We start from the raw sequence: 288,358 nt of genomic DNA, 5'->3' as shown, positions 1-288,358 counted from the left end.
TGCCTGGGTGCAGCACCAAGAGCCTGTCATACACACTGCACAGAATAAATGTGAGAAAAAAAGAAAGAAGATAAAATAAAGTAAAATAGTTATTAAAATAAGAATAATTATTAAATAAATATTTTAAACTAAAAAAAATGGGAAGAAAGAAGAGAGCAACAAACTGAAAAACAAATCCACCTATGATAACAAGCACTAAAAAGTATACTAAGAAAAAAAAAAAAAACCGGACAGCCAGAACCCTAGGACAAATGGTAAAAGCAAAGCTATACAGACAAAATCAGACACAGGAGCATACACATACACACTCACAAAGAGTGAAAATGGAAAAACATATATATATCATTGCTCCCAAAGTCCACCTGCTCAATTTGGGATGATTCATTGTCTATTCAGATATCCGCAGATGCAGGGTACATCAAGTTGATTGTGGAGATTTAATCCTCTGCTCCTGAGGCTGCTGGGAGAAATTTCACTTTCTCTTCCCCCCCCCCCCCCCCCCCCCCGCACAGCTCCTGGGTTTCAGCTTTGGATTTGGCCCCACCTCTATGTGTAGAGTCGCCTGAGGGCTTCTATTCCTGCTCTTACAGGACGAGGTTAAAGGAGTAGCTGATTAGGAGGCTCTCTCTCACTCAGGCTGGGAGGAGGGAGGGGTAAGGAATTGGGGCAAGCCTGCAGCAGCAGATCCAAGCGTGATGTTGCAACAGCCTGAGGCACACTGTGTGTTCTCCCAGGGAAGTTTTTCCTGGATCCTGGGACCCTCGCAGTGGCAGGCTGCAGAGGCTCCCGGGAGTAGAGGTGTGGATAGTGACCTGTGCTTGCACAAAGGCTTCTTGGTGGCTGCAACAGCAGCCTTAGCATCTCATGCCTGTCTCTGGGGTCCAGGCTGATAGCTGTGTCTCGTCCATCTCTGGAGCTCCTTTAAGCGGCACTTTTAATCCTCTCTCCTTACGCACCAGGAAACAAAGAGGCAAGTAAATGTCTCTTGCCTCTTCAGCAGCTCTAGACTTTTTCCCAGACTCCCTCCTGGATAGCTGTGGTGCACTAGCCCCCTTCAGGCTCTGTTCACACAGCCAACCCCAGTCCTCTCCCTGGGATCTGACCCAGAAGCCCGAGCCTCAGCTCCCATACCACATCTGTCCCAGTGGGTGAGCAGACAAGCCTCTTGGGCTGGTGAGTGCTGGTCAGCACTGATCCTCTGTGTGGGAATCTCTCTGCTTTGCCCTCCGCACCCCTGTTGCTGCACTCTAATCCATGGCTCCGAAGCTTCCCCCTCTGCTACCCACAGTCCCTGCCCGCAAAGGGCCTTGCTAGTGTGTGGAAACCTTTCCTCCTTCACAGCTCCCTCCCAGAGGTGCAGGTCCCATCCCTATTCTTTTGTCTCTGTTTTTTCTTTTTTCTTTTGCCCTACCCAGGTGTGTGGGGAGTTTCTTGCCTTTTGGGAGGTCTGAGGTCTTCTGCCAGCGTTCAGTAGGTGTTCTGTAGGAGTTGTTTTACATGTAGATGTATTTGTAATGTATTTGTGGGGAGAAAGGTGATCTCCACGCCTTACTCTTCCACCATGTTGAAGCTCCTACTATTCATCAAATATATTGGCCTATAATTGCCTTTTTTTGCAGTGTCTTTTTCTGGTTTTCATATCAGGGTGATGGTGGCTTCATAGAAAGAGTTTGGGAGTGTTTCCTCCTCTTCCATATTTTGCAATAGTTTGAGAAGAATAGGTGTAACTTCTTCTTTGCATATTTGGTAGAATTCCACAGTGAAGCCATCCAGTCCTGGAATTTTACTTGCAGATACTTTTATTATTATTATTATTACAGATTTTACTTCACTTCTGGTGATTGGTTTGTTCAAATTATGTTTCTTCTTGACTCAGTTTTGATAGGCTCTTTCTAGAAACTTGTCCATTTTTCCTAGGTTGTCAAATTTGTCAACATATAAATATTCATATTATTCTCTTATTTTATTTTTTGTATTTCTGTGATATCCTTTCTTATTTACTGTCTTTCATTTCTTATGTTGTTGGAGTCCTCTCTCTTTTCATCTTGGTGAGACTGGTTAGATATTTGTCAATTCTGTTTATCTTTCAAAAAACCAGGTCTTCATTTTATTGGTCTTTTCTATTGTTTTCTGATCTGTATTTCATTTATTTCTTCTCTGTTCTTTATTATTTCCTTCTTCTGTCTTTCAGTTTTGTTTGTTCTTATTTTCTAATTCTTTTAGGTGGTAGGTTAGAGTGTTTATTTGAGATTTTTCTTGTTACATGAGGAAGGCTTGTATCACTATGAACTTCTGTCTTAGAACTGCTTTTGCTGCATCCCATAAATTTTGTAATGCTGTGTTTTCATATTCATCTGCCTCCAGGTATTTTTGATTTCTTCTTTGATTTCATCATTGACTCATGTGTTTCTAAGGAGCATATTGTTTAGTCTCCATGTGTTCATTCGTTTCCTGTTTTTCTTTCTGTGGTTGATTTCTAGTTTCATACCATTGTGGTGAGAAAATGTGCTTTAAATAATTTCTGTCCTCCTAAACTTGTTGAGGCTTGTTTTGTGACTTTGTATGTGGTCTACCCAGAGAATGTTCCATGCTTGCTTGAATAGAATGTGTATTCTGTGTTTTGGAGATGTAGTGTCCTGTAGATATCAATTAGATTCAACTGGTCTACAGTATCATTTAGAAACTCTTATGACTTATTAATTTTCTGTCTGGATGATCTACCTATTGATGTTGGCTAGGTGTTAAATTCTCCTCCTATTATTGTATTATTGTTAATTTCTCCCTTTATGTCTGTTATTATTTGTTTATAAATTCAGGAGCTCCCATACTAGGTGCATATATGTTAACAATTGCAATATCCTCTTCTTGTATTGATCCTTTTATCATTTTATAGTGCATGCCTTTGTCTTTATGGACTTTGGTTTAAAGTTTATTTTGTCTCATATGAGTATTGCTACCCCTGCTCTTTTTTCATTTCCATTTGCATGATATATTTTTCCATACCTTCACTTTCAGTCTGTATGTGTAAGAGAACTACATTTTTAAACTCTCTTCACCCACATTTTGTGATTTTGATGTCGTATTTTATATCTTTATGCTTATCATTTTACTGTTTATTGCTGTTATAATCACTTTTACAAATTTTTGTGATTTTTTACATCTATTGACTGGCTTAAGTGACCTTCAATCCTTTAATATATTTGTCTTTCATATTGTGATTTTTCCCTTTCCTATCAATTCTTGTTTCTTTTATATTTAGAGAAGACTCTTTAATATTTATTTTAGGGTGGTTCAGTACTGCTGAATTCTTTTAGTTTTTCCTGTCTGATAAATACTTTATCTCTCCTTCTATTCTAAATAATATTCTTACTTGGTATAGCACCCTATGTTGCAGGTTTTTCCTTTTCAGGGCTTTGTATATATCATGTCACTCCTTTCTGGCCTGCAAAGATTCTGCAGTGAAATTAGCTGATAACCTTATGGGGAAGACTTTGTAACTGACTGTTTTTTTCTTTCCACCTTTAGAATCATCTATCTTTAATTTTTGCAATTTTAACTATGATATGTCTTGATGTGGGTCTGTTTGGTTTCATCTTGTTTGGGACCTTCTGTGCTTCCTGTACCTGGATATAACTTTTCTTCTTTAAGTTTGGGATTTTTTAGCCATAATTTCTTCAAATACATTTTCGATCCCCTTCTCTCTCTTTTCTCTTTCTGGAACCCCTATTATGCATAGGTTGGTATGCTTTATATTATCACATAGATCTCATATGTTGCTTTCATTTTTTTTTCCATTTGTCTTTCTGTCTCTTGCTCTAATTGGGTGATTTCCATTATTCTATCTTCCAGATCACTTATTTGTTCTTCTGCATTACTTACTCTGCTATTCATTGCTTCTAGACTGGATTTTATCTCAGCAATTGAGTTGACTACTTTTGATTGGTTCATCTTTATAGTTTCCAGTTCTTTGTTATAGTGATCAGCATTTCTATCAATAATCTTTCTTAATTCCTTTAGCATTCTTATTACCTCATTTTTTAACTAAGGGTCTAGTAGACTGGTGGGCTCTGTTTCATTATTCTTTCAGGGAATTTCTCTTGTTCTTTTAAATGGGAGTAGTTCCTCTGCTTTTTATTTTATTTAACTTTCTTTGTCTCTATGAATTTAGGAGAAATTGTCTACTGTGGTCTTAAAGGGCTATATTTATGTGGAATCATCCCTGGGTAGACTGAGTCCTATATATATATATATATATATATATATATATATATATATATATATATATATATATATAGTAGTATGCAGGCCTCTCACTGTTGTGGCCTCTCCTGTTGTGGAGCACTGGCTCCGGACGTGCAGGCTCAGTGGCGATGGCTCACGGACCCAGTCACTCTGCGGCATGTGGGATCTTCCTGGACCAGGGCATGAACCTGTGTCCCCTGCATTGGCAGGCAGACTCTCATCCACTGCACCACCAGGGAAGCCCTGAATCCAATATTTTTGATACAAGGACTGGTTTTAGTTTGGATGCCAGCCACATCTTTCCTCAAAGTATGCTGACTGTTATCTGCATGATAGGGAGTGTGATTGGTGTTGTGGTGTCCAGAGTCTGCTTTGAATGTTGGATGGGCCTCTTCTTTGGCTCTCATGGCCCTATTGTGGGCAAGGTATTCTCTCCATTTGTTGAATTAGAAGCCCTGAGGGTTAGATTTGATCAGGCTCCATTACCCTTGAGTGCCTGCCCCATCCCAAGGGAGTGATTGTTGCAAGATGTGAGGTCAGTGTGCTCACAGAGAACCTATTTGCCACCTGTATAGGTGTCCACAGTTCCACTCAGATGCAGCCCAAAGTCATGTCCCTTTTTCTGTTGTATTTGTACCAGACCTACTGCAAAGTTGTGGTGTGGAATAGCCTGGGGCTGGGATTTGGCATGTTGAGGCTGCATAAATTGTGGTAATTGCGCTGCCACGTGGGATTGGGGCTGCCTCTGTGGCAGTCTTCTCCCAGGACCTTTCTGCCCCAGATGTAGTACTAAATTGCAATATGAAGTGGGCAGATCCAGGGCACTCTCCCTGAGAGATGAACCATAACTCCTCAGGGTACTGACAATGGCTATTGCCGCCCCACCCAGACTACACCCCAGGCCCTCCCAGCTATTTCTACATACCTAAATGTGTCCTTTCCCAGGGTCTGTCTGCCTAGGATTCAGTGCTTAGCTGCTATGTGTTCTTTTGGCTCCACCCTGTGTGTGCACTGACAATGGTCTCTGCAGCTCCTTCCAGATCACACCCCAGGCACCCTGGTCTCTCTCTGTATAGCTGGACTGAGTCCTTGCCCAGAGCTTACACCAGGCTGTGGTGTAGAGTGAGCTGGGCCAAGATGTTTGTTTCTTAAGATTGGGAAGTGTAGCGAGGCAGCCACTTTCAGTGTACAGCTCTGTCTGCAAGCCAGCATACACATATTCCCCATGTGTAGAGTCTAGGCTTCTTCAGCCCTTTTGTCTGTCTTAGTGGATTTCCCAGCAGACAAGGGGACTGGTCTCATCCATGCAGGACCCCAGAACTGGGATGCTTATTTTGGCTTCACCTGCTAGCTCCCCAGGTCAAAGATTTACCCCATAGACCTTCCGGATCCCTCCCAGGGGCACAGGTCTCGACCTGATACCATTTTGTCCATCCTACCAGGTTATATGGAGATCTTTACTGGTTGTACAGGAGTTCTTTTGCCAGTTTCCAGTTAGTTTTCCATGAAAATTGTTCTACATGTAGGTGTATTTTTGATGTGTTTGTGGGGTGTTTGAAGTGAGCTGTAAATCCTCTTACTCCACCATATTGATCCCCTTCCCTCAGCAAACAATTTTTAATCCAGTTTTTATTTTGCCTGTATTTTTTGGATCCTGTCCTTTTGCCAATAGAGTAGTAAAACTGTATCTTTAATTTTTAATTGTAAAGCATCTTAAGTCATACCTTTTTAGAATAAGTAGGATATAAATAGTAATTTTACTTAAGTAACTTGCATTTAATAAATATTAAGATGTAATTTGGATTGGGCTTTTTACTTAATAAATACAACTTATTGTTTTGCCATTGTACAGATTTGCATAATTTTGGTTTGTGTTAGTCTGCTCTAATTTCAAAACTTATCATCATCTGTATGACTACCTCCATCCTTTCCAGGATGGCAGTAATAGCTTCCAAAGAGGTACTCCTACTTCTATCCTATTCCCCTAGTCTTTTTAAAAATAATTTTAATTGTATTGATATACAGTTGATTTACAATTTTGTGTTAATTACAGGTGTACAGGAAAGTGATTCAGTTGTGCATATACATATATTCATTCTTTTTTAGATTCTTTTCCATTGTAGGTCATAACAGAATATTGAGTAGAGTTCCCTGTGCTATACAGTATGTCCTTGTTGGTTATCTATCTTGTATATAGTGGTGTGTGTATGTTCATCCAAAGCTCCTGATTTATCTCTCCCGCCCACATTTCCCCTGTAATAATCATAGGTTATTTTCAATATCTGTAAAAAAGTGTCTGTTTTGTCAGTTCATTTGTATCATTTTTAAAATTAGATTCCATATATGAGTGATATCATATATTTGTCTTTCTCTGTCTGACTTAGTTCACTTAGTATGGTCATCTCCAGGTCTATCCATGTTGCTGCAAATGACATTATTTCATGCTTTTTTATGGCTGAGTAATATTCCATTGTATATATGTACCATATCTTCTTTTTCCATTCCTCTGTCGATGGACACTTAGGTTGCTTCCATGTCTTGGCTATTCTTTTCGGATTATGTTTTTCTCTGGATATATGCCCAGGAGTGGGATTGCTGGATCATATGGTAGTTCTATTTTTAGTTTTTTAAGGAACTTCTGTACTCTTCTCCATAGTGACTGTACCAATTTATATTCCCACCAACAGGGTAAGAGGGTTCACTTTTCTCCACACCTTTTCCAGGGTTAATTGTTTGTGGATTTTTTTATGTTGACCATTTTTACTGGTGATACCTCATTGTAGTTTTGATTTGCATTTCTCTGATAATTAGTGATGTTGAGCATCTTATCATGTGCTTTTTGGCCATCTGTATGTCTTCTTTGGAGAAATATCTATTATGATATTCTGTCCATATTTTGATTTGGCTGTTTGTATTTTTGACATAGAGCTGCATGAGCTGTTTGTATATTTTGGAGATTAATCCCTTGTTGGTTCCTTCATGTGCAAATATATTCTCCCATTCTGTGGGCTGTCTTTTCATTTTGTTTATGGCTTCATTTGCTGTGCAGAAGCTTCTAAGTTTCATTAGGTCCCATTTGTTTATTTTTGTTTTTATTTTCATTACTCTAGGAGATGGAATGAAAAATTATCACTTCAATTCATGTCAAAGACAATTCTGCCTAAGTTTTTCTCTAAGAGTTTTATAGTATCTGATCTTATATTGAGGTCTTTAATCCATTTTGAGTTTATTTTTGTGTGATGTTAGAGAATGTTCTAATTTCATTCTTTTATATGTAGCTGTCCAGTTTTCCCAGCACCACTTATTGAAGAGACTGTCCTTTCTCCATTGTATATTCTTACCTCCTTTGTAATAGATTAACTGAGCACAGGTGCATGGTTTATTTCTGGGCTTTCTATCCTGTTCCATTTATCTATATTTTTTTTTATTCTTTGTGCCAGTACCATTCTTTTTTGATGACTGTGGCTTTGTAATATAGTGTGAAGTCAGGGAGCCTGATTCCTCCAACTCCATTTTTCTTTCTCAAAATTGCTTTAGTTATTCAGTTCTTTTTGTGCCTCCTTACAAATTTTGAAATATTTTGTTCTAATTCTGTGAAAATTGTTATAGGTAATTTGACAGGGATTTCACTGAATCTGTAGATTGCCTTGGATAGTATAGTCATTGTGAAAATATTGATTCTTCCAATCCATGAACATGGTATATCTTCCCATCAGTTTGTGTCATCTTTGATTTCTTTCAAAAGTGTCTTATAGTTTTCAGAGTACAAGTTTTTTGTGTCCTTAAGTTGGTTTATTCCTAAGTATTTTATTCTTTCTGATGTGATGGTAAATGTGGTTGTTTCCTTAATCTCCCTCTCTGATCTTTCATTGTTAGTGCATAAAAATACTCTTTTTTTCCACAAAGGAATCAATCAATCTTTTAAAGTTGTAAATAAGACTTTTCACTTCTTTTTTTTTAAACTCTGCACTTTAAGTCTTTTGCTTTTATAATGAAATGTAAACAGTATATCATGTCCCTAAGTGATCTAACCTTTACCTACCTCTCCTCTCTCATTTCATCTTACCTTCTCCCTCAGTTACTGTGCTCCAACCATACAGGCTTCTTGTTTTTCCTCAAACACATCAAACTTGTTCTTGCCTTAGGGCCTTTGCACTTTATCTTCCCTTTGTCTGGACTGCTCTTAATCAAGATCTTTACTTGGAAAGCTCTTTTGTTATTTAGATATCACTTCTTTGCAGTAGCCTCCTCTGACAATCCAAAGTAGCTTTCAACTTTCTATCTCTGTTCCTTTTTATTGCCATTTATCATGACCTAGAAGTTTATCTGAGTATTTTATATGTGCATTATCTGTCTTGCCTTTTTAAAATAAAAGTTTCTTGTGAGCAGTTACCTTGTCTGTCTCATTTTTTGTTGTGTCTAATTATCTGCTGTAGAACAGTGCTTAGCACACTGTAGGCACTCAATAAAGAATGTTAAATAAATGATTACAGATAAGCCATGGGCTTTTGAATAATTCAAGAAAAGACAAATTTATTGCCTTATATTAGGCAGGGTGGAACTTATCATTTAATATCCAAACCAAAAGAGAGATCTCTAATTAGGCTAAAATGTAGTATTTGTAACACTGACAATGACGTAATAAAAGCCTTAAGCCAAAGCTATGGCATACAAAGGCTTTAATTTGAAAACAAACCTCTTAATCTAAAAACACTCGTTCTACTTCATTTTTGGATCTCTGTTTGATGTCCTGATGTTTATATTTTGTGAAAATCATCTCTCTAGGAAAATATCATATTAAATCTATTAAGTAATTAGAATGAATTAAAATGGAGAATTACCTAATATTTTCTGAGCTAAAAACAACACTAAATCCCAAACTAGATATCCCTGTTCTTGTCTAATCATGAAAAACCAAAAGTTTGTGATAGAGAAGACTAGTCTAAAGTGGTATTTTTTGCTGTTGACAATAGTACTGTCTCTTGTCTGGCACTCTACAAAATTTTCCTCAGCCTATTGTGTTCTTTGTCAGAGATAAAAGTTTAAGTTGGATCAGTTTCTCCTATCACATATTGTCAAGGATGTGTTCAAATGGCAACTTAGACTGAGCATTTGTTTGACATGGCCAAAAGGGTTAGTTATTTTTGATGGCAAATGAAAAACTATGTACATCTGTACACACAGGACCTCCTAGCAGTTGTCAGAAAGAAATATATATGGCTGCTAGTTCTAGCCATTTCCTTTTCTGGTAGCCTAAGAAACACCTGGAGTGACTTTCTCTACCTTATTCTAAAACATTTGATGACTAAGTGTTGTTGACATAATTGACTATGCCAATAATTTGTGATTGGAGTTGCTTAGAACCTCCCAAGGACTGATTCAATCCCAGAGGCCTTCAGAGGAGCTAGGCCACTTAGTTTTCATTTATTGTTGACTCTATAGAGCTAAAAAACCTCATGTTTCCCTTTCCCTTTCACCTACTTCTTTCTTTTTTAAGCTGATATCTTCTACTCCTTTTCATTTGTTTATCTTTTTACCTTAACCTTTTTAAGATAAAGGTTTTCTTCTATGCTCTTCATTTAAACTTCTCCGTAGGGCAGTGATCATCTAAATATAGTCAGTATTTTTTGAGCTCCTACAATGTGCCACGTATGTGGAGCAGCATGGTATTATTTTTGAATTGTGCTTCTCAGTGTCCGAGGAGCTTCCAAGGTATCATTTCAGAACCAACTTGAGAGTGGGTTGTAAGAGTTGAATGGAAGGGGAAACGTGTGGCTAAGTGGATGGAGTCTGAGCCACCAACTCTTTTGAATCAGAATAGGCCTATTTCTCTGTGTTTTATGCATTGGTCTTTTGTGTTAGATATTTTCTTGAAGAAAGGGATCCACTACTAAGGAAAAGAGGTGAAAATTAATGCTATTCTGCAAAGAGCAGGTTTGGGAATTGGAGCCAGACAAACCTTAGATGAAATTTTAGTTTAAACTCTCTGTGACCTAGAATCTCTCTGTATATCCTTAGGTGAACTTATTTAAACTCTAAGCCACAGAATCTTCATTTTTTAAGTTGGGGACAATAATAGTTATCTCACATAATTTCTCATGGATTAAATAAAATAAAATAACATAAATAAAAGCATCTATAACAGCATCTGGCACACACTAGGAAGTTAATGCATGTAAGTTATCTAAGTCCTATGGTGGAGAGAGAAAAAAAGTAAGCCAATATTCTTATTCACAGAAAGCTTATATTCTAGGTAGGATGAACACATCAATATACCTGAGACAATTAAAATATAGTTCATTATTGTATGGGGACAACTATAAGAAAACCATTATTTCTAAAGAGATTGAGCCACATGAATTAAAATAATTAAAGAAAACTTCATGAATAAGGCATGCCTTAAATAAGTTAGGTCCTTGGTTCTCAGCCATTCAGTATGCAGCTGAATCAGCTAAGGAGTTTTGAAAATAATTAGGGCCCAACTCAGATCAATTGAACCAGAATTTATAAAGTTCTTAGCACACAGTAAACTTTTAATAAATGGTAGTTGTTATTATTTGATTAACCTATTTTTGAATATGTTCAAAAGTAAAACCAGAGCACATTTGATTTGGACAGAACCAAAGCTACCTGGAAAAAAGTATCATTTTAGGTTTAGTTGGGCATTTGCAATTACAAATTTGTTCAATGACAAAATAACTATATTACTGAGAACTAAATATATGTGTGGATAATAATAATGTAGATGATGTAAGTAGTAAGAAAACATGCTATTTAAATGCATATAAATTATCTCCAATGTGCCAAAGGGCTTTCCTATAAAACCTTGTTCACTGTACAATTGTTTGAGTTCTAGAGTACATTATTTTATTGAATGTAAATTTAGGTCACATTTAGGATTCCCAGTGAATTCCCAGAAGTCAGTATAACTCATTATTTTTTGAATTATAGTACAAATACTAATGAGCATTCAGTTGAGGAAATGCATTGTGGGAAAAGCATTTTTATCTTTAGCTTGGACAAGAAAAATAGCATGATCAGGAGCTTCTTGCCTAGTCCTCTTTTTCCTTTTGTTCTGTCACTTGTGAAGAATATCTTTGGCAGTGAGGAGAGAAGGAAAGAAGTAGTCCTGGATATTAAACTTGGTAACTATCTAACACTGGTTCAAAGAAATTACCTTCATATGTCAGTCATTCTTCATATGCTTTGCTTGAGGAACTGAGTTCACTTCAAGATGGAAAAGTACAAGGTTGGGGCTCTGAAAATATTTTCTTATATTCTGTTCCATTGTAATAAGTTTGTCATCCAAATACCTGAACATTAGTCCCAGTTAAATTTCATACAATGTGGCTTTAAGCAATTCACCTTACCTCCTTAATATTTTGCTTCATTATCTGTGAAACCTAGATAATAATACCCGATTTTTGTGAAGATCAATCATTCAAATATATGCTTTGGGACATTTGTAAATTCTTTATTTTTATATAGGCTTTATATACACTTTTATAAACTATAAAATATTTGCCATATATATTACCATATTAAATGCATACATGTATATATGCATGTATATATATGTTTATATATATGTTATATATATATCACAGACAACATTAACCTAAATAAAATTCCATGACTTTTATGTCAATAAGTAATCATCCAGTGATGGTGGGAAGTTCAGGCAATAGATCCAGGCTGGAGGAGAATTTGTGTGCAAAAGGAATCTTAATATTGAACTTAATGTACCCAAAACATATAGCCAGTGCCCACTGCTTACAAATCTTCAGCTTCAGTGTGATTGATGGGCAGTAATCAAATTGATAAATCAATAAGAATTTGGACTGTTTGCTTTCAGATTGTACTTCACAAATGTTAGAGAACTGCTCAGGCCCAAATAGTGTTTCTTTGGTGTGGACCTCCCCCATTGTTCATGGCAATGAATCCTGTATGGTTAATTTAAGGACATATAACATCTGCCTTCAATAGTAGAAGCTAGCAGCAAAAATGACACAGCATACAATGTGCCACAAATCAGCCTATGCTTATTTTGTCATTTGGCATATAGTGATGCTGGTAGACATATTTCCATTTCTCATTAGAGATAGGATACATAAAAGAATACTTATTCCTTCCATTTGTACAGAGTTTAGAGTTTTTGAAAGCCTTGAACGGGTTTTCTTCTTAATTTTACAAAAACAAATTTTTTTTGCAATCCTTAAAAAATATGATAAAAGAGGAAATCTTATTTTGACTTTCAAAAAATGTACTTTGTGATTTTTTAAAAGAAAATTATCTTTAGGAATGTAATGCAACAAAGTCTTCAATACTTGAGAAAATTCTATTGATATGAGAACATATTTTTTTTAATGAAATGTAGTTCACATTTCAAAAAATAATTTAAATAATGTTAGGCTTATAGAGAGTTGTTGCATATCTTTCACTCAGCTTCTCCTGATGATGACATCTTACATAACCCTGCTACAACCAGCAAATCTAAGAAATTAACATTAGTAATTTAACTAAATTACAGACTTTATTAGGATTTTCCAGTTTTTCCATTTATATAATTTATCTGTTCCAGGATTCTTTCCATAATGTACTTAATTATCATGTCTCCTTAGTCTCCTCTGGTCTGTGATAATTTGTCAGTCTTTTCTTATTTTTCATAAACTTAATGATCACTAGAAGTACTAATCACATATTTTGAAGAATATTCCTCAACCTGGGATTGTGTTATGTTTTCTTATAACTAGATTGAGGTTATGTATTTTGGGCAAGAATGCCACAGAAATGATACCGTGCCGTTCTCAGTACATGATATCAGTAGGTATATGAAGTTACTATGTCTTATTAGTGGTGATGTTAAATTTAATCACATGATTAAGTTGATGTCTGCCAGGTTTCTCCACTGTAAAGTAACTATTTCCCCTTTTGTAATTAGTAAATATGTTTGGAGAAATATTTTGAGGTTATGCTAATATCTTGTTTCTTTTAAATGTTTGCTCACTAACTTTAATATTTATTTACAAAACTTTCTACTCAGATGTTCTGATGGTGATTTTGTGTTTCTCATTTTGGAGGGAGGGAGACACAAGAGGGAAGAGATATGGGGATATATATATATATATGTATAGCTGATTCACTTTGTTATAAAGCAGAAACTAACACACCATTGTAAAGCAATTATACTCCAATAAAAAAAATTGAAGTAATTCTTTAAAAAAGGTTGTATCTTTCCCTCATTCCTTTATTTATCTAATCATTTGTTTATATCACTATGAATTTAATAGATATTTATTCTTTGGGTTATAATCTAATATTATCACTATTTATTTTGTTGTTCAAACTCTTCCAGCTTTGGTCATTGGGAGCTCTTTCAGATCAGCTTGTCTTTTTAACATGGCCCTTCATTTTTGTTGTTATTATTATACTTGATGAGCATTTCCTTACTACATGAGACCACAAGATGCTCCAGGCTCATCTTGTATTTTCCTTACCCTCAGTCCTGAAATCAACCACATCATCAAGGAGCCTTGGTTCCTTTTATTGGGGAGTGTTTGGAAATCAAGATCTGGGTGCTCAATATGCTTATTACTACTTTGAGTGCCATTACTTCTAGACCCTCTCAGTGGACAGAGCTAGGAAATATAGGTGTGCTTACTAACATGTATGTAAATACACACATCTATGTTTATCTCTGTATACATCTCTCTATATACACATTAAAAAGCATGAGTTACTGATACATCTTACACCAAGGCATCACCAAACATGTTTTCATCTTATTTTGAAATAACAGAACTTATACCTTTTGGAAGTTTTCACTCATTAGGCACCTCCAATGTAATGGAGACCATGAAATTCCTTTTGACATTTTTAAAGTACAAGTATTACTCATTAATCTCATTAATTTTCAAAACTCATTAATTTTCTAATCTAGAATGGAATGATAGCTGTTGTTTCATTTGTTATATGACTCTGAAAGAAATTATTTAGGTTTTCCCTAGAAACTTCCTAGTAAATAATCTATTAATTTGGAGACAGAGACAGAAACATTTGTAAAGTTGGATCTTATATTTCTAAAATGTAAATGAAGGGAAAATTATTCCATCTAATGTTCAGGAAAAGATCATCACTCCACTAAAATTAGATATCAGTTTTATTGTAAATTTCTGTCTCAAATTGTTGATGGCTAAATATTCAGCAGGAATTAAAAATTTTACCTTAAAACATAAAAGACCATGAGTCGCCCAGAAAGTAGTTTACAAAATTTCCCTGGGCCCTTTGAAAGCAACTAAGCATTCTTGAAAAGTAAGCATAAAGCCGCTGAAGGATAAAAGACACTCAATTTTTTAAAACTTTCAACACAAATAAATAGTTTGTGGAAAAAGAAACAAAGATAAGTCAGTTCTGTTTAGAATCACAATCACTGAATAAAAATTAATTAGACCAGCTTCCAATAACACTTTTTAAAATGTAGTATAGTTGATTTACAATACTCTGTTAGTTTCAGGTGTACAGCAAGTGATTTATATATGATATATATATATATATATATTCAGATTATTTATATGTATATATATTTCAGGTTATTTTCCATTATAAGTTATTACAAGATATCAAATATAGTTCCCTGCAGTATACAGTAAATCTTTGTTGCTTATCTATTTTATGTATAGTGGTGTGTATCTGTTAATCCCATATTCCTAATTTATCTTCCCCCCCTCCTTTTCTCCTTTGGTAACCATAAGTTTTTTTCTATGTCTGCGAGTTTGTTTCTGTTTTGTATATAGATTAATTTGTATTATTTCTTAGATTCCACATATAAGTGATGTCACATAATATTTGTATTTCTCTGTCTGACTTACTTCATTCACTTAGTATAATATTCTCTGGGTCCATCCATGTTGGTGCAAATGACAATATTTTATTATTTTTTAAGGCTGAGTAATATTCCATTGTATATATACCACATCTTCTTAAGCCAGTTGTCTGTTAATGGGCACTTGAGTTGCTTCCATGTCTTGGCTATTGTAAGTAGTGCTGCTATGAACATTGGGGTGCATGCATCTTTTCGAATTAGAGTTTTCATCTATTCCACATATATGACCAGGGTTGGGATTGCTGGATCATATGGGAGCTCTATTTTTAGCTTTTTTAAGGAAACTCTATACTGTTTTCCATAGTGGCTGCACCAATTTACAGTCACACCAACAGTGTAAGAGGGTTCCCTTTTCTCCACACCCTCTCCAGCATTTATTATTTGTAGACTTTTTGATGATAGCCATTCTGACCTGCGTGAGGTGATACCTCATTGTGGTTTTGATTTGCATTTCTCTAATCATTAGCGAGGTTGAGCATCTTTTCATGTGCCTGTTATCCATCTGTATGTCTTCTTTGGAGAAATATCTGTTTAGGTCTTCTGCCCATTTTCTGATCCCATAAATTCAGGCTCCTCCTATTGGTTACACTATATTTCTTATGTTTAACCTGTTGGTATCAGTGTAATATATTTTTATAAAAAGCACAAAAGCTTTATTTCCTTTCTTCAAAATCCTTGGATATAAGACTTAAACATGGAATCTAGGCTTCTTAGTTGAAAATAAGAGTGTGTAACACAGAAAACTTAATAGAGTGCTCAGAGAAAATATGTGCTATCCAGAGCTACATACAGACATCAAGTACCAAATTAATCCTGCTAATATCTGGTGAACTCAATCATATACATCATGTATATTTATGGGTTCACAGTACTTACGAACACATATGTCACTTCTGTCAATAAAGACAGAATACTTAATAAAGACAATATGGTCAAGGAATGAACTAAATTCACTAGTATTGCTTTTAAAGGAGTGCAGTCAAATTTCTGTTGATCATTTTCATAGCTAACTACGTTTCTTATACTTGTAACTCAAGCTTCCAAAACACCACCAGTTGGGAGGCAAAAAATAGGGCCATAATAAAGATAATAAAGCTGTAATTCTCTGAATATGACTCCACCTGCAATTTCAGGAGCACAAACTCAACTTTTAATGTTGTTTCCCAGCTACTTATGGACAACGTGAAGAATGACATGCTGGTATCCATGAACTTAGTTTACTTGATTCCCACGTAGAATTCAAATTTTATTCTCTCTTGATTTACTTCATGTTCATTATGTCTACTGCCTAAGGCACCAGTGTTTCCATCCAAGGTGTTAATTTCCCAGGTTTTATTAAGTTTGCTGATATCTGGAAGTCAAAGATGCTGAATGTTGTTATCAGATTATGTTGCCAATTCAGTAGTATTACCCCTATTACTGAATACATAGCCATTATCTTACAGTTTCTGACATACTGGGATTTTAATGAAATTACTTCTTTAAATTTTACCTTCTAAAATTTATTGACATATTTATTAATTAAATGAATGTTGAGAAGTACCAGGCACTACTTTAGACACTGGAGACACAGTATCTAACATAGTTTCTGCCCTCATGGAGCAACATACTAGCGGGGGAGACAGACATTAATAAAAGAAATACACAAATAAATTTCATATTACAAGTATGACAAAGATTGCGGAGAAGACTGGTGCTATGAGAGTGATACCAGTGGAAAGGAAATCAGAAAAATCTTCCTTGAGGAAGCAATATGAAGTCAAAGGAAGTGGAGGTGGTGGGTGAGGAAGAACACTTCAGAGATACTCCTCATCTTAGACTAATTGGAGGAAAATCTGAACAAGTCACCTGTTGCATATAAAATCGTCTCTCTCATCCTATGCTGGTTCATTGTCCTTAGTCGAAATTTTATGCCTTCTCTATCTCTTTCCTTGAGATAAGCCTTTTTTCCCAGTAGAACCTTCAGTACTTTATGAAAGCAGAGTGTCAGTCTTAGCCATAAGTCTCCCATTGATGTATATCTGAATCCCAAATTGAACACAATGAGTTTCTCAAGGTGAAAACCATTACCATATACTGAAAAGAAATGAAAGATATCTACATTATTTGTTTATCTGCATTTAAAATATTTTACTCCACTTTATAATAGTGCTTTGGGGTTTCCAAAGGACATGGTATTACTCATTCAAAGCATCAATACAAATTATAATAAAATCCAGTTTTTATTGTCTGTCTTTCTTTAAGGGCTGCATATAAGTCTCTAGAGAGCTACATGTCATTCTAGAATCAAAGATTTGTAATTGAGAGTTACTGAGTTGAACTCTCCTTATTGAGCCTAAGACAAAACTGTTATGCATATCCAATTATGGAAGGAAGCTCATAGCTCATCTTCATTTCCCCCCTAATAATTTTTGAAATGCACCTCAGTCATACTGATACCTTGCAGTTGAAAGGATTTACTTCTCTTAGCAGTTCTTGGCAGGAAAATCTCCTGCCCTGAGAAAGATGGAATTGGATGCTCTTTGAATGGTTGGCTATTTCCCACTGACTTACTTCTTCCAGAATATCCATAACTTCAGTTAATCTTTTGCCACTGGAGAAATGATCCTTCTTTTTTTCTGTGAGAATTGAACTTTTGTGTTTAAACTTGTATCATAGATAATTGTAAAATAGAAGAGATATAATAACCCCTTCCTCATGTACTCATCACAAAGCTTGAAACATTATCAACATTCTGATATTTTATTTCATTTATGGTTAGACTTTTTAAAAACTCAGATACTTATATTAGATTCTTTCATTTTAAATAATATCCTTTAATAGAAGTGAGTGTTCAGGTTTTATTATTCTTATTCCATAGCAGGGAAGCAGAGGTTAAATGACTTGCATAAGGTCATAGCATTATAGCAAAAATTAAATTATTAGAACTACAGACTCTTGATTCCATTTCTCTTTCTCTTCATTTTTTTTTAAATCAGATAGCTTCTCTCTTCAAAGAAAAGAAGGCTGATTGCCTGTTTATAAATTTATGAAAACTCTCATTGCTCCTTGGAGAAAAATCATTTAATCTGTCAGATACAAGATCTTTATTTTTATAATAGCATCTTCTACGTCCAACACTTCAGGGGGTAAAATTGACTTTCTGAATTTAGTTTTTGTTTGATCAGTAAAATTTGTTACCAGTCTGCGACTAAGTTTTCTGCTTTCTTGGCTAACTTGAGCTCCATGTGATGAAATCTGACTCTAGAAATTTCATGCCCACACAATTACCTCCAGGTATGGGTTCAAATCTTCCAGTCCCTGTTTGAACTGGTCTCCTAAGACTCTCCAAGCCTGGCTTACATTTTTAGCTTCTAGTTGGGCTGGCTTTCTTGGTCTGCTTCAGCCTGACCTCCGAACACATTATACTTGGCTAGTTTTCTGGTCTACTGCTTGGACTGCCCTCTCAGGCTCTTCACTGAACTTCTCTGTAATTACCAGTGTTCACTTTGTAGTCTTGAATAATAACTGTAGTTCTGTCAACTCAGCCTCTGACAAGTGTCAGGTTTATATTTTCAGTTTAAACTATGGTAGATCATAGGGACTAGTTAGTCCAAAAATGCCGACTGGAGAAAAAAATTCCATAAGTAAGTTATCTCTGTTAGTCTGAATCCTAGCCCTTACATCTCCTTGCTCTTAATAGCAGGAATCGCTTGGCCCATGGACTCATACCTGCCCTAATCCCTAATTGCAATCATGGGCAGAGACAGGAAGGAACTATAAAGCTTCATCGTGTATCATTTGCTATTTATCTGATCCCAATTTTTGGGCACCAGTTTTGTTAACTGAACTATTGCCTGGGCTCTTGTTTTCATTTCCTATGTGTGAACACTTGCTTTAATGCCCCTGTTCTTTTAGAACTGGAATCCTGATTCACTTCTTCTAGAGTTCTTTCAAGTCTAGGGTTCTTGTCCCTGGATCCCATATGAATACTAGTTGAGACCTTGCTAGCTACTCACAGAATTTTCTTGATTTTATTACCTGGACTTTAGAATTCACAACAAATTGGATTCCCTTTTCTGCTCTGCTAGCTGTATTGGTTGGATTTAAATAATAATACTAATAAAAATGGATAACATTTATTGAGTGCTAACTATTTTCTAATGTCTAGCCTATGTACTTTCAAAGTATTAAATTATATATACCTCACAGCAAGCCTGAGATAAGTAATGTTATTTTGCCTGAACTTCCTGTTGTCTATGACCATATCCTTTGGGTACACATTCTGTTTCTACACTAGGTTTTCTTAACACTTATAAGTGAGTCTGTCTCCTCTGTCCCAATCCCTCAACTACCATGTGTCTCATTAGTGGTTGGTCTAGCTTCATGTCTTTGCTGCTCTGAGCTTGTCCAAAATCATTCATTCAATCAGGCCATGGATAGCTATGTTCTGACATATGAACATGATCTCTGTTTTGTCTTTCTAGAATGATAATAGCTAAGGGTTTGGTATCTCTGGTTAGACAGACTGAAATTCAAATCTTAGCTCTAGGATTTTCTAGCTGTATAATCTTGCACAGTTTTTAATTTATAAAATGAGATTAATAACAGTAATTATCTTCACAATGATATAATGAGAATGAAAAGAATTTTACATGTAAAGTATTTAGCATACACAAACTTGGTATATAGCAAGAGTTTAAAAGTGCTGGATAATATTAAACTCGAGTTCAGTGTTTTTATTGAACATTGAACTCCATCGGATTGTGTTCTGTCTTTAATATTCCTGGTCTAACAAATGAAGCTGTCTGTGGAAAAGAGAAATTTATTTAAAAACAAAAAATACATTTTGCTTTTTTTTTTTTTTTTTGTGGTACGCGGGCCTCTCACTGTTGTGACCCCTCCCGCTGCGGAGCACAGGCTCCGGACGCACAGGCTCAGCGGCCATGGCTCACGGGTTCAGCCCCTCCGCGGCATGTGGGATCTTCCCAGACTGGGGCACGAACCCGTGTCCCCCGCATCGGCAGGCAGACTTTCAACCACTGTGCCACCAGGGAAACCCACATTTTGCTTTTGACTAGAGAATTTTCTCTACCTAAAGAATTAAGGATTTTCCAAATAATAACCGCAGTCTCCACACACAGGTAATAATGCATTTAGGAGATAAAACAGTTCATTTAAATTGCAAAGAGTAAATATTTAAGACATTGATATGATTTGGGGAAAAGAAAAGCATTAGGATGATTAAAATAGAGTTTATAATCAATTAATGGAGTGTTTAGAATTCCCAGTGGAATTTTTCTCCTTAGTGGTTTCCATTTTTCTTAATTCCTGATTATCCCCAATTACTTAACACACTTATACTAAGAGCTTCTGTATATGAAAGGCATTTGGGAAGTATCAGGAGAGATGCTAAGAAGCATAATAAAGTCTATAGACTCAAGGAGCTTATCATCTAGAGCTATAAAATATGTAAACATGTGAAAAGCTAAAATAATACAAAAGAACAGAAATCTAGGAAAAGGTGAATTGCTATAAGGCAATGTGATTAATCACTTGTATCACAATGAGTAATAAAGGAAATAGGCTCCAGAGAAGTTCAGAAGAAGACATATGCATTTGGGCTAAAGTGCCCTGGAAAAGTCTTTCTTGAGGGAGAAGGAATTGGAACTGGTTTTGAAGGGTAAGTAGGATTTGGACTGTCTCAAACATTTTTATTCTAAAAATAATCTACTCTGGTCTTCATATTAAGGTCCTAAAATGCTTTCAAAATTTCAAGGGAGCAGAGCAAGATCAAAGGGCTAAAGATTGGTAACTGTAGATCTGAAAACTCCAGTTTCTTACTACTCTTACTGAACAGCTGGTAGAAATTTTGTAATTTCAGTTTCCACATCTCTTTTCCCCACCCACTCAGAATTTTCCTAGGAATTTCCATCTATGAAGCACAATTCTATTTCTATGAAGCACAATTCTATTTCTCAGTCCTCATGAAAAATGTTTGGGCAAATGGTTGAAATTTAACAATGCCTCAGTCATCCTGATTGAGAAATGGGCAGCTGCTCTAATCCACAGAAATGTTGGTTCACAAGGGAAGAGGATAGTGTAAAATGTGTATAATGGTGACTATACATGCTCATTTGTTATTTCCATCATTGCTGACCACACATAGCTTGCCATTGTTCTCTTTTTTTCTACCCATTTATTTTAAGTTGCCTGAGTCAGATGCAGATTCCTCCCCTTTCTTCTCTTCCTTTGGCTCCAGATGCTGTTTACTAGGCTGGAAATATGTGGTGGGTTTGGTATAATATGAGAGCTCCTACGTTTGGATATTTACATCATGAAGATTGAAGCTTTCGTGTACTGCTGATCAGTTGGTTACTATGCTGTGGACGCTCAGAGGTGAAAATCCTTCCATTTGGGCAAAGTTGCCATGAATTTATTCATTATCATTTTCAACTGAGAACAAATTAAAATCCAGGCTTGTACTGGCTTGAGCCCTGGCAAATGTACACTTTCTGCTCCCGTAACTCTCTTCACTGGCACCTGAAAATGAAACCAGTTAGTGGAAACAGTGCTTGTTATGTTAAATTAAACTTCTTGAGAGCTTTGAGAATTGAGACCTTTAGGTTTCATTTTAAATTCAGGGTGGATTGCATAGCCCTCTAAATAACTCAAAGTTAAATTAGGTCAGTCCACTTTGTGAGCGATCACATATAGGCATAAGTATGATTTCAGATTTCCCATATACTGTTAATGAGGATCTGATTGCACATGAAAGTCACATCTGCCTCAATAGAAAAATTAATTTTATGTCCTGTAAGAAGTTGATTAATGACTCTGTTACCCTATACTCTAGCAAAAACCAGCACTGTATTAAAAAAACTAATATTCAATTAAACATCTTAGCTTTCATGAAATGAACTGATGTGAGACACTAATGGGTGACTGTCTTATAGGTTACATCCATTGGAATATAAGGAGAACATTGTACAGTACCTTTTTATTTAAACAATTGATGTTGATGTCTATATTGTCATTAAAATGGATAAAAAAGGAAAATCTACAAATATCGTGTGTGTTTAATATAAACCAATGAAGAATTATTTGTTTGGGTGTGAAGAATTTTAATAACAATTAAACATCAATTTGTTGTGTTTGGCCATAATTTTAAAAGGTGTTGCTCTGAATGCAATAGTGAAGAAAATATATTTTGAAAGACTGTTTTTGTTATAAGTAAAGTTGAGAAATCATAAATTAAAACAATACTATCTTGGTTGGAATAAAAACATAATTCTTCAAGTAATATGATGTTGTTTTTCTCCCACAAGATACCAGATGTTTCATGCATATTCTTCTTTGTATGTTTAACTTTTTCTGAAAATGTACTTTGTGTGTAAGACAGAAATATATGCAGTGAGAGTGAAAAATACTGAAGTGCATATAACAAGGATTTGTAAGTAAAATTATTCCACCAGAAAAAATCAGGCAAAGCATTACTTAAAGGAGATTTTTATATCTGTCGACCTTAAATCCTATTCACTTTATATCTACCAGCCTTAAATCTTATTTGCCTGTAGAGTAGTGTTCAGTTTTTTCTCACTTTTGCAATTCATCAATACTTTTTTCCTGAATCCAAGAGTTGCTTTTCCTTTGATTCTGCATGTGAAGCAATAGTTGGTATATTTGTAGTATTACAGCCATTTCTTGATTTGAACAGTAGAATTTCATCAATGCTGTCTTTTTGAGGTGATGTAACATTTAGAGAAATGTACATGCCATAGAAGGCCAAGAACCCCATCACTTCTTTAGAGATATATAACAAATCTTCTTTTGGAAGTCCTCTTGCTTTGCTTGTGCACTTCTTGGTCAACTTTGTTTCCCTTAGGTATTTCCAAGAATACCTTCCCTCACTCTGTTTAAGTGCCTCCCATCCCCATCAAGTTACTGAAAAAAAAATCTGTCAACTGACTACCAGCACCTCTTTCTGTCAGATAAGAGTCAAAGATTTTTATATTCAAAATATCCCTTACTGTTAAAACTACCCTATGCTCTTGCTACTGATAAAACGTCACTGAGATGAAGGAATGAGAAATGACTTACTGACAACTGGTTCTGGCTAAACTGAGACAAGAAATCTAATTGCTTTGTTCAAAGTTAAGATTATCACATCTCCTCATTTGTGGCACTTAAAAATAGCCCAAATAAAACTAAGTTCCACCATGTATATATTGTTTAATGAAACAGCTTTTTGTTTTCTAAAAATATGATGACTAAAATTAAGACCTGTTTATAGGATCTAATTTGAAGCATCTCCCAACCACCAAAAGGAAAACTTTAACAAAAATATATAATGATAGTAATGAACTACAATCTACAGAGTAAAATAAGAATAAATGAATCCATACTAACACAAACAAACAATTGAATAAATACATTAATAAGGGAAAATGTAATTCAAACAATTGTAGAAAAATTATGGAAATAGAAAAGTACCATTGCTAAACACCACAGTAATTGTTTCAGTTGCTAACTAACAATGGGTGATAAAATTAGTGAGTAAATGTACTATGAGAAACAGGTTATTTGTATAGCCTCAAAATATCTCTTTAAAAATACTTATTAATTACAAAGGAGAAAATATTAACTTTACACTTTAGAAACTTGGCAGATATCACCTGAACTCAATGATGAAAGCTAACCATCAATAATGAGGCATACCAACATCATGGACCTCCTAATATGATGCAATAAGAAAATAATAAACATTATTTTGTGATATCTTTGTCAAAAATGGATAACCTAACTTTTATTATTAGGAAACATTAGTCAAATGCAAAATGAGGGGAATTCCATAGCCTTTACTCTTCAAACATGTCAAGATCATGAAAGATGAAGACATACTGAGAAACTATTCTAGATTAAAGAATACTGAACATACATGATAATTAGTGCATCATGTGATCTAACATCAGCTCCTCAAGCAGAAAAAGGAAATTATTGGGACGCTTAGAAACATTTCAATAAAGTCTGTAGATAAGAATGCGGTATCAATGTTAATTTCCTGATTTTGATAATTGTAATGTGGTTATGTAATTTGCTAACTTTTGGGGAATCTGGGTCAAGGATATACAGGAATTCTTTGTAGTACTACTTTTGTATTTTTTTGTGTAAGTCTGAAATTATTTCAAAATCAGCAGTTAAAAAATAAAAATAAAGGGAACCTTCCTCACAAATATTTTAGAGTCAGGACAAGTGAATGAATACAAGTTGCTAATTTTCATGGCCAGGCTCTCCAAAGGCTTGGAATCCCAAGCCTCCTTGAGGACTTCATTATTCTGTTATCTCACTTCTCCTTTCCAAATTTTGGCTAATGTTTAAACGAACCTCTCACATCTGCCTTCTTTCCATGTTAAGCCTTTTCCTCAAAGGGACATATAAAGCACCTATTTCCCAAGATTAGCTGGACAGAATGCTTTCCTACACTTAACATTTCAGGAAACAAGACCAAAAATCACCTCACTTCTCATAGACTGGATTTATATGGGACATCACTGTCCAAATCATATTATCTCTTTTCACCTCAAATATGTCTACCCACAGTTTTCAGTTCAAAGGAGCTAAGGAACAGTTTTAAGATAAAGAATGGTAGGAGAAGTGATTAATTCCATCAGATTAAAGTAGTGAGTCCTCTAGTAATCTCCCTTTTATTTGCATGAAAGTTAGGTTTTCAGGTTGGTTCATATTGGGTTGTCTATCATCACGCAGGTAAAACTATATGTGAAGAGAAGGTTGGGGAAGGCATGGCTTGGTGAATGATTACTACAAACACTAGTTTGTTCCTTTCTGGCTGAGAAGAATGGCAAATATTCTTAGACCCTCCTCCACTTTTTTTTTTTGTAACTCAATAAGAGAATAAAGGAACAAACAAACAGAAACACTTGTGTAGATAAAAACAAATTTCTTTGGGGGAGTTCCTTTACTGTTTTTGTAGTTTGGCAGCTCTCAACATCTCAAAATATCATCTCACCCAAACTGTTGAAAGACAGAAACCTTTTGATTTCCCCCTGGAGACTCTGAGACTGAAAATGAAAACTTTGTAGTCCTAGTTCCATTTCAGACAATACAACCTTGTATATTCTACTTGGCAGAAACATGTAATTACTGAGAAGTTAATTCAATAAGTTTTATTATTCTAACTTACTTTCAAAGGAGAAAAACAAATCTTTTCTCTTTGTTACCAATCTTAAGAGAATAAACATCACATTCTGTGCATCATTAATAATGCAAATTAATTTTTGTATCACATAAGACTACAATTAGAAGTGAATATTTAATGCCCAGGTCAGAAAATCAAATCTTACACCCCAAGAACAATGCTTGCAAGCTGCAGGACACTACTCTGAGAAAGACTGCAGGTACTGCCATTTTTATTTAACCTTTCTTGTTTTTTCCTCACTATCAATGGATTACTTCATAATTATTCATTAAAGAATAATATATTCTTATACTCTTTCTCCCCCAATCTTTAGAGTTGTTGATAGCATTAAATAGTATACATTTAACACTATCAAATATAAGTGAATATATATGTAAGTACAACATCTGAACTTTTAATTTTATATAATTGCAATAATCTGAAAGATTCAGAGTGAAGTTGAGGAATTTATTTATTGACATCAGTTTTTAATACTTTAGTTTAAAATATTTGTTAATCTACTGAAAATGTAAGTGTTTTCTTGAGCATTGGCAGCATTCTGTAGATGTGGTACTTGTATTTTACTAATAGGGTAAAACTATCTACAGGAAGAAGGTAAATCCCTTCTTGATGTGGTCATTAAAACAAAATCATTCTTTGTGGACTGAACTTCCCAGATTTTTTCTCCAAATTCACTTTTCACTAGGAATGGCATAGGAACATAGAAAGTAATTCATAAATTAAATAATCAGTATGAGACATATAAAATATATAATCCCTATTAAAGATATGAAAATAAACTCTGCTAACCAAACACAATCACCAATTAAAAATTACTTTTGACAATGTTGAACTAAATTTTTAAAAAAACAAATGAGACCTAATTAAAGTAAAAGCTTTTGCACAGCTAAGGAAACCATCAACAAGATTAAAAGACAACCTACTGAATATTTGCAAATGATATAACTATTAAGGGGTTAATATCCAAGATATATAAACAGTTCTTACAACTCAACACCAAAAAAAATAATAAACTCTATTAGCTGTGGGCAGAAAACCTCAATAGACATTTTTCCAAAGAGGAAATGCAGATGACCAACAGGCATATATAAAGATGCTCAAAAGTGCTAATTATTAGGGAAAGACAAATCAAACTATGAGATATAATTTCACAACTGTCAGAATGGCTATCATAAAAAAAAAGCCCACATACTGGCAAGGATGTGGAGAAAAGGGAAACCTCACACACTGTTGTTGGGACTGTAAATTGGTATAGCCACTGTGGAAAACATTATGGAGGTTTCTTGAAAACTAAAAACAGAACTACCATATGACCCAGCAATTCAACTCTAATTCAAAAAGATACATACACCCCAATGTTCATAGCAGCATTATTTACAATTTGCAAGTTATGGAAGAAACCTAAGTGCCCATCAACAAATGAATTGATAAAGAAGAGGTGGTATATATGTTAAAATGGAATACTAATCAGCCATAAAAAAGGATGACATTTTGCCATTTGCAGCAACATGGATGGACTTAGAGGGTATTATGCTGAGTGAAATAGACAGAGAAAGAAAAATGCTGTATGATATCACTTATATGTGGAATCTAAAAAACACAACAAAATAGCAAATATAACAAAAAAGAAGCTGACTCACAGATACAGAGAAAAAACTAGTTGTTCCAAGTAGGGAGAGAGACGGGGTAGGGGCAATACAGGAGTAGGGATTAAGAGGAAAAAACTATTAGGTATAAAATATGTTACACAGCATGGAGAATATAGTCAATATTCTATAACTTTAAATAGAGAATAAACTTAAAAATTGTGAATCAATATATTGTACACCTATAACTTATAAAATATTGTCCATCATCTATACTTCAATAAAAAAAGGGAAAAAGAAACAAAAGACATTTTGTTATGCAGTAGTTTCAATCTGCTGTTAAAAGTAATAACAATAAAAATTAAGCTCAAGAATGTCTCTTACAGGGGTCAACATTTAAATATATCCTCTGATCGGTTTTCAAGATGGTGGAGGAAAAGAGGGACATGGAGTTCATCTCTCTCTATAAATGCATCAAGATTACAGCTACATATGCAATAATACTCACAGAACACTGGCTGAACACTAGCAGAGGACCTTGGGCACTGGAAAGAGCTATAAAGATCCACACATAACTGGGTAGGATGAAAGAAAGAAGGGAGAAAGAAGAGGAGAGGAAGCGGGATGGTACCTGCACCCCAGGGGGGGAGCTGAAGCAGAGGAGTGGTTACCACATCCAGGGAAGCCCCTTCACCAATAGGGAAATTGGTTGGGACAAAAGGGAAGCAAGTGAGACTGTCAGAAGAGGGTGAAACAGCCAGTCTGTGGCAGACAAGACAGAGTGAGAACTACACAGAAAGTCCATGTCATGGCCCTTTGTGCTCCCGACTGGGACATGTGTCTACCAGGGTGCACGAGGGCTGGGAGCTGGAGTGTGGGGATAGGAGAGCAAACCCAGGGAGAGGACTACTGTTGGCTACAAGGAGACAGCCTGAGGGGATGGGAGGGAGGAAATCCGCAAATGAGAATGTCTGTGGAGGAAACCTGGACTGCCGTGGAAACAAGGCACCACTGTTCAGTGATATGCAGAGGGTGAAGCCTCCATTCCAAGCTCCCTCTCTGCACGTGCCAGTCCCTCTTCCACCAGGTGCTACGAAAGGGCCCACCAGGGCTGGCACTCATTAGCCTGCTGCTGGGCTCTAGAAAAATCCCCCACCAGGGCTGACCATCATAAGCCTGCTCTTAGGCACTGGAAAATGCTCCCACTAGGGCCAGATCTCTTGCATCTGTGGCTGTTGGCTTCCCCACACACCTGTCACTGCTGGGGCTCCCACGACCCAGACAGCTGAGCCATCCCCATGCCCTGTCCTGACTGGTGCAGACCTGAGTGCTCCAGGGCAGCCGTAGGAGCAGACTTCTGCTGGTGGCCCACACACAGAAGTGCGTCTAAAACCAGAGCTGAGCCCCAGGGGTGGGGCGACAAAGGAAAAGGAATGAAAATCTTTCCATCAGCTGCACAAGTAGCAGATTAAATCCCCTTGATTGGCTTGGCAGACCCTGCATTTATGGAATATCTGAATGGACAATGAGTGTTCCCCAAAATTAAACTGGTCTACCTCTGGCAACCAAGGACTTTAGAGGCAAGCACATGCAGGAATTGGGCCATATCAGAGGCTGAGCTGCCCCCACAGGGCCCACAGAGGGTCCAGAGACCAACCCAGAGGCACTGGAGGGCCTACTGGGGACATGGAGGTGAGCTGAGGCTCATAGAGTGGGCAAGGATAATGACAGCTGAGAACCCAGGGAAATATGATTATTACTATGATTTTTTATTATGTTTTGATTCATTCTGTTGTTGGTTATCATTTTTATTATTATTATTTTATTTTTATTCAGGTTTTTTTGGGTTTTTTTGGATTGCTTTTTTTTGTTACTTTTTTTAAATGTTTTAAATATATATTTTTTAAATTTTTTTATATTTCTATTTTTACTTTGCTTTTTCATTGTTCTACGTTTTTTCCTTTTCACCCTCTTCTTTGTTCTATTTTGTTTTTATCTTTTTTTCTCTTTGTTTTCATCTTTTTTTTTTTTTTTTTCTTTGCCGTATGTGGGCCTCTCACTGTTGTGGCCTCTCCTGTCGTGGAGCACAGGCTCTGGACGTGCAGGCTCAGCAGCCATGGCTCACGGGCCCAGCCGCTCCGCAGCATGTGGGATCTTCCTGGACCGGGACATGAACCCGTGTCCCCTGCATCAGCAGGCAGACTCTCAACCACTGTGCCACCAGGGAAGCTCTCAAATATTTGTTAAATCATTTCTTTTTAACATCTTTACTGGAGAATAATTGCTTTACAATGGTGTGTTACTTTCTGCTTTATAACAAAGTGAATCAGTTATACATATACATATGTTCCCATATCTCTTCCCTCTTGCACCTCCCTCCATCCCACTCTCCCTATCCCACCCCTCTAGGTGGTCACGAAGCACCGAGCTGATCTCCCTGTGTTTTGCGGTGGCTTCCCACTAGCTATCTATTTTACGTTTGGTAGTGTATATATGTCCATGCCACTCTCTCACTTTGTCACAGCTTATCCTTCCCCTTCCACATATCCTCAAGTTCATTCTCTAGTAGGTCTGTGTCTTTATTCCCGTCTTGCCTCTAGGTTCTTCATGACATTTTTTTCCCCTTAGATTCCATATATATGTGTTAGCATACACTATTTGTTTTTCTCTTTCTGACTTACTTCACTCTGCATGACAGACTAAATGTCCATCCACCTCACTACAAATAACTCAGTTTCATTTCTTTATATGGCTGAGTAATATTCCATTGTATATATGTGCAACATCTCCTTTATCCATTCATCTGCTGATGGACACTTAGGTTGCTTCCATGTCCTGGCTATTGTGAATAGAGCTGCAATGAACATTTTGGTACATGAATTTTGAATTATGGTTTTCTCAGTGTATATGTCCAGTAGTGGGATTGCTGGGTCGTATGGTAGTTCTATTTGTAGATTTATAAGGAACCCCCATACTGTTCTCCATAGTGGCTGTATCAATTTACATTCCCACCAACAGTGCAAGACGGTTCCCTTTTCTCCACACCCTGTCCAGCATTTATTGTTTATAGATTTTTTGATGATGGACATTCTGACCAGTGTGAGATGATATTCATTTGTGGTTTTGATTTGCATTTCTCTAATGATTAATGATGATGAGCATTCTTTCAGGTGTTTGTTGGCAATCTGTATATCTTCTTTAGAGAAATGTTTATTTAGGGCTTCTGCCCATTTTTGGATTGGGTTGTTTGTGTTTTTGATATTGAGCTGCATGAGCTGCCTGTAAATTTTGGAGATTAATCCTTGGTCAGTTGCTTCATTTGCAAATATTTTCTCCCATTCTGAGGGTTGTCTTTCGGTCTTGATTATGGTTTCCTTTGCTGTGCAAAAGCTTTGAAGTTCCATTAAGTCCCATTTGTTTATTTTTGTTTTTATTTCCATTTCTCTAGGAGGTGGGTCAAAAGAATTTTGCTGTGATTTATGTCATAGAGTGTTCTGCCTATGTTTTCCTCTAAGAGTTTGATAGTGTCTGGCCTTACATTTAGGTCTTTAATCCATTTTGAGCTTATTTTTGTGTATGGTGTTAGGGAGTGTTCTAATTTCATACTTTTACATGTACCTGTCCAGTTTTCCCAGCACCATTTATTGAAGAGGCTGTCTTTTCTCCATTGTATATTCTTGCCTCCTTATCAAAGATAGGGTGACCATATGTATGTGGGTTGATCTCTGGGTTTTCTATCCTGTACCACTGATCTATATTTCTGTTTTTGTGCCATTACCATACTGTCTTGATTACGGTAGCTTTGTAGTATAGTCTGAAGTCAGGAAGCCTGATTCCTCCAGCTCTGGTTTTTGTTCTCAGGGTTGTTTTGGCTATTCGGGGTCTTTTGTGTTTCCATGCGAATTGTGAAATTTTTTGTTCTAGTTCTGTGAAAAATGAAAGTGGTAGTTTGATAGAGATTGCACTGAATCTGTAGATTGCTTTTGTTAGTATAATCATTTTCACAATATTGAGTTTTACAATCCAAGAATGTGGTATATCTCTCCATCTATTTATGTCACCTTTAATATCTTTCATCAGTGTATTATAATTTTCTGCATACAGGTTTTTTGTCTCCTTCGGTAGGTTTATTCCTAGACGTTTTATTCTTTTCATTGCGATGGTAAGTGGCAGGGATTTCTTAATTTCATTTTCAGATTTTTCATCATTAGTGAATAGGCATGTCAGAGATTTCTGTACATTAATTTTGTATGCTGCTACTTTAATAAAATCATTGATTAGCTCTAGTAGTTTTCTGGTAGCATATTTAGGATTCTCTATGTATAGTATCATGTCATCTGCAAACAGTGATAGCTTTACTTCTTCTTTTCTGGTTTGGATTCCTTTTATGTCTTTTTCTTCTCTGACTGCTGTAGCTAAGATTTCCAGAACTATGTTGAATTATAATGGTGAGAGTGGGTAGCCTTGTCTTGCTCCTGATCTTAGTGGAAATAGTTTCAATTTTTCACCATTGAGGAAGATGTTGGCTGTGGGTTTGTCATATATGACCTTTATTATGTTGAGGAAAGTTCCCTTTGTGCCTACTTTTTGCAAGTTTTTTATCATAAATGGGTGTTGAATTTTGTCAAAAGCTTTCTTGCATCTATTGAGATGGTCATATGTATTTTCTCCTTCAATTTGTTAATATCGTGTATCACATTGATTGACTTTCATATATTGATGAATCCTTGCAATCCTGGGATAAACTTAAGTTAATCATGGTGTATGATCCTTTTAATGTGCTGTTGGATCCTGTTTGCTAGTATTTTGTTGAGGATTTTTGCATCTATGTTCCTCAGTGATAATGGCCTGCAGTTTTCCTTCTTTGTGATACCTTTGCCTGGTTTTGGTATTAGGGTGTTGGTGGCCCTGTAGAATGAGTTTCGGAGTGATTCTCCCTGTGCTATATTTTGGAAGAGTTTGAGAAGGGTAGGTGTTAGCTCTTCTCTAAATGTTTGATAAAATTCTCCTGTAAAGCCATCTGGTCCCTGGCTTGTGTGTGTTAGAAGAATTTTAATTACAGTTTCAATTTCAGTGTTTGTGACTGGTCTGTTCATATTTTCTATTTCTTCCTGGTTCAGTCTCTGAAGGTTGTGCATTTCTAAGAATTTGTCCATTTCTTCCAGGTTTTCTATTTTATTGGCATAGACTTTTTTGTAGTAATCTCTCATGATTCTTTATATTTCTGCAGTGTCAATTGTTACTTCTCCTTTTTCATTTCTAATTCTATTGATTTGAGTCTTCTCCCTTTTTTTCTTGATGAGTCTGGATAATGCTTTATCAATTTTCTTTATCTTCTAAAAGAACCAGCTTTTAGTTTTATTGATCTTTGCTATTGTTTCCTTCAGTTCTTTTTCATTTATTTCTGATCTAATCTTTATGATTTCTTTCCTTCTGCTGAATTTGGATCTTTTTTTTCTTCTTTCTCTATTTTCTTTAGGTGCAAGGTTAGGTTATTTATTTGAGATGTTTCTTGTTTCTTAAGGTAGGATTTTATTGCTATAAACTTCTCTCTTAGACCTGTTTTTTCTTCATCCCATAGGTTTTGGGTGGTTGTGTTTTCATTGTCATTTGTTTCTAGGTAGTTTTTGATTTTCTCTTTGATTTCTTCAGTGATCTCTTGGTTATTAAGTAGTGTGTTGTTTAGCCTCCATGTGTTTGTAGTTTTTACAGTTTTTTTTCCTGTAATTGATATCTAGTCTCAGAGTGTTGTGGTAAAAACAGATACTTGATACAATTTCAATTTTCTTAAATTTAGCAAACTTTGATTTGTGACCCAAGATATGTTCTCTCCTGGAGAATTTTCCATGAGCACTTGAGAAGTATGTGTATTCTGTTATTTTTGGATGGAATGTTTATAAATATCAATTAAGTCCATCTTGCTTAATGTATCATTTAAAGCTTGTGTTTCCTTATTTATTTTCATCTTGTATGATCTCTCCATTGGTGAAAGTGGGGTGTTAAAATCCCCTACTCTGATTTTGTTACTGTCGATTTCCCCTTTTATGGCTGTTAGTATTTGTCTTATGTATTGAGGTGCTATTATGTTGGGCACATAAAAATTTGCAATTGTTATATTTTCTTCTTGGATTGATCCCTTGATCATAATGTAGTGTCCTTCTTTGTCGCTTTTAATAGTCTTTATTTTAAAATCTAATTTTTTTGGAAATGAGAATTGCTACTCCAGCTTTCATTTGATTTCCATTTGCATGGAATATCTTTTTCCATCCCCTCACTTTTAGTCTGTATGAGTCCCTAGGTCTGATGTGGGTCTCTTGTAGACAGCATACATATGGTCTTGGTTTTGTATCCATTCAGCAAGTGTATGACTTTTGGTTTGAGCATTTTATCCATTTGCTTTTAAGGTAATTATCGATATGTATGTTCCTATACTCATTTTCTTAATTCTTTTGGGTTCATTATTATAGGTCTTTCCCTTCTCTTGTGTTTCCTGCCTGGAATAGTTCCTTTAGCATTTGTTTTAAAGCTGGTTTGCTGGTGCTGAATTCTCTTAGCTTTTGCTTGTCTGTAAAGGTTTTAATTTCTCCATCAAATCTGAATGAGATCCTTGCCGGGTAATGTAATCTTGATTGTGCGTTTTTCTCCTTCATCACTTTAAATATGTCCTGCCACTCCCTTCTGGCTTGCAGAGTTTCTGGTGAAAGACCAGCTGTTAACCTTATGGGCATTTCCTTGTGTGTTACTTGTTGTTCTTCCCTTGTTGCTTTTAATATGTTTTCTTTGTATTTAATTCTTGATAATTTGATTAATATTTGTCTTGGCATGTTTCTCCTTGGATTTATCCTGTATGGGACTCTCTGTGCTTCCTGGCCTTGACTAGCTATTTCCTTTCCCATATTAGGAAGTTTTTCATCTATAATCACTTCAAATATTTTCTCATTCGTTCTTTTTCTCTTCTTCTTTTGGGACCCCTATAATTCGAACGTTGGTGTGTTTAATGTTGTCCCAGAAGTCTCTGAGACTTTCAGTTCTTTTCATTCTTTTCTCTTTATTCTTCTCTGCAGTAGTTATTTCCACTACTTTATCTTCCAGGTTACTTCTCTGTTCTTCTGCCTCATTCTGCTGTGGATCCCTTCTAGAGAATATTTTATTTCATTTATTGTGTTGTTCATCATTGATTGTTTGCTCTTTACTTCTTCTATTCCTTGATAAATGTTTCTTGGACTCTCTTGATTCTATTTCCAATATTTTGGATCATCTTTACTATCATTATTCTGAATTCTTTTTCAGGCAGACTGCTTTTTCCTCTTCATTTGTATGTCTGGTGGGTTTTTACCTTGGTCCTTCATCTGTTGTGTGTTTTTAGTCTTCTCATTTTGCTTAACTTACTGTGTTTGTGGTCTCCTTTTTGCAGGCTGCAAGTTTGTATTTCCCATTGTTATTGGTGTCTGTCCCCAGTGGCTAAAGTTGGTTCAGTGGGTTGTGTAGGCTTCCTAATGGAGGGGAGTAGTGCCTGTGTTCTGGTGGTTGAGGCTAGATATTGTCTTTCTGGTGGGCAGGTCCATGTCTGGTGGTGTGTTTTGGAGTGTGTGTGGCCTTATTATGAGTTTAGGAAGCCTCTCTGCTAATGGGTGGGGTTGTGTTCCTGTCTTGCTATTTGTTTGGCATGGGGTGTGCAGCATTAGAGCTAGCTGGCCTTTGGGTGGAGCTGGCTCTTGGCCTTGAGATGGATTTCTCTGTGAGTTTTTCTCCATTTAGTATTTTGTGGAGCTGTGAGGGCTCTTGTTGACCAGTGTCCTGAAATTGGCTTTCCCACCTCTGAGGCACAGCACTAACTCCTGGCTGTAGCACCAAGAACCTTTCATCCACACGATTCAGCATAAAAGGGAGAAAATATAGAAAGAAAGAAAGAAAGAAAGAAAGAAAGAAAGAAAGAAAGAAAGAAAAAGAAAGAAAGAAAGAGAGAAGATAAAATAAAATAAAAGTTTTTAAAATAGAAAATAAAAAATAATTTTTAAGAAAGAAATTTTTAAAAGTAAAAAAAATAAAATAAAATGGACAGACAGAACCCTGGGTTGCAGTAGCAAAGGTATGCAGAGCTAACCATGCACAGAAGCATGCACACTCACAAAAAGAGAAAAGAAAAAATTATATATATATATATCTTGCTCCCAAAGTCCACCTCCTCAATTTTTGATGATTTTTTTGTCTCTTAAGGTATTCCACAGATTCAGGGTACATCAAGTTGATTGTGGAGATTTAATCCGCTGCTCCTGGGGCTGCTGGGAGAAATTTCCCTTTCTCTTCTTTGTTCGCACAGCTCCCAGGGTTCAGCTTTGGATTTGGTACTGCCTCTGTGTGTAGGTCACCTGAAGACATCTGTTCTTTGCTCAGACAGGACAGGGTTAAAGGAGAAACTTTTTAATCGCTTTTGTGTGTTTGTTTCATTTTCTTTGCTTTATTTTTTGGTTTCCTTTGGTTTTGTTTTGTGTTTTTCTGTTTTATTTCTAATTCTTTGATTTCATTTTTGTGTTCTTTTGCTTTCTGGTTGTTCTCTTGTTTTTTGTGTTCTTTGGTTTTGATTTTGTTTCTTTTGTGTGTGTGTTCCTTTGTTTGTTTTTGTTAGTTTGGTTTTGCTTCTACCATTTGTCTGGGGCTTTGTTTGTCTTTTTTTATCGCCGTTTGTTTGTTTCTGTGCTTGCTATCTGTCTCGGGCTTTGTTTCTTGGTTTGTTTTTATCTCTCTCTTTTTTCCCTCTATTGTGCTATGACGTGTGAATTACAGGGTCTAATTACCCGGCTGGAGGTTGGGCCTGAGCCTCTAGCGTGGCAGCACAGAGTCTAAGACATTGGACCTCCAGAGAATTCCTGGCCCCAGGTAATATTTATCAATGAGAGTTCTCCCAGAGGTCTCTATCTCAAATGCAAGAACGAATCCCACCCAAACTCCTGCAAGCTCCAGTGCTGGATGCCTCATTGCCAAACAGCAAACAAGAGAGGAACACAAACCCATCCATCAGCAGACAAGCTGTCTAAACTCCTATTAAGCTCATGACACACCAAAACACACCATCTTACATGGCAGTGCCCATCAAGGACAAGATCAAGCTCTAACCACCAGAATGCAGGCACCAGTCCCACACAACTGTAAGCCTACACAAGCCAGTGGTCCATCCTCACACACCAGGGTCAGACACCAGAAGCAAGAGGAACTATGAACCTGCAACCTGTGGAAAGGAGACATAAGACACAGTACGTTAGACAAAATGAGAAGACAAAGAAATATGTTGTAGATGAAGGAACAAGGTAAAAACTCAAAATAAAAAAAATGAAGAGGAAATAAGCAGTCTACCTGAAAAATAATTCAGAATAATGATAGTAAAGATGATCCAAAATCTCAGAAATTCAATGGAAACACAGATTGAAAAAAGGCAAGAAAATTTTTAACCAGGACCTAGAAGAACTAAAGAACCAAAAAACAGTGATGAAGAACACAATAACTGAAGTCAAAAATACACTAGAAGGAATCAAAAACCGAATAACTGAGGCAGAAGAACTGATAAGTGACCTGGAAGATAGAATGGTGGAAATAACTGCTACAGAGCATAATAAAGATGAATGAAAAGAAATAAGGACAGACTCATAGAACTCTGAGACAACATTAAACACACCAACATTCGAATTATAGGGGTCCCAGAGAAGAAGAGAAAGAAAGGGTCTGAGAAAATATTTGAAGAGATTATAGTTGAAAACTTCCTTTATATGGGAAAGAAAATAATCAAGCCCAGGAAGCACAGAGAGTCCCATATAAGACAAATGCAAGGAGAAGTACACTGAAACACATATTAATCAAACTAACAAAAATTAAGCACAAAGAAAAAATATTAAAATCCGCAAGAGAAAAGCAACAAATAACACACAATGGAAATTTAATTAGGTTATTAGCTGATGTATCAGCAGAAATTCTGCAGGCAAGAAGGGTGTGGCAGGATAATTTTAAACTGATTAAAGGGAAAAACTTACAACCAAGATAAGTATACCCAGCAAGGATTTCATTCAGATTCAATGGAGAAATCAAAAGCTTTACATACAAGCAAAAACTAAGAGAATTAAGCACCACAATACCAGCCTTACAACAAATGCTAAAGGATCTTCTCTAGGAAGCAAACAGAAAAGATGAAAAAGACCTATTAAAAAACCCAAAACAATTAAGGAAATGGTAATAGGAACATAAATATTGATAATTACTTGAAGTGTAAATGGATTAAGTGTTCCAACCAAAAGACACAGACTGGTTAAATGTATACAAAAATAGGGCCCATATATATGCAGTCTACAAGAGACCAACTTCAGACCTAGGGATGTATACAGATTGAAAGTGAGAGGGTGGAAAAAGATATTCCATGCAAAGGGAAATAAAAAGAAAGCTGGAGTAGCAATTCTCATATCAGACGAAATAGACTTTAAAATAAAGACTATTACAAGAGACTAGGAAGGACACTGCATAATGATCAAGGGATCAATCTAAGAAGAAGATATAACAATTGTACATAATTATTGACCCAACATAGGAGCACCTGCATAATTAAGTCAAATGCTAACAGCCATAAAAGGGGAAATCAGCACTAAAATAATAATGGAGAAAGATTTTAACACTCCACTTACACCAATGGATAGATCACTGAGACAGGCAATTAATAAACACAAGCCTGAAATGACACATTATACCAGATAGACTTAACTGATATTTATAGGACATTCCATGTGAAAGCAGCAGAATACACTTTCTTCTCAAGTGCACATGGAACATTCCTCAGGATAGATTATATTTTGTGGCACAAATGAAGTCTTGGTAAATTTTTAAAAATTGAAATCATATCAAACAACTTTCCAACCACAAAGCTATGAGATTGATAATCAATTCCAGGGAGGGAAAAAAAGCTGTAAAAAAACACAAACACATGGAAGTTAAACAATATGCCACTAAATAACAAAGATATCACTGAAGAATCAAAGAGGAAATCAAAAAATACCTAGAAACAAAAGACAATGAAATCTCGGTGACCCAAAACCTATGAGATGCAGCAAAAGCAGTTCTAAGAGGGAAGTTTATAGCAATAAAATCCTACCTCAAGAAACAAGAAAAATCTCAAATAAACAAATTTACCTTACAAGTAAAGCAATTACAGAAAGAAGAAGAACAACAATAACAACAAAAAAAAAGTTAGTAGAAGGAAAGAAATCATAAAGATCAGAGCAGAAATAAATGAAAAAGAAATGAAGAAAACAATAGCAAATATCAATAAAAATGAAAGCTGGATCTTTGAGAAGATAAACAAAATTGATAAACCTTTAGCCAGATTCATGAAGAAAAAAAAAATGGAGAGGACTCAAATCCACAAAATTAGAAATGAAAATGGAAAAGTTACAACTGACACCACAGAAATACAAAGGATCATAAGAGACTACTACAAGCAACTATATACCATTAAAATGGACAACCTGAAAGAAATGGACAAATTCTTAGAACGGTACAACCTTCCAAGCCTGAACCAGGAAGAAATAGAAAATATGAAAAGACCCATCCCAAGTAATGAATTTGAAACTGTGATTAAAAATCTTCTAACAAACAAAAGTCCAGGACCAGATGGCCTCACTGGTGAATTCTATGAAACATTTTGAGAAGAACTAACACCTATCCTTCTCAAACTCTTCTAAAAAACTGCAGTGGTAGGAACATTCCCAAACTCATTCTATGAGGTCACCATCACTCTGTTACCAAAACCAGACAAAGATATCACCAAAAAAAAAAGAAGAAAAGAAAGAAAATTACAAGACAATATGACTGATGAACTTAGACACAGAAATCCTCAACAAAATACTAACAAACCAAATCCTACAACATATTAACAGGGTCATACATATTGATCAAGTGGAATTTATCCCAGAGATGCAAGGAATATATAATATACACACATCAATCAATGTGGTACACCATATTAACAAATTGAAGAATAAAAACCATATGATAATCTCAATAGTTGCAGAAAAAGATTTAGGCAAAATTCAACACGATTTATGATAAAAACTCTCCATGAAGTGCAAAAGAAGGAAACAACTTCAACATAAAGAAGGACATCTATTGGGGCTTCCCTGCTGATGCAGTGGTTGAGAGTCCACCTGCTGATGCAGGGGACATAGGTTCGTGCCCTGGTCTGCGAAGATCCCACATGCTGCGGAGCGGCTAGGCCCATGAGCCATGGCCACTGAGTCTGCACGTCTGCAGCCTGTGCTCCACAACGGGAGAGACCACAACAGTGAAGGGTCTGCGTAACGCAAAAAAAAAAAAAAAAAAAAAAGCCATATATGACAAACCCACAGGAAACATTATTCTCAATTATGAAAAAGTGAAAGCATTTCCTCTAAGATCAGGAGCAAGACAAGAGTGCCCACTGTTGCCACCATTATTCAACATAGTTTTGGAAGTCCTAACCATGGCAATCAGAGAAGAAAAAAGAAATTTAAAAAGTCCAAATTGGAAAAGAAGTAAAACTTTCACTGTTTGAAGATGACATGAGAAAACTACTAGAGCTCATGAATGAATTTAGTAAAGTCGCAGGATGCAATATTAATACACAGAAATCTCTTGCATTTCTATACACTAAGAAAGAAAAAATCAGAAAGAGAAATTAAGGAAACAAATCCCATTCACCATTGCAACAAAAATACCTAGTAATAAACCTTCCTAGGGAGGCAAAAGACCTGTACTCAGAAAACTTCTGCACACTGATGAAAGAAATAAAAGATGACACAAACAGATGCAGAGATATACCATGTTCTTGTATTAGAAGAATCAATATTGTAAAAGTGATTCTACTACTCAAAGCAATCTACAGATTCAATGCAATCCCTATCAAATTACCAATGGCATTTTTCATAGAAAAAGAAAAAAAATTTTACAATTTGTATGGAAATGCAAAAGACCCCGAATAGCCAAAGCAATCTTGAGAAAGAAAAACAGAGCTGGAGGAATCAGGCTCCCAGACTTCAGACTATACTGCAAAGCTATAGTAAACAAGAGAGTATCGTACTGGCACAAAAACAGAAGTATAGATCAATGGAACAGGATAGAAAGCTCCAAGATAAACTCACATACCTATGGTCAACTAAGCTATGACAAAGGAAGCAAGGATTTACAATGGAGAAAAGACAGTCTCTTCAATATGTGGTGCTGGGAAAACTGGACAGCTACATGTAAAAGAAAGAAATTAGAACACTCACGAACACCATACACAAAAAGGAACTAAAAATGGATTAAAGACCTAAATGTAAGGCCAGACACTATAAAATTCTTAGAGGAAAACATAGGCAGAACACTCTTTGACATAATTCACAGCAAGATCTTTTGTGACCTACTTCCTGTAGTAATGAAAATAAAAACAAAAATAAGCAAATGGGACCTAATTAAACTTCAGAGCTTTTGCACAGCAAGGAAACCATAAAGAAGACGTAAAGGAAACCCTCATAATGGGGGAAAATATTTGCAACCAAAGGAACTGACAACAAATCTCCAAAATATATGAAAAACTCATGCAGCTCAATATCAAAACAAACAAACAAACAATGCAATCAAAAAAATGCGTGGAAGACCTAAATAGACATTTCTCCAAAGAAAACCTACAGATGATCAAGAGGCACATGAAAAAAATGCTTAACATCACTAATTATTAGAGAAATACAAATCAAAACTACCATGAGGTATTATCTCACACCAGTCAGAATGGCCATCATCAAACTGTGTACAAACAATAGAGTCTGGAGTGTGGAAAAAAGGGAACCCTCTTGAATTGTTGCTGGGAATGTAAATTGATACAACCACTATGGAGGTTCCTTAAAAAAAAAAAAACTAAAAAACTAAAAATAGAACTACCATATGATGCAGCAATCCCACTGCTGGGCATATACTCAGAGAGAACCATAATTCAAAAAGACACATGCACCTTAATGTTCATTGCAGAACTATTTACAATGGCCAGGACAGTGAAGCAACTTAAATGTCCATTGGCAAATGAATAGATAGAGAAGATGTGGTACATATATACAATAGAATATTAGCCTCATAAAGGAATGAAATTGGGTTATTTGTAGAGATATGGATGGACCTAGAGACTGTCATACAGAGAGAAGTAAGTCAGAAAGAGAAAAACAAATATCGTATATTAAAGCACATATGTGGAATCTAAAATAATTGTATAGATGATCTTATTTGCAAAGCAGAAATAGAGACACAGATGTAGAGAACAAACGTATGGCTACCAAGGGGAAAGGGGGGTTTGGGATGAATTGGGAAATGGAGATGGACAAATATACACTATTTATACTATGTATAAAATTGATAACTAATGAAAACATACTGTAAAGCATAGGTAACTCTATTCAATGCTCTGTGCTGAAATAAATGGGAAATAAAGAGAATATATGTATACATGTAGCTCACTTTGTTGTACAGTAGAAACTAATACAACATTGGAAAGCAACTATACTCCAATAAAAATTTTTAAATAATAAAAAAATAAATATATCTGCTGATCAAAAAGATAGTGATAGGGTAGATTTAAATTTGTATTACACTTTAAAAATTGAGTTTTAATAAAGAAATCAAGAACGTATTTGAGGTACATTTTATCTGTCTGAGTAGCTTCTAAGACTATTAACTGAGTAAATTAATTTTTACTAATATCACACATTTGCAAAAATTGAAATAAAAGCTAGTCCCTATATGAAAAGGAGCAGTGGAAGAAAACAGAAAAACAAAATGATTTCTGAAACTGAGCTACCATACAACATCAATCTACCTGATTTTAGTTGTGACAAGTGTGAAGTATAAGTGATTTTTTTAAATTGGAGTTCTTTAGAAAGAATATGAAAGTTGGCCTTTAGAAAAGGAAAGTGGCATTACCTTTGAACAACTTGTAGGATTTGAGATAGTTTTATCCAAAGATCACTTATTCCTTTTTGAATGGTTGCCAAGGTCTGCCAGGGCCTAACTTCTACTCAATAGCATAGACTATTGCCTGTGAACATTTATCAACCATTTATTTATTCAGTCAATATCTGCTGAACAAGTACTATATATGTGCCAGGCCTTAATTTAGGCACAAAGAAAACAACAGTGAGCAAGATACACAGGTTTTCTTCCATCAAGCCTGCTGGAAATCTAGTAGTATAAACAATGAAGTGAACAGGAAATCACAATAACATTTCACTTGGCTATGTTCTGGAAGAGAGTGTCTTATCGAGTCTATAGGGACTAAAGAATGTTCTTTAGAGGAAAAGTATAAACTGAGATGGATTGAGAAAAATGAGTTGTGAGTCATATATGCATTAGAGAGAGGACATTTCAAGGTAAATGTGTAGTTTGGTACAGGACAGATTGATTTTCCTGGGCCTCAATTTCATTATCTGTAAAATTGGCATAAATATATCTTCTTTGTATACTTGTCAATATAAAATAGATGGAAGATGTGAAAATTACTTGGAAACTGTAAAGAAGTAAAATAATATGAAGGATTATTATTTTTGCTCCCTCAAAGCCCTTCTTTCCTCTTCTCTTTCCTTGATATATGCCATTCCAGGTTCTCATTTCTTTAGGAACTTTCTGTTAGGGAATATGATTTGCTAACCTGATAAATGATTCTATACTAGGGTGTTAATTGGTGGTGGTCGATTAATTTCTTGCTTGGAATATATTAGCAGGAGCATTTTGAAGAACTCAATCAAAAGTACTAAATGGGATGTTGAGAATTACAGGCATTGTGGAAGACTAATGGAAAAATATTTTATTTAGTGGCAGGATGAGTTATTAGGGGTTCCCTAACTCGACTAGATAGGGGACCACCTATTCTTCCCACAGTAGAGCCAGTCCAGTGCATACCAAAATATATTTGTTTGAATCATCTTGTTTGATTTTCACAGTAACCCATTGAAGAAGGCCGGGAAAGAGTCATAGCCTGTAAGCAAGAGGAAGCAAAACTGGATCCCAGGTCTTCTGACACCAGGCAGTGTTCTTTCCACTGTAAAAATAGTTTTCAAAAATTTTTATTTCTTTGTTCAAATAAAATCCTTAGCAAAATCCAAAGATTAAAAAAAGAACAAATACAAGCATAAATATTCGTTTGCAGAAGAATCTGTGGGCTCAGAACCATAACCTCACTTCACTCTCTATATAGTTCCTTTCACAACTCTAAGGTCCCTCTTAAGAACCTCATCACACACTTTGATGAGCACTGAAAAACACTATACTGTTGTGCAACTCACTGAATATTTCCAAAGCGTCAGTCCCTATCAATGGACCTCTCTCTGTTAGTACTTGATAAATTCCATGAAGTAGCTGATAAATACCATCTTTTCAAGCTACCAAGAGAAACTCTAGGGTATATAAAGAAACAGATGCTTATGTCTTAACCCTCAAACAAATACATTAATCTATTTAACAAATATTTATTGAGACTCTACCATGAACCAGACACTCTTCTCACAACTGGGAATACTCCACTAAACAAAATGATTTAAAAAAATTCTGCCTTCACAGGGCTTATATTTTTAGTATATTATATTATTTAAGGGCATGTACTATAGGGCCAAATCATCTGCATTTTAATCCTAACTCTACCACTTAATATTTGTATGGTCCTGTTCAAGTTAATTAATCTATTTATGGATATTTTCCTCATCTGCAAATTAGATATCTATTTTTTGAGGAAGATTTATTTATTTATTTATTTACATTGTACTTTTTTTTTTTTACATATATGTGTCTATTCTTTTTCAAATTCTTTTCCCATTTAGGTTATCATAGAATATTGAGCAGAGTTCCCTGTACTACACAGTAGGTCCTTGTTGGTTATTTATTTTAAATATAGTAGTGTGTACGTGTCAAACCCAAACTCCCAATATATTCCTCCCCCCCACACTTCCCCCCAGTAACCAAAAGTTCATTGTCTAAGTCTGTTTCCATTTTGTAAATAATTTAATTTGTATCATTTTTTAGATTCCACATATAGCGATATCATATATTTGTCTTTCTCTCTCTAATTTGTATCATTTTTTAGATTCCACATATAAGCGATATCATATATTTGTCTTTCTCTCTCTGACTTATTTCATTTAGTATGATAATTTCCACATCCATCCATGTTACTGCAAATGACATTATTTCATTCTTTTTAATGGCTGAGAAATATTCCATTGTATATATATACCACATCTCCTTCACCCATTCCTCTGTCGATTAACATTTAGATTTTTTCCATGTCTTGGCTATTGTAAACAGTGCTGCAGCAAACATTGGGGTGCATGTATCCTTTCAAACCATAGTTTTCTCTGGATATATGTCCAGGAGTGAGATTGCTGGATTGTATGGTAGCTCTCATATTTAGAGTAGAGGTCTTTTGTCTCCACAGGTAGGTTTATTCCTAGGTATTTTATTCTTTTTGATGCAATGGTAAATGTGATTGTTTCTTTAATTTCTCTTTCTGATCCTTCATTGTTACTGTATAGAAGTGCAACAGATTTCTGTGTATGGATTTTGTATCCTGTAACTTTACCGAATTCATTGATGAGCTCTAGTAGATTTCTGGTAGCATCTTTAGAATTTTCTATGTATATTATCATGCCATCTGCAAACAGTGAAGTTTTACTTCTTTTCCAATTTCGATTTATTTTATTTATTTTTCTTCTCTGATTGCTGTGATTAGGACTTCCAAAACTATGTTGCATAAAAGTGGAAAGAGTGAACATCCATGTCTTGTTCCTGTTCTTAAAGGAAATGCTTTCAGCCTTTCACTGTTGAGTTTCATGTTAGCTGTAGGTTTGTCATATATGGTCTTCATTATGTTGAGGTGTGTTCCCTCTATGCCCATTTTCTGGAGATTTTTTTTTTTTTGTTTATGATAAATGGGTGTTGAATTTTGTCAAAAGCTTTTTTTGCATCTATTGAGAAGATCATATGTTTTTTATTCTTCAATTTGTTAATATGGTATATCACACTGATTTACTTGCAGGTATTGCAAAATCCTTGCAGTCCTGTGTTAAATCCCACTTGATCATGGTGTATGATCCTTTTAATTTGTTGTTGGATTTGATTGCTGGTATTTTCTTGAGGATTCTTGCATCTATATTAATCAGCGATATTGGCCTGGAATTTTCTTTTATTTGTGGTATTTTTGTCTGGTTTTGGTATCAGGATGATGGTTCCCTCATAGAGTAGGATTAGGAGTGTTCCTTCCTCTGCAAATTTTTGGTATAGTTTCAGAAATATAGGTGTTAACTCTTTACTAAATGTTTGACAGAATTTGCCTGTGAAGCCGTCTGGTTCTCAACTTTTGTCTGTTGGGATCTTAAAAATCACAGTTTCAATTTCCATACTTGTGATTGGTCTGTTCATATTTGTATTTCTTCCTGTTTCAGTCTTAGGAGATTGTACCTTTCTAAGAATTTGTCCATTTCTTCCAGGTTGTCCATTTTATTGGCATATCGTTGCTTGTAGTAGTCTCTTATGATCCTTTGTATTGTGGTGTCTTTTGTAACTTCTAGTTTTTCATTTCTAATTTTATTGATTTGAGCCCTCTCCCATTTTTTCTTAATGAGTCTGGCTAAAGGTTTATCAAGTTTGTTTATCCTTTCAATGAATCAGCTTTTAAGTTAGCAGAAGGAAAGAAATCATAAAGATCAGAGCAGAAATAAATGAAATAGAAGTGAAGAAAAGAATAGAAAAGAGCAAATTAGATACATTAATAGTACCTACCTTCCACAGTGATTATAATAATTAAAGAGTAAATGTTTGTGAAATAAAGAACATAATGAGCAATATAGGTGTTTGTTAAATTAAAAATAGTGGGAGGATGCAGACAATAAATGAATAAGTAAAATCTATAGTGTGACAGATGGTGATAAGTACTAAGAAAAATAAGGCATAGGTCAATCTAAATAAACCTAGGAGGCAATAATCAAGCAAAGAACATTTACTTGAAACCAAAGAATTATAATTTGGGGCATACAGATGTGGGTAGCAGTCTAAACAGGGTCCCACTTAGGTGTAAAAGTCGGGGACTTTTAAAGACAATGAAGAGAAGTTTGCATTACAAAAATTTTAATTGGAGTTGGAAGCAGAAGCTAGTCTTGGCTAACCATGATTAAGTGCTAAGGCTATCACTAGAGGGAGGTAAAAGTTCATTACTGTGTTGCATGTGTCCTTGAAGAGTTCTTGGGATATTTGTGGCTTGACTCCATTCAAAAGTTCATGGTCTTACGCGGTGAGGACCTGTGTAAGGTTTGCCTTTTTAATGGCTTCCTGGCTCGATTTTAAAACCTCTTGAAATAGGTGACTCCATTTTATTAATATTTCCACATTTTACATTTCCCCATTTTAATCAAGATCTTTCTCTGAAAATATCCCTGATCAACTTATAGATTAACTTTGTCTAACATCGCTGGGAAGGATTTGTCCTAGAAAGTCATGTCCCACATTACTGAGATGAAGCAGTCTCAGAAAGTTGCAACCCACAGCTGGGGAAATTTTAAATCTCTAATGGTTATTTCAAGAAGTCTGTTTCATACAGGTTAGGCCACATTTGAGGAACAATGAGGCATTCAGGTAATGACTCAGGTAGTTTCCTCATCCAGGAATTTAATCTATTTACCTGAAAGTTCAGTTGGATAAGCTTCATCTATCATTTGAATCTGTTAATCTTGGTGTTTGTAGAAGTTTTAGAGTAGATCAGAGTAAGGAGTACCATGAAAAGTTTAAATACGAGCACACATAGCAAAATTCCAATAACATTCATGAGCAATATTTGTAATCCTTATCTAAGTCCCTATAGAAGGAAGCCAGCCGAAAACGTCAGTAGGGGACCAGAGAGTGTCATCCAAAACATTGGTCCAAAAAGGTCTTGGGCAATGTTTCTTTCTCCATGTGTTCTAATGCAATTTCACCAGAGGTGTTGCTCCAGGCACAGCAGGTGTTGGCTATGGCACAGATACCACACAGTTGTGTAAGGAGATAACTGAGCACTATTCAATTATCTGATATGACTCTCTCTAGGGAATCCAGGGATTGTTGTTGTTGACCCAAGTCTAAAGTGATCGAATTTGCTACTTTAGTTATGGGTAGAGATAAATTCTTTATCAACAGGTCCTTATGGATTTCACCAATATAAGGAACAAATCCTTTGACAATGATAAGCAATGGAAAGTAGATAGGGTGTAAAAAGAGAGCCACCAATTTTCTCCTAGGCCTATAAGATTTCAGCTAAAATATTTTCTTTAACAAAAACTTGAAATGGAATGCTATGGTATCCCCAAAAGCAGTGTCCTGTCATATACAAGGTCTAGACATTCATAAGCCCGCAGTTCCCTCTGTAACACATACAAAAGTGTACCTGAAAGGAGCACATAGTATCCTGCCAAGAGTGTGGTTATTCAGTTTCATTGATAGGTATGAAATTATGGCCAAGGATCAGTACAGCCATTACAGGCCTTTAAGTTGCCAGTTGACAATCATCTGGTCCTGGTGCAACAAAAAGCTTGACATGGATGGGTCAGATCTCATTTCTTAGTTTTTTGTCAACCACTTCCATGACGCAGGAGGCAAAGAAAAAAGTGGGAAGACCCAGATGCTTGGCATGTTAGAGGAGTAGGATTTTAGAGAAACGTTCTGTGGTGGTGTCAACCAAAAGCAAAGTGGAGCTACCAAATCAAACAGTTTTACTTTGTAGGGTAGTTTTAAGGGCTGGGTGCCTAAAATTTACCATAACATTGGTACCATACCAAGAAGAAGAAATTGGTGATGGGGGGTAACTAGGGGCTCCTTAGAGCTGGGTGATTGTGGTCTTTGGAGACATATTCAGCACTAAGACAGATGTCTCTCACGTGCTACAGTTTGTGAATAGTTTACTAGAACATTACCTTTACATTTGCCAAAAGAAGTACCCTCAGGACATGTAAAATTTTGAGTCAAGATTAAATGTAATTCAATAAAATGCTGACTCATCACCATCTTGTACATAATAAAAGGAAATCATTAAGTGATATTCTGAAACCACCAGTCAAATGAGTGGACCTTCCCTAGCAAGACTGTTGTATTAAACTCAGTAAATGCATCAGTGCAATATAGCAGATCTATTATGAAAAGGATCAGTAATGAAGTTAGCGTGGTATGTGTGTGTGTGTATATATATATATATATATATATATATATATATATATATGTATACCGACCTGGTCCTGAGTCTCGAGAAAGTTGTCAGCATCAGATGCTCTCTGTTCCACTTCTTAGTTCATTTTAATTTTAATTCTCTAGTCCATTAAGAAGTTCAATTAGGTATTAGAAAATTATTTAAATGAGAAACATGGATTCAAGAATAAACCCTTTCAAGCTTTTCAACAGAAGGATTAGTAAAGAGTAGCTGATATGATACTATACATAAGCTACATTTCAATTTTAGAAAAGAGTACCTGATATGGTCCTTTCCAAATATGTTGTAAAGAATATTTTTGAAAATGTCATTTTCAGCAGACAAAATCACCTGGTTGTAGATTTTGATTTTTGTTGTCTTCATCTCCCAAGAGCACAACAGTGGAAAGGCTGTTCTACCAGGGTATGTTTTTTATGCAACATTCTGATTGGTCCTTTGAATAATGAAGCATGTCTCCTCTAGTTAGTAGAATACCAGGAGCAGAGAAAGCCAAATGCATAAATCAGTCAGTAATAATTTCATATGGTGATAGCTTGTGTTTCTCAAGCATGGTAGCTCTTAAATTCAGAAGGACAAGAAGAAGTGCCTCAGCCCAAACTAATTTCAAGGTCTCCATAACTTTTACCAATTGAGTATTAATAATGCTATTATTTTTTCCAAAAGTCCAGAGGACTGAGGGTGATAAGCACATTGAAAATTTTGTAGAATAGGCCAACCCTCACAAACCTATTTTGTAACATGGTCAGTAAAATGTGTTCCCCAGTCACTATGCAGTTCTGAGGGCACATCCCAAGTGGGTATGATTTTTTTAAAATAATATTTTGCAACTGCCAAAGTGGTAAAATGTTGGCAAGGGAATGCTTCAATCCAGTGATAAAACATGCAAACCATAACAAAAACTAATTTATAGCCTTGGAAAGGAGGCAACTGGATAAAATCCATTTGCCATACATCTAAAGGCCCTTTAAACTAGGAAGTCAAAATGTCCAGGGGAAGTTTGGATACTTTTCCCTGTGTTGTATTTAGGACATTCAACACAAGTTAATTGTGCCTCCTTGGCAGCCTTAGAAATATTTTCCTGCCAATATTCTTTCATGAAATTTACAAATTTTTTGCTGCACAGTGGATCATCTGATGAGTCATTTCCATCAGAAATTTTTTGTGGACTCTGGCAAGACATGTCTTCCATTTGGGCCATACCATTATTTAATGGGCTAAAAATACAGCCATTATCATCCCAACAAAACTTTTCTTTATGCAGTGCCTTAAAATTGGACACCATTGAACATTTTCGTTAGATCCTCTTTTAGAATACAATCAAAATTTGCTGTAAGAATTTTCAGGTTCGGTGGCTCATAAGGCAGCTGTCCTTGTCAACCAAATTGTTTTCTTTGATTTCATCTGAATTTAGTTTTGAATACCCATGCACCTTGATGATGACTAGAGCAGATGGAAATTGGACCAATTCCAATGACTTATTGACCCAATTTTCATTCTTAATCTGGTTTCCTCCTGCGGACAAGAAACCTCTTTGTTTCCAAAGTATGCCGAAGTCATGAACTACCCCAAAGGCATAGCAGTTATCTGTATAGATATTTGCAGTTTTACCTTCTGCTATGGTGCAAGCTCTAGTTAAAAGAATGGAGTTCTACCTGTTGGGCTGAAGTAGTGGTTCAGCAGAGCTGCCTCAATTATTTCAAAGGAGGAGGTGATTGTATATCTGATCAGTGTTTTCCTTTGTCACTTTTCAAATAAAAAACCTCAGTAAACCATGAAATCTCAGCATTAGCAATAGAGGTTTATTGTAATTCAGATCTAGAAATTAATAAGTGAGCAGTGAGGGACAAACAGCCATGAGAAGTTTCATCATCAGGTAAATGGTGAAGGCTTTGCAGGGTTGAGGTTGTTGCAGTGGGAAAGGGTTATATGCGGAGAAGTTAGTAACATTTCAGAAAAGGTAAGACAGCTTACAGAAAGATGTTGAGTGGGATGAGAATCGAGCAAGGTTTCTACTGAATGAGGAACATGAATGATGACTGGAGAGCCACAACTATTTCCTCAGTTGACTTTGTAAGGACTGCTGCTGCTAAAATAGCTCTCATTCATGGAGGCAGACCTCAGGCTACAGGATCTGATTGTTGAGTATAATAGGCAAGGAAGCAGTGTTGACCTCTATTCCTTTGAGTAAGCACTCCTAAGGCCTTCTCCTTCCTTTTGTACACTAAGAGGAAAAAGCCAAGCTGATTATTAGGATGTCATAAAGCAAGGGAACTGAGAAGTCCACTTTTCAGTTTCTAAAAAGTCATAAAGGTATTTTCTTCCCAATCTAAGGGATCTGGTCTTTCAGCTTTGAGCAAAGTATAGAGGCTAGGCAATTAAGAAAATTTAGGTATCCAGTTCTTACAGTACCTGGCCAGACTCCAAAATCCTCAAAGTTTTTTTTTTTTTTTTTTTGTCTTTGGCCAAGGGAAATTTGAGACATTTTGTATCTTATTAGTGTCTAAAAGGAGTCTTTGATTTAAGATTAGGTGTCCTTGGTATTTGACCTGTATTTGAATAAGTTGTAATTTCTATTTAGAGACTTTCTGACCTTTAGTTGTTAACAGCTTGAGGAGCTGGATGCTCTCTTGCTCATTTGCTTCCTTGGAAGAGGAGAAGAGAAGTTCATCAACATATTGTAAGAGGATCGACCCATGTGGAAAAATGACATCTGCTAAATCTGCTATTAGGATCTGTGAAAAGGATGCTACAGAGGTCTATTGCAGTGAAAAAATTTATTCTCTATTTGTATTACCATAAAGGAGTATGAGGATTAAGGACAACTGGATGACAAGGGATGAAACTGTTTTTAATAGTCCTCAAATCTTGGACAAATCTCCATCCTCTTCCATGAGGTTTCTTAATAGAGAGAATGGGTGTATCACAAGGGCTAGAGCAAGAAACTATGAGGTTTTGTGTCTTATATTCCTCTATGATTGTTTTAATTCCTGCTAAGGTCTCAGGTTTTAAAGGATGTTTTTTAACTTTAGGAAAAGGCATATCAAGGTCAATTTGAATTCCAATTGGGAGAGATGAATGAATCCACCCAACGTCAATTGTGGACATTGCCCAGAGTTTCTCAGGGACTTCTTTGAGGTGTTTTATATTTATGTTATCTTCCAAGCTTCCAAGCTAGTATTAAGTGCAAAACCTGCTAATAGAGTTGAGGAGCTTGGAATGCCATCAATTGTTGAGGGAGTTAAATAAATTTTAAGGATAATTTCCCCCTTTTGAAAAAAGCAATGGCAGCGTGATATATGTATGTATATTTTTTTTCTTTTTTTTCCCTAAAATGTTTCATCCCAGTAAATTGACAGGAGCAGAACTGACCAATAAGAAGGAATGGATTTTCTGGCACGGCCCAATTGGAAAGGTAAGAGAAGGGACTCTTAAGCTATAAAGGGTTTATTAGATACTCCCACCATTTGAATTTTCTCAGTACTCTGAGGAAATGGTTGTTTGAAGGTGCTGTGGATGAGCATGGAAAGTGTGGCTCAAGTACCAGTTAAGATGGTAATAAGATCATTTCCAATCATGAAGAATGTTTCTCCCAGATAATTAAAGGAAAGAATCAGAAAAAAACCGTTTGTCCTTGGAGCAGCCTCAGTACATAACAGGATCTGAAGGCTTAACGTGGGAGAATTTTTAAAGTGTTTTAGATTAAGGCACTCCTTTTTCCAATGACCGGTTTTCTCACAAAAAATGGAAAGCATTTTTAGAGTTTGAAGGCTTTGATTTAGTTTATTGAAGCCTCTGGGAGGAAGCTGATAGCTGTGGAAGCTGTAAATTCATGATTTTAGTGGCCTTGTGTTTATTTGAATTTTGCATAGCCCAGGCCAGTTGGTTTGCCTGATTAACCAAATCAGGAGCTTCTCTGGTTTCTCAATTAAGTTGTACTCACTTTACTAGAATTGTGAGATCTTCATCTAGGACATTTATGAATATGGGTTTAAAGACCACCTTAGTGGACTCTGGGACTAAAGTGAGTCTAGAGTTTTCCTTAAAAACAATTTCAACTCTGTTGTAATAATCATGCATAAGTTCATCAGTCCTTTGAATGCATGCTTGGATTTGATTCAAATCAATAGGTTTTGGGAAGGTCCAAGGGATGGCTTCATATAAGTTTTTTTTTCTCTTTCTTAGGCTTTAGATTTGTTAGCTGGCATGATCCATTAAAGATCCTCTAAAGGATGACACCAGGCGTCTTTAGTCATCCAATGTTGGGTCTGACCTCCTCCCTCCCAGTAGCTTGTGGACTAATTGATAAAATCAGGAAAATACAATGTTAACTTCCTCTGAGAAATGGTGAGGATTCTCAGTAACCTTGGGAGATTCTTTGGTTATAGCTCACAATTCTGCATTAGTCCAAGGTGTGTACGTTACATTTAAAAGGGTGCCTTCATTATTGGACTTCAATTTAAAGGGATGAATTTGAACTGGCTAAAGGGAAGATGTTGAGGCTGTAGGTTCAAGGGGAACCCCACGGTCTTTGGGAGAAAGGGAGAGTTAGGAAAGGAAGGATAAAGAGGGAAATATAGGGGACAGACTTGAGGAGCAGGAGGGTGGTAACAGAGAAGAGTTATAAGTCTTTTGTAATTGAGCAATCTTTTCAGAAAGTTTAGAATTTGCATCTTGGAGGGAACAGATTTCGAAGTCCTGGACTCATTTAGGGGTCTCTAAGTACCAATTAAAGTAACTGTCCTATTCAATTTGCTTAGTGCCATAGTTATCAAGTTTATTGCACAGAAAAATAAGTTTAGAGACTTCCAGAGAGCCCCATTGTGACCACTGTAAATTTAAATCATCTTTTATGTTATTAGTACATCAAGACAGAAGTGTACAAGATGAAGGTAGACATAGTTTTTAAACATAAAACCAGTTCTGGTCTCCAAAGTAGGATAACACTCTCAGTGGAACTTAGAAGAGGACAATCCCATAATTAAAGAAGCACGCCAGGAAATAAGAGCATTCAGTAGTAGGAAAACCCCTCCAGTGGCCCAGCCATAAGCTGGCACTTTGAAATAATCATCTCACAGCGCAACTGCCCACCTGACCCCAAAGAAAGCTAGTGACTGAGACCTCAGCCAAAAGAAAGGAGGTTTGAGCCTAGGAGGACTCACAGTCAAGATGGTAATTTCAAGAAAACAGTGAGTACAAAAGGCTCTATGGCTATCACACTCAATTCCAGGAGACACCCATTATGAAGCAATGAGATCGTTTCAGGTCCTACCCCTGACTCCATGTTTGTCAACCTACATAAACCTAGCAGGCAATAATAAAGCAAACAGCATTTAGTTGCAATTAAGGAATTGCAATGCAGGGCACCCAAATATGGGTAGCAATCCAAACACTGTCACACTAGGGATTAAAAGCCAGGGTCTTTTAACCAGGACCAGATGGATTCACAGGCAAATTCTATCAAAAATTTAGAGAACAGCTAACACATATCCTTCTCAAAATCTTCCAAAATATAGCAGAGGGAGAAACACTCCCAAACTCACTCTACAAGGCCACCATCACCCTGACACCAAAACCAGACAAAGATGCCACAAAAAAAGAAAAATACAGACCAATATCACTGATGAACATAAATGCAAAAATCCTCAAGAAAATACTAGGAAACAGAATCCAACAGCACATTAAAAGGATCATACAACATGATCAAATGGTGTTTATGCTAGGAATGCAAGGATTTTTTAATATACGCAAATCAATCAATATGATAAACCATATTAACAAATTGAAGGAGGAAAACTATATGACCATCTCAATAGATGCAGAGAAAACTTTTGACAAAATTCAACACCCATTTATGATAAAAAAAAAAAACCCTCCAGAAAGTAGGCATAGAGGGAACTTAACTCAATGTAGTAAAGGCCATATATGACAAACAAACAGCCAACATCATCCTCAGTGGTAAAAAACTGAAACCATTTCCACTAAGACCAGGAACAAAACAAGGTTGCCCACCCTCACCACTATTATTCAACATAGTTTTGGAAGTTTTAGCCACAGCAATCAGAGAAGAAAAAGAAATAAAAGGAATCCAAATTGGAAAAGAAGAAGTAAAACAGTGACTGTTTGCAGATGACATGATACTATATATAGAGAATCCTAAAGATGCTATCAGAAAACTGCTACAGCTAATCAATGAATTTGGTAAATTAACAAGATTTAAAATTAATGCACAGAAATCTCTTGCATTCCAATACACTAATGATGAAAAATCTGAAAGAGAAATTAAGGAAACACTCCCATTTACCATTGCAAAAAGAGATAATAAAATACCTAGGAGAACCTACCTGAGGAGACAAAAGACCTGTATTCAGAAAACTATAAGACACTGATGAAAGAAATTACAGATGATACAAACAGATGGAGAGATATACCATGTTCTTGGATTGGAAGGATCAACATTGTGAAAATGAATATACTACCCAAAGCCATCTAAAGATTCAATGCAATCCTTATCAAACTACCAATGGCACTTTTCACAGAACTAGAACAGCAACAAAAAAAATCACAATTTGTATGGAAACACAAAAGACCTCAAATAGCCAAAGTGATCTTGAGAAAGAAAACCTGAGCTAGAGGAATCAGGCTCCCTAACTTGAGAATACACTACAAAGCTACAGCAATCAAGACAGTATGGTAGTGGCACAAAAACAGAAATATAGATCACTGGAACAGGATAGAAAGCCCAGAGATAAAACCACACACATATGGTCACCTTAACTTTGATAAAGAAGGCAAGAATATACAATGGAGGAAAGACAGCCTCTTCAATAGTGGTGCTGGGAAAACTGGACAGCTACATGTAAAAGAATGAAATTAGAACACTCCCAAACACCATATACAAAAATAAACTCAAAATGGATTAAAGACTTAAATGTAAGGCCAGACACTATCAAACTCTTAGAGGAAAACGTAGGCAGAACACTTTATGACATAAATCACAACAAGATATTTTTTGACCTACCTCCTAGAGAAATGGAAGTAAAAATAAACAAAATTGGACCTAAGGAAACTTAAAAGCTTTTGCACAGCAAAGGAAACCATAAACAAGATGAAAAGACAACCCTCAGAATGGAAGAAATTATTTTCAAATGAAGCAACTGACAAAGGATTAATCTCCAATATATACAGGAAGTTCATACAGCTCAATATCAAAAAAACAAACAACCCAGTCCAAAAATGGGCAGAAGACCTAAATAGACATTTATCCAAAGACAATATACAGATTGCCAACAAACACAAGAAACGATATTCAACATCACTAATCATTAGAGAAATGCAAGTCAAAACTACAATCAGGTATCACCTCACACCAGTCAGAATGGTCATCTTCAAAAAAATCTAGAAACAATAAATTCTGGAGAGGGTGTGGAGAAAAGGGAACCCTCTTGCACTGTTGGTGGGAATGAGAATTGATACAGCCACTATGGAAAACAATATGGAGGTTCCTTAAAAAACTAAAAATAGAACTACCATACAACCCAGCAATCTCACTACTGGTCATACACCCTGAGAAAACCATAATTCAAAAAGAGTCATGTGCCACAATGTTCAGTGTGGCTCTATTTACAATAGCCAGGATATGGAAGCAACCTAAGTGTCCATCAACAGATGAATGGATAAAGAAGGTGTGGCACATATGTACAATATATACAATAGAATATAATATATACAATAGAATATTGCTCAATGATAAAAAGAAACAAAATTGAGTTATTTGCAGTGAGGTGGATGGACCTAGAGTCTGTCATACAGAGTGAAGTAAGTCAGAAAGAGAAAAACAAATACCATATGCTAACACACATATATGGAATCTGAAAAAAAAAGATTCTGAAGAACCTTGAAGCAGGACAGGAATAAAGATGTAGATGTAGAAAATGGACTTGAGGACAAGGGGACGGGTAAGGGTAAGCCTGGATGACGGGAGAGAGTGACATAGACATTTATATACTATCAAATGTAAAATAGCTAGTTGGAAGCAGCCACTTTGCACAGGGAGACCATCTCAGTGCTTCATGACCACCTAGAGGGGTGAGATAGGGAAGGTGTGAGGCAGATACAAGAGGGAGGAGATATGGGGATATATGTATATGTATAGCTGATTCACATTGTTATAATGCAGAAACTCACACACCAGTGTAAAGCAATTATACTCCAATGAAGATGTTAAAAAAAAAAGTCAGGGGCTTTTAAAGACAAAGAAGGGAAATTTGCATTACAAAGAATTTTAATTGAAGCTAGTCTTGGCTAAACATGATTAAGTGCTAAGGCTATCACTAAAGGGAGGTAAAAGTCCCTTACCATGACAAGCTGCAGGTGTTCTTGCAGAGTCCTTGGAATATTTGTGGTTTGGCCTAGTTCAAAAGTTCATGGTTCTACCTGGTGAAGATATGTGTAAGGTTCACTTCTTTAATGGACTCATGGCTACATTTTAAAATTCTTGGCATAGGTGACCCTGTTTTATCTCACATTTTACAAAAGGAAGACCTGAATGTTCCTGAGATGTTCTAGGGGACAGCAATGAGGTTACTGTGGCTGGTGCAAAGTGAGGAAGGAAGGAAAGCAGTAAGGTCACTGATATTTCAGATTTCTGTTCAAGGTGGATTGTTCTATGGCACTAAATATCATTTTAGAAAGCAGTGTGCATCCATGACAAGCAGTAGAAATTATAAGCTGCCAGGATATTGCTAACCACTATTAACTAATTGCAAGTAGAGATTGCTTTGAGAAGGGAGAAGATAGTGATCTTTTTTGAGAGAAGAATAGATAGAAAATGTCTTTGTGATTAGCAGTGGGGATGTAAGTGGGAATAAAATATGTCACAGGTACTTTTGGTGCCTTTCATTTTGCCATTGTAATATTAAGGTCTACTTCAGTTAATGCTATGAAACAGAGAATTCTGAAAATAATTTGTTCTAAGTAACCCACTACTGGTAGTGGAGGGCCCTTCTTCCCAAATAGACCTGAGATAAGTTTTAGACGTGTACCACCAGCGACAGGAAAGATTTGGCTCTAAGATAATCCTCAGAATGGGTTGGAGAAAAGTGTATTGTAATGTAATATGTGGCTAAACCAGAGTTAGATTAAGCCATGAGTGACTTATTAAAGATTAGTAAGAAAGCTAACATATTGGATGTAAGTGAACATGTTTTTAAAAGCATGTGTTGACTAGCTTCTCTTTATTTTTTTAATGTTCTTTAAGTTCAGCAAGATTAAAAAGACAGGCTACATGATTTTTTTTTCTATTTCTGTCTATTTATCTTGAGATACAGTTATAGATATCAATTAATTGTGTCTATATTAGAGTGTAGTGTTTGAAATAATAATTGAACTTTTATTCAACAAATACTTATTAAGCATCCTCTATGAGCCAGACACTGTTCTAGATGCTGAAATTGCAGCAATAACCAAAAAAGGCAAGATCCCTGCCTTCCTGGATCTTACATCTACTTGGAGGTAGGCAGATTTGAAATAATCTGAAAAGGACATACACATCATTATAATTTCTATGACTACCTTACTACTATACCTAACATTCCCTAAAGTAGTCAACATTTACCAAAAATAAAGTGATAAAGAAAGAATTGGACACTTGAGTGATGAATTTACAGAAAAGAGATATACAACAATAGCATAAATGTCACAAGGATCAAAAGTGATATTGATTGATTCAGATACCAATAGGCAAATCCCTGATGGTCCGCTAAGGAAGTCTAAAGCTCCTTTTTTTTGTTGACACTCTGGATCCTCTAGGTCTTTTGTTGGTTTCCGTAGTGTCTTGATAAGCAAAAATGCACAGGCTCCAAAAGGAAAGCTGCATAGAGGAGTCCCATGGCATCAAGGACACATGGATATTTTTAAAGAACACCTCCAGCAAGTATGCAAGCAACAAACATTGTCATTTAAATCACTGATGAGTTCTTACATGACCAGTTGAATACAAACCTTCTCCCACTTAATTTTAAAAGCCATTTGTTATAATTCAAAGAGCAGTTTCATTTGTGTGGCACACATCAAATCAGATTTTGACAGAATTATTTGAAGCTGGAGAAGACTCCAAGTCCTTTTATAAGCTTTTTGAAATTTCTTTTGCCAGAACAACTATGTCACAATTTGCCAAGCTAAAGTAGATATAAAACAGAGAAAAATTTGATGACAGTTGTATGAGTCACAAACTTGGTAAAATGCCATGCCTAAAAGATAATGTCTATTGAAATTATTAAGACAATACCCAGAGAAGATTTTATGGAGCTTTGCTGCCTAGTTGCTCAGACCCCATCCTACTCATTCTATTCTGCATGTATAACTAGCTTCACAAGTTAAACCAGTTAATGTGTTCAGCTCAGTGAAAGAAAAAAAAAAGCCACAAATAAGATAGAAAATTCCAGCAACATCTATTCAAAGTGGTACTTGAATTAAAAGAACACTGAAAACAATGAATTATTTACCTATTATAAGAAACACCATCCTCATTAATATTGTAGAATCAGTGTGGCAGTGGACCATGTAGATTCAACCGATCCTCTTCTTGAGACATCTCCATAAATTTAGAGTAAGTGATAGAATGGAATTGGACATCTTTGCAACATCCAAATATGGACTTTAATTTCATGTATCATTTGTTTTTTAATGTTATTTTTCTAGCAATTCATTTTAATGTATTTTACAAAAGCATACCTTTACAATAGATTGGATATTTGAAAAAAGAATCTTCCCCCCTTCCTACTCTCATAATCAAATGGTTAAGGATATATATATTTTTTTAATAAAAAAAGTCGATGGATACATGGAAGTGGAAAATCTAGTGGATCACTTCTTTACAAAACAAACATTTCTTAAACACCTCCTCTGTGGCTGGTATTGTGATGGATACTGAGGATATAGAAATTAGTATACACAATCATTTCCCACAAGGAACTTATTGCCTAATGATTTATGGCTGAATAGTGGTTTACAAACAAGCTCTATAGATTCCACCTGGTAACTTGCTAGAACTGCCCAATCTCAGACCCAATTCTAGAACTATTAGAACCTGTATAACAAGATCCCCAGGTATCTCACATGCACACAAATTTGAGAAGCACTGATCATTGCATTCTATCAATGTTACTCATTAAGTGTCTGAGGACTGAAACTGATTTTTGAAATGGTCAATGGCAAGATAAAGATAGAAATAAAGAAAAAGTATTTAGAAATTTTTATAGAAACGACATTGCTGCAACATTCAAATGTGACCAGTGGGTTTGAATTTTATATATATTTGCTTTTTTAATTTCACATTTTCAGTAATCATTTTATTCTATTTAATAAAATTATACTTTTATCATAGATTGGGTATTAAAAATAATGATTCTTCAACAGAGTTAGTTTGAGAAGCTCTAAACTAGATTATTTAAACATCTAAATGCCTGGGACAGGTGAAAGTTTCAATTGTTCAGAGGTGGACTTTTATTGAAGTATAGTAGATGTACAGTATTATATGTTACAGCTATACAGTATAGTGATTCATAATTTTGAAAGGTTATACGTCATTTATAATTACTATAAAATATTGTTTATATTCCCTGTGTCATAAAATATACCCTTGTAGCTTATTTTATACATAATAGTTTGTACCTCTTAATCTCCTTCCTCTATATTGTCTTTCCTCCCTTCCCTCTCCCCACTGGTAACCAGTAGTTTGTTCTCCATATCTGTGAGTCTGTTTCTTTTTTGATATATCCTGCAGTTTGTTGTATTTTTTAGATTCCACGTATAAGTTGTTTTTTTTTTTTTTTTTTGCGGTAAGTGGGCCTCTCACTGTTGTGGCCTCTCCCATTGTGGAGCACAGGCTCTGGACGCGCAGGCTCAGCAGCCATGGCTCACGGGCCTAGCCGCTCCGCGGCATGTGGGATCTTCCCGAACCAGGGCACAAACCCGTGTCCCCTGCATCGGCAGGTGGACTCTCAACCACTGTGCCACCAGGGAAGCCCTCCACATATAAATTTTATCATACAGTATTTGGCTTTCTGTCTGAGTTATTTCACTTGGAATAATACCTTCCAAGTCTATCCATGTTGCTTCAAATGGCAAAATTTCATTATTTTTATGGCAGAGTAGTATTCCATTGTGTATCTATACTACATCTTCTTTATCCATTCATCTGCTGATGGACACTTAGGATGCTTCCATATCTTGGCAATTGTAAACAGTTCTGCTATGAACATTGGGGTGCATGTATCTTTTCGAATTAGTGGATTTTTTCAGATATATGTGCAGGAGTGGAATTGCTGGGTCATATGGTAGTTCTATTTTTAGTTTATGAGAAACCTCCATAATGTTTTCAACAGTGACTACATTAATTCACATTCCCAACAACTGTGTACATGGGTTCACTTTTCTCCATATCCTCACCAACATGTTACTTCTTGTCTTTTTGGTAATAGCCTTTCTAATAGGTGTGAGGTGATATCTCATTGTGGTTTTGATTTGCATTTCCCTGATGATTAGTGATGTTGAGCATGTTTTAATATGCCTATTCGCCATCTGCATGTCTACTTTGGAGAAATGTCTATTCAGGTCTTCTGCCCATTTTTAAATTCTTTTTTTTTATGTTGAGTTGTATGAGCTTTTTATATGTTTTTGATATTAATCCATTATTCATCATATCATTTGCAAATACTTTCTCCCATTCTGTAAATTGTTTTTTTGTTCCATCAATGGTTTCCTTCATGGTGCAAAACTTTTAAGTTTAATTAGGTCCCATTTGTTTATTTTTGCTTTAATTTATTTTGCTTTAGGAGACTGAACCAATAGATATTGCTGTAATCTATGTCAAATAAAGTTTTGTCTATTTTTTTCTACTAGGAGCTTCATGGTTTCTGGTCTTACATTTAGGTTTTTAAACAATTTAGAGTTTATTTTTGTATATGGTGTTAGAGAATATTCTAACTTCATTCTTTTACATGTATCTGTCCCTTGTTCCCAGCACCACTTATTAAAGAGAATATCTTTTTTTTCCATTGTATATTCTTGCCTTTTAGTCATAGATTAATTGACTAATTAATAAGTGCATGGGTTTATTTCTGGGTTCATTATTCTGTTCCACTCATCTATATGTCTGTTTTTGTGCCAGTAACGTACTTTGATTACTTTAGCTTTGTAGTATAACCTAAAATCAAGGTGTGTGATTCCTCCAGCTCTGTTTTTCCTTCTCAAGATTGTTTTGGCTATTTGGGATCTTTTGTAGTTCAATACAAATTTTAAGATTATTTGTTCTAGTTCTGTAAAAAAAAATGCCATTGGTATTTTGATAGGGATTGCGTTGAATTTTTAAATTGCCTTGGGTTATATGGTCATTTTCACAATGTTAATTCTTCCAATCCAAAAACATGATATATCTTTCCATCTGTTTGTGTTGTCTTCTATTTTTTTCACTGTTGTCTTCTAGTTTTACAAGTATGGTTCTTTTACCTCCTTAGTAGGTTTATACCTAGGTATTTATTATTTTTTATGCAATGGTAAATGTGATTGTTTCCTTAATTTCTCTTTCTGTTCATTCTTAGTGTATAGAGATGCAACATATTTCTTTATATTAATTTTGTATCCTGAAACTACTGAATTCATTGATGGTTCTAATAGATATCTGGTGATTTCCTTAGGATTTTCTATGTATAGTATCATGTCATCTGCAAATAATGATGGTTTTACTTCTTAATTTCCAATTTGGATTTCTTTTTCTTCTCTGATTGCTGTGGCTAGGACTTACAAAACTATTATGAATAAAAGTGGTAAGAGTGGGCATCATTAGAGGGGTTCTCTGTAATAAGGCCACTTGTGTCCTTCTGTTATGGTTTGCTGACTACATGGGCAGTCTGGTTGGCTTGGAGGCCAATGGTCTGGTTGGTTGCCAGGCCCTGCCTTGTGTGGGGTTTGCAGCTACTATTTGGTGGTACTGGGTCACAATGTGGCTGACTGAGAAAGGCCAGGGTGTCCTGGGGCTTACACTGGCTCACTGGTCAGTGGAGTCGGGGTTGTGGAGACTTTGGAGCTCTCTCCCACCATTGGTGGGTGAATCCAGGTCCTGGGGTTAGCCCTGCACTACAGTCAGGCAAAGCCAAGTCCTAGAGTCTGGCTGCAGGGCTCGGACATTACATAACTGGTTTCAGGTTGCTGATGAGGAGGCTGATTCCTGACATATTTGGGTATAGGTTTCAGGGTATCCTGAAGCTTATTTTGGCCTGCTAATGGGCAGGACTAGGGTCCAGTTGGTCTCAGAGCAGGGTCTGGTCTTCTATAGTCAGGCTGGATCCACAGACTGTAAGAAAGTGGGTTTTTTGTGTCTTTTATCTGCTCCCTGTTGGGTAAGACTGATCCAGAGGCTAGACAAAGCTTTCTGGAGGGTAGGGTGGAGTCCCAGGAGATTCTGGAGCTGGTGCCTTCCCACTGATGGGTGGATCTGTGTCCTATGCCCTCTGTTGTGCAGGGCCATGTCTAAAGGTATGTCAAGAGACAGCTGTGGGTTCAAGAGGTCTTTAGACAGCTTGTCTGATGATGGATGGGGCTGTGTCCCCACACAGTTAGTTCCATGTCCTGAGGCATACCAGCACTGGCACCTACAGTCTGTTGGGTAAGGCTAGGTCTTAGTGAAAAAGAGCTAGATAGAGGATCCCAAAATGGCAGCAACCAACACCAGCATCCCTGTGGTAGAAAGCTCCCAAGACTGTATGCTACTAGTGTCTATGTCCCCAGGGTGAGCAGCAGCCACCCACTGCTACTCCAGGAAAATCCAAGACCAGCAGGTAGGTCTGGACCAGGCTCCAATCAGATTCCTGCTTTTGATCTGGGTCCCACTACCTGTGAAATTTTGTGTGCACCCTTTAAGAGTGAAGACTCTATTCTCCAAAATCCTGTGGGGCTCACAAAATTAAGCCCCACTGGTCTACAAAGGCAAATGCTCTGGGGGCTCATCTTCCTAGTTCAAGACCACCATACTGGAGAGCCTGATGTGGGGCTTGGAGGTCTCATTCCTGTTGGAAAAGCTCTGCAATGTAATAATTATTTTTTTATTGTTTTTACATCTTTATTGGAGTATAATTGTTCTACAATGGTGTGTTAGCCTCCGCTTTAAAACAAAGTGAATCAGTTAAACATATACATATTTTCCCATATCTCTTCCCTCTTGGGTCACCCTCCCTCCCAACCTCCCTATCCCACCCCTACAGGTGGTCAAAAAGCACCGAGCTGATCTCCCTGTGCTACGCACCTGCATCCCACCAGCCATCGATTTTATGTTTGGTAGTGTACACTCTCTTGCTTTGTCACAGCTAACACTTCCCCCTCCCCATATCCTCAAGTCAATTCTCTAGTAGGTCTATGTCTTTATTCCTGTCTTACACCTAGGTTCTTCATGACTCTTTTTTCTTAAATTCCATATATATGTGTTAGCATATGGTATTTGTTTTTCTCTTTCTGACTTACTTCATTGTGTATGACAGACTCTAGGTCCATCCACCTCATTACAAATAGATCAGTTTTGTTTCTTTTTATGGCTGAGTAATATTCCATTGTATATATGTGCCAAATCTTCTTAATCCATTCATCTGATGATGGACACTTAGGTTGTTTCCTTCTCCTGGATATTGTACATAGAGCTGCAATGAACATTTTGGTATATGATTATTTTTGAATTATGGATTTCTCAGGGTATATGCCCAGTAGAGGGATAGCTGGGTAATATTGCAGTTCTATTTGTAGTTGTTTAAAAAACCACCGTATGGTTCTCCATAGTGACTGTACCAATTCACATTCCCACCAGCAGTGCAAGAGTGTTCACTTTTCTGCACACCCTCTCCAGCATTATTGTTTCTAAATTTTTTGATGATGGCCATTCTGACTGGTGTGAGATGATATCTCATTGTAGATTTGATTTGCGTTTCTCTAATGATTAATGATGCTGAGCATTCTTTCATGTGTTTGTTGGCAGGCTGCATATCTTCTTTGGAGAAGTGTCTATTTAGGTCTTCTGCCCATTTTTGGATTGGGTTGTTTGTTTTTTTGTTATTTAGCTGCATGAGCTGCCTGTAAATTTTGGAGATTAATCCTTTGTCAGTTGCTTCATTTGCAAATATTTTCTCCCATTCTGAGGGTTGTATTTTGTTCTTGTTTATGGTTTCTTTGCTGTGCAAAAGCTTTGAAGTTTCATTAGGTCCCATTTGTTTATTTTTGTTTTAATTTCCATTTCTCTAGGAGGTGGGTCAAAAAGGATCTTGCTGTGATTTATGTCATAGAGTGTTCGGCCTGTGTTCTCCTCTAAGAGTTTGATAGTTTCTGGCCTAACATTTAGGTCTTTAATCCATTTTGTGCTTATTTTTGTGTATGGTATTAGGGAGTGATCTAATCTCATATTTTTACATGTACCTGTACAGTTTTCCCAGCAGCACTTATTGAAGAAGCTGCCCTTTCTCCACTGTATATTCCTGCTTCCTTTATCAAAAATAAGGTGACCATATGTGCCTGGGTTCATCTCGGGGCTTTCTATCCTGTTCCATTGATCTGTATTTTTGTTTTTGTGCTACTACCATACTGTCTTGAGTACTGTAGCTTTGTAGTATAGTCTGAGGTCAGGGAGCCTGATTCCTCCAGATCCATTTTTTGTTCTCATGGTATTTTTGGCTATTCTGGGTCTTTTGTATTTTGTATGTGTTTCCATACAAATTGTGAAATTTTTTGCTCTAGTTCTGTGAAAAATGCCAGTGGTAGTTGATAGGGATTGCACTGAATCTGTTGATTGCTTTGGGAAGTACAGTCATTTTCACAATGTTGATTCTTCCAATCCAAGAACATGGTATATCTCTCCATCTATTTGTATCATATTTAATTTCTTTCATCAGTGTCTTATAATTTTCTACATACAGGTCTTTTGTTTCCTTAGGTAGATTTTTTCCCAGATATTTTATTCTTTTTGTTGCAATGGTAAATGGGATTTTTTTTTTAGCATCTTTATTGGGGTATAATTGCTTTACAATGGTGTGTTAGTTTCTGCTTTATAACAGAGTGAATCAGTTAAACATATACATATGTTCCCATATCTCTTCCCTCTTGCATCTCCCTCCCTCCCACACTCCCCATCCCACCCCTGCAGGTGGTCACAGAGCACCAAGCTGATCTCCCTGTGCTATGCGGCTGCTTCCCACTAGCTATCTACCTTACGTTTGGTAGTGTATATTAGTCCTTGCTTCTCTCTCGCTTTGTCACAGATCACCCTTCTCCCTCCCCATATCCTCAAGTCCATTCTCTCGTAGTACTGTGTCTTTATTCCTATCTTACCCCTAGGTTCTTCATGACATTTACTTCTTAAATTCCATATATATGTGTTAGCATACGGTATTTGTATTTCACTTTCTGACTTACTTCACTCTGTATGACAGACTCTAGGTCTATCCACCTCATTACAAATAGCTCAATTTCGTTTCTTTTTATGGCTGAGTAATATTCCATTGCGTATGTGTGCCACATCTTCTTTATCCATTCATCTGATGAAGGCCAACTAGGTTGTTTCCATCTCCAGGCTATTGTAAATAGAGCTGAAGTGAGCATTTTGGTACATGACTGTTTTTGAACTATGGTTTCCTCAGGGTATATGAACTGTAGTGGGATTGCTGGGTCATATGGTAATTCTATTTGTAGTTTTTTAAGGAACCTCCATACTGTTCTCCATAGTGGCTGAACCAATTCACATTCCCACCAGCAGTGCAAGAGTGTTCGCTTTTCTCCACACCCTCTCCAGCATTTACTGTTTCTACTTTTTTGGATGATGGCCATTCTGACTGGTGTGAGATCATATCTCACTATAGTTTTGATTTGCATTTCTCTAATGATTAATAATGTTGAGCATTCTTTCGTGTGTGTGTTGGCAGTCTCTATATCTTCTTTGGAGAAATTTCTATTTAGGTCTTCTGCCGATTTTTGGATTGGGTTGTTTGTTTTTTGTTATTGAGCTGCATGAACTGCTTGTAAATTTTGGAAATTAATGCTTTGTCAGTTGCTTCATTTGCAAATATTTTCTCCCATTCTGAGGGTTGTATATTGGTCTTGTTTATGGTTTCCTTTGCTGTGCAAAAGCTTTGAAGTTTCATTATGTCCCATTTGTTTATTTCTGTTTTTATTTCCATTTCGCTAGGAGGTGGGTCACAAAGGATCTTGCTGTGATTTATGTCATAGAGTGTTCTGCTTATGTTTTCCTCTAAGAGTTGGATAACTTCTGGCCTTACATTTAATTCTTTAATCCATTTTGTGCTTATTTTTGTGTATGGTTTTAGGGAGTGATCTAATCTCATACTTTTACATGTACCTGTCCAGTTTCCCCAGCACCACTTATTGAAGAGGTTGTCGTTTCTCCACTGTACATTCCTGCCTCCTTTATCAAAGATAAGGTGAACATATGTGCGTGGGTTTACCCCTGGCTTTCTATCCTGTTCCATTGTTCTATCTTTCTGTTTTTGTGCCAGTACCATCCTGTCTTGATTACTGTAGCTTTGTAGTATAGTCTGAAGTCAGGGAGCCTGATTACTCCAGCTCCGTTTTTCGTTCTCACGTTTGCTTTGGCTATTCGGGGTCTTTTGTGTTTCCATAAAAATTGTGAATTTTTTTTGTTCTAGTTCTGTAAAAATGCCAGTGGTAGTTTGATAGGGATTGCGTTGAATCTGTAGATTGCTTTGGGAAGTAGAGTCATTTCTACAATGTTGATTCTTCCTATCCAAGAACATAGTATATCTCTTCATCTATTTCTATCATCTTTAATTTCTTTAATCAGTGTCTTATAATTTTCCGCATAGAGGTCTTTTGTCTCCTTAGGTAGGTTTATTCCTAGATATTTTATTCTTTTTGTTGTAATGGTAAATGGGAGTGTTTTCTTGATTTCACTTTCAGATTTTCATCATTAGTGTCTAGAAATGCCAGAGATTTCTGTGCATTAATTTTGTATCTTGATACTTCACTTAATTCATTGATTAGCTCTAGTAGTTTTCTGGTAGCATCTTTAGGATTCTCTATGTATAGTATCATGTCATCTGCAAACAGTGACAGCTTTACTTCTTCTTATTCGATTTTGATTCCTTTTATTTCCTTTTCTTCTCTGATTGCTGTGGCTAAAACTTCCAAAACTATGTTGAATAAGAGTGGTGAGAGTGGGTAACCTTGCCTAGTTCCTGATCTTAATGGAAATGCTTTCAGTTTTTCACCATTGAGGACGATGTTGGCTGTGGGTTTGTCATATATGGCCTTTATTATGTTGTAGAAAGTTCCCTCTATGCCTACTTTCTGCAGGGTTTTTAACATAAATGGGTGTTGAATTTGTCGAAAACTTTCTCTGCATCTATTGAGAATATCTTAAGGTTTTTCTCCTTCAATTTGTTAATATGGTGTATCATGTTAATTGATTTTCGTATATTGAAGAATACTTGCATTCCTGGAATAAACCCCACTTGATCATGGTGTATGATTCTTTTAATGTGCTGTTGGATTCTGTTGGCTAGTATTTTGTTGAGGATTTCTGCATCTATTTTCATCCGTGTTATTGGCTTGTAGTTTTCTTTCTTTGTGACATCCTTTTCTGATTTTGTATCACTGTTTTGGTGGCTTCGTAGAATGAGTTTGGGAGTGTTCCTCTCTCTGCTACATTTTGGAAGAGTTTGAGAAGGATAGGCGTTAGCTCTTCTCTAAATGTTTGATAGAATTCACCTGTGAAGCCATCTGGTCCTGGGCTTTTGTTTGTTGGAAGGTTTTTAATCACATTTTCAATTTCAGTGCTTGTGATTGGTCTGATCATATTTTCTATTTCTTCCTGATTCAGTCTTGGCAGGTTGTGCATTTCTAAGAATTTGTCCATTTATTCCAGGTTGTCCTTTTTATTGGCATAGAGTTGCTTGTAGTAATCTCTCATGATCTTTTGTGTTTCTGCAGTGCCAGTTGTTACTTCTCCTTTTGCATTTCTAATTCTATTGATTTGAGTCTTCTCCCTTTTTTTCTTGATGGGTCTGGCTAATGGTTTATCAATTTTGTTTATCTTCTCAAAGAGCCAGATTTTATTTTTCTGGATCTTTGCTATTGTTTCCTTCATTTCTTTTTCTTTTATTTCTAATCTTATCTAATCTTTATGATTTCTTTCCTTCTGCTAATTTTGGTTTTTTTTGTCCTTCTCTCTCTAATTGCTTTAGGTGCAAGTTTAGTTTGTTTATTTGAGGTGTTTCCTGTTTCTTAAGGTAGGTTTGTAGTGCTACAAACTTCCCTCTTAGAACTGCTTTTGCTGCATCCCATAAGTTTTGGGTCGTAGTGTCTCCCTTGTCATTCGTTTCTAGGTATTTTTTGATTTCCTATTTGATTTCTTCAGTGATCACTTCATTATTAAGTAGTGTATTGTTTAGCCTCCATGTGTTTGTATTTTTTACAGATATTTTCCTGTAATTGATATCTAGTCTCATAATGTTGTGGTCAGAAAAGATACTTGATACTATTTCAGTTTTCTTAAATTTACCAAGGCTTGATTTGTGACCCAAGATACGATCTATCTTGGAGAATGTTCCATGAACACTTGAGAAAAATGTATACTCTGTTGTTTTTGGATGGAATGTCCTATAAATATCAATTTAGCCCATCTTGTTTAATGTATCATTTAAAGCTTGTGTTCCCTTATTTATTTTCATTTTGGATGATCTGTCCATTGGTGAAAGTGGGATGTTAAATTCTCCTATTATGAGTGTGTTACTGTTGATTTTCCCTTTCACGGCTGCTAGCATTTTCCTTATGTACTGAGGTACTCCTGTGTTGGATGTATAAATATTTACAATTGTTATATCTTTTTCTTGGTTCAATCACTTGAACATAATGTAGTGTTCTTCTTTGTCTCTTCTAATAGTGTTTATTTTAAAGTCTATTTTGTCTGATATGAGAATTGCTATTCCAGCTTTCTTTTGGTTTCCATTTGCATGGAATATCTTTTTCCATCCCCTTACTTTCAGTCTATATGTGTCTCTAGGTCTGAGGTGCGTCTCTTGTAGACAGCATATATATGGAACTTGTTTTTTTTTATCAATTCTGCATTCTGTGTCTTTTGGTGGGAGCATTTAGTCCATTTACATTTAAGGTAATTATCGATATGTATGTTCCTATTCCCATTTTCTTAATTGTTTTGTGTTTGATATTGTAGGGCTTTTCCTTCTCTTATGTTTCCTGCCTAGAGAAGTTCCTATAGCATTTGATGTAAAGCTGGTTTGGTGGTGCTGAACTCTTCAGCTTTTGCTTGTTTGTAAAGGTTTTAATTTCTCCATCAAATCTGAATGAGATCCTTGCTGGTTATAATAATCTTGGTTGCAGTTTTTTCTCCTTTATCACTTTAAATATGTCCTGCCAGTCCCTTCTGGCTTGCAGAGCTTTTGCTGAAAGATCAGCTGTTAACCTTATGGGGTTTCCCTTGTGTTTTATTTGTTGTTTTTCCCTTGCAACCTTTAATATGTTTCCTTCGTATTTAATTTTTGACAGTTTGATTAATATGTGTCTTGGCATGTGTCTCCTTGGATTTTTCCCGTATGGGACTCTCTGTGCTTCCTGGACTTGATTAACTATTTCCTTTCCCATATTAGGGAAGTTTTCAACTATAATCTCTTCAAATATTTTCTCAGTCCCTTTGTTTTTCTATTCTTCTTCTAGAACCCCTATAATTCGAATGTTGGTGCATTTAATGATGTCCCAGAGGACTCTGAGACATGTTTTTTCTTTATTCTGCTCTGCAGTTGTTATTTCCACTATGTTATCTTCCAGGTCACTTATCCGTTCTTCTGCCTCAGTTATTCTGCTATTGATCTCTTCTAGAGTATTTTTAATTTCATTTATTGTGCTGTTCATCATTGCTAGTTTCCTCTTTAGTTCTTATAGATCCTTGTTAAATGTTTCTTGCATTCTGTCTATTATATTTCCAACATTTTGGATCATCTTTAGTATCATTATTCTGAATTCTTTCTCAGGTAGACTACCTATTTCCTCTTCATTTGTTGGGTCTGGTGTTTTTTTATGTTGCTCCTTCATCTGCTGTGTGTTTTTCTGTCTTCTCATTTTGCTTAACTTCCTGTGTTTGGGGTCTCCTTTTTGCAGTCTGCAGGTTCGTAGTTCCCATTGTTTTTGGTGTCTGTCCCCAGTGGCTAAAGTTGGTTCAGTGGGTTGTGTAGGGTTCCTGGTGGAGGAGACTAGTGTCTGTGTTCTGGTGGGTGCTGCTAGATATTGTCTTTGTGGTGGGCAGGTCCATGAATGTTGGTGTGTTTTGGGGTGTCTGTGGACTCATTATTATTTTAGGCAACCTCTCTTCTAAAAGGTGGTGTTGTGTTCCTCTCTTGCTTGTTGTTTGTCATAGGTTGTCCAGCACTGTAGCTTGCTGGTCGTTGAGTGAAGCTGTGTGCTGGTGTTGAGATGGAGATCTCTGGAAGATTTTCGACATTTGATTTTATGTGGAGCTGGGAGGTCTCTTGTGGACCAGTGTCCTGAATTTGGCTCTCCCACCTCAGAGTCACTGTACTGACTCCTGGTTGCAGCACCAAGGCCCTTTCATGCACATGGCTTAGAATAAAAGGGAGAAAAAGTAGTAAGAAAGAAAGAAACAAGGAAGGAAGGAAAAAAAGAATGAATGAATGAAAGAAGATACAATAAAGTAAGAAAATAAAATAAAGTTATTAAGATAGAAAAAATATTTTTTAAGAAAAAATATTTTTTAAAAATCAAGAGCAAAAAAAAAAAAAAAAAAGGACGGATAGAATCCTAGGAGAAATGGTGAAAGCAAAGCTATACAGACAAATTCTCACATAGAAGCATACACATAAACACTCAAAAATAGAGGAAAACTGGAAAAAATAATAAATCTTGCTCTCAAAATTCACCTCCTCAATTTGGGATCATTCGTTGTCTATTCATGTATTCCACAGCTGCAGGGTACATCAGGTTCATTGTGGAGCTTTAATCACTGCTTCTGAGGCTGCTGGGGGAGATTTCCTTTTCTCTTCTTTTTTCGCACAGCTCCCGGGGCTCAGCTTTGGATTTGGCCCTGCCTCTGTGTGTAGGTCGCTGGAAGGCGTCTGTTCTTCGCTCAGACAAGTCGGGGTTAAAGGAGCAGCTATTTCGGGGACTCTGGCTTACTCAGGCCCGGGAGAGGGAGGTGTGAGGATGCGGGGTGAACCTGCGGTAGCAGAGCCCGGCGCGACATTGCAGCAGCCTGAGGTGCACCTTGTGTTCTCCTGGGGAATTTGTAACTGGATCCCGGGACCCTGGCAGTGACGGGCTGCACAGGATCCCCAGAAGGGTTGTGTGGATAGTATCCTGTGCTCGCACACATGTTTCTTGGTGGCGGCAGCAGTAGCCTTAGCGTCTCATGCCTGTCTCTGGGGTCTGCGCTGTTAGCCGTGGCTCGCACCCGTGTCTGGAGTTCCTTTAAGCAGCGCTCTTAATCCCCTCTCCTTGTACACCAGGAAACAAAGAGGGAAGAAAACGTCTCTTGACTCTTTGGCATGTCCAGTCTTTTCCCCGGACACCCTCCTGGGAAGCCGTGGTGCACTAACCCTCTGCAGGCTGTGTTCCTGCCGTCAACCACAATCCTCTCCCTGCACTCTGACCGAAGCCCGAGCCTCAGCTCCCAGCCTTGACCCCCCAGCGTGTGAGCAGACCAGCCTCTCGGGCTGGTGAGTGCTGTTTAGCACTGATCCTCTGTGCGGGAATCTCCACTCTGCCTTCCGCACCCCTGTTGCTGTGCTCTCCTCCATGGCTCTGAAGTTTCCCCCCTTTACCACCCACAGTCTCCACCCATGAAGGGGCTTCATATTGTGTGGAAACCTTTCCTCCTTCACGGCTCCCTCCCACTGGTGCAGGTCCCATCTCTATTCTTTTGTCTCTGTTTATTCTTTTTTCTTTTGCCCTACCCAGGTACATGGGGAGTTTCTTGCCTTTTGGGAGGTCTGAGGTGATCTGCCAGCGTTCAGTAGGTGTTCTGTAGGAGTTGTTCCACATGTGGATCTATTTCTGTTGTATCTGTGGGGATGAAGGTGATCTCTGCATGTTACTCTTCCGTCATCTTCTCCCAAAGATCTGCAGTGTAATTATTTTTTTATATTTTCACTTGGGGTTTTGGAACTTGACCATATTGCAATCCCACCCCTTCTACCCATCTTGATGTTGTTCCTTCTTTATGTCTTTAGTTATAGATATTTTCTGGTAGTTTCCAGTCTTTTTCATGGATTGTTGTTCAACTGATAGCTATTATTTTGGTGTTTTCATGTGAGGAGATGAGCTTAGTGTCTTTCTACTCTGCCATCTTTGCCCCAACTCCCAGTAATAGAGTCTTGTTGTCATGAAGCTACCTGTATTGCTCTTCAGAAATAGTATTCAATATACATTACATGGTGTAAGAGAAACAGGTTTTTCCAAAATGTTTGTGGAAAACTTTTTTCCTGCAACAGTTTGTGGAAGTTTCAGATATCAATATCAAAGCTAAGACTTTTATAAGAACTGCTCTTTACTGCAAAAAAATTTTATAACTACAAAACAAAAGTACAAATTATTTTCTTTATGAGTGGAGAGAATCAAATCACCAAAGTGCACTGAGATTATGCTGTCAATGTAGCTTCTTGCTCTGGCTGAGTTCAGAGGAGTTAAGAGAATTCTAACAAATGAATTCTAAAACTTACTATGAACAATTTCAGTATTATCCTATGAAAGGGAGTAATCACAGATAAGGTGATGTGCAATAAATTGAACAATCAAATTGATCTGAATTTACTCATGAATAAAAATCCGAGTTCCTAACATCAAGAAACGTATAGACTGGCAGAGAAGATAGACATTAAACTGTTATCTAAATAATTATTTAATTGTGTTTGATGAAGGAAAATTACACAGTTACATGAAAACATGTAATCGTAGATATAATTCAGATTGGAGTAGTGAAGGAAGGCTTCTCTGGTGAAGTGACATTTGAGCTGAGACCTAAGGGATAAATCGGAATTAGTCAGATGAAGGAGGAGGAAATTGCTACAGGAAGCAAAGGAAATAGTATTTGTGATGACCCTAAGACAAAAAAGACATTTCCATAGAGAAAAGGGAAGTGCCTGGAACATGGCAAGTAAAATGGAGAGGTGGTAGAAGAGAGACAACCTAATTCTGAGATCATGCATGTCTTGGAAAGCCATGGTCAATTATTAATTTGAATTTTATCCAAAGAGCAATGAGAAGGCAATAATGGGTTACAAGCAGAGTAATGACATGATTAGAAATTAGATTTTGGAAGATCACACAAATTGCTTTGAAGAGAATGGATCTGAGGGGTCCTTAACACCTTGAGATAATATTCAGAGAGATTTTAAAAGAAGCAAGTGTCACTTTCATCAAACTTGGATGAAGACCTCAATAGGATAAAGCTGTGGTTTGAAACAGTCAAGAGACATTACTTTCCTATATTTTCTTAAAGTCAGTATTTGGTAGTTGACTTTATAAGAAGTAAGTATTACAATAGTGAATTATAGGTTATATGATTCAATATATATTTAAATACAGAGTTAATACAGAGTTAGATGAGGTGGATGATAAGCTATGTTATTCTGAAAGCTAAGGATCCTTGAAATACTCTCTCAAAGTGCTTAAATAAAATACATTTCAAAAATCTTAAAAGTATTAAGGAGCAGCAAGATAATAAGGAATTAAAAGGCCTAAATATATTCACAGTGAGAACCCAGAAAAAGTAAAACACTGAAACTAATTTTTTCTCTGAGGGATTTGACTTCTCTGATGAACTTGAGCTTCTAAGAGAGATGAAACTCCAGCATTTCCCTATTTTATAGGGTCTAATGTGCAAAGCATTTCCAAATAAAAATCCAAATTCCAAAAATCTATGCTTTGGGAGTAAAAGTTCCCTACACATTAACCTATTACCCACTCCCCAGAGGAACACAAATTTTTTTCCCTTGGTACCCAGGTGAGCAGGTTGACAAGGTTTGTTAGAGGGCATCCCTGAGAAGTTATAAATACAAGTTAGCACTCCTGTAAATTTATAGCCTAAATTCACATCACCAAAGTGGGTCCAAAAATCTCAGGCTGTGATTATAGTATAAAGTGATCCTGAGTTTTGTATCCTTAGGCACATGATGGAAGTAACCATAAATCCTCTTGGGAGGAAGGAATTTTGTTCTAGACCTCAAATCCTTAGGACTAATTTTCAAGAACAAAAAGCATCACCCATTCAAAAATAAACACACATGTAAGAAAAGAAAGTACCAAGAAATAGGACCAACAAAAATAATAGGCAACAAACAAAAACAGACATAAATTCTTCAAATATTTAATTTATTAGACAGACTATAAACAAATATTATAACTTATGCTAACAAAATAAAATGCTACAAAGAATGAGATCTTTTTAAATGACCTAGATATTTGAAAGCACAACAGGTAGAACTCTGGTAGGAAAAAATATATGCAATATCAGAAATGTTTAAAATCAGTGGATTAATTTCAAACATATTTGGCATAGCTGAAGATGCCCTTAGTAGACTTGAAGATAGGTCAGAAGAAATTTTCTAGAATACAGCACAAAGAAACAAAGAGAGGAAATATATGTATGCAATGACTATTAAAAGAGAGATAAAGGTGAGTAAACAAGATGGCAGAATAGGAAGGGCTAGAGCTCACCTCCTCCCATGAGCACACCAAAATTACAACTATTAACAAAGCAACAGTTGATGAGAAAAACTGGAAGAATAACAGAAAAGATCTTCTGCTACTAAATATATAAAGAAGGAACCACAATGAGATGGGTAGAAGGGACAGAGACACTGTATAGTAAAGGCTGTAACCCAAGTTGGCAACCCACAAACAGGAGGATAATTACAGTTGCAGAGGTTCACCCCAAGGAGTGAGTATCCCAAATCCCACATTGGGCTCCACAGCCAGGAAGTCCTATGGTGGAAAGAGAAATTCCAAACATTTGGCTATGAAGGCCACCAGGACTTAATTTCAGGAGAGCCAGAGGGCTGTGGTAAATAGATACTTCACTGTTAAAGGACACACACAAAATCTCACATGTTCCAGGATGCATGGCAGAAGCAGTAATTTGAAAGAAACTTTGGTCAGACCACTTTAGAGGTCTCTCAGAGAGGCAGGAGACAACTGGAGCTCAACCTAGAAACAGACACTGACAGCATCCAGTTTTGAGAGGTTGGACTACCATGTGGACACTGATGCTGGCAAGCCCCATTTTGGAATCTTCCCTCTAGCTTATTAACACTGGGACCCAGGCCTGCCCACCAGTCTATTATATTTTCCCACATGTTTCACAAAGCCTTTTTAAATTAATTTTTTAACTTTAGTTTTTATTTTATATTGGAGTATAGTTGATTTACAATAGTGTGTCAGTTTCAGGTGTACAGCAAAATGATTCAGTTATACATATACATATATACATTTTTTTTCAGATTCTTTTCCCATATAGGCTATTACAGAATTGAGTAGAGTTCCCCATGCTATGCAGTAGGTCTTTGTTGATTATCTATTTTATATATAGTACTGTATATATGTTAACCCTAAATTCTTAATTTATCCCTCCCATCCCACATTTTTCCTTTGGTAACCATAAGTTTGTTTTCAAAGTCTGTGAGCCTGTTTCTGTTTTGTAAATAAGTTCATTTGTATATATATTTTTAGATTGCACATATATGTGATATCATATGATATTTGTTTCTCTCTGTCTGATTTGCTTCACTTAGTATGATAATCTCTAGGTCTATCTATGTTGCTGCAAATGACATTATTTCCCACCAGTCTTTGGCACCAGTACTGGGACACCTCAGGCCAAGCAACCAGGTGGGTGGAGACACAACTCCATCCACCAGCAGGCCTGCTACTTTAAGATTTCCCTAACCTACAGTTGCTACAGGACCCAGCTCTTTCCACCAGAGCCCAGGAATTGTCCCCACACACCAGTGCACCAGCACTAGCCTGAGGATCCCCAGGGCCCTACAACCAAAGATGTTGGGATTCAGTTCCACCCACCAAAGGGATGGCAGTAGCCCTAGGACCAGCTTCACCAGCCAGTAAATAGGTATCTGCCCCAGGACCCTGTGGTCCCAGCCCCACACACCAGTGGACCAAAACACCCAATCTGGGACTCCCGGGCACCTGAAGCCAGAAACCCCAGGACTAGCTCTACCCACCAGTGAACTAACACTAGCCTCAGTACATGGCTTCACCTACTAATGGGCAGCAACCAGCCCCAGGATCTGCTTGACTCCAATCTTACCTACCATCTGACAGACACCAGCCCCAGGACCACTGCAGCCCCACAGACTGACATATCAAGACCCAGCTTACATACCATCAAGCCAGCATCAGCCCTGGGACACCGAGGCTCCACAGCCACTGTATTAGTAATGGCCCCACAGCAGTGGCCCAAGACCAGTTCTGGAAAACTGAGGGTCCAGTAGCCAGAGACCCAGGAATGCAGCTCAACCAACCAGTGAGCCAGCACTAACTTTGGACCTCTTGGCCCAGGGTGCTGCCCACCAGCAGGCTGACACCAGCTGTGACACACCTTGGACTACTCAGCCAGCTACCCCAGGATCCAGTCTCATTCACCAGTGGACAAACACCAACTTTGGGGACACCCCACACACTGCAGCCACCTGTGTCAGGAACCATCCCCACCCAGCAAAAGTCCAACACTAGATGCTGGGATCCTAACCCCAATCCACTCACTCCAGAATCTGTTTCCACCCACCAGTGGGGAAGCACTAGACCCAGGACTCCCTGGGGCCCCACAGCCAGCAGCTTCGTGACACAGCCCCACTCACTAGTGGTCAGCAGTCCCTACACAGGGCATTTCCAGGCAACCAACTGGACCAGGGTCTAGCCATGACTACCAGAAAACCCACAGTTACGAGTTCACTACAACAGCAGGACCCATATAGCCCAATTAGGGGGCACCACTAGAGAATAAAGCTCTGGCAACCAGAGGCAAGTATACTGCTGGTATGCATAACATGTATCCTACAAAAAAACACTTATCAAAGGATGAGAAACATAATTAACCTACCAAATACATAGAACTAAAAACAGCAAATTAAGCAAAATTAGGTGGCAGAGGTATATGTTCCAAATGAAGAAACACAATAAGACCTCAGAAGAACTAAATGAAGTGGAGATAGGCAATACATCAGATAAAAAGTTCAATGCAATTATTGTAAAGATGTTCAAAGAACTCAGAAGAAGATTGGATGAAAATTGTGAAAAGTTAGAAGTTTTAAACAAAGAGTTAAAATATATAAAGGAGAACCAGAAATGAAGAATAAAATAAGTGAAATAAAAAATACTCTAGAAGGAATCAAGAGACTAGATGATACAGAGAAATGAATCAACAAGCTATAAGGCAGAGTAGTTGAAATGGCTAGAGCTGAACAGACAAACAAAAACAATTATAAAAAGAAATAAGGACAGTTTAAGAGACCTCTGAGACAGCATCAGGAGTACTAACATTCATGTCATAGGGATCCCAGAAGGAGGAGAGAGAAAAATGGGCAGAGAACACATTTGAAGATATAATAGCTGTAAACTTCCATAACCTGAGAAAGGAAACAGACATTCAATTCCTGGAAGCACATAGAGTCCCAAGTAGGATAAACCGAAAGAGAAACACACCAAGACGAATTGTAAATAAAATGACAAAAATTGAAGAGAAAGAATATTTAATGTAGCAAGGGAAAAACAACAAGTTATGTAAAAGGCAACTCACATAAGGCTATCAGCTGACTTTTCAGCAGAAATTCTGCAGGCCAGAAGGGAGTGACACAATATATTTAAAGTGATGCAAGGGAAAAACCTACAACCAAGAATACTCTACCCAGCAAGACTTTCATTTAGATTTGAGGGAGAGATCAAAAGTTTTACAGACAATCAAAAGCTAAAAGAATCTGCACCACCAAACCAATTTTACAAGAGATGTTAAAGGGACTTCTCTAAGTGAAAAAGAAAAGGCCACAAATAGAAACATGGAAATTACAAAAGGAAAAAAAAAATCTCATTTATAACAGCAAATATACAGTAAAGATAGTAACTCAACCATGTATAAAGTAGGAAAGTTAAAAGACAAAAGCAGTAAATTCATCTATATCCACAATAAGTAGTTAAGGGAGATACAAAAAAGATTTAAAATATCATGTCAAAAAAGAGTAAACATGTGAGGGGAGAGTAAAAATGCGGGGTTGTTAAAATGTGTTTCAACTTAACAGATCTGCAAATTAAAATAATACATATACATATATATTGCTATATATAAACCTCATGTTAAGCACAAACCAAAAATCTACAATAGGGATTTCCCTGGTGGTTCAGTGGGTAAGACTCCATGCTCCCAATGCAGGGGGCCCGGGTTTGATCCTTGGTCAGGGAACTAGATCCCGCATGCATGCTGCAACTATAAGTCCTTATGCCACACCTAAGAAGCACACATGCCAAAATGAAGATCCCGTGTACCGCAACTAAGACCCAGCACAGCCAAAATAAATAAATAAATAAATAAATAAATATTTTTAAAATATCTGTACTACACTCACAAACAAAAGAAAAGGGAAACCAAGCATAACACTAGAGAGAGTCATAAAATCTCAAGGGGAAAGGACAAAAGATGAAGAAAGGAACAAAAAAGAATTATAAAAATGACAAAAAACAATGAACAAAACTGCAATAAGTACATACCTATCAACTATCACTTTAAGTTAAATGAAATAAGTTCTCCAATCAACAGACATAGAGTAGCAGAATGGATACAAAAACCAATCTCATATATGTATATATATACTGCTTATAAGGAACTCACTTAAGATCTTAAGAAACACACCACCTGAAAGTGAGGGGATGGAAAAAAATGTATTGCATGTAAAAGGAAAAGAAAAGAAAGCCAAGGTAGCAATACTTATGTTAGACTAAATAGACTTTAAAACAAAGACTGTAACAAGAGACAAAGGAGAATATTACATAATGATTAAGGGTTAAATCCAGGAATAATATACGATTTTAAGTATATATGCATGCAACATAGGAGCATGTAAATATGTAAAGCAAATATTAACAGACATAAAGGGAGAAACTGACAGGAACACAATAATAATCGGGTACATTAATACTTACATCAATGGAGAGATCATCCAGAGAGAAAATCAATAAGGGAACACTGACTTAAACAACATATACCAGATGTCGTTTATATATATGTGTATATATACAGAGAGAGACAGAGACAGAGACAGAGAGAGGGAGTATTCCATCCAAAGTCAGCGGAATATATGTTCTTTTCAAGTGCACATGGAACATTCTCCAGGATAGATCACTTGCTAGGTCACAAAACATGTCTCAGTAAATTTAAGAAAGCTGAAATCATATCAAGCATATTTTTCTGACCACAATATTATGAGACTAGAAATCAACCACAAGAAAAATAAAACATAAAACCACGAACAAGTGGAGGATAAACAATATGCCACTAAACAACAAGTGGATCACTGAAGAAACCAAAGAAGAAATTCAAAAATACCTGGAGACAAATGAAGAGAAAAACACAGTGATCCAAAATATATGTGATGCAGAAAAGATGTTCTAAGAAGGAAGTTTATAGCAATAAAAGCCTATGTCAGGAAACAAGAAAAAATTAAACTCAAATAATCAACCTAACCTTACACCTAAATGAAGTATAAAAGAAGACCCAAATTTACTAGAAAGAAAGAAATCATAAAAATCAGAGCAGACATAAATGAAAAATTTTGACAAGTTTCAATCTCCATTTATGATAAAACTATTAACATGTGTGTATATAAGGAACATACCTCCACACAAGAAACGGCCATGTATTACAAGCTCACAGCTAGCATACTCGATGGTGAAAATCTGAAAGCATTTCTTCTAAGATCAGGAAGAAGAAAAGGATGCCTATACTCACCACTTTTATTCAACATAGTACTGGAAGTCATAGCCAGAGTAATCAGACAAGGAAAAGTAATAAAAGGAATCCCAATTGGAAAGGAAGAGGTAAAACTATCACTGTTTGCAGAAGACATAATACTATACATAAACAAGACAAAAAGACAGCCCTCAGAATGGGAGAAAATATTTGCAAATGAAGCAACTGACAAAGGATTAATCTCTAAAACATACGAGCAACATATACAGCTCAATATCAAAAAAAAAACCAACCCAATCCAAATATGGGCAGAAGACCTAAACAGAGATTTCTCCAAAGAAGATATACAGATTGCCAACAAACACATGAAACAATGCTTAACAACATTAATCATTACAGAAATGTAAATCAAAACTGCAATGAGATAACATCTCACACCAGTCACAACAGCCATCATCAAAAATCTACAAACAATAAAGGCTGGAGAGGGTGTGGAGAAAAGGTAACCCTCTTGCACTTTTGGTAGGAATGTAAATTGATACAGCCACTATGGAGAATAGTATGGAGGTTCCTTCAAAAACTTAAAACTAAAACTACCATACAACCCAGCAATCCCACTACTGGGCATATACCCTGAGAAAACCAAAATTCAAAAAGTGTCATGTACCAAAATGTTCATTGCAGCTCTATTTACAATAGCCAGGACATGGAAACAACCTGTGTCCATCAACAGATGAATGGATAAAGAAGATGTGGCACATATATACAATGAAATATTACTCAGCCATCAAAAAGAATGAAACTGAGTTATTTGTAGTGAGGTGGATGGACCTAGAGATTGTCATACAGAATGAAGTAAGTCAGAAAGAGAGAAACAAATACTGTATGCTAACACATATATATGGAATCTGAAAAAAAAAAAAAGAAAGAAACTGGTCAGAAGAACCTAGGGGCAAGATGGGAATAAAGATGAAGACCGATTAGAGAATGGACTTGAGGATACAGAGAGGGGGAAGGGTAAGCTGGGACAAAGTGAGAGAGTGACATGGACATATGTACACTAGCAAATGTAAAATAGATAGCTAGTGGGAAGCAGCCACATAGCACAGGGATATCAGCTCAGTGCTTTGTGACCACCTAAAGGTGTGGGATAGGGAGGGTGTGAGGGAGGGAGATGCAAGAGGGAAGAGATATGGGGACATATGTATATGTATAACTGATTCACTTTGTTATAAAGCAGAAAGTAACACACCATTGTAAAGCAATTATACTCCAATAAAGATGTTAAAAAAATACTATACATAGAAAATCCTCAAGACACCACCAAAAAATTACTAGAGCTCATCAATGAATTTGGTAATTTGAATGAGACAAAATTAGTATAGAGAAATGGACTGCATTTCTATCCATCTACAAACTATCAGAAAGAGAAATTAAGAAAACAATCCCATTTACAGTTGCAACAAAAACAAAAAATTTAGGGATAAACCTAACTATGGAGGTAAAAGACTTGTACTCAGAAATCTGTGACACAGGCAAAATAAATTGAAGACAACACAAACAGATGGAAAGATATTCTGTGTTCCTGAATTGGAAGAATTATTATCATTAAAATGACCATAGTACCTTAGGTAATCTACAGATTCAATGCAATCCCTATCAAAATACAAGTGTCATTTTTCACAGAACTAGAACAAAATATTCTATAATTTGTGTGGAAACACAAAAGATACTGAGTAGTCAAAACAATCTTGAGAAGAAGAACAAAGCTGGAGATGTACTCCCATATTTTAAACTGTACTATTTACAAAGCTAAAGTAATCAAAGCCATATGGTACTGGCACAAAAACAGACACATATATCAATGGAACAGAATAGAGGCCCAGAAATGAACCCACACTTATATAGTTAATTAATCTACAACAAAGGAGGCAAGAATATACCATGAGGAAAAGACAGTCTCAATAAACCTTCAATAAATGGAGTTAGGAAAACTAAACAGCTACATGCAGAAGAATCAAACTGGACAATTCTTTCACATCACTCACAAAAGTAAATACAAAATGGATTGAAGAATTAGATATAAGACGTTAAATCATAAAACTTCTAGAAGAAAACATAGGCAGTATGTACTCTGACAATGATCTTAGTAATATATATTTGGATATATCTCCTAAAGCAAAGGAAACAAAAGCAAAAATAAACAAATGGGAAAATATAAAGCTAAAAACCTGTTGCACAGCTAAGAAAAATATCAATAAAACAAAAAGGCCATCTACTGTATGGGAAAAGATACTTGCAAATAATATATCTGAAAAAGGGTTAATAGTCAAAACAAAAAAATCAAATAACTCAACATCAAAAAGGCAAACAACCCAATTAAAATATCTGCAGGAGACCTGAATAAAAATTTTCCAAAGAAGACATTCAGTGACCAACAGGCACATGTAAAGATGCTCAACATCATTAATCATCAGGGGAATACAAATCAAAGCTACAATGAGATATCACCTCACATCTGTTAGAGTGGCTATTATCAAAAAGACCAAAAAAAGCAAGTGTTGGCAAGGATGTGAAGGAAAGGGAACCCTTGTGCACTGTTAGTAGGAATGTAAATTAGTACAGCCACCATGGAAAGCAATAAAAAGATTCCTCAAAAAATTAAAAATAGAACTACCATATGATCCAGAAATTTCTCCCCTGGGTACTTATGTGAAGAAAACAAAAACACTAATTAGAAAGGATATATGCATCCCTATGTACATTGAAGCATTATTTACAATAGCCAAGATATGGAAGCATCCCAAGCGCCCATAAATAAATGAATGGCTAAAGAAGTTGTGAGAAATATATATATATATTTATAAATAAAGAAGATACATCATATCTTCTTTATATATAAAGAAGATGTGTTATATATATATATATATAATGGAATATTAATATTACTGAGCCATATAAAAGAATGAAATCTTGCCATTTGATACAACATAGATGGATAGGACTAGTGGGTAATATGCTAAGTGAAATAAGTCAAACAGAGAAAGAAAAATACTGTATTATTTCACTTACATGTTGAATCTAAAAGCAAAACAAATGAACAAACATAACAAAATAGAAGCAGAGTTATAGATACAGAGAACCAACAGGTGAGTTCCATATTGGAGGGTGGTGGAAGGAAGAAAGAAATAGGTGAGTGTTATTAAGAGATACAAACTTCCAGCTGCAAAATAAATGAGTCAAAGATATGTAATGTACATTGTGTGGTATATAGTCAATAACTATATAATATCTTTGTATGGTAACATAAAAAGAGACAGAGATAGAAAGCCTTTCTTTCTGAACTCAAGAAGACAAGTAGTCTCTCAATTCAGGATTCTCATACATGTTACTCCCACTACCTATAATGCTTCCCATGGATTTTTACTTGGCTAATGTGTGGTCCCTTATTATTGATGTTGTAGCTTAAATGCCATACTTTGGGAGAGGTATTCTATGGTGAGTTACTTGGTACTGGATCACTCAACTAATAATCTGCCCTTAGCTTCCTGTAGTGCAGAGTTTGGAAAGCAGACCAAAACAAAACAGAAAGCTACATACCTTAGATTTCTTTTCTTTTACTCCTGAGGAGAATGAGGTTTCACCAATTACAAGCAATCTTGTGAAAATAGGAAGGCAGAAAGGAGATAGATGCTTCTTCCTATTACCATATATATGCTGGCAAACAAAGTCATGGATGTGTAAAGACTGAGAAGGAATTCCAGTGGTTGGACTCAGATTTTCAGTGGCTAATTACCAATTTCATGGGTGTCAAAAAACAACATTGGCAGTAGTAGCAGTGGCTGTTACAAGTGTGGTATATGATCTGTGGGTCACAGCTACAGTAATATTCTCTCTGTCTTTTGGCATTATTTAAATAACAGATTTATTTAGGTGTAATTCATATGCCATAAAATTAGCACTTGTAAAGTGTAAAATTCTGTGGATTTTAGAAGATTCTAAATTGTTCCACCATCACCAATATCCGTTTCAGAATGTTTTCATCATCCCCCACAAAGCCCTGTATCTATTAGCAATTATTTTCCATTTCCTCTTATTCTCAGCTAATAATTGAAAACCACTTATATAATTTATGCTTATTGATTTTACTTCTCTGGATATTTTATATAAATATTATCATGAAATGCCCTATTCTGGCTTTTTTCACTTATCACAATATTTTCAATGTTCATCCATGTTGCAGCATGTATCAGTATTTCATTCTTTTTAAGGATTAATAATATTCCATGACATGGATTAATCATATTTTGTTTATCCATTGGTCAGGTGATGGACATTGGATACTTTCCAAGTTGTGGCCCTTAGAATAATGCTCCCATGAGCATTCATGTGAAAGTTTTTCTGTAGACATGTTTCCAATTATTTTGGTATATATCTAGAAGTACAATTAATCGGCTACATGATAACTCTATGTTTAAATTGTGAGGAACTGCCAGACTGTTTTCCAAAGTGACTTTACAACATTTCACATTCCTATAAGCAATGCATAAGTGTTCCAATTCTCCACATCTAATCTAACACTTGTTACTGCCTGTATTTTTGATGTTAGTCATTCTAGTGCATGTGCCATAGTTTCTCACTGTAGATTAGATTTGCATTTCCCTAATCATTAATGATGATGAGTATCTCTTCAGGTGCTTATTGACAATTTGTATACCTTCACTGAAAAAACATCTGTTCAAATTATTTCCCCAATTTAAATTGTCATTTAATTGCTTATCAGCCTTTTATTATTGAACTGTAAGTGTTCTTTATCTATTCTGTATACAATTATCTTATCAGATATATGATTTGCAAAATTTTCTCCCATGAGATTGGCTGCCTTTTAAATTCATGGTATGATTTGGAGTACAAAATTTTAAATTTTGATGAAATTCTTTTTATCTTCCTTTCTTACTTTTGCTTTTTTTTGTTATCCTCTTTTGTTTTTCTTTTTTTTTTAACATCTTTATTGGAGTATAATTGCTTTACAATGGTGTGTTAGTTTCTGCTTTATAACAAATCAGCTATACATATACATATATCGCCATATCTCTTCCCTCTTGTATCTCCCTCCCTCCCACCCACCCCTCTAGGTGGTAACAAAGCACCGAGCTGATCTCCCTGTGCTATGCGGCTGCTTCCCACTAGCTATCTATTTTACATTTGGTAGTGTATATATGTCCATGTCACTCTCTCACTTTGTCCCAGCTTACCATTAGTCCTCCCTGTGTCCCCAAGTCTATTCTCTGGTAAGTCTGCATCTTTATTCCCATCTTGCTCCTAGGTTCTTCATGAATTTTTTTTTTTTTTAGATTCCATATATATGTGTTAGCATATGGTATTTAATTTCTCTTTCTGATTTTGTTGTTATTTATTTATTTATTTATTTTATTCATTAATTTTTAAACATCTTTATTAGTGTATAATTGCTTTACAATGGTGTGTCAGTTTCTGCTTTATAACAAAGTGAATCAGTTATACATATATCCCCATATCTCTTCCCTCTTACATCTCCCTCCCTCACACCCTCCCTATCCCACCCCTCTAGGTGGTCACAAAGCACCCAGCTGATCTCCTTGTGCTATGAAGCTGCTTCCCACTAGCTATGTATTTTATGTTTGTTAGTGTATATATGTCCATGCCATTCTCTCACCTTGTCCCAGCTTACCCTTCCCCCTCCCTGTATCTTCAAGTCCATTCTCTAAGAGGTCTGCATCTTTATTCCTGTCTTGTCCCTAGTTTCTTCTGACCTTTTTCTTTTTTTTTTTTTTAGATTCCATATATATGTGTTAGCATACGGTATTTGTTTTTCTCTTTCTGACTTACTTCACTCTATATGACAGTCTCTAGGTCAATCCACCTCACTACAAATAACTCAGTTTCACTCCTTTTGATGGCTGAGTAATATTCCACTGTATACGTGTGCCACATCTACTTTATTCATTCATCTGCTGATGGACACTTAGGTTGCTTCCATGTCCTGGCTCTTGTAAATAGAGCTGCAATGAACATTTTGGTACATGACACTTTTTGAATTTTGGTTTTCTCAGGGTATATGACCAGTAGTGGGATTGCTGGGTCATATGGTAGTTCCGTTTTTAAGATTTTGAAGGAACCTCGATGCTGTTCTCCATAGTGGCTGTATCAATTTACATTCCCACCAGAACTGCAAAAGGGTTACCTTTTCTCCACACCCTCTCCAGCCTTTATTGTTTGTAGATTTTTGATAATGGCCATTGTGACTGCTGTGAGATGATATCTCATTTTAGTTTTGATTTGCATTTCTGTAATGATTAATGTTAAGCATTGTTAGCAATCTGTGTATCTTCTTTGAAGAAATGTCTATTTAGGTCTTCTGTGCTTTTTTGGTTTAGGTTTTTTGTTTTTTTGATATTGAGAGGCATGAGCTGCTTGTATATTTTGGTGATTAATCCTTTGTCAGTTGCTTCATTTGCAAATATTTTCTCCCATTGTGAGGGTTGTCTTTTCTTCTTGTTTATGCTTTCCTTTGCTGTGCAAAAGCTTTTAAATTACATTAGGTCCCATTTGTTTATTTTTGTTTTTATTTCCATTTCTCTAGGAGGTGGGTCAAAAAGGATCTTTCTGTGATTTATGTCATAGAGTGTTCTGCCTATGTTTTCCTCTAAAATTTGATAGCGTCTGTCCTTACATTTAGGTTTTAATCCATTTTGAGTTTATTTTTGTGTATGGTGTTAGGGAGTATTCTAATTTCATTTTTTGCATGTAGCTGTCCAGTTTTATAGCACCAATTATTGAAGAGGCTGTCTTTTCTCCATTGTACATTCTTGCCTCCTTTATCAAAGATAAGGTGACCATATGTGCATGGATTTATCTCTGGGCTTTCTATCCTGTTCCTTTGATCTATATTTCTGTTTTTATGTCAGTACCATAGTGTCTGGATTACTGTAGCTTTGTAGTATATTTTGAAGACAGGGAGCCTGATTCCTCAAGCTCAGGTTTTCTTTCTCAAGATCACTTTGGCTATTTGAGGTCTTCTGTGTTTCCACACAAATTGTGATTTTTTTTTGTTGTTCTAGTTCTGGCATTTATTATGTTGACAAAATTTCCCTCTATGCCTACTTTCTGGAGGGTTTTATCATAAATGGGTGATGAATTTTGTCAAAAGATTTTTCGGCATCTATTGAGATGATTATATGGTGTTTCTCCTTCTATTTGTTAATATGGTGTATCACATTGATTGATTTGCATATATTAATGAATCCTTGCATTCCTGAGATAAACCCCACTTGATCATGGTGTATGATCCTTTTAATGTGCTGTTGGACTCTGTTTGCTAGTATTTTGATGGGGAATTTTGCATCTATGTTCATCAGTGATATTAGCCTGTATTTGTCTTTTTTTGTGAAATCTTTCTCTGGTTTTGGTATCAGGGTGATTGTAGCCTTATAGAATGAATTTGGGAGTGTACCACCACCTGCTATATTTTGGAAGAGTTTGAAAAGTGTAAGTGTTAGCTCAACTCTAAATGTTTGATAGAATTTGCCTGTGAAGCCATCTGGTCCTGGTCTTGCTTTGTTTGAAGATTTTTAATCACAGTTTCAATTTCATTATTTGTGATTGGTCTGTTCATATTTTCTATTTCTTCTTGGTTCAGTCTCAGAAGGTTGTGCTTTCTAAGGATTTGTCCATTTCTTTCAGGTTGTCCATTTTATTGGCATATACTTGCTTGTACTAATCTCTCATGATCCTTTGTGTTTCTGCAGTGGCAGTTGTTACTTCTCCTTTTTTATTTCTAATTCTATTGATTGGGTCTTCTCCCTGTTTTGCTTGATGGGTCTGGATAATGGTTTATCAATTTTCTTTATCTTCTCAAAGAACCATCTTTTAGTTTTATTGATCATTGCTATTGTTTCCTTCATATCATTTTCATTGATTTCTGATCTGATCCTTATGATTTCTTTCCTTCTGCTAATTTTGGGGATTTTTGTTCCTCTTTCTCTAATTGCTTCAGATGTAAGGTTAGGTTGTTTATCTGAGATGCTTCTTGTTTTTTAAGATAGGATTGCATTGCTCTAATCTTCCCTCATAGAACTGCTTTTGCTGCATCCCATAGGTTTTGTGTCATCCTGTTTACACTGTCATTTATTTCTAAGTATTTTTTTTATTTCCTCTTTGATTTCTTCAGTGATCTCTTGGTTAGTAAGTAGTGTGTTCATTAGCCTCAATTTGTTTCTAATTTTTACAGGTATTTTCCTATAATTTATATCTAATCTCATAGCATTGTGGTTAGAAAAGATACTTGGTATGATTCTAAATTTCTTAAATTTACCAAGGCTTGATTTGTGACCCAAGATATGATCTATCCTGGAGAATGTTCCATGAACACTTGAGAAGAAAGTGCATTCTGTTTTTTTGGATGGAATATCCTATGAATATCAATTAAGTCCCTCTTGTTTAATGTATCCTTTAAAGCTTGTGTTTCCTTATTTATTTTCATTTTGGATGATCTGTCCATTGGTGAAAGTGGGGTGTTAAAGTCCCCTACTCTGATTGTGTTATGGTGATTTCCCCTTCTATGGCTGTTAGTATTTGCCTTATGTATTGAGGTGCTCCTATGGTCAGTGCATAAATATTTACAACTGATTTATATTATTTTTGGATTGATCCCTTGATCATTATGTAGTGTCCTTCTTTGTCTCTTCTAATAATTTTTGTTTTAATTTCTATTTTGACTAATATATAATTGCTACTCCAGCCTTCTTTTGATTTCCATTTTCATGGAATATCTTTTTCCATCACTTCACTTTCAGTATGTATGTGTCCCTAGGTCTGAAGTGGGTCTCTTGTAGACAGCACATATATGGGTCTTGTTTATGTGTCCATTCAGCCAATCTATGTCTTTTGGTTGGAGCATTTAATCCATTTATGTTTAAGATAATTATCAATATGTATGTTCCTGCTAACATTTTCTTAATGGTTTTTGGTTAGTTTTTGTAGGTCTTTCTTTCTCTTGTGTTTCCTACCTAGAGAAGTTCCTTTAGCATTTGCTTTAAAGCTTATTTGGTGGTGCTGAATACTGTTAGCTTTTGCTTCTCTGTAAAGATTTTAATTTCTCCATCAAATCTGAATGAGATCCTTGCTGGGTAGAGTAATCTTAGTTGTAGGTTTTTCCCTTTCATCACTTTAAATATATCCTGCCACTCTCTTCTGGCTTGCAGAGTTTCTGCTGAACATTCAGCTGTTAACGTTATGGGGATTCCCTTCTATATTATTTGTTCTTCTTTCCCTTGCTGCTTTTAATATGTTTTATTTGTATTTAATTATTGATAGTTTGATTATTATGTGTCTTGTCATGTTTCTCCTTGGATTTATCCTGCATGGGACTCCCTGTGCTTCCTGGACTTGATTAACTATTTCCTTCCCCATATTAGGGAAGTTTTCAACTATAATCTCTTCAAATATTTTCTCAGTCCCTTTCTTTTTCTCTTCTTCTTCTGGCACCCGTATAATTCAAATGTTGGTGCATGTAATGTTGTCCCTGATGTCTCTGAGAATGTCCTCAATTATTTTCATTGTTTTTTCTTTATTCTGCTCTGCAGTAGTTATATCCCCTTTTTTATCTTCCATGTCACTTATCCGATCTTCTGCCTCACATATTCTGCTATTGATTCCTCTTAGAGAATTTTTAATTTCATTTATTGTGTTCTTCATCATTGTTTGTTTGCTCTTTACTTCTTCTAGGTCCTTGTTAAACGTTTCTTGTATTTTCTCCATTCTATTACCAAGATTTTGGATTATCTTTACTATCATTATTCTGAATACATTTTCCAGTTGACTGCCTATTTCCTCTTTATTTGTTATTTCTGGTGGGTTTTTACCTTGCTCTTTCATATGCTCTGTGTTTCTCTGTCTTCTCATGTTGCTTATCTTACTTTGTTTGGGGTCTCCTTTTCATAAACTGCAGATTTGTAGCTCCCATCATTTTTGGTGTCTGCCCCCAGTGGCTAAGGTTTGTTCAGTGGGTTGTGTAGGCTTCATGGTGGAGGGGAGTAGTGCCTGTGTTCTGGTTGGTGAGCCTGGATCTTCCCTTTCTGCTGGGAAGTTCTCCATCTCCTGGTGTGTTTTGGGGTGTCTGTGGCCTTATTATGATTTTCGGCAGCCTCTCTGCTAATGTGTTTGGCTGTGTTCCTGTCTTGCTAGCTGTTTGGCATAGGGTATCCAGCACTCTAGCTTGCTGTCATTGATTGGAGCTGGGTCTTGGCATTCAGATGGACATCTCTGGGAGATTTTCATTGATATTACCTGGAGCTCGTAGGTCTCTTGTGGACTTATGCCCTGAATTTGGCTCTCTCACCTCAGAGGCAAAGCTTTGACCCCTGGTTGGACCACCAAGACCCTGTCATCCACATGGCTCAGAATGAAAGGGAGAAAGGGCTTCCCTGTTGGCACAGTGGTTGAGAGTCTGCCTGCCAATGCAGGGGACACAAGTTCGTGCCCCAGTCCAGGAAGATCCCACATGCCGTGGAGTGGCTGGGCCTGTGAGCCATGGCCACTGAGCCTGCGCGTCTGTAGCCTGTGCTCCTCAATGGGAGTGGGCACAACAGTGAGAGGCCTGCATAACACAAAAAAAAGGGAGAGAAAAATAAACAAATAAATAAAATAAAATATGCTTATCAAAATAAAAATTAATTATTAAAAAATTAATTAAAAGAAAGAAAGGAGATAGCAACCAAAGCAAAAAACAAATGCACCATTGATGGCAAGTGCTAAAAACTATGCTAAAAAAAAAAGGACAGACTGAATCCAAGACAAATGGTAAAACGAAAGCTATACAGACAAAATCACACACAGAAGCTTACACATACAAAGTTACAAAAAGAGAAAAAGGGAGAAAAGTATATCGTTTCTCCCAAACCCCACCTCCTCAATTTGGAATGAATCATTGTCTATTCAGGTATTCCACAGATGCAGGGTAAATCAAGTTGATTGTGGAGATTTAATCCCCTGCTCCTGAGGCTGCTGGGAGAGATTTCTCTTTCTTTTCTTTGTTCGCACAGCTCCTGGAGTTCAGCTTTGGTTTTGGCCCTGCCTTTGTGTTTAGGTCGCCTGAGGGCGTCTGTTCTTCCCTCATACAGGAGGAGGTTAAAGTAGCAGCTCATTAGTGGGCTCTGGCTCACTCAGGAGGGGTGCGGGAGAGAGCGGTGGGCGGGGGGTGGGGGGCGAGGTAGGGGTATAGAATGTGGGGCAAGCCTGGGGCGGCAAAAGCTGGTGTGACATTGCAACAGCCTGAGGCATGCTGTTTGTTCTCCCGGGGAAATTGTCCCTGGATCACGGGACCCTGGCAGTGAGAGGCTGCACAGGCTCCAGGGAGGGGAGGTGTGGATAGTTACCTGTGCTTGTACACAGGCTTCTTGAGGGCTGCAGTAGCAGCCTTAGCATCTCATGCCTGTCTCTGTGGTTTGCACTGATAGCCGCGGCTCACGCCTGTCTTTGGAGCTCATTTAGGCAGTGCTCTTAGTCCCCTCTCTTCACGCACTATGAAAAAAAGAGGCAAGAAAAAGTTTCTTACCTCTTCGGCAGTTCCAGACTTTTTCCTGGACTCCCTCCTCCCTAGCTGTGATGTAGTAGCCCCTTTCAGACTGTGTTCATGCAGCCAATCCCAGTCTTTTCCCTGGGATCTGACCTCCAAAGCCTGAGCCTCAGCTTACAGTCCCCGTCCACCCCAGCGGGTGAGCAGACAAGCTTCTCGGGCTGGTGCATGCTGGTCGGTACCAATCCTCTGTGTGTAATTCTCTCCATTTTGCCCTCTGCACCCCTGTTTCTGTGCTCTCCTCCGTGGCTCTGAAGCTTTCCCCCTCCAACACCTGCAGTCTCTGCCCGCGAATGGGCTTCCTAGTGTGTGGAAACCTTTTATCCCACTGGTGCAGGTCCCATCCCTATTATTTTGTCTTTTCTTGTTTCTTTTTTCTTTTGCCCTATCCAGGTATGTGGGGAGTTTCTTGCCTTTTGGGTGGTCTGAGGTCTTCTGCCTGCATTCAGTAGGTGTTCTGTAGGAGTTGTTTCACATGTAGATGTATTTCTGGTGTATTTGTGGGGAGGAAGGTGATCTCCACCTCTTACTCTTCTGCCATCTTTAGGCTCCTTCTCTTGCTTTTGATTTTTTATCTAAATAAAATTTGCCTCATCCAATGTCATGAAGATTTACACCTACATGTATTCTTCTAAGAGTTTTATAGTTTTAGCTCTTACACTTAGGTCTTTGATCCATCTTGAGTTAATGTTTGTGTGTAGTATAAGGTAAGAGTTCAAATTAATAGTTTTGTATGTGGCAATCCAGTTGTTCCAGTGCCATTTTTTGAAAACATTTATTCCTCATTTGAATTGTCTTCTTGGTCTTGTCAAAAATCAATTTATTGAATAAACCCTGTTAGATATATCTACCTTAATTACTTGCCAAAATAGCATTCCTATTAACTTTCACCACAACCCCTTGTTTGTTTTCTTAATCCCAGTGAATACATTTTAAAATTTAGTTTTGTATGTTTATTCACTGTCTCTGCTATGATACTGTAACCTTTGTGATGTCAGGGACAACCTCATCCATGTTCACTATTATATCTCAGCAATTATCCCAATGATTGACACATTGTAGGCAACTGTTAAATATTTGTGGATAAATTAAATGAATTAATGAATAACTTAAATATTATAGAGAGGTTTGTAAGAATTAATAACAATGTTTTGTTTGGCATACATTTTATGTGCATTATGATTTCACATATCTTTTTTCCCTTGGGCTTTGAGATTTGAGGCTCTTTGACTTTGTGATTATGAGAAAAATTAGGATCAAAAGCTCTATGCTTTGTGTATTCAACTGGCTAGTGTAATATATGCACTATAGAAAAAATAAATGGCTTATGAAAGGAAGGACTCTAAGCTCCTTTTTAAAGAGCTGTATCTTTTATTTCTAAAGCAATTGTTCACACACTGTAGTTACCCTGAAAATATTTGTTGAATGAATAAAAATATATACTTTTTTCCTTCCCCCTTTCTTCCAGCTTTATTGAGTTATAATTGACAAATGAAATTGTATATAGTTAAAGTTTACAAGTGGTATATGTATATATTGTAAAATGATTATCAAAATCAAGTTAAATAACACATCCATCACCTCACATAAATTTGTTTTGTGTTGAGAACACTTAACATTCATACTATTAGTAAAATCAAGTATATGATACAGTGTTATGAACTAAAATCACCATGCTGTACATTAGATACACAGAAATCATTTATCTTGTTACTGAAAGCTTGTATCCTTTGACTAATATCTCTTCATTTCCCCTACTCCCCAGTTCTTGGCAACTGCTCTCCTTTCTATTTCTATGAGTTCAAATTATTTTTAAGATTCTACATATAAGTGAAAACATATAGCATTTGTCTTTCTCTGTCTAGCTTTTTCACGTAGCATAATGTCCTTTAGGTTCATCCAAGTTGTCACAAATGGCAGGGTTTCCTTCTTTTTAGTGCTTAATAGTATTCCACTATGTGTGCATGTGTGTATATTTATATTACATTTTCTTTATCTATTAGTTTCTTACCTGTAGAATGCAAGTAACAATATTTGCCTTTGATGTTGTTATGAAGATTAAATGACCTCTTTCTTTTAAAGTACTTAAAATGTTGTTCAGCATTTAATAACCCCTTTAATGTTAACTATTACCGTGGAATGAGCATGGAATTTAGACTCTAGCATAAAAATGTTCTTTTTTTAGGAGAGTAGGCTTGAGCAAGTTAATTTTCTTGTCTGTAAAATTGGGTTGATAATGTTATTTAGTTAAAAAAAAATCATATACTCTTTCTCCAGAGCTGATGTCAGGAATTTAAAAGCTCATTTATGTGAACATATTTTTAAGCTATATAATACAAATATTATGTGCATATTAAATATATTTACATAATAGTTATGTGACTGGGCAATTAATATAAGCTAATATAAATAAAGATAATTTAACTGGTGATCTTTTCATTATAGCATTTTCACTTTTCTTAAGAATAATGTTGCAATTTAAAACAACATTGAGGGTTTCCTAGTCCAAATTCTCCACCTATTTAGAACAAATGGAGGTTTAGAAACTAAATGCCATTTCCAAAGCAAATAATGAGTTCATGGCAGAGATGAGGTTATAAGTCAGATTTCTGTATATTTTCCCTGCTGTAATTTTCAGTGGAGCATTTAACATGCTCCACCTCAGGAGATTAATATTGTTGGTTGGAAAATCAATCACAGAGAGAGGAAAGTATGGTGAAATATTTGAGTCCCTGTATCACAATGCTGCTCAAATCACATTTCATTGGTGAGTAGTTCATTGACATGTATGGGAGAACTATTCTTCAAAAGTTAATGTTGAAGGGCTTCCCAATAATTGTATAGTGGTAGATGCAAACACTTGCCTCCACCATCTACAAGCATAATATTGTATATATGGTCTTATCTAAACTCCATATGATTATACATGTCTGTATTCTTATTTAAATACTACTTTCTTATCTTAACAATTAAAGGTATTTTTTCTTGGTGAGTTGTTTTTACAGCTTATATAAAGCTTAATTAATAGAAGTTTACATAAACAAAAAATCATTAGGAGCAAAGACTGATATATCTGAATTCTCTATTCATATTTCCAATAAAATAGAGCTAAAAGAAACATTGGATCTTATAACAGAATTTTGTCTGGCTAATGTAAATTTTACCACGGTTAGAAATCTCAGCATACCAGAATTCTATTAAGGATGTAAAGAAAATATTTTCTCAGTGGTTGTGTACTTTGTGGTTAAAATGGACATAACATATAGTGATTACAACTTTATCTTTGGTGTAAAATACACATTGGTTCACATTTCCACTCTTCCAGTTACTACATGTGTGACCTCTAGACAAGTTATTTAACCTCTTGAAGAAACAAATTTCTAATCTGTCAAACTAGGTTTTATACTAGTACCTGTTTTAGAGGATTGTTATGAGGATTAAATGTTATGATAGTATATCTAAAACACTTAATTCTGTGCCTGTACAACTAAGAACTCAGTAAATGGGAAATGTTGTTATTATCAGTGATTTTGCTAAAGTGACACATGCATTAAGCCTGAAGGTATAAATAATAGAAAATCTAACTGACAGATCATCCAGACAGAAAATCAATAAGGCAACAGTGGTCATAATTGACACAATAGACCAGTCAAACTTACTATATATCTATTGCACATTATATCCAAACAGCTGAATACACAGCTGAGTACACATGGAACATTTTCCAGGATAGATCACATGTGAGTTCACAAAATAAGCCTCAACAAATTTAATAGGATAGAAATTATATTAAGTATTTTTTTCTGTCCACAATGATATGAAACTAGAAATCAACTACAGAAAGAAAAACTGGAAAAGAATAAACATGTGCAGACTGAACAACATGCTACTAAAAAAACAGTGAGTCAATGAAGACATCAAAGAGGAAAGTAAAAATACCTTGAGACAGTTGAAAATGAAAACATAACACTCCAAAATCTATAGGACACAGCAAAACAGTTCTACAAGGAAAGTTTACAGTGATACAGGCTTTCCTCAAGAAACAAGAAAAATCTCAAATAAACAACTTAACTTACCACCTAAAATAATTAGATAAGGAGGATAAACCAAAGCCCAAAGTCAGCATAAGGATGGAAATAACAAGGATCAGAGAGGAAACAATAAAATAGAGATTAGAAAGAAATAAAAAAGATCAATGAAATCAAGAACTGGGTTTTTTTGTAAAGATAAACAAAACTGATAAACATTTAGCCAAGCTCACCAAAAATGAAAGAGAGAAGACCCAAATAAACAAAATAAAAAATGAAACAGGAGAAATAAAAACCAATACCAAAAATATACAAAAAATCGTAAGACTACTACAAACAGTAATATGTCAACAAATTGGACAACTTAAAAGAAATGGACAAATTTCTAGAAATATACAACTTGCCAAGACTGAATCAAGAAGAAATAGACAATTTGAACAGAGAAAACACTAGTAGGGACACTGAATTTGTAACAATGAGAACAACAACAAAAACAAGCAGACTAAAATCTGGGACTGAACAGCTTCACAGAGGAATTCTACCAAACACATAAAGAGCTAATACCAATCCATCTCAAACTATTCCAAAAAAATTAAAAGAATGGAACAATCCCAAATTCATTCTATGAGACCACCTTTACACTGATATCAAAATCAGATTAAAACACTTTAAGAAAGGAAAATTACAGACCAATATCATTGATGAATATAAATGCAGAAATTAAAAAATAATGTTAGCAAACTGAATCCAGGAATATATAAAAAGGATCATACAACATGGTCAAGATAGATTTATTCTAGGGTCAAAAGAATGGTTCAACGTTACAAAATCAATCAATGTGAAACACCAAATTAACAAAAGGAAGGATAAAAATCACATGATTATCTCAATAGATGCAAAGAAAGGATTTGGCGAATTTAAATATCAATTAATAATACGAACTCTCATATGAATGGTTATAGAGGGAGTATATCTAAATATAATAAAGGCAATTTATGGCAAACACACAGCCAACATCATACTCAATGCTGAAAAGCTTAAAGCCTTTCCTCTAAATTCAGGAATAAGATGAGGATGCCCACTCATGCCACTTTTATTTCACATAAAATTGGAGGTCTTAGCCACAGCAGAAAATCAAAAGACATAAAAAGCATCCAAACTGGAAGGGAAGAGGTAAAACTACCAATATTTGCAAATAAGATATTTTATATAGAGAAACCTAAAGTCTCCACCCCAAAATTATAAGAACAAATAAATGAATTAAGCAAAGTTGCAAGATATGATATTAATATACAGAAATGCATTTTATTCACTAATAATTAAATATCAGAAAGGGGAAATAATTTTCTTTAAATGTCATTTAAAATCACATCAAAAGGGGCTTCCCTAGTGGTGCAGTGGTTGAGAGTTCACCTGCCGATGCAGGGGACGTGGGTTCATGCCCCGGTCTGGGAAGATCCCACATGCTGTGGAGCGGCTAGGCCCATGAGCCATGGCACTGAGCCTGCATGTCCGGAGCTTGTGCTCTGCAATGGGAGAGGCCACAACAGTGAGAGGCCTGCGTAGCGCAAAAAAAAAAAAAAAAATCAGATCAAAAGGAATAAAATACCTAGTGATAAAGTTATCCAAGGAGGTGAAAGGCCTATAAAAAACAAACAAACAAAAAAAAACATTGAAGAAGGAAAACGAAAATGATACAAAGAAATGGAAAGGTATAATGTGTTCTTGGACTGGAAGAATTAATACTGTTAAAATGTCCATACTACTCAAAGCAACTATAGATATAATGTAATCCCTATCAAATACCCATGACATTTTCCACAGAACTACAACAAATCATCTTAAAATTAATATGGGACCACAGAAGACACCAAAATGCCAAAGAATTTCTGAGAAAAAAGAACACAGCTAGAGGTATTACCCTCGTTAGACTTCAGACTATACCATAAAGCTATGGTAATCAAAGCAGCAGGGCACTTGCACACACACACACACACACACACACACACACACACACACACAGACACTAGATCAATGGAACACAATAGAGAACCTAGAATTAAACTCACATACTTAGAGTCAATTAATTTACTACAAAGGAGGCAAGAATATGAAATGGGGAAAAGACAGTCTCTTTAACAAGTGGTACTGGGCGAATTAGACAACTATAGGTAGAGCAATGATGTTAGAATATTACCTCACCTCATATACAAAAATAAACTCAAAATGGATTGAAGACCTAAGTGTAAAACCTGAAACCATGAAACTCCTAGAAAAGAACATAGGCAGAACACTCTTTGACATAAATCACAGCAAAAATTTTTTGGCTCTGTATACTAAGGCAAAGAAATAAAAGCAAAAATAAACAAATGGGAACTAGGTCAATTCAAAAGCTTTTGCACAGTGAAGAAAACTACTGACAGAATGAAACAAGAGCCTAGAGAATGGGAGAAAATATTTGCAAGTGATAGGACCAACAAGGGATAATATCCACAAAATATACTGCTCATCAAACTCAACATAAAAATAACCCAATTTAAAAATATGCAGAAGTTCTGAATAGACAGTCTTCCCAAAAAAGGCATACAGATGGCTGAAAGGCACATGAAAAGATGCTCAGCATCATTAGTTATTATAGAAATGCAAATCAAAAACAGCAATAAGGTATCACCTCACATCTGTCAGAATGTCTACAAATGAAAATGTTGGAGCAGATGGGGAGAAAAAACTACCCTAGTACACTGTTGGTGGGAATGTAAATATAATTTATTGTAGTCACTATGGAAAACTGTGTGAAACTTCCTCAGAAAACTTAAAATAAAACTACCATATGATCTAGCAATTCTACTCCTGTTGTGTACATCTGGATAAAAAGGAAAACACTAATGAGAAAAGATACATGCACCTCAATGTTCATAGCGGCACTGGTTATAATAGCCAAGATATGGAAGCAAACCAAATATGCATCAACAAATGGATGTATAAAGAAGGAAGATGCGATATATATATATATATTACTCAGTCACAAAAAAGAATGAAATTCTGCCATTTCCTGCAATGTGAATGTGGATGAATCTACAGAATATTATACTTGGTAAAATAAGTCAGAGAAAGAAAGACAAATACCATCACTTATACGTGGAATCTAAAAAATAATGTAAATTAATGTATTTTCAAAATATTAACTGACACACAGAGATAGAAAAAAATATTGCATACAAAAGTGGAGATGGAAGCAGGGAGGGGCAAATTAAGGGTATGAGTTTAAGAGATACCAAGTACTATGAAAAAATAGATAAGGAACAAGGATAAATAGTATACCACAGGAAATTGTAACCATTACATTGTTATACTTTTTAATAGTGTATAATCTGTAAATATAATGAATTCTTATGTTGTACAAGTGAAACTAATATAATATTGTAAATCAATTATATTTTAATAAAAAGGAAATATTTTTAAAAAGTAAACTCTTCCCCAGTCCATAGGTAATGTTACAATTTACCTGTGTTGAATAGATACAACTTTATAGATCATTTGACAGCTACTCTCTTTATTTTTCACTCTAAATCTCACTTTGATTTTTAACTTTGTCTACAACATGTAAAAAATTAAAAATAAACTTTATATTCCAAGTGAGTGACCAATGTTTTGAAGTACATACAATTTTACAACCCCATGGGTAGACTCTCATGTGATTTTTAAAAATTATTTTATATTGGATTATAGGTGATTAACAATGTTGTTTTAGTTTCAGTTATACAGCAGAGTGATTTGGTTTTACATATATATGTATCTATTCTTTTTCAAATTCTTTTCCCATTTAGATTATTACAGAGTACTGAGCAGAGTTCTCTGTGCTATACAGTAAGTAAGTCCTCATTGGTTATTTGTTTTAAATACAGCAGTGAGTACATGTCAATCTCAAACTCCCAATCTATTCCTCCCCTCAACCCTCCTCACCTGGTAATAATAAGTTCAATCTCTGTGAATCTGTTTTGTAAATAAGTTCACTTTTGTCATTTATTTTTAGATTCCACATATAAGCAATATCATATATTTGTCTTTCTCTGTCTGACACACTTCACTTAGTATGATAATCACCAGATCCATCCATGTTGCTGCAAATGGCATTATTTCAATTTTTTTAATGGCTGCATAATATTCCATTGTAAATATGTACCATATCTTTTTTATCCATTCATCTGTTGATGGACATTTAAGTTGATTGGGCATTTAAGTTGTTTCAGTGTCGTGGCTATTGTAAACAGTGCTGCAATGAACATTGGGGTGAGTGTATCCTTTTGAACCAAGTATTTCTCTGGATATGTGTTTAGGAGTGGGATTGCTAGATCATATGGTAGCTGTATTTTTAGTTTCTTAAGGAACCTCCATAGTGGTTGTACCAATTTACATTCCCACCAACAGTGTAGGTTGTTTCCCTTTTCTTCACACCCTCTCCAGCATTTATTGTTTGTACACATTTTGCTGATGGCCATTCTGAATGGTGTGAGGTGATATGTAATTGTAGTTTTGATTCACATTTCTATAAAATTAGCAATGTTAAGTATATTTCCATGGGCTTTTTAGCCACCTGTATGTATTCTTTGGAGAAATATCTATTTAGGCTTTCTGCCCACTTTTTAATTTGTATTTTTTTTTTCTGATATTGAGCACATAAGCTGTTTGTAAATTTTGGAGATTAATCCCTTGTCAGTCACATCATTTGCAAATATTTTCTTCCATTCTGTGGGTTGTCTTTTTGTTTTGTTTATGGTTTCCTTTGCTGTGCAAAAGCTTTTGAGTTTAATTAGATCCCATTTATTTATTTTTGTTTTCATTTCCATTACTGTAGGAGACAGAACAAAAAGACATTGCTGCAATTTACATCAAAGAGTGTTCTGCCTATGATTTCCTCTAAGAATTTTATAGTATCTGAACTTACATTTAGGTCTTTAATCTATTTTTGAGATTATTTTTGTGTATCATGTTAAAGAATGTTCTAATTTCATTTTTTTACATGTAGATGTCAAGTGTTCCCAGCACCACTTATTGAAGAAACTATTATTCCTCTATTGTATAGCCTTGCCTCTTTTGTCATAGATTAATTGACCATAGATGCATGTTTTTTTTCTGGGCTTTCTATCCTCTAAGATCAGGAACAAGGCAAGAATATAAACTCTCTCTAATTTTATTCAATGCACTGATAGTTTTGAAAGCCTAGCCATGGCAATCAGAGGAGAAAAAGAAATAAAGGGAATCTAAATTGGAAAAGAAGAAGTAAAACTGTTGCTGTTTGCAGATGACATCATACTATACATAGAAAATCCTGAAGATGCTACCAGAAAACTACTACAGCTCATCAATGAATTCAGTAAAGTTACAGGATACAAAATTAATACACAGAAATCTGTTGCACTTCTATACACTAACAATGAAAGATCAAAAAGGGAAATTAAGGAAACCCATTTACCATTGCATTATAAATAATAAAATATTTAGGAATAAACCTACCTAAGGAGGCAAAAGACCCTTACTCCAAAAACTAAGACACTGATGAAAGAAATCAAAGATGACATAAACAGATAGAGAGATATACATGTTCTTGGATTGGAGGAATCAATATCATGAAAATGACTATACTACCCAAAGCAATCTATAGATTCAATGCAATCCCTATCAAATTACCAATGGCATTTTTTTTCCACAGAACTAGGACAAAACAATCTTAAAATTTGTATGGAGGCATGAAAGATCCCCAAACTCACAGCAATCTTGAGAAAGAAAAACGGAGCTGGAGGAATCAGTGTCTCTAACTTCAGACTATAGTACAAAGCTACAGTTATCAAAACAGTATGACACCTGCACAAAAACAGAATTGTAGATCAATAAAACAGGATAGAAAGTCATGTGATGCTAAAAGTTGTCAATTGGAAATTTCTTAGCATTAAAAATTTCTTTCTTATGTTGTCATTGTATCTGTCTCCTTTTACATATCACTATGGATCCTAGTTAAATAATCCTCTCAGACATTGTGAAATTGACATTATTACTTGGGCAAACCAAACAAGTCCAATATATTTTATATGTGATAACTTTTCACATATTTGGAGAGAGCTCTTATGTCCTGCAGGAAACTTCTTATTCTGGATAAATGAACAGAGGTATTTCAAATATTTCTCATATGACAGTGTGTCTAATTTCATCACTATCCTCACTATATTTTAATTCATTTAATGCTTGAAAAAAAGTGATGCTTTGTGAGGAAACCAATATTCCAGATATTGACTCCAGAATGTAAATCAAGAAAGAATATCTCATCCATGATTGCAAGTATTATACTCAAGTTGAAGTCATAATATCATGTTAATATTTTTTGGCTGTCATGTCATATTTTTATTGTGCTCAGTTCATTTTCAATGAAAAGCCATTGAATCTTTATTATGTGGGTTGTTGAAAAGCCTTTCTTATGCACTTCATGGATATTTTCCCCTTTTCAAGTACAGAAATATTTTATTTATTTAATATTACATTTATTCTTTTTTTCCCATCAAAATTATTTGGACATTGATGATGACAATAATATATTGTTTCAATATGTGTCACTGGGAGTAATATCAGGAAAATGGCAAACTAAAAGCCTCCAAGCTCTTATTTCCTCACAGAAACATTTTTTAAAATAATTAAAAAACAACAAGTAGAAACTGAGCTAGTTTATCAGTGCTCTGAAAAGCATTCAAAGCCTTACAGCAACGAATCAAACACCCAATTAAAAAAAACTATCTTAATAATTTTGGAAAGTTTTGTGGTGTTTTTACTCATTCCTGTCTTACACCCTTCTTGCTGTGGTATCTGTCTTTGTCTTCAAGTGAAGCAGCCTGGTTGCTAATTACTTCTCTCAAACTACAGGAAGCTGAGCAGAACTTATTTTCAAATTATTGTGTAGAGCTTTTCTAATCTGTCTGGCGTCTACCTAACTACTGATGAAAAATGCACATCTCTGTTCTGCCTAATGTAGATCTCATTCAGAAAATGCAATGGGCACTTTTGAAAGTTTCAGGATGGTCTAAATACCCAAGAAATTTGGGGCAAAAGATTATGGGTGTCTCAGGACATACAATAAACTATCTAAGAAAGAGGAGAATTTGAGCTGGGACTCTTTGATAAATTACAATGTTCAAAGCACCCATGCAAACTGAGAAATTTAGAAAGCCATGAACATGTCCAGGCGAGATACATGTTCAGAAAAGACTTTAGAAGCTAATCTGTCAGGTTGGGCTGATATTTATGGTAAGAAAAGCCTAGCTAAGTGTGAAGTGACCCAGCACTGATAAAAGCAGAAAAACTTGGAGAGGTGATTTTTTTTTTTGCTTCTCACTTTTTTATATTTTTTGTGTTTTTGTTTGTTTCATTTCCTTGTATCCAAAGAAATTTCTGTCAATCTTTAAGTGAACATGAAGGAAAATAACTAATCATCACTAATAACACATGACACAAAATATTTTATGTAAAAATAGTTTGGAAGTGTCTAAAAAAACAGACTACTACAGTCTGTAACAAGCACTGGGGAAGGAGGAAAATCTGATTTTCATAGTTACAACACTATAATAGTCAAATACCAAATTTTCTATATGAAATCTCAAGGCATATGAAGACACAGGAAAACATGGCCCATTCAAAACAACAAAATAAACACGGTAATATCCCAGAAGAAGACTGGACATCAGACACACTAGACAATAACTTTGATACAACTATATTAATTATGTACAAAGATCAAAAAGAACACATACAAAGAACTAAAGGAGATCAGAAAAATGACATATGAACAAAGTGAGAATATCAACAAACATGTAGAAACTATATAAAAGGAACCAAACGAATTCTGGAGATGAAAATTACAATAACTAGAATACAAAATTCACTAGAGGAGTTCAACAGCAATTTTACGCAGTCAGCAAAAAGAATCAAAAGACTTGAAAGTAGGAAAATTAAAACTGTTGAGTCTATGGAGCAGGAAGAAAAAAGATGGAGGAAAAGTAAACAGAACCTAAGGGACTTGTGGTATACCTCCAAGTGGACCAATATATACATTATTGGATTCCCATAAGGAAAAGAGAAAGAAGAAGCAGGGAGGTAATTTGGAGAAATTATGGTGCCAAACTTCCTAACTTTGATTGAAATACATGAATCTACAAAGTTTAAAGTTTAACAAACTCCAAATATTCCCAAATGATAAGAACGAGACACACTATAATCAACCGTTGAATACCAAAGACAGAGAAGGACAGAAAAAAATGACCCTTTACATATAATGGACACTCTATAGGATTATCAGCCAATTTCTCATTCAATATCTTGGAGGTCAAATGGAGATGGGATTATATTTAAAGTATTGAAAAAAAACTATCAGCCAAGATCTCTACATCTGGAAAAATTGGCCTTTAAAAATGAGGGAAAAATTAAGACATTCTCAGAAAAACAAAACGTGAGGGATTAAAGAGGCCAAGAAGTCCCACAGTCTGCTATCTGTAAGCTGGAGAACCAGGAAAGCCATTGATGTATTTCAGCCAGAATCTCAAGGCCTGAGAACCAGGGGAGCCAATAGTGTAAGTCCCTATCTGAATTTGTAGGACTGAGGACTAGTAATTCTGATGTCCAAGGACAAAAGAAAATGGGTGTCCTAATTCAAGCAAAGAATGCAAATTTGACGCTTCTCTGCCTTTTTGTTCTATGCAGGCCCTCAGTGGATAGGATGATGCCTACCTACATTGGTGAAGGTGATCATCTTCACTCAGTCAACTGAATCAAATACTAATATCTTCCATAAATATCTTCACAGACTCACTCAAAAATAGTATTATATTTACCAGTTATCCAATCATCCCTTACCTCAGTCAGGTTAACACATAAAGTTAACCATCACAGCCATCACAAGTCCATCCATTGTCAACTTGACACCCATACACATCTCTTTAAACCTCACTTAATCTCCAGATAAATACAATAACAAGGATATAATCCCACCGAACACGATACAACTATCCTCACAACCAAAAATTCACTAATCTCTTCCCAAGAAGAGGGGGTAAAGTTCTAGAATGGTCTTTATGCTTATCCTGATATCCTGTTTAAATAAATACTATGAATGTAAAATTAACAATATTAAACACTGATAGAAAATAAATATATCTTACATTACATGATAAGGGAACAAGAGAGGAAATAAAACAAAGGTATTTGCTCAATATATGTATATACACACAAAAATGTATTCATAATATTTTTCATAATATAAAGAGGAAATTCACCTTCCTCATGACACAGTCCTAGATCCTGTAACTTGTAACATGGTTGTAGCTTGTATTTGTTAACTACCTTATTCTACTATCCCTTTGGTATTGCTTTTGCCTTCAGCAATGATCTCAGCTGGTCCTGAGTTTTCACCTGGTGGGGTGACCCAAATCCTTATTCCTTAAGGTTCTGGAATATTGTTAGTCCTGCCTGGATTGAGTTGTAGTTTTCCACTAACCTTAATTACAGGACATGGTAATACTACGATACACCCTGTGCAATCTCTTGTAATCCAGATATGCTTTCCTATGCCCCTATTATGGAATAGTAGTACAATTTATCCTTAGTAGATGGGATCAATCACCCTATCTGACACCATTATTCCTTTTTCTGCCCTTTGATTCAGAGGCATAAATATCCCAGTGTGGTCATGTGACATTCTTAACTTCCAGTGTAATGAATTCATTACTGTTTCTCCTGGTATAAGTATTCCTTCCTCTGGAACAAATACCTCTATGCCAGAAAATCATAAGGTTGCAGGACCAGGAAGCAAAATTTTTGCTAGTGGGTCACTAGGGGTATTATTGAGTAGTGCCACTCCTATTTTCACTGCTTGATACCTGGACCTGTGAATCCTGGCTATGGGAAAAATAGCACCATATATTGAATGCTTATTCAAAACATATACACCCTTCTGGAGAAGCTTTATCCAATGCTGTGATGTACTGCCACCTAGATGGCACAGATACTGAGTCTTCAAAAGCCATATCACCATTTGATCACGGCAGCTGTTTCAAGATGGTGGGGAACATGATAAAACCAGTGAAGTCTATGAGTATGAGCCCATTGCCACACTTCTTTTGCTGTAAATTAATTTCTTTAAGCAGAAGCAATGCTATGTGCTATATAATGACTGTAGATAAGGCCTACCGTAAGTCCATAGATGGTAGTTTTGGCAGAAACAATGCATGTATAGAAGAAAATTCCATACCTAGAGTGTCTATTTCAGCAAGAACAAAACACTGCCCTTCCATGACAGAAGGTGTCTAATATAATCAACCTTCCACCATGTAGCTGACTGATTACTTCAGAGAATGGTGTCATATGAAGAATTCACTGTTACTTGCTAAGGGCAGATTGGGAATTAATGGTGGCCATAGTAAGATTGGCATTATTTTTTGTTGTTCAATATTAAATCACTTTTTTATATAAATATAGTTGATCACAATATTATATTAGTTTCAGGTGTGCAACATACTGATCAAATATTTTATAGATTATACTCCTTTTAAAGTTATTACAAAATAATGACTATATTTTCTTGTGCTGTACAATATATCCTTCTTGCTTATTTATTTTATACATAGTCGTTTGTGTCTCTTAATCCCATAACATTATCTCACTCCTCCCACGTTTCCTCACCCCATTGGTAACCACCAGTTTGGTCTTTATATCTGTGAGTTTGTTTCATTCTTTTAATATATGTACCTCCCTTGAATTTATTTTTTAGATTCCACATATAAGTGATTAACATACAGTGTTTATTATTCTCTGTCTGACTTATTTCACTAAGCATAATATTCTCTAGGTCCATCCATGTTGCTGCAAATGACAGAATTTTATTCCCTTTATGGTTGAGTAATAGTCTATTCAGTGTATATAGATACAGAGATAGAGATCCAGTTTATATATATATATATATATATATATATATCTCACATGATATATATATATATATCATGTATTATTATCCTTCATCTGTTGATGGGCATTTAGGTTGCTTCCATTTCTTGACTGCTGTAAATAAAACTGCTATTAACATTAGGGTCCATGTATCTTTTTGAATGGATGTCTTCATTTTCTTTGGATACATACCCAAGCATAGAGTTTCTGTATCATATGGTACTTCTATTTTTAGTTTTGGATGAACCTCCAAACTGGTTTCCACAGTGGTTACAACAATCAACAAGCCCATCAAGTATACTAGGGTCCCCTTTCCTCCACATCCTCAAACAACAATTGTTATTTACACACATTTTGATGACAGCCATTTTGACAGGTGTGGGGTGATATTTTTGTTTTGATTTACATTTCTCTGATAATTAGTGATGTTGAGCATTGTTTCATTATCTGGTTGACCACCTACATATCTTCTTTGGAAAAGTGTCTATTCAGTTTTGCCAGTTCTCTAATTGGGTTCTTTGGTTCTTTGATATTGAATTTTATGAGCTGTTTATAAATTTAAATATTAATCCATTATCAGTCATATTATTTATTTATTTAACTTTTTTTTTGGGGGGGTGTATAGTTGTTTTACAATGACATGTTAGTTTCTACTGTACAGCGAATTGGAGTTCCCTGTGCTATACAGCAGGTTCTCATTAGCTATCTATTTTATACATATTATTGTATATAAGCCAATCCCAATCTCCAAATTCATCCCACCCACCACTTTCCCCCCTTGGTGTCCGTACGTTTGTTCTCTACATCTGTGTCTCTCTTTCTGCCTTGCAAACTGGTTGATCTGTACCATTTTCCTACATTCCATATATATGCGTTAATATATGATATTTGTTTTTCTCTTTCTGATTTACTTCACTCTGACAGTCCATGCACATCTCTATAAATGACCCAATTTTTTTCTTTTTATGGCTAAGTAATATTACATTATATATATGTACCACATCTTCTTTATCCATTAGTCTGTTGATGGACATTTAGGTTGCTTCCATGACCTGTTTATTGTAAATAGTGCTTCAGTGAATATTTGGGCACATGAGTCTTTTGAATTATGATTTTCTCTGGGTGTATGCCCAATAGTGGTACTGCTGGGGCATATGGTAATTCTATTTTTATTCTTTTAAGGAACCTCCATATTGTTCTGCATAGTGGCTGTATCAATTTATATTCCCACCAACAGTGCAAGAGGATTCCCTTTACTCCACACTGTCTCCAGCATTTATTGTTCATAGATTTTCTGATGATGTCCATTCTAACCGGTGTGAGGCGATACCTCATTGTAGTTTTGATTTGAATGTCTCTAATAATTAGTGATGTTGAGCATCTTTTCATGTGTTTTATTGCCATCTGCATGTCTTCTTTGGAGCAATATCTATTTATGTCTTCTGCCCATTTTTAGATTGGTTTGCTTGTTGAGCTGCATGAGATGTTTATATATTTTGGAGATTAATCTTCTGTCAGTTGCTTCACTTTCAAATATTTTATCCCATTCTGAGGGTTGTCTATTCATCTTGTTTATGGTTTCCTTTGCTGTGCAAAAGCTTTTAAGTTTCATTAGGTCCCATTTGTTTATTTTTCTTTTTATTTCCATTACTCTGGGAGTTGGGTCAAATAAGATCTTGCTGTGATTTATGTCAAAGAGTGGTTTTCCTGTGTTTTCCTCTAAGAGTTTTATAGTGTCTGGTCACACATTTAGGTCTTTAATCCATTTTGAGTTTGTTTTTGTGTATGGTGTTAGGAAGTGTTCTAATTTCATTTTTAAAATATTATTTACATTTTGACTGCATTGGGTCTTCGTTGCTGTGTGTGAGCTTCTCATTTATTTTATTTTATTTCATTTATTTTATTATTTTATTTATTTTAACAGCCACAATAGTTTATTTACAATTGAACCCTTTATAAGATATTTACAAGACAACTAATTTTACACATCAGAAATGGTATCAAAAATATGAATTACAACACAGACAACAGTATGAAATGGGCATAAAACAAAGCTGAAGTGGACAGACAAGTAATTTCTCATTTTAATTTATTAAAACTAGCTTAAACTTTGTTAAAGAAAGAAACAAAGAGCTATGTTTTAGAAGAATTTCAGGACCTTCAGGTGAAGTCTGAATTTCACAGTGTTTTACTCCATGTAGGGAAAAAATAAAACTAATTCTCTCCCCACAATCTAACACACTGTAAGTTTGCTCTTGGAACTTCTCTTGCTGCAGAGCATGGGCTCTAGGTGACCGGGCTTCAGTAGTTGTGGCTCACAGGCTCTAGAATGCAAGCTCAGTAGTTGTGGCACATGGGATTAGTTGCTCTGTGGCATGTGGAATCTTCCTGGATCAGGGATCAAACCCATGTCTCCTTCATTGCCAGGTGGACTCTTAACCATGGCAGCACCAGGGAAGTCCCTAATTTCTTTCTTTTACATGTTGCTCTCCAGTTTTCCCATCACCACTTATTGAAGAGACTGTCTATTTTCCATTGTATATCTTTGCCTCCTTTGTCACAGATTTGTTGAGCATAGGTAAGTGGGCTTATCTCCGGATGTTCTAGCCTGTTCCATTGATCTATATTTGTTTTTGAGCCAGTACCATATTGTCTTGATTACTGTATCTTTGCTGTATAGTCTGAAGTCAGGGAGCCTGATTTCTCCAGTTCCGTTTTCTTTCTCAAGATTGCTTTGGCTAATCAAGGTCTTTTGTGTCTCCTTAAAAATTTTTAGTTTTTTTGTTCTAGTTCTGTGAAAAATGTCCTTGATAATTTTATAGGGATTGCATTGAATCTGTAGATTGCTTTGGGTAGTATAATCATTTTGAAAATATTGATTCTTCCAATCCAAGAACATGATATGTATCTCCATATTTCTGTCATCTTTGATTTCTTTCATCAGTGTCTTATAGTTTTCTAAGTACAGGTCTTTTACCTCGTTAGGTAGGTTTATTCCTGGGTATTTTATTGTTTTTGTCACATTGGTGAATGGGATATACTCCTTAATTTCTCTTTCTGATCTTTCATTGTTAGTATATAGAAATGCAAGAGATTTCTCTGCGTTAATTTTGTATCCTGCAACTTTACCAAATTCATTGATTAGATCTAGTAGTTTTCTGGTGATATCTTTAGGATTTTCTATGTATAGTATGATGTCATCTGCAAACAGTGACAGTTTTAGTTCTTTTCCAATTTGGAGTAGTTTTCTTTCTTTTTCTTCTCTGATTACCATGGCTAGGACTTCCAAAACTATGCTGTATAATAGTGGTCAGAGTGGACATCCTTGTCTTGTTCCTGATCTTAGAGGAAATGCTTTCAGTTTTTCACCATTAAGAATGAAGTTTTCAGTGGGTTTGTTATATATGGCCTTTATTACATTGAGGTAGTTCCATCTATGCCCATTTTCTGGAGAGTTTTTACCATAAATTGGTGTTGAATTTTGTCAAGAGCTTTCTCTGCATCTATTGAGACTATCATATGATTTTTACTCTTCTATTTGTTAATATGGTGTATCACATTGCTTGATTTGCATATATTGAAGAATCCTTGAGTTCCTGGGATAAACCCCACTTGATCATGGTGTTTGATCCTTTTAATGTGCTGTTGGATTCTGTTTGATAGTATTTTGTTGAGGATTTTTGCATCTACATTCATCCGTGATATTGGCCTGTAGTTTTGTTTCTTTTTGACATCTTTGTCTGATTTGGTATCAGGGTGATGGTGGCCTCATAGAATGAGTTTGGGAGTGTTCCTTCGTCTGCAGGTTTTTGGAAGAGTTTGAAAAGGATGCGTCTTAGCTCTTCTCTAAATGTTTGATAGAATTCACCTTTGAAGCCATCTGGTCCTGGACGTTTGTTTGTTAGAAGATTTTTAATCACAATTTCAATTTCATTACTTGCGATTGGTATGCTCATGTTTTCTATTTCTTCCTCATTCAGTCTTAGAAGGTTATACCTTTCTAAGTATTTGTATATTTCTTCCAGGTTTTCCATATTATTGGCATATAGTTGCTCATGGTAGTCTCTTATGATGGTTTGTATTTCTGCAGTGTCTGTTGTAACTTCTTTTTCATTTCTAACTTTATTGATTTGAGTCCTGTCCCTCATTTTGTTGATGAGTATGGCTAAAAGTTTATCAATTTTGTTTATCTTCTCCAAGACCCAGCTGTTAGTTTTATCGATCTTTGTGATTGTTTTCTTCATTTCTTTTAAATTTATTTCTGCTCTGATCAGTATGATTTCTTTCCTTCTTCTAACTTTGGGTATTTTTGTTCTTTTTTCTCTAGTTGCTTTAGGTGTGAGGATAGGTTGTTTATTTGAGATTATTCTTGTTTCTTGAGGTTGGATTGTATTGCTATAAACTTCCCTCTTAGAAGAGCTTTTGCTGCTTCCCATACGTTTTTGGGTCTTCATGTGCTCATTGTCATATCTCTCTCAGTATTTTTTGAATTCCTCTTTGATTTCTTTAGTTATCTCTTGGTTATTTTGTAACATATTGTTTAGCCTTCATGTGTTTGTGTTTTTTACAGTATATTCCTGTAATTGATTTCTAATCTCATAGCATTGTGGTCGGAAAAGATGCTTGATATGATTTCAAATCTCTGAAATTTACCAAGCCTTGATTTGTAACTCAGGATGTGATCTATCCTGGAGAATGTTGTGTACAATTGAGAAGGAAGTTCATTCTGCTGTTTTCAGATGGAATGTCCTATAAATATCAATTAAATCTATTGGTCTATTGTGTCATTTAAAACTTGTGTTTCCTTGTTAATTTTCTGTCTGGATGATCTGTCCATTTGTGTAAATGAGGTGTTAAAGTCTCTGACTATTATTGTGTTACTGTTGATTTCTCATTTTATGGCTGTTAACATTTGTTTTATGTATCAAGGTGCTCCTTTGTTGGGTGCCTATATGTTTATAATTGTTATATCTTCTTCTTGGATTGATCCCTTTATCATTATGTAGTGTCCTTCCTTGCCTCTTGTAGCTATTTTAACTGATATGAATATTGCTACTCCAGCTTTCTTTTGATTTCCATTTACATAGAATATCTTATTCCATCCCCTCACTTTTATTCCATATGTGTCCCTATGTCTCACATGGGTCTCTTGTAGACAGCATATATTTGGATCTGATTTTTGTATCCATTCAGCCACTCTGTGTTTTTGATTGGAGCTTTTAATCCATTCACATTTAAGGTAATTATCGACATGTGTGTTCCTATTACCATTTTTTTAATTGTTTTTTTTTTTTGTAAGTCCTTTTCTTCTCTTGTTTTTCCCACTTAGAGAAGAGCCTTTAGTATTTGTTGTAGAGCTGGTTTGGTGGTGCTGAATTGTATTAGTTTTTGCTTGTCTGTAAAGCTTTTGATTTCTCTCTCAAATCTGCATGATCTTCTTGCTGGGTAGATTTATCTTGGTTGTATGTTTTTCCCTTTCATCACTTTAAATATATCTTTATACTGCCTTCTGACCTGCAGTGTTTCTGCTGTAAAATGAGCTGATAAGCACATGGAGATTCCTTTGTATGTCATTTTTTGGTTTTCCATTCCTGCTTTTAATATTTTTTCTTTGTATTTAATTTCTGATAATTTGATTAATATGTGTCTCAGCCTGTTTCTCCTTGGGTTTATTCTGTATGGGACATTCTGCACTTCCTGCACTTGCTTGACTATTTCCTTTCCCATGTTAAGGAAGTTTTCAATTATAATCTCTTCAAATATTTTCTCAGACCCTTTCTTTTCCTCTTCTTTAAGTGGGACCTCTATAATTTGTATGTTGGTGTATTTAATGTTGTCCCAGAAGTGTCTGAGAGTGTCCTCACATCTTTTCATCTTTTTTTTTTTTAATTCTGTTCTGTGGCAGTGATTTCCACCATTCTATCTTCCAGGTCAATTTTCCGTTCTTCTGCCTCAGTTATTCTGCTATTGATCCCTTCTAGAGTATTTTTAATTGCAGTTATTGTGTTGTTAATCACTGTTTGCTCTTTAGTTCTTCTAGGGTTAAACGTTTCTTGTATTTTCTCCATTTTATTTCTGCAATTTCTGATCATCTTTTCTATCATTACTCTGAATTATTTTTCAGGTAGACTGTGTATTTCCTCTGTTTGGTCTTGTGGGTTTTTACCTTTCTCCTTCATGTGCTTCATATTTCTCTGTCTTCTCATTTTGCTTAACTTACTGTGTTTGTGGTCTCCTTTCCACAGGCTGCTGGATTGTAGCTCCTCTTACCTCTGGTATCTGTCCCTGTGGGTGAGTTTGGTTCAGTGGCTTCTGTTGGCATCCTGTTGGGGGGCAGTGGTGCCTGTGTTTTGGTGGATGGAGCAGGATCTTTTCCCTCTGATGGGCAGGAGCCCATCTGGTGGTGTGCTTTGTGTTGTCTGTGAGCTCATTATGGCTTTAGCCAGCCTGTTTGCTAATGGGTAGTGCTGTGTTCCTGTCTTGCCAGTTGTTTACCATGAGGTATCCAGCACTGGAGCTTGCTGGCCGTTGGGTGGACCTGGGTCTTAATGTTGAGATGGAGACCTCTGGGATAGCTCTCAATGAATAATATTCAATGGGGTTGGGAGTTCTCTAGTGGTACAACATCCTGGAGTCGGCTGTCCCACCTGGGAGGCTCAGGCCTGACCCTTGGTCAGAGCACCAAGCCCCACATGCTGCACAGCTTGGAAAAAAATGAACAAACAAAACCCCAAGACAAATGGTAAAAGCAAAACTAAAGAGACAAAACCCCACAAAGAAACACACACTCACAAACAAAAAGAAAAGAAAAACAGAGAAAACAGAAAGAAGAGAGTAACCAATAAGCAAAACCCCAAACAAAAACAAAACTAAAAACTAAACTCACAAAAATAAATCATATGCAGAAAGCAAACTAAAAAAAATGCAAAGAAAGCATAAAACAAACACACTAAAATGATAAAAAAGAAAAACAAAAGATGACAGCAAAAAATACAAAAGAATACAGAAGTAATATAAAAATATAAAAATATAAAATATAGTTAAAAGTAAGATAACAAAGCAAAGACAAAACAAGGAAAAACACAATATACTGTAAAAGTATAGTAGAAATAGCAAAAAATAAGATAAAATTATATTAAAAATAAAAGCATAAAAAAGAAAAGAAAAGAAAAATTCAATAAAAATAAGAATATTTTTAAAACAACAACAGTAGGACAAAACAGAAAAAAATATATATATAGTAGTAATAATAGTAATATTTTCCTGTGGTGTCAGCTGTCAGTACCCTTGCCCCCATAGTGAAACACAACCAATCCCTGCCTACTTAGGAAGTCCTCCAATACTTCTACGTAGGTCTCTGGACCTGCCGTGGGCACTGTGGGGCCAGCTTAGTCTCTGATCTGACCTTATTTCCAGGTGTACTTGCCTCCAAAGTCCACACTTGCCCTCAAAGTCTACAGCCTTGATTGTGGGGACTCTCATTCTGATATTTCACAGATGCAGGGTTTACCAAGCCAATTGCAGGGGTTTAATCCACTGCTTCTGCAGCTGCACAGAGAGATTTCCCTCTTTCTTCTTTGGTTGCACTGCTCCTGGGATTCAGCTTTGGTTTTGGCCCTGCCTCTTTTGGTGTTGGTCACCCTCAGGCATCTGTTCTCCACCCAGGCAAGAGGGGGTGAAAGCAATGGCTGATTAGGGCTCACTTGTTCACTCATGCCAGGGAGAGGGAGGGATATGACAGTCACAAATTGGATATGTAGGGAGTGCCTATGGTGGCAGAAGCTGGCAGGAATTTGCTACAGCCTGAGGTGCACCGTGCATTCTCCCAGGGAAGTTAGCCCCAGATTGCAGGACACTAGGCAGTGGGGGGCTGCACAGGCTCCCAGGAAGATGTGGGGAGTGACCTGCACTTGCTCACAGGAAACTTGGTAAAAGTGGCGGCAGCCATACACCCCCTCTGGGGTCCTAATTAACAGCCGTGCTTTGTGCCCACCTCTGGAGTTCATGTAGTTGATGCTCTGCCGTCTGTGAGCACATGGAGAAAGAAGCTCCTATGGCAGGCCCCCAGCACTCCTCACACACCCAGCAACAATGGTCTCTTGCCTCCTCGGTAGGCCCAGGTCTTTACTTGGACTCCCTCAGCTGTGGCATACTAACCCCTCAGGCTATCTTACGAAGCCAACTCCAGTCCTCTCCCTGGGGTCTGACCTCCAAAAATTATTGTTACTATTTATGTCAAAGAGTGTTCTACCTATGTTCTCTTCTAGAAGTTTTATTGTTTCAGGTCTTACTTCCTTCTTTTACATGTAGTCTCCAGTGTTCTAAGCACCATGTATCAAAAAGACTCTTTTCTCCTCATTTTTCATAGATCAATTGATCATAAGTGGGTGGGTTCATTTCTGGTCTCTCTATTCTGTTTCATTGATCTATGTCTGTCTTATGCCAGTACCATGCTGTTTTGATTACTATAACTTTGTTGTAAAGTCTGAAGGCAGGGGGCATGATACTTCTAGTTTTGTTCTTTTTTTTCAAGACTGCTTTGGAATTCAGGATCTTTTGTGGTTCCATATAAATTTTAGGATGCTTTTCTACTTCTTTGAACAATGTTATAGGTATTTTTATAGGGATTGTATTAAATCTGTAAATTGCTTTGAGTAGTATGGTCATTTTAACAATTTCAATTATTCCAATCCAAGAACACGTATAGCTTTTCATTTCTTTGATTCATTTTCAATTTCCTTAATCAATATTTTATAGCCTTCAGAGTACAGGTTTTTTACCTCCTTGGATATATTTATTCCTAGGTATTTTATTATTTTTGATACAATTGTAAATGGGAATGTTTCCTTAATTTCTATTTCTTATAGATCATTATTGGTGTATAGAAAATATATAGATTTCTGTATATTAATCTTGTACCTTGCATCTTTACTGAACTAATTTTTTACTTCTAATAGTGTTTTTTTTGTGTGTGGAGAATTTAGAGTTTTCTATATACAGTGTCATGTCATCTGCAAATAGTGACAGTTTTATCTCTTTCATTCTAATTTTCATGCCATTTGTTTCTTTTTCTTGTCTGATTGTTATGGCTAGTACTTCCAATATTGTGATAAATAGAAGTGGTGAGAATGTGCATCCTTGTTTTGTTCCTGATTTAAGAGGAAAGGACTTCAACTGCCCTATTGAGTATGATGTTAGCAGTGAATTTTCATAAATAGCTTTTATTATGTTGACATATGTTCCCCCTATAGCAAATTTGATGAGAGTTTTTATTATGAATAGCTGCTGAATTTTGCCAAATGCTTTTGTCTGCATCTATTGAGATTACCATGATTTTTATCTTTCTTTTTGTTAATGTGGTATATCAAATTGATTGATTTGTGAATATTAAACCACCTTTATATATCTGGAATAAATCCCAATTGATCTGGTTTTTGATACATTTTATATTTTGTTGAATTCTGTTTTGCTAATATTTTGTTGAGGATTTTTGCACCTATATTCTTCAGAGATATTGGCCTATAATTTTCCTTTTTTGTAGTGTCTTTGGTTTTGCTATCAGGGTAATGGTGGTCTTTTAGAATGAATTTGGGAGTCTTCCATTATCCTTATTTATTTTATTTTATTTTATTATTTATTTATTTTATTATTTTTTAAAGTAGATTGATAATGATAGGTATTAGCTTTACTTTATATGTTTGGTAGAATTATTCTATGAAGCCATCCTGTGTTGGACATTGTCTGGAGTTTTTTTTTTTAATTAGAAATTTAATTTAATTACTCGTAATTAGTCTAATTGTATTGTCTATTTCTTCCTGATTCAGTTTGGAAGGTGGTATGATTCTAGAGATTTGTCTGTTTCTTTTAGGTTGTCCAATTTGTTGGCATGTAACTGTTTGTAGTGTTCTTTTCTCTCTTTTTTTATTGTTATCTCCATGGTATCAGATTATATTTCTCCTCTGTCATTTCTTACTTTGTTTATTTTCATTCTCTCTTTTATTCTTGGTTAGCCTGAGTAAAAGTTTATCAATTTTGTTTACCTCTTCAAAGAAGCAGCTCTTGGTTTCCCTGTTTATTTCTATTGTTTTTTTGATCTCTATTTTATTTATTTCTTCTCTGGTCTTTATAATTTCCTTCTTTCTGCTGATTTTGGCATTTGTTTGTTCTTATTTTGCTAATTTCTTTAGATGGAAAGTTAGGTTGTTTATTTGAGATTTTTCTTGTCTCTTGAGGTTGGCCTCTATTGCTGTAAACTTCCCTCTTATAACTGCTTTTGCTGCTTCCCATAGATTTGTGAAACGTTTCCTTTTTCCTTTGACTTGAGTTATTTTATGATTTTCTCTTTGATTTCTTCATTAACCCATTGTTTTGTTTTGTTTTTGTAGCATGTTGCTTAGTCTCTACATGTTTGTGCTTTTCACTTTCTCCTTCCTGTAATTAATTTCTAGTTTCATACTATCATGGGCAGAAAAAAAATGCTTGATATAATTTTAATCTTCTTAAATTTGTTGAGACTTGTTTTGTGGCCCAGCATGTGAACTATTCCTGAGAATGTTCCATGTGCACTAGAAAAGAATATGTATTCTGTTGGTTTTTTGGGGAAATGTCTTGTACATATTTATTAGGTCTAACTGGTCTTGTGTGTGAATTAACACCACTGTTTCATATTGATTTTCTGTCTCAATGATTTGTTCATTGATGTAAGTGTAGTGTTAAAATCCCCCACCATTGTGTTATTGTCAATTTTTCCCTTTATGGCTGTTAATGTTTGCTTTATATTTTTAGGTGTTTCTATATTAGGTGAATATATGTTAATGAATGTTATATCATATTCTTTTATTGATCCTTATATTATTATATAATGCCCTTTTTGTCTTTTGTAATAGATGTTATTTCAAAGTCTATTTTTCTGATATGAGTATTACTACTCCAGCTTTCTTTTCATTTCCATTTACATGAATTATCTTTTTCCATCCTTTCACTTTCATTCTGTGTGTGTCTTAGCTCTGAAGTGAGTCTCTTATAAGTAGCATATAGATGGGTCTTGATCCTTAACCTTTACTATATATTTGCCTTTACTAATAGGATTGCTCCTTTTCTATAAGTACTTGATTCTTGTTATAGCCTTTTCTTTTCCACATAGAGAAGACCCTTTAGCACTATTTTTAGGGTAATTTGAGTATTGATAAACTCCTTTTGTTTTTGCTTGCCTGAGAAGTTCTTGATCTCTCCTTTAATTCTAAATGATAATCTTGCTGGGTGGAATATACTAGGTTGCAGGTTTTTCACTTTTAGCTCTTTAAGTATACCATGCCACTATGTTCTGGTCTTCAAATTTTCATCAGAAAACTCAGCTGACAGCCTTATGGGGGTTCCGTTGTATATGATTCTTTGTTTTGCTCTTGCTACCTTAGGATTTTCTCTTTTTCTTTAACTTTGACCATTTTAATTATATTTCTTGTTGTGTGCCTGTTTGGGTTCATCTTGTTTGAGATTGTTTGTGCTTCTTCTACCTGGATATCTGTTTCCTTATTTAGGTTTTGGAAGTTTTCATAATTTCATTAAATACATTTTTGAACCCCTTCTGTCTCTTTTTCATTCTTGGACCCCTATAATGTGAATGTTGGTATGCTTGATGTTATGCCAAATATCCCTTTAAATGTTTTAATTTTTTAAATTTGTTTTTCTTTTTTTTTTTTGTTCTAATTAGGTGATTCCCATTATTCAATCTTCCAGATCACTCATACACTTTTCTGTACCACCTACTCTGCTGTCCATTCCTTCTAGTGCATTTTTCATTTTAGTTATTGTATTTTTTGGTCCTGGCTGATTATTCTTTATATTTCTAATCCCATGTTAAACTTCTCACTGTGTTCATTTACTCTTTTTCCTAAATAAGTTTGCATTAGTATTACTAATACTTTGAATTCTTTTCTAGTTAATTGTTTATTTCTATTTTATTAGCTCTTTTTAAGGGGGTTTCTCTTGATCTTTTAATTGAGATGAATTCCTCTGTTTTCTCATTTTTGCTTCTCTTTGCCTCTATGAAATTAGGTAAAATAGTTACCTATTCTGTTCCATTCTTCTTAGTGTCTATTTTTATGCCAGCACCATACTGTTTGGATTACTATAGGTGTGTAATATAATTCGAAGTCAGGAAGTGTGATACCAAGAATTTTGTTCTTCTTGTTAAATATTGTTTTTGTTATTCAGGGTCTTTTTTGATGCCATGTGAATTTTTCAATTTTTCTTATAATTTCTGTGAAAAATTCCATTGAATTTTTCATAACTATTGCACTGAATCTGTAGATTGCTTTGGGTATTATGAACATTTTCACAATATAAATTCTTCCACTTCATGAACAATAGATATGGTTTGCATAATTGCTCTAGCTAGGACTTCCAGCACTATGGCATATAGAAGTGGTGAGAATGCTCACATTTGTTTTCTTCTTGATCTTAGAGGAATTGCTTTCAGCTTTTCATCACTGAGTATGAGTTTTGGCTGTGGTATTGGCATATATGGCCTTCATTATATTGAAGTATACATCCCTTCTATTTTATTTCTCTGTTTAGTTGTGTTAATATTTACTCTCCGTATTAAGATGTTCCAATGTTGGGTGTGTATATATTTACAGTTGTTATATCCTCTTGTTAATTGACCCCCCTTTATCATTATATAATGAACTTCTCTGGCTATAGAGAAAGTTTTTTACTTAAATACTGTTTTGTTTGATATAAATACAGCTCTTTAACTTCTATTTTTATGGAATATCTTTTTCTATCCCTTTACTCTTCCATCTATGTGTGTCCTTGGGGGAGCCTCTAATAGGCACTATATAGTTTGGTCTCTTTTTAAATTTATTCAGTCTCTATATCTTTTGATTTGATAATTCAATTCATTTATATTTAAATTAATCATTAAAGGGTAAGGATTTACCATTGCCATCTTATTGTTTTCTGGCTGTTTTGTAGTTCCTCTGTTTCTTTTTTCCTCTCTTTATGTCTTTTTTTTTTGATGACTTTCTGTAGTGTATGCTTTGATTATTTTTTCTTTACAATATATGTATACACTATAGATTTTTGCTTGTTGGTTACCATAAGGACTTCACAAAATGTCTTATAATTATAGTTGTCTATTTTAATCTAGTAACATGCTAAATTTGATCACATACAAAAACTCTAGCCTTTTATTCTCATAATATTTTTTGGTTTTGATATCACCATTTACATCTTTTTATATTGTGCATACATTGACAACTAACTTATGTGTTTTTTATGTGTTTTTACACCACAATTACTGTATTAGTGTTTTCTGAATTTGTGTATACACTTTCATTTTCTAGTGAGTTTTATACATTCATATGTTTTCATGTTTCTAATTAACATCCTTCATTTCAGCTTGAAGAAATACCTTTTAGTATTTCTTGTAAATCAGGTCTGGTAATGCTTAACTCCAGTGATGGCTAACTCCTGTTTTTTTTTTGGGGGGGGGAATTGTCTACATCTCTTCATTCTTGAAGAGCTTTATGTTATGTCATATTCCTGGTTGTCAGGGTTTTTGTTTCCTTCAACACCTTAAAAATATCTTCCCTCTCTCTTCTGGCCTGCATTGGTTCTTTTGTGAAATTGCCTAGAGCCTTAAGAGGGTTCCTTTGTATTTAATGAGTCTCATTTCTCTTACAAGTTTCAAAATTCTTTTTACTTGATTTTTACTCTTGATTATGTGTCTTGGTGAAGTCATCTTTATGTTGAATTTCTTTAGAGCGTTTTGAGCTTCATGTACCTGGAAGTCCATATGCCTCTCCATTTTGGGGAAGTTTCCAGCCATTATTTCTTCCAGGAATATTTCTCCATCTGTTCCTCTGTATTCTACTTCTGGGATTTCCATAATATTTATATTAATAATTTTTCCTATATTCCACAAATTCCATAAGCTTTTTTATTCATTTTTATTTTTTCCTTTGATTGTATATATTTTCAAATAACTTGTCATCTATTGTAAATTATTTTTTTCTACTTGATCATCTTATGTTGATATCCTCTGTTTTTAAAAAAAATAAATTGTTTACGTTTTTAGAGCAGTTTAAGGTTCAAGGCATAATTGAAGGGGATGTACAGGAATTTCTCATATATTCCTTGCCCCCCACATACATAGCTTCCTCAATTATCAACATCCCCCACTAGAATGATACATTTGTAACAATTGATAAACCTATGTTGACACATTATTAACACCCAAACTCCATATTTTCCATTAACATTCATGCTAGGTGTTGTATATTGTAAGTGTTTGGAGAAATGTACAATGACATATACCTAATACTATGGTATCATACAGCATAGTTTCACTTACTTAAAAGTCACTTGGCTCCACCTATTTAATTTTTCTCCCCTGGGTAAACCTGCAACTACTGTCCTTTTTGCTGATGTCATAGCTTTGCGTTTCCAGAATGTCATGCAGTTGAAATCACACATTGTGTACACTTTTCAAATTGGTTTCTTTCATTTAGTAAAATGCACTTAAGTTTCCTCCATGTCTTTTCATAGCTCAATAATTTATATATTTTCAGTGTTAATTAATATTCCATTATCTGGTTATATCACAGTTTATTTATCCATTCACCTTCTGAAGAACATTATGGTTGCAATAATGATATGGCAGTTATGAATAAAACTGCTCTGAACATCCTTGTGTATTTTTTTAGGTTGATGTAAGTTTTCATCCCTTTGGATGAATAACAAGGTGTGTGATTGCTGAATTTTATGGTAAGAGTATGTTTAGTTTTGAAAGGAACAACAAAAATGTCCTCCAAACTGGCTGTACTATTGTTCATTCCCACCAGCAAGTAATGAGAGTTGTTACATCACATTTTCACTAGTATTTGGTTTTATCAATGTCCTGGATTTTGGCCTTTCTTATAGGTGAATATTGCTATCTTATTATTTGCATTTGCCTTTCTCTGTTGACCTATAATGTAGAGCATATTTTTATATGCTTTTTCACCATTTATATGTCTTCTTTTGTGAAGTGTCTTTTGAGATCATTTGCACATTTTTAAATTATTTGTTTTCCTACTGTTGAATATTTAGTATTCTTTGTATATTTTGGATAGCAGTCATTTATAAGGCTCTTTCACGAATACTTTCTGCCAGTATGTGGAATGGCTTCTCATTTGCTTAACATTATCTTTCAGAGAAGGAGTTTTTAATTTTATTAATTAATTTATTTTTATTGAAATGTAGTTGGTTTACAAAGTTATATTAGTTTCAGGGGTACAATATAGTGATTTGAAGTCTCTATAGATTATATTCCATTTAAAGTTATTATCAAATATTAGTTGTATTCTCTGTGCTGTACCTTATATATTTGTATCAATAATTTATTTATACCTAATAGTTTGTACTTCTTAATCCCCTTCCCCTATGTTGCCCACCCACCTTCTCCTCTCTCTGCTGCTAATCACTAGTTTGTTCTCTGTATCTATGTGTCTGTTCTAGTTTTGTTATTTTCATCTGTTTGGTTGTTTTTAAAATTTCATATATAAGTGAAAATATACAGTATTTTCCATTCCCAGTCTGACTTACTTCACTAAGCCTAATACCGTCCAGGTCCATCCATGTTGTTGCAAATGGCAGCATTTCATCCTTTTAATGGCTGAATAATATTCTATTGTATATATTACGACTTCTTTAGCCATTCATCTGTTGGTGGACAGTTAGACTGCTTCCATAAGTTGACTATTGTAAAGGATGTTCACATGAATATTGAGGTGCATGTACATTTTAGAATTAGTGTCTTCATTTTCTTTGGATATATATCCAAGAGTGGAGTTTCTGGATCACATAGTAGTTATATTATTAATTTATTTAGGAATCTTTATACTATTTTCCATAGTGGTGATATCAATTTATATTACTGTAACAGTGAACTGGGGTTTCCTTTTCTCCACATCTACGACAATATTTATAATTTGTTGTCTTTTAAGTGCTAGCCATTCTGACGGGTTTGAGGTGATAAGTCATTTTGGTTTTGATTTGCATTTCCCTGAGACTTAGGGATGTAGAGCATCTTCTCTCCTGCTTGTTAGCCATGTGTATGTGTTCTTTAGCAATATAACTGTACAGGTCTTCTGCTCACTTTCTTAATCAGATAGTTTTTTTAAATATTGAGTTTTATGAGCTCTTTATAAATTTTAGATATTAACCCACTTATCAGACATATGATTTGTAAATATTTTCTCCAATTCAGTAGGTTGTCTTTTCATTTTGTTGACTGTTTCCATTGCTGTGCAAAAGCTTTTAGGATTAATTAGGGGCCATTTGTTCATTTATGTTTTGGTTTCCCTTACCTGAAGAGAAAAATCCATATATATATTGCTAAGATTTATGACAAAGTGTGCCCTATCAATGTTTCCCTCTAGACGTTTTATGGCTTACAGTCTTACATTTAGGTCTTTAATTCACTTTCAGTTTACATTTGTATATGGTGTGAGAAAATATTTTAATTTTATTCTTTTACATGAAACTGTCAAGTTCTCCCAACACCACTTATTGAAGACACTGTCTTTTCACCACTGTATATTTTTGTCTACTTTCTCATAGATTAATTGACCATAAATATGTGGGTTTATTTCTGTATTCTCTGTTCTGTTCTCTTGACCTATGTGTTTGTTCTTTGTGCCACTACCATGCTCTCTGAGCTATTGTAGCTTTGTAGTACAGTCTGAAGTCAGGGAGTGTGATACCTCCAACTTTATTTTCTCAAGATTACTTTGGCTGTTTAAGATATTTTGTGGTTCCATACAAATTTTAGAATTATTTTTTCCAGTCATATGAAAAATTTCATGGGTGTTTTTATAGAGATTGCATTAAATCTATAGATTGCTTAGGTAGTATAGACAATTTAACAATATTAATTGTTCCAATTCATGAACACGGTATATCTTTTATTTATTCACAGTATACGTGTTTCACCACCTTGACTAAATTTATTCCTAGGTGTTTTATTCATTTTGAGGCAATTTTAAATGGGATTGTCTTCTTGTTTTCTTTTTCTGAGAGTTAATTATTAGTATATGGAGAAGCAATAGATGTCTGTATGTTAATCTTGTATCCTGAAACATTACTGAATTCATTTATTAGTTCTATTAGTTCTTTTGGTGGAGACTTTAGGGTTTTCTTTATATAGTATCATATCGTCTGTGCATAGAAACAGTTTTACTTCTTCCTTCCAATTTGAATTATTTCATTTCTTTTTCTTGTCTGATTGCTGAGGTTAGAATTTCCAATACTCTGTTAAATAGAAATGTTGAGAATGACCATTCTTAGTTTGTTCCTGATTTTAGAAGAAAAGCTTTCAATTTTTCACTATTGAGTATGATGTTAGTTGTGGCATTTATTATGTCGAAGTATGTTCCATTTATACCAACTTTGTTGAGATTATTTAACATGACTGGTATTTTGAATTTCATCAAATGTTTTTTATGCATCTATTGAGATCATGATGTGTTTTGTATTCTTCTTTTAGTTGATGTGGTGTATCTCATTGATTGACTTGCAGATATTGAACCATCTTTGCATCACTGGAATAAGTCCCACTTGATCTTGATGTATGACTCATTTTATATACTGTTGGGAATTATCTGCTAAAATTATGCTGAGGATATTTTGCATCTATATTCATCAGGGATATTGGCCTATAATTTTCTGTTTTTAAAATGTCTTTGTCCAGTTTTGGTATCAGGATAATGCTAGCCACATAGAATGAATTGGGGAGCATTCCCTTCCCTTCAATTTTTTTTTGTACTAGTTTGAGAAGGATAAGTATTAACTCTTTTTTATATGCTTGCAAGAATTCTCCTATGAATCTGCCTGGTCCTAGACTTTTGTTTGTTTGGAATTTTTGATTACTGATTCAATTTCTATGCTAGTGTTCAGTCAGTTCAGATTATGTATTTTGCTTATCTTACTGTGTTTGGGGTCTCCTTTTTGCAGGCTGCAGGTTCGTAGTTCCTGTTGTTTTTGATGTCTGTCCCCAGTGGCTAAGGTTGGTTCAATGTGTTGTGTAGGCTTCCTGGTGGAGGGGACTAGTGCCTGTGTTCTGGTGGATGAGTCTGGATCTTGTCTCTCTGGTGTGCAGGTCCATGTCTGGTGGTGTGTTTGGGGATATCTTTAGACTTATTAGGAGTTTAGGTAGCCTGTCTTCTAATGGGTGGTGTTGTGTTCCTGTTTTGCTAGTTGTTTGGCATAGGGTGTCCAGCACTGTAGCTTGCTTGTCGTTGAGTGAAGCTGGGTTCTTGTGTTGAGATGGAGATCTCTGGGGGATTTTCGCTGTTTGATATTATGTGCAGCTGGGAGGTCTCTTGTTGACCAGTGTCCTGAAGTTGGCTCTCCCACCTCAGAGGCAAAGCAGTGACTTCTGGCTGCAGCACCAAGAGCCTTTCATGCACACGACTCAGAATAAAAGGGAGAAAATGTAGACAGAAAGAATTAGTAGAAATAGAAAGAAAGAAAGAAAGAAAGAAAGAAAGAAAGAAAGAAAGAAAGAAAGAAAGGAGGAAAGGAAGGAAGGAAGGAAGGAAGAAAGAAGAAAAGAAGGAAAGAAAGAAAGAAAGATAGAAAGGAGGGAGGGAGGGAGGGAGGGAGGGAAGGAGGGACAGTGGGTGGAAGGAAGGAAGGAAGGAAAGAGGGAAGGAAGGAAAAAAGAATGAAAGAAAGAAGATAAAGTAAAATAAAATAAAATATAATAAAGTTATTAAATTAAAAATAATTTTTAAGAAAAAAAAATTTAAAAAACGGGCAGATAGATCCTTAGGAAAAATGGTGGAAGCAAAGCTATACAGACCATATCTCACACAGAAGCATACATATACACACTCACAAAAAGAGGAAAAGTGGAAAAAATCATAAATCTTGCTCTCAAAGTCCACCTCCTCAATTTGGGATGATTCGTGTCTAAAGGAGGGAAAGAAGGAAAGAAAGAAAGAAAGAAAGAAAGAAAGAAAGAAAGAAAGAAAGAAAGAAAGAAAGAAAGAAAGAGAAAGAGAGAGAGAGAAAGAAAGAAAGAAAGAAAGAAAGAATGAAAGAAAGAGAGAAAGACAGAAGATATAGTAAAATAAAATCAAGTTATTAAAATTAATTATTAATAAAAAAATTAAAAACAAAACAAACAAACAAAAAAATGGACGGATAAAACCCTACGAGAATTGGTGGAAGCAAAGCTATACAGACAAAATCTCACACAGAAGCATACACATACACACTCACAAAAAGAGGAAAAGGGGAAAAAATAAATCTTGCTCTCAAAATCCACCTCCTCAATTTGGGATGATTTGTTGTCTATTCATGTATTCCACAGATGCAGGGTACATCAAGTTGATTGTGGAGCTTTAATCCACTGCTTCTGAGGCTGCTGGGAGAGATTTCCCTTTCTCTTCTTTGTTCTCACAGCTCCCAGGGGCTCAGCTTTAGATTTGGCCCTGCCTCTGCGTGTAGGTCACTGGAGGTCGCCTGTTTTTTGCTCAGACAGGACGGGGTTAAAGGAGCCGCTGATTCGGGGGCTCTGGCTCATTATTTATAATTTTTGAATCTATGTTCATGAGAGATATTAGTCTGTAGGTTTCTTACAATATCTTTGATTTTGGTATTACGATAATGTTGGTCTCAGATAATGACTTAGGAGGCATTCTCTCTGCTTCTGTTCTCTGAAAGACATTATAGAATACTGGTATAATTTCTTCCATAAACGTTCAGTAAAATTCACTAGTGAACTCATCTGGGTCTTGGGCTTTCTCTCCTGTAAAGTTATTATTGAATCATTTTATTTAATAGATATTATGTCATCTATTTCAGTTTAAAAAGTTTATTCATTGTATTCTTTTTGCCCAAAAATTCTGTTTGTTTCTTTTTCATATTTTCTATGTATTTCTCAAATCTCTCATTTTGTTCATGTATATTTTTCCTGAATTTATTGAGTCATCTATGTTCTTTTGTAGCTCATAAGCCTCTAAAGTAGACAACTATTTTGATGTCTTTGTCAGGCAATTTGTAGGTCTCCATTTCTTTGGGGTTTGTTACTGAAAAGAAATAATTGTGGTTCTTTTGTAGTGTCATGTTTCCTTGATTTTTCATGTTTCTTTTAAACTTGCATTGCTGATGTCAAATTTTTTGATACAGTTACTTAATTCACTCTTTACTGACAGGCTTGGGGAGAGAAATGCCTTCATCAGTATGCCTAGCTAGGGATTCTTATGATCTTTCAGAAGTTTTATATGGAATTGCCCACTTCATATGTCTTGTTCCTTTCTGGAAGTGGAGGGGGTATTCTTAAGATTTTATTTATTCTCTCAATCCTACAAAGTCATGCTGGGTGCTGAAAGCCTCACATTTGTTTTCTCTATTGTGGTGCCCTAAAATTCTCAATTTGTTTGTGTGTGTGTCTTCACCTAATTCTACAGATTCAGAATGGCTTTCTGCATATGGTTGTGAATCTTCTAAAAAGGGTTGCACTTCCTGTTAATGGGCATGTGTGCATGGAGCAGACCACAGGATGTGAATGAGGTGCATGGAGCACTGGCTGTGCCCATGCATCAGTTAAAGGGGTCAGCAGTAAGGCATCACAAGAAGCTCATGTGTGGGCTTCCTGAATGGGTCCAAAAAGCTGTTAGTAATACCTGCATTCCTTTCATGAGCTCTGAAGTTGCTGTGTTCCAAGACTTTCCCAGTCCTTCAGCTTTACCGATCACATCAGTATTCTAGGTGAAGCATGAAAGACGTGAGTGTCTTGGGCAGAGTCTCACTTGGTTGGGGAATCCAGACACTCACTGACTCTACTCTCACTTTCCCTGTGGTAGAAATCACAAATCAAGGTGGTCTCTCTTGACACTGAGCTGTGCTGTCTTGTGGGAAGTGTGATGTAGTTAAAGTGACACTGTTCTTACCCTCTTTAGTGTATTTAATCTTGGATTTTTGCTCTAATTGTATTCTTTCATTTCTATGCTGGGCTCCTGAACTTCCACAAAGTTATTCTTGTCCATAGGTAGTTGTCAAAATAGATGTTTTGTGGAGGGATGATGGTAGAAAATTCCTAGTTTGCCATTGTGCTAATGTTGTTCTGCCTCAGATTTCTTTGTTACTAATTTTCTAATTATGTTCCTTCCAAGTTCTTGGACATACAGCTAAGCCACTGGAAACAGCTCATAAGTAGGTATATAATCAAACATTTGACATTTTCTCCTTCCAAGAAAAGTAAAGAACCAGGTGCACTGCCCAAAGTTCTGTCCACTAGGAGGATTTTCCTTTATCACTTTCCATTATTGATGTCCCAGAGAGGGGCTGTAGTGTTATAGCTGTCCAGTTTCAGGTGGTGGCTTCAAATTGTGTGGGATCATCTGTAAACCAGGTCCAAGTCTTCTCTACTTCTGTCAACTTATTATAGGAAACTTTCCATAAGGCTATAGGTGCAGGCTGGGATACAGAAGGCTGTGTAGCTAGAGCAGGACCATGGGCACTTGGACCACTTCATTTTTTTTTAACATCTTTATTGGAGTATAATTGCTTTACTATGGTGTGTTAGTTTCTGCTTTAAAACAAAGTGAATCAGTTATACATATACTTATGTCCCCATATCTCTTCCCTCTTGCATCTCCCTCCCTCCCACTCTCCCTATCCCACCCCTCTAGGTGGTCACAAAGCACCGAGCTGATCTCCCTGTGCTATGCGACTTCTTCCCACTAGCTATTTATTTTACATTTGGTAGTGTATATATGTCCATGCCACTCTCTCACTTTGTCCCAGCTTACCCTTCCCCCTCCCCATATCCTCAAGTCCATTCTCTAGTACGTCTGTGTCTTTATTCCCATCTTGCCCCTAGGTTCTTCTGACCATTTTGTTTTCTTTCTCTTTTTTTTTATATTCCATATATATGTGTTAGCATACAGTATTTGTTTTTCTCGTTCTGACTTACTTCACTCTGTATGACAGTCTCTAGGTCCATGCACCTCACTACAAATAACTCAGTTTCATTCCTTTTTATGGCTGAGTAATATTCCATTGTATGCATGTGCCATATTTCTTTATCCATTCATCTGTTGATGGACACCTTGGTTGCTTCCATGTGCTGGTTATTGTAAATAGAGCTGCAATGAATATTTTGGTACATGGCTCTTTTTGACTTATGGTTTTCTCAGGGTATATGCCCAGTAGAGGGATTGCTGGGTCGTATGGTAGTTCTATTTTTAGTTTTTTAAGGAACCTCCATACTGTTCTGCATAGTGGCTGTATCAATTTACATTCGCACCAACAGTGCAAGAGTGTTCCCTTTTCTCTACACCCTCTCCAGAATTTATTGTTTGTAGATTTTTTGATAATGGCCAGTCTGACTGGTGTGAGATGATATCTCATTGTAGTTTTGATTTGCGTTTCTCTAATGATTAATGATGTTGAGCATTCTGTCATGTGTTTGTTGGCAATCTGTATATCTTTGGAGAAATGTCTATTTAGGTCTTCTGTCCATTTTTGGATTGGGTTGTTTATTTTTTTGATATTGAGCTGCATGAGTTGCTTGTATGTTTTGGAGATTAATCCTTTGTCAGTTGCTTCATTTGGACCACTTCTTCAACTAAGTTAGTTGTGCCTTCAGAACCTATGCAAGCCCAATCATGTATATACTATTTCCATTTCATAATGTAGTATTGCTGGGCACATCCAACTTTATGACTTATTGAGTCAGATAACACCCAGTTTATTATGGACAGCTCAGTTTTCATGGTAACTTGGTGGTCCTTGGCTAAGTGTTCAGTCTCTACTGATCCCAGTAGTAGCCTAAGACCTATTTCTCAAAATAAGAGTCATTGTCTGCAGATGATAGAATTACCTTATGACAAAATTATAAAGGACTACTTTTTGTTTCACCTATAGGTGTATGACATGCAAATGTCTTACAAATAAGTATACAGAAGTTACTACTTCCTTCTTACGAGGTCCAATCAGCATATGCAACCACACCCACCTTGCCTTTGGCAGTTGAATGCTGCCATATGGCTCCTGCCACCCAAGGATCCAATTACTCACACTGCATCTAGGTTTTTCAATTACGTGGCTGTGGTTCCCACCGTAAGGTCTGACCTACAGAAAAGAGCAATCACAGAGCACTTTAAGGATGCTGGAGGCTCCCCTCACACATTTATTTCTTGAAGTATTAGTGAAAGGTGTGTGTTCTGAACCCTCCCAATGTGGGTGAGTAGATCTTAAATGACAAATTGCTTTCAACATTACAATATCCATAAGCCTCAGAATCATTTTCTCTACATTAAATCAAAGAAGATCAGGCATTTCTCATTCACTCACAGTGGACCATCTTTTGATCCACATTTCAGCCAGTCAGCCAAAAAGTTTTAGAGATATTTTTAATTCCTCAAGCTGCAACATTAAATCCAGAATTTCTGCTTAATAGGCTCATATCAATAAATGCACACTGATCCAACTTTCTGAATATAACACACCCTCGGTATCCAATCCATTACATGTTTCCCAGATTTTTGCTTGTATAAATTAGAAAAATCAAGTTGTTCTTTTGTAGTGTACTGTACCTTCTCATAGATCATACCTTCAACTTTACCTTTAGGATTCTGTTGGGACTTGAGTCTAGTTACTGGCCCAGAAGCACAGAGGACGTGGTAGGTGTGGATCTCGAGCAGAATCAGCATTATCTTCCATGACATCTGCTTCAGGGGAGACAGTTAACATTTCCTCAAGCAATGTTGGGCTTATCCCCTGAGGTGGAGGTGGAAAGGCTAATATCTCTGTGGGTGTGACTGCCACCAAGGATGGGGAAGTCACTTCTGCTGGGGTTGTGGAAGCCACTTTTGCTGGGGGTTGGGAGACCAATTCCACTGAGGGTAGGAAGACCTCTTCCACTGGCCAAAAATCTCATCATAATTTAAGGGCTCAATTCCCCAGCTTCATAAGGTTTTTCCCATCCAAACCTACATGATATCATTCTTTCCCTGTTGATACTCTCACGTTAACAGTAGATACCTTGTGAGTCTGAGAGTTCAAATTGCTTTGTAAGTTAGTCAATTGCAAGATAAGTTACTATGTCTGACTTTCAGCAGTGTCATCCCTGTGGCTACAGAACATAAGGCTTTGTTCAGAGCACACATAGTAGCTCCTAGACATTTATATAGCTCTTGCATAAAGTAGTGTATCAACAGTGGTATGCAGTTTTGAATTGGGTTGCTTTCTTTTGTGTTGTTGAATTGAAGGACATTTCTCTAAAGAAGACCTACAGGTAGCCAAATAAATACATGAAAATATCCTCAACATCAGTAGACATTGGGAAATGCAAATCAATATGACAAGTAGATACTACTTTACATGCATTAGGATGACTATTAAACATAATAGAAAAATAACAAGTGATACTGAGGATGCTGAGAAATTGGAACCCTTGTGCATTGCTGTTGGAAATATAAACTGGTGCAGTTGCCATGAAAAACAATCTGGCAGTTTCTTAAAAATAATTAAACATAGCATTATCATATGATCCAGCATTTCACTTCTAGGTATATATTCCAAAATATTTAAATCAGGGACTCATATTGTTGTAACCAGTGTTCATAGTAGCATTTATTCATAATAGCCAAAAGGTGGAAGAAAACTTATGTATTCATTAATGGATGAATGGATAAACAAATTGTGGAATATACAAAAAACAGAATATTATTTAGCCTTAGAAAGGAATGAAATTGTGACACACGTTGCAACATGGATGAATTTTGAGGACATTATGCTTAGTGGAATAAGCCATTATAAATAGGTGAGTAACACAGTTAAGCCTTAGAAAGTAAATATGGGATGGGAAAATTTAATTTACTTTTGTTCATCACCAATTTTTTACCATTCCTTCCTTTCATTAGTTGAAGATATGTCTACTGAATAAAACACACAATGTAAGAGCAGTGAGGTTCAGTTTTGTCCGAGGACATTACTGAGGGCTATAGCTGTATCCTTGAAACTGAGACAAAAAATTACATTGAGGTAAGCTCATGTTTGTTAATACATATCTGAATATTGAGGTTCTTATAAAAAGGGACAACTATGACCTTGATGTCTTCTTAGAGACAGAGTCCTGGGATTGTAGGGGAGCAGAATTCAACAACTTAAAACTATGTCTTTTTGGCATATTTATTATTTTAACCTTGCTATTTTCTGAGAAACATCAAACATGAGAAAAACTGAAAACTATGTAGAAACTACCCTTTTGTAAGAAACATTTACATTTATAAGGGAATCTCTATTTATAAGGGTGTCTCCCTTCCTCTATGAGGAAATGAAGGATTATCAAATTTCTCGAAACTTTTTTCAGTGGAGAAGGCAATTACTTAAATTTGCATAACAAACTTATTATTGTTATTTGTGCTTTTCCTGGCAATCTTGCATAACTAACTGTCCCCACTCTCAAGATCCTCTTCTGTCTTTAGCTGAGGATGATCTTTAAGGTGAGGGTTTTGGCCATTTTGTCAAGTTACACATATTCCTGAGTCTCTCCCATGTATAATGTTATTAAAGTTTTTGTTTGATTTTTCTCCTGTTAATATGTCTCATGTCATCTTAATTCTCAGACCAGCCAGAAGAAACTAGAAGGATAGAGGAAAATATGTTCTTCCCCAACAATGTGGTTAACCACAGGCCTGTGTTTATTCTTGTAAGAATGTAGAATACCCATAGTGATTAGTTCTTCGACTTCCTTAGTTTCAGCTCCTGGAAGCCTTATTGAGTCCTAGTTTAGGAGAGGTGATTTGGTACCTTATGTTGAGCTGAATTTTAACTGTAAGCACTTAGGGGAAGTCAGAGATACATAGTGAAATGAGAACTGACCTTTTATAAACTAATCATAAGTAATTTTTCTTCTTCCTATTAGATAAAACTGATTAAGATGGAAAAAGTGTAAATTGATTAAGGTAATTATCGTTCAGCAAAGCAGCCTTATAAATCAATTCTCAAATGTGACATTTTATTGTGATAAAGTCACAATAAGCATTAACTCTGGGACAGACAAGTAAACTATTTAACATGACTTTCACAAATGCTATTGGAAGAGGTGGAAATTAATATCTGAAAGGTTTACCCACTTTCCATGAACTCTAATAAACTAAGAAAAGACATCATTCTCTTGCACCACAGAAGCTGAATTTGTAATAGCTCATCACTTGTCGAAAGGCTACACAATATTTATTATTGTCTATGAGTTCAGTGATAAGTTGATCTCTTTAAAGTCTTATTCATGAATTTTTATAAAATTAAAAAATGTGAAAAGTGAATAAAATTATAGACTATTAATTCTAACCATTTATGGATTTTCTCCAAATAGAAATACTGAGAAACAGAGGAGGGAAATGATCTAAGGTCATATTGCAAGTTAGTGGTAGAACTGGATATAAAATTTAGATAGTTTGGCTCCTGATTATAAACTCTTTTCACTTTGGGCCTGGAAGGATTTTCTTAGCTGGCCGGCAAGACCTACTTTATGCATGGATATAAGTGGTATAATGAGGAGCATTAGTTGCTTAAGTGGTATAATGAGGGCCATCAGTCAAAGCTCCACGCCCCAAATATTTCTCCCATTACCAATTATATTAATATAATTACATGGTTAATAAACTCTTTTGGGAGAGGCCATACGCTCCCTGATTTTCCTTTATAAAAATACACATCCTCTGTCTACCAACCCACATGACCAGGGTTGAAGGAGGGTGTTAAAGTGTTATCTGTCTCTAAATTATTTAGTGCAATTTACTATTTTTTATTACTATACATGCCCTCTTAACAAGTAGTTAAGGTCTAGATGAAAATTGTGAGTGAAGAAAGGGGTCTAGGTTTTATTTTACTCAACTGCTCTTTACCCATTGGTGTGGATAGAATTCCTGTGCTAGGGTTATGTGGATGACCAAAGACATAATACCTGGCACTAGAAAGATGAGATATACAGCAGTATATTAGTCACATATACTCACAGATTAGAGGAGGAGGAGACAACCTATCATTCAGGGTTACATGGGACTTGTCCTCAGAAACAAATTTAAACCAGGGGCATGGGAAACAAGCATAGTAGTATAATATTAAGAGGAGGAGGTAATACCTGGTTCCCATGGGATTATATGATTGGCTTGTTTAATAATTCCATGGTCTGTCATGGAACTGAAACCTTATTCTCAGGGATAAGCAGTCATTGTACCTTCCCTGTAATAATAATGGTTGTTAGGATAGGGAACCTTTCTGAGTGACCATGATAGGAAGAGGAACTTGCAATTAGGCCATTTGAGGCCTTTTCAGTTTTTTCTAAATGTCAAGGTACACATAATATTGCACCTTAATTTTAGGCGCTATGTCACAGGTTTTAAGCATGGGGGCATTTATAGGCAGACATCTTCAATGGGCTTTCAATGTTTTTAAGATAAAGACCCAAACACTTAACATAGGCCAGAGGACCCCAAATGATATGGTTCCTGTTCACTTTTCCAGCCTTATAACCCTACCACCCCCCACTTCCCACTTTGATGCTGCAATACTGGTTTTGTTTCAGTTCTTTAAATGGACTCTATTGTATCTTCAGTACTATTTTCTTATCTGTAGACTTTTATACTTACTTCTTCCTTCTGAAACTTTTCTCCCACATGCCATTATTCTTCTGGCTGACTCCTACTCATTCTTCATAACGCAGCTTAGAGATCGTTCCCTTAGGAAGATATTTCCTGAACCTATCTGTTAGGTCCTTCTTGTAACATTTACCAAATAGCATTCAGTACTTTTCTTATAAATTAACAGCCTTGTTTTTATTCTATTCTTCCCATGAAGTTGGCAGAATAATGGTTTTCCCAAGACATGCATGCCTTAATCCGCAAAACCTGTAGCTATGTTTAGCATAGAAGACAAAAGAGACTTTGGAGATGTTATTAAGGTTATGGACCTTGCAATAGGAAGATTACTCAGGTGGACCCAGTCTAATCACATGACTTCTTAAAGGCAGGAAACCCGGCTGAAGTCAGAGAGATGTAGTAGAAGAAAAGAGAGAGAGAGAATTGAAGCATAAGAAGGACTCTTCATTGCTTGCTTTGAAGATGGAGAAATGAGGCAATGAGACAAAGAATGTGGGTGACATCTAGAAGCTTGAAACAACCCTCAGTTGACAGCCAGGAAGAAAATGGAGAACTCACTCCTACAACCACATGGAATTAAATTCTCCCAATAGCTTGTATGATCAAGAAAACATATTCTCTTCTACAGTCAGCAGAAGAGAATACAGAACTATGAATACCTTGATTTTGACACTGTAAGTTTCTAAGCAGAGGTATTAGTTGAGCAACACTGTGTTCAGCCTTCTCTCACCTACAGAATTGTGGGATAATAAACTTGTGTTGTTTTGAACTGCTAAGTTTATGATGACTTGTTATGGTATTCATAGAAAATGAATAATAGACTGAAAACTCCATGAAGGTATGAGTTATATCTGCCTTTGTTCCTCCCAGTATCCCCAGTGTACAGCTCAGTGTCTGGCAGAAAGTACTTCAATTTTTTTTTAACTCAAGAGGATCAAACAGGAGACAGGTAAAGTGCCTGGGTTTTACTTGGAGGCAGTCAGACATTAGAAGAAGGAAGAAAAACACATAAAAGGTAGCCATGAAAGTACAATAGACCAGACTTGTCGTTATGTACATTATTTCACACAGGACCAACTCTCATAGCTAACTTTACTTAGAGAAGATGATGAGCTCACAGTCTACAATGGAAAAATAATTTAGCTTATGATACCATCAGCTGTGATATTAGCAAGCACTTTAACTCTTGCCGGATCCACACAGAACTCTGATGAGTTTGGACAATGCAACTCAAGTGCTTATTCCACTAGTTTCTCAAATTCCACTGTTTTTTTCAATAATTGCTTTACCTCCATTTAATTTTTTAGTTTTACATTAACAGACTTCAGATACAGAATGAAGGACCCTGAAAAATACTTTGAATTTTTAGCTTCAGTGGCTGAATACACAGTGCAATCATATAAATAAGATCCCAAAGCCTATTCATCTTAGTTAGAAACAAATTTAAAATGTGCTCTAAATACATTTGATGCTCTTGTATTCAAATAGTTAATCTGTTGTGTTCTGTTCAAGAAAAAGAAAGCTGTCACCCTGTCATTTTAGAGTCTGACACTAAGCTTGTCAAAAGAGACAGCTGTTAAAGTGAATTACTGTTGACATGAGAAGAAACGACCCTTGCTAGATGTAAAGGACATCTGTGACAATAAAGTGGTACAGGGTGGCTTTTCAAATGTGGTCATACTGGTATTTGAATAGCATGTCTATGGCATGAAAACATGGCTTTGACTTACTCCATTTAAGGCAGCGAACCAAAGCCAGTGAAAAGCACAAAGAAACTCTGCTCTCTGTTGCTATAACTTATGCCTGGGTATAAAAACAGTACAGTAACAAAGCCCTCACATTCTTATCTTGTATTCAGAAGCAGGGGGGCTTAAAACACAGCCAGAAATTTGAGTTTCTAGGTCATTGAGTATGTGGCTAAATGAGGTGTAAATTGATGAAGTAGATTTTACAGAGAATGAATGAAAATATTCTTGTATTCTAGTAACAAATGTTTCTGTGATAATTTTAAAGGGTTTTAGGTTGGTAAAGAGTTTGCTGGTTGAGGTGTTCTGACAATGTTCTTCAGGAATTTAAAACACTGAATTTACAGATAGACAACACAGATAAATTTTTAGTACATAAGAGTTATATTGATGACCAAAGAACAGAGGTAGTTCAAAAATATATTGCTTAATATGTCTGAGCTACTGTGTTAGGTATTACTCAGAATGCATGAAGTGTCCAAAACAGAGGCCTTCCTCCCTCAAAGAGTTCCTTATCTAATGGGACGATGAGCACCAACACAAAAAGTCTTTTCTGAGGAAGACTGTGATAAGAGCAGGGACTAAGGTACCAAAAATATTTTTCAAGAATGAATAAGAAAAAAAGCTCAACAAAGGTACCATGGAAGAGGTAAGAAATTAGCAGAATCTTAAAGAACAGATGTATATATATATATATATATATATATATATATATATATATATATATATATATATATATTAAGAAAAAATAAAGTATCAATGCAAACACATTTTCGAAGGGTTGTTTCACAAATAATTTGGAATTTAAGGTATTGAGCTAAAGAGTACATTCTATTATTAACTTTGTGTGCCTTGACTATCTCTAATTGTACCTCCAACAGAACTATACCCACTTCAGATCAGAACAGAAAGTGTGAGATTATTCATCCCTAGAGGCCAGAGTCATCCAAGCAGTTAAGCCAGAGCCAGATCTGATTTTGAGGACTTTAAATAAGAAAGAACTGTAAGAACCAGTCCCATATAGTTCAAAATCATGTCTATCCCACTGCAAAAGGAATTAAAAATCTAAGAAATTTGGAGCTGCACATATACCTCAATATTAAATCTATAGTAGCCACTTGTTTTTAATAGACTTTCTTTTTAGAGTAATTTTTTTGTTGAGCAGAAGGTATGGAGATTTCCCATATACCCCTTGCTCCAACACATGCATAGCCTCCCCCATTTTCAACATCCCCACCAGTGTGGTACCTTTGTTAAAATTGACAGGCCTACATTGACAGATCATTCTTACTCAGAGTCCATAGTTTACATTAAAATTAACTTTTGGTGTTCTACATTCTATGGGTTTGGACAAATGAATAATTACATGCATCCACCATTATAGTATAATACAGAGTATTTTCACTGCCCTATAAATCCTCTGCTCTTCACCTATTCATTCCTCACTTTCCCCTCACCTCTGGGAACCACTGATCTTTTTATTGTCTCTATAGTTTTGCCTTTCTCAGTGTGTCGTGTAATTAGAATCATACAGTGCATAGTCTTTCAAGCTGACTTCTTTAACTTAGTAGTATGTATTTTAAGTTTCCTCCGTGTCTTTTCACAGATTGAGAGTTCATTTTTATTGCTAAATAATATTTAATAATCTGGATGTACCACAATTTATCCATTCATCTACCGAAGGACATCTTGCTTGCTCCCAAGGTTTGACAATTACGAATAAAGTGTCAATAAACGTTCTTGTTCAGCTATTTAGGTGGACATGAGTTTTCAACTCCTTTGGGTTAATATCAAATATTGAGATTATTGGATCATATGTAAGAGTATGTTTAGTTTTGCAAGAAACTGCCAAACCATTTTCCAAAGTGGCTGTACCATTTTTCATTCCCGCCAGTAATGAATAAGTGTTCCTGTTCCACTGTATATATGTACCACATCTTCTTTATCCATTCCTCTATTGATGGACATTTAGGTTGCTTCCATGTCCTGGCTATTGTAAATAGTGCTGCAATGAACATTACTCAGCCATAAAAAGGAACGAAATTGTGCCATTTGCAGAGATGTGGATGGACCTAGAGACTGTCGTACAGAGTGAAGTAAGTCAGAAAGGGAAAAACAAATATCGTATAATATCACTTATATGTGGTATCTAGAAAAATGATACAGATGAACTTATTTACAAAGCAGAAATAGAGACACAGGTGTAGAGAGCAGATGTATGGATACCAAGGAGGGAAGGACACATGGGATGGATTGGGAGATTGGTATTGACATATATACAGTACTATGCATAAAATAGATAACCAAACCGAACCTACTGTATAGCACATGGAACCCTACTCAGTGCTCTATGATGACCTAAGTGGGAAAGAAATCCAAAAAAGAGGGGATATATGTATACATATAGCAGATTCTTTTTGCTGTACAGCAGAAACTAACACAACATTGTAAAGCAACTATACTCCAATAAAAAATAATTAAATAAAAATGAGTTCCTTTTGTCTATATCCCTAGTGTTTTCAATGTTCTGTATTTTGGCCACTCTAATAGGTATGCAGTAGTATAGCCACTTTTTAAAGACATCCTTAACTCTGTTCCCTCATAGATATATCTTTGAGTTTAAAATACTAGCATAATGAATACTGCAAAGATCTAACTGCCCTCTGTGTAAATTACATTTTAAAATGGGCAATCACTAACTTAAAGAGAGTAATTTATTAAAATACATTAAAGATCCTCCAGTACATGATGAGACCTAGAATTAAGGGACACGGTGTGTGTGTGTGTGTGTGTTTGTGGGTGTGTGCACATGCAATGTGTGTATTGAGGATGTTGGTGAGAAGATTTGTGTTAAGAGGTGAATTGCCAATAATCCTAGTTTAAGATATACCACAGACTTCCTGAATGAAATTTTCAAGTTTACCTTCCAATCTGGTTTTCCGTATCTTCATTTTAAAAGTAGAAGTTATTATCAGATCATCATTGTCATTTTTTTAAATTTATTTTTTTAATTTTTTAATTGGAGTATAGTTGATTTACGATGTTGAGTTAGTTTCTACTGTATGGCAAAGTGAGTTATACATATACATATATCCCCTCTTTTTTGGATTTCTGGCACCCACATAAAGGGGTTATAGGATAAAGAGTGAGAAAACAGCCCAGAAAATTTGCTATTTAAACATTTTTAGTTTAAAATTCAATGCAATCAGTTACACTCACAATGTTGTGCAACCATCCTATTACCTATTCCTAAAATATTTTATCACCTCAAACAGAAACTCTATAGCCATTAGGCAATAACTCTCATTCCTTCTTACCCACAGCCCCTGGTAACCACTATCCTACTTTCTATCACTATTAATTTGATTTACTTATTTTAGGTATCTCATGTAAGTGGAATCATTAAATACTGGTTATTTTGTGTCTGGATTATTTCACAAGGCATGTTTTCAAGATCCATCCATGTTGTAGTATGTATCAGAAATTCATTCCATTTTATGGTTGGATAATATTCAATTGCAGGCATATAACATTTTGTTTGTCCATTTATCTGTTGATGAACACTTTGGTTGTTACAGCCTTTCGAGTACTGTGAATAATGCAGCTGTGAATACTGATGTACAGTTGTGTGTTTGAGGATCTATTTTCAATGTTTCTGAGTTATACATGGAAGGGAGATTGTTGGGTCATATGGTAATTCTATGACTAACTTTTGAGGAACTCCCAAACTGTTTTTCACAGCAGCTGCACCCTTTTACATCACCACCAAGAAAGTATTATGGTTCCAATTACTCTACATCCACTCCAAAACATATTTTCATTTATATATATGTATATAAATATATATACATATAAACACATATAAATATATATATAAAATATATATATATATATATACTCATCCTAGTAGGTGTGAAGTTGTATCTCATTGTGGATTTGATTCTCATTCCCTTAATTACTAATAATGTTCAGAATTCTTTCATGTGCTTATTGGCCATTTTTATATCTTCTTTGGAGAAATATCTATTCAAGTCCTCTGTCCATTTTTTAATTGGATGGTTTGTCTTGTTGTTGAGTTCTAGATGTTAAGTTGTTCTCTATATATTCTGGTTATTTATCCGTTAGAAGATATATGATTTGCAAATACTTTCTCCCATTCTGTGGGCTTTCTTTTCACTCTCTTAATAGTGTTATTTTATGCACAATGTTTTTAATTTGAGTAACATCCAATTTACTTTTTTCTTTTGTTGCTTTTTCTTTTCATTTCATATTAACGAAACCATTGCCAAATCGAACACATATTTGCCTCTATGATTTCTTATAATTGTAGCTATTAAATTTAGGTTTTCGTTCTATTTTGAGTTATTTTTTATATGTGGTATGAAAGTGCAACTTCATCCTTTTTATTCATATTTTGGTATATCCACTTTTCTCTTCATCCTTTGTTGTTCTTCCCCCTTTAAATAATCTTGGCTCTCTTGTTGAAAAACCAATAGACCTTAGATATGTGGGTTTATTTCTGGGTTTCCAATTCTACCCCATTGGTCTATATGTCTGTCCTTATGCCAGCTCTACATTGTTCTGAGTATTATAATTTTGTAGTAATATTTGAAATTTGAAAATTTGAGCCCTCTAATTTTGTTTTATTTTTTCAATTATGTTTTAGCTATTTGAAGTTTTTTGCGATTCCGTATAAGATTTAAGATGAGATTTTCCATTTCTTTACAAATGCCACTGGGATTTTGATGGGTATTGCATTGAATCTGTAGATCACTTTGGGTAATATTGACATCTTAACATTAAATCTTCCACTTCATGAACACAGGATAGTTTTCTGTTTACTTGTGTCTTCATTTTCTTTAGGCTATATTTTGTGATTTTCAGTATATGAGTCTTTTTACTTCCTTGTTAAATTTATTCCTAAGTATTGTTTTTTGATGCCATTGTAAATCAAATTGTTTTCTTAATCTCCCTTTTGGATTGCTTATGCTAGTATGTGGAAATAAAGCTGATTTTTGTATGTTTATTTTGTATGCTGCAACTTTGCTGAATTTGTCTATGAGTTCTAACAGGTGTGTGTGTGTGTGTGTGTGTGTGTATGTGTGTGTGTGTGTGTGTGCGTTTTATGGTTTACAAAAGTAAAATCATGTCATCCAATGATATAGTTTTATAATTTCCTTTCCAATCTGGAAGCCATTTATTTTCTTATTTTTTGCCTAGTTTCTCTGGCTAGAATTTCTACTAATACATTGAACATTGAATCTAGGTGATAAAAGCAGACATCCTTGTCTTGTTCCTGATCTTAGCAGGAAATATTTTGGTCTTTCATCCTTGAGTATGATGTTAGCTGTGTTTTTGTTTTTGTTTTTTTAACTTGGCTTTGATCATTTTGATAAACTTCCCTTATAATCCTAGTTTATTGAATGTTTTTTATCATGAAACGGTGCTTCCTTTTTTCAAATATATATGGTCACATTTTATATTTCAAATATATATGGTCACATTTTCCCCTTTAATCTACTCATGTGATACATTACATTGATTGTTTTTCATATGTTAAATCCACTCTTACATTCCTGCGATAAATCCTATTTGGCCTTGGTATATAATTCTTTTAATATGCTGTTGGATTAGGTTTGCTAGTATTTTCTTGAGGATTTCTGAATCTATATACATAAAGGATATTGGTTTGCAGTTTTCTTTTCTTGCAGTGTCATTGTCTAACTTTGCTTTCAGGGTAATGCTGGCTTCACAGAATGATTTAGAAAATGTTCTTTCTTCATATTTTTGGGAAAAGTTTGAGAAATGTTGGTGTTTAGCATTTTTTAAATGTCTGGTAGAACATATCAAATATTTGGTAGTGGGTTTTTGTTTGGGGGAGGTTTTTATTAGGGATTCAATCTTCTTAGTTTTTATCAGCCTATTCAGATTTTCTGATTATCTATTTCTTCCTCAGTCAGTCTTGGTAGTTTGTGTGTTTATCAGAATTTGCACATTTAATCCAGATATCCAATTTATTATTTGTTTTGAATTTTATTTTATTTATTATTTTATGCAGCAGGTACTTATTAGTTATCAATTTTATACATATTAGTGTATATATGCCAATCCCAATTTCCCAGTTCATCCAAGTTAGTGTCATGCTGTTGTTCATAATATACTCATAATGATTTTATTCCTGTAAAATCAGTAAAGTTCCCTTTTTTTTTTTTTTTGCAGTACGCGGGCCTCTCACTGTTGTGGCCTCTCCTGTTGCAGAGCACAGGCTCCGGACATGCAGGCTCACCGGCCATGGCTCACGGACTCAGCTGCTCTGTGGTATGTGGGATCTTCCTGGACCGGGGCGCGAACCCATGTCCCCTGCTTTGGCAGGCAGACTCTCAACCACTGCGCCACAAGGGAAGCCCGTAAAGTTCCCTTTTTAATTTCACAATTTAATAATTTGAGTCTTCTCTATGATTTAGTCAATCTAGTTAAAAGTTTGTCAATTTTGTTGATCTTTATAAAAAACTTTTGATTGTTAATTTTCTCTATTGTTATTCTTTTTATATTTAATTTATCTCCACTCTCATATGTAGTATTTCCTTCCCTCTTCTAGCTTTGAGTTTAGTTTGCACTTTATCTTCTACTTCCTCAAATTGTACTGTTCAGTCTTTCTTCTTTTTAATGAATGCATTTATAGTTATAAACTTCTATCTTATCACTGCTTTTACTGCATCCTATAAGTTTTTGTATGCTGTGTTTTCATTTTCTTTTGTATTAAGGTATTTTATAGTTTACCTTATGATTTATTTTTGACCCCTTGGTTATGTAAGTGTATGTTGTTTATTTTCCACAAATTTGTGAGTTTTCCAGTTTTCTTTCAGTTATTGTTATTTAGCATTATTCCATTGTTCTCAGAAAACACACTTTATATAATTTCAATCTTTTTAAATTTGTTAAGATTTGTTTTGTGGCCTCACATATGGTCTATTCTGGAGAATAATCTATGTACACTTGAGAAATATGTATATTCTGGTATTCTTGGGTGAAGTGTTTCTCAGGTATCTGTTAACTAGGTCTAATTGTTTTATAGGGTTATTGAAGCCCTCTATTTCCTTATTTTACCCAGTCTTGTTGTTCATTCCATTATTAAAATTGAGGTATTGAAGTCTCCAAATATTATTCTAGATCTGTATAGCTCTCTCCTCAATTTAGTCAACTAAAACTTCATATATTTAGTGGCTCTATTGTTAGATACATGTATGTTTATATATGTTATATCCTCTTGGATTGAGCCTTAATTAATGTATAATGTCCTTCTTGATCTCCTGTAATCTTTTATTACTTAATATCTATTTGGCTGGTAATTATATAACCAGTCCAGCTCTGTTTTGGTTAAGAGTTTCTTGGAATATCATTTTAAATTCTTTTACTTTTCACCACTTTGTTTCTTTTCATCTAGTTTCTTGTAGATTGTATATAAATGAATCAAGTCTTTGTATCCATTTTTTCCATTACCTATCTTTTAACTGAAGATTTTTATTCATTTACATTTAAATTAGTGATAATAAAATATTTCTGTCTTTATGTATTTTTTAAAGAATGATTCATTTTAAAAAGTATTTTTCCAGTTTTATTCAGATATAATTGACAAACAACACAGTATAATTTTAAAGTGCACAGCATAATGATTTGACTTACGTACACCATGAAATAATTACCACAATAAGTTTAGTGAATATGCATCATGTGTATAGATAAAAAATTAAAGAAATAGAAAAAAAAATGTTTCCCTTGTGATGGGAACTCTTTAGGATTTACTCTCTTAACAACTTTCTTAAATAAGGTACAGCAGTGTTAATTATGTTTATCATTTTGTACATTATATCAATAGTACTTACTTGTCTTATAACTGTAGTTTGTACATTTTGACTACCTTCATCAAATTGCCCTTTCCCCCTACCCTGGTCCCTTGTAACCACAAATCTGAAATTTTTTCTATGAGTTTGTTTTGGGTTTTTTGTGGGTGTTTTTGAAGTATAGTTGGGCTATACCATTTTGTTAGTTCCTGGTACACAATATAGTAATTTGCTATTTCTATACATTTTACAACAATCACCATGAGAAGTCTAGTTACTATCTGTAACCATACAAACATATTACATAATTATTAACTATATTCCCCACACTGTATATTTCATACCTGTGACTCACTTATTTGTAATTGAAAGTTTGTACCTCAATATCCCCCACCTATTTCTCTCCTCCCATCCCTGCCCTCTGGCAATCACCTGTTTTTTCTCTGTATCCATGATGGTGTTTCTGTTTAGTTGAGTTTGTTAATATGTCTTTTTTATTTTAGATTCCACATATAAGTGAAATCATACAGTATTTTTCTTTCTATTTTTGACTTATTTCATTTAGCATTAATACACTCTAGGCCCATCCATGTTGTCACAAAAGGAAATATTTCATTCAGTTTTATGGCTGATATATATATATATATATATATATATATATATATATATATCACATCTTCTTTAACAATTTATCTATCAATGGACACTTAGATTGCTCCCATACCTTGACTATTGTAAATAGTGATGAAATAAACATAGATATACATATATCCTTTTGAATTAGGGTTTGTATTTTTTTTCATAGATGCACAGAATGAAATTACTGGATTCCATGGCAATTCTATCTTTAGTTATTTGAGAAATTTTCGTACTGCTTTCTATAGGCTACACCAATTTACATTCTCGCCAACAGTGCATGAGTGTTCCCTTTTCTTCACATTGTCCCAAAAACTTGGTGTTTCTTGTCTTGTTGATCATAGCCATGCTGACAGATGTGAGGTGATATCTCACTGTGGTTTGTATTTGCATTTCCCTTAAGATTAGTGATAATTCAGGTCCTCTAAATAGACATTTAAATCAAATTGTTTGTTTGTTATTTTGATGTTGAGTTTTATAAATTCTTCAAATATTTTTAATATCAACCTTTTATCAAATATATTGCTTGCAAATATCTTCTTCCATTCAGAAAGTTGCCTTTTGTTGTTTTTGACAGTTTTCTTCACTGTGCAAAAGTGATTTTTGTTGTTGTTGTTTTGTTTTGTTTTTGTAGTCCCATTTGAATCCCATTTATTTATTTTTGCTTTTGTTGTCCTTGCCTGAGGAGACAGATCCAAGAAATTGTTGCTAAGTCTGATGTCACAGAGATTACTGTCATGATTTCTTCTAGGAGTTTTATGGCTTTAGGTCTTACATTTAAGTCTTTCAATCAGTTTTGACATTGTTTTTGTATATGGTGTAAAAATGGTCCAGTTACTTTCTTTTATTTGTAGTTGTCTAGTTTTTCCAACACCATTTATTGAAAAGACAGTCTTTTCCTCATTGTTATATTCTTGCTTCTTTGCCATAGATTAATAGACCATATAACCATGACTTTACTTCTGGACTCTCTATTCTGTTCCATTTATTTATATGTCAGTTTTTGTGTCAGTACCATGCTATTTTGATTACTGTAACTTTGTGTTATAACCTAAAATCACGGACTCTGATAAGTCCAGCTTTGTTCTTCTTTCTCAAAATTGCTTTGTCTATTGGAGGTCTTTTGTTGTTCCATACAAATTTTATAATTGTTTGTTCTGGTTATATGAAAAATGGCATTGGTATTTTGATAGAGATTGCACTGAATCTGTACATTGCTTCGGGTAGCATGGAAATTTTTGCAATGTTGATTTTCAATTTAATGGATTTTTAAATCAATAAGCATGGTATATCTTTGTTTTATCTGTGCCATCTTCAATTTCTTTCATCAATTTCTTACAGTATTCAGAGTACAGGTCTTTCATGTCCTTCTTTAAACTTGTTCTTGGGCATATATTATTTTTAATGTAATTGTTAATGAGATTATTTTCCTCTCTGTTTCTGACGGTTCATTATTAGTGAATAGAAATTCAACAGATTTATGCATATTAATTTTGTTTCATGCAACTTGACTGAATTTGTACTTCTAATAATTTTTTTTGGTGGAGTCTCTGGTTTTCTACAGATGGTATACTGTCTTCTGCCAATAATGACAGTTTTATTTCTTCCTTTCCAGTTGGGATGAATTTTATTTCTTATTCTTGCCTAATTGCTCTGATTAGGACTTCCAATAATATGTTAAAGAAAAGTGGTGAGAGTTGGCACCTTGTCTTGTTCCTAATCTTAGAGAAAAAGATTTCAGATTTTCATCGTTGAGTATGACAGTAGAGGTGGGTGTATCATATATGGCCTTGATTATGTTGAGCTACATGACCTCTATATCCAATGTGTCAAGAGTTTTTATCATAAATGGAGGTTGATTTTTTTCAAATACATTTTTTACATTTATGATATGATCATATGATTTTTTAAACATCTTTATTGCAGTAAACTTGCTTTACAATGGTGTGTTAGTTTCTGCTTTATAGCAAAGTGAATCAGCTACACATATACATATATCCCCATATCTCATCCCTCTTGTGTCTCCCTCCTTCCCTCCCTATCCCACCCGTCTAGGTGGTCAGAGAGCACTGAGCTGATCTCCCTGTGCTATTCAGCTGTTTCTCACTAGCTATCTATTTTGCATTTGATATAGTATATATGACCATGCCACTCTTTCACATCGTCCCAGCTTACCCTTCCCCCTCCCCTTTTCCTCAAGTCCATTTCTACATCTGCATCTATATTTCTCTCCTGCTCCTAATTTCTGTCATCAGTGTCTTATAGTATTCTGAATACAGGTCTTTTGTCTCCTAGGTTGGTATATTCCTATTTTACTTTTCTGTTGCAATGGTAAGTGGGAGTGTTTCTGTAATTTCTCTTTCAGATTTTTCATCAGTACTATATAAGACTGTAAGAGATCTGTGAATTAATTTTGTATCCTGCTACTTTACCAAATTCATTAATTAGCTCTAGCAGTTTTCTTGTAGCCTCTTTAGGATTCTCTATATGTATTATCACGTCATCTGCAAACAGTGAGAACTTTACTTCTTTTTCAATTTGGATTACTTTGATTTCTTTTTCTTTTCTGATTCCTTTGGCTAAAACTTCCAAAACTATGTTGAATAATAGTGGTGAGAGTGGCAACCTTGTTTTGTTTCTGATATTTGTGTAAATGGTTTCAGTTTTTCACCATTGAGGGTGATGTTGGCGGTGGGTTTGTCATACATGACCTTTATTATATTTATGTAAGCTCCCTCTATACTTACTTTCTGGAGAATTTCTATCATAAATTGGTGTTGAATTTTGTTGAAAGCTTTTTCTGCCTCTATTGAGATGATCATATAGTTTTTCTCCTTCAATTTGATAATATGGTTTATCACATTGTGTTATTTGTGTATATTGAAGAATCCTTGCATTACTGGGATAAATCCCATTTCATCATGGTGTATGATTCTTTTAATGTAAGTTGGATTCTGTTTGCTAGAATTTTGTTGAAAATTTTGCATCTATGTTCATCAGTGATATTTGCCTGTATTAGGATGATGGTGGCCTTGTAGAATGAATTTGGAAGTGCTCCTCCCTCTGCTATGTTTTGGGAGAGTTTGAGAAGGATAGGCATTAGCTCTTTTCTAAATGTTTGATAGAATTCGCCTGTGAAGCCATCTGGTCCTGGGCTTTTGTTTGTTGGAAGATTTTTAATCACAGTGACAATTTCAGTGCTTCTGATTGGTCTGCTTATATTTTCTGTTTCTTCCAGATTTAGTTTCCGGACGTTGTGCTTTTCTAAGAATTTGTCCATTTCTTCCAGGTTGTCCATTTTATTGGCATATAGTTGCTTGTAGTAATGTCTCATGATCCTTTGTATTTCTGCAGTGTCAGTTGTTACTTCTCCTTTTTCATTTCTAATTCTATTTATTTGACTCTTCACCCTTTTTTCTTGATGAGTCTGGCTAATGGTTTACCAATTTTGTTTATCTTCTCATAGAACGAGCTTTGAGTTTTATTGATCTTTGCTCTTATTTCCTTCATTTCTTTTTCATTTCTTTCTGATCTGATCAATATGATTTCTTTCCTTCTGCTATGTTTGTGTTTTTTTCTCTTCTCATTTGTCTAATTGCTTTAGAAGTAAAGTTAGGTTGTTTAGTTGAGATGTTTCTTGTTTCTTGCGGTAGGATTGTATTGCTATAAACTTCCTTCTTAGAAATGCTTTTGCTGCATCCCATAGGGTTTGGGTCAGTGTTTTCATTGCCATTTGTTTCTATGTATTTTTTGATTTCCTCTTTGATTTCTTCAGTGATCTCTTGGTTATTTAGTAGTGTATTGTTTAGTCTCCATGTATTTGTAATTTTTACAGATTTTTTCCTGTAATTGAAATGTAGTCTCATTGTGGTCAGAAAATTTACTTGATATGATTTCAGTTTTGTTAAATTTAACGAGGCTCAGTTTTTAACCCATGATATGATCTATCCTGGAAAATCTTCCATGAGCATTTGAGAAGAAAGTTTATTCTGTTGTTTTTGGATGGAATGTCCTATAAATATCTATTAATTCTATCTTGTTTAATGTATCATTTAAAAACTGTGTTTCCTTCTTTATTTTCATTTTGGATGATCTGTTCATTGGTGAAAGTGGGGTGTTAAAGTCCCCTACTATGATTGTGTTGCTGTCGATTTCCCCTTTTATGGCTGTTAGTATTTTCCTTATGTCTTGGAGTGCTCCTATGTTGGGTGTATAAATATTTACAATTGCTATATCTCTTTTTTTATTAGTCCCTTGATCATTATGGAGTGTCTTTCTTTGTAGCTTGTAATAATCTTTATTTTAAATTCTGTTTCGTCTGATATGAGAATTGCTACTTCAGCTCTCTTTTTATTTTCCCTTTGCATGGAATACCTTTTTCCATCCTCTCACTTTCAATCTGTTTATGTCCCTAGGGCTGAAGTTGGTCTCTTTTATACTGAATATATATACATCCTGCCTTGTATCCATTTAGACAGTCTGTGTCTTTTGGTTGGGGCAATTAATCTATTTACATTTAAGGTAATTATCGATATGAATTGTTCCTATTACCATTTTCTTAATTGTTTTCGGTTTGTTTTTGTAAGACTTTTCCTTCTCTTGTTTTTCCTGCCTAGAGAAATTCCTTTATCATTTATTGTAAAGCTGGTTTGGTGGTGTTGAATTCTTTAACTTTTGCTTGACTATAAGGTTTTAATGTCTCCATTGATTATTAATGAGATCCTGACTGAGTACAGTAATCTTGGTTACAGGTTTTTCCCCTTCATCACTTTAAATATGTCCTGCCACACCCTTCTGGGTTGCAGAGATTCTGCTGAATGATCACCTGTTAACCTTACGTGTATTACTTGTATGTTTTTTGTTGCTTTACCCTTGTTACTTTTAATGTTTTTTCTTTGTATTTAATTTTTGGTAGTTTGATTAATATGTGTCTTGGTGTGTTTCTCCTTGGATTTATCCTGTATGGGTACTCTGTGCACCTCCTGGACTTTTGGATTATTTCCTTTCCCATATTAGGGAAGTTATCAACTATAATCTCTTCAAATATTTTCTCAGTATCTTTCTTTTACTCTTCTTCTTCTGGGACCCCTATAATTTGAAATTTGGTGCATTTAATGTTGTCCCAGACGTCTCTGAGACTGTCCTCAATTGTTTTCATTCTTTTTTCTTTATTCTGCCCTGCAGTAGCTAATTCCACTTTTTTGTCTTCCAGGTCACTTATCCGTTTTTCTGCCTCAGTTATTCTGCTATTGATTCCTTCTAGGGAATTTTTAATTTCATTTATTGTGTTGTTCATCATTGTTTGTTTACTCTTTAGTTTTTCTAGTTCTTTGTTAAATGTTTCTCCATTCTATTTCCAAGATTTTGGATCATCTTTACATCATTACTCTGAATTATTTTTCAGGTAGACTGCCTATTTCGTGTTCATTTGTTTGGTCTAATTGGTTTTTACTTTGCTCCTTCATCTGCTGCATAATTTTCTATCTTCTCATTTTTCTTAACTATGTGTTTGGGGACTCCTTTTCACAGCCTTCAGGTTGGTATTTACCATTGTTTTTGGTGTCTGCCCCCAGTGGGTAAGGTTTTTTCAGTAGGTTGTGTATTCTTCCTGGTGGAGGGGATTGGTGCCTGTGCTCTGGTGGATGAGGCTGGATCTTGTCTTTCTTGTGGGCAGGATTGCATCTGGTGGTGTGTTTGGGGTTGTTTGTGAAGTTATTATGATTTTAGGCAGCCTCTCTTTTAATGGGTGGTGTTGTGTTCTTGTGTTGCTAGTTGTTTGGCATATGGTGTCCTGCCCTGAAGTTTGCTGGAGGTTTAGTGGAGCTGGGTCTTAGCGTTGAGTTGGAGATCTCTGGGAGAGATTTTGCTGTTTGATATTATGTGGAGCCAGGAGGTCTCTGATCGACCAATGTCCTGAAATTGGCTCTATCACCTCAAAGCCTTAGGCCGGACATCTGGCTGAAGCGTCAAGACCCTGACTGCCAGATGGCACAGAAGAAAAGGGAGATAAAGAAAGAAAGAGAGAAAGAAGGAAAGAAAGAAAGAAAGAAAGAGAAAATAATAATATAAAGAAAATAAAATAATTAAAATATAAATTAAAAATATTATTATAAAAACTATTTATAAAGTACTTAAAAGGAAAAGAAAGAAAGAAGAGAGCAACCAAGCCAAAAAACAAATCCACCAATGATAACAAGCACTAAAATCTATGCTAAGAAAAAATAAAAATAAACCAGACAGAACCCTAAGACAAATGGTAAAAACAAAGCTATAGAGGAAAAAATCACAGAAAGATGGATACAGATACACATTCACAAATAGAGAAAAAGGAAGAAATATATATATATAAAAGGAAAAGAGCAACCAAGTCAATAAACAAATCTGCCAATGATAATAAGCTCTAAATACTAAACTGAGATAAACATAAAATTAGAAATAAATTAGATTCAGAAAGCAAACCCCAAGTCTATAATTGCTCCCAAAGTCCACTGGGTCAATTTTGGGGTGATTTTTTGTCTATTCAGGTTTTCATCAGATGCAGGGTACATCAAATTGATTGTGGAGATTTAATCTGCTGCTCCTGAGGCTGCTGGGAGAAATTTCCCTTTCTCTTCTTTGTTCACACAGCTCCTGGGGTTCAGCTTTGGATTTGGCCCCACCTCTGCATGTAGGTTGCCTGAGGGGGTCTGTTTCCCACCCAGACAGGATGGCATTGAAGTAGCAACTGATTAGGGGCTCTGGCTCACTCAGGCCAGTGGGATGGAAGGGTATGGAATATGGGGTGAGCCTGAGGCTGAAAAGGCCAGCATGGTATTGCAACAGCCTGAGGCATGCCATGTGTTCTCCCAAGGAAGTTGTGCTTGGATCACGGGACCCTGGCAGTTGCATGCTGCACAGGCTCTTGGGAGGGGAGGTTTGGATAGTGACCTGTGTTTGTGCACAGGCTTCTTTGTGGCTGCAGCAGCAGCCTTAGTGTTTCATGCCTGCCTCTGGTATCTGCACTGACAGCCATGGCTCGCACCTATCTCTGGAGCTCATTAGGCAGTGCTCTGAATCGTCTCCCCTCACCCACCCTGAAACAATGGTCTCTTACCTCTTAGGTAGTTCCAGGCTTTTCCCTGGACTCTCTCCTAGCTATCTGTGGCACACTAGCCCTCTTCAGGCTGTGTTCATGCAGCCAACCCCAGTCCTCTCCCTGGGATCTGACCTCCAAAGCTGAAGCATCAGCTCCCAGGCCCCACCCACCCAGGTGGGTGAGCAAAGCCCCTCAGGCTGGTGCATGCCAGTTGGCACCTATCCTCTGTGCAGGAATCTCTCTGCTTTGTCCTCTGCACCCCTGTTGCTGTGCTCTCCCCCATGGCTCTGAAGCTATCCCCTGCCTAACCCCCATCTCCACCTTTGAATGGGCTTCATAGTGTGTGGAAAGTTTTCCTCCTTCACAGCTCCCTCCCAGAGGTGCTGGTGCCATCCCTATTCTTTTGTCTCTGTTTTTTGTTTTTTCTTTTGCCTTACCCAGGTTCGTGGGGAGTTTCTTGCATTTTGGGAAGTCTGAGGTCTTCTGCCAGCAGTCAGTAGGGCTTCTGTAGGAGTTGTTCCTCATGTAGATGTATTTCTGCTGTATTTTTGGTTGGTACATGACCTCCACATCTTACTCCTCCACCATCTTGAAGGTCTCTCTGATCATATCATTTTTATTCATCATTTTGTTGGTTTTGTGTATGACATTGATTGCTTTGTGGATGTTAAATCATCCTTGCATCACTGGAATAAATCCCATTGCAAAGTATGAAGTAGAGTTCCCTATGCTATATAATAGGTTCTTATTAGTTATCTATTTTATACATACTAGTGTGTATATGTCAATCCCAATATTTCAATTTATCCCTCCCCCAATTACCCCCTGTTAACCATAAATTTGTTTCTACATCTGTAACTCTATTTCTGTTTTGTAGATATGTTCATTTGTACCTTTTTATTTAGATTCCACATATAAGTGATATCATATCATATTTGTCTTTCTCTGACTTACTTCACTGAGTATGACAATCTCTAGGTCCATCCATTTTCCTGCAAATGGCATTATTTCATTATTTTTAACAGCTGAGTAATATTCCATTGTATATATGTACCACATCATTTTTATCCATTTCTCTGTTGATGGAAATTTAGGTTGCTTCCATGTCCTGGCTATTATAAATAGTGCTGCAATGAACATTGTGTGGATGTTTTTGAATTATGGTTTTCTCCAGCTATATGCCCAAGAGTGAGATTGCTGAATTATATATTAGCCAATTTCTTCTTTTCCAAGATTCCCTGCTTCTCTTCCTCTTTTTCCATCAAATACATGAATTTGTGCTAATCAAATGTAAACTGAGAGAAATGATATTTCCACCAGTTTTATTGACAAATGATTGACATACATTAATGCATAAGTTTAAAGTGTACAGCAGGAAAGTTTGATTTACATATAATGTGAAATGATGAGCAAAATAGGTTTCGTTACCATCTATCATCTCATACAGATACAATAAAAAAGAAAAAAGAAAACTGTTCTCCTTTTGATGAGAACTCTTAAGATCTAGTATCTTAACAACTTTCTTATATTTCATAGAGAACTGATAACTATAGTCATCATGTTGTACATTATATCCTTAGTACTTATTTATCTTATAACTGGAAGTTTATACCTCTTGACCACCTTCCTCCAATTGCCCCTCTTCCTACCTCTGGTAAGAACAAATCTGATCACTCTTTCTATGAGTTTTGTTGGGTTATTTTTGTTTTTTTGTTTTTTGTTTGTTTTAGATTCTACTTACAAGTGAGATTTTATAGTGTTTGTCTTTGTTTTATTTTACTTAGCATAATATCATCAACATTCTTCCATGTTGTTACAAATGGAAGAGTTTCTTTGTTTTTGTTTTGTTTTTTTTTTTTTTTTTTTTTGTGGTATGCGGGCCTCTCACTGTTGTGGCCTCTCCCATTGCAGAGCACAGGCCCCGGATGCGCAGTCTCAGTGGACATGGCTCACAGGTCTAGCCGCTCCATGGTGTGTGGGATCTTCCCAGACCGGGGCACGAACCCATGTCCCCTGCATTGGCAGGCGGACTCTCAACCACTGCACCACCAGGGAAGCCCTCCTTGTTTTTTATGGTTGAATATATATATATATATATATATATAATCTCACAACTTCTTTTTTTTCATTTATCCATCATCAATGGACACTTAGGTTATTTCCATGTGTTGGTTATTGTAAAAACTGCTGCTTTAACATGGGGAGGCAGATATCTTTTCAAATAAGTGGTTCTGTTTCCTTTGGATATAGTATTCCCAGAAGTAGAATTGCTAGATCATAGAGTAGTTCTAGTTTATACTTTTTGAGGACCCTCCATACTGTTTTTCATATTGGCTATCCCAATCTACAATTCCACCAACAATGCACAAGGGTTCCCTTTTCTCCACATCCATGCCAGCATTTGTTATTACTTGTGTTTTTGACAGTGACCATTCTAACAAGTGTGTGACAATATCTTACTATGGTTCAAGTTTGCATTTCCCAAATGACTAGTGATATTTAACATACTTTCGTGTACTTGTTGGTCATTTTTATATCTTCTTGGAATTTTTTTTGGAATGTTTATTCAGGCCCTTTACCCACTTAATTGGATATTTTTGCTATTGAATTGTATGAGTTCTTTATATTTTTTGAATAAAAACTCCTTATCAGACATATGGTATGAAAATATTTTCCCATTCCATAGGTTATCCTTTCACTTTGTTGATGTTTTCTTTTGCTGTGCAATAGTTTTTAGTTTGATGTACTTCCAATAGCTTATTTTTTATTTTGTTGCTTGTACTTTAGGTGTGATTTTCAGAAATGCATTACCAAGACCCAAGTCAATGAATTTTTTCTTATGTTTTCTTTCAGGAATTTTATGGTCTCAGGTCTTACATTTAAGTCTTCAATCCATTTTGAGTTATTTTTTGTGAGTTGTATAATTAGGGGTCAAGTTTCATACTTTTACCTGTGAATATCTTACTTTCTCAGCACCATTTTTTAAAGATACTGTTATTTCTCCATTGAATATTTTAGTTTCCTTGTCAATTATTAGTTGATGGTGAAGTGATATTTTTAAAAAACAGCAGAATGAAAGAAGGTGCAGTCCCCTCACTCACTCAAACTTGATCAGCAGAAAGTTATTTGCCTGGACTTTATTTTCCTATATTTTCTTAAGATAGCCTTCAATGAGCTACCATTTAAAGTTATACTTTTGGCCTTTATCAAAGTTCTGTAAAGAAAACCCACTGGAAGATTGCTTATTCATTTGCTTTCCATCTGTTGTCAAAGACATTGCTCATTATATCAGTTGAAGTCTACCATAAAATTTCCTGTGTGATAAATTAATTTGTAGTCTTAACATTGGAAATAAGTGTGTTTTGATGAAGAACTAATACACTCTTTTTATCAAATTATGAGTGAAAGATGTCGAGAATTAACAATCAGAAAGAAGGATAATTAAGAAGCTACCAGGAAGCTAAAGAGAAGGGAATTATCAGAAGGTGTAAAAGATCAGAAAAGTGGATGATTTTGGGGAAAGAGCTAAATCTGTTCATTGGTAGATTTGTGATACTGGATGTAGTCCACTATCACAAATCTACTAATTTGTGGTAGTGGATAGTGTGATAACCCATTTGGATGAGCCAGCATTGGATCTGTCATAATCCCATGTTTTTGTCTTAGCTTCCCGTCCTGGTCCCTGAAGCCTATATACAAAGACTCCTTTTTATTTAACTTGGGGCAGCCATCCAGAGTTTCTAATCATTATGTTTGTACTCAACCATTGAAATTAGTATCATCTCAATAGCACACTTTTGGGGAACAAAGTTGCAACATATCTTTACTAAATGAAGAGAAACAACTTCTTGACAATATATCCTTTGTAGCATAGCTTTTAAATTGCTGTCTTTCTGCTTTAGCTCATTCATCACTCTACAAATTTGTGAATGGGTGGGAGATTCACCCAAAGTGTCACTTCTCCAAATTTTTCAAATCACACTGCCCAAATATTTGTTTATCTTGTTAAATTCCAGAGCTTAATAATCATAAAAAGACATGTCTTAATAAATACCATGTATGATAAATGTGACAAATAGCTGCCATATAGGCATTTTTTCACCCCAACCTCTTTCACACCACCAACCTCTTGATGCAATGCTAAGCACAGTGTCTTCTTTAGAGTGAGTAATGAATAGAAGAGTTATAATTAGAATTGCATGGACATAAGACCATTACTCCTTATCATTCAATTTAATACATTTTAAGATATTTATTAACAACTCAAAAGAATTTTGAGGCGATATAGAGGGAAAAATATTGCACTTGAAACTAACTCTGCTTTCCATAGGCTTGCATTCAATATTGAGTACAATAACTTCCCCCATGCCTTTTCTGAAACCACATTCCAGAAAGTTCCAGAAATGGGAAGCATTAAATATAATGAAAGGTGGAATTAATGTAACTAAAACAGAAGGGTATATTGATATTCTGTGAAAGGAGCATTTAAACACCCACATGCCTTCTTACTGCTTGGTTAGCCAAGCCATTATCCATTTCTCATCCCTTAAGAATTTAGATTTGTTCCTTGAAGAAATTAAGTGGAAAATTCTCCAGGATTTGGAAATGGGACACAATAAAAGGCTGGTGGTAATATTTGGTGGCTAAAAACAAGAGAATAATTGAAAGTTTATGTAATGAACACTAAGCTATTGGTTTCTTGTTCTATCTATATCCCAGCATTGTGATAGCCAGCTTGAAATATCTAAGGCAGGAGATAATTATTTTGAGAAAATACACTACTCTAGAGAAAATATCTACAAATATTGATATCTCGGTGTTTCTGTAGTGAAAAAAACTTTGCTTGTTAACTGATTATCTTAGAGTAGAACATAACAGTCATCAAGCTCCACCCATGTACCTAGAGCTTCCAATCAACTATTTAGAGTACTATTTCTCAGTATGAATGGATATCTAAAAATCTACAGACATATGAAGAAAATCTAAAATATGAAAGGAGAAAAATAAATAAAATGTTGTTTGGTTTACTTAGAAAGAGTAAAAAATATGTTATATCCTTAAAACATGACTATAAGGCTATGAAAGAAAGAAAAAAAAGGACAGACCAAAAAAAATATATATATATAGAGAGAGAGAGAGTTTAAGCATGAACATGCTCCCCCTCCTTAAGTTAATAAAAAGACTGAATAATAAAATTTTTATAAAAATCTCTCAAGAATGTAGATCTGAAAACACAATGGCTGGGATAATTTAAAAAATATACATAAAAGACTAATCTAAGAGATCCAACTAAATGGAGTTTCAGTGGAAAACAGAAAATGAAATTAAGGCAAGTAGTAAAAAATAATAAAAACAAAATGTCAAGAGCTGAAGAGGTACACATAGTTTCATAGTTACAGGGCTCATCAAATATTCAACAAGCTGAATGAATTAAAAAGATTCCTATTCAAAGCAACAAGGATAAGAGAACTCCTAAGAGAAAAACAAGTTTAGAGGAAGGAAAACAGGTCATAGATTAAAAAATAACTCTCAGAAGGACATAAGACCTCTCATAAACAACTTGATGTAGAAAATAGAATATTTCCTTAAAATTCTGAGGGAAATTTGTGAACCCAGATATTCAGACACAGCAAAACAATAAATTAAGTGGCGTGTCTACAGATTTTCAGATATGCAATCATAAAAACACTTCCTAAGATTTTAACTGGAAGCTCTACTTCAGTAATATGAGGGAGAGAACTGAAGAAAAGTAAAATATGAGATTGAAAAAAGATGACAGAACTCAAAAGAATAGTGATAGAAAGTGTCAGGATGAGATCTGGGCAGAATTCTAGGGAGCTACTGATTCCAATTGGAACAATAGGATAGAGGAGCATATGAAAGAGGACTGTCAGAAAAATGAAGTCCCCAGGAAACAGACAGTGTAATGAAAAGGATAAAAATATCTGGAAATACAATGGAGGATGATTACTTTTTCTAACAGATATTTTAAAAATGCTAGTAGAAGCTCTTGAATTCATAAAGAAAACAAAAGTCCAAATATTTCTAAATAATTATAAACAAAGTAAAATATTCCATGATTTTAAGCAATTAGGGAAATATAGTTGACCCCTGAACAACATGGTTTTGGACTGCACAAGCCCACTTATAGGAGGATTTTATAAAAATGGTAAATACTATGGTACTACATGATCCACAGTTGGTTGAATCTGTGGATATGGAACTGCGGATAGGAGGGAACAACAGTTACCAAGGAACTGGTTTATAGAAAACAGTTAAGCAGATTTTCTATTGCAGAGAGTGTTGGGGCCGCCTATCCTCCACATTCCTCAAGGGTCAATGGTCTATGAAAAAAATAATCATTTGTCTTCAATGTTCTAAACATTTACCTTTGAATGGTTGAAGGAAGAGAGCACAGTCGATTGTTTTAAATACTCCAGAGCAAATAACTAAATATGAGGAGTAAAGTACACAGAATTTACCAGAAAAAAAGTATTTTGTCAGATTGTAAATGACTTTACATTTTTTACAAAATATTTGAAATAGCTTTAGCAAATTCATAGTGAGGGAAAGAAGTCAATTAATGTAGACAACTCTGCCAATAACTAATTCTGATGGGGAGAGAAAACATAGAACAGAAGATAGAGCACTGGTTGAAGTTGATTTTGCCTTTTGTTATTTTCTTTTAACTTTTAAAAAATTCACATATAGTTGATGTACAATATTATAATAGACATATACAACATTGTGACTCACAATTTTTGACAGTTATACTCTATTTATAGTTATTATAAAATATTGGCTATGTTCCTTGTGCTGGAAAATATATCCCTGTAGTTATTTATTTTGTACCTCTTAAACTTATATTTTCCCCTCCCCCTTCCCTCTCCCCACTGGTAACCACTAAAATTTTCTCTATATCTGTGAGTCTGTTATCTTTTTTTAGTTATATTCACTAGTTTGCTGTATTTTTAAAATTCAAAATATGTTATATCATACAGTATTTGTCTTTCTCCTTCCAAATTTTTTTATTTAGCATAATATCTTCCAAGTCCATCCATGTTTTTGCAAATGGCAATATTTCTTAGTTTTTATGGCTGAGAAGTATTCCATAAATAAGAATATATATGAGTATATATATATATATATATATATATATATATATATATACATACATATTCTTTTTCAGATTCTTTTCTCTTACAGGTTATTACAAAATATTGAGTATAGTTCCCTGTGCTATACAGTAGGTCTTTGTCAGTTATCTATTTTATATACAGTGTGTATATGTTAATCCCAACCTCCTAATTCATCCCTCCGCCACCCCTTTCACCTTTGGTAACCATGAGTTTGTTTTCTATGTTCTGTGGGTATATTTCTGTTTTATAACTAAATTCATTTGTCTTTTCTTTCTTTCTTTTTTTTTTTTTTTTGTGGCACACAGGCCTCTCACTGCTGTGGCCTCTCCCATTGCGGAGCACAGGCTCTGGACACACAGGCTGAGTGGCCATGGCTCATGGGTCCAGCCACTCCACGGCATGTGGGATCCTCCCAGACCGGGACACGAACCCAAGTTCCCTGCATCGGCAGGTGGACTCTCAACCATTGTGCCACCAGGGAAGCCCTGTATTTTCTTTTTGATTCCATATATAAGTGATATTGTATGATATCTTTCTTTCTTTGTCTGGCTTACTTCACTTAGTACAATAATCTCTAGGTCCATCCATGTTGTTGCAAATGGCATTATTTCATTCTTTTTTTATGACTGAGCAATATCACTATATATATATATATATATATATATATATATATATATATATATATATATACACATATATATACAGTCTTTTGTATGGAAACAAGAAAGACCCCACATAACCACAGCAATCTTGAGAAAGAGAAACGGAGCTGGAGGAATCAGGCTTCCTTGACTTCAGACTATACTACAAAGTGACAGTAATCAAAACAGTATCATACTGGCAACAAAGACATATAGATCCATGGAACAGGATAGAAAGCCCAGAAGTAAACCCACACACCTCTGGTCAATTAATCTATGACATAGGAGGCAAGAATATACAATTGAGAAAAGACAATCTCTTCAGTAAGTGGTGCTGTATTGGACAGCTACATGTTAGAGAGATTAACTTACCCATACACAGCTATGTATTGAAGTGTACAGAAATTTAAAACCGATGCTCTTAAGTAGAGTTTTTCAATGTATAGTGAACATGCCTCTGATTTGGAAAGGTACATTTGAATATTTTTGATACTTGCAGCAGGTATTTATTAATTTTATTATATTTAAAAAATATAATATGTACTTTTCTGATATTAGGTGAAAGGTTACATAAATGTCAATTAGATCAAGCAGGTTTATAGCACTGTCCAAGTCTTCTATAACCTTACTTATTATCTGTCTGTTGAAACGTTCTATCAATTATAGAGAAGAAAGCTAAGGACTCAAACTATAATTATGATTTCTTTTGCTCCTTGTATTTTGAAGCTATAAAGTGCATACACTTTCAGGATGGTTATTTTTTTAATAATTTGATCCCTTTATTGATATGAAAAGCCCACCTATATTTCATGTTCTGATCTCTTTTTTTATCTAATATTAATATAGTTATTTCAGTTTTTATTGATTAGAGTTTTGATAGTTTATATTTTTATATCCTTTACTTTTTAATAAACCTGAATATTTTATGTAAAGTAAGCTCTTTGTATACAGCATATAATTAGGGCCTACACTTTTTCTTTCAGTTTTATTAAGATATAATTGAAATAAAGGTATGTAGAAGTTTAAGGTGTACAGCATAACAACTTAACATATATTACAAATGACTACCATAATATGCCCAAAATGAAAGCAATCCTGCCATTTGTGACAGCATGGATGGACCTTGAGGACATTGTTCTAAGTAAGATAAATCAGAGAAAGACACATACTGTGCAATTTCTCTTATATGTGGAATCTTAAAAAAATAATAATACTCATAGAAAGAGATCAGATTTGTGGTTACTAGAGGTGGGAGGTGTGGGTGGGGGAATTGGATGAAAGTGGTCAAAAGGTGTAAACTTCCAGTTATAAGAAAAATAAGTACTAGGTTTCTACATTTTTATCTAATCTGACAAATTCTGCTTTCTATTTGGAGTGTTTTTACCATTTATGCTTAATATAATTATGAATTTGGTTCGTCTCAAATCTATTATCTTGCTTTTTTTTTAAATTTTCCAAGCTGAAGCTGTTCACTGTCTCTTTTCTCTCTTTTCCCATCTTGTCTTGAATTAAATAATTTTAATGATGCCATTATATCATGACTATGGGCTTACTTTAAAATTTTAAAATATTATTGGTATGAATATTCTTATATCCAAGCAATGAACAATTGGAAATAGAAATTAAAACAAGATTTCAATTTACAATATTATCAAATTATGATATATGTTCAAAAATATCAGTAAAAAATTACAGTAGACATTTTATAGAAATGGACAAGCTGATGCTAAAATTTACATTGAAATGCCAAAGCCCTCTAATATTCAATACAGTTTTGAAATTAATAAGACAATTGTGGATCTTAGATAACCTTATATCAAAACTTAATATAGGGCTTCCTTGGTGGTGCAGTGGTTGAGAATCTGCCTGCTAATGCAGGGGACACGGGTTCGAGCCCTGGTCTGGGAAGATCCCACACGCCGCGGAACAGCTAAGCCCGTGAGCCACAACTACTGAGCCTGCGCGTCTGGAGCCTGTGCTCCGCAACAAGAGAGGCCGCGATAGTGAAGAGGCCTACGCACTGCGATGAAGAGTGGCCCCTGCTCGCCGCAACTAGAGAAAGCCCTCGCACAGAAACGAAGACCCAACACAGCCAAAAATAAATAAATAAATAAATAAATAAATAAATGATTACTATAAAAAAATATATAAAGCTACAGTAATCAAGAATGTGTGGTAATGGTGAAGGCAGATCCATAAATTTATGGGCTGAAATAGACACACTAAAAATAGATCCATACACATATAGTCAACTGATTGTTGATAAAGGTGGAAAAGCAGTTCACTGGAAGAAAGACAGTCTTGTCAAGAAATGGTTCTGGAGCAATTGTATATACATCCATATAGTAGTAACACAGATGTAGTCCTCATAACTTACACAAAAATTAACTGAGAATAGACCATACATATAAATGTAAAACACAGAACTCTAAAGTCTAGAAGAGAGTAGAAAATCTGTGTAAATTTAGGTTTGATGATGAGATTTTTTTAAAAATACAACATCCAAAGAATGATAAATCACATGCAAAATTGATAAGTTCAGCTTTATTAAAACCAAAAAGTTCTGCTCTGCAAAAGACACTATTAAGAGAATGATAACATGAGCCACAGACTGAATTTAAGTATTTGTAAAACACATATCATATAAAGTAGTTGTATCCAATATATTTCTTTTAACATCTTTATTGGAGTATAATTGCTTTACAATGGTGTGTTAATTTCTGCTTCATAACAAAGTGAATCAGTTATACATATACATATGTTACCATATCTCTTCCCTCTTGTTTCTCCCTCCCTCCCACCCTCCCTATCCCACCCCTCTAGGTGGTCACAAAGCACCAAGCTGATCTCCCTGTGCCATGCAGCTGCTTCCCATTAGCTATTTTACGATTGGTAGTGTATACATGTCCATGCCACTCTCTCACTTTGTCACAGCTTACCCTTCCCCCTCCCATTCTCTAGTAGGTCTTTGTCTTTATTCCCGTCTTACCCCTAGGTTCTTCATGACCTTCTTTTTTCCCTTAGATTCCATATATATGTGTTAGCATATAGTATTTCTTTTTCTCTTTCTGACTTACTTCACCCTTTATGACAGACTCTAGGTCCATCCGCCTCATTAGAAATAACTCAATTTCATTTCTTCTTATGGCTGAGTAATATTCCATTGTATATATGTGCCACATCTTCTTTATCCATTCATCCAATGATGGACACTTAGATTGTTTCCATCTCCTGGCTATTGTAAATAGAGTTGCAATGAACATTTTGGTACATGAATTTGAATTATGGTTTTCTCAGGGTATATGCCCAGTAGTGGGATTGCTGGGTTGTATGGTAGTTCTATTTGTAGATTTTTAAGGAAGCTCCATACTCTTCTCCATAGTGGATGTATCAATTCACATTCATACCAGCAGTGCAAGAGTGTTCCCTTTACTCTGCACCCTCTCCAGCATTTATTGTTTCTGGATTTTTTGATGATGGCCATTCTGACAGGTGTGAGATGATATCTCATTGCAGTTTTGATTTGCATTTCTCTAATGATTAATGATGTTGAGCATTCTTTCATGTGTTTGTTGGCAATCTGTATATCTTCTTTGGAGAAATGTCTATTTAGGTCTTCTGCCCATTTTTGGATTGGGTTGTTTGTTTTTTTTGTTATTGAGCTGCATGGGCTGCTTGTAAATTTTGGAGATTAATCCTTTGTCAGTTGTTTCATTTACAAATATATTCTCCCATTCTGAGGATTGTCTTTTGGTCTTGTTTATGGTTTCTTTTGCTGTGCAAAAGCTTTGAAGTTTCATTAGTTGCCATTTGTTTATTTTTGTTTTTATTTCCATTTGTCAAGGAGGTGGGTCAAAAGATCTTGTTGCAATTTATGTCATGGAATGTTCTGCCTATGTTTTCCTCTAAAAGTTTGATAGTTTCTGACCTTACATTTAGATCTTTAATCCATTTTGAACTTATTTTTGTGTATGATGTTAGGGAGTGTTCTAATCTCATACTTTTACATGTACCTGTCCAGTTTTCCCGGCACCACTTATTGAAGAGGCTGTCTTTTCTCCACTGTATATTCTTTCCTCCTTTATCAAAGATAAGGTGATGATGTCTGTGTGGGTATATTTCTGGGCTTTCTATCCTGTTCCATTGATCTATCTTTCTGTTTTTGTGCCAGTACCATACTGTCTTGATTTTTGTAGCTTTGTAGTATAGTCTGAAGTCAGGGAGCCTGATTTCTCTAGCTCCATTTTTTGTTCTCAAGTTTGCTTTGGCTATTCGGGGTCTTTTGTGTGTCCATACGAATTGTGAAATGTTTTGTTCTAGTTCTGTGAAAAATACCTGTGATAGTTTGATAGGGATTGCACTGAATCTGTAGATTGCTTTGGGTAGTAGAGTCATTTTCACAATGTTGACTCTTCCAATCCAAGACATGGTATATCTCTCCATCTGTTTGTATCATGCTTAATTTCTACTCTCATTACCCAAAAGAAAAACGAAATTTAGAAAGGGGGAAATATCTAAAAGTCATCTCCCTAAAGAAAAATTTCATATGGCAATTAAACATAGGAAAGGATGCTCATCAATTATCATTAACAACTGCAAATTAAAATAGCAATTAAATACCAACTCACTGATTGGAATGGATAAAACCCAAAATCTACCAATAGCACGGGACACCTTCAAGTTGGCAGGGGAGTAAAACTTGGGGATCACCTTCCTCCCCACAAATACATCAAAAACACATCTACATGTGGAACAACTCTTACAGAACACCTACTGAACCCTGGAAGAAAACCTCAGACTTCCCAAAAGGCAAGAAACTCCCCACATACATGGGTAGGGCAAAAGAAAACAGAAAAAACAGAGATAAAAGCATAGGGATAGGACCTACACCTCTGGGAGGGAACTCTGAAGGAGGAAAACTTTCCACACACGAGGAAAACTTTCCACACACTAGGAAACCCCTTCACTGGTGGAAATTGAGGGTGGGTGTGGGGGAAGCTTCTCACCATGCAGGAGAGCAAAGCAACAGGGGTGCAGACGGCAAAGCAGAGAGATTCTCCCACAGAGTATTGGTGCCAACCTACACTCACCAGCCTGAGAGGCTTGTCTGCTCACCCACTGGGGCAGGTGGGGCCTGGGAACTGAGGCTTGGGCTTCAGAGGTCAGATCCCAGTGAGAGGACTGTGGTTGGCTGCATGAACATAGCCAGAAGGAGACTAGTACACCACAGCTAGCTGGCAGGGAGTCCAGGAAAAACTCTGGACCTGCCTAAGAGGCAAGGGACCATTGTTTGGGGATGCACAAGGAGAGGGGATTCCATACCTGTCTGCCCACAGAAGTCAGAGCACCACCTAAATGAACTCCACAGATGGGCACGAGCCTTGGCTATCAGCTCCAGAGCCCCCTAATCAGCTGTCACTTTAACCTCGTCCTGTCTGGGTAGGAACAGATGCCTGAGGGCAACCTACATGCAGAGGTGGGGCCAGAACCAAAGCTGAAGCCCAGGAGCTTTGTGAACAAAGAGAAAGGGAAATTTCTCCATGCAACCTCAGGAGCAGTGGATTAAATCCCCACAATCAACTTGAAGTACTCTGCATCTGTGGAATACCTGAATAGACAAAGAATCAACCCAAAATTGAGGTGGTGGACTTGGGGAGCAACTGTAGACTCGGCGTTTGTTGTTTGTAACTGACTTGTTTCTGATTTTTATATTTACCTTATTATAGCTTTTAGTGCTTGCTATCATTGGTGGATTTGTTTATTCATTTGGTTGCTCTCTTTTTTTATTACTTTTTAAAATTTGAATAATATTTTTATTTTTGTTTTATTTTATTTTTAAAATTATTTTTCTTTATTTTTTGCCCTTGCCTCCTGAGCCATGTGCCTGACAGGCTCTTGGTGTTCCTGCCTGGTGCCAGGCCTTAGCCTCTGAGGTGGGACAGCCAAGTTCAGGACATTGGACCACCAGAGACCTCCCGACCCCATGTAATATCAAACGGTGAAAGCTCTCCCAGAGATCTGTGTCTGAACGGTAAGACTCAGCTCCAGACAAGAGCAACAAATTCCATTGCTGGATGCCCCATGCCAAACAACCAGCAAGACAGGAACACAACACAACCCATTAACAGAGAGGCTGCCTAAAATCACACTAAGTTCACAGACACACCAAAACACACCACCAGCCGTGGATGTGTCCACCAGAAAGAAAAAGTCCAGGCTCATCTACCAGAACACAGGCACCAGTCCCCTCCACCAGGAAGCCTACACAACCCACTGAACCAACCTTACTCACTGGAGGCAGACACCAAAAACAATGGGAGGGGGGGGGACCTTGAAGATGGCAGAAGAGTAAGACGCAGAGATTGCCTTCCTCCCCACGGATACACCAGAAATACATCTACACGTGGAACAACTCCTACAGAACACCTACTGAAGGCTGGCAGAAGACCTCAGACCTCCCAAAAGGCAAGAAACTCCCCAGGTACCTGGGTAGGGCAAAAGAAAAAAAGAAAAAACAGAGACAAAAGAATAAGGACAGAACCTGCACCAGTGAGAGGGAGCTGTGAAGGAGGAAAAGTTTCCAAACACTAGGAAGCCACTCCACGGGCGGAGACTGCGGGAGGCAGAGGGGGGAGCTTTGGAACCACGGAGTAGTGCACAGCGACGGGTGCGGAGGGCAAAGTGGGGAGATTCCTGCACGGAGGATCGGTGCCGACCGACACTCACCAGCCCGAGAGGCTTGTCTGCTCACCCGCCAGGGTGGGCGGGGCTGCGAGCTGAGGCTCAGGTTTCGGTTTTGGACGGAGCGCAGGGAGAGGACTGGGATTGGCGGCTTGAACATAGCCTGAAGGGGTTAGTGCACCACAACTAGCCGGGAGGGAGTTCGGGGAAAAGCCTGCACCTGCCGAAGAGGCAAGAGACTTTTTCTTCCCTCTTTGTTTCCTGGTGCGCGAGGAGAGGGGATTAAGGGCACTGCTTAAAGGAACTTCAGAGACGGGCGCGAGCCGCGGCTAAAACCGCGGACCCCAGAGACTGGTGGGAGACGCTAAGGCTGCTGCTGCCGCCACCAAGGGGCCTGTGTGCGAGCACAGGTCACTCTCCACACCCCTCTTCCGCGGAGCCTGTGCAGCCCGCCACTGCCAGGTTCCCGGGATCCAGGGACAACTTCCCCGGGAGTACGCATGGCGGGCCTCAGGCTGGAGCAACGTCACGCCGGCCTCTGCCGCAACGTCACGCCGCCTCTGACGCTGCAGGTCCGCCCCGCACGCAGTGCCCCTCCTTCCCCCATCCACCAACCCCCTGCCTGAGTGAGCCGGAGCCCCCGAATCAGCGGCTCCTTTAACCCCGTCCTGTCTGAGCAAGAAACAGACGCCCTCCAGCGACCTACACGCAGAGGCAGGGCCAAATCCAAAGCTGAGCTCCTGTGAGCTGTGAGAACAAAGAAGAGAAAGGGAAATATCTCCCAGCAGCCACAGAAGCAGCGGATTAAAGCTCCACAATCAACTTGCTGTACCCTGCATCTGTGGAATACCTGAATAGACAAGGAATGGTCCCAAATTGAAGAGGTGGAATTTAGGAGCGAGATCTATGATTTTTTTCCCTTTTCCTCTTTTTGTGAATGTGTACGTGTATGCTTCTGTGTGAGATCTTGTCTGTATACTCTTGCTTCCACCATTTGTCCTAGGGCTCTATCTGTCCATGGTTTTTTTAAAAAATTTTTTTTCTTAATAATTAATTTTAATTGTAATAACTTTATTATACATTACCTTCGCTCTTTCTTTCTTTCTTTCCTTCCTTCCTTCCCTCCTTTAGACAACGAATCACCCCAAATTGAGGAGGTGGTCTCTGAGAGCAAGATTTATGATTTTTCCCCCTTTACCTCTTTTTGTGAACGTGTATGTGTATGCTTCTGCGTAAGATTTTCTCTGTAGAGCTTTGCTTCCAACATTTGTCCTAAGGTTCTATCTGTCCCTTTTTTTTTCTAAATATTTTTTAATTCAATAACTATATTATACTTTATTTTATTTTTACTGTATCTTCTTTCTTTCTGTCATTTTTCCTTCTTTCCCACCTTCCTTCCTTCCTTCCCTCCCTCCCTCCTTTCTTTCCTTCTTTGCTTCTTCCTTCCTTCCTTCCTTTCCTCCTTTCCTTCTTTCTTTCCTCATACTTCTACTAATTCTCTCTACTTTTTCTCCCTTTCATTCTGAGCCATGTGGATGAAAGGCTCTTGGTGCTCCAGCCCAGGAGTCAGGCCTCTGCCTCTGAGGTAGGAGAGCCAACTTCAGGACACTGGTCCACAAGAGACCTCCCAGCTCCACATAATATTAAAAGGCGGAAATCTCCGAGAGACCTCCATCTTAACACCAGCACCCAGCTTCACTCAACGACCAGCAAGCCACAGTGCTGGACAACCTATGCCAAACAACTGGCAAAACAGGAACACAACCCCACCCATTAACAGAGAGTCTGCCTAAAATCATAATAAGGCCACAGACACCCCAAAACACACCACCAGACGTGAACCTGCCCACTAGAGAGACAAGATCCAGCCTCATCCACCACAACAGAGGCACTAGTCCCCTCCACCAGGAAGCCTACACAACCCACTGAAACAACCTTAGCCACTGGAGACAGACATCAAAAACAACAGGAACTACGAACGTGCAGCCTGCAAAAAGGAGACCCCAAACACAGTAAGATAAGCAAAGTAAGACAGAAAAACACACAGCAGATGAAGGAGCAAGATAAAAACCCACCAGACCTAACAAATGAAGAGGAAATAGGCAATCTACCTGAAAAAGAATTCAGAATAATGATAGTAAGGATGATCCGAAATCTTGGAAGTAGAATGGACAAAGTGCAAGAAACAGTTAACAAGGACCTAGAATAAATAAAGATGAAACAAGCAATGATGAACAACGCAATAAATGAAATTAAAAGTACTCTAGATAGGATCAATAGCAGAATAACTGAGGCAGAAGAACGGATAAGTGACCTGGAAAATAAAGGAGTGGAAATAACTACTGCAGAGCAGAATAAAGAAAAAAGAATGAAAAGAACTGAGGACAGTCTCAGAGACCTCTGGGACAACATGAAACGCACCAACATTCGAATTATAGGGGTTCCAGAAGAAGAAGAAAAAAAGAAAAGGACTGAGAAAATATTTGAAGAGATTATAGTTGAAAACTTCCCTAATATGGCAAAGGAAATAGTTAATCAAGTCCAGGAAGCACAGAGAGTCCCATACAGGATAAATCCAAGGAGAAATACGCCAAGACACATATTAATCAAACTGTCAAAAATTAAATACAAAGAAAGCATATAAAAGCAGCAAGGGAAAAACAACAAATAACACACAAGGGAATCCCCATAAGGTTAACAGCTGATCTCTCAGCAGAAACACTACAAGCCAGAAGGGAGTGGCAGGATATACTGAAAGTGATGAAGGAGAAAAACCTGCAAACAAGACTACTCTACCCAGCAAGGATCTCATTCAGATTTGCTGGAGAAATTAAAACCTTTACAGACAAGCAAAAGCTGAGAGAGTTCAGCACCACCAAACCAGCTTTACAACAAGTGCTAAAGGAACTTCTCTAGACAAGGAACACAAGAGGAGGAAATGACCTAAAATAATGAACCCAAAACAATATAGAAAATGGGAATAGGAACATACAAATCGATAATTACCTTAAATGTAAATGGACTAAATGCTCCCACCAAAAGACACAGATTGGCTGAATTGATACAGAAACAAGACCCTTATATATGCTGTCTACAAGAGACCCACTTCAGACCTAGAGACACATACAGACTGAAAGTAAGGGGATGGAAAAAGATATTCCATGCAAATGGAAACCAAAAGAAAGCTGGAGGAGCAATTCTCATATCAGACAAAATAGACTTTAAAATAAGGACTATTAAAAGGGACAAAGAAGGACACTACATAATGATCAAGGGATCGATCCAAGAAGATATAACAATTGTAAATATTTATGCACCCAACATAGGAGCACCTCAATACATAAGGCAAATACTAACAGCCATAAAAGGGGAGGTCGACAGTAACACATTCATAGTAGGGGACTTTAACACCCCACTTTCACCCATGGACAGATCATCCAAAATGAAAATAAATAAGGAAACACAAGCTTTAAATGATACGTTAAACAGGATGGACTTAATTGATATTTATAGGACACTCCATCCAAAAACAACAGAATACACATTTTTCTCAAGTGCTCATGGAACATTCTCCAGGATAGATCATATCTTGGGTCACAAATCAAGCCTTGGTAAATTTAAGAAAACTGAAATTGTATCAAGTATCTTTTCTGACCACAACGCCATGAGACTAGATATTAATTACAGGAAAATATCTGTAAAAAATACAAACACATGGAGGCTAAACAATACACTACTTAATAATGAAGTGATCATTGAAGAAATCAAAGAGGAAATCAAAAAATACCTAGCAACAAATAACAAGGGAGACACAATGACCCAAAACCTATGGGATGCAGCAAAAGCAGTTCTAAGGGGGAAGTTTATAGCAATACAAGCCCACCTTAAGAAGCAGGAAACATCTCGAATAAACAACCTAACCTTGCACCTCAAGCAATTAGAGAAAGAAGAACAAAAAAACCCCAAAGCTAGCAGAAGGAAAGAAATCATAAAAATCAGATCAGAAATAAATGAAAAAGAAATGAAGGAAACGATAGCAAAGATCAATAAAACTAAAAGCTGGTTCTTTGAGAAGATAAACAAAATAGATAAACCACTAGCCAGACTCATCAAGAAAAAAAGGGAGAAGACTCAAATCAATAGAATTAGAAATGAAAAAGGAGAAGTAACAAGTGACACTGCAGAAATAAAAAAAATCATGAGAGATTACTACAAGCAACTCTATGCCAATAAAATGGACAATCTGGAAGAAATGGACAAATTCTAAGAGATACAGAACCTGCCAAGACTGAATCAAGAAGAAATAGAAAATATGAACAGACCAATCACAGGCACTGAAATTGAAACTGTGTTTAAAAATCTTCCAACAAACAAAAGCCCAGGACCAGATGGCTTCACAGGTGAATTCTATCAAACGTTTAGAGAAGAGCTAACACCTATCCTCCCCGAACTCTTCCAAAATATAGCAGAGGGAGGAACATTCCCAAATTCCTTCTACGAGGCCACCATCACCTTGATACCAAAACCAGACAAGGATGTCACAAAGAAAGAAAACTACAGGCCAATATCACTGATGAACATAGATGCAAAAATCCTCAACAAAATACTAGCAAACAGATTCCAACAGCACATTAAAAGGATCATACACCATGATCACGTGGGGTTTATTCCAGGAATGCAAGGATTCTTCAATATACGCAAATCTATCAATGTGATAAACCATATTAACAAATTGAAGGAGAAAAACCATATGATCATCTCAATAGATGCAGAGAAAGCTTTTGACAAAATTCAACACCCATTTATGATAAAAACCCTCCAGAAAGTAGGCATAGAGGGAACTTTCCTCAACATAATAAAGGCCATATATGACAAACCCACAGCCAACATCGTCTTCAATGGTGAAAAACTGAAAGCATTTCCACTAAGATCAGGAACAAGACAAGGTTGCCCACTCTCACCACTCTTATTCAACATAGTTTTGGAAGTTTTAGCCACAGCAATCAGAGAAGAAAAGGAAATAAAAGGAATCCAAATCGGAAAAGAAGTAAAGCTGTCACTGTTTGCAGATGACATGATACTATACATGGAGAATCCTAAAGATGCTACCAGAAAACTACTAGAGCTAATCAATGAATTTGGTAAAGTAGCAGGATACAAAATTAATGCACAGAAATCTCTGGCATTCCTATATACTAATGATGAAAAATCTGAAAGTGAAATCAAGAAAACACTCCCATTTATCATTGCAACGAAAAGAATAAAATATCTAGGAATAAACCTACCTAAGGATACAAAAGTCCTGTATGCAGAAAATTATAAGACACTGATGAAAGAAAGTAAAGATGATACAAATAGCTGGAGAGATATACCATGTTCTTGGATGGGAAGAATCAACCTTGTGAAAATGACTCTACTACCGAAAGCAATCTACAGATTCAATGCAATCCCTATCAAACTACCACTGGCATTTTTCACAGAACTAGAACAAAAAATTTCGCAATTTGTATGGAAACACAAAAGACCCCGAATAGCCAAAGCAATCTTGAGAACGAAAAATGGAGCTGGAGGTATCAGGCTCCCTGACTTCAGACTATACTACAAAGCAACAGTAATCAAGGCAGTATGGTACTGGCACAAAAACAGAAAGATAGATCAGTGGAACAGGATAGAAAGCCCAGAGATAAACCCACGCACATATGGACACCTTATCTTTGATAAAGGAGGCAGGAATGTACAGTGGAGAAAGGACAGCCTCTTCAATAAATGGTGCTGGGAAAACTGGACAGGTACATGTAAAAGTATGAGATTAGATCACTCCCTAACACCATACACAAAAATAAGCTCAAAATGGATTAAAGACCTAAATGTAAGGCCAGAAACTATCGAACTCTTAGAGGAAAACATAGGCAGAACCCTCTATGACATAAATCACAGCAAGATCCTTTCTGACCCACCTCCTAGAGTAATGGAAATAAAAACAAAAATAAACAAATGGGACCTAATGAAACTTCAAAGCTTTTGCACAGCAAAGGAATCCATAATCAAGACCAAAAGACAACCCTCAGAATGGGAGAAAACATTTGCAAATGAAGCAACTGACAAAGGATTAATCTCCAAAATTTACAAGCAGCTCATGCAGCTCAATAACAAAAAAACAAACAACCCCATCCAAAAATGGGCAGAAAACCTAAACAGACATTTCTCCAAAGAAGATATACAGAATGCCAACAAACACATGAAAGAATGCTCAACATCATTAATCATTAGAGAAATGCAAATCAAAACTACAATGAGATATCATCTCACACCAGTCAGAATAGCCATCATCAAAAAATCTATAAACAATAAATGCTGGAGAGGGTGTGGAGAAAAGGGGACACTCTTGCACTGCTGGTGGGAATGTGAATTGGTTCAGCCACTATGGAGAACAGTATGGAGGTTCCTTAAAAAACTACAAATAGAATTACCATATGACCCAGCAATCCCACTACTGGGCATATACCCTGAGAAAACCAAAATTCAAAAAGAGTCATGTTCCAAAATGTTCATTGCAGCTCTATTTACAATAGCCTGGAGATGGAAACAACCTAAGCGCCCATCATCAGATGAATGGATAAAGAAGATGTGGCACATATACACAATGGAATATTACTCAGCCTTAAAAAGAAATGAAATTGAGCTATTTGTAATGAGATGGATAGACCTAGAGTCTGTCATACAGAGTGAAGTAAGTCAGAAAGAAAAAGACAAATACCGTATGCTAACCCATGTATATGGAATTTAAGGGAAAAAAAATGTCATGAAGAACCTAGGGGTAAGACAGGAATAAAGACGCAGACCTACTGGAGAACGGACTTGAGGATATGGGGAGGGGGAAGGGTGAGCTTTGAAAGGGCGAGAGAGAGTCATGGACATATACACACTAACAAACGTAGTAAGGTAGATAGCTCGGGGGAAGCAGCCTCAAGGCACAGGGATATTAGCTCGGTGCTTTGTGACAGCCTAGAGGGGTGGGATGGGGAGAGTGGGAGGGAGGGAGACGCAAGAGGGAAGACATATGGGAACATATGTATATGTATAGCTGATTCACTTTGTTATAAAGCAGAAACTAATACACCATTTTAAAGCAATTATACCCCAATAAAGATGTTTAAAAAAAAAAGAAAAAACAATGGGAACTACAAACCTGCAGGCTGCAAAAATGAGACCCCAAACACAGTAAGTTAAGCAAAATGAGAAGACAGAGAAATACACAGCAGATGAAGTAGCAAGGTGAAAACCCACCAGGACAAACAAAGAGGAAGTAGGCAGACTACCTGGAAAAGAATTCACAGTAATGATAGTAAAGATGATCCAAAATCTTGGAAATAGGATGGAGAAATTCAAGAAACCTTTAAGAGGACCTAGAAGAACTAAAGAGCAAACAAACAATGATGAACAACAAAATAAATGAAATTAAAATTCTCTAGAAAGAATCAATAGCAGAATAACTGAGTCAGAAGAACGGATAAGTAACCTGGAAGATAAAATATTTGAAATAACTACTGCAGAGCAGGATAAAGAAAAAAGAATGGAAAGAATTGAGGACAGCCCCAGACACCTCTGGGACAACATTAAATGCACCAACATTAGCATTATAAGAGTCCCAGAAACAGAAGAAAAAGAGAAAGGCCCTGAGAAAATATTTTCCACTTGGGAATTCTTGTTGACTATGATAAGGAAACCTCATGAAAATAATCACTAAGATCTGATAATTGGTTTTCTTATTTGCAAGACAGTTTGCTTCTCTTTTGCTTTTCAATGTGTATAATTTTAACTCTGTAGAATTGCATTAAAACATTAAAAAGTAAGACATTTTACTTCTTTTACTAAGTTGTAAGCAGCTTGATGGTAGATATTTTTTCGTATATAATTTACAATACTTCACACTGGTGCATATTGTAGTATTTAGTAAACATCTGTTGGTAAATAAAATAAAGTTTCAAAAGATCACATCTTCCAACATGTGGAGGAGATATTTTAAGTTAAAAGAAAGATGTAAAACTAGAAGAACACAAAATCTTCATATTGCTTAAAATGCACAAAAGCCCTAGGTAAGATATTAATTACCATTACTTTCAAAATATTTATCACCATTTCTTTTTTTTTTTTTTTTGTGCTACTTGGGCCTCTCACTGTTGTGGCCTCTCCTGTTGCAGAGCACAGGTTCTGGATGCGCAGGCTCAGCGGCCATGGCTCACAGGCCCAGCCACTCTGTGGCATGTGCCACAGAGTGCCCCAGACTGGGGCACAAACCTGCATCCCCTGCATCATCAGGCGGACTCCTAACCACTGCACCACCAGGGAAGCCCTATCACCATTTCTTATAAATTCACATGAAAATACTCTATGGGCAATTGTGCTGGGGACTGGGAAGGGAGATACAGAGAAAGACATAGAAAGTAGCAAAGGGAGATCATTAAAGAAAGGGAGAGGGACAAAAGGAAATAGAAACAGACTTAGAGAAACATTGAGAAAGAAAATGATGTGGAGACAAAAAGAATGGAAAGTATAGATGAAACCACAGAAAATGAGACAAGGAGAAAAAGATAGAAAACAGAGCATGAGAACAGGTAAAAAAAGATAAAGAATGACAGGCATATTCAAGACACAGGAATTATGAAGAAGAAAAATAAAGTCTGAGAAAACATACATAAAGAGATGGCTTTGTTTCAGAGCAAGATAGAGTAAGAATATTCCACTTATTTCCCACTGAACAGAAATATAAATCATTTTAATGATAAAGGAAGCAGCTATATGGGACCATAAAAGGTAAATTATAACAGGTAGACTGGGGAAGGAATTTAGAATTTGATATACCACCATATGGTTGGGTGGTGGTGGTGGTGGTGATGAGTTTTCTGATCCCCACTCCTCGCCCTATTCTTGTCTTGCTGGATTAAAAGGCTGACCAAATTCCAGAACTGTATGCTCAGTGCAGACAGAAAGAGTTTTAGAAGACTGCTTTTCCTTTCCTAATGAGCAATTAAAAGAACACCTAAATCAGAGAAACAGGGGAAATGCCTTTATTTTCTTTTTGTTTGTTCAATTTCAATCTAACACTCAGATAATTCTATGGTATCCCATTGTCAGTAAAGGCTGAGCTGGTGCTTAGCACTCTGAGAGAAGAGATTTTTTCTCTCTGACTAGAGGAATTATGGTCTCCCAAATTTGGTGTGAATTCCCATCACATTTTGTTTCTCTTTTCTTGTTGCTTTGACCAGGATAGGGTCATAGTAGTGGAAGTACATAGCAGAGAAGAGAAATTAAGTTTTTGCTTTCTATCCAGAGCAAAAGAAAACAAGCCCCCAGGGAACCAAAAAGTGTTGGGTAATTCACGGAGATGAAAGAACTCAAGAGCAATGCCATAGTGAGGTCTATGAACACCTGGGTTCAACTCAAAGGTCACATATATGGATCTATCCTATACAGCTCACCAAAAGCTTTGAAAACTGACCTTCAGAGTTAACTACCATTAAGTTTACAGAACAACTACTGGGTGGCGCAAATGCAAGGTAAATCCAAGTAACATTACAAAGGCTTTGAAAAACGAAGTGATGATATCTGTGATCACATATCACAGAAGTCATGTATGAACTCTTGGCCAGAATAGAAACAAGTTAATTATCTATTAAAACAAACAAAACAAAAATCAGCATTCTCCTTAGCATTCAGACAGGATCTGGACAGGAACACCCAGTGCACAGATCTGAAGAACAGTGTAGAGACTGTGAAAACTGTAATGGCATTTGAAAAACAGGCCACAGAAAGTGCATAGAAAATTGTGGCCTAAACCTACCAAGTCAATTGCCTGCTAAAAGAAACCAGAAGTTAACATTCTGCTCAAGATTTTAACAAGAAAAAGAGTCTCATAAGAAAATATAGAAAGGTACAAAAAATAATCCAAAATTACATGGCATATGAAGAATCAGGAAATAAAATTTACAAGGAAACTGCTAATCAACAGATGAAAATACAAAAATGACACTGATGTTGGAATTATCAAAGTCTTTAAAGCAGTTTTTATAATTAAGTTCCAAGAAGTAAGGACTTACACTCTTTGAACAAATGGAAACAAGACCCATATATATGCTGTCTACAAGAGACCCACTTCAGACCTAGAGACACATACAGGCTGAAAATAAGGGGATGGAAAAAAAAATTCCATGCAAATGGAAACCAAAAGAAAGCTGGAGTAACAATTCTCATATCACACAAAATAGACATTAAAATAAAGACTATTAGAAGAGACAAAGAAGGACACTACATAATGATCAAGGGATCAATCCAAGAAGAAGATATAGCAATTGTAAATATTTATGCACCCAACATAGGAGCACCTCAGTGCAAAAGGCAAATACTAACAGCCATAAAAGGGGAAATTGACAATAGCACATTCATAGCACAGGATTTTAACACCCCACTTTCACCAATGGACAGATCATCCAAAATGAAAGTAAATAAGGAAACATAAGGTTTAAATGATACATTAAACTAGATGAAATTAATTGATATTTATAGGACATTCCATCCAAAAACAACAGAATACACATTTTTCTCAAGTGCTCATGGAACATTCTCCAGTATAGATCATATCTTGGGTCACAAATCAAGCCTTGGCAAATTTAAGAAAATTGAAATTGTATCAAGTACCTTTTCCGACCACAATGCTATGAGACTAGATATAAATTACAGGAAAAGATCTGTAAAAAAATAAAAAACATGGAGGCTAAACAATACACTACCTAATAATGAAGTGATCACTGAAGAAATCAAAGAGGAAATAAAAAAAACCTAGAAACAAATGACAATGGAGACATGACAACCAAAACCTATGGGATGCAGCAAAAGCAGTTCTAAGAGGGAAGTTTATAGCAATATAATCCTACCTTAAGAAACAGGAAACATCTCGAATAAACAACATAAACTTGCACCTAAAGCAATTAGAGAAATATGAACAAAAAGACCCCAAAGTTAACAGAAGGAAAGAAATGATAAAAATCAGATCAGAAATAAATGAAAAAAGAAATGAAGGAAACAATAGCAAAGATCAATACAACTAAAATCTGTTTTTTTCAGAAGATAAAAAATTTGATAAACCAGTACCCAGACTCATCAAGAAAAAAAGGGAGAAGATTCAAATCAGTAGAATTAGGAATGAAAAGGTAGAAGTAACAACTGACACTGCAGAAATACAAAAGATGATGAGAGATTACTACAAGCAATTCCATGCCAATAAAATGGACAACCTGAAAGAAATGGACAAATTATTAGAAATGCTCAACGTGTGAAGACTGAATCAAGGAGAAATAGAAAATATGAACAGACCAAGCACAAGCACTCAAATTGAAACTGTGATTAAAAATCTTCCAACAAACAAAAGCCCACGACCAGATAGCTTCACAGGGGAATTCTATTAAACATTTAGAGAAGAGCTAACACCTATCCTTCTCAAACTCTTCCAAAATATAGCAGAGGAAGGAACACTCCCAAACTCATTCTACGAGGCCAGTATCACCTTGATAACAAAACCAGACAAGGATGTCACAAAGAAAGAAAACGACAGGCCAATATCACTAAAGAACATAAATGCAAAGGTCCTCAACAAAATACTAGCAAGCAGAATCCAACAGCACGTTAAAAGGATCATACACCATGATCCAGTGGGGTTTATTCCAAGAAAGCAAGGATTCTTCAATATATGCAAATCAATCAATGTGATAAACCGTATTAACAATTTGAAGGAGGAAAACCATATAATCATCTCAATAGATGCAGAGAAAGCTTTCAACAAAATTCAACACCCATTTATGATAAAAACCATGAAGATAGTAGGCATAGAGGGAACTTTCCTGAACATAATAAAGGCCATATATGACAAACCCACAGCCAACATCATCCTCAATGGTGAAAAACTGAAAGCATTTCCACTAAGATCAGGAACAAGACAAGGTTACCCACTCTCACCACTCTTATTCAACATACTTTTGGAAGTTTTAGCCACAGCAATCAGAGAAGAAAAGGAAATGAAAGGAATCCAAATTGGAAAAGAAGAAGTAAAGTTGTCACTTTTTGCAGATGACATGATACAATACATAGAGAATCCTAAACATGTTACCAGAAAACTATTACAGCTAATCAATGAATTTGGTAAAGTAGCAGGATAAAAAATTAATGCACAGAAATCTCTGGCCTTCCTATAACTAATGATGTAAAATCTGAAAGTGAAACCAAGAAAACACTCCCATTTACCATTGCGACAAAAAGATTAAAATATCTAGGAATAAACCTACCTAAGGAGAAAAAAGACCTGTAGGCAGAAAATTATAAGACACTGATGAAAGAAATTAAAGATAATACAAATAGATGGAGAGACATACCATGTTCTTTGATTGGAAGAAGCAACATTGTGAAAATGACTCTACTACCCAAAGCAATCAACAGATTCAATGCAATCCCTATCAAATTACCACTGCCATTTTTCACATAACTAGAACAAAAAATTTCACAATTTGTATTGGAACACAAAAGACCCCAAATAGCAAAAGCAACCTTGAGAATGAAAAACAGAGCTGGAAGAATCAGGCTCCCTGACTTCAGACTATACTACAAACTACAGTAATCAAGACAGGATGGTACTGGCACAAAACCAGAAATATAGATCAATGGAACAGGATAGAAAGCCCAGAGATAAACCCAGACACATATGGTCACCTTATCTTTGGTAAAGGAGGCCTGAATGTACAGTGGAGAACGGACAGCCTCTTCAATAAGTGATGCTGGGAAAACTGGACAGGTACATGGCAAAGTATGAGATTAGATCACTCCCTAACACCATACACAAAAATAAGCTCAAAATGGATTAAAGACCTAAATGTAAGGCCAGAAACTATCAAACTCTTAGAGGAAAACATAGGCAGAACACTCTATGACATAAATCATAGCAAGATCCTTTTTGACCCACCTCCTAGAGAAATGGACATAAAAACAAAGATAAACAAATGGCACCTAATGAAACTTCAAAGCTTTTGCACAGCAAAGGAAACCATAAACAAGACCAAAAGACAACCCTTAGAATGGGAGAATATATTTGCAAATGAAGCACTGATAAAGGATTAATCTCCAATATTTATAAGCAGCTCATGCAGCTCAATAACAAAAAAACAAACAGCCCAATCCAAAAATGGGCAGAAGACTTAAATAGACATTTCTCCAAAGAAGATATATAGGCTGCCAACAAACATATGAAAGAATGCTTAATATCATTAATCATTAGAGAAATGTAAATCAAAACTACAGTGAGATATCATCTCACACCAGTCAGAATGGCCATCATCAGAATATCTAGAAACAATAAATGCTGGAGAGGGTGTGGAGTAATGGAAACACTCTTGCACTGTTGGTGTGAATATGAATTGGTACATTCACTATGGAGAAGAGTTTGGAGGTTCTTTAAATATCTACAAATAGAACTACCATATGACCCAGCAATCCCACTACTGGGCATATACCCTGAGAAAACTATAATTCAAAAAGTGTCATGTACCAAAATGTTCATTGCAGCTCTGTTTACAATAGCCATGACATGGAAACAACCTAAGTGTCCTTCGTCAAATGAATGGATAAAGAATATTTGGCACATATATACAATGGAATACTACTCAGCCATAAAAGGAAATGAAATTGAGCCATTTGTAATGAGGTGGATAGACCTAGAGTCTGTCATGCCTAGTGAAGTAAGTCAGAAAGAGAAAGACAAATACCATATGCTAACACATATATATGGAATTTAAGAAAAAGCAATGTCATGAAGAACCTAGGGCTAAGACAGGAATAAAGACATAGACCTAGTAGAGAATGGACTTGTGGATATGGGGCTGTGGAATGGTAATATCTGACAAAGCGAGAGAGAGGCATTGACATATATACATACCAAACGTAAAATAGATAGCTAGTGGGAAGCAGCTGCATAGCACAAGGTGATATGCTCGTTGGTTTGTAACCACCTAGAGAGGTGGGATAGGGAGTGTGGGAGGGAGGGAGATGCAAGAGGGAAGAGATATGGGAACATACATATAACTGATTCACTTTGTTATAAGTCAGAATCTAACACACCATTGTAAAGCAATTATATTCCAATAAAAATGTAAAATTAAAGAATCTTAGCAAAGAAATAGAACATATAAAGAACAAAACAACAATTGGGAACTAAAAATACAATAATCAAAATTAAACTCACTAAGTTGCTTCAATAACAGAATGGAGATGACAGTGGAATGATTTAGTTGTCTTGAAGGTAGATCAATAAAAAATATTCAATCTAAATTAAAGAATATGAAAAAGATTGACAATACTTAACTGGGCCTTGGACGCCTGTGGGACTATAACAAAAACTACAGCATTCAAACATTATCATTACTTGCATTAAATGTATATGGTTTAAATATATCAATTAAAAGACAGATTGTTAGAATGGAGTTTTTAGAATGACCAAATGATTTATTGTCTATAAAATAGTTTACTGTCTATATTTATTGCCTATGTAACTCACTTTACATATAATAATAGGTACTTTAAAGGTAACAGGATAAAAAAAAATATTTACCATCCAACTCCAAAGAAAACTGGAGTGGCTTTATCAATATAAAGCACAGTGTATTTCAGAGCAAGGAAAAGTACCAGGTATCAGGAGGAACATTACATAGTGGTAAATGTTGCAATTCTCCAAGAAGACAGAACATAATAATCCTAAATGCACATACATTTAGCAATAGAATTGTAAATTACATAAAGCAAAAATTGATATAACTATGAGGAGAAATGGAGAATCTCTGGTATTTTTCACTGGAGCACAATTTTCAGCAATCTTTGTGTATTGGATTTGCAAATAGTGTGGAAAGGTTTTCTAAATATAAATTAATTTTAGAGGCTTTCCCAACTTCTTATTAAAAGAAAAATTTCATTACTATCAGTATATACAGGTAATAAGAATTTATTTTACTAATGAACTTATGTGTTCTAAAACCTCTTATGTATTTATTCCAGTTGATTTCCTAATCTTCATGGAAGAAGTGAGAGTGAAGTGTTGATATGTTTCCCTCTCCAGAGTCTATGACAATATTCGGCTTATCTCTTATGACAATCCCAAATCTGACATTTTGATAAGCATTTTTGCAAAAATTGAAAATTTTTCATCTAGGGGGGTCTTGAAATGTGAACGAATCAAATATTACTTGACCTTAACTTCTAGACCTTTGAATCAAAATTATGGAATTTCTGCATTGATTTGACTCTTAAGGGAGACAAAATCAGTTGGACACATTGCTTCCTTTTTATCAGGGAACTACTGATGGTGTTATGTTTCCATTGTACTCCCTGTCAATCAGTATGTCATTCATGGGTATGCAGGAAGTAAAAAATAAGTAAAAAAGTATTCTACAAAAAGGAAAACCTAGGACATTCATTTATTTATTTAGCACATAAAAATTACATGAAGGCCTACTCTCTTAGATACAAAGAATAAAGTGAACAATGACACAATATTTGCTGTAGAACATCTTACCATCTTACAGGGTTTAGAAAAGTAGTACAAGAAAAATAAAGTAATAGAATTCTAACATTTAGAAACGTGATATAGTACAAGTACTGTTACCATCAAAAGCAAAGTCTGAGGAAGTTATAAATTTAGTCCTGAGATGCTGCTATTGTTCAAAACATTTTGAATACTCTTCCAAACTTTGGAACTTCCTTCAGAGCCATTGTCACATTCTTGGAATATATTTGTGGGATAAACTTACAGCTTTGGAATGTGGTTATGATTTTCCAAAATAGTCAAAAGCTTTTTGTAAGAAAGATGATGAAATAATGGAAATTGGATTTGGAGAGATGCCTGGAGAACAATATTGACAAAAGGATTGATTTTTAAAAGTGGGAAAATGGATTCTGGCAATAGATGTCAGGAAATCTTGAAATGCATGTCTCTGGTAAAACTGTAGGATTAATTATTAAACTAATTGTTTGTAAACACTTAGAAATTGAGGGAGTAATCACTAGAAGGGAACTTAACAGTGAGTTTGTCAAGCTAAACTCCTAACCCTTTCTAATAGCATTATCAGACTGGCCAAATTAGGGTAATGGTAGATGTAGAAATGAAAGCTAATTAACATTTAATAAACTCCTATCTGGTACTGGGCCAGGTGCTTTATATGCTTTATATCATTTGATTCTCACCAACATCCTACAAATTAGATAGTATCACCCTCATTTTACTAATAAAGAAATTGCAGTTGAATGAATTTCAGTAATGTGGTACAGAATTGTTAAGACTCAAATTGACCTCTAGGTTACCCAATTTCAAAATACAAGTTTTATTTATTTCAGAATTATGTAAAATTTCAAACATACAGAAAAGTATAGTGACTAATATAACCAATACCCACAGACACTAACAAATATAAATATTTTCTTTTGATTTTTAAATAAATAAACCTTACAAACACAGTTTAAATCCTCTTATGCTTTTCATCATCTCATTGCCTTTGCTTCTCCTTCAACTATACCCATTATCTTGAAGTTCATGTGAATTGTATCTACCCGCGCTATTTCAATGTTTTAAATGTATCAATATATCACAATATTTACTATTATTTTAAAACTTAACTCCAAGACATGGAAGCAACCTAAATGTCCATCAACAGATGAATGGATATGGAGGATGTGGTACATATATACACTGGAATGTTACTTAGCCATAAAAAAGAATGAAATAATGCCATTTGAGGCAACATGGATGGACGAAGAGATTATCATACTAAGTGAAGTAAGTCAGAGAAAGACAAATATTATAGGATATCACTTGTCTGTGCAATCTAAAATAATCATACAAATGAAATTAGTTACAAACTAAAACAGACTTACAGACTTAGAAAACAAACGTATGGTTACCAAAGGGAAAATGTGGGGGTGGGAATAAATTATATATATACTGTATATTATATAACATATACACAGTACTATATATAAAATAATCAACAATGACATACTGTATAGCACAGGGAACTCTACTCAATACTCTGTGATAACCTATATGGGAAAAGGCTCTGAAAAATAATATATATATGTATACAGATAACTAAATCACTTTGCTGTACACCTAAAACTAATACAACATTTTAAATCAACTATACTCCAATAGAAAATAAATTTTTTAAATAAAAATAATTAAGTACTATTTACAGTATATGTTATTGTGGAACTTCATTTTCTCATTCAATATTATTATTGAGATCCACTAATATTGATACATGTGGTTCTAGTTCAATTATTTTCACTGCTTAATTCATAATTCATCATATGCTTTTTAATGCATACTTTTAGTTTCCCCACACCAAAATTTCCACTCTGGGAAATAGTACTGCAATAGATATTTTTGTAAATGTTTCCATTGTACACTTGTGCTGGAGTTAATCTATGTACCTTGGAGTGGAATTGTTAAATTGTTGACAATACACATTTCATATTTACTAGGTATTTTCCTAATTGTCCTTCATAATTGTTGACCAATTTACAACCATCTTGCTGTTATTTTTTTTTAATTGCCTGTCCTATACGGTTTTTGAAAAGTACCTCATTTTTATTTTAACTTGCCTTTTCCTGATTAATAATGAAGATGATGACCCTTTCTTGTAATTACTGTTCATTCAGATTTCCTCATCTGTTAATTGCCCATCCATATCATTTGCCAGTTTTTATATATATATTATTTTACTTATTAGCTTATAGGAAGTATTTCTTATGAATTGGAAATATTTTGTCCTAGAACCTCACATAAATATTTATTTTGTTTATAGTATTTTTTCACACAAATGAGTTTTGGTTTAATGTAGCCAAATTTATCAATATTTTCTGTATGTTTTGTGCTAATTATGTCTTATTAAAGAAACCCTTCTTTACACTGACATATACATATCTTTATGCTTTCTATTACAATATATACAGTTCTAAAATTTTACTTTGTTGTCTTTGATTCATATTTAATTCATTTTGTGAGATATGTGAGGTGGGCACATAATTTTGCTGTTTTTCATGCGGAGAGTCAGTTGTTCCAAATTATGACACTGTATAAAATATTATTTCCCTACTAATCTGTAATGCCTCCTGTGTTAGGTTATATATTATATATATATATATATATATATATATATATATATATATATATATATATATATATATATATATACATTTTCCAAATACATTTTTGAATCAATTTTCATGATAAATGTTATTGTGATTTAAGTTGGAAGAGCACTGGATTTTAGATATTAATTAGCAGATGATTACCAACTTTATGAAATTAAATTTTCCCATTCAGACACATGGCATACCTCTACTTATTCAGGTATTTAAAAATGTACTTTAAACAATTTCTTTAAATTTTTTGTCATTCAGCCTCAAGTTTATATGCCCATTGATAATATAAATCCATAGACAGCATAAGCTTTCTCTTATATGTCATTGTGTCTTCTACAATGTTTGTCAGTGTTAGATATATGATTGAAGCAAAGTCACTACTATACTCTTGTAGACTTTTAATGATGGCCAATCTAACTGGTGTCAGTGATATCTCATTGAAGTTTTCCTTTGCATTTCTCTAATAATTAGTAATGTTGAGCATCTTTTCATGTGCCTGTTGGCCATCTGTATGTCTTTTTTTGAGAAATGCCTATTTTGGTTTTCTTGTCACTTTTTAATTTTTTCTTTTTGTTTTTTTTGATATTGAGCTTATGAGCTGTTTGTATATTTTGGAAATTAATCCCTTTTGTCTCATAATTTGCAAATACTTTTTCCCATTCTGTAGGTTGTCTTTTCATTTCATTTATGGTTTCCTTTGATGTGCAAATGCTCTTAAGTTTAATTAGGTCCCATTTGTTTGTTTTTGCTTTTATTTCCATTTCTCTAGGAGGTGGGTCCAAAAGAATCTTGCTGTGATTTATGTCAGAGTGCTTTACCTATGTTTTCCTCTAAGAGTTTTATAGTATCCAGTCTTATATTTAGGTTTTTAATCCATTTTGAGTTTATTTTTGTATCTGGTGTTAGAGAATATTCCAATTTCATTCTTTTACATGTAGCTTTCCAGTTTTCCCAACACCACTTATGGAAGAGACTGTCCTTTCTCCGTTTTATATTTTTGCCTTTTTTGTCTTATATTAACTGACCATAAGTGAGTAGGTTTATTTCTGAGCTTTCTATCCTGTTCCATTTATCTATTAGTCAGTTTGTGTGCCAGTACTGTATTGTTTTGAATACTGTAGCTTTGTAGTATAGTCTGAAGTAACGGAGCATGATTCATCCAGCTCACTCCTTTCTCAAGATTGTTTTGGCTATTCTGGGTCTTTTGTGTTTTCATACAAATAATAAATGATGTGTAGGGTTTAGAGAAAAAGGAACACTCATAAACTGTTGAGGGGAATGTAAATTGTTGCAGCCACTATGGAGAACAGTGTGAAAGTTCCTTACAAAATTAAAAATAGAGTTACAATATGATCCAGCAATCCCACTCCTGGGAATATATCCCAGAGTAAACCATAATCCTAAAAGATACATGTACCCCAACTTTCATTGCAGCACTATTTACAATAGCTAAGACATGTAAGCAGCATAAATGTCCATCTATAGATGAATAAAGAAGATGTGGTATATATATATATATATATATATATATACACAATGGAATATTATTCTGCCATAAAAAGAATGAATTAATGCCATTTTCACCAGCACAGAGGGACCTAGAGATTATTATATTAAGTGAAGTAAGTTAGACAAAGACAAATATTATATGATATCACTTACATGTGGAATCTTAAAAAAATTATACAAATGAACTTATTTACAAAACAAAAATAGACTCACAGACACAGAAAACAAACTTATAATTACCAAAGGGGATGGGGTTGGAGATAAAGTAGGAGTTCAGGATTAACATATACACACTACTATATACAAAATAGGTAAACAACAAGGATGTGCAGTATAAGTCCTTTCCTATAGTATAGGAAACTATACTCAATATCTTGTAATAACCTATAAAGGAAAAGAATCTCAAAATGAATATATATATATGTGTGTGTGTGAATCATTTTGCTGTACTCTTGAAACTAATGCAACATTATTAATTAACTATCCTTCAATTAAAAATATACTGTAGGGGCTTCCCTGGTGGGACAGTGGTTGAGAGTCCACCTGCTGATACAGGGGACATGGGTTCGTGCCCCAGTCTGGGTAGATCCCACATGCCGTGGAGCAGCTGAGCCCATGAGCCATGGCCGCTGATCCTGCATGTCCACGATGGGAGAGGCCACAACAGTGAGAGGCCCACGTAACACAAAAAACAAAACAAAACAAAAAGACACTCTAGAAGGAATAGAAAGCACACTACATGATACAGAAGAAAGCATAAGTAATCTGAAAGATAAAATAATGTAAAATCACCAAATCAAAACAGCAGAAAGACAAGTAAAAAATGAAATCAATCTATGAGGTCTTTGGTATAGCATTAAGCATGGTAACATTCACATTATAGTGGTTTCAGGAGGAGAAGAGAAAAGGGGTTCAAAATTGTATTTGAAGAAACTATGGCTGAAAACTGTCCAAACCTAAATAAGGAAACATATATTCAGGTACAAGAAGCATAGAGAGTCCAAAGCAAGATGAACCCAAACAGAACCAAAACAAGACACATAATTAAAATGTCAAAAGTTAAAGATAGATAATTCTAAAGGAAAAAGAGAAAAACAAAGAGTCATATAAATGGGAACTTATATAAGACTATCTGCTGATTTCTGTGCAGAAAAATTGCAGGCCGGAAAGCAGTAACATGATATATTCAAAGTGATGAAAGAGGAAAACTTGCAACCTAAGATACTCTACACAGCAAGACTCTCATTTAAAATAGAAGGAGAGATAAAGAACTTCTCAGAAAAGCAAAAACTAAAAGAATTCATCAATACTAAACCTACCTTAATAGAAATGTTGAAGGGCCTTATCTAAATGGAAAAGAAGTAAGAATCTATAGGAAAGGGAAAATCCCACTAAGAGAGGCAAGCATATATTAAGGCATAAAGATTACTGAAATAGCCAGTATGTAGATTAAAAGACAAAACAAATGTAAAAGACGATATAACTACAATAAACAGGTAAGGGATAAGCATGACAATGTAAAATATGATATTAAAACATAAAATGTGGGGGAGGGAAGTAAAAAACGTAGATCTTTTAGAATGTGTTAGAACTTAAAAACTACCAGTTGTAAAACATAGATATAATCATGTGTCAACATATATGAACCACATGGTACCACAAATCAAAAACTTACAATAGATACACAAAAATCAAAAAGGAAGAGACCCAAGTATAGTCCCAAAGAAAATTATTGAACAAAACGGGAGAAATAAAAAGAAGAAATGAATAGAAACTAACTACAAAAACAACTGAAGAACCAGTAATAAAATGACAATAAGTGCACACATATCAATAATTACTTTAAATGTCAATGGAATAAAAGCTCCAATCAAAAGACAGCATGATTGGATTAAAAAACATATATGCTGCCTATTAGAGACTTACTTCAAGGTTAAAGACATACACAAACTGAAAATGATGGGATGGAAAATGATATTTCATACAAACAAAAATGACAAGAATTTGGGGGTAGCAATACTCATATCAGATGAAATAGACTATAAAACTAAGGCTCCAGGGAAAGGAGTCAAGATGGTGGAATAAGAGAATGTGAAGTTCACCTCTTCCCACAAGTACATCAAGAATACATCTACAAATGGAACAATTCTCACAGAGAACCTGCTGAACACTAACAGAGGACCTTGGACACCTAAAAGGACAAGACAAACACCTAGGCAACTGGGTAGGATTAAAGAAAGCAAAAAAAAAAAAAAAAAGTAAAGCAAAGAAGAGTCAGGATGGGAACTGCAACCCTAGGGGGAAAACTGAAGGGCAGGAGAGGTTCCTGGACCCATAGAAACCCCCTAACTGGTGGGGAGACAGGCTGGAACAGAAAGGGAGCTTCAGGGGCTTGGAGGAGCATGCAGCAAACAGTATGTGGCAGGCAAGACAGAGTAAGACCTACACAGATGGCCCATGTCACAGCCCTACACACTCCAGCCTGAGATGTGTGCCTGATGGTGCAGTTAGGGGTTGGGTCTAGATTGTGGGGTTTGGAGAGCAGACTCAGGTAGGGGACTGTTGTTGGCTGAGAAGAGACAAACTGAATTGACAGCAGTAAGGAGCTCCACAACCAGGAATGTTCGTGGAGGAAGCCCAGACACCCATAGAAGCGGAGTGCTATTGTTGAGTGACACATGAGGAGTGAGGCTGTTATTGAAGCCCCTTCACTACATGCTGGCCCCTGCTTCCATGGGCACTAGGAGGGGTCCCTGCCTGAGCAGGGTCATGCACCTCACCTGCCACTGCCTCCTCTGCCCCTTCTGTCCAAGAAAGCCCGTGTGCCACACCCACCACCTCCTCCTCCATGCCCACCAGCCTGAGAGGGACCACACTCCCTGCCTGCCACCCTCTCCAATGCTCCTGCCCACCTGCATGAGTGCCTGTGCTCTGGAGCAGCCTCAGGAGCAGACACCAGTGGGAGGCCCACACACAGAGGTGAGGCTGAAACCACAGCTGAGCCTCAGGGGACATTCAACAAAGGAAGAAGTGCTGAAAACTCTCCTTGCATATGCAGGAACTGCAGATTTACAGCCCTGCTTCTGGGTTTGTAAACTTAGCACTTGTGGAACATCCAAATGGACAAGTGCTCCTGTAGCTGAGATGGGTCTAACTTTAGCAGCTGTGGGCTTTGTAGGCACATACATGCGGTGAATGGACCAGACCAGAATCTGAGCTGCCTCCATAGCTCTCACAGTGGTTCAAGGTACATGATTACTGCAGTCCTGGAACCTGACTTCTGTTGGTCTGCACTGGTGACATGGTTAAAAGAACACCCGAGAGACACCGGGGCCAAGTGCTGGCATATCCACGGTAAAAGTGGGGCTGAGAGCAGTGCCAACGACAGTGTAATTTGTTAGCCAGCACAATGGGTGAAAAGTGACACAACAGAGTAGACTCGTAGGCGAACAGCTCCAGAGGAGGAAAGCTCAGTGCATTCTCTCCCAGTGGGAGTCATCCAATCCCACCTACCTCACATAGCAGATCAAAAACACAGCTCAGAAACGTATCTGGGGGCCTCTACTCTAACAACTAGGGAACAGATCCTGCCCCTAACAGGGCAGTGACAATCACAGAACAAAGGGGAGGCTGTGCTCAATATCCGGTATAGTCTCAGATCACCACATCAGTCAGACCTCCTGTCAATGGGTTAATGGCCAGCATACACCAAGGAAAGAGGTGATAGACATCCATACTAAGAACAACCTTTGAACCAAAAAATATTTTATTCATGCAGGCTACACAGGGACATTTCCACATAAATAATAGCCCTCCAAGATAGTCAGAGGGCCAGGCTTTGGGAGGAAGAACCCACAGAGCATTTGGATTTGAAGGCCATTAGGGTTTGAAAGCAGGAGCTTCACAGGACTGGGAGAAACACAGACACCACACATGGTGGGAGCACACAAGACCTCACATGCACTGGGACTCAGCACAAAGCAATAGGGACAGGGGCTAGAATTACCTGGGGTCATGGAGTGCATCATGGGGAGGCAGGGATTGGCTGTAGCTCACTAGTGGGGCAAGGACACTGGTGGTGGAAGCCCAAGGGAATATTGATCCAGGTGAGCTCTCCTGGAGGTCCTTGTATTGGCACCAAGATCCAGCTCCACCCAACAGGCTACAGAGCTGGAATGCATCAGGCCAAACAACTAGCAAAACAGGAGCATAGCCCAATCTATCAGCAAACAGGCAGCCTAAAGCTATAATGAGCTCACAGTTACCTCAAAACACACCCTTTGATACAGCCCTGTACACCAAAGGGACAAGTCACAGCTCCACCCACCAGTGGGCAGGCATAAGTGCCCCCAACCAGGAAGCCTGCATAAGCCCCTCAACCAACTTCAACCACCAGGGGCAGACACCAGAAACAAGAAGAACTACAATCCTGCAGGCTGCAGAAACGAAACCACAAACACAGATGTTAGACAAAATGAGACAATAGAGAAGCATGTTGAAAACGAAGGAAGAAGATAAAACCCCACAAGAACAATTAAATGAAGAGGAGATAGGCATTGACCTCAAAAAAAAAAAAAAAGAAAAGAAAATTCAGAGTAAAGATAACAAATACAATCCAAAATCTAGGAAAAAGAATGGAGGCACAGATTGAGAAGGTACAAGAAATGTTTAAAAAGGAGCTAGATTAAAGAACAAACAGAGATGATCAATAAAATAACTGCAATGAAAAATACAGTAGAAGGAATCAATAGCAGAATAGTTAAGGCAGAAGAAGGAATAAGTGAGCTGGAAGACAGAGTGGTGGAAGTCACTGCCACAGAACAGAATAAAGAAAAAAGAATGTAAAGAAATGAGGACAGTCTCAAAGACCTCTTGGACAACATTAAAAGCAAAAACATTTGTATTATAAGAGTCCCAGAAACAGAAGAAAAAGAGAAAGGCTCTAAGAAAATATTTGAAGATATTATAGCCAAAAGCTTCCTAACATGAGAAAGGAAACACTTAAGCCCAGATTTCACAGAGAGTCCCATACAGGATGAACCCAAGAAGGAACATGCCAAGACACATGTTAATCAAACTGACAAAAATCAAAGACAAAGAAAAAGTATTTAAAGTAACAAGGGAAAAGCAACAAATATTGTACAACAGAATCCCCATAAGGTTATCAGCTGATTTTCAGCAGAAACTCTGCAGGCCATAAATGAATGTCATGATATATTTAAAATGATGAAAGGGAAAACCTTACAACTAAGAATATTCTACACAGCAAGGTTCCCATACACATTCAACAAAGAATCATAAGCTTAACAAACAAGCAAAAGCTAAGAGAATTCAGCACCACCAAACCAGCTTCACAACAAATGATAAAAGAACTTCTCTAGGTGGAAGATTGACCAGCAACTTATAACAACCTTCTCTATATATAGACTGCTATATCAAAACCTCATGGAAAATGAAAACCAAAAATCTACAGTAGATACACACACACACACACAAAAAAAACAAAACAAGCAAAACACAACACTAAATATAGTCATCAAATCGAAAGAAAAGAGAACAAAAGAAGAAGGAAAGAAAAAACCTACAAAAACAAATCCAAAACAATTAAGAAAATAAAAATAGGAACATACATATCAATAATTATCTTAAGTGTAAATGGATTAAATGCTCCAACCAAAAGACATAGATTGGCTGAATGAATACAAGAGCTAGACCCGTATATATGCTGTCTACAAGAGACCCACTTCAGACCTATCGACACACACAGACTGAAAGTGAGGGGATGAAAAAAGATATCCTATGTAAATGGAAACCAAAAGAAAGCTGGAGTAGCAATACTCATACCAGAAAAAATAGACTTTAAACTAAAGACTATTACAAGAGACAAGGAAGGACACTACATAATGATCAAGGGATCAATCCAAGAAGAAGATATAACAATTGTAAACATATATACACCCAACACAGGAGCACTTCAATCTATAAGCCTGTTTCTTTGTTTGTTTTGATATTGAGCTGCATGAGCTGTTTGTATATTTTGGAGATTAATCCTTTGTTGGTCACTTTATTTGCAAATATGTTCTCCCATTCTATGGGTTGTCTTTTTGTCTTCTTTATGATTTCCTTTGCTGTGCAAAAGCTTTCAAGTTTAATTAGGTCCCATTTGTTTATTTTTGTGTTCATTACTCTAGGAGGTGGGTCAAAAAAGATCTTGCTGCTATTTATGTCTGCCTATGGTTTTTTTGTTGTTTTGTGTTTTTTGTTTGTTTTTTTGTTTTTTCGGTACACAGGCCTCTCACTGTTGTGGCCTCTCCCATTGTGGAGCACAGGCTCTGGACGCACAGGCTCAGTGGCCATGGCTCATGGGCCTAGCCACTCCACAGCATGTGGGATCTTCCTGGACTGGGACATGAACCCGTGTCCCCTGCATTAGCAGGCGGACTCTCAACCACTGCACCACCAGGGAAGCCCTGTTCTGCCTATGTTTGCCTCTAAGAGTTTTATATTACCCAACCTTATATTTAGGTCTTTAATCCATTTTGAGTTTATTTTTTTGTATGGGGTTAAGCGGTGCTCTAATTTCAGTCTTTTACATGTAGCCGTCCAGCTTCCCCAGCACCACTTATTGAAGAGACTGTCTTTTCTCCATTGAGTACCCTTACCTCCTTTGTCATAGATTAGATCACCATAAGTGATGTGGGTTTATCTCTGGACTTTCTATCCTGTTCCATTATTCTATATTTCTTTTTTTATGCCAGTACCATACTGTTTTGATGATGGTAGCTTTTTAGTATAGTCTGAAGCCAGGGAGCATGATTCCTCCAGCTCCATTTTGCTTTTTCAAGACTGCATTGGATATTCGTGGCCTTTTGTGTTTCCATACAAATTATAATTTTTTTCTATTTCTGTGAAAAAATGCCATTTGTAATTTGATAAACATTGAAGTGAATCTGGAGATACCCTTGGGTAGTGTGGTCATTTTGACATTATTGATTCTTCCAATTCAAGAACATGGTAATTTCTCCATCTGTTTGTGTCACCTTTTATTTCTTTCTTCAGTATCATAGTTTTCTGAGCACAGGTTTTTGCCTCCTTAGGTAGGTTTATTCTTAGGTATTTTATTGTTTTCGATGTGATGGTACATGGGATTTTTTCCTTAATCTCTCTGATTTTTCACTCTTAGTGTATAGGAACGCAAGAGATTTCTGTGTACTAATTTTGTATCCTGTAACTTTACCAAATTCATTGAAGAGCTCTAGTAGTATTCTAATAGCATCTTTAGGATTTTTAATGTATAGTATCATATCATCTGCAAACAGTGACAATTTTACTGCTTCTTTTCCAATTTGGATTACTTTTATTTATTTTTATTTTCTGGTAACCATGGCTAGGACTTCCATAACTAAATTGAATAAGAGTGGCAAAAGTGGACTTCTGTGTCTTGTTCCTGATCTTAGAGGAAATGCTTTTAGTTTTTCACCATTGAGAATGATGTTTGCTGTGGGTTTGTCATATAGGGCCTGTATTATGTTGAGTTATGTTCCCTCTATGCCCACTTTTTGGACAGTTTTTAGCATAAATGGATTTTGAATTTTGTCAAAAGTTTTTCTGCATCTATTGATATCATCATATGATTTTTTTCCTTTAATTTATTAATATGGTGTATTACATTGATTGATTTGCATATATTGCATCCCTGGGATAAATCCCACTTGATCATACTGTATGATCCTTTTAATGTGTTGTTGGATTCGGTTTGCTAGTATTTTGTTGAGGATTTTTGCCTCTATGTTCATCAGTGATATTGGTCTTTAATTTTCTTTTTCTGTGATGTCTTGTCTGGTTTTTTTTTTTTTTTTTTTTTTATGCGTTACGCGGGCCTCTCACTGTTGTGGCCTCTCCCGTTGCGGAGGACAGGCTCCGGACGCGCAGGCTCAGCGGCCATGGCTCACGGGCCCAGCCGCTCCGCGGCATGTGGGATCTTCCCAGACCGGGGCACGAACCCGTGTCCCCTGCATCGGCAGGCGGACTCTCAACCACTGCGCCACCAGGGAAGCCCTTGTCTGGTTTTAATATCAGGGTGATGGTGGCCTCATAGCATGAGCTTGAGAGTGTTCCTTCTTCTGCAATTTTTTGGAAGAGTTTCAGAAGTGTACGTGTTAACTCTTCTCTAAATGTTTGATAGAATTTGCCTGTAAAGCCATCTGGGCCTGGACTTTTGTATGTTGCAAGATTTTTTTCACAGTTTCAATTTCAGTTCTTGTGTTTGGTCTGTTCATATTTTCTATTTATTCCTGGTTCAGTCTTGAAAGTTGCAGCTTTCTAAGATTTTGTCCATTTCTTCTAGTTTGTCCATTTTATTTGTGTATATATTCTTGTAGTAAACTCTAATGATCCTTTGTATTTATATGGTGTCCATTGCAACTTCTTTTTCACTTCTAATTTTATTGATCTGAATCCTCTCCCTTTTTTTCTCTTGATGAGTCTGTCTAAAGGTTTATCAAATTTGTTTATCTTCTCAAAGTAATAGCTTTTAGTTTCATTGATCTTTGCTATTTTTTTCTTTGTCTCTATTTCATTTATTTCTGCTCTGATTTTTATGATTTCTTTCCTTATACTAACTTTAGGGATTTTTTTTTCTTCTTTCTCTAGTTGCTTTAGGTATAAGGTTAGGTTGTTTATTTGAGAGTTTTCTTGTTTCCTGAGGTAGGACTGTATTGTTATAAACTTCTCTCTTAGAACTCCTTTTGCTGCATCCCATAGGTTTTTGATTGTTGTGTTTTTGTTGTCATTAGTCTGTAGGTATTTTTTGATTTCCTCAGTGATCCTTTATTATTTAGTAACATAGTGTTTAGTTTCCATGTGTTTGTGTTCTTTACAATTTTTTTCCTATAATTGATTTCTAATCTCATAGCATTGTGCTTGGAAAGGAGGCTTGATATGATTTCAATTTTCTTAAATTTATGGAGTCTCTATTTGTGACCCACAATGTGCTGTATACTGGAGAATATTCCATGTGCACTTGAGAAGAAAATTTAATCTGCTGCTTTCAGATGGAACGTTCTTTAAGTATAAGTTAAGTCCATCTGGTCTAATGTGTCACTTAAGGCTTGTGTTTCCTTGTTGATTTTCTGTTAGGATGATGTATCCATTGGTATAAGTAGGATGCTAATAACAACCACTACTATTTTGTTATTGTTGATTTCCCCTTTGTGGTTGTTAGCATTTGCCTTGTTTATTGAGGTGCTCCTGTGTTCAGTGCATATATATTTACAATTGTTTTTTTTTCTTAGATTGTTCCCTTGATCATTATGTAGTGTCCTTTCTTGTCTCTTGTAATAGTCTTTATTATAAAGTCTATTTTGTCTGATATGAGTACTGCTACTCCAGCTTTCTTAGGATTTCCATTTGCATGGAATATCTATTTCCATCCCCTCACTTTCCATCTGTATGTGTCCCTGGGTGTGAAATGGGTCTCTTGTAGATAACATATGTACAAGTTTTGGTTTTGTATCCATTCAACCAATCTATGTCTTTTGGTTGGAGCATTTAATTCACTTCATTTAATGTAATTATTGATATGTATGTTCCTATTGCCAGTTTCTTTATTGACTGGGTTTGTTTTTGTAAGTCTTTTTCTTCTCTTGTGATTCCCACTTCAAGAAGGTCCTTTAGCATTTGTTGTAAAGCTGATTTGGTTGTGCTGAATTATTTTAGCTTTTGCTTGTCTGTAAAGCTTTTTATTTCACTGTCAAATATGAATGAGAACCTTGCTGTGTAGAATATTCTTGGCTGTAGCTTTTTCTCTTTCATGACTTTAAATATATCATGTCACTCCCTTCTGGCTTGAAGAGTTTCTGCTGAAAAATCCACTGATAACATTATGGGGATTACCTTATATATTATTTGTTGTTTTTCCCTTGCTGTTTTAATTTTTTATTTGTACTTAATTTTTATTAGTTTGATTAACATGTGTTTTGGCATGTTTCTCCTTGGGTTTATCCTGTTAGGGACTCTCTGAACTTTCTGGACTTGGGTCACTATTTCGTTTCTCATGTTAGGGAAGTTTTTGACTATAATCTCTTGAACTATTTTCTTAGACAATTTCTTCTTTTCTTCTTCTAAGACCCCTATAATTCTAATGTTGGTGTGTTTAATGTTGTCTCAGAGGTCGCTGAGACTGTCCTCTTTTCTTTTCATTCTTTTATTTCTTTATTCTGTTCTGTAGCAATTATTTCCACCTTTCTATCTTCCAGCTCATTTATCTGTTCTTCTGCCTCAGTTATTCTAGTATTGATTCCTTCTAGTGTATTTTTCATTGCAGTTATCATTTTGTTCATCACTGTTTGTTCTTTAGCCTTCTAGGTCTCTATTAAACATTTCTTGTATATTCTGGATCTGTGCCTCCATTTTTTTCCCTAGGTCTTGGATCATCTTTTCTATCATTATTCTAAATCCTTTTTCAGGTAGATTGCCTATTTCTTCTTCATTTATTTGTTCTTTTAGGTTGCTCCATATGCAACATATTCCTCTGTCATCTCATTTTGTCTAACTTGATGTGTTTGCAGTCTCCTTCCCACAGGCTGCTGGGTCGTAGTTCCTCTTGCTTCTGGTGTCTGCCCCTTGTTGGCTGAAGTTGGTCCAGGGGCTTCTGTTGGCTTACTGTTGGGGAGACTGATGCCTGCCCTCTGGTGTGTGCAACGGGGTCTTGTCCTTCTGATAGCCGCATCAGGATTTGTGTGTGTGTGTGTGTGTGTGTGTGTGTGTGTTATCTGTGAGCTCAGTGCAACTTTAGGCAGCATATGTGCTGATGGGTGGGGCTCTGTCCCTGTCTTGCCTATTGTTTGGACTGAGGCGTCCAACAGTGGAGCTTGCAGGCTGTTGGCTGGAGCCTCGTCTTGCTGCCAAGATGGGGCATTCTGGGAGAGCTCATAACAATCAATATTCCCAGGGGACAGGAATTGTCTGGTGGTCCAGTGGCCTGGTCTCAGTGCTCCCACCATTGGGGCTCAGTTGTGACCCATGGCCAGGAAACCAATACCCTGCAAGAGACACAGCACAGTCAATTAAAAAAATAAAAAAGACAAAAGCCAAGGCAAATAATAAAAACAAAACCAAACAAAGACAAAAACAAACAAGAGAAATAAATAATAAAAAACACAGAAAACAAAAACCAGGAAACAACAAACCAAACAAAAAGAAAACCCAAAAGCAGAACAAATAAAAACAAAACAAAAAACAAACTAAAAAATGCAAAGAAAACAAACAAACAAACACAAAAAAAGACAAGAAAAAAGAAAAACAACAAAAATTAAAAAAAACAAAGCAACATCAAAAACAAACAGAAAAGAAAAAATACAGAAATAAACATAGAAAAATATATCAAAAATGTAAAAAAAAATTAATAATAAAACCCCCAACAAAACAAAACATATATTTCCTGAGGTCTCCACTCTCAAGGTCCTTGCCAACATGGTGAGTCACAAATAAGACCCACCTCCTCAGGAGGCCCTCCAAGACCTCTAGGTAGGTCTCTGGACCCACTGTGTGGGCACTGTGGGGTAGCTCAGACTCTGACTTGGCCCAACTCTTGTGTGTACTTGCCTCCAAATTTCACAGCTGCCAAAGCTATACTGGTCTTAGTTGTGGGAGCACTCATTGTTCATTCATATTTTCCACAGACCTTGGATTTACCAAGCCAATCACAGAGGTTTAATCCATGGCTTGTGCAGCTGCATGGGGAGATTTCAGTTCCTCTTCCTTAGTTGCACAGCCCCTGGGGCTGAGCTTTGGTTTCAGCCCCACCTCTCTGTGGGCCACCCTTGGGCTTCTGTTGCTCGCCCATGTGAAAATAGACCAAGTCAGTGACAGATGGGGGCACACTTGCTTGCTTAGGTGGGAGAGGGATAAAGTGTCAATGACTGTGGTGTATGCTTGGTCTGATGTGATCCCTCTCTAGTGCCTGCAGGGGCAGGGTCTGGCAGGAAGCAGCAACAGACAGGGGTGCACTCGCTCTGGTGGGAGTCCCTCCCATTGCCCACAGAGTCAGGGGTTGGTGTGTGGGGAGACAAGCCATTATGGAGACCCTGTCCCTTGTGCTTCACTCAACAATGGCACCTCACTTCCAAGGCAATCTGTGTTTCCTCCAGGAGCAGTCCTGGCTGTGGAGCTCCTCTCACCCATCCCCTCAGGCTGTCTTGGCACAGCTGATCTACACACTCCCATCCCTTCAGGCCACCTCTATGCAGCCAACAGCAGTCCTCTCCCAGGGTCTGCTCTCTTCATCCCATGCTTCAGCACCCAGCCCCCACCAGCCTTGGTGGATGTCCTTCTCAAGCTGGGGTGTGCAGTGTTTTAGCACAGACCATCTGTGCAAATCTTGCTCTGTCCTACCTGCCACAGACCATCTGCTGCCCTTCCAATAACCCCCAAAGTCCCCCCCTCTATTTCTGCATATCCATATCTTGTTGTTGGTGAGGGGCTCTCCCTAGGTGCAGTAACCTCTCCCCTCCTTCAGCTCCTCCCCCAGGAATGTGGGTCCCATCTCCTTTCTTCTTTTCTTTTTCTTCCCTTTCTGAGACTCCTTCACCCTACCTTGTTGTGCAGGGGTCTTTTCTTGAACTTTTAGGTGTCTGAGGTCCTCTGTTAGTGTTTATCAGGTGTTCTGTGCAAATTGCTCCATTTGCAGATGTATTCTTGATGTACTTGTGAGGAGAGGTGAACCTCGGGTCTTCCTATTCTGCCACCTTGACCAGGATTCCCTTTTCTTGATGCTCTGTTTTTCTCTTGCTACCTTTAAAAGTCTTTAACTTTTGCCAGTTTAATTGTGATATTTCTTCATGTTGATCTCTTTGAGTTTATCTTGTTTCAGACTCTCTGTGATTCCTGTACCTGGAAATCTGTTCCTTTCTTCAGGTTTGGGAAGTTTTCCACCATAATTTCATCAAATACAGTTTCAATCTCTTTCTCTATCTTCTTATTCTTCTGGGGTCCCATTTATACAAATGTTGGTATGCTTGTTTTCCCAGAGATCTCTTCAACTGACCTCATTTTTATTTTATTTTATTTTATTTTATTTTTATTTATTTATTTTTTTGCAGTACGTGGGCCTTTCACTGTTGTGGCCTCTCCCGTTGCGGAGCACAGGCTCTGGATGCACAGGCTTATTGACCATGGCTCACAAGCTCAGCTGCTCCGTGGCATGTGGGAACTTTCCATACCGGGGCATGAACCCGTGTCCCTTGCATCGGCAGGCGGACTCTCAACCACTGCACCACCAGGGAAGCCCACATTTTAAAATATTTTTTAAAAAATTTGACCATTCCATGTGACATGTGGGATCTTAGTTCCCCAACCAGGGATTGAACCCACACCAGCTGCATTGGAAGTGTGGAGTCTTAACCACTGGGCTGCCATGGAAGTCCCAACTGCCCTCATTTTTAAAAATGTATTTCTTTTTGCTGTTCTAATTGGATGCTTTCCATTATCCTATCTTACAGACCATTTTTCTGTATCAGCTAGTGTGTAGTTCATTCCATCTAGTGTGTTTTTCATTTCACCTATTGTATTCTTCAGTTCCAACATTTTTTTTTTTTTTTTGCAGTATGTGGGCTTTTCACCATTGCGGCCCCTCCCACTGTGGAGCACAGGCTCCGGACGAGCAGGCTCAGTGGCCATGGCTCATGGGCCCAGCTGCTCCATGGCATGTGGGATCCTCCTGGACCAGGGCACGAACCCACGTCCCCTGCATCAGCAGGCGGACTCTCAACCACTGTGCCACCAGGGAAGCCCCCAACTTTTATTCTCTTTATATTTTCTAGTTTCTTGTAAAAATTCTCATTGTGTTCATTTATTATTTTCCTATGTTCAGTTAGCATTCTTAATATTAAGGCTTTGAACTCTTTATCAGTCAAATTATTTATCTCTATTTCATTAGTATTTTTTTAGGGATTTTCTGTTCTTTTATTTGAAACAAATTCCTCTGTCTCCTCATATTTTTCAGTTTGATCTGTCTCTATGAAATTAGGTTGAACAGTTATCTATTTTGCTCTTGAAGCGTTGTCCTAATGTGGGAGGATCCCTATGCAGTCTTCATGTGCCTAGTACTTGGTGGTATAGTTGGATATGAAGTGAGCATGGATCACCTCTCCCCACGTGGCATGATGCTACCTATCACCTTCGTGGGATATGAGACTGGAGATGGAGTGGCTAAAGCTAGAGCCAGGTTAAAACAGGAGCTACTCCTATGCTCACTGGCTGTCACCACCGTATGGGGACAGGATCAGTAAGATCAGTGCTGAAGGTGCTGGTGCCCAAGCCTTGAGTGTCAGGGCTATGGTGGTTCTTTTACCTCTAAGTGTGCACTCTTCTCCCTCCTGGAAATGGTGCCTTTCTCCCAGAAATAAGTAGCTCTGAAGCAAGAGGGGCTGGAGTCACTGCCAGGTGTAGGCTGGGGCATGCACTGGGAAGTCCCAGTATGCCAGTGAGAGCTCCAGACAGCTTCTGATTTGCCAGCTCCATACATGCCAACTAGGTTCACTCTTGCCGCATTTGGATGTATTGCTGGTTCCAAGCTGGCTCTGTCCCTTCCAAATATGCACTCTCCTTGGAAAAGGCAGCCTTTGTCAAACTGTGCTGGAACATGAGGGGCTGGAGCAGACACCCGGTGCAGGCCAGGGCTTGCAGTGCTGCAGTCATAGGTAACTGGTCTGAGCTCCAAGCAATTTAATTCTGCCTCTTCTACCTTGTTCCCAGGAGTAAGCAACAATGTGCACACATTCTTCATGAGTGGAGTCTCAGTTTCTTTCAGGCTTCCTGTAAGTCCTACTGATTTTCAAACCAGCTAAGAGGAATCATCTGCCTGGTGTTGGACCTCAGTGTTGGGGTGCCCTATATGTGGCTCAAACCCTTCACTCACCACAGAAGATTTCCAAGCCCATGTTTACCCTCTCTTCTTCTATGTCCCCTTCTAGGGCCATATGTCCCAATCACTTCTCCTCCCTTTGTACCCAACTCCACTTGGATCTTTCTTTACAACCTTGGTTGTAGAAAGATCTTTCTTCCAGTCTTCAGTTTGTTTTTATTGTGAGTTGTTCCACATGTAGATATATATTTGATGTGTTCATGGGGGGAGGTGATCTCACCATCCTCCTACTCCACCATCCTTATCTCCTCCACCTCTTGAATTCATTTAATCATATTTTATAGTTGAAAAGATAATAACACTGTCTGATATGGAGCTCAGTGCACATAAATAAATAATTCATAAATTAAATGTTTAAATTGAGAAGACAAAGAAATCTAATGGAAGTAACTTTTCTTGAAGTTTTAATACTTTAACACCTCTAGGCTGTGATAAGTTATGTATGTATATGTATTATAATACCTAGATCAACCACAAAGAAAATAGAACAAGCCTATGTACTAAAATAGGTGAATCCAAATGGAACTCAAAAAAGATACAAGCAGCCCACAGAAGAATGAGGAAAGCAGAGAACAAACAGAAAATAAAATAGCAGATATAGAAGCTAATATACCAATAATTACTTTACATGCAAATGATCTAAATACAACAACTAAAAGATAGAAATTTTTGGAGTGGCTCAAAATCCACACAACTGTCCCAACTGTATGCTATCTACAAGAAATTCACTTTAAACCTAATGCCAGATGTAGGTTGAAAACAAAAGAATGTAAAGAGGCATTTCATGCAAAACGTATTGAAGAAAGGGAGTGGATATATAAATATCAAATAAGCAAATATTATTATTAAGTACTTAACCAAGCTAGCATCAATTCTCCAAGCACATATTTGCAATTCAGTATGAGTATTTACAAAACACCTGAACTCCAAAATACATACAGCAAAGTTGTTAGAGATGAAATGAGAAATAGGCAAATCTTTAATTTTAGATGGGGACTTCTGTAGTCCACTCTCAGAAATTGATATAATTATAAATCAGGAAATTTTCAAGGATCTAGAGAACAGGACAATAACAAGATCGAAAATAATCTAATTGACATTTATAGAACATTTCATTCTACTACAGAATACACATTCTTTTCAAGCACCTGTGAAACAGTCATCAAGCTAGACTACATTTTAGGTCATATTACTATTCTTAAAACATTTAAAAGAATTGGTATCATATAGAGTGCTCTCTGATAAAAATGAAATCAAACTAGAAATCAATAATAGACAATGATAAAATCTCCAAACACAAGTAAATTAAGCAAAAAGTGTCTAAATAGAGTATATAGATCAAAGAGAAAATAACAAAGGATTTGAAAGAAATGAATGAAAGTGAATATAAAACATAACAAAATTTGTGGGATACAGCCAAAGTAGTAGTGAGAAAAAAGCTTATGACACAAAATGCTTATATTAAAAAACAGTAACAATCTCAATTCTTAGTTTTTACTGCAAGAAACTGGAAGTAGAACAAAAACATCTCAAAGTGAACAGTTGGAAAGAAATAATAAATACAAAAGCACATATAAATAAAATTGAATAGAGAACCACAATGGAGAAAATTAATAAAACAAAACTTAATTCTAAACAAATCAATAAAATTGGCAAACTTTTAGCAGCATTACAAAGATAGAAAGAGAGCACAAATCACCAATATCAAGAATGGAAAAGGGCCATAAAACATATTCTATGTCCATTAAATGATAATTAGGAAATAATACTTATAAATTCAATAATTTACAAGAAATGAACCAATTTCTTAAAAAACAAAAACTTCCCAACTGAAATAAATAACCTGGAAAATGCTGTAACTATTAAATAAGTTAAATGTTTAATTAAATTACTCCCCCAAAATAGATCTCCATGTCCAGATGGTTTCATTGGAAATTTTTACCAAATATTCAAAGAATAATTAACACCAAGTTTAGAAAATATCTTCCATAAAATAGAAGAGGAGAAAACATTTCCCAACTCATTTTAAGAAGGCATTATTACCCTGTGTGATTATAAATTTTATGTGTTAACTTGGCTGGGCCATGGTGTCCAGATATTTGGTCAAATATAAGACTGGATGTTTCTGTGAGTGCTTTCAGGGGGAACGAAATTAACATTTATCAGTGGAGTTTGAGTACAGTAAAATAGATTGCCCTTCATAATGTGAGTAGGTCTCATCCAATAAACTGAAGAGAAAAAAATACCTCCCATGACCAAGAAGAAATTCTGTAGCATATGATTTTAAACCTGAATAGAAATATTGGCTGTTTTCTGGGTCTCAAGCCAGATGGCCTACCCTGCAGATTTTGGACTTGCTGGTCTATAATCACATGTGCCAATTCCTAAAAATAAATTTTTTCTCTATATATGCACACCTTATTGGTTCTGTTCCTCAGGAGAATGCTGACCAGTATATCCCGACACCAAAATCAGACTAAGATAGGAGAGGAAAAAAAAATGCAAACTGATATTTCTCCTGAACTTACACAATAATTCTCAGGAAAAATTTATCAGTACAATCTAAAAATGTATAAAAGGAGTAACATACTACAAGAAAGTTGTATTTTTCCATATAAAGCCTGGTTTGATATTTGAAAAATGAATCATAAGCTACAAGGATATATTGTACAACATGGGGAATATAGTTAATATTTTATAATAACTATAAATGGAATACAACCTTTAAAACTTGTAAATCACTACATGTATACCTGTAACATATAATATTGTACATCAACTATACACACACACACACACACACACACACACACACACACATATATATATATATATATATATATATATATATATATATATATATTAATTTTTTTGCAGTACATGGGACTCTTACTGCTGTGGCCTCTCCGGTTGCAGAGCACAGGCTCCAGACACATAGGCTCAGCAGCCACGGGTCATGGGCCCAGCTTCTCCGTGGCATGTGGGATCCTCCCTGACCGGGGCATGAACTCGTGTCCCCTGTATCGGCAGGCAGACTCTCAACCACTGTGCCACCAGGGAAACCCATCATCAACTATATTTTGATTAAAAGTCAATCAATGTAATCATTCATATCAAAAGACTGATAAAGAAAAATGTCATATGGTAATTTTAAATGTTGCATATAAAACATTTGACAAACTTCAATAACCATGTATGAGAAAAATTCTCACTACAAAATAAGTACAGAAGACCTTCCTCAATCTCATATAGAGCATCTACATATAAAACAACAGGTAACATTAAACTTAATGGTGAAAGACTGGATGTTTCCTCTTAAAGATAAAAAATAAGGCAAAGGGAGCAACTATATATATATATATATATATATATATATATATATATATATATATACATATATATATATACATATATATATGTATATATATATGTATATATATATATATATGTATATGTATGTATTTTCCCTTTTTCTCTTTCTGAGTGTGTAAGTGTATGCTTCTGTGTGTGATTTTGTCTGCATAGCTTTACTTTTACCATTTGTCCTAGGGTTCAGTCTGTCTTTTTTCTTTTTTTTTTAGTATAGTTTTTAGCACTTGTTATCATTTGGTGGATTCGTTTTTTGGTTTGGCTGCTCTCTTCTTCCTTACTTTCTTATTTAAAATTACTTTTAAATATATTTTAAATAATTATGTTTTTATTTAAAAACTTTTAAATTTTATTTTATTATATTTTATTTTATCTTCTTCCTTCCTTTATTTTTTTTTCTCCCTTTTATTCTGAGCCACGTAGATGACAGGCTAATGGTGCTCCAGCCAGGCATAAGGGCTGTGCCTCTGAGGTGGGAGAGCCAAGTTCAGGACATTGGTCCATAAGAGACTTCCCTGCTCCACATAATATCAAATGGTGAAAATCTCCCAGAGATCTCCATCTCAACGTCAAGCCCAAGCTCCACTCAAAGACCGGCAAGATACAGTGCTGGACACCCTATGCCAAACAACAAGTAAGATAGGAACACAATACCACCCATTAGCAGAGAGACTGCCTAAAATAATAATAAGGCCACAGACACCCCAAAACACATCACCAGACATGGACCTGCCCAACAGAAAGACAGATCCAGCCTCATCCACCAAAATCCAGGCACTAGTCCCCTCCACCAGGAAGCCTAAACAACCAACTGAACCAACCTTAGCCACTGGGGGCAGACACCAAAAACAATGGGAACTACGAACCTGTAGCCTGCAAAAAGGAGACTCCAAACACAGGAAGTTAAGCAAAATGAGAAGACAGAGGAACACACAGCAGAAGAAGGAGCATGGTAAAAGACCACCAGACCTAACAAATGAAGAGGAAATAAACAGTCTACCTGAAAAAGAATTCAGAAAAATGATAATAAAGATGACCCAAAATTGAGGAAAGAGATTAGAGAAAATACAAGAAAAGTTTAACAAGGGCCTAGAAGAACTAAAAAGCAAACAAACAGTGATGAACAACACAATAAATGAAATGAAAAATTTTCTAGAAGGGATCAATAGCAGAAAAACTGAGGCACAAGAACAGATAAGTGACCTGGAAGATAAAATAGTGGAAATAACTACTAAGCAGAAAATAAAAAAGGAATGAAAAGAATTAAGGACAGTCTCAGAGACCTCTGGGAAAGCATTAAATGCACCAACATTTGAATTATAGGAGTCCCAGAAGAAGAAGAGAAAAAGAAAGGCACTGAGAAAAATATTTGAAGAGATTACAGTTCAAAACTTCCCTAATATGGGAAAGAAAATAAATAATCAAGTCCAGGAAGCACAGAGAGTCCCATACAGGATAAATGCAAGAAGAAACATGACAAGACACATATTAATCAAACTATCAAAAATTAAATATAAAGAAAAAATATTAAAAGCAGCAAGGGAGAAACAACACATAACATACAAGGGAATCCCCATAAGGTTAAGAGCTGAACTTTCAGCAGAGACTCTGCAAGCCATAAGGGAGTGGCAAGGCATATTTAAAGTGAAGAAAGGGAAATACCTACAACAAAGTTTACTCTACCCAGAAAGGATCTCATTCAGATTTCACGGAGAAATTAAAACCTTTACAGACAAACAAAAGCTGCGAGTGTTCAGCACCACCAAACCAGCTTTACAACAAATGCTAAAGGAACTTCTCTAGGCAGGAAACACAAAAGAAGGAAAAGACTTACAATGTCAAACCCAAAACAATTAAGAAAATGGTAATAGGGACATACATATTGATAATTACCTTAAAGGTAAATGTATTAAATGTTCCAACCAAAAGACACAGACTGACTGAATGGATACAGAAACAAGACCCATATATATGCTGTCTACAAGAGACGAACTTCAGAGCTAGAGACACACACAGACTGAAAGTACGGGGATGGAAAAAGATATTCCATGCAAATGGAAATCAAAAGAAAGCTGGGGTAGCAATACTCATATCAGACAAAATAAACTTTAAACAAAGACTATTACAAGAGACACAGAAGGACACCACATAATGATCAAAGGTCAATCCAAGAAAAAGATATAAAAATTGTATTTAGTTTTGCACACAACATAGGAGCACCTCAATACATAAGGCAAATATTAACAGCCATAAAAGGGGAAATTGGCAGTAACACAGTCTTGTAGGGAACTCTAACATTCCACTTTCACCAATAGACAGATCATCCAAAATGAAAATAAATAAGGAAACACAAGCTTTAAATAATACATTTAAAAAGATGGACTTAATTGAAATTTATAGGACATTCCACTAAAAAATAACAGAATAAACTTTCTTCTTAAGTGCTCATGGAACATTCTCCAGGATAGATCACATCTTGGGTCACAAATCAGGCCGTGGTAAATTTAAGAAAATTGAAATCATATCAAGTATCTTTTCCAACCACAATGCTCTGAGAATAGATAACGATTACAGGAAAAGAATCTGTAAAAAATACGAACACATGGAGGCCTAACAACAAGCTACTTAATAACCAAGCAATCACTGAAGAAATCAAAGAGAAAATCAAAAAACACCTAGAAACAAATGACAATGAAAACATGACAACCCAAATCCTATGGGATGCAACAAAAGCAGTTTTAGGAGGGAAGATTACAGCAATAAAATCCTACTTTAATAAACAAGAAACATTTCAAATAAACAACCTAACCTTACACCTAAAGCAATTAGAGAAAGAAGAACAAAAAAAAACCCAAAGTCAGCAGAATGAAAGAAATCATAAAGATCATATCAGAAATAAATGAAAAAGAAATGAAGGAAATGATAGCAAAGATCAATAAAACTAAAAGCTCGTTCTTTGAGAAGATAAAAAATTGATAAACTATTAGCCAGACTCATCAAGAAAAAAAGGGAGAAGACTCAAATCAATAGAATTAGAAATGAAAATTGAGAAGTAACAACTGACATTGCAGAAATACAAAGTATCATGAAAGATTATTACAAGCAAATATATGCCAATAAAATGGACAACCTGGAAGAAATCGACAAATTCTTAGAAATACCCAACTTATGAGTGAACAAGGAAGAAGTAGAAAATATGAAGAGACCAATCACAAGCACTAAAATTAAAACTGTGAGTAAAAATCTTCCAACAAACAAAAGCCCAGGACCAGATGGCTTCACAGGTGAATTCTATCAAACATTTAGAGAAGAGCTAACACCTATCCTTCTCAAACTCTTCCAAAATATAGCAGAGGGAGGAACACTCCCAAACTCATGTTACGAAGCCACAATCATCCTGATACGAAAACCAGACAGATGTCACTAACAATGAAAACTACAGGCCAATATCACTGATGGACATAGATGCAAAATCCTCAACAAAATACTAGCAAACAGAGTGCAGCAGCACATTAATAGGATCATACACCATGATCAAGTAGGGTTTATCCCAGGAAGGCAAGGATTATTCAATATACACAAATAAATCAACGTGATACACCATATTAACAAATTGAAGGAGAAAAACCATGTGATCATCTCAATAGATGCAGAAGGAGCTTTAGACAATACTCAACACCCATTTATGATAAAAACCCTGCAGAAAGTCGGCATCGAGGGAACTTACCTCAACATAATAAAGGCCATATATGACAAATCCACAGCCAACATCATTCTGAATGGTGAAAAACTGAAACCATTTCCACTAAGATCAGGAACAAGGCAAGGTTGCCCACTCTCATCACTATTATTCAACCTAGTTTTGGAAGTTTTAGCCACAGCAATCATAAAAGAAAAAGAAATAAAAGAAATCCAAATTGGAAAAGAAGAATGAAAGCTGTCAGTTTTTGCAGATGACATGGTACTATACACAGAGAATCCTAAAGATACTATCAGAAAACTCCTAGAGTTAATCAATGAATTTGGTAAAGTAGCAGAATTCAAAATTAATGCCCATAAATCTCTGTCTGTCATGCATAGTGAAGTGGGTCAGAAAGTAAACAGAAGTACTGTATGCTAACACGTATATATAGAATCTAAAAAACAAACAAACAAAAGTGGTCATGAAGAAACTAGGGGCAAAATGGGAATAAAGATGCAGAGCTAATAGTGAATGGACTTGAGGATATGGGGAGGGGGAAGGGTAAGATGAGACAAAGTGAGAGAGTGGCATGAACATTTATACACTACCAAATGTAAAATAGATAGCTAGTGGGAAGCAGCCGCATAGCACAGGGAGATCAGCTTGGTGTTTTGTGACAACCTAGAGGGGTGGGTTAAGGAGGGTGAGAGGGAGGTAGACACAAAATGGAAGAGATATGGGGATATATGTATATGTATAACTGATTCACTTTGTTATAAAGCAGAAACTAACACACCATTTTAAAGCAGTTATACTCCAATAAAGATTAAAAAAAAAAAACCAGCTTAACTATGTACATACAAAATCACAAGGATTCTACCAAAATAATATATTCTAAAAGTAATAAATAAATTTTGTAAGTTCACAGGATACAAGGTCAACACACAAAATTAATCAGTTGCATTTGTGTACTGAAAATATAGAAGTAGAAAAAGAAATTTTAAAACAAAATGTCATTTTCAGTTGCACAAAAAGTGCAATAATTATCTGTGAATCTAACCAAAACATGTACATGTTCTATATGATGAAAATTACCAACCACTTATGAAAGAAATCAAAGAAAAACTAAATGCCTTAATAAATATTGTGTTCATAGATTAAAGACTCAACATCGTAAAGTCAATTCTCTCTAAAGTTACCTATAAGTTAAATGGAATTCCTATAAAACTGCCAGCAAGGCATTTCATAGATGAAGAGGGCTTATTCTAAAATTTAAACAAAGAGGGCAAGGCAATAAAATAGTCAGAAAAAAAGAAGAAAAATCAAATAGGAGGAATCTCTCTTTCTAATATATGTCTTACTATTTACCTCCCCTAATCAAATCAATATGGCACTGGAGGAGGAATAGATATAAATAAATACAACAGAATAGAGAATCCACAAGTAGATTCATACAAATATACCTAGTTATTCTTAACAAAGAAGCAAAAGCAAACAATGAAAGAGGGATAGGTTTTTAAATAAATAGTGCTAGTAATTGGATATCCATAAGCCAGAGAGAAATAAATTATACAAAATTTAACTCAGAATTGATCATGGACATAAATGTAAAACAAAGAACTCTAAATCTTTTAGAAAAATTCACAGGAAATTTTCAGGACTTAAGACTAAGCAAAGAGTTCCTAGACTTTATACTAAATGCATGATCCATAAAATGAAAAATCAATAATTTGGACCTCATCAATATTATTATTTTTTCTCTATGAGAGATTGTGTGAAGAAGTTGATTAGGGAAAGTAAATACCGTGAGAAAATATGTACAAATTACTTTTTGTTTTCTATTTTTGCTGTAACAAATTGTCACCAATTTATTAGCTTAAAACAACACAAATTTATTATCTTACAGTTCTACATGTCAGGAGTCCAAAATGGCTCTTACTAGGCTAAAACCAAGATGTTTGCAGAACTTCTTTCCTTTCTGGTAGCTGTAGAGGAGTAACTATTTTCTTATGTTTTTCAACTTCTGGATGTTGTCTTCATTCCATCTTCAAGCCATCAGTGTCATCACTCCAACCTCTGCTTTCATAATCATGTCTTCTCCTCAAACTCTACTTCTCCAGCCTACATCTTTCATTTATAAGGCCCTTGTAATTATATTAGTCTCACCCAGACCATCCAAGATAATCTCCCCTTCTCAGAGTAAAATTATTACCAAGTGTAATTCAATCTGAAAATATATTTCTGTCTCACTATTTACATAACATATACTTAGGTTTAGAGGATTAATATATGGGCATTTTTGGAGTGGGTGTCATTATGATGTCTATCAGAATCACATATCAGAGGACTTGTATTTAGAATATAAAAATAATTATAAATCTCAACATTGAAAATCAAATGATTTAATTGTGAAATGGGTTAAAGATATGCACAAACAACTCACCAAAAATATATACATATAAGAAATAAGCACATTAAACTATGTTGAACATCATTAACCATTAGGTAAATGCAAATTAAAATCACAATGAGATATTACTGCACAGCTGTCAAGACAGTATATATATGGGTATATATATATATATATATATATATATATATATATATATATACCCATATATATGTATACATCATGCCAAAAACTGTCAAGAATTTGGAGAAACTAAGTCATACTTTCCTGATCAGAATATAACATGATAAATCCACTCTAGAAAAGTGTTTGACAGGCTTTTTTATAAACTAAAAATTACATGATACAGTACATAAAAAATCCTAAAAACACCACCAGACACTAGCTCATCAATGAATTTGGTAAAGTTGTAGGTTAAAAAATTAATACACAGAAATTTGTTGCATTTCTATAAACTAAAAATGAAAGATCAGAATGAGAAATTTCAAAAACAATCACATTTACCATCACATCAAAAAGAATAAAACCCATAGAAATATACCTAACTAAGGAGACAAAAGATCTGTACTCTGAAAATAATGAGAGACTGATGAAAGAAATATATGACACTAACAGATGGAAAGATATACCATGATCTTGCATTGAAAGAATCAATAATGTCAACATGACTATACTACCCAAGACAATCTACAGATTTAATGCAATCCCTATCAAATTACCAATGACGTTTTTCACATAACTAGAACAAAAAAGTCTTAAAATTAGTATGGAAACACAAAAGACTCTGAATAGCCAAAGCAATCTTAAGAAAGAGAAGCAGAGCTGGAGGAATCAGTCTCCCTGACTTCAGACTATACTACAAGGCTATAGCCATCAAACAGTATGGTACTGGCACACAAATAGAAATATAGATCAATGAACAGGAGAGAAAGCCCAGAAATAAACCCACACACCTATGGTTGATTAATCTATGACAAAGGAGGCAGGACTATACAATGGAGGAAAGACAATCTCTTCAATAAATGGCCCTGGGAAAACCAGACAGATACATGTAAAAAAAAAAAAAAAAGAAATTAGAACATGTTTTAACACCATACACAAAAACCAACTCAAAATGGATTAAAGACCTAAATGTGAGACCAGACATTATAAAACTTTTAGAGGAAAGTGTTTAGACAGAACACTCTCTGACATAAATCACAGTAATATCTTTTTGATTCATCTCCCAGAATAATGGAAATCAAAACAAAAATAAACAAATGGGACCTAATTAAACTCAAAAGCTTTTGCACAGCAAAGGACACCATAAACAAAATGAAAATACAACCCACAGAATGGGAGAAAATACTTGCAAATGATGTGACCAAAAAGGGATTACTCTCCAAAATTTACAAATAGCTCACGTGGCTTAATATTATCAAAACAAACAACCCAATCAAAAAATGGGTAGAAGGCCTAAATAGACATTTCTCCAAAGAAGACATGCAGATGTCCAAGAGGCACATGAAAAGATGTTAAACATCACTAATCATTAGAGAAATGCAAATCAAACCTCCAATGAGTTACTACCTCACACCAGTCAGAATGACTAACATCAAAAAATCCACAAAAAAATAAATACTGGAGAGGGTGTGGTGAGAAGGGAATGTAAATTGGTGCAGCCACTATGGAGAACAGTATGGAGGTTCCTTAAAATACTAAAAATAGAGTTACCATACCATCCTGCAGTCCCACTCCTGGGCATATACCTGGGTAAAAACATGGTCCAAAAGGAAACATGCACCCCGGTGTTCATTTCAGTGCTGTTTAAAATAGCCAAGACATGGAAGTATCCAAAATTTCCATCAACAGAAGAATGGATAAAGAAGATATGGTACATATATACAATGGAATACTACTCAGCCCTTAAAAATTGAAATAATGCCATTTGTGGCAACATGGATGGACCTAGAAATTGTCATACTGAGTGAAGTAAGTCAGACAGAGAAAGAGAAGTATCATGTGATATCGCTTATATGCAGAATCTAAAAAAAATTGATACAAGTGAGCATATTTACAAGACAGAAACAGACTCACAGACTTAGAGAACGAACTTATGGTTACCGGGGGAAGGATTGGGGAAGGGACAGTTAGGGAGTATGGGATTAACATGTACACACTGGTATATTTAAAATGGATAACCAACAAGGACTTACTGTATAGCACAGGGAACTCTGCTCAATATTCTGTAACAACCTAATTGGGAAAAGTATTTCAAAAAGAATATATATATATATATATATATATATATAACTGAATCACTTCGTTGTACACCTGAAACTAACACAGCATTGTTAATCAACTGTACTCCAACATACAATAAAAAGTTAAAAAATGAATTTACCAATAATTCTCAATTATTGCACTACTCGGCATCCATACCAGAGAAATGAAAATGTATTTTCATGCAACGTTTTGTAAATAAATGCACACCACAACTTTATTTTTGATAGCCCCCAAATGTAAACTACCGAAATGTACTTCAATGGGGGAATATTTAACCAAATTGAAGTATACTGTGAAATGCTACTCAGCAGTAAAAAGAATAAATTATTGATACATGCATCAACTTGTATATATCTCAATGAAATTATCCTGAGTGGAAAAAAAATATTGAATGAATATCTACCAAATTTTTACACTTACTTAACATTTGCAAAGTAATATAATTGTAGATGGATAGTAGACTTGTGGTTGTCAGTGGTTAAGGATAGGTAGGGTTTTGGTAGGTGTGAATATAAAGGGTGAGCACCAGGGAATCATGTGTTTATGGTACAGCATGGGGGTTAAGTATCTTGATTGTGGTGGCGGTTGCATGAAGCTAAACATGTGTTCAATTCTTGCATAGAGCCTCACATGCACACACACATATGCACACACACATATAGATGAGTACATATAATAACTAATGGAATCTCGGTAAGCTGAAAGATTGCTCCAGTGTCAATTGCCTGATTTTGATATTGTACTATAGGTATGAAAGCTGTAGTTGGGGGAGTCTGGGTAAAGAGTTTATAGGACCTTCCTGTACATTTTCTTGCATAACATGTGAATCTATAGTTATTTCAAAATAATGCATTGTTTTTTTTGTTATGTTTTGTTTTTTGTAAATTGAATTACAACAAAAATTATCAGATAGATTTTTCCAGGGAATAAAAATGTATAAATTTCTCATGCTTTCCAAGAATTTATATGTTAGGAGATAGATGTTGTGGCCATTTTACTTTCACTTAAGCTTGCAGCATTAGGGGTAATCTGAATTGTTGCATCCTGCCTAAAGTAAGTGTGGATTAACTATTTTAAAAAACTCCTTTAGTAGGGTATGATTGGCATGTAAAAACCTATACAAATTTAATGTTTACATCTTCATTATTTTGAAGTTAAATATATACCCATGAAATCATTATCACCATCAATGCCATAAACATTTCATCATCTCCCAAAGTTTCCTCCCAACTTCTTTATTATTACATTTTTTATAAGAAGTAAAAACACTTAACATAAATTCTACCCTCTTAGTAAAATTGAAGTATACACTACAGTATTGTAAGCTATGGGCAATTTGCTGTATAGGTGTTAGTTGAAATTTCTTTCACTTTGACAATCATCTCCCAAATTCCTACTCTCAGAAAGTCTAGTAATTTCCATTCTAAATTCTGTCTCTGTGAGTTTGACTATTTTAGATTCCACATATAAGTGAGATAATAGAATATTTGTCTTTCTCTCTCTGGCTTATTTCACTAGGCATAATGTCCCCCAGGTAAATCCATGTTGCCAAAAATGGCAGGATTTCCTTCCATTTCTTAGGTTGAATAATATTCCACTGTATGTATGTATGTATGTATGTATGTATGTATGTATATATATATATATATATATACCACATTTTCTTTGTCCAGTTATCCGACAATAGACATCTAGGTTGTTTCCATATCTTCAGTGTTGTGAATAATGCTGCAATAAACATGGGACTACAGGTAACTCTTTGAGATGCTCATTTTAGTCCCTTTGGACAAATACCTAATAGTAGAATTTATTGATGATATGTAAATTCTATTTTTAATTTTTTGAGGAACTTTCATACTATATTCCATAATGGTTGTGCTAATTAACATTTCCATCAACTGTATACCAGAGTTCTCTTTTCTCCACATGCTCACCAACACTTTTTTCTTTTTTTTTAATAATGGACATCCTAACAGGTGTGAGATGAGATATCAGTGTGGTTTTAATTTTCATTTCCCTGGTGATTAGTGATGTTGACACATTTTCATATGCCAGTTGACCATTTGTTTGTCTTCACTGGAAAAAAAAGTCTATTCAGGTCATTTTCCCATTTTTTAATTGTGTTATTTATCTTGCTGCTATTCAGTTGTAGAAGCTACTTATATATTTTAGATATTAACCTCTTATCAGATATATGTTGTGTAAAAATTTTATCTAATTCCATAGGTTGTCTTTCCATCCTGTAGTTTCCATTGTTGTGCAGAAATTGTGTAGCTTGACCCCATCCCACTTGTTGGTTTTTGCTTTTATTGCTTGTGCCTTTGATGTTGCATAAACAAAAACAAAAACAAAATCATTGCCAGGATTGTATCAAAGAGAATTTCCTTCATGTTTTCTTCTGATAATTTAAGAGTTTCAATTCTTATATTTATGTCTTTAATCCATTTTGAGTTGATTTTTATGTATGGTATAACATAATAATCCAATTTCTGCCTTTTACATGTGGATATCCAGTTTCTCAACACCATTTGTTGAGGAGACTATTCTTTTCCTACTGTTTGATTGTGGCACCCTCGTCAAAGGTCACATATATGTGGGTACATTTCTTGGCCCTATATTTTGTAACAACCATCTTTGAGTCTGTTTTTGTGCCAGTACCATACTGTTTTAATTACAATAGCTATATAATATAGTTTGAATTCAGGAAGTGTGATACCTCCAACTTTACACTGTTAGCTGTGAGCTTGCCATGCATGGCCTTTACTTTCTTGAGGTACATTCCTTTTACACCTAATTTGTTCAGAGTATTTATCATGAAAGGCTGTTGATTTTTGTCAACAACATTTTCTGCATCTATTGAGATGATTTTTATTCTTCATTCTATTAATGAGGTATATTACATTTATTGATTTACATATGTTTGTCCTTGCACCCCTGGGATAAATCTCATTTTATCATAATGTATGATACATTTAATGTGCTGCTGAATTTGATTTGCTAGTATTTTGTTGAATATTTTTGAATCTATGTTTTTTGTGGCCTATTGGCCTGTAATATTCTTTTCTTGTAGTGTCCTTGCCTGTCTTTGGAATCAGAGTAATACTGACCTCATAAAATATTTTAAGTGATTCTCTTTTCAAATTTGTAAAACAGTTTAAGAAGGATTGACACTCTTTCTTCTTTAAGTGTTTGGTATAATTCAACAGAAAAGGCTGGACATTTTTTGCTGTTGGGAGGTATTGAATTACTGAATCAATCTCTTTACTCATTATTGGTCTGTTCAGAAATTCTATTTCTTTATGATTCAGTCTTGGTAGGTTGAAAGTTTCTAGGAATTTACCCATATCGTCTAGGTTGTCCAATTGCTTGGCATAAAATTGTTCATAGTAGTCTTTGATGTCCTTTGTATTTCTGTGGTATCAACTGGAATGTCCCCACTTTCATTCATTATTTTATTTATTTGAGTCTTCTCTATTATTTCATAAATATTCCAGCTAAGGGTAAGTCAATTTAACTTACCTTTTCAAACACCAACTCTAATTTTGTTGATGTTTTTATTAATTATTTCTTACCTTTATTTCATTTCTTTCTGCTTTACTATTTTATTTGTCCTGCTAACTTGATATAGTTTATTCTTCTTTTTTTGTTTGTTTGTTTTGTTTATCTGAAAAAGTCTCTATTTCTCCTTTAATTTTTTTTATTGGAGTATAATTACTTTACAATGGTGTGTTAGTTTCTGCTTTACAACAAAAGGAATCAGTTATATATATACATATGTTCCCATATCTCTTCCCTCTTGTGTCTCCCTCCTTCTCACGCTCCCTATCCCACCCCACCAGGCGGTCAGAAAGCACCGAGCTAATCTCCCTGTGCTATATGGCTGCATCCCACTATCTATCTACCTTACGTTTGGTAGTGTATATCTGTCCATACCTCTCTCTTGCTTTGTCACAGCTTACCCTTCCCCTTACCCATATTTTCAAGTCCATTCTCTAGTAGGTCTGTGTCTTTATTCCTGCTTCACTCCTAGGTTCTTCATGACATTTTTTCCTTAAATTCCATATATATGTGTTAGCATACAGCATTTGTCCCTCTTTTTCTGACTTACTTCACTCTGTATGACACACTCTAGGTCTATCCACCTCATTACAAATAGCTCAGTTTCGTTTCTTTTTATGGCTGAGTAATATTCCATTGTATATATGTGCCACATCTTTATGCATTCATCTGATGATGGACACTTAGGTTGTTTCCATCTCTGGGCTATTGTAAATAGAACTGCAATGAATATTTTGGTACATGACTCTTTTTGAATCATGGTTTTCTCAGGGTATATGCCCAGTAGTGGGATTGCTGGGTCATATGGTAGTTCTATTTTTAGATTTTAAGGAACCTCAATTCTGTTCTCCACAGTGGCTGTATCAATTTACATTCCCACCAATAGTACAAGAGTTTTCCCTTTCTTCCACACCTTCTCCAGCATTAATTGCTTCTAGATTTTTTGATGATGGCCATTCTGACTGGTGTGAGATGATATCTCATTGTAGTTTTGATTTGCATTTTTCTAATGATCAGTGATGTTGAGAATCCTTTCATGTGTTTGTTGGCAGTCTGTATATCTTCTTTGGAGAAATGTCTATTTAGATCTCCTGCCCAATTTTGGATTGGGTTGTTTGTTTTTTTGTTATTAAGCTGCATGGGCTGCTTATAAATTCTGGAGATTAATCCTTTGTCAGCTGCTTCATTTGCAAATCTTTTCTCCCATTCTGAGGGTTGTCTTTTGGTCTTGTTTATGGTTTCCTTTGCTGTGCAAAAGCTTTGAAGTTTCATTCGGTCCCATTTGTTTACTTTTGTTTTTATTTCCATTTCCCTAGGAGGTGGGTCAAAAAGGATCTTGCTGTGATTTATGTCATAGAGTGTCCTGCCTAGGTTTTCCTCTAAGAGTTTGATAGTTTCTCACCTTATATTTAGGTCTTTAATCCATTTTGAGCATATTTTTGTTTATGGTGTTAGGGATTGATCTAATCTCATACTTTTACATGTACCTGTCCAGTTTTCCCAGCAACACTTATTGAACAGGCTGTCCTTTCTCCACTGTACATTCCTGCCTCCTTTATCAAAGATAAGGTGATGATATGTGTTTGAATTTATCTCTAAGCTTTCTACCCTGTTCCATTGATCTTTCTGTTTTTGTGCCAGTACCATACTGTCTTAATTACTGTAGCTTTGTAGTATAGTCTGAAGTCAGAGAGCCTGATTCCTCCAGCTCCGTTTTTCGTTCTCAAGATTTCTGTGGCTATTAGGAGTCTTTTGTGTTTCCATACAAATTGTGAGATTTTTTGTTCTAGTTCTGTGAAAAATGCCAATGGTAGTTTGATCGGGATTGCATTGAATCTGTAGATTGCTTTGGCTAGCAGAGTCATTTTCAAAATGTTGATTCTTCCAATCCAAGAACATGGTATATCTATCCATCTATTTGTATCATCTTTAATTTCTTTCATCAGTGTCTTATAATTTTCTGCATAAAGGTCTGTTGTCTCCTTAGGTAGGTTTATTCCTAGATATTTTATTATTTTTGTTGCAATGGTAAATGGGAGTGATTTCTTGATTTCACTTTCAGAATTTTCATCATTAGTGTATAGGAATGCCAGAGATTTCTGTGCATAATTTTGTATCCTGCTAGATTACCAAATTCCTTGATTAGCTCTAGTAGTTTTCTGGTAGCATCTTTAGGATTCTCTATGTATAGTATCATGTCATCTGCGAACAGTGAAATCTCTACTTATTTTCTGATTTGGATTCCTTTTATTTCCTTTTCTTCTCTGATTGCTGTGGCTAAAACTTCCAAAAATATGTTGAATTAGAGTGGTGAGAGTGGGGCAACCTTGTCTTGTTCCTGATCTTAGTGGAAATGCTTTCAGTTTTTCACCATTGAGGATTATGTTGGCTGTTGGTTTGTCATATATAGCCTTTATTATGTTGAGGAAAGTTCCCTCTATGCCTACTTACTGCAGGGTTTTTTTCATAAATGGGTGTTCAGTTTTGTAGAAAGCTTTCTCTTCTTCAGTGAGATGACATATGGTTTTTCCCATTCAATTTGTTAATATGGTGTATCATGTTGATTGATTCGTGTATACTGAAGAATCCTTGCATTCCTGAAATAAACCCTACTTGATCATGGTGTATGATGCATTTAATGTGCTGTTGGATTCTGTTTGCTAGTATTTTGTTGGGGATTTTTGCATCTATGTTCATCAGTGATATTGGCCTGTAGTTTTCTTTCTTTGTGACATCCTTGTCTGGTTTTGGTATCAAGGTGTTGGTGGCCTCATAGAATGAGTTTGGGATTGCTCCTCCATCTGCTATATTTTGGAAGAGATTGAGAAAGATAGGTATTAGCTCTTCTCTAAATGTTTGGCAGAATTCGCCTGTGAAGCCATCTGGTCCTGAGCTTTTGTTTGCTGGAAGATTTTTAATTACAGTTTGAATTACAGTACTTTGATTGGTCTGTTGATATTTTCTATTTCTTCCTGATTCAGACTTGGCAGGTTGTGCCTTTCTCAGAATTTGTCCATTTACTCCAGGTTGTCCATTTTATTGGCATAGAGTTGCTTGTAGTAATCTCTAATGATCTTTTGTATTTCTGCAGTGTCAGTTGTTACTTCTCCTTTTTCATTTCTAATTCTATTGATTTCAGTCTTCTCCATTATTTTCCTGATGAGTCTGGCTAATGGTTTATCAATTTTATTTATCTACTCAAGGAACCAGCTTTGAGTTTTATTGATCTTTGCTATTGTTTCCTTAATTTCTTTTTTATTTATTTCTGATCTGATTTTTATGATTTCTTTCCTTCTGCTAATTTTGCGATTTTTTTGTTCTTCTTTCTCTAATTGCTATAGGTGCAAGGTTAGGTTGCTTATACGAGATGTTTCCTGTTTCTTAAGGTAGGATTTTATTGCTATAAACTTCACTCTTAGGCTTCTCTGGTGGTGCAGTGGTTGAGAGTATGCCTGCTGATGCAGGGGATGCGGGTTCGTGCCCCGGTCTGGGAGGATCCCACATGCCATGAAGCGGCTGGACCTGTGAGCCATGGCCGCTGAGCCTGCGTGTCCGGAGCCTGTGCTCCACAACGGGAGAGGCCACAACAGTGAGAGGACCGTGTACTGCAAAAAAAAAAAAAGAAAAAAAAAATCACTCTTAGAGCTGCTTTTGCTGCATCCCATAGATTTTGGGTCATCGTGTCTCCATTGTCATTTGTTTCTAGGTATTTCTTTTATTTCCTCTTTGATTTCTTCTGTGATCACTTCATTATTAAGTAGTGTACTGTTTAGCCTACATGTGTTTGTATTTTTTACATATCTTTTCCTGTAATTGATATCTAGTCTCATAGCATTGTGCTCGGAAAAGATACTTGATACAATTTCAATTTTCTTAAATTTACCAAGACTTGATTCGTGACCCAAGATATGGTCTATCCTGGAGAATGTTCCATGAGCACTTGAGAAAAATGTGTATTTTGTTGTCTTTGGGTGGAATGTCCTATAAGTATCAATTAAGTCCATCTTGTTTAATGTATCATTTAAAGCTTGTGTTTCCTTATTTATTTTCACTTTGGATGGTCTGTCTATTTGTGAAAGTGGGCTGCTAAAGCCCCCTACTATGAATGTGTTACTGTTGATTTCCCCTTTTATGGCTGTTAGTATTTGCCTTATGTATAGGGGTGCTCCTATGGTGCGGGCATAAATATTTACAATTGTTATATCTTCTTCTTGGATCGATCCCTTGATCATTAGGTAGTGCCCTTCTTTGTCTCTTCTAATAGTCTTTATTTTAAAGTCTATTTGTCTGATATGAGAATTGCTACTCCAGCTTTCTTTTGGTTTCCATTTGCATGAAATATCTTTTTCCATCTGCTTACTTTCAGTCTGTATGTGTCTGTAGGTCTGAAGTGGGTTTCTTGTAGACAGCCAATATATGGGTCTTGATTTTGTATCCATTCAGCCAATCTGTGTCTTTTGGTGGGAGCACTTATTCCATTTACATTTAAGGTAATTATCGATATGTATGTTCCTATTCCCACTTTCTTAATTGTTTTTGGGTCGTTATTGTAGGTCTTTTCCTTCTCTCGTGTTTCTTGCCTAGCGAAGTTCCTTTAGCATTTGTTGTAAAGCTGGTTTGGTGGTGCTGAACTCTCTCAGCTTTTGCTTTTCTGTAAAAGTTTTTAATTTCTCCATGGAATCTGAATGAGATCCTTGCTGGGTAGAGTAATCTTGGTTGCAGGATTTTCTCCTTCATCACTTTAAATATGTCCTGCCAGTCCCTTCTGGGATGCAGAGTTTCTGCTGAAAGATCAGCTGTTAACCTTATGGGGATTCCCTTGTGTGTTATTTGTTGTTTTTCCCTTGCTGCTTTTAATGTACTTTCTTTGTATTTAATTTTTGACAGTTTGATTAATATGTGTCTTGGCATAATTCTTGCATTTATCCTTATGGGACTCTCTGTGCTTCCTGGACTTGATTAACTATTTCCTTTCCCATATTAGGGAAGTTTTCGACTATAATCTCTTCAAATATTTTCTCAGTCCCTTTCTTTTGCTCTTCTTCTGGAACCCCTATAATTCGAATGTTGGTGTGTTTAATGTTGTCCCAGAGGTCTCTGTGACTGTCCTCAGTTCTTTTCATTCACTTTTCTTTATTCTGCTCTGCAGTAGTTATTTCCACTCTTTTATCTTCCAGGTCACTTATCTGTTCTGCCTCAGTTATTCTGCTATTGATCCCATCTAGAGTATTTTTCATTTCATTTATTGTGTTGTTCATCACTGTTTGTTTCATCTTTATTTCTTCTAGATCTTTGCTAAATGTTTCTTGCATTTTGTCTATTCTATTTCCAAGATTTTGAATCATCCTTACTCTCATTATTCTGAATTCTTTTTCAGGTAGACTGCCTATTTCCTCTTCATTTGTTATGTTGGGTGGGTTTTTATCTTGCTCCTTCATCTGCTGTGTGTTTTTCTGTCTTCTCATTTTGCTTATCTTACTGTGTTTGGTGTCTCCTTTTTGCATGCTGCAGGTTCGTAGTTCCCATTGTTTTTGATCTCTCTCTGCAATGGCTAAGGTTGGTTCAATGTGTTGTGTAGGCTTCCTGGTGGAGGGGACTAGTGCCTGTGTTCTGGTGGATGAGGCTGGGTCTTGTCTTTATTGTGGGCATGTCCACGTCTGGTGGTGTGTTTCGGGGTGTCTCAGGTCTTATTTTTCTTTTGAGCAGCCTCTCTGCTGATGGGTGGGGTTGTGATCCTGTCTTGCTAGTTGTTTGGCATAGGTTTTCCAGCACTGTATGTTGCTGGTCATTGAGTGGAGCTGGGTGCTGGTGTTGAGATGGAGATCTCTGGGAGATTTTCGCCACTTGATATTATGTGGAGCTGGGAGATCTGTTGTCGACCAGTGTCCTGAAGTTGGCTCTCCCACCTCACAGGCACAGCAGTGACTCCTGCCTGCCGCACCAAGAGCCTTTCATCCACACGGCTCTTCATCTGTAAGGTGGATCGTCCCTTTGCATATCTAAATGCCCTCTGTTCTTCCAGCACCACGTTGGGAATTTGCTTTGGGACCCAACACCCAAATCACTCTATCTATTTTGCGCCATCTTCAGTTTATTCTTCTTTTACTAGGTCTTTGAGTAATAAAGTTAGATTTTTTTATGGGGGTGAATTTTTCCCCTGTTTTTGCTTTCTCTTACATTTATATTCCATATATTAATGAAGAAATATGATCTTTGCCTTCTCAGTCTGAAATTATTCACTTAGCATAATGCCCTCAAGTCCATCCACGTTGCAAATAGCAAGATTTCATCATTTTAATTTTTTTATTTTTTTGTGTGTTATGTGGGCCTCTCACTGTTGTGGCCTCCTCCCATTGTGGAGTACAGGCTCTGGATGTGCAGGCGCAGCATCCATGGCTCACAGACCCAGCTGCTCCATGGCATGTGGGATCTTCCTGGACTGGGGCATGAACCCGTGTCCCCTGTCTCGGCAGGCAGACTCTCAACCACTGCGCTACCAGAGAAGCCCAAGATTTCATCTTTTATGGCTGAGTAGTATTCCATTGTTTGTGTGTGTGTGTGTGTGTGTGTGTGTGTGTGTGTGTGTGTACAGCTCTCAACTTCTTTATCCATTTTTCCATTACAGACACTTGGTTTATTTCTATATATTGGCTATGGTAAATAATGCTGCAATTAATATAGGTATTCATATATCTTTTTGAATTAGTGTTTTCATTTTCTTCAGATGAATACCCAGAAGTGGAAAAGCTGGATCACATGGCAGTTCTCTTTTTAATTATTTGAGGAAACTCCATAGAGTTATCCATAGTGACTACACCAGTTTACATTTTCAAAAATAGTATATGAGGTCCCCTTTTTTCCACATGCTTTCCAACATTTGTTATTTCTTGCTTTTTTGATAATAGTGATTTTACAAAGTGTTGTGAGATGATATCTCACTGTAGTCTTGATTTGCAATTCCTGATGATTAGTGATGTTGAACATTGTTCCATGTGTCTGTTGGCCATCTGTATGTCTTCTTTGAAAATAAATGTATTCAGATACTCTGCCCCTTTTAAAATCTGTTTTTGTTGTTGTTATTGTTGAACTGTACGAGTTCTTTTTATATTTTTGATATTTTATAGTTTGTCTTTTCATCTTCATGTTTCCTTGGTTGTGTAGAAGTTTTCTAGTTTGATGTAGTCTCATTTGTTTATTTTTGCTTTTTTTTCCCTTGCTTCGAGATACATATCCAGAAAAGATATTCCTGGGACCAATGTCAAAGAGTGTACTGCCTATGTCTTCTCCTAAGAGTCATGTTTTCAGGTGTCATATTTACTTCTTTAATCAATTTTGAGTTTATTTTTGTGTGTAGTGTAATATACTGGTCTGGTTTTGTTTGTTCTTTTTAAATTTTGCCTATTGCTGTCCAGTTTTCCCAACATCATTTATTTATTTTTTGATTTTATTTTATTTTTTTAATCTTTATTGGAGTATAATTGCTTTACAATGGTGTGTTAGTTTCTGCTTTATAACAAAATGAAGCAGTTATACATATGTTCCCATATCTCTTCCCTCTTGCATCTCCCTCCCTCCCACCCTCCCTATCCCACCCCTTCAGGAGGTCACAAAGCACCGAGCTGATCTCCCTGTGCTATGTGGCTGCTTTCCACTAGCTATCTACCTTACGTTTGGTAGTTTATATATGTCCATACCTCTCTCTCGCTTTGTCACAGCTCACCCTTCCCCCTCCCCATACTCTCAAGTCCATTTTCTAGTAGGTCTGTGTCTGACTTACTTCACTCTGTATGACAGACTCTAGATCTATCCACATCATTACAAATAGATCAATTTCATTTCTTTTTGTGACTGAGTAATATTCCATTGTATATATGTGCCACACCTTCTTTATCCATTCATCTGATGATGGACACTTAGGATGTTACCATCTCTGGGCTATTGTAAATCGAGCTGCAATGAACATTTTGGTACATGACTCAGTTTGAATTAAGGTTTTCTCAGGGTACGTGCCCAGTAGTGGGATTGCTGGGTCATATAGTAGTTCTATTTGTAGTTTTTTAATGTACCTCCATACTGTTCTCCATAGTGGTTGTATCAATTTACATTCCCACCAACAGTACAAGAGGGTTCCCTTTTCTCCACACCCCCTCCAGCATTTATTTTTAATAGATATTTTTGATGATGGCCATTCTGACTGGTGTGAGATGATATCTCATTGAAGTTTTGATTTGCATTTCTCTAATGATTAATGAAGTTGAGCATTCTTTCATGTGTTTGTTGGCAGTCTGATATCTTTGGAGAAATATCTATTTAGGTCTTCTGCCCATTTTTGGAATGGGTTAGTTCATTTTTTTGTTATTGAGCTGCATGAGCTGCTTATACATTTTGGAGTTTAATCCTTTGTCAGTTACTTCATTTGCAAATATTTTCTCTCACTCTGAGGATTGTCTTTAGGTCTTGTTTATGGTTTCCTTTGCTGTGCAAAAGCTTTGAAGTTTCATTAAGTCCCATATGTTTACTTTTGTTTTTATTTCCATTCCTCTGGGAGGTGGGTCAAAAAGGTTCTTGCTGTGATTTATGTCAGAGAGTGTTCTGCCTATGTTTTCCTCTAAGATTTTGATAGTTTCTGGCTTTACATTTAGGTCTTAAATCCATTTTGGGCTTATTTTTGTGTATGGTGTTAGGGAGTGATCTAATCTCATACTTTTACATGTATGTGTCCAGTTTTCCCAGTACCACTTATTGAAGAGGCTGTCCTTTCTCCACTGTACATTCCTGCCTACTTTATCAAAGATAAGGTGACCATATGTGTGTGGGTGTATCTCCGGGCTTTCTATCCTGTTCTATTGATCTGTCTTTCTGTTTTTGTGCCAGTACCATACTGTCTTGATTACTGTAGCTTTGTAGTATAGTGTAAAGTCATCTAGCCTGATTCTTCCAGCTCCTTTTTTCGTTCTCAAGATTGCTTTTGCTATTCGGGGTCTTTTGTGTTTCCATACAAATTGTGAAATATTTTGTTCTAGTTCTGTGAAGAATACCAATGGTAGTTTGATAGGGATAGCATTAAATCTGTAGATTGCTTTGGGTAGTAGAGTCATTTTCACAATGTTGATTCTTCCAATCCAAGAACATCCATATATCTCATCCATATATCTCATCCGTATATCTCTCCATCTATTTGTATCATCTTTACTTTCTTTCATCAGTGTCTTATAATTTTCTGCATATAGGTATTTTATCTTTTTAGGTAGGTTTATTCCTAGATATATTATTATTTTTGTTTCAATGGTAAATGTGAGTGTTTTCTTGATTTCACTTTCAGAATTTTCATCATTAGTGTATAGTAATGCCAGAGATTTCTGTGCATTAATTTTGTATCCTGCTACTTTACCAAATTCATTGATTAGCTCTAGTATTTTTCTGGTAGCATCTTTAGGGTACTCTTTGTATAGTATCATGTCATCTGCAAACAGTGACAGCTTTTCTTCTTCTTTTCTGATTTGGATTCCTTTTATTTCCTTTTCTTCTCTGATTGCTGTGTCTAAAAGTTCGAAAATTATGTTTTATAAGAGTGGTGATAGTGGGCAACCTTGTCTTGTTTCTGATCTTAGTGGAAATGCTTTCAGTTTTTCACCATTGAGGATGATATTGGCTGTGGGTTTGTCACATATGGCCTTTATTATGTTGAGGAAAGTTTGCTCTATGACTATTTTCTGCAGGGTTTTTATCATAAATGTATGTTGAATTTGTCGAAAGCTTTCTCTGCATCTATTGAGATGATCATATGGTTTTTCTCCTTCAATTTGATAATATGGCTTATCACATTGTTTGATTTGCGTATATTAAAGAATCCTTGCATTCCTGGAATAAACTCCACTGGATCATGATGTATGATCCTTTTAATATGCTGTTGGATTCTGTTTACCAGTATTTTGTTGAGGAATTGTGCATGTATGTTCATCAGTGATATTGGCCTGTAGTTTTCTTTCTTTGTGACATCCATTTCTGGTTTTGGTATCAAGGTGATGTTGGCTGCGTAGAATGAGTTTGGGAGTGTTCCTCCCTCTGCTATATTTTGGAAGAGTTTGAGAAGGATAGGTGTTAGCTCTTCTCTAAATGTTTGATAGAATTATCCTGTGAAGCCATCTGGTCCTGGACTTTTGGAAATGATTGGCGATCCCGAGCCAAACTCTCCCTTCCGTGATCAGAGCAACTCGGGAAGGTGTCTCTCCCCCCCATCCCCCCCACACACACCGCCTTCTCCCTTGTGTACCAGCTATCTCTTTTAATAAAAATAATAATAAAATAAAATAAAAAAGTTTTGCTTTGCTCACCTTAGAGTCTTGTGGAAGCGGTCTTCGTTTCTATGGCACTGCTGTGCAAGAATCTGGAAAAGGCCTGGTAACAGGTATGTCTGTAGCTCCCTTCTAGAGCTTGCCTGTTCCTACGTTCAGATCCGAGTGCCACAATTAACTTGGGAAAGAGCTCTCTTGAATGGCTTAGGAGGAAGCACTCCCGAATTATTCAGTCTACTAGAAAGGGACCCAAAGGGTTTTGCAAGTTCACGTGATCTAGGATGAACCTTCCGGCTGAGAATAGCCAAGGTCAAGGTATGGGTTTTATGAAACTAGGCATGTCTTTAGGGTGATCGGCATTCAAGGTCATTCTTTTCTTCTATCTACGTCAACCCCAAATCCAATAAGCTCACGGGAGTGAACCAAGTTCGTCAGCAAGAAAAGGAACTTGGGGATGATGGCTGACACCATCTAAAGTCTCAGGAAATGTTCACAGGTCATCTCGTCGTCATGGGATTTAGAACAAGTGATTTCAATAGCTCTAGGTGGAGGAACTCCTTAAGAAAGGTTATGTTTTTTGGTGTGTCTACTTAAAAACAGTTTCCCCCAGACCTTTTGGGTCACTTTAGAAACTTTAGAGTTGGCATAAGTGGATTGATGGGGAGGGAATTCATGGAACGTCTAGATCGTTTCCAAAGATGACCTACGGAAACGTTTGTGGCTCAACAAGTTTCAGTGGACCTACGTTGGTCTCCTTATTACAGAAAGACTAAAGATGTTCCAATGTATGAGTCCACACCTCTAACATCACTTTGGGGAAAAAAACATTTAAAAAAAAATTTATCCTTCAGTTTGTTAATATGGTATATCACAATGATTGATTTGCATATATTGAAGAATCCTTGCAATCCTGGAATAAACCCCACTTGATCATGGTGTATGATCCTTTTAAAGTGCTGTTCGATTCTGTTTGCTAGTATTTTGTTGAGGATTTTTGCATCTATGTTCATCAGTGATATTGGCCTGTTGTTTTCTTTCTTTGTGACATCCTTGACTGGTTTTGGTATCAAGGTGATGGTGGCCTCGTAGAATGAGTTTGGGAGTGTTCCTCCGTCTGTTATATTTTGGAAGAGTTTGAGAAGGATAGGTGTTAGCTCTTCTCTAAATGTTTGATAGAATTCGCCTGTGAAGCCATCTGGTCCTGGGCTTTTGTTTGTTGGAAGATTTTTAATCACAGTTACAATTTCAGTGCTTGTGATTGGTCTGTTCATATGTTCTGTTTCTTCCTGATTCAGTTTTGGCAGGTTGTGCATTTCTTAGAATTTGTCAATTTCTTCCAGGTTGTCCATCTTATTGGCATAGAATTGCTTGTAGTAATCTCTAATGATCTTTTGTATTTCTGCTGTGTCAGTTGTTACTTCTCTTTTTTCATTTCTAATTCTATGGATTTGAGTCTGTGGCGTCAGAGGCCGGTGTGATGTCGCACCAGCCTGTGGCACGCCATGCATTCTCCCGGGGGAGTATTCCCTGGATCCTGGGTCCCTGGCTGTGCTGTGCTCACACACAGGCTTCTTGGTGGCAGCAGCAGCAGGCTTAGCGTCTCATGCCCGTCTCTGAGGTCCACGCTTTTAACCGCATCTCGCGCCCGTCTCTGGAGCTCCTTTAAACAGTGTTCTTAATCACCTCTCCTTGTGCAACAGGAAACAAAGAGGGAAGAAAAATTCTCTTGCCTCTTCGGCAGGTCCAGACTTTTTCCTGGACTCCCTCCTGGCTAGCCGTGGTGCACTAACCCCCCTACAGGCTGTGTTCACTCCGCCAACACCAGTCCTCTCCCAGCGCTCCAACCGAAGCTTGAGCCTCAACTCCCAGCCCCGCCCACCCCAGCAGGTGAGCAGACAAGCCTCTCGGTTTGGTAAGTGCTCTGCTTTGCCCTCCACACCCCTGTTGCTGTGTTCTCCTCCGCGGCTCTGAAGCTTTCCCCCTCCACTACCTGCAGTCTCCGCCCATGAAGGGGCTTCCTAGTGTGTGGAAACATTTCCTCCTTCACATCTCCCTCCCACTGGTGCAGGTCCTGTCCCTATCCTTTTGTCTCTGTTTATTCTTTTTTCTTTTGCGCTACCCAGGTACGTGGGGGGTTTCTTGCCTTTTGGGAGGTCTGAGGTCTTCTGTCAGTGTTCAGTAGGTGTTCAGTAGGAATTGTTCCATGTGTAGATGTATTTCTGGTGTATCTGTGGCGAGGAAGGTGATCTCCATGTCTTACTCTTCTGCCATCTTCCCGGAAGCCCCTCAACACTATTTATTGAAGAGACTATTCTTTTTTCATTTTATGTTCTTTGCTCCTTTGTTATAAATTAATTTTATATATATGTGTCAGTTTATTTGTAGGATCTCAGTTCTGTTCTATTGATCTGTGTGTCTGCTTTTATGCCAATTACATGCTCTTTTGATTACTATAGCTTTGTAGTATAATGTTAAGTAAATGAATGTGATACCTCTAGCTTTGTTCTTTTTTCTCAGAATCGCTTTGTCTATTTGAGGTCTTTGTGGTTTCAAATAAATTTTAGGATTTTTTTCTATTTCTTTGAAAATGCAACAATTTTAAAGGGATCACATTGAATCTGTAGATTACTTTAGGTAATATGGACATTTTCACAATGTTAATTTTTCCAGTCCATGAGCACAGAATATCTTTCCATTTATTTATGTCATATTCAATTTCTTCAAACAGTATCTTACAATTTTCAGTGCACAGGTCTTTCACTTCCTTGGTTAAATATATTCCTATATATCTCATTGTTTTGTTGCAAATATAGATAGGATTGCTTTCTTATTTTCTCTTTCTGCTAGTTTGCTGTTAGTGTATAGAAATGCAACTTATTTCTGTATATTGATTTTGTACCCTGCAAATTTACTGTGTTCATTTATTATTTCTGATACTTTTTGTGGAGTCTTTAGGGTTTTCTATGTATAGAATCATGTCATCTGCAAAACTTGATAGTTTAACTTCTTCCTTTCCAATTTGGTTGCCTTTATTTTTTTCTTTTTCTTGCTTAGTTGCTATTAAGCTGAATAAGAGTGGTGAGAGTGTGTATCCTTGTTTCCTTTCTGTTTGTAAGGGGATAGGTTTCTGACTTTTACCATTGAGTATGATGTTAGCTGTATTTTTGTCATATGTGGCTTTTATTATTTTGATGTATGTCATTCTACACATATTTTATGGATAGTTTTAATCAAAAATGTGTGTTTTATCCTGTAAAATGCTTTTTCTGTATCTATTAAAATGATTATATGATTTTCATCTTTCATTTTCTTAATGTGGTGTATCATGTTTCTTTCTTTTGGTTGTCATTTACATGGAGTATCATCTTCTATGACTTCACTTTGAGTATTTGTTTGTCTGTAGAGCTGAGATTATTCCCCTAGAGAGAGGCTATAGTTAGATTCTATTGTTTTTAACCCATCTAGCTACTCTGTGTCTTTTGATTAATGAGTTCAATCCATTTACATTTTGGGTGATCATTGATAAATGAGGATTTAGTACTGCTATTTAATATTTTCTTTCCTTTTTCCCTTATATCTCCATTGTTTCTTTTTCCTTGTGTTTCTGTCTTCTATTTGAGTTTAGTTGTTTTCTATGATTTTTTTTCAGTTTCTTTTTTTATGTTTTATATCTCTGCTCTAGATTTATGTTTTATTGTTACCATGAGGTTTCTAAACAGAGACTCATAGATAATATAGTCATTTTTCTGCTGATAGCATCTTATTTTCATTTGCCTATATGTGTTCCATCCTTTTCCCCTTTTATGCTTTTTTTGACTTAAATTATCACTTTTTTGTTATGAATTTATTAGAAAATTGCAGTAGCTACAGTTATTTACTGTTGTTTCCCTTTAACCTTTATGATATAATTAAGTTTTTAACAATCTATTCTGACATAGTGTTGCAATTTTCTGATTCTGTCTTCCCATTTACCACCTTAATCAGAATTCTGTTTATTTTTGCCTTTTTTATTCCAGGTAGAAGAACTTCTTTAAACATTTCTTGCAAGGCAGGTCTAGGGTTGATGAAATCCATGAGATTTTGTTTGTCTGGGAAAGCCTTTATTTCTTCTTCATATCTGAAGGATAATTTTGCTGTATAGAGTATTCTTGGCTGAAAGTTTTCAATCTTTCAATAGCTTTAGTATCCCATTCCACTCTGTCCTGGCCTGTGGATATTCTGCTGAGAAATCTGATGATAGCCCAATGGAGGTTCCTCTTTATGTTACATCCTTTTTTCCATGGCTGCCTTTAAATTCTTTCTTTGTCATTGACTTTGACAATTTACTCTAATGTGTCATGGAGAAGGTCTTTTTGCATTGAGGTAATTAGGTGTTCTCTTAGCTTCATAGGCTTTCATATCCAGTTAATTCCGCAGATATGACAAGTTTTCAGCTGTTATGTCTTTAAATAAACTCTCTGCTCCTTTCTCCCTCTCTTCTTCTAGGATGCCCATTATCCTATTGTTTCTCTTCCTAATAGAGTTTGATAGTTCTCAAGGAAGTTCTTTTTTTCTTTTAGATCTTAATATTCTTTCCTTTTTTACCTGTATCATTTCTAGATTTCTTTCTTTGGGCTTATTAATTCTCTTTTCCCTATAGTCTTCTATTTCCAATGCTTTCTAGTGCATTCTTCATCTCATTTATTGAGTTCTTTGGCTCCAGAATTTGTTTGGTTCTTCTTTTAGAACTTCAGCCTATTTGGTAAAGTTTTCCTTCTGTTCATTAATTTTATTCTTGGACTCAGTGATCAGCCTTTATGCATTTTCTTGTAGCTCATTGTGTTTCTTCATGACAGCTATTTTGATTTCTCTATCAGATCACAATATTCCATGATTTTAAGTTTGGTTTCTGGAGAATTGTCACTTTCTTTATGTGACACCATTCTACCTGGTTTTTCATGGTATTTAATGAGTTGCTCTTCTGCTAATTAATTTGAGGAAGTAGTGTACACATTTCTTCTTAGGTAAAACTTTTTCTTTTTTATAAGTTTAATTTTAAAGTTTCAACAAGTTCAAAATTAAATGATTTTTTTTGTTATTTTCAGTAGGTGGTGCTATAGCACAAGTTTTTTGGTTTTTTTTTTTTTTTTTTTTTTTTTTTTTTTTTTTTTTTTACGGCACGCGGGCCTCTCACTGTTGTGGCCTCTCCTGTTGCGGAGCACAGGCTCCGGATGCTCAGACTCAGCAGCCATGGCTCACAGGCCCAGCCACTCCATGGCATGTGGGATCCTCCTGGACCAGGACATGAACCTGTGTCCCCTGCATCGGCAGGTGGACTCTCAACGACTGAGCCACCAGGGAAGCCCTATAGCACAAGTTTTTAGTTTCACTTACTTGAGCTGCCTCTGTTTATATTTGAGAATTCACACTTTCCACCCTTCACCACTTCTGCCAGAAGTGATGCTTGGTTTCCATTTTGCTGCTGCTTGTGCATCCAGGGTCTCCAGTCCCTTGTTGCCACTGGTGTCACTGATGCTGTCACTGTCACTTAGGGAACCAGGATGTTTGTTGCCTCTACCATGTTCATGGTCTTCTGGGTCACAGATTCTGCCACAATAGGGGGGAGGTTGGGGGTGATCCAGGGTCATGGATGCCTCTGCCACTCCTGGGGTCGTTGGGTTTGCAGGCACTAATGTTTTGGGTAGAGGGCCAGAGTTGCATACATCTTCATAGCTAGAGGTCTGTTGTCTCAGGCTCCACTGCTGCTGTTGCACTGCTCCTTGTTGTCATGTGCATTGCTGTGGCCAGGATGTTGAAATTGTGCACCACTTCCCCTGCTACTACCAGGTTCTCTGGGGCATTAGGCACGTCTGCCATGACCAGGGGTACAAGATTGCAGACATCACCTCTGCTGTTTCTATGGTCCCAGCTCCTCTATGTGTTCTAGTCAAACCACCTTTAGATGTACAGATCCGTGGAATTCTCTAGCATCTCAGTGAGTTTGGCACAGACACCTTGTTATGTTACGGATGTTTTACTTGTTGTAGATTGAAGCACAGACACAAAGGAAACATCTCATAGTGATATGATGCTGACATAGCTCTCTTTTTTTTTCACAATGTAGGTATTTATCACTATAAACTGCCCTCTTAAAATTGCTTTTGTAGCATCTCATACATTTTGTTATGTTATGTTTCCATTATTGTTTGTCTCAAGATTTTTAAAATGTCTTCTTTGACTTACTGGTTGTTCAGGAATATGGTCTTTAATTTCTATATATTTATGAATTTTCCATTTTTCATTCTGTTATTGTTCTAGTTTCATACCATTGTTTTCAGAAAAAAAATACTTGATATCATTTCAATTTTCTTAAATTAGAACATTTTTGTGGCCTAACATATGATTCATCCTGGAATATGTTCCATGTGCACTCGAGAAGAATGTGTATTCTGCTGCTGTTTGATGGCATATTCTGATATGTGCATTATACATTTGATTTATATCCTTGCTGAAATCTGTTTCCTTATTGATTTTTGGTCTGGATAACCTTTCCATTTCTGAAAGTGAGGTATCATAAAAGTGAGGTATTAGAGGCCCTTGTAACATCATGATATTGCTGTTTATTTCCCCTTAAGTTCTATTAATATTTGCTATATATATTTAGGTGATCCTATGTTTAGTATATATATATATATATATATATATATATATATATATATATATATATATACAGTTCTTTCTCTTGATGAATTGACTCATTTATCATTATATAATAACTTTCATTGTCTCGTGGCAATTTTTGATTTAAGGTCTGTTTCATCACATGCAAATGTAGCCATTCCTACTTTCTTTAGGTTATCGTTTGCATGAAATATTTTTTTCATTCTTTCACTTTCATCCTACATGTGTCTTTAAAGCTGAAGTGAGTTTCTTATAGGGAGCATATAGTTGGGTCCTGTTTATTTTTATCCATTCAGTCATTGCGTGTCACTTGATTGGAAAACTTAAACCATTTACATTTAAGTAATTATTGAAAGGTAAGAACATACTATTGCCATTTTGTTGTTTTCTGACTCTTTTGCATTTTCTTTGTTCTTTTGTCCTTTTATTGCTATTTTTCTTTGTGATTTGATTATTTTTTGTAGTGTATGCTCTGACTTCTTTCTTTTTATATTTTGTGTATCGATTATAGGTTTTTTTCTTTGTGATTCCCAAAAGGTTTACAGAAAATATAACAGTCTAAGAAGATAACAGCTTAACAGCAATCATATATAAAACTCTGTATCTTGCTTCTGTTTCTTTACCATTTATATACTTTATGTTAAAATTACATTTCTTTATATTGTGTATTCCTCAACAAACTAATGAAGCAATAATTTAAATGATTTTGTGTTTTGATTTTTATACTTGAGATATATGTGATTTATATACTATCATTACAGTATTATTCTGGATTTTAGTATATACTCACCTTTACCAGTTGGTTTTATATTTCCATATGTGTAAATGTTGCTAAATAGCCACTTTTAAATTTCAATCTGAAAAACTCCTTTTAGCATTTATTGTAAGATATGTCTAATGGTGATGAACTCCAATGGAGTTTCTTTGTCTGGGAAAGTCTTCATCTAACTTTAATTTCTGTAGGACAGCTTTGTCACATAAAGCATTCTTGTTGCAAGTTTGTTTGTTTGTTTTTTTGTTTTTCTTTTAAGCATTTTGAGTGTATCATTCCACTCTCTTCTAGAATGAAAGATTTCTGCTGAGAAATCACTAGCAGTCTAATGGAGGTTACTTTGTATGTGAAAAGTCACTTTTCTTCTTGGTGATTTCAATATTGTCTCTTTGTCCTTGACTTTTGAAAATTTGATTATAATGTGTCTTTGTGTAGACTTCTTTAGATTCCTCCTATTTGGAGGTTTTTGGACTTCATGGATCTATATGTTAATATTACTCCTGAAATTTGGAAAGCTTTCTGTCATTGTTTATTTAAATAAGATTTGTTGCCCTTTTTCTTTTTCTGCTCCTTCTGAGACTTTCATAGTGTATATTGTTTTGCTTCATTATGTTCCATAACTCCTGTAGGCTTTCTTTACTCTTTTTCATTATTTTTTTTCCTCTAACTTGGTAAGTTAAAGTATTGTCTTTGTGCTCACTGACTTTTTCCTCTGCATGATCAAGTCTGCTGTTGAACCTTTCTACTAAATTTTTCAGTTCATTAATTATATTCTTTAGTTCCAGAATTTATGTGCTTTTTTGGGGGGGTTTTATCTTTCCTTAACTTTTCATTTTGTTCATGTATTGTTTTCCTGATTACATTTTTTTTTTTTATGGTCTTGTAAGACATTATTTTTTTTTTTTAAACATCTTTATTGGGGTATAATTGCTTTACAATGGTGTGTTAGTTTCTGCTTTATAACAAAGTGAATCAGCTATACATATACATATGTCTTCCCTCTTGCGTCTCCCTCCCTCCCACTCTCCCCATCCCACACTTCCAGGCTGTCACAAAGCACCGAGCTAATATCCCTGTGCCTTGCGGCTGCCTCCCCCCAGCTATCTACCTTACTACGTTTGTTAGTGTGCATATGTCCATGACTCTCTCTCGCCCTGTCAAAACTCACCCTTCCCCCTCCCCATATCCTCAAGTCCGTTCTCCAGTAGGTCTGTGTCTTTATTCCTATCTTACCCCTAGGTTCTTCATGACATTTTTTTCCCTTATATTCCATATATATGTGTTAGCATACGGTATTTGTCTTTTTCTTTCTGACTTACTTCACTCTGTATGACAGACTCTAGGTCTATCCATCTCATTACCAATAGCTCAATTTCATTTCTTTTTAAGGCTGAGTAATATTCCATTGTGTATATGTGCCACATCTTCTTTATCCATTCATCCGATGATGGGCGCTTAGGTTGTTTCCATGTCCTGGCTATTGTAAATAGAGCTGCAATGAACATTTTGGTACATGACTCTTTTTGAATTTTGGTTTTCTCAGGGTATATGCCAAGTAGTGGAATTGCTGGGTCATATGGTAATTCTATTTGTAGTTTTTTAAGGAACCTCCATACTGTTCTCCATAGTGGCTGAACCAATTCACATTCCCACCAGCAGTGCAAGAGTGTCCCCTTTTCTCCACACCCTCTCCAGCATTTATTGTTTCTAGATTTTTTGATGATGGCCATTCTGACTGGTGTGAGATGATATCTCATTGCAGTTTTGATTTGCATTTCTCTAATGATTAATGATGTTGAGCATTCTTTCATGTGTTTGTTGGCATTCTGTATATCTTCTATGGAGAAATGTCTATTTAGGTCTTCTGCCCATTTTTGGATGGGGTTGTTTGTTTTTTTGTTATTGAGCTGCATGAGCTGCTTGTAAATTTTGGAGATTAATCCTTTGTCAGTTGCTTCATTTGCAAATGTTTTCTCCCATTCTGAGGGTTGTCTTTTGGTCTTGGTTATGGTTTCCTTTGCTGTGCAAAAGCTTTGAAGTTTCATTAGGTCCCATTTGTTTATTTTTGTTTTTATTTCCATTACTCTAGGAGGTGGGTCAGAAAGGATCTTGCTGTGATTTATGTCATAGAGTGTTCTTCCTATGTTTTCTTCTAAGAGTTTGATAGTTTCTGGCCTTACATTTAGGTCTTTAATCCATTTTGAGCTTATGTTTGTGTATGTTGTTAGGGAGTGATCTAATCTCATACTTTTACATGTACCTGTCCAGTTTTCCCAGCACCATTTATTGAAGAGGCTGTCCTTTCTCCACTGTACATTCCTGCCTCCTTTATCAAAGATAAGGTGTCCATATGTGCGTGGGTTTATCTCTGGGCTTTCTATCCTGTTCCACTGATCTATCTTTCTGTTTTTGTGCCAGTACCATACTGTCTTGATTACTGTTGCTTTGTAATATAGTCTAAAGTCAGGGAGCCTTATTCCTCCAGCTCCTTTTTTCGTTCTCAAGATTGCTTTGGCTATTCGGGGTCTTTTGTGTTTCCATACAAATTGCGAAATTTTTTGTTCTAGTTCTGTGAAAAATGCCAGTGGTAGCTTGATAGGGATTGCATTGAATCTATAGATTGCTTTGGGTAGTAGAGTCATTTTCACAATGTTGATTCTTCCAATCCAAGAACATGGTATATCTCTCCATCTATTTGTATCATCTTTAATTTCTTTCATCAGTGTCTTATAATTTTCTCCATACAGGTCTTTCGTATCCTTAGGTAGGTTTATTCCTAGATATTTTATTCTTTTTGTTGCAATGGTAAATGGGAGTGTTTTCTTGATTTCACTTTCAGATTTTTCATCATTAGTATATAGGAATGCCAGAGATTTCTGTGCATTAATTTTGTATCCTGCTACTTTACCAAATTCATTGATTAGCTCTAGTAATTTTCTGGTAGCATCTTTAGGATTCTCTATGTATAGTATCATGTCATCTGCAAACAGTGACAGCTTTACTTCTTCTTTTCCGATTTGGATTCCTTTTATTTCCTTTTCTTCTCTGATTGCTGTGGCTAAAACTTCCAAAACTATGTTGAATAAGAGTGGTGAGAGTGGGCAACCTTGTCTTGTTCCTGATCTTAGTGGAAATGCTTTCAGTTTTCACCATTGAGGATGATGTTTGCTGTGGGCTTGTCATATATGGCTTTTATTATGTTTAGGAAAGTTCCCTCTATGCCTACTTTCTGGAGGGTTTTTATCATAAATGGGTTTTGAATTTTGTCGAAAGCTTTCTCTGCATCTATTGAGATGATCATATGGTTTTTCTCCTTCAATTTGTTAATATGGTTTATCACATTGATAGATTTGCATATATTGAAGAATCCTTGCATTCCTGGAATAAACCCCACTTGATCATGGTGTATGATCCTTTTAATGTGTTTTTGGATTCTGTTTGCTAGTATTTTGTTGAGGATTTTTGCATCTATGTTCATCAGTGATATTGGCCTGTAGTTTTCTTTCTTTGTGACATCCTTGTCTGGTTTTGGTATCAAGGTGATGGTGGCTTCGTAGAAGGAATTTGGGAGTGTTCCTCCCTCTGCTATATTTTGGAAGAGTTTGAGAAGGATAGGTGTTAGCTCTTCCCTAAACGTTTGATAGAATTCACCTGTGAAACCATCTGGTCCTGGGCTTTTGTTTGTTGGAAGATTTTTAATCACAGTTTCAATTTCAGTGCTTGTGTTTGGTCTGTTCATATTTTCTATTTCTTCCTGATTCAGTCTTGGCAGGTTGTGCATTTCTAAGAATTTGTCCATTTCTTCCAGGTTGTCCATTTTATTGGCATAGAGTTGCTTGTAGTAATCTCTCATGATTTTTTTTATTTCTGCAGTGTCAGTTGTTACTTCTCCTTTTTCATTTCTAATTCTATTAATTTGAGTCTTCTCCCTTTTTTTCTTGATGAGTCTGGCTAGTGGTATATCTATTTTCTTTATCTTCTCAAAGAACCAGCTTTTAGTTTTATTGATCTTTGCTATTGTTTCCTTCATTTCTTTTTCATTTATTTCTGATCTGATTTTTATGATTTCTTTCCTTCTGCTAGCTTTGGGGTTTTTTTGTTCTTCTTTCTCTAATTGCTTGAGGTGCAAGGTTAGGCTGTTTATTCGAGATGTTTCCTGCTTCTTAAGGTGGGCTTGTATTGCTATAAACTTCCCCCTTAGAACTGCTTTTGCTGCATCCCATAGGTTTTGGGTCGTTGTTTCTCCATTGTCATTTGTTTCTAGGTATTTTTTTATTTCCTCTTTGATTTCTTCAATGATCACTTCATTATTAAGTAGTGTATTGTTTAGCCTCCATGTGTTTGTATTTTTTACAGATCTTTTCCTGTAATTGATATCTAGTCTCATGGCGTTGTGGTCGGAAAAGATACTTGATACAATTTCAGTTTTCTTAAATTTACCAAGGCTTGATTTGTGACCCAAGATATGATCTATCCTGGAGAATGTTCCATGAGCACTTGAGAAAAATGTGTATTCTGTTGTTTTTGGATGGAGTGTCCTATAAATATCAATTAAGTCCATCTTGTTTAATGTATCATTTAAAGCTTGTGTTTCCTTATTTATTTTCATTTTGGATGATCTGTCCATGGGTGAAAGTGGGGTGTTAAAGTCCCCTACTATGAATGTGTTACTGTTGATCTCCTCTTTTATGGTTGTTAGTATTTGCCTTATGTATTGAGGTGCTCCTATGTTGGGTGCATAAAAATTTACAATTGTTATATCTTCTTCTTGGATCGATCCCTTGATCATTATGTAGTGTCCTTCTTTGTCCCTTTTAATAGTCCTTATTTTAAAGTCTATTTTGTCTGATATGAGAATTGCTACTCCAGCTTTCTTTTGGTTTCCATTTGCATGGAATATCTTTTTCCATCCCCTTACTTTCAGTCTGTATGTGTCTCTAGTTCTGAAGTGGGTCTCTTGTAGACAGCATATATAAGGGTCTTGTTTCTGTATCCATTCAGCCAATCTGTGTCTTTTGGTGGAAGCATTTAGTCCATTTACATTTAAGGTAATTATCGATATGTATGTTCCTATTTCCATTTTATATATTGTTTTGGGTTCGCTACTATAGGTCATTTCCTTCTCTTGTGTTTCGTGTCTAGAGAAGTTCCTTTAGCATTTGTTGTAAAGCTGGTTTGGTGGTGCTGAACTCTCTCAGCTTTTGCTTGTCTGTAAAGGTTTTAATTTCTCCATCAAATGTGAATGAGATCCTTGCTGGGTAGAGTAGTCTTGGTTGCAGGCTATTCTCCTTCATCACTTTCAGTATGTCCTGCCACTCCCTTCTGGCTTGTAGGGTTTCTGCTGAGAGATCAGCTGTTAACCTTATGGGGATTCCCTTGTGTGTTATTTGTTGTTTTTCCCTTGCTGCTTTTAATATGCTTTCTTTGTATTTAATTTTTGACAGTTTGATTAACATGTGTCTTGGCGTGTTTCTCCTTGTATTTATCCTGTATGGGACTCTCTGTGCTTCCTGGACTTGATTAACTATTTCCTTTCCCATATTAGGGAAGTTTTCAACTATAATCTCTTCAAATATTTTCTCAGTCCCTTTCTTTCTTTCTTCTTCTTCTGGAACCCCTATAATTCGAATGTTGGTGGGTTTCATGTTGTCCCAGAGGTCTCTGAGACTGTCCTCAGTTCTTTTCATTCTTTTTTCTTTATTCTGCTCTGCAGTAGTTATTTCCACTAGTTTATCTTCCAGGTCACTTATCCGTTCTTCTGCCTCAGTTATTCTGCTATTGATCCTATCTAGAGTGATTTTAATTTCATTTATTGCATTGTTCATTGTTGCTTGTTTCATCTTTAGTTCTTGTAGGTCCTTGTTAACTGTTTCTTGCATTTTGTCCATTCTACTTCCAAGATTTCGGATCATCCTTACTATCATTATTCTGAATTCTTTTTCAGGTATATTGCCTATTTCCTCTTCATTTGTTAGGTCTGGTGGGTTTTTATCTTGCTCCTTCATCTGCTGTGTGTTTTTCTGTCTTCTCATTTTGCTTATCTTACTGTGTTTGGGGTCTCCTTTTTGTAGGCTGCACTTTCGTAGTTCCCGTTGTTTTTGATGTCTGTCTCCAGTGGCTAAGGTTGTTTCAGTGGGTTGTGTAGGCTTCCTGGTGGAGGGGACTAGTGCCTGTGTTGTGCTGGATGAGGCTGGATCTTGTCTCTCTAGTGGGCAGGTTCACGTCTGGTGGTGTGTTTTGGGGTGTCTGTGGCCTTATTATGATTTTAGGCAGCCTCTCTGCTAATGGGTGGGGTTGTGTTCCTGTTTTGCTAGTTGTTTGGCATAGGTTGTCCAGCACTGTGGCTTGCTGGTCGTTGAGTGAAGCTGGGTGCTGGTGTTAAGATGGAGGTCTCTGGGATATTTCCACCGTTTAATATTATGTGGAGCTGGGAGGTCTCTTGTGGACCAGTGTCCTGAAGTTGGCTCTCCTACCTCAGAGGCAGAGCCCTGACTCCTGGCTGGAGCACCAAGAGCCTTTCATCCACACAGCTCAGAATAAAAGGGAGAAAAAGTAGGGAGAATTAGTAGAAGTATGAGTAAAGAAAGAAGGAAAGGAGGAAAGGAAGGAAGGAAGAAAGAAGCAAAGAAGGAAAGAAAGGAGGGAGGGAGGAAGGAAGGAAGGAAGGAAAGAAGGAAAAAAGACAGAAAGAAAGATGATACAGTAAAAATAAAATAAAGTATAATATAGTTATTGAATTAAAAAATATTTAGAAAAAAAAAAGGGACGGATAGAACCTTAGGACAAATGTTGGAAGCAAAGCTATACAGAGAAAATCTTACACAGAAGCATACACATACACCTTCACAAAAAGAGGTAAAGTGGGAAAAATCATAAATCCTGCTCCCTGAGACCACCTCCTCAATTTGGGGTGATTCGTTGTCTAAAGGAGGGAAGGAAGGAAGGAAAGAAAGAAAGAACGAAGGTAAAGTATAATAAAGTTATTACAATTAAACTTAATTATTAAGAAAAAGAATTTTAAAAAAAAAGTCATGGATGGATAGAGCCCTGGGACAAATGGTGGAAGCAAGAGTATACAGACAAGATCTCACACAGAAGCATACACGTACACATTCACAAAAAGAGGAAAAGGGAAAAAAAATCATAGATCTCGCTCCTAAATTCCACCTCTTCAATTTGGGATCATTCCTTGTCTATTCAGGTATTCCACAGATGCAGGGTATATCAAGTTGATTGTGGAGCTTTAATCCGCTGCTTCTGTGGCTGCTGGGAGAGATTTCCCTTTCTCTTCTTTGTTCTCACAGCTCACAGGAGCTCAGCTTTGGATTTGGCCCTGCCTCTGCGTGTAGGTCGCTGGAGGGCATCTGTTTTTCGCTCAGACAGGACGGGGTTAAAGGAGCCGCTGATTCGGGGCCTCCGGCTCACTCAGGCCGGGGGTTGGGGGATGGGGGAAGGAGGGGCACTGCGTGCGGGGCGGGCCTGCGGCGGCAGAGGCAGCGTGACGTTGCGGCAGAGGCCGGCGTGATGTTGCACCAGCCTGAGGCCCGCCGTGCGTTGTCCCGGGGAAGTTGTCCCTGGATCCCGGGAACCTGGCAGTGGCGGGCTGCACAGGCTCCGCGGAAGAGGGGCGCGGAGAGTGACCTGTGCTCGCACACAGCCCCCCTGGTGGCGGCAGCAGCAGCCCCAGCGTCTCGCGCCCGTCTCTGGGGTCCGCGGTTTCAGCCGCGGCTCGCGCCCGTCTCTGGGGCTCGCGCTTCCCTCCGCGGCTCGCGCCCGTCCCGGGGGCTCGCGCCCTCAGCCGCGGCTCGCGCCCATCTCTGGGGTTCGCGCTTTTAGCCGCGGCTCGCGCCCGTCTCTGGAGTTCCTTTAAGCAGCGCTCTTAAACCCCTCTCCTCGCGCACCAGGAAACAAAGAGGGAAGAAAAAGTCTCTTGCCTCTTCGGCAGGTGCAGGCTTTTCCCCGAACTCCCTCCCGGCTAGTCGTGGTGCACTAACCCCTTCAGGCTATGTTCAAGCAGCCAACCCCAGTCCTCTCCCTGAGCTCCGTCCAAAACCAAAACCCGAGCCTCAGCTCGCAGCCCCGCCCACCCCGGCGGGTGAGCAGACAAGCCTCTCGGGTTGGTGAGTGCTAGTCGGCACTGATCGTCTGTGCAGGAATCTCCCCGCTTTGCCCTCCGCACCCGTCGCTGTGCACTACTCCGCGGTCCTGAAACTCCCCCCTCTGCCTCCCGCAGTCTCCGCCCGCGGAGGGGCTTCCTAGTGTGTGGAAACTTTTCCTCCTTCACAGCTCCCTCCCACTGGTGCAGGTGCCGTCCTTATTCTTTTGTCTTTGTTTTTTCTTTTGCCCTACCCAGTTACGTGGGGAGTTTCTTGCCTTTTGGGAGGTCTGAGGTCTTCTGCCAGCCTTCAGTAGGAGTTCTGTAGGAGTTGTTCCACGTGTGGATGTATTTCTGGTGTATCCGTGGGGAGGAAGGCGATCTCCGCGTCTTACTCTTCTGCCATCTTCAAGGTCCCCCCCCCGATTACATTTAATTGTCTATCTGTGTTCTTTTTTTTAGTTTGATGAGCTCCTTTAAGACAATATTTTGAATTCTTTTTCAGGCAGTTTATAGAACTCCATTTATTCAGGATTGGTTACTAATGCTTTTTTTTTTTTCATTTGGTGGTATAATGTTTCTCTGATAGTTAATGACCTTTGTAACCTGGTATTGGTGTATGCTCTTTTGAAGATGTAATCACCTCTTTCAGTCTTTATAGACTGGCTTTGTCAGGGAAAGCTCTTCATTAAACAGCCTGTCCAGAGATTCTGGATGAGTTGGCTGGTGGTGACTGTGGAAGGGCCTGTTGTCATGTTCCATGGGAAGGCATACCTGTTACCTAGGTCTCTGGGTAGGCAAATTTGTTGCACTGGTCCAAGTGTCAGTAAGTGCTTGAGTCCATATGGGCTGATCTCACATCAAGGTCTATTGAGGCGTTTCTGGTTCCTGGGTTCATGGGTGTGTCTGGTACCTGGTCCACAGATGCCAGCCTAGTACTGGGACAGGCCTGGAGTCTGGGTCCTTGGTGGCCAGTCTTGAACCAGAGGCAGGTCTTGAGCCTGAGTTCATAGGGGTGGGCCTGGAGCCTGGGTCCATTTTGGTGACCTGGTGCTGGGATAGACTGCACCTTGGTTTGTGGAAACTGACTTGATGTGAGCCTGGAGCCAAAGTTCACATGAGATTAGCAGGCTCTAAGGCCTTGAGGTTAAGTCAGCATGTGTCAGTTTGATATCAAGGACTGCTGGTGTGAGCTGAAATATGGGTCTAAAGGGATCAATCTGATGCTAGGATCCACTGGATAGGACTGAAGCTAGAATGTGTGGTGAAGTTGGATGCTCACCTCACTCTTTTTTTCTCCATGGGAGTGTTCCAGGGCAGAGGGAATCTCTGTGCCTGGGGGAGATATGACTCAGGTAAACTGTTCTTCTTACCCTCTTCGATGTGTATGGTTTCTTTTTTTTCCTAATTTCTGTGTTCAGCCTACCTGGTGCTTGGTGAAGTAATGACCTCTAGATTCTCTGCTAACTTAGACTGTTGACCATAAGTGCAGGTGGATACATGTGAATTTTGCCAGAAACAGAGTAAGCAAGCAATTTAACTATACTCTACTTAATGGACAATTGCCATTTAACTCAGTCTCTCTGATCCTGTATGCTAGCTCTATTCTGCCCTGGACATCTTTAGGAAGGCCATAATGTTGACCTTCCTAAAGATAATCTTGCCAGTATCAATCAATGGAGAGCCTACTGTTTATACTACTTGAGAGAAATGCTCCCTGACACTTGGCTCTTTCTCTCCATTAATTAAGCCATGTTTGGTAGAGAATGTGTGTCTATACTTCTGAATTTTGAAGGAAGTATTCAAATACTGCACTGAGAATCCAGAAAATCATATTAAGGACAAGAAGGAGTACACAAAATCAATTCCATTTGGTCTATTTTTACTATGCTTTATGAAATATATCTATATATCTATATCAATGTCAATAATGGCATAGATATACAGAGATAGATATGTAAATATATAGCTATATTTAGAAACATATACAATAAGTTCCCTACATACAAACCTTCAAGTTGTGAACTTTCAAAGATGCAAACGTATCTTACTTTATGTTATTCATTAAATATTCGTTAACATATCTTATGTTACGTGATGCATTAGTTCACGTTTCTGGAGTACATTGTCAGATGTGTGCATCCTTTAAAAGTGATTGTGCTTTTATGTACTTTAATGTACAGTACTTTATAAAATACAGTAGTACAGCATCTTTATTTCAAGCCCAGGAAAGAGTTACTACACAAACATCACTTGCTCCTTTTTTCAATAGTGTAGATAGAATAAAATCCAACAAGGAACAAGAACCTGTGCCATCAACGTCAGGCTTGAGTGAAATTGCAGCTTGTCCTGCGTCTCCTATTGCTGACCATCCTTCAGCTCTACCATCTCCCACCTCCTCTCCCTTCTCCAGTCAGTAACTCTTCTTGCTTGTTCACTCAATGCCAACCCCTGTATGCCAGCTGTTGTACTGTACTATGTACTTTTCAAGGTACTGTACAGTAAGATTAAAAATGTTTTCATTATGTTTGTTTGTTTTTTATGCATTATTTGTGTGAAAAGTATTATAAACCTATTACAGTAGAGTATTACATAGCCAATTGTGTTAGTTGGGTACCTAGGCCTACTTCTTTGGACTTATGAATAAATTGGACTTACGAATGTACTCTCAGAACAGAACTTGTTCATATGTAGGGGGATTACTGTATCTGTATAAATCCTATACACTGGATACAAGCTTTTCTATATTTAGTGTTTATTTATAATAAAAGAGCCAAGAGGATTTGGATTTAAATTCTTTCTCACTTACTTACTAACTGTGTATTATCTTAAGCAGATAGTTAACCTTTGGAGACTTCAGTTGCTTTATTGGATAATATTAACAAGCATCTCATAGGGCTGTTATTATCAAATCAGATGATGTTGTATTGAGTGTTTAGCATGTTGTCTTACATACCATAAATACACAATAATATTTTGAATTGATAATAATGCCAAATTTTCTATAGGCTTCATTTTCAGAATCACATAATAAACCGCCTGTGATAGCAATTCTATTAGAGACAGGAAGGTGGAATATCATTTTGAGACTGAATGAATAAACAGAATGAGGAAGGAAGGAAATTCTCACTTTTCCTTTTTCCTATAATCTCTTTTTCTATAAAATGATAACTCAGCTCAGGGGAAAATATACTTCTTTAAAAAAAAGTGTCATTATTTCTCTCTAACAAAGTGGATACTTCTATAAAAGATAGAGAAAGGTCAATATTTTGGTACTAGAATAGACTTTTGAGGACATCTTTTCAAACCAGCTTATTTTGTGGATGATAAAACAGATGCAGAAGCCAAAGTGACAAAGGTGACTTAGCCAAGAGCCAAAGCTAGAATATATATCTCACCAAAATATTTTGTTTTGTATTTTTAAAACAAAATACGTGGTTAGGGAAGGATTCCATTAGTACATTGTCTACATAATTTCCGATTTGTCTCAGCTTGGTATCATTTTTAGTATGGCACACTTTCTTCATTATCTATGATAAAATCAAAGAGGTCACAGGACCCATTTTTAAAATGTTATTTATTTCACTATGGCTAAATGTCAAAATATGAGTGGCTTCTCTTCTTTTGTTGTGTGTGTGTGTGTGTGTGTGTGTGTGTGGCTGCACCACGTGGCATATGGGATCTTAATTACCCCACCCAAGGATCGAACCAATGTCCCCTGCATTGGAAGCATGGAGTCTTGACCATTGGACAACCAGAAAAATCTCTGAGCGGCTTCTCTTTTATGAGCTGACTATGTTTTTCATTGCATTAATTTAAATATATATATATATATATTTTTTAATTTGCAGGGATAGATATGTAACAAATCAATAAAATTAAATTTCTTTATATAATCTTGGTTATTCAGGAGAATTAGTTGTGTTGTAGATTGATAATACAAATTCTTCACATCTATTAAGTACTTTACAGGATTTAAACCTTTTATACCAATTATTTCACTGAATATTTTAAACTTCAAGCTAGTTCTTCTTTCTACCTCCCTACTCACTCCTGAGTCACTATATTACTCAGGGTAGATTAATTGTTTTAACAAACAACTCCAATATTTATGGTTTCACTGTTGTGTATTACTACTTCCTCATGAAAGAGGTGCCCTTATCTGGACATCTCTCCTCCAAAGGTGAGTCAGAGACACATCAAATTTTCTTCCATGTTGTGATGTAGTTATCTTCAACACATGGTCTCCAAGATCACCATGGAAATGGAAGAGAGCTTGAGAAAGGCTCAGTGGATATTTAAATATCTTGGATTAGAAGGTACACACAGAATTTCCATTCTCATTCAGTGAGTCAGAGCCAGTTACATATCTCCAACTAGATGCAGGGGAGACCTGGTGATATAGTCCCTGGCAACAAATCTACAGTATGCAAGAGGAATCTGAATCTTTGATGGTCATCTGTCCCTATCATACTGACCTTCTAAGACAGTTTGTAAGTATGTTTAAGTGACAATAAACTTCCAATAGTTTGGGTGTTTTCTGGAAAAAAATGTTTTATTATTTCAAATTATCATTATGTTCTTAAGACTGGGCTGAAATTCATGATAGTGTTTATTTCACATATGCATTTTTATAAATTGCTTGCAGTTTACCCATGTTTCTCCTCAAGTGGCATTAAAAGTAATTTCTTATGAACCTTTAAAAACAAATTTGCTATGATACATATAATGAACTTTAGCAAAGAATATTTTGCTGAGACAAATGCAAGAAACAGTTTCTACATTATGGTTTCTTATGTTGCCACTAGAATAAGTTCTTCCAACAGCTTGTTTCTTTATGCTTAAAATTCAGAACCATTTCAGCTTGGCTGTATGCATCATTTCATGTTCACAAGGAGTTGGTTGTATTTTCTTTCAACAAAAGCCTATCTCACACATTTTATGCTCTTGGAAATTTGTTGTGTGAAGATGAAGGTTATGTAGCTCATAACTATTAAAGTTTAAGGAGGATTTAGAATTAGATATAGCAAATTTCCCCATATAGTGATTTTAATATTATTATGTCTTGTTGGGTTGAAGTTGGAATATTGCTTCTTAATCTCTTCACATGAATGAGAAAGAAGTCTCTTCAAAAGTTGTTAAGATATTTGCATTTTTGCTTATTTTGAATGTCTGCATATCGAGCCTGGGATATTGAACAGCTGTGTTCTCTTATGAAATTACTTAAAATATCTTCTGGTTGCATTACATACTAAAGCTTGATACTGGTGATAAAAAGTAAAGGTGTCTTTGCTTCTGATTTTAGTAGTTTAACAATAGGCAGTGATTTAGGGCTCAATTTATCCAAGTTTACTTACACTGACATTACAATGATTCTGGGCTAATTAGGGAATACATTTCAGACAAAATTTACATTCCAACTAGAATTGTTTAAAAAGTGCATGGAAAACAAATGGAGAGAAAATATATGAGCAAATTATAATTATGATTGTGTAATTTACCTTTATATGTGTCTACTTGATATTTCTGCATGTTTTTTCCAGAACTGAATATACTTCAGAACTTATTCATGCACAGATTGATCTCTTTGTAGTTAAAGTCAACTTCTCAGCAGTGACAAGAATTATAGGCATTGGAGAGACCTTCAAGATGACAGAAGAGTAAGAGGTGGAGATCACCTTCCTCCCCATAAATAATTCAGAAATACATCTACATGTGGAACAACTCCTACAGGACACCTACTGAACACTGGCAGAAGACCTCAGACTTCCCAAAAGGCAAGATACTTCCCATGTACCTGGGTAGGGCAAAAGAAAAAAATAAAAAACAGAGACAAAAGAATAAGAATGGGACCTGCACCTCTGGGAGGAAGCTGTGAAAGAGGAAAAGTTTCCACACACTAGGACACCCTTTCACTGGTGGAGACGAGGCTGGGCCAGGGAGAACCTTTGCAGCCACAGAGGAGAGAGCAGCAACAGGGTTGCAGAGAGCAAAGCAGGGAGATTCCCACACAGAGGATTGGTGTCGGCCAGCACTCACAACCCAGAGAGACTTACCTGCTCACCCGCTGGGATGGGTAGGGGCTGGGAGCTGAGGCACCAGCTTCAGAGTTCAGATCACAGGGAGAGGACTGAGGTTGGCAGCATGGACACTGCCTGAAGGGGGCTACTGTGTCACAGCTAGATTGAAGGGAGTCTGGGAAAAAGTCTGGACAGGCCAAAGAGGCAAGAGACCATTATTTTGGGGTGCACGAGGAGAGGGGATTCAGAGCACTGCCTAAATGAGCTCCAGAGATGAGAGTGAGCCACGGCTATCAGCGTGGATGCCAGAGACGGGCATAAGATGCTAAGGTGGCTGCTGCAGCAGCCACCAAGAAGTCTGTGTTCAAGAACAGGTCACTATCCACACATCCTCTCCTGGGAGTCTGTGCAGCCCGCCACTGCCAGGGTCCCGTGATCCATAAACCACTTCTCTGGGAGAATCCATGGCACACCTCACGCTGATGTAATGTCACACTGGCCTCTGCCACTAAAGTTTCACCCAGCATTCCATACCCATTCCTACCCCCGCCTGAGTGAGCCAGAGCCCCCTAATCAACTGCTACTATAATGCCATCCTGTCTAAGTGAAGAACATATGTCCTCAGGTAACCTTCAACCAGAGGATGAACCAAATCCAAAGCTGAAGCTCAGGAACAGTGAAAACAAAGAAGAGAAAGGGAAATCTCTCCCAGCAACCTCAGCAGCAGCAGATTGAATCTCCATGTGATGTACCCTGCATCTCTGGAATAGGTGAATAGAAAAAGAATCATCCCAAAATTGAAGCAGTGGACATTGGGAACAACGATATATGTATATATATGTTTCCTTTATCTCTCTTTGTGAGTGTGTATGTGTATGCTTCTTTGTGTGATATTGTCTGTATAGCTTTGCTTTTACAGTTTGTCCTCGGATACAGACTGTCCAATTTTTTTTTTTTTGGCTTTTTTTTTTTTTTTTTTTTTAGTATACATTCAGCACTTGTTATCATTGGTGGATTTGCTTTTGGGTTTGGTTGCTCTCTTCTTTCTTCTTCACTTTTTATTTTTCTTTATTAAATTACTTTTTTTTTTAATAATTGTTGTTCTTTTATTTCAATAACTTTAGTTTATTTTTCTTTCTTTCTTTCTTTCTTTCTTTCTTTCTTTCTTTCTTTCTTTCTTTCTTTCTTTTCCTCCCTTCTCTTCTGAGTCATGTGACTGACAGGGTCTTGGTGTTCCAGACTGGTGTCAGGCCTGTACATCTGAGGTGGGAGACATGAGTTCAGGACATTGGTCCACCAGAGACCTCCCAGACCCACATAACATCATCAAATGGTGAAAGCTGTCCCAGATCTCCATCTTAATGGTAAGCTCCAGCTCCAATCAATGACCAGCAAGTTACAGTGCTGGACACACTATGCCAAACAGCTGGCAAGACAGCAACAAAGCCCCACCCAGTAGCAAGGAGGCTGCTTAAAATCATAAGTCCACAGACAACCCAAAACATACCACTGGACATGGTCCTTCCCACTAGAAAGACAAGAGCCAGCCTCATGCATCATAACACAGGCACTAGTCCCCTCCACCAGGAAGCCAACACCACTGACTGAAACAACCTTAGCCACTGGGGGCAGACAACAAAAACAGTGGGAACTTCACACCATCACCCTGTGAGAAGGAGACCCCAAACACAGTAAGTAAAGTAAAATGAGAAGACCGAGAAACACACAGCAGATGAAGGAGCAAAAAAAACCCACCAGACCAAAATATAGAGAGGAAATAGGCAGTCTACCTGAAAAAGAATTCAGAGTAATGATAATAAAGATGATCCAAAATCTAAGAAATAGAATGGAGAAAATAAAAGGAACATTTAACAAAGATCTAGAAGAAATAAAGAGCACACAAACAATGATGAACAGCACAATAAATGAAATTAAAAATTCTCTAGAAGGAACCAATAGCAGAATAACTAAGACAGAAGAACGGAAAAGTGACCTGGAAGATAAAATAGTGGAAAAATTACCACAGAGCAGAAGAAAAAAGAATGAAAAGAATTGAAGACCATCACAGAGACAACTGGGACAATGTTAAACACACCAACATTCGAATTATAGGGGTCCCAGAAGAAGAAGAGAAAAAGAAAGGGACTGAGAAAGTATTTGAAGAGATTATAGTTGAAAACTTCACTAATATGGAAAAGGAAATAGTCAATCAAGTCCTGGAAGTGTAGAGAGTCGCATACAGGATAATGTCAACAAGAAACATACCAAGACACATATTAATCAAACTATCAAAAATTAAATAAAAAGAAGAAATATTAAAAGCAGCAAGGGAAAAACAGCAAATAATATACAAGGGAATCACCATAAGGTTAACAGCTGAACTTTCAGCACAAATTCTGTAAGCCAGAAGGGAGTGGCAGGACATATTTAAAGTGATGAAAGGGAAAAAACTCCAACCAAGATTACTGTACCCAGCAAGGATCTCATTTAGTTTTGACAGAGAAATTAAACCTTTAACACACAAGCAAAAGCTAAGAGAATTCAGCACCACCAAACCAGATTTACAACAAATGCTAAAGGAACTTCTCTAGGCAGGAAACACAAGAAAAGGAAAGACCTACAATCAGAAACCCAAAACAATTAATAAAATGGTAATAGGAGCTTGCATATCAATAATGACCTGAAATGTAAATGGATCAAATGCTCCAACCAAAAGACATAGACTGGCTGAATGGATACTAAAACAAGACCTGAATATATGCTGTCTACAGAATACCCACATCAGACCTAAGGACACATAAAGCCTGAAAGTGAGGGAATGGAAAAATATATTCCATGCAATAGGAATCAAAAGAAAGCTGGAGTAGCAATTTTCATATCAGACAAGATAGACTTTAAAATAAGGACTATTACAAGAGACAAAGAAGGATATTACATAATGATCAAGGTATCAATCCAAGAAGATAAAACAATTGTAAATATTTATACACCCAACATAGGAGCACTTCAATACATAAGGCAAATGCTAAGAGCCATAAAAGGGGAAATTGAAGGTAGCACAATTATAGTAGGGGACTTTTTAACACCCCAATTTCAATTGAAAATAAATAAGGAAACACATGATTTAAATGATACATTAAACAAGATGGACTTAATTGATATTTAAAGCACATTCCATCCAAAAACAACAGAATACATTTTCTTCTCAAGTGTTCATCGAACATTCCCCAGGATAGATCATATCTTTGGTCACAAATCAAGCTTTGGTAAATTTAAGAAAATTGAAATCATATCAAGTATATTTTCTGACCACAACACTATGGGACTAGATATCAATTACAGGAAAAAAAAATTGCAAAAATACAAACGCATAGAGGCTAAACTATACACTACATAATAACAAAGAGATCACTAAGGAAATCAAAAAATACCTTGAAACAAAGGAAAATGAAAACACAATGACCAAAAACCTATGGGATGCAGCAAAGCAGTTCTAAGAGGGAAGTTTACAGCAATACAATCTTACCTCAAGAAAGAAAAAACATATCAAACAAACAACCTAAACTTATACCTAAAGAAATTAGAGGAAGAAGAACAAAAAAAGCCTAAAGTCAGCAGAAGGAAACAAACCTTAACTACCAAACAGAATCCAAAAGCACATTAAAAGGATCATACAACATGATCAAGTGGTGTTTATCCCAGGAATGCAAGGATTCTTCAATATATGCAAACCAATCAATGTGATACACCATGTTAACAAACTGAAGGATAAAAACCATATGATCATCTCATAGATGATCATAGATTCAGAAAAACCTTTCAACAAAATTCAACACCCAATTATGATAAAAACCCTCCAGAAACTAGGAATAGAGGGAACTTACCTTGACATAATAAAGGCCATATATGAAAAACCCACAGCCTACATTGTGCTCAATAGTGAAAAACTGAAATATCTCCACAAAGATCAGGAACAAGACAAGGTTGCCCATTCTCACCATTATTATTCAACATGGTTTTAAAAGTTTTAGCCACAGCAGTCAAAGAAAAAAAATAAACAAAGGAATCCAAATTGGAAAAGAGGAAGTGAGGCTGTCACTGTTTGCAGATGCCAGGATACTATACATAGAGAATCCTAAAGATGCTACCAGAAGATTACTAGAAGTAATCAATGAATTTGGTAAAGATGCATGATACAAAATTAATGCACAGAAATCTCTTTCATTCCTATACACTAATGATGAAAAATCTGAAAGAGAAGTTAATGAAACACTCCCATTTACCATTGCCACAAAAATAATAAGATACCTAGAAATAAATCTACCTAAGGACATAAAAGACCTGTATGAAGAAAACCATAAGACACTGATGAATGAAATTAAAGATGATACAAAAAGATGGATATATATACCATGTACTTAGTTTGGAAAGCTCAATATTGTGAAAATGACTATACTACCCAAAGCAATCTACAGATTCAATGCAATCCCTATCAAACTACCAATGGTATTTTTCACAGAACTAGAACAAAAATTTCACAATTTGTATGGATACACCAAAGACCCTAAATAGCCAAAGGAATCTTGAGAAAGAAAAACGCAGCTGGAGGAATCAGGCTATACTACAAAGCTACAGTAATCAAGACAGTATGGTACTGGCACAAAAACAGAAATATAGATCAATGGAACAGGATAGAAATCCCAGAGATAAACGCACACACATATGGTCACCTTATTTTTGGTAAAGGAGGCAAGAATATGCAATAGAGACAAGACAGCCTCTTCAATAATTGGTGCTGGGAAAATTGAACAGCTACATGTAAAAGAATGAAATTGGAACACTCCATAACACCATGCACAAAAATAAATTCAAAATGGATTAAAGATCTAAATGTAAAGCCAGATACTGTAAAACTCTTAGAGGAAAATATAGGCAGAAGACTCTATGATATAAATCACAGCAAGATCTTTTTGAACCACCTCCTGGAGAATTGGAAATAAAAATAAACAAATGGGAGCTAATGAAACTTACAAGCTCTTGCATAGCAAAGGAAACCATAAACCTGATGTAAAGATAACCCTCAGAATTGGAGAAAATATTTGCAAATGAAGCAACTGCCAAAGATTAATCTCCAAAATTTACAAGCAGCTCATGCAGCTCAATATCAAGTAAACAAACAACCCAATCCACAAAAGGGCAGAAGACCTACATAGACATTTCCCCAAAGAAGATATACAGATTGCCAACAATCACATGAAAGAATGTTCAACATCACTAATCATTAAAGAAATGCAAATCAAAACTACAATGAGGTATCACCTCACATCAGTCAGAAAGGCCATCACCAAAAATCTACAAACAGTAAATGCTGGAGAGAGTGTGGATAAAAGGGAACCCTCCTGCACTGTTGGTGGGAATGCAAAATGATACAGCCACTATGGAGAACAGTATGGAGGTTCCTTAAAAAACTAAAAATAGAACTACCATACAACACAGCAATCCCACTACTGGGCATATATCCTGAGAAAACCATAATTCAGAAAGATTCATATACCACAATATTCATTGTAGCTCTATTTACAATAGCCAGGAGATGGAGACAATCTAAGTGTCCATCAACAGATGAATGGATAGAGAAGATGTGGCACATACATACAATGGAATATGACTCACCATAAAAAGAAATGAACTTGAGTTATTTGTAGTGAGGTGGATGGACCTACATTCTGTCATACAGAGCGAAGTAAGTCAGAAGGAGAAAAACAAATACCGTATGCTAACACATATATATGGAATATTAAAAAATATGGTTTTGAGCAACCTAGGGTAGGACAGGAATAAAGTTGCAAACTTAGAGAATGGACTTGAGGACACCCGGAGGGGGAATGGTAAGCTAGCTACCAAATGTAAAATAGATAGCTAGTGTGAAGCAGCTGCATAACACAGGGAGATCAGCTCTGTGATTTGTCACCAACTAGAGGGGTGGGATAGGGAGGGTGGGAGGGAGATGCAAGAGGGAGGATATATTGGGATATATGTATATGTATAGATGTTTCACTTTGTTATAAAGCAGAAACTAAGACATCAGTGTAAAGCAATTATACCCCAATAAAGATGTTAAAAATAAAAGATTTAGACATTTACAAGAATTATATGAAATGAGAATATATGCAATATATACGCATTGGGAATATATTATTTCACTATAATTTATTAATTCATGCATTTGCCACCTTTAATTATATTTATTGTTATTTTCTAATTAATATTTTAATACTATAAGAATTAATAATATATTAGTATAATACATTTTATTTGTTTTCTTTTCTTATTGGATTTTAGTTGCTTTAAAATGTTGTGTTAGCTTCTACTGTATAGCAAAGTGAATCAGTATATGCATACATATATCCACTCGTTTCTAAATTTCCTTCCCATTTAGGTCACCACATGTCATTGAGTAGAGCTCCCTGTGTTATACAGTAGGTTCTTATTAGTTATCCTTTTTATACATAGTAGTGTATGCATGTCAATGCCAATCTCCCAATTCTTCCCACCCCCCTTCCCCCCTTGGTAACTATAAGTTTGTTCTCTACATCTATGACTTTATTTCTGCCTTGCAAATAAGTTCATCTGTACCATTTTTCTAGATTCCACATTTAAGTGATATTATACAATATTTGTTTTTCTCTTTTTGACATACTTCACTATGTATGACAATCTCTAGGTCCATCCACATCTCTGCAAATGACACTATTTCATTCATTTTTATGGCTGAGTAATGTTCCATTGTGTATATATACCACATTTTCTTTATCCATTCCTCTGTTGATTGACATTTAGGGTTAAGGTTAGGGTTAATATAATACATTTTATTATTATATAATGCATTTTAAACTTATACTTCATACGAGCATATGCTTATGCTTTCCAATATACAAGCATATATATGTATTAACTCTATGTATCACAGAAAGACTAGTGAATGTCTTCGGGACCAACATTGTACTTGTTCTAACATAGACATGTGAGTAATTCACAAGCATTTTTTTGGGGGAAAATAAAAGATACAATGTGGTCACATATGGTAAGTTGATAAATTTGAGTATTAAAACAGTGATTCCACCCACACAATGCCTCACACCTTGAAAAAACAGATGAAATAGAAATTCAGACATTTTCCCTATACTCAAAGAAAAGCATTCAGAGAATTGAGTTATTTTGTCCTTTTTATTTTGATAGTTGGCATCACATAAACTCTATTAGTCCAAAACTATTTCTTACAACACATGAATTATTTACGTATATAAGCTGTAAACTTAAAAATTCAAGGGTATGCACTAGGTGAGGTTCCAATGGGAAAGGAATCTAGAGAGAAATGACTGCTAATATAGACTGGTGACTATATGTTGTCTAACCGTGAAACAATAGACTAGAGACAGCTGGGAAAGAAATTTTAAAATGGCAAATTCCACACAGAAGTGAATTTCCTTTTCCCCTGCAAAATCAGTGAAGTCTCACTTTTACTGAGTCAAGGGGGGAAAGTAGATAAACAACTAACACAGGCAGAATTTAATGACACAATAACTAATTCAAGAAATATAGGAAGAAAGGCCATGTGGCTATCAAAATGAGGGAATAGAGAAGGCACAATATCAGGATAAATTTAGATGGAAAGAATTCTTATATTTTCATTCATTATGATAGCATGCACAAGATTAGAAACAGGGTAATAGGCAGAGCTATGAAATTCATATATCAACCACTGATATAATGTTGTTTTATAGTAATTACTTTTATAATTATATAGTGTTCTAGTCCCATATTTACAATATTCTGAAGAGTTCTTGGAGAGAGCCTATTCCAACAAAGTACCACGAACCTATTTGACTGGGGAATTTATATTTTGAAAAGGGAAATTGAAAAAATATTAACTAAATGTGGTATGGTATTGCTCAACATAGAGCTCTACTAATACTTGTACTCATGAGTGTGAATGACACTTCATGAACATTTTCATTATGTATACATAGGAGCTTAATGCCAAGTAAAAATCCAGCTTAAAAAATAATTGAAAATTACCCAGAAAATCAATGATGATACAAAAGGAGCTTTCTGGGGTAAATTCAATTCAGTATGTCTAAAAGTTAATGGCAAATATTTATACACATTATCTACAAGTTGCAACAAATAATATGGCACAACTTCAAAAAAATGAAAAGAGGAAAAGCAATCAACATGCATAATTTTTATTGTGCTTAGACTGTGAAATTATGTTATTGTTTTTATCTAAGGAAACACTGAAAGTAAATTCTGCTGGTTTTCTGTTTCCATCTACTCCTTTGGTAATTTTCTTCCTTTCACCTGGTGTATGATGTGGTAATAATTTTAGCATAATGAAACACTGTGGTTATGATAGAAAAGGAAATCAGTACTGTTAAGAATAAGGCCTTTTTTTCTTAAGCATGTCCCATTCTGAAGAACCTTGAAAGATCTAAACCTATTCCTAGGAAAGATTATTATTGTCTTCATGGTCTACGACTGGCTTCCCAGAATGGAGGCAGGGTTAATGGATTTCATGGGCTTAACTTCATTACTTGTTGCAAGAATGAAACTTCCTGCAAGAATAAGTCAGGACCCCAGTGGATAGGGGTATACAGAAGTAAACAAACAAACAAAGAAAAAACAAAACAAAACAGAAGGGAGACATGAGCGAAAGGACCCTTAGATGTTGGTCCAAAGTTTAATATTTCAATGTGCGTGGTAGACAGAATTATAAGATGTAACCCATGAACATTGCCCTCTGGAATTACTCCAGGGTCCAGTGATTATATTATATGGCAAATGTATTATTTTAGATCAGTTACTAATCAGATAATAATATAATCCTGTGGTCCTAATCTAATCACATGTGTACTTTAAAAGCAGAGAGCTTTCTTCAGTAGGTAGCAGAAAAGGAAGTCAAAGTGATTCCAAACGTGAGAACAATTTAACATGCTTTTATGGAATCTGAGATGAAGGAGCTAGAAGGCATGACCTGATTATTGCCTCTAGGAACTGAAAGAAGTCCTTGGCTGACAACCAGCAAGAAAACAGGGACCTCAGTTCTATAACTCTAAGGAATTAAATTCTGCCAATAACCAGGATGAGCTTGTAACCAGATACTTCCTCATAGCCTTTATATAATAGCTCAGCCTAGTCAATACCTGGATTTCAGCCTTGTGATTGCCTGAGCAAGAGAACCCAGTGAAGCCAACAGGACTTCTGGCCTACAAAACTCTTAGATAACAAATGGATATAGTTTTAAGTTGCTAAGTTTCTGATAATTTGTTTTGAAGCAGTAGAAAGCATATACAATGGACAAAGTAAAGCAAACAAACCAAAACTATGTTGTAACAGTCTTTGGCTTCCATAAGCATTTGTGACTAATAGTGTTGTTTCATTTCTGTAATGGCCTGTAACTGAATGTCCTTCCAGATATTAAGGAGCATAAAGGAGGTGTAACCTATGTAAATTGGGTAGTTTGTCAAAAGAATTTAAGCCACTAAAACTTGGAAGGACATGTAAAATCTTGCAGAAAATAAAAATTTGAGGTGTTGAGATCAGAAAAGCTGAAATATCTTTGCCAATATATTGGTAATCCACTCACCTAGACATTAGATTTTTAGTAGAAACAACTATCTCATTCGCTTATGAAACAGAAATAAGAAAAATGGGAAATGAGCAGGAAATATCAGTCTAAAGTCTCATGAAATAGCTTTCACGAGAAAGTGATTAAGTGATTCTCAGATTATCACCCAAAGAATTTTGTATAATGTAAGAAAATATTAAGAGTGCACTGAGAATTAACTGCTAATGGAAAAGAAAAGGAAAGAAAAGAAAAGAAAGAAAGAAATTAGAATAGTTAAAAAACTATCAGTCCAGGGCACTTTGGAGTATAAATAAGCTCTCTCAATGCTAAGAAATCCCCAAGAACATCATTCTTTTACAGCACAGTAGACAATAAGTCCTAAAATGCAAAAAGATCATAGAATGTTAAAAGTTTAGATTAGTCCTTACAGATCACCTTATCTAACCTACTTAGTGTATAAAGCTCCAGAGAAGTGAAATGATTTACCAAAGATAAGTATTAGAACTCCATGATCATGTCCAGGTTACTTTCTAGAGCACTTTAATAATTAATATTTACTTTTATGATTTTTTTTTTTTTTTTTTTTTTTTTTTTTTTTGCGGTATGCGGTCCTCTCACTGTTGTGGCCTCTTCCATTGTGGAGCACAGGCTCAGCGGCCATGGCTCACAGGCCTAGCTGCTCCACGGCATATGGGATCTTCCTGGACTGGGGCACAAACTCATATCCCCTGCATCAGCAGGTGGACTCTCAATGACTGTGCCACCAGGGAAGCCCTACTTTTATGATTTTAACCATCAATAAAATGTTGTTATCATCTAAATTTTATCAAATTTTTTTAACTAAAATGAAAAAATACTGTTGAACGAGTAGGAATATCTATGAAGAAAACTAATTTATGACCCAGGATAAAGAATATATCTTCTTAAAAACTTCTGAAAATGAGAGGATTTCTGAGAATTGAAGTGTTTGTGAAACTTTATTTATTTATTTTTTATAAATTTATTTAAAATTTAAAACTGATCAGTCCGATTACATCCATCCCTTTAGTATTTAGGAGTGGGGCAATTGGACACATAGGATTTATTCCATAAATCAGGAGGGCTAGATACACCATCAAACTCATTGCGTTTGACCATATGACTTAACAGTGATAGCCATATGGCCTTCTTACAGGGAGGCCTATCTGGTGCTCTGTGTATTTCTTACACCCCCTTTGTGGGAGGGGTTTTCTTAACTAGGGGAAGTAGACACATGACCAATATTCTCAATCATTTCTTTCCTTGCTTTTGTTTAATATTGGAACGTAATTTAAAAATTTTTTAACAACTTTATGGGAGTATAATTGCTTTACAATGGTGTGTTAGTTTCTGCTTTATAACAAAGTGAATCATATATATATATATATATATATATATATATATATATATCTCCCCATATCTCTTCACTTTTGTGTTTCCCTCCCTCCCACCCTCTCTATCCCACCCCTCTAGATGGTCACAAAGCACTGAACTGATCTCCCTGTGCTATGCAGCTGCTTCCCACTAGCTATTGGTTTTACATTTGGTAGTGCATATATGTCCATGCCACTCTCTCACTTTGTCCCAGCTTACCCTTCCCCATCCCCATGTCCTCAAGTCCATTCTCTAGTAGGCCTGTGTCTTTATTCCCGTGTTGCCCCTAGGTTATTCATGACCATACTTTTTTTAGATTCCATACATAAGTGTAAAAATACAGTATTAGTTTTTCTCTTTCTGACTTACTTCACTCTGTAGGACAGATTCTAGGTCCATCACCTCACTACAAATAACTCAATTTTTGTTTTTCTTCAGGCTGAGTAATACTCCATTGTATATATGTGCCACATCTTCTTTATCCATTCATTTGTTGATGGCCTTAGGTAGCTTCCATGTCTTGGCTATTGTAAATAGAGCTGAAATGAACATTGTAGTACATGACTCTTTTTGATTTATGGTTTTCTCAGGGTATAAGCTCAGTAGTGAGATTGCTTTAAAACAAAGGCTATTACAAGAGAGAAAGAAGGACACTACATAAAGAGCAAGGGATCAATCCGAAAAGAAGATATAAAAATTGAAAATATTTATGAACACAATATAGGAGCATCTCAATACATAAAGCAAATACTAACAGCCATAAAAGGGGAAATCGACAGTAACAAAATCATAGTAGCAGATTTTAATACCCCACTTTCACCAATGGACAGATCATGCAAAGTGAAAATAAATAAGGAAACACATGCTTAAAATGATACATTAAACAAGATAGATATAACTTATATTTATAGGACATTCCATCTGAAAATAACAGAATAAACTTTCTTCTCAAGTGCTCATGGAACAGTCTCCAGGATAGATCATATCTTGGGTCACAAATCAAGCCTTGATAAATTTAAGAAAATTGAAATCATATCAAGTGTCTTTTCTGACAACAATGCTATGAGACTAGATATCAATGACTGGAAAAAATCTGTAAAAAATAAAAACACATGCAGGATAAACAATATACTACTTAAAAACCAAGAGATCACTGTGGAACTCAAAAAATACCTAGAAACAAATGAAAATGAAATCACAATGACTCAAAACCTATGGGATGCAGCAAAAGCTGTTCTAAGAGGGAAGTTTATAGCATGACAATCTTACCTTAAGAAACAAGAAACATCTCAAAAATACAACCTAACTTTAGATTTAAAGCAATTAGAGAAAAAAAAAGAAAAAAAAACAAACAGCAGAAGGAAAGAAATCACTAAGTTCAGATCGGAAATAAATGAAAAAGAAATGAAGGAAACGATAGCAAAGATCAATAAAACTAAAAGCTGGTTCTTTGAGAAGATAAACAAAATTGATAAACCATTAGCCAAACTCATCAAGAAAAAAAGGGAGAAGACTCAAATCAATAGAATTAGAAAAGAAAAAGGAGTAGTAACAACTGACACTGCAGAAATACAAGGATCATGAGAGATTACTACAAGCAACTATATGCCAATAAATTGGACAACCAGGAAGGAAAGGATAAATTCTTAGAAATGCACATTTTTCCAAGACTGAATCAGGAAGAAATAGAAAATACGAAGAGACCAATCACAACAACTGAAATTGAAAATGCGATAAAAAAATCTTCCAACAAACAAAAGCCCAGGACCAGAAGGCTTCACAGGCGAACTCTACCAAACCTTCAGAGAAGAGCTAACACCTATACTTTTCAAACTATTCCAAAATATAGCAGAGGGAGGAACACTCCCAAATGCATTCTATGAGGCCACCATCACCCTGATACCAAAAACAGACAAAGATGTCACATAACAGGAAAGATACAGGCTAATAATTGCAAATATCCTCAACAAAATACTAGCAAAGAGAATCCAACAGCACATTAAAAGGATCATACATGATCAAGTGGGGTTATCCCAGGAATGCAAGGATTTCTCAGTATAAGCAAATCAATCAATGTGATACACAATATTACCAAATTGAAGGAGAAAAAAAACATATGATCATCTCAATAGATGCAGAGAAAACTTTCAACAAAATTCAACACCATTTATTATAAAAACCCTACAGAAAGTAGGCATACAGGGAACTTTCCTCAACATAATAAGGGCCATATATGACAAACCCACAGTCAACATCATGCTCAATGGTGAAAAACTGAAACCATTTCCAGTTAGATTAGGTACAAGACAAGGTTGTCCACTCTCACCACTATTATTCAACATAGTTTTGGAAATTTTAGCCACAGCAATCAGAGAAGAAAAGGAAATAAAAGGAATCTAAATTGGAAAAGAAGAAGTAAAGCTGTCACTGTTTGCAGATGACATGATACTATACATAGAGAATCCTAAAGATGCTACCAGAAAACTACTAGAGCTAATCAATGAATTTGGTAAAGTAGCAGGATACAAAATTAATACACAGAAATGTCTAGCATTCCTATATACTAAAAATCTGTAACTGAAATTAAGAAAACACGCCCATTTACCACTGCAACAAAAAGAATAAAATATATATGAATAAACCTACTTAAGGAGAAAAAAGACCTGTATGCAGAAAATTATAAGACACTGATGGAAGAAATTAAAGATGGTACAAATAGATGGAGAGATATACCATGTTCTTGGATTGGAATAATCTACATTGTGAAAATTTCTATACTACCCAAAGCAATCTATAGATTCAGTGTAATCTGTTTGAAACAGCTACTGGCATTTTTCACAGAGCTAGAATAAAATATTTCAAAATTTTTATGGAAGCACAAAAGACCCCAAATAGCCAAAGCAAACTTCAGAAAGAAAAACTGAGCTGGAGGAATCAGGCTCCCTGACTTAAGACAATGCTACAAAGCTACAGTAATCAGACAGTACAGTAGTGGCACAAAAACAGAAATATAGAGGATAGAAAGCCCAGAGGTAAACCTATGCACATATGTTCAACTGAACTTTGATAAAGGAGGAAAGAATATACAGTGGAGAAAAGACAGTCTCTTCAATAAGTGGTGCTGGGAAAACTGGACAGGTACATGTAAAAGAATGAAATTAGAAAACTCCCTAACACCATACACAAAAATAAACTCAAAATTGATTAAAGACCTAAGTGTCATGCCAGACACTATAAAACTCTTTGAGTGAAACACAGGCAGAACACTCTATGACATAAATCACAGCAAGATCCTTTTTGACCCAACTCGTAGAGAAATGGAAATAAAACGAAAAGTAAACAAATGGGATCTAGTAAAACTTAAAAGCTTTTGCACAGCAAAGGAAAATATAAACAAGATGAAAAGACAACCAACCATCAGAATGGGAGAAAATATTTGCAAATGAAGCAACTGACAAAGTATTAATCCCCCAAATTTACAAGCAGCTCTTCTGGCTCAATATGAAAAAAACAAACAACCAAATCCAAAAATAGGCAGAAGACCTATATAGACATTTCTCCAAGGAAGATATACAGATTGCTAACAAACACATGAAAGAATGCTCAACATCATTAATCATTAGAGAAATGCAAATCAAAATTACAATGAGATATCATCTCACACCAGTCAGAATGGGCATCATCAAAAAATCTACAAACAATAAATGCTGGAGTGTGTGTGGAGAAAAGGGAACACTCTTGCACTGTTGGTGGGGTTGTAAATTGTTGCAGCCACTATGGAGAGCAGTATGGATGTTCCTTAAAAAAACTACAAATAGAAATACCATAAAACTCAGGGATCCCACTTCTGGGCATATACCTTGAGAAAACAATAATTCAAAAAGAGTCATGTACCACAATGTTTATTGCAGCTCTATTTACAGTAACCAGGACATGGAAGCAACCTAAGTGTCCATCAAGAGATGAATGGATAAAGAAGATGTGGCACATATATATAGTGTAATATTATTCAACCTTAAAAAGAAACAAAACTGAATTATCTGTAGTGACGTGGATGGACCTAGAGTCTGTCATACAGAGTGAAGTAGAACAGAAAGAGAAAAACAAATACTGTATGCTAACACATATATGTGGAATCAAAAAAAAAAAAGAAACAATGGTCATGAAGAACCTAGGAGCCAAACGGGAATAAAAATGCAAACCTACTAGAGAATGGACTTGAGAACATGGGGAAGGGGACAGGTAAGCTGGGACAAAGTGAGAGATCGGCATAGACATATATACACTACCAAATGTAAAACCGATAGCTAGTGGGAAGCAGCTGCATTGTACAGGGAGATCAGCTTGGTGTTTTGTGACCACCTAGAGTGGTGGACTAAGGAGGGTGTGAATGAGGGAGACACAAGAGGGAAGTGATATGGGGACATATGCATATGTTTATCTCATTCACTTTGTTTTAAAGCAGAAACTAACACACCATTTTAAAGCAATTATACTCCAGTACAGATATTTTAAAAAATGAAATAAATAAATAAATAAATACAAAGAAAAATATTTACAGCAGCAAGGGAAAAGAAATAATTTACCAGGGAATCCTCATAAGTTTACAGCTGATCTTTCAGCCAAAATTCTGCAAGCCAGAAGGCAGTGACAAGACATATTTAAAGGGATGAAAGGGAAAAAGCTACAACCAAGATTTTTGTACCCAGCAAGTATCTCATTCATACTCAACAGAGAAATTGAAACCTTTACAGACAAGCAAAAGTTAAGAGACTTCAGCACCACCAAAGCAGCTTTACAAAAATTCTAAGGAAACTTCTCTAGGCATGAACCACAAGGGAAGGAAAAGACCTACAAAAACAAGCCCAGAACCATTGAGAAAAAAGTGATAAGACATATAGGTAATAACCTTATATGTAAATGGATTAAATGCTCCAACCAAAAGACACCAACTGGCTGAATGGATACAAAAACAAGATCCTTATATATGCTGTCTACAAGAGACCCACTTCAGACTTAGTGACACATACATACTGTAAGTGAGGAGATGGAAAAATATATTCCATGCAAATAGAAATCAAAAGAAAGCTGGAATAGCAATACTCATATGAGATAAAATAGACTTTAAATTAAAGACTATTACAAGAGATAAAGAAGGACACTACATGATAATCAAGGGTTCAATCCATGAAAAAGTTATATAACAATTGTAAATATTTATGCACCCAACAAAGGAGCACCTGAATAAATAAAGCAAATGCTTACAACCATAAAATGGGAAATCGAGAATAACAAAATAATAGTAGGAGACTTTAACACCCCAGTTTCAGCAATGGACAGATCATCCAAAATAAAAATATATAAGACAACAAAAGATTTAAATAACACCTTAGACCATATTGACTTAATTGAAATTTATAAGACATTCCTTCCAAAAGAAACAGGATTCAGTTTCTTCTCAAGTGCTTATGAAACTTTATCCAGGATAGATCATATTTTGGGTCACAATACAAGCTCACTAAATTTGTGCTTTGAAGATTTTGTTTTTCTATGATATTTTTTTCAAGGAGACTGAGTTTTCTTCTCAATGGGGCCTTGCAAGGCAAGGTGTGTTTCCCTCGTTTCTGTTCAGGTGGATTGATTAAACATGATGTTTTGTTCTCAAATAAATAAATAGAAAATTGAATTCATATCAAGTATTTTTTCCAACCACCACATTTTGAGACTAGATATCAAGTAGAGAAAAAAAAACTGTAAAAAATACAAACATATGAAGCCTGAAAAATCCACTACTAAAAACCAAGTGATCAAATAAGAAATCAAAGAGGATGCAAAAAAATACCTAGAAACAAATGACAATGAAAAATCAATTATCCAACACCTATGGGATACAGCAAAAGAAGCTCTAAGACAACAGTTTATAGCAATACAATCCTACCTCAAGAAACATCTCAAATAAGCAAACTAACCTTACAGCTAAAGCAATTAGAGAAAGAAGAACAACAACAACAGAAAAAAAAAAAAAACCAATATTAGCTGAAGGAGAGATATCAGAAAGATCAGATCAGAAATAAATGGAAAAAAAATGAAGGAAATGATAGCAAAGATCAATAAAACTAAAAGCTGGCTCTTTGAGAAGATAAACAAAATTGACAAACTATTAGCCAGACTCATCAAGAAAAAAAGAGAGAAAACTCAAATCAACACAATTAGAAATGAAAAAGAAGTAATAACTGACACTGCAGAAATACAATGGATCATGAGAGATTACTACAAGCAACAATATGCCAAGAAAATGGACAACCTAGAAGAAATGGACAAATTCTTAGAAATGTACAACCTTCCTGGACTGAACCAGGAAGAAATAGAAAATATGAACAGACCAATCACAAGCACTGAAGTTGAAACTGTGATCCAAAATCTTCCAACAAACAAAAACCCAGGACCAGATGGCTTCTCAGGCAAATTCTATCAAACATTTAGAGAAGAACCAACACCTAGCTTTCTCAAAAGCTTCCAAAATATAATAGAGGGAGGGACATTCCCAAACTCATTCTATGAGGCCAGAATCACCCTGACACCAAAATCAGATAAAGATGTCCCCAAAAAAGAAACTACAGGCCAATATCACTGATGAACACAGATGCAAATATTCTTAACAAAACACCAGCAAACAGAATCCAAAGCACTTTAAAGGGACCATACACAATGACTGAGTGAGGTTTATCCCAGGAATGCAAGGATTCTTCAGTATAAACAAATCAATCAGTGTGATACACCATATTAAGAAGTAGAAGGAATAAAGTTATGATAATAGATTCACAAAAAGCTTTCAACAAAATTCAGCAGCAATTTATGATAAAAGTGCTCCAGAGAGTAGGTATAGATGGAACTTACCACAATATAAAAAAGGTCATAGGTGACAAACTCACAGCCAATATCATTTTTAACAGTGAAAAACTGAAACCATTTCCTCTAATTTCAGGAAAAAGACAAGGTTTCCCACTCTCAACACTATTATTCAGCATAGTTTGGAAGTTTCAGCCACAGCAAACATAGAAGAAAAATAAATAAAAGGAATCCAAACAGAAAAAGAAGTAAAATTGTCACTGTTTGCAGATGACATAATACTATATGTAGAGAAACCTAAAGATGCTACCAGAGAAATACTGGAGCTTATCAATGAACTTGGTAAAGTAGCAGGATACAAAATTTATGCACAGAAATCTCTGCATTCCTACACACTAACGACGAAAAATCTGAAAGAGAAATTAAGGAAACACTGCAATTTTCCACTGCAAGTAAAAGAAAAAAATACGTAGGAATAAACCTACCTAAGTGGACAAAAGACCTGTACACAGAAGACTATAAAACACTGCTGAAAAGAAATTAAAGATGATACAAACAGATGGAGAGATATTACATGTTCTTGGACTGGAAGAAACAACATTGTGAAAATTACAGTACTATCCAAAGCAATCTACAGATTCAGTGCAATCACTATCAAGCTACCAATGGCATTTTTCACAGAAGTAGAACAAAAATTTCACAATTTGTAAGGAAACACATAAGACCCAAAATAGCCAAAGCAATGGAGCTGGAGAATCAGGCTGTCTGACATCAGACACTACTACACAGCTACAGTCATGAAGACAGTATGGTACTGGAGCAAAAACAGAAATATTGAAATATGGAACAGGATAGAAAGCACAGAGATAAATTTACACACATATGGTCAGCTTATCTTTGATAAAGGAGGCAGGAACACACAATGGATAAAAGAGAGCTCCTTCAATAAGTGGTGCTAGACCTCAATACATAAGGCAAATATTAACAGTCATAAAAGGTGAAATCGACAGTAACACATTCAGAGTAGGGGACTTTAACATTCCACTTTCACCAATGGACAGATCATCTAAAATGAAAATAAATAAGGAAACACAAGCTTTAAATGATACGTTAAACAAGATGGACTTAATTGGTATTTACAGGACATTCCATCCAAAATCAACAGAATACACATTTTTCTCAAGTACTCATGGAACATTCTCCAGGATAGATCATATCTTGGGTCAAAAATCAAGCCTTAGTAAATTTAAGAAAATTGAAATTGTATCAAGTATCTTTTCCAACCACAATGCTATGAGATTAGATATAAATTACAGGAAAAGATCTGTAAAAAAAACAAACACAAGCAGGCTAACCAATACACTACTTAATAACGAAATGATTAATGAAGAAATCAAAGAGGAAATAAAAAATACGTAGAAACAAATGACAATGGAGACATGACGACCCAAAATCTATGAGATACAACAAAAACAGCTCTAAGAGGGAACTTTGTAGTAATAAAATCCTACCTTAACAAACAGGAAAACATCTCGAATAAACAACCTAACTTGCACCTAAAGCAATCAAAGAAGGAAGAAAAAAAAAACCCCAAAGTTATCAGAAGGAAAGAAATCATAAAAATCAGATCAGAAATAAATGAAAAAGAAATGAAGGAAACAATAGCAAAGATCAATAAAACTAAAAGCTGGTTCTTTGAGAAGATAAAATAGATAAACCATTAGCCAGACTCATCAAGAAAAAACGGGAAAAGACTCAAATCAATAGAATTAGAAATGAAAAAGGAGAAGTAAAAACCGACACTGCAGAAATATGAGAGATCCTGAGAGATTACTAAAAGCAACACTATACCAATAAAATGGACAACCTGAAAGAAATGGACAAATTCTTAGAAATGCACAACTGCCAAGACTGAATCAGGAAGAAATAAAAAATATGAACAGACAAATCACAAGCACTGAAATTGAAACTGTGATTTAAAATCTTCCAACAAACAAAAGCCCAGGACCAGATGGCTTCACAGACAAATTCTATCAAACATTTGCAGAAGAGTTAACACCTATCTTTCTCAAACTCGTCCAAAATATACCAGAGGGAGGAACACTCCCAAATCTATTCCACAAGGCCGCCATCACCTTGAAAACAAAATTAGACAAGGATGTCACAAAGAAAGAAAACTACAGGCCAATACCAATGATGAACATAGTTGCAAAAATCCTCAACAAAACACTAGCAAATAGAATCCAACAGCACGTTAAAAGGATCATACACCATGATCCAGGGGGATTTATTCCACGAATGCAAGGATGATTCATTATATGCAAATCAATCAATGTGATAAACCATATTAACAAATTGAAGGAGAAAATCCGTATGATCATCTCAGTAGATGCAGAGAAAGCTTTTGACAAAATTCAACACCCATTTATGAAAAACACCCTCTAGAAAGTAGGCATAAAGGGAACTTTCTTCAACATAATAAAGGCCATATATGAAAAACCTACAGTCAACCTTGTCCTCAATGGTGAAAAACAGAAAGCATTTCCACTAAGATCAGAAACAAGACAAGGTTGCCCACTCCCACCACTCTCATTCAACATCCTTTTGGAAGTTTTAGCCACAGCAATCAGAGAAGGAAAGGAAATAAAAGAATCCAAATCAGAAAAGAAGAAGCAAAGCTGTCAATGTTTGCAGATGACATGATACTATACAGAGAGTATCCTAAAGATGCTACCAGAAAACTACTAGAGCTAATCAATGAATTTCGTAAAGTAGCAGGATACAAAATTAATGCACAGAAATCTCTGGCATTCTTATACACTAATGATGAAAAATCTGAAAGTGAAATCAAGAAAACACTCTCATTTACCACTGCAACAAAAAGAATAAAATATATATGAATAAACCTAACTAAGGAGACAAAAGACCTGTATGCAGAAAATTATAAGACACTGATGAAAGAAAGTAAAGATGATGCAGATAGATGGAGAGATATACCATGTTCTTGGATTGGAAGAATCAATATTGTGAAAATGAATCTACTACCCAAAGTAATCTATAGATTCAATGCAATCCTTATTAAACTACCACTGGCATTATTCACAGAAGTAGAACAAAAAATTTCACAATTTGTATGGAAACACAAAAGTCCCCAAATGGCCAAAGCAACTTGAGAACGAAAAACGGAGCTGGAGGAATCAAGTTAACCTGATTTCAGACTATATTACAAAGCTACATTAATCAAAGGAGTATAGTACTGGCACAAAAACAGAAAGACAGATCAATGGAACAGGATAGAAAGCTCAGAGATAAACCCACGCACATATGGTCACCTTATCTTTGATAAAGGAGGCAGGAATATACAGTGGAGAAAGGACAGCCTCCTCAATAAGTGCTGCTGGGAAAACTGGACAGGTATATGTAAAAGTATGAGATTAGATCAATCGCTAACACCATACACAAAAATAAGCTCAAAATGGATTAAAGACCTAAATGTAAGGCTAGAAACTATCAAATTCTTAGAGGAAAATACAGGCAGGACACTCTATGACATAAATCACAGAAAGATGCTTTTGGACCCACTTCCTAGAGAAATGGAAATAAAAACAAAAATAAACAAATGGGACCTAATGAAACTTCAAAGCTTTTGAACAGCAAAGGAAGCCATAAACAAGACCAAAAGACAACACTCAGAATCGGAGAAAGTATTTGCAAATGAAGCAACTGAGAAAGGAGTAATCTCCAAAATTTATAAGCAGCGCATGCAGCTTAATAACAAAGAAACAAACAACCCAATCCAAAAATGGGCAGAAGACCTAAATAGACATTTCTCCAAAGAAGATATACAGACTGCCAACAAGCACATGAAAGAAGGGTCAACATCACTAATCATTAGAGAAATGCAAATCAAGACTACAATGAGATATCATCTCACACCAGTCAGAATGGCCATCAGCAAAAAATGTAGAAACAATAAATGCTGGAGAGGATGTGGAGAAAAGGGAACCCTCTTGCACTCTTGGTGGGAATGTAAATTGATACAGCCACTGTGGAGAACAGTATGCAGGCTCCTTGAAAAACTACAAATGGAACTACCATATGACCCAGCAATCCCACTACTGGGCATACACCCTGAGAAAATCAAAATTCAAAAAGAGTCATGTACCAAAATGTTCACTGCAGCTCTATTTACAATAGCCCAGAGATGGAAACAACCTAAGTGTCCATCATCAGATGAATGGATAAAGAAGATGTTCCACATATATACAGTGGAATATTACTCAGACATGAAAAGAAACGAAATTGAGCTATTTGTAATGAGGTGGATAGACCTAGAGTCTGTCATACAGAGTGAAGTAAGTCAGAAAGAGAAAGACAAATACCGTATGCTAACACATATATGTGGAATTTAAGAAAAAAATGTAATGAAGAACCTAGGGGTAAGACAGGAATAAAGACATAGACCTACTAGAGAATGGACTTGAGGATATGGGGAGGGAGAAGTGTAAGCTATGACAAAATGAGAGAGATGCATTGATATATATACACTACCAAATGTAAGGTAGATAGCTAGTGGGGAGCAGCCTCATAGCACAGGGAGATCAGCTCAGTTCTTTGTGACCACCTGGAGGGGTGGGATAAGGAGGGTTGGAGGGAGGGAGGTGCAAGAGGGAAGAGATATGGGAACATAAGAATATATATATATAACTGATTAATTTTGTTGTAAAGCAGAAACTAACACATCATTGTAAAGGAGTTATACTCCAATAAAGATGTCAAGATAAAAAAAAACAAGAAAAAAATTGGTGCTGGGAAAACTGGACAGCTACATGTAAAAGAATGAAATTAGAACATTCCCTAGCACCATGCACAAAAGTAAACTCAAAAAGGATTAAAGACCTAAATGTAAGCCCATATACTTTAAAACTGTTAGAGGAAAACATAGGTAGAACAATCTATGACATAAATCACAGCAAGATCCTTTTTATCCACCTCCTAGAGAAATGGAAATAAAAACAAAAATAAACAACTGGGAACTAATGGAACTTAAAAGCTTTTGCACAGTAAAGGAAACCATTAACAAGATAAAAAGACAACCCTCAGAATGGGAGTCAATATTTGCAAACGAATCAACAGACAAAGGAGTAATCTCCGAAATATATAAGCAGCTCATGCAGCTCAATATCAAGAAAACAAACAACCTGATCCAAAAATAGGCAGAAGTCCTAAATAGAAATTTCTCCAAAGAAGATATACAGATTGCCAACAAACATATGAAAAGATTCTCAACATCACTAATCATTAGAGAAATGCAAATCAAAACCACAATGAGATATCACCTCCCACCAGTCAGAATGGCCATCATCAAAAATCTACAAACAACAAATGCTGAAGAAGGTGTGGAGAAACGGGAATTCTCTTGCCTTGTGGTGGGACTGTAAATTGATACAGCCACTGTGGAGAACAGTATGGAGTTTCCCTAAAAAACGTAAAATAGTGCTACCATACGACCCAGCATTCCCACTCCTGGGCATATACACTGAGAAAACTATAGTTCAATAAGAGGCATGTACCACAATGTTCATTGCAGCACTATTTACGCTAGCCAGGATCTGGAAGTAACCTAAGTATCCATTGACAGAAGAATGGATAAAGAACATGTGGCACATATACAATGGAATTTTACTCAGCCATGAAAAGAAATGAAATTGCATTATTTTTAGTGAGTTGGTTGGATATAGAGTTTGTCATACAGAGAGAAGTATGTCACAGAAAGAAACACAAATGCCATATGCTAACACTTATATATGGAGTCTTTAAAAAATGGTTTGATGAACCTAGGGGCTGTCCAGGAATAAAGATCCAGATGTAGAGAATGGACTTGAGGACATGGGGAGGGGGAAGTGTAAGCTAGGATGAAATGAGGTAGTTGCATTGATGATATATATACACTACCAAATGTAAAATAGATAGCTAGTGGGAAGCAGCTCCATAGGACAAGGAGATCAGTTTGGTACTTTGTGACCACCTAGAGGGGTGGAATAGGGAGGGAGGCACCAGAGGGAAGGAATATGGGAATATACGTATACATATAGCTGATTCATTTTTAAACAGTAGAAACTGATACAACATTGTAAAGCAATTATACTCCAATAAAGATGTTACAAAAAAATAAGCAAATGGGACTGGGTTAAACCCAAATACATTCTCACAGTAAATGAAACCATCAGCAACCAAAAAGAGAACGTACTGAATGGGAGAAAATATCAATATTTGCAAATGATATGACCAATAATGTGTTAATATCCAAAATATACAAACAGCCATACAAGTCAATATATAAACAAACAGATAAACCTGATTAAAATGAGCAATGTCCTGAATAGACATTTTTCCAAAGAAGACACACAGATGACAAACAGGCACCTGAAAAGATGCTCAACATGGCTAATTATCAGAGTAATGCAAATCAAATTCACAGTGTGATATCACAGCACACCTGTCAGTATGACTATCATCAAAAACACTGGAGAGAAGAGAATTTGGTGTGGAGAAAAGGGAACCCTAGTGCACTGTTGGTGAGAATGTTTATTAGTGCAGCCACTATGGAAAACATTATGGAGGTTCCTCAAAAACTAAAGAAAGAGCTACATATGATCCAGCAATCCCATCCCTGTGTATATACCTGAAGAAAACAAAATTACTTATTTTATTTTTTTTTAATATTTTTTTATTCTTTTGGTTTTTGCCAAAGCATTTATTTTGGAGTTTCTCAGATTTCTTAGCTTGAATTCATATTGAAACGTCCTTTCTGAGAGGAAAAAAGTCTTTTTTTTTTTTTTTCTAAAACATCTTTATTGGGGTATAATTGCTTTACAATGGTGTGTTAGTTTCTGCTTTATAACAAAGTGAATCAGTTATACATATACATATGTTCCCATATGTCTTCCCTCTTGCGTCTCCTTCCCTCCCACTCTCCCTATCCCACCCTTCCAGGCTGTCACAAAGCACCGAGCTAATATCCCTGTGCCTTGCGGCTGCTTCCCCCCAGCTATCTACCTTACTACGTTTGTTAGTGTGTATATGTCCATGACTCTCTCTCGCCCTGTCAAAGCTCACCCTTCCCCCTCCCCATATCCTCAAGTCCGTTCTCCAGTAGGTCTGCGTCTTTATTCCTGTCTTACCCCTAGGTTCTTCATGACATTTTTTCCCCTTAAATTCCATATACATGTGTTAGCATACGGTATTCGTCTTTTTCTTTCTGACTTACTTCACTCTGTATGACAGACTCTAGGTCTATCATTCTCATTACAAATAGTCCAATTTCATTTCTTTTTAAGGGTGAGTAATATTCCATTGTGTATATGTGCCACATCTTCTTTATCCATTCATCCGATGATGGGCGCTTAGGTTGTTTCCATCTCCGGGCTATTGTAAATAGAGCTGCAGTGAACATTTTGGTACATGACTCTTTTTGAATTTTGGTTTTCTCAGGGTATATGCCCAGTAGTGAGATTGCTGGGTCATATGGTAGTTCTATTTGTAGTTTTTTAAAGAACCTCCATATTGTTCTCCATAGTGGCTGAACCAATTCACATTCCCACCAGCAGTGCAAGAGTATACCCTTTTCTCCACACCCTCTCCAGCATTTATTGTTTCTAGATTTTTTGATGATGGCCATTCTGACTGGTGTGAGATGATATCTCATTGTAGTTTTGATTTGCATTTCTCTAATGATTAATGATGTTGAGCATTCTTTAATGTGTTTGTTGGCATTCTGTATATCTTCTTTGGAGAAGTGTCTATTTAGGTCTTCTGCCCATTTTTGGATTGGGTTGTTTGTTGTTTTGTTATTGAGCTGCATGAGCTGCTTGTAAATTTTGGAGATTAATCCTTTGTCAGTTGCTTCATTAGCAAATGTTTTCTCCCATTCTGAGGGTTGTCTTTTGGTCTTGATTATGGTTTCCTTTGCTGTGCAAAAACTTTGAAGGTTCATTAGGTCCCATTTGTTTATTTTTGTTTTTATTTCCATTACTCTAGGAGGTGGGTCAGAAAGGATCTTGCTGTGATTTATGTCATAGAGTGTTCTTCCTATGTTTTCCTCTAAGAGTTTGATAGTTTCTGGCCTTACATTTAGGTCTTTAATCCATTTTGCGCTTCTTTTTGTGTATGGTGTTAGGGAGTGATCTAATCTCATACTTTTACATGTACCTGTCCAGTTTTCCCAGCACCATTTATTGAAGAGGCTGTCCTTTCTCCACTGTACATTCCTGCCACCTTTATCAAAGATAAGGTGTCCATATGTGCGTGGGTTTATCTCTGGGCTTTCTATCCTGTTCAATTGACCTATCTTTTTGTTTTTGTGCCAGTACCATACTGTCTTGATTACTGTAGCTTTGCAGTATAGTCTGAAGTCAGGGAGCCTGATACCTCCAGCTCCATTTTTCGTTCTCAAGATTGCTTTGGCTATTCGGGGTCTTTTGTGTTTCCATACAAATTGCGAAATTTTTTGTTCTAGTTCTGTGAAAAATGCCAGTGGTAGTTTGATAGGGATTGCATTGAATCTGTAGATTGCTTTGGGTAGTAGAGTCATTTTCACAATGTTGATTCTTCCAATCCAAGAACATGGTATATCTCTCCATCTATTTGTATCATCTTTAATTTCTTTCATCAGTGTCTTATAATTTTCTCCATACAGGTCTTTAGTCTCCCTAGGTAGGTTTATTCCTAGATATTTTATTCTTTTTGTTGCAATGGTAAATGCGAGTGTTTTCTTGATTTCACTTTCAGATTTTTCATCATTAGTATATAGGAATGCCAGAGATTTCTGTGCATTAATTTTGTATCCTGCTACTTTACCAAATTCATTGATTAGCTCTAGTAGTTTTCTGGTAGCATCTTTAGGATTCTCTGTGTATAGTATCATGTCATCTGCAAACAGTGACAGCTTGACTTCTTCTTTTCTGATTTGGATTCCTTTTATTTCCTTTTCTCCTCTGATTGCTGTGGCTAAAACTTCTGAAAACATGTTGAATTAGAGTGGTAAGAGTGGGCAACCTTGTCTTGTTCCTGATCTTAGTGGAAATGCTTTCAGTTTTTCACCATTGAGGATGATGTCTGCTGTGGGCTTGTCATATATGGCCTTTATTATGTTGAGGAAAGTTCCCTCTATGCCTACTTTCTAGAGGGTTTTCATCATAAATGGGTATTGAATTTTGTTGAAAGCTTTCTCTGCATCTATTGAGATGATCATATGGTTTTTCTCCTTCAATTTTTTAATATGGTTTAACACATTGTTAGATTTGCGTATATTGAAGAATCTTTGAATTCCTGGAATAAACCCCACTTGATCATGGTGTATGATCCTTTTAATGTGCTGTTGGAATCTGTTTGCTAGTATTTTGTTGAGGATATTTACATGTATGTTCATCAGTGATATTGGCCTGTAGTTTTCTTTCTTTGTGACATCCTTGTCTGGTTTTGGTATCAAGGTGATGGTGGCCTCGTAGAAGGAATTTGGGAGTGTTCCTCCCTCTGCTATATTTTGGAAGAGTTTGAGAAGGATAGGTGTTAGCTCTTCTCTAAACGTTTGATAGAATTCACCTGTGAAGCCATCTGGTCCTGGGCTTTTGTTTGTTGGAAGATTTTTAATCACAGTTTCAAGTTCAGTGCTTGTGATTGGTCTGTTCATATTTTCTATTTCTTCCTGATTCAGTCTTGGCATGTTGTGCATTTCTAAGAATTTGTCCATTTCTTCCAGATTGTCCATTTTATTGGCATAGAGTTGCTTGTAGTAATCTCTCATGATTTTTTTTATTTCTGCAGTGTCAGTTGTTACTTCTCCTTTTTCATTTCTAATTCTATTGATTTGAGTCTTCTCCCTTTTTTTCTTGATGAGTCTGGCTAGTAGGTTATCTATTTTGTTTATCTTCTCAAAGAACCAGCTTTTAGTTTTATTGATCTTTGCTATCGTTTCCTTCATTTCTTTTTCATTTATTTCTGACCTGATTTTTATGATTTCTTTCCTTCTGCTAGCTTTGAGGTTTTTTGTTCTTCTTTCTCTAATTGCTTGAGATGCAAGGTTAGGTTGTTTATTTGAGATGTTTCCTGCTTCTTAAGGTGGGATTGTATTGCTATAAACTTCCCCCTTAGAACTGCTTTTGCTGCATCCCACAGGTTTTGGGTCGTTTTGTCTCCATTGTCATTTGTTTCTATGTATTTTTTTATTTCCTCTTTGATTTCTGCAGTGATCACTTCATTATTTAGTAGTGTATTGTTTAGCCTCCATGTGTTTGTATTTTTTACAGATCTTTTCCTGTAATTGATATCTAGTCTCATGGCGTTGTGGTCAGAAAAGATACTTGATATAATTTCAGTTTTCTTAAATTTACCAAGGCTTGATTTGTGACCCAAGATATGATCTATCCTGGAGAATGTTCCATGAGCACTTGAGAAAAATGTGTATTCTGCTGTTATTGGATGGAGTGTCCTATGAATATCAATTAAGTCCATCCTGTTTAATGTATCATTTAAAGTTTGTGTTTCCTTATTTATTTTCATTTTGGATGATCTGCCCATGGGTGAAAGTGGGGTGTTAAAGTCCCCTACTATGAATGTGTTACTGTCGATCTCCCCTTTATGACTGTTAGTATTTGCCTTATGTATTGAGGTGCTCCTATGTTGGGTGCATAAATATTTACAATTGTTATATCTTCTTGGATCGATCCCTTGATCATTATGTAGTGTCCTTCTTTGTCCCTTTTAATAGTCCTTATTTTAAAGTCTATTTTGTCTGATATGAGAATTGCTCCTCCAGCTTTCTTTTGGTTTCCATTTGCATGGAATATCTTTTTCCATCCCCTTACTTTCAGTATGTATGTGTCTCTAGGTCTGAAGTGGGTTTCTTGTAGACAGCATATATAAGGGTCTTGTTTTTGTATCCATTCAGCCAATCTGTGTCTTTTGGTGGGAGCATTTAGACCATTTACATTTAAGGTAATTATTGATATGTATGTTCCTATTCCCATTTTCTATATTGTTTTGGATTCGTTATTATAGGTCTTTTCCTTCTCTTGTGTTTCTTCTCTAGAGAAGTTCTTTTAGCATTTGTTGTAAAGCTGGTTTGGTGGTGCTGAACTCTCTCAGCTTTTGCTTGTCTGTAAAGGTTTTAATTTCTCCATAATATCTGAATGAGATCCTTGCTGGGTAGAGTAGTCTTGGTTGCAGGTTTTTCTCCTTCATCACTTTCAATATGTCCTGCCACTCCCTTCTGGCTTGTAGGGTTTCTGCTGAGAGATCAGCTTTTAACCTTATGGGGATTCCCTTGTGTGTTATTTGTTGTTTTTCCCTTGCTGCTTTTAATATGCTTTCTTTGTATTTAATTTTTGACAGTTTGATTAATATGTGTCTTGGCGTATTTCTCCTTGGATTTATCCTGTATGGGACTCTCTGTGCTTCCTGGACTTGATTAACTATTTCCTTTGCCATATTAGGGAAGTTTTCAACTATAATCTCTTCAAATATTTTCTCAGTCCCTTTCTTTTTCTCTTCTTCTTCTGGAACCCCTATAATTCGAATGTTGGTGCTTTTAATGTTGTCCCAGAGGTCTCTGAGACTGTCCTCAGTTCTTTTCATTCGTTTTTCTTTATTCTGCTCTGCAGTAGTTATTTCCACTATTTTATCTTCCAGGTCACTTATCCGTTCTTCTGCCTCAGTTATTCTGCTATTGATCCCATCTAGGGTACTTTTAATTTCATTTATTGCCTTGTTCATCATTGCTTGTTTCATCTTTATTTGTTCTAGGTCCTTGTTAACTGTTTCTTGCATTTTGTCCATTCTACTTCCAAGATTTCGGATCATCCTTACTATGATTATTATGAATTCTTTTTCAGGTAGACTGCCTATTTCCTCTTCATTTGTTATGTCTGGTGGGTTTGTATCTTGCTCCTTCATCTGCTGTGTGTTTTTCTGTCTTCTCATTTTGCTTACCTTACTGTGCAGGCTGCACGTTCGTAGTTCCCGTTGTTTTTGATGTCTGTCTCCAGTGGCTAAGGTTGTTTCAGTGGGTTGTGTAGGCTTCCTGGTGGAGGGGACTAGTGCCTGTGTTGTGCTGGATGAGGCTGGATCTTGTCTCTCTAGTGGGCAGGTTCACGTCTGGTGGTGTGTTTTGGGGTGTCTGTGGCCTTATTATGATTTTAGGCAGCATCTCTGCTAATGGGTGGGGTTGTGTTCCTGTTTTGCTAGTTGTTTGGCATAGGTTGTCCAGCACTGTGGCTTGCTGGTCGTTGAGTGAAGCTGGGTGCTGGTGTTATTACGGAGGTCTCTGGGAGATTTCTGCCGTTTAATATTATGTGGAGCTGGGAGGTCTCTTGTTGACCAATGTCCTGAAATTGGCTCTCCTACCTCAGAGGCAGAGCCCTGACTCCTGGGGTGGAGCACCATGAGCCTTTCATCCACACGGCTCAGAATAAAAGGGAGAAAAAGTAGAGAGAATTATTAGAAGTATGAGGAAAGAAAGAAGGAAAGGAGGAAAGGAAGGAAGGAAGAAAGAAGCAAAGAAGGAAAGAAAGGAGGGAGGGAGGGAGAAAGGAAGGAAGGAAGGAAGGAGGGAAAGAAGGAAAAAAGACAGAAAGAAAGAAGATACAGTAAAAATAAAATAAAGTATAATATAGTTATTGAATTAAAAAATATTTAGAAAAAAAAAAGGGACGGATAGAACCTTATGACAAATGTTGGAAGCAAAGCTATACAGAGAAAATCTTACGCAGAAGCATACACATAAACGTTCACAAAGAGAGGTAAAGGGAGAAAAATCATAAATGTTGCTCTCAGAGACCACCTCCTCAATTTGGGGTGATTCATTGTCTAAAGGAGGGAAGGGAAGAAGGAAAGAAAGAAAGAAAGAATGAAGGTAAAGTATAATAAAGTTATTACAATTAAAATTAATTATTAAGAAAAAAAATTTTTTTTAAAAACCATGGACGGATAGAGCCCTAGGAAAAATGGTGGAAGCAAGAGTATACAGACAAGATCTCACACAGAAACATGCACGTACACATTCACAAAAAGAGGAAAAGGGGAAAAAAATCATAGATCTCACTCCTAAATTCCACCTCTTCAATTTGAGATCATTCCTTGTCTATTCAAGTATTCCACAGATGCAGGGCATATCAAGTTGATTGTGGAGCTTTAATCCACTGCTTCTGAGGCTGCTGGGAGAGATTTCCCTTTCTCTTCTTTGTTCTCACAGCTCACAGGAGCTCAGCTTTGGATTTGGCCCTGCCTCTGTGTGTAGGTCAGTGGAGGGCGTCTGTTTTTTGCTCAGACAGGGCGTGGTTAAAGGAGCCGCTGATACGGGGGCTCCGGCTCACTCAGGCCGGGGGTGGAGGGGGGAGGAGGGGCGCTGCGTGTGGGGCGGGCCTGCAGCGTCAGAGGTGGCGTGACGTTGCACCAGCCTGAGGCCCGCCGTGCGTTCTCCCGGGGAAGTTGTCCCTGGATCCCGGGAACCTGGCAGTGGCGGGCTGCACAGGCTCTGCGGAAGAGGGGTGTGGAGAGTGACCTGTGCTCGCACACAGGCCCCTTGGTGGTGGCAGCAGCAACCTTAGCGTCTCCCGCCCGTCTCTGGGGTCCGCGGTTTTAGCCGCGGCTCGCGCCCGTCTCTGGGGTTCACGCTTTTAGCCGTGGCTCGCGCCCGTCTCTGGAGTTCCTTTAAGCAGCGCTCTTAAACCCCTCTCCTCGCGCACCAGGAAACAAAGAGGGAAGAAAAAGTCTCTTGCCTCTTCGGCAGGTGCAGGCTTTTCCCCGAACTCCCTCCCTGCTAGTCGTGGTGCACTAACCCCTTCAGGCTATGTTCAAGCCGCCAATCCAAGTCCTCTCCCTGCGCTCCGTCCAAAACCGAAACCTGAGCCTCAGCTCGCAGCCCCGCCCGCCCTGGCGGGTGAGCAGACAAGCCTCTCGAGCTGGTGAGTGTCGGTTGGCACCGATCCTCTGTGCAGGAATCTCCCCACTTTGCCCTCCGCACCCGTCGCTGTGCACTACTCCGTGGTTCCAAAGCTCCCCCCTCCGCCTCCCGCAGTCTCCGCCCACGGAGGGGCTTCCTAGTGTGTAGAAACTTTTCCTCCTTCACAGCTCCCTCCCACTGGTGCAGGTGCCGTCCTTTTTCTTTTGTCTCTGTTTTTTCTTTTTTTCTTTTGCCCTACCCAGGTACGTGGGGAGTTCCTTGCCTTTTGGGAGGTCTGAGGTCTTCTGCCAGCCTTCAGTAGGTGTTCTGTAGGAGTTCTTCCACGTGTAGATGTATTTCTGATGTATCCATGGGGAGGAAGGCGAGCTCCGCATCGTACTCTTCTGCCATCTTCAAGGTCCCCCCAAAATCACTTATTTTAAAAGACACATGCATACCAATCATAACAGCATTATTTACAATAGCCAGTATGTGGAAGCAATTTAAGTTCCATCAACAAATGAATGGATAAAGAAAAGTGATATATATATATATGTGTGTGTGTGTGTGTGTGTGTGTGTGTGTAAATGGATTTGGTTGCTTTTATATTAGTGAATTAAGTCAGAGAAAGATAGGTCCTATATGTTACCACTTATTTGTAGAATCTAAAAGTGAAACAAATGTATGAATATAACAAAACAGGCACAGGCTCACAGATGTAGAGAAAAACTAGTTGTTACTTGTGAGGAGAGTAAAGTGGGGAAGGGAAAGATAGGTTTAGGAGATTAAAAGTTACTATGTATAAAATAATCTATAAGAATACATTGAACAGCAGAAGGAATAGAGCCACTATTTTATAATTATTTTAAAGGAGTATAATCTAAAAAATAATGAATTACTATGTTGGTCACCTGAAACTAATATATTTTATCTTATTTATTTATTTTTTTGGCTGTGTTGGGTCTTTGTTGCTGCATGCAGGCTTTCTCTAGTTGCCGCGAGCAGTGGCTACTCTTTGTTGTGGTGCGTGGGCTTCTCATTGCAGTGGCTTATTTTGTTGCAGAGCATGGGCTCTAGGCATGCACGCTTCAGTAGTTGTGGCTCACAGGCTCAGTAGTCATGGCTTGCGGGCTTTAGAGCACAGTCTCAGTAGATGTGGCACACATGTGTATTTGCTCCATGGCATGTGGGATCCTTGCAGACCAGGATCGAAACCATGTCCCCTCCACTGGCAGGTGGATTATTAACCACTGAGCCACCAGGGAAGCCCCTGCATAATATTTTAAATGTACTATACTTTAATAAAAAATGGAAAGGAAACTATTTTATGACTCAGAAAATCTACCACCTGGAATTTTCCCTAGAGAAAACATATGTGTGTATAGGGAACATGCAATGGGATATTTATTGTAATAGTTTAATAAATGCAAATAACCTAACTGTCCACCTTTCTAGAAATGGATATATCAATCGTGATTTATTCACAAAAATGAATACTATACAGCTGTCTTAATGAATGAATGAATTTTCTAGGTAACAATGTGTATACAACTCAAAAAGAAGCTAAGAAAGAAGCACATCAGAATGGAATGTACAGTGCATTATAAAGTTACAAAACTATGAATGGGTATAATATGGCTCAACTATGAGGTGTTTTACCACTGAGGAATAGGGATGGAAGAGAAGGGAGATGATAGCGGGGATTTGGATGGTTTTCTAAAGTTTTATCTGTTAAAAAGTTTAGAGAGAGAGTCAGAGGAAGACGGCGGAAGAGTAAGACATGGAGATCACCTTCCTCCCCACAGATACACCAGAAATACATCTACACGTGGGACAACTCCTACGGAACACCTACTGAAAGCTGGCAGAAGACCTCAGACCTCCCACAGGCAATAAACTCCCCATGTACCTGGGTAGGGCAAAAGAAAAAAGAATAAACAGAGTCAAAAGTATAGGGACGAGACCTGCACCAGTGGGAGGGAGATGTGAAGGAAGAAAGGTTTCCATACACTAGGAAGCCCCTTCGCAGGAAGAGACTGCAGGTGGCAGGGGGGGGAAGCTTTGGAGCCATGGAGGAGAGCACAGCAACAGGGGTGCAGAGGGAAAAGAAGAGCCATTCCCGCACAGAGGATCAGTGTCAACCAGCACTCACCACCCCGAGAGGACTGTCTGCTCACCAGCCAGTGTGGGCGGGACTGGGAGCTGAGGCTCAAGCTTCAGTCGGAGTGCAGGGACAGGACTGGGGTTGGCAGCATGAACACAGACTGCAGGGGGCTAGTGCGCCACATCAGGCTGGGAGGGAGTCCGGGTAAATGTCTGGACCTGCCAAAGAGTCAAGATACATTTTCTTCCTTCTCTGTTTCCTGGTGCGTGAGGAGAGAGGATTAAGAGCGCTGCTTAAAGGAGCTCCAGAGAAGGGTGCGAGCCGCGGTTAACAGCGCGGACCCCAGAGACGGGCATGAGATGCTAAAGCTGCTGCTGCTGCCACCAAGAAGACTGTGTGCGAGCACAGGTCACTCTCCACACCTCCCTTCCCGGGAGCCTGTGCAGCCCGCCACTGCCAGGGTCCCGGGATCCAGGGACAACTTCCCCGGGAGAACACACGGTGTGCCTCAGGCTAGTGCAACGTCCTGCTGGACTTTTGCCACCAAAGGCTTGCCCTGCATCCGAAACCCTCCCTCATCCTGACCTGAGTGAGCCAGAGCCCCCGAGTCAGCTGCTCTTTTAACCCAGTCCTGTCTGAGCAAAGAACAGACACCCTCCAGTGACCTACACACAGAGGCGGGGCCAAATCTAATGCTGAGCCCCAGGAGCTGTGCAAACAAAGAAGAGAAAGGCAAATCTCTCCCAGCAGCCTCAGGAGCAGTGGATTAAATCTCCACAATGAACTTGATTTACACTCCATCTGTGGTATAGATGAATAGACAACGAATTAACCCAAATTGATGAGGTGGACTTTGAGAGCAAGATCTATGATTTTTTCCCCCTTTCCTCTTTATGAGAGTGTGTATGTGTATGATTCTGTATGACACCTTGTCTGTAAAGCATTGCTTTCACCATTTGTCCTAGGGTTCTATCCGTCCGTCCTTTTTTTGTTTTGTTTTGTTTTTTAACATCTTTATTGTGGTATAATTGCTTTAAATGTTGTGTTAGTTTCTGCTTTATAAAAAAGTGAATCAGTTATACATATACATATGTTCCCATATCTCTTCACTCTTGCATCTCCCTCCCTCCCACCCTCCCTATCCAACCTCTCCAGGTGGTCACAAAGCACGGAGCTGATATACCTGTGCCATGTGGCTGCTTCCCACTAGCTATCTACCTTACGTTTGTTAGTGTATATATGTCAATGCTTCTCTCTCACCCTGTCACACCTTACCCTTCCCCCTCCCCATATCCTCAAGTCCATTCTCCAGTAGGTCTGTGTCTTTATTCCTGTCTTACCCCTAGGTTCTTCATGACATTTTTTTTCTTAAATTCCATATATATGTGTTGCATATGGTATTTGTCTTTTTTCTTTCTGACTTACTTCACTCTGTATGACAGACTCTAGGTCTATCCACCTCATTACAAATAGTTCAATTTCGTTTCTTTTTATGGCTGAGTAATATTCCATTGTATATATATGCCACATCTTCATTATCCATTTATCCGATGATGGGCGCTTAGGTTACTTCCATCTCCAGGTTATTGTAAATAGAGCTGCAATGAACATTTTGGTACATGACTCTTTTTGAATTTTGTTTTTCTCAGGGTATATGCCCAGTAGTGGGATTGCTGGGTCATATGGTAGTTCTATTTGTAATATTTTAAGGAACCGCCATACTATTCTCCATACTGGCTGAACCAATTCACATTACCACCAGCAATGCAAGAGTGTTCCCTTTTCTCCACACCCTCTCCAGCATTTATTGTTTCTAGATTATTTGATGATGGCCATTCTGACTGATGTGAGAAGATATCTCATTGTAGTTTTGATTTGCATTTCTCTAATGATTAATGATGTTGAGAATTCTTTCATGTGTTTGTTAGCAGTCTGTATATCTTTTTTGGAGAAATGTGTATTTAGGGCTTCTGCACATTTTGCGATTGGGTTGTTTGTTTCTTTGTTACTGAGCTGATTAAGCTGCTTGTAAATTTTGGAGATGAATCCTTTGTCAGTTGCTTCATTTGAAAATATTTTCTCCCATTTTGAGGGTTGTCTTTTGGTCTTGTTTATGGTTTCCATCGCTGTGCAAAAGCTTTGAAGTTTCATTAGGTCCCATTTGTTTACTTTTGTTTTTATTTCCATTTCACTAGGAGGTAGGTCAAAAAGGATCTTGCTGTGATTTATGTCATAGAGTGTTCTGCCTATGTTTTCCTCTAAGAGTTTGATAGTTTCTGGCCTTACACTTAGGTCTTTAATCCATTTTGAGCTTATTTTTGTGTATGGTGTTAGGGAGTGATCTAATCTCATACTTTTACATGTACCTGTCCAGTTTTCCCAGAACCACTTAATGAAGAGCCGGTCCTTTCTCCACTGTACATTCCTGCCACCTTTATCAAAGATAAGGTGCCCATATGTGCGTGGGTTTATCTCTGGGCTTTCTATCCTGTTCCATTGATCTATCTTTCTGTTTTTGTGCCAGTACGATACTGTCTTGATTACTGTAGCTTTGTAGTATAGTCTGAAGTCAGGGAGCCTGATTCGTCCAGCTCCATTTTTCGTTCTCAAGGTTGCTTTGGCTATTCGGGGTCTTTTGTGTTTCCATACAAATTGTGAAATTTTTTATTCTCATTCTGTGAAACATGCCAGTGGTAGTTTGATAGGGATTACGTTGAATCTATAGACTGCTTTGGGTAGTAGAGTTATTTCCACAATGTTGATTCTTCCAATCCAAGAACATGGTATATCTCTCCATCTATTTGTATCATCTTTAATTTCTTTCATCAGTATCTTATAATTTTCTGCATACAGGTCTTTTGTCTCCTTAGTTAGGTTTATTCATATATATTTAATTCTTTTTGTTGCAGTGGTAAATGCGACTGTTTTCTTGATTTCACTTTCAGATTTTTCATCATTAGTGTATAGGAATGCCAGAGATTTCTGTGCATTAATTTTGTATCCTGCAACTTTACCAAATGCAATGATTAGCTCTAGTAGTTTTCTGGTAGCACCTTTGGGATTCTCTATGTATAGTATCATGTCATCTGCAAACAGTGACAGCTTTACTTCTTTTCTGATTTGGATTCCTTTTATTTCCTTTTCTTTTCTGATTGCTGTGGCTAAAAGTTCCAGAACTATGTTGAATAAGACTGGTGAGAGTGGGCAACCTTGCCTTGCTCCTTATCTTAGTGGAAATGCTTTCAGTTTTTCACCATTGAGAATGCTGTTGGCTGTGGGTTTGTCATATATGGCCTTTATTATGTTGAGGAAAATTCCCTTTATGCCTACTTTCTGCAGGGTTTTTATTATAAATGGGTGTTGAATTTTGTCAAAAGCTTTCTCTGCATCTATTGAGATGATCATATGTTTTTTCTCCCTCAATTTGTTAATATGGTTTATCACATTGATAGATTTGCGTATACTGAAGAATACTTGTATTCCTGGAAGAAACCTTACTTGATTATGCTGTACGATCCTTTTAATGTGCTGTTGGATTCTGTTTGCTAGTATTTTGTTGAGGATTTTTCATCTATGTTCATCAGTGATATTGGCCTGTAGTTTTCTTTCTTTGTGACACCCTTGTCTGGTTTTGGTGTCAAGGTGATGGTGACCTCATAGAAGGAATTTGGGAGTGTTCCTCCCTCTGCTATATTTTGGAAGAGTTTGAGAAGGAGAGATGTTAACTCTTCTCTAAATGTTTGATAGAATTTGCCTGTGAAGGCATCTGGTCCTGGGCTTTTGTTTGTTGGAAGATTTTAAATCACAGTTTCAATTTCAGTGCTTGTGATTGGTCTGTTCATATTTTCTCTTTCTTCCTGATTCAGTCTTGACAGGTTGTGCATTTCTAAGAATTTGTCCATTTCTTCCAGGTTGTCCATTTTATTGGCATCGAGTTGCTTGTAGTAATCTCTCACAATCTTTCGTATTTCTGCAGTGTCAGTTTTTACTTCTCCTTTTTCATTTCTAATTCTATTGATTTGAGTCTTCTCCCTTTTTTTCTTGATGAGTCTGGCTAGTGGTTTATCTATTTTGTTTATCTTCTCAAATAACCAGCTTTTAATTTTATTGATCTTTGCTATTGTTTCCTTCATTTCTTTTTCATTTATTTCCGATCTGATTTTTATGATTTCTTTCCTTCTGCTAGCTTTGAGGTTTTTTGTTCTTCTTTCTGTGATTGCTTTAGGTGCAAGGTTAGGTTGTTTATTTGAGATGTTTCCTGCTTCTTAAGTTGGGCTTGTATTGCTATAAACTTCCCGCTGAGAACTGCTTTTGCTGCATCCCATAGGTTTTTGGTCATTGTGTCTCCATTGTCATTTTTTCGTAGGTATTTTTTTATTTCCTCTTTGATTTCTTCAGTGATCACTTCGTTATTATGTAGTGTATTGTTTAGCCTCCATGTGTTTTTATTTTTTACAGATCTTTTCCTGTAATTGATATCTAGTCTCATGGCGTTGTGGTCAGAAAAGGTACTTGATACAATTTCAATTTTCTTATATTTACCAAGCCTTGATTTGTGACCCAAGATATGATCTATCCTGGAGAATGCTTCATGAGCACTTGAGAAAAATGTGTACTCTGTTGTTTTTGGATGGAGTGTCCTATAAATATTAATTAAGTCCATCGTGTTTAATGTATCATGTAAAGCTTGTGTTTCCTTATTTATTTTCATTTTGGATGATCTTTCCATTGGTGAAATTGGGGTGTTAAAGTCCTCTACTATGAATGTGTTACTGTCGATTTCCCCTTTTATGGCTGTTAGTATTTGCCTTATGTATTGAGGTGCTCCTATGTTGGGTGCATAAATATTTACAATTGTTATATCTTCTTCTTGGATCAATCCCTTGATAATTATGTAGTGTCCTTCTTTGTCTCTTCTAATAGTCTTTATTTTAAAGTGTATTTTGTCTGATATGAGAATTGCTACCCCAGCTTTCTTTTGGTTTCCATATGCATAGAATATCTTTTTCTATCCTCTTACTTTCAGTTTGTATGTGTCTCTAGGTCTGAAGTGGGTACCTTGTAGACAGCATATATAAGGGTCTTGATTAATATGTGTCTTGGCTTATTTCTCCTTGGATTTATCCTGTATGGGACTCTCTGTGCTTCCTGGACTTGATTAACTATTTCCTTTCCCATGTTAGGGAAGTTTTCAACTATAATCTCTTCAAATATTTTTTCAGTCCCTTTCTTTTTCTCTTCTTCTTCTGGATCCCCTATAATTCGAATATTGGTGTGTTTAGTGTTTTCCCAGAGGTCTCTGAGACTGTCCTCAGTTCTTTTCATTCTCTTTTCTTTATTCTTCTCTGCAGTAGTTATTTCCACTATTTTATCTTCCAGGTCACTTATCTGTTCTTTTGCATCAGTTATTCTGCTATTGATTCCATCTAGAGTACTTATAATTTCATTTATTGTGTTGTTCATCGTTGCTTGTTTCATCTTTATTTCTTCTAGGTCCTCATTAAATGTTTTTTGCATTTTGTCCATTCTATTTCTAAGATTTTGGATCATCCTTACTATCATTATTCTGAATTCTTTTTCAGGTAGATTGCCTACTTCCCCTTCATTTGTTAGGTCTGGTGCATTTTTATCTTGCTCCTTCGTCTGTGGTGTGTATTTTTGTCTTCTAATTTTGCTTATCTTACTGTGTTTGGGTATCCTTTTTGCAGACTGCAGGTTCGTTGTTCCCGTTGTTTATGATGTGTGCCTCCAGTGGCTAAGGTTGGTTCAGTTTGTTGTGTAGGCTTCCTGGCGGATGGGACTAGTGCCTGTGTTGTGGTGGATGAGGCTGGATTTTGTCTCTCTAGTGGGCAGGTCCACGTCTGGTGGTGTGTTTAGGTGTGTCTGTGGACTTATTACGATTTTAGGTAGCCTCTCTGCTAATGGATCGGTTGTGTTCCTGTTTTGCTAGTTGTTTGGCATAGGTTGTCCAGCACTGTAGCTCGCTGGTCATTGAGTGAAGCTGAGTGCTGTTGTTAAGATGGAGGTCTCTGGGAGATTTTCACCGTTTGATATTATGTGGAGCTGGGAGGTCTCTTGTTGACCAGTGTCCTGACGTTGGCTCTCCCGCCTCAGAGACAGAGCCCTGACTCCTGGCTGGAGCACCAAGAGCCTTTCATCCACACCACTCAGAATAAAAGGCAGAAAATGTAGAGAGAATTAGTAGAAGTATGGAGAAAGAAAGAAAGAAAGGATGGAAGGAAGGAAGGAGGGAAGGAAGAAAGGAAGAAGAAAAGAAGGAAAGAATGCAATAAGGAAAGAAAGGAGGGAGGGACGGATTGAGGAAGGAAAGAAGGAGGGAAGGAAGGAAAAAAGACAGAAAGAAAGAAGATACAGTAAAATAGCATAAAGTAAAGTATAATAAAGTTATTGAACTAAAAAATAATTATTTAGAAAAAAAAAAAAAGGACGGATAGAAACTT

Source organism: Phocoena phocoena, chromosome X, assembly GCF_963924675.1.
Source record: "Phocoena phocoena chromosome X, mPhoPho1.1, whole genome shotgun sequence".
In the NCBI taxonomy this organism is placed as follows: Eukaryota; Metazoa; Chordata; class Mammalia; order Artiodactyla; family Phocoenidae; genus Phocoena; species Phocoena phocoena.
The sequence above is the reverse complement of the archived record's forward strand: the minus strand, read 5'-3'. Positions refer to the sequence as shown.